Raw genomic sequence first — 288,358 nt, forward strand, 5'->3', positions numbered from 1 at the left:
ATTTATACGAATCTCAAAGTATTTTACTGTTAGGCACCTGTTGAAAGCATGTTAGGGCATCTTTCTTTTCATTTTATAATTAAAGGCATGTTACAGGTGGTTGTAAATTTTGTTTTTCACTTGTTTTGGTGTTGTCGCATCAAGTATTGAAGACTTCATTGTGATTAATTATACTAGGCTATTTTCATTTTGCATGTGTATAAATTTTAGTGTTTAACGTAATTATTTATTGTGTGCATAAATGTTATGATTTAATTAGGAAAAATTATGAACATGTGTCAGAGGTCCATTTCATCTAGAAATACGCCACTGACAACCTTTCTATTCATGAAAAAATCTCCAACAGTGAGTCTTCACGCACAGATCTATCGATCTGGCTTCTTTACGTCTAAACGCGTGTCCCTGCGTACCAACACATGTACTCCATGTAATATTTATTGGCCTTACAAAATGCTAGTGCAAGATCTTTTTTTATTTGCACTGATTATAGTTATTAGAATTCAAATGACACAATAGAAGGTTATACCTTTAAGATATGTAAATACGGATAGGAAAAAAACATCCAGACATTTTTTGATGTAATTTGTTAATTATTATACTAGGCGAAGAAAGCTCTCTCTCTCTCTCTCTCTCTCTCTCTCTCTCGTGTGTAATGGCTGTCTAAAAAAATCTTAAAACCAAAGGTACAGTTTCCAGTGCATGTTACTACCTTCAACTATGGGGGTCCTGAGTGGCCGAGTGGTCAAGAGCGCTCACCGTTACTGATCACTGCCGTCTCACCTCTGTCTGCGTGGGTTCGAGTCTCGGGCTCAGCGAGTGTGGGTAAGTAAGAAAGCTTGCCAGTAGCTTCTGGTAGGTCTGTGGTTCTTTCCGGAGTTTTCTCGGGTTCTTCCTCAACCATCTAAACTGACCGCCATGTGTTACTACCACTGAAAAATGGTGTTAAACCCAACAACAACAACAACTTTGAACTATGCAAGTATATAATGATTGATTCAGTCTTCATACCTGCCTTCTTTCCTACCTTCACAGGTGCCAAAAGAATTGCGTTACTCTCATAAAAAATTATAAAACGCAATAATGGTAGCCTAGCCATACGAAAATTCGTATTTGAAACCACACAAATATTACTTTCCTTTCTTTGGGGCATATAAGCAATACCTTCATAGTCATAAAAGGAAACTTATCCTTCACAAATATTGAATCAATTTATTTTAAGCAAAAGAAGACTAAACAAATTCATAAGTCAACGTCTTAGCGATTACGATTGTGTATGATTCTACAACATGTTTGTTAAAGCAAATTCAAGGAAATCCTATCACTTTAGACGTAGTTGGAGTACATGCTTGTCTGAGTGTATTACTGCTGCAACATATTTTGCATAATTATTTTTCATCATTCTCTCTCTCTCTCTCTCTCTCTCTCTCTCTCCAATTCAAACTAATAATACCTTTCTCTAACAGGTTACTCTTAGGAAAACGTCGTTCTAACTCCAGTCTAATCCATGCTGAGAAAAAGCCTAGAGTAAACAACAAATCAAGAAAATAACCAAATATATATATATGCTATCTAAAAGTGCATTGTTTAACAGGCATACCTGTTTAATTTTAAGCCATTGAAATTCGAGGTTTTCCTAGATTGGTTATAATGTCTATATGGTGACGAGTAATGCGATACAAACAATAAGGTGGCGAGATGCTTTTGGTTTCCTGATAAGACCCATTATGTTTCATCGTTGCAGTAGAAATCTTCATCAGGAGTAATGTATTCTGTAAAAATGTTTAAAAATGCCTCTTGCTGGGCTATTTTGTTTTATTGTTTATGAAGACCCCTTCCACACACGCACACACACACACACACACGTGCGCGCGCGCTTATTGTCTGGTCCTCCTAGGTTATAATTGGAGGCATAGGGGTGTCGGGAGGGGGTAACTTTGTTTTAACTCAGAAACGTTAAGTGTACGTACGGTAACTTTGTGAAAATAATTCTAGTTTGGCTTGCTTTACGACACAGCTATGTGATTCACTTAAGTGCATGTTTGTGGGTCGTTTATTTATTCCCGTGGTCTTCAATATTTTAAAGCAAAAACAACTAGAAACCGTGAGATAATTACCAATTATTTTGTCTCAAAAACTTTGTGAGGGCGAAATTTGCACACATACACAAATGCAAGAAATTTGGATCTATTTAGCTTATGTCCGAAAACTAATAATTGCAGATTTATAAGTAAATAGACGAGGTGTGACTTACTTGTCAAGGAAAACTATTTCAAGAACCATTAAGTGAATTGTGCATCATCGAAAAATTGATAAGGCGCACAAAGGTCCTTTAGGAATTAGACCGTATTCAGTATATGATCGATATTTATTGAACGATTTTCATTCCTGAGTTATACAATGTCGCCCATGCTCTGTGTCACTGAAAGCCATTCGCGGCACAAGAGATTAATCAGAAATTGAAAGGAGTAGCTAGCGGCATGATATCGACCAATATAAGCCTATATCCTGAAGTTGGCAAATACCATTTTATTCATGGATTACATATCCATTCACTGAGGGGACAAAAAAGACCTGGTCGATCGTTACTTCGGTTGCACAGGATGTGATAGCATTTTGGCATCTAAATTATGGCACTGAATATTCATTTCCTTTGGATCCTTATTATCGGTAAGAAGTTTATTTAAAACGTTTTTATTTTTCTTTCATACTACTGTACACCATTGATCATATATTTATTCATAGCTTCTTAAGGTTTTTTTCGTACGGTTTTCATGCTTTAAATGTGTCCATATTTGTCATTCTTGCAAGCTTTGCCGTACTTCAAAGCAGATCTAAATTCATCACAATGCTAAGCGACAGCCCCGTCTCCTTCCTCCGTGTAATGGGGTATATTCAGTAATGTACTTGTTATTGATCAAGTCTCTATCTACGGGAATTTAGGGATGTATGTTTACAGGGATTAGCAGGAGATGGATGATTTAGTATTTGTATGTTATTTTTTAAAACGAATATACGAATCAAGTGAACATACACGAATGAGCATGAAATTCGTTGCATGTTAACTTTCTACGAATTGATTAGACGTGTTAAAATTATTAAACAAATGTACCCATTATATGGTACATTATGCTAAAAGGTTCACTGCTCTATTCTTTTCTTTCTTTAAAACTGGATACGAAAGCTAAGATACTATGTAATCGAAGTATCAAGACTCGGGTTTCGCCAACTTCAAAGGAGAAGATTTGATTTCTTATTTTCATATTCAATGACGATACTGAGAATATTGTTTGTACGGTACTGCTATCAGCTCCATTTTTCTATATCTCGGTAATACGTATTAAAGTTGTCCATTTACAGATTGTCATTTCAAGATGCAAGTAGTGAAGGGGCTGTTTAGCGACAATGGGAAAATACATTACAGACCGCTCTTGGGCACGTTAAGCGACAATACTTTTTAGCGCACCCTGGCCACGTTGAGCGACAATGGTAATGTAACATGGGGAATATTGGGCCTGTATAGCGACAAGGTAAAGATGGGTTGTTGTATAGGGACAATAAGAATGGAACAAGTGAGGTGATGTCATGATACTGGACATTGGTAACAATGTGGCAAGGGTCTGACCTGAATACATAAAGACAAATACGGTAGAGATATAGATATATGCAACACACATACATAGATTGATGAACATCAATTTATCGCACCTAAAAGAATCTACTTAAAAATGTAGGCAAGAGAATATTTGTTTTGGAGTCAAAACTAAAGTATAAAATTGATTAAAAATTTTTAGGCAAAGAGAATAAATGTCTTTTCGAGACACAGTAGTATGGTCATGCAAAGGTCCTTTGTTGTTGTTGTTGTTTTTTTTTTTTTGTTTTTTTTTGTTAACACCATTCCGTTAACTTACAGGGCATAGCATATGTCTTCTGCTTTTCCTCAAACTGCTTCTGACTTCTGGACCGAAGATAAGGAGTCTCTTCAGGCAGCCTTGTCTCTCCACATAGATTCCTTTTCAAACGCTCGTATCGGTGATTGGATGAATTTCCATGATGACATGACATACATGGGTAACTCGGTATGGAACAGAATTGGCGATACGAGGGTAGATGATTCAACGTTAGTCCACATCATGTGACGAGAACAGGCGAAGGGAATGAAGTAAAGCACTGTTATTTAAAGTGGAAGAGCCGATCAAAAAGGATTGAGTTTTTTCACCAATCACAATACGCGTTACGAAATTCTGTCACAGTGCGGAGTCTGTCTTCCAATTCAAAACGAATTGCCTGTGACGTCACATTCCATATATATATATATATATATATATATATATATATATATATATATATATATATATATATATATATATATATATATACGCTAGATGGTCTCCGGATTATCATTACCTACCTTTAGTGGGACGACCTCAGTAATCTCTGGATGTATACTTTACAAGAGAACATTTGCTGTTTGCCTGTGGAGTTGGTAGAACGCATTTACCGAGAGTTGGCCAAGATACAAGTGAAATGCAAAACACAACTGCATCCGTTACGTCACAAGTGTTGGAACCGATGGTAACCTGAATGCTGTAAGAGAACTGATTCATTTGAAAGATGGTCAGAAATTGTTGAACTGGACGAGGACCAGAAGATTTTGGTGGCTGCTCATCCTACTACTTATATGGTGACCATACTACAACGAATTCCAGAGGAAGAATTCTGTGCGATGTGTAGTGTGTGAACTAGTGACGAAACATTTCGATTCGCTACTGGAGTGCAATCAGTTTTGTGCAATACGTACACTTATTATCTCAGCCAAAAGAAAGACATTGCTGTGAGTGTCTAGTTTAGAAGAGTACATTTAGAATCTACCTCTGGAACTGAGAGAATGCATTTACCGACAGTTGGTCGAAATACATGTGAAACGCAAACTCAAAAATCATTTCCCCATTTTTAAACTATGCTCTTTTCCAAAGTAAACAAAGACTGATTATGGGAGAACACTACTTCAGTCACAAATACAAACTAGGTCATTGGCCACGACCCAGCGATTACTGATTCTTAGAGGACACTGAATGGATACTTTGGAGTTGAGAGAATGCATTTCCCGGGAGCTGGTCACAACACAAGTTCAACGCAAAGAACAATTTCATCCGTTACTTCATTGATGTTTTAGCCAATGGTACCTGAATGCTGTAAGAGGACTGAGTCAGATGAAAATGTTCCAGTGGGCAGACATTGATCAACTTCACAGGGACAAAAAGGATTGGATTGTTCGAGATTTGTTTTCTACTACGAGGTAGACATACTGCAGCGAATTCAAGAAGAGTACCAAAATCATTTTCACATCGTAAGCTAAGTTCAAGAGGAAACTTCTGAACGGTGTGTGATGTGCATGTCAGTGACTGAACCATTTAGGTTCACCGCTGGAGTACAATCATCTCCATCTAGAAAGTACTCTTACTGCTTCCGAAAAAAGAGGGTATAAAAACGGGCTGCCATGCCACGACCTTTATCAGTTGTGATGCAAAAGATTTCTTGGAAGGAAATCAATGATAGTATTCAAACTGTGGAGGATAACAACACTTATTACGAGAACTGTTTCCCATGAATTGGGGTCGACGTGTGGTGTGTGTCTTATTGACTTCCTTTCTGGGATTTCATTTTCCAGCCGATTCCTTGTAGGCTCTTTACGAAGAGTACCTACCACTAAATAAAACATTAAAGTGGTCCCTTTAAATGTCCACGAGAGACTAATTCTGTTAAAAGCATTTTCATTTTCATCTGGATACTTCTAGACCTCTACCGGAAGAAAGATTCGTCAGCTTTTAGGTACTGAAGATGTGTACGACGATGTATGTGGTGTAGCTTATGAGTAGTGAATGGGGAAGATTCAGGGTCTATGGGACTTATCATTAAAAACACCCCTGGGACCATATAGGGTCTATGTAAATTTAACATGGAGAAAACCTCTGGGACGATATAGGGTCAATGGGAATTAGCATTACAGACCTTCTTGGGACTGTATAGGGTCTATGTAAATTTAACATTAACACCCCTGGGTCTGTATAGGGTCTATGTAAATTTAACATGGACAAAAACCCCTGGGACTGTATAGGGTCTATGTAAAATTGAAACAGGGAGGGTCTCTATGTTTTGTTTTAAAAAAAAAAATAAATAAATAAAAAAGCGTAGGCAATTGAAAGTCAATCTCTTTTCGAGACTTATGAGTGGCCCTGAAAAGGGCCTTTGGGTTTATGTTAATGTATCCATTAAAATAAAGAGCACCGCATTGGTCTTCTTCTTGTCCTTAGGCTGCGTCTCACTGTAGGACCGTAAATCAGGACTCTTTCGAGGCATCCTTGTCTTTCTACGTAGATCCTACGTATCCACAGACTGGTGTCTGTCCTGTGGACAACTGTCCACTTGGATCGGACATACAAAATTCAGTCAGCTCGCATCCAATCCGAAGAGAGCAGTCTGTGACGTCACGTGATCTATATAGATTCACTAGCGCCTGTGTGCAGTCAATCTATGCGACAGTGATTCAACATGACGGAAACTCAGAAAACGATCCATTGGGGTGCACCAGCAGGGGAGACCGCCCAAGGGAACCCGGACTTACTTTCAGAAGAGGTAAACTGGGATTTTGTGGATTTTCTTACGTCGCAAGAATTTGTTCCGGATCCTTTGTGTCCTTCTTCATTACCGCAAGTGGAGAATTTTAGACAGAGACAGAAAGAAGAATTGGAGAAATTTATACAACGACAAAAGGAAGCGGAACAAGCTTTTCTCCTACAGCAACAGCAGCAAGAAGAAGAGGTAAGAAAAAAAAAACAACAAGAAGAAGTAGCAGCAAAGAAACAAGAGGGTGAAAATCAAACGGTCACGGTACTGTTGGACATTTTAGCGGAGTTAAGAATTCTCAAACAAATGTATCAGACTTCTTTATTACGACCGAAGAGAATACGACCTTCCCGAGCTAAACACTCCAATCCTGTGACTAAGCCTGTCGTACCACCCTTAGTGATTTCAACCAAATCATCATCATCAACAGTACGCAGTCCAGAAGTAGGCCTTGGCCGTGGCAAAGGCTTAAGGCAGTTAAAGTTGATTGCTTAAACTCACCCCTACACCAATAACCAAAGGCCCTTTTCAGGGCCACCCACATTCCTCGAAAAGAGATAAACTTTCAATTGCCAATAATTCAAAAAAAACAAAAACATTTTACCCCTATACTACGTGTATATGAGTGCGTGAGTTTAGCTTCTTATTTAAAATCAAAACTCAAAGACACTTACCTTATATAAGTAATTTATTCTTTTATCAATAGTTACAATCCAATTCACAATTCACAACAGAGCACTTTTAAAATTACATTCACTTCTTCTGTTTCTTTGTTTACTCTCTCTGTTTTTTCAATTTCTTCACCGTCACAGTCTTTTCTTCTTCTTCCTCCTCACTTTCTTCCCTTCTTCTTTTCTTCTCCTGTTTCTTTTTCTTCACCTGTCTGCTTTCCTCCTCTTCGTCTTCTTTCTCTAACGAATCCCTCTCTTCTTCTGACTCCTCTTGTTTCTTTTTTGGGCAATCTGGAGACCAATGTCCTTTATCTTGACAATAATAACAGGTATCTTGACTTTTGTCTCTTTTAACCCCTGTTTTTCTTTTTTGACGGTCTGGACACTCTGAAGACCAGTGCCCTTTCTTCTGATAGATATAGCAAGTATCTTGACTTTTATCTCGAAAGGAAGGAGAGTAGTCCGTGGGCTGGTCTGAAGAAAATTTTCTAATGACCCCTCGCAAAGCTCTGATGAAACGTTCGATTTGGCTTGTCTCTTCCATCGTTGTGCTCGGTTAGAGAGTGAAATGAATAGTGAAAGGACAAGACACACGCCCTTTTATATACGCTTGTCTGCCATGACTATAAATTAGTCCATGGTGTTTAAACTTGAGTCATTTGACGTTTTGCACTCAAGCTGAAACGATCCAATTCATTTGAGAAGAAAGAAGAAGAAAGTAAGAGGCAGAAACGTGATCTATCGCCTCGTACCAGAGCTGAAGTCTTGGCACAAATTCATGCCAGTGATTTTGAAGAGGACATGAGTGAACCAGAATCCAAACCCTCTAAACAAAGTTCACCACCCTTAGTCAACCATGAAAAGTACTATTCCATTCGAGAGACGGAAAAGCGCTCCTCTAGAAAATTTAGAACCACGGCTTACAAATACACGGTGAAGTTTAAAGATTTCAAGTCCGAAGTACCGTTAGAGAAAGCAGAAGGGTTCATCACCGGGGTGTGTGATTCTTTGCTCACCACACTCAAGCGACAATATCAACCCAAAGAAGACGATCGCTTGAGACTCTCCATACAACACGACGGTTTGAAATCCCCTGTTTGGATCGAGTTTGGCAGACCCGCAGAACTAACCGCTTCCAAAGTCATGGAGAAGATTCAACACGTGCAACAATCTAATGACCAGTTTGACAGCACCGATGGAAAAGCCACACTGGACATGACCCACGTCTCTCCTCCTCAAGGGACCGGACAACGCAGTAAGGTGTTACTGGTGAACGACCTTCGCAGCACCAAAAAGAGTCTCGTCCAAATTCACAATTCCCAAGACCAGATGTGTTTAGCCCGAGCCATCGTGGTGGGACGAACCTATGCCAACAAGAACGACACGACAGAATGGAAAAGAGCCTGGGAGAACATTCGACAATCGGACCGAGCCAAACAACGAAGTGAAGCAGAACTCCTGTTGCAACAAGCTGGCCTATCCAAAGACACACCCTGCGGCATTCCTGAGATGCAAACCTTGAAAGTGCACCCTCAAGAAGTGCGCGGACCTCTGTTGTTTCGGGGCCAAGACTTTAAGGACGGAAAATACATTCATGTCTATTATCACGATGACCATTTCGATATCACCGAACACGCTAGCCGATTTTGCCCGATGGGTCTTAGACCCCGTCGACAAGACGTGGAGCCAAGAGGACATCTAACGTTACGGAGATTGTCATCGTCATGCCACAGTGATGGCTCACAATTTCTCCGGAGACGATGGACAGTTTCTTTTGAGATACTATACGGAACAAGGCACCGAACGTCCTAAAGTCACTTTGAACGGAGCCAAAATCATTTTCATGCAAGTGGGACAAGTACAGTTTAAAGATTCGATGAGCTATTTGGCCATGCCTTTGAGTCGAATGCCTAAAACGTTTGGAATGACAGAAATGGCTAAAGGGTACTTTCCACACTTTTTCAATACGGAAGCCAATCAACACGCCGTTCTACCCCATTTACCTGAGGCTCACTATTACGACCCCGACAACATGCGTACCGAACAACGAGACGCTTTCTACGTTTGGTACCAGGCTCACGCCTCCGACCCTTTCGACTTTCAGGAAGAAATGTTAAAGTATTGTCGTTCCGACGTGGACATTTTACGACGTTACTGTGGAAAATTTCGAGAACTGTTCATGGAACACGGAGGGGTCGATCCTTTGAAAGAAGCTTGCACCATTGCCAAAGCGTGTTCCTTAGTGTACCGCCAACGATTCATGCCTGAAAACACCGTAGCTGTCATCAGTCCCCAAACGAACAATTTTGTCAAAGGTCAATACTCGGTCAAAGCCCTACGCTGGTTACATTACTTGTGCGACAAGGAAGACAAGTGGATTCGGCATGCCCGCAACGGAGGGGGCGAAAAGACCGTCGGAACGCATTCGGTAGATGGCTGGCACTTAGAAAACCCCAAGATCGTGTACGAGTTTAACGGTTGCTTATTTCACGGATGTCTCGTCTGTTACCCTGACCGTGGCACCAAAAATCAGTTTTTACAACGAACCATGGAAGACTTGTACCAGGACACTTGTCAGCGACGCCTAAAGTTAGAACAGGAAGGATACCAAGTGGTGGAAATGTGGGAACACGAATACGATCACCGTTTGAAAACCGATCCCGAATTTAAACGCCTCGTGGAAAGTTACCAGTTCATGGACCCCCTGAACCCGAGGGATAGTTTGTACGGAGGAAGGACCAATGCCACCTGTTTTCTGTACCAAGCCGACGAAGAGAAAGGAGAAGAAATCAAATACTTGGACGTGTGTTCGCTGTATCCCTACGTGTGCAAATATTGTCGCTTTCCTGCAGGACACCCACAATTGTTCACCGAACACATCGACCTGGTCAACATTCGACAATACGAAGGCTTGATCAAGTGCAAAGTTTTGCTTCCCACGGACTTGTACCATCCCGTGTTACCTCACCATTGCCAAGGCAAACTGATGTTTCCATTGTGCCGTACTTGTGCCGAAACGTGCAACCAAGATCAACCTTGTCAGCACACCCAGGAAGAACGGGCCTTGACGGGGACGTGGGTTAGCGTGGAATTGTTCAAAGCTCTGGACATGGGATACCAGCTGTTAGAAGTGTACGAAATTTGCCACTTTCCCAAGACACAACAATACCACAAGAGTGACCCCATGCAGAAAGGCATTTTCGCCGACTACGTGGATGCCTTTTTGAAACTGAAGCAAGAAGCCAGCGGCTATCCTTCCTGGTGTCACACTCCAGAAGACCAAAAGACATTCAAAGAGAAATACTGGGCACAAGAAGGCATTACTTTAGATCACATCGAGAAAAACGAAGGCAGGCGATCGTTTGCAAAAGTGATGTTAAATTGCTTGTGGGGTAAAATGGCACAACGTCCGTGTTTACCCAAGAAGGAGTATTTGACAGAACCTTCCCGCTTCACGACAAAACCAAATTCATGAAACACGTGGACGTCGTTCGCGAGGATTTGATCTTGGTCAATTACGAAGAAGATCTGGACTTTGTACAAGACGACCCTTTTGGAAATGTCATCATTGCGGCTTACGTGACAGCTCATGCTCGCTTAAAATTGTATGAAGCTTTAGAACTGTTAGGGGAACGCGTCCTGTACTTTGACACGGACAGTTGCATTTACATGCATCACCCGAGTCAACAGCACCCTGACATCGAAGGAGACCGTTTAGGAGCCTGGACAGACGAGCATCCCGACGACAAGATTCTAAGTTTCGTCAGTGGCGGTCCAAAAAATTACGGCTACGAATACCGGGACAAACAAGGAGAAGTGCACACGAAGTGCAAAGTGAAAGGATTGACTCTGAATTATCGTACCAGTCGAGTGGTCAACTTTGGGGTATTGAAAGAAGCCTTGCAATCTGGAGAGGATGAACACTTTAAAGTGACCACCTATCAACCCAACAAGATCGTACGTTTACCCACTCACCACATCGTCAGTAGACCCTTGGAAAAAGTCTATCAAATCTTGTACCAGAAGCCGGTCGCACACGCAAAGCATTGCAATCCAAGAAAGTACCCCAAGAGAAAAAGAGTAGCATCTTCCAAGAGTGGGTGCCTTATTAACACACAAACAAACAAAAAAAATGGAAAAAGTGTTAGCCAGCATTTACTACGATCCCTCCCATCCTGCAGGTTACGCAGGAGTTCAAAAATTCTATCGTGCTGCCAAAACTCGATTGAAAAGTCTCCTTTGACCTCAAGTGCAACGATTGTTACAAGAACAAGCTACCTACACTTTACACAAACCCATTCGACGCAAGTTTTCCAGAAGTCGCACCTGAGTGGAAGGCATCGATCATCAATGGCAAGCCGATTTAGCCGATGTCTCTCATTTGGCCAGCTACAATCGTGGCTACAAATATTTGTTTTGTGTCATCGACGTCTTTTCCAAATTTGCCTGGGTCGTGCCCTTGACTTCCAAATCGAGCAGCGAGTTAGTGCGAGCCCTGCAACGGGTGTTGAAACAAAGCGGTCGTCACCCTCTTCGATGGCAAACGGACAAAGGTACCGAATTTCTGAACCAAGCTTTCCAAAAAGAATTAAAGAAACAGGACATTCATTTTTTTTACCACCGAGAATCCCGAAACCAAAGCCAGCATCGTGGAACGTTTTCAACGCACTTTGAAAGAACGCATGTGGAAATATTTTACGCATCACCACACTCTGAAGTACATCGACATCTTACCGCACCTGGTGCAAGCGTACAACCAATCTTACCATCGAAGCATCGGACGTGCCCCGCAAGAAGTGACTCCCGACAACGAAGTGTTGGTGTTGGAGCGCCTGTTTGGTACGTCCCCGACGAGGGCTGTCCCCAAGAAAGTGGAGAGTTGACCGTAGGAGATTGGGTGTGCATTGGCAAAACCAAACGCACTTTCGACAAAGGTTACTTACCTAACTGGACGACCGAATTGTTTCGTGTCACTGGACGAGTGCATGGCCGTCATCCTACCGTCTATAAATTGGAAGACATGAACGGAGAAGTACTCAAAGGAACGTTTTATTTGCCCGAGTTACAACGTGTCACCAAAAAAGAAGACGACGTGTACGACATCGAAAGCATTCTCGAACGCAGAACCCGTAAAGTGGGCAAACGACGTGTCAAAGAAGTCAAAGTACGTTGGAAAGGATATCCGCCCAGTTTTGATTCTTGGTCGACACTTCGCAAGTCATCGACTATAAAAACAAATGACCATCATGCCCTTTCACACAGACGCAGCTACTGCGACCACTCCTTCACCTAGTTCTTCTCTGCAAGATTTACAAAAACAACCCTTGTGGGTGTGGTGTGGAAAACGTGTGCCTAAAACGCAAATCGTCTTTTTCTGCCAAATCTTCGTGGTGTATTGTGTCATCGGGGCAGCCATCGCCAATTTGAGTTTGCAACAAGGAGACAAACAATTGTGGACCATTTTATTGAACAGTTGCATCGGTTACCTGCTTCCCAATCCCTCCCTGAAATTCTCCTTGAACGGGAACCACGGGAACCTTGTGTCCAGTGCCAGTGCCAGTCACCACTCCAACCACAATAACAACCCCATTTTGGGCGGAGACACGCCTCTGACGTCCAGTAACCCCTCGGACAGCCACAGAACTCTGGAATTATGAGTCACCAAAACCAATTTTACTTAACCTTACCCAGTGACAGTTCCATGGAGGTGTTTCCCCACAACACGTTGTGCTGTTACATAGCCAAATTACCTCAGGCCATCCAGTTAGATCACGAAGCCCATTGGGAAGTGGCTTTGGTAGAAATGATTCACCCAACACAAATCAAAAACATCACTGAAACTCAAAACACTTTTGACGTCGAAATTCTGGACCCAACGGTGCAGCAAACCATGACGACCACTCCTCAACATAGATCACTTTCGAAGACCCCAATACCCCGTAGCAGCAGTGACACTTCTCCTCCTTTTTACGTTTATCACTTTAAAATTAACTCAGGCCATTATTTTAGTGGTCAACATCTGGTGGAGGCCATCGCTGACAAATTCCATGCAGCATTTGACAAAGTTCTGACCGGACTAAAAAAACGTGTCACCATTGAGTACCACAAACTGTCTCACCGTCTACTCATTAAATTTGAAAGTGAGGAAAAAAGTATACGTATTAAATTTTGCCCTGAATTGTATGACATTTTGGGTGGAGACCTCAATATGGTCACGGATAAAAAGACCAAAAAGATTGAGAAAGCAGACATTGACAACAACGGGCATTTTGCGAGGTATTTTCGTTTCCCGGTAGAACTGAACCAAGGACTGAATTTGATCTTTGTGTACTCCGATGTAGTGGAGTACAACGTGGTGGGACACACCTCTGTGCCCTTACTGCGTGTCATTCCTTTCAAAGTGGATTCTGCCACGGTCACTGACGAGGAAGGTGGAAACACTTACCACGTTCACCGCGAATTTGTACATCCTCACTATTTGCCTGTCAGTAAGTCGTATTTGGACACGGTCAACATTGCTATAAAAGGAGATCTGGGACAAAATATTCCATTCACCAAAGGAAAAGTCACGGTGAAACTCCATTTTCGAAAATGGTTCTCTCACGACTCATAGGTCATGTATCCAGTGTACCGAGGGGTTGCTCGACAGCGAGGACACGGTTTAGGAGATATGTTAAAATCGGCCTTTCGTTCGGTGGCTCCGGTGTTGAAACCGATGGTGACACGCGGATTGCACGCCTTGAAAGATGCGGCACTGACGCAAGGCAAAGAATTTCTCCAAAATGTTATCATTGACAAACAAAACCCTAAAGAAGCCTTCATGAGGGCAGGCAAAAATGTCTTGCTGAAAACGGGCAAAGATCTTTTGGGCCGACAAGAAACACCTATAAATGCCCTGCATGCTGCCGAGTCAGGCATTCAGCAAGGACAAGGCAGAAAGAGACGACGAAGAAAACACCCTTTTACCAGACTTCACACGTCTAAAGCTAGAAAGACAAAGAAAAGAAGAACCGTTCGAGACTTAGACGTTTTCGATTATTGAGAAAGAGAAAAAAATGATGCACCGAGAGTCTTGCGCCTGTTCCAAGTCGGAACTGGATCTGTTTGCCATGCCCCCCACCATGATGACGATGCAAGAATCCCAATTTGTGGAATTTCACCCCGTCTCCTCATTGACGGATTCCGCTCCCATCGAGATTGAAATCAAGGGACAGCCCGAAGATTACATCGATTTGAATAGCAGTTACTTGTACTTGAAAGTCAAAGTTCTAGATAAGAATGGAGGTGCTATAGACGGTGACGAGAAAGTAGCTCCCGTCAACAATTTCATGCATTCCCTGTTCAGCTCAGTGGACTTGTACTTGAATAACAAACTGGTCAGCAGCAGCATGGATACTTACCCTTACCGTACCTACCTGGAAAATCTCTTGACGTACGGAATAGATGCCAAGAATACTCATCTCAATGCTTGTGTGCTATGGGAACCTGACGAAGCGACCAAGTTTGACACAATAGATAAAGACAATGACGGCTTTGAGGAAAGACGAAGCAAAATCAAAGATGGAAAGAGTTTAGAACTGATGGATCGTTTGCATTTGGACATGTGGTTGCAAGAGAAATATTTGCTGAACGGGGTAAATGTTCGCTTGAGACTGAATCGCAGCAGTGCCACTTTCCATTTGTTGGCTGATAGTGCTGGTTGCAATCCCAAAAGCCAAATCGAGGACGTCAAACTCTACGTACGACGCGTTGAAGTGTTACCTAAAGTGGGAAATGACATCAGTCAAACGTTGAGCAGAACGACCGCCAAGTATCCCATACGACGCGTGGAAGTGAAAACGTTCACTATTCTCGCTAGCCATCATTCCATGATCGAAGATCATCTATTTCAAGGACAGTTACCCAAGCGTTTAATCCTTGGTATGGTCCTGAATTCAGCCTTCAACGGAGACTTCAATGAAAATCCTTTCAACTTTCATCACTTCAACGTGAAGAAAATCGAAGTCAGTCGCGATGGCAAGACCTTGTGTACCCGACCTTTCGAACCTGACTTTAGTGAAGAGAAGATGAATTACTTGAGATCGTACTTGTCCTTGTACGAAGCCACCGGGCAGTTACGAACCAACACCAGTCACGGCATTACGTACGAAGATTACGCAGGAGGTTATGCTTTGTGGGCTTTCGGTTTCACTCCAGACCAAGGCAGCGACGAGGGACATTTTCACCCTATAAAATCCGGCCAGATTCGTGTGGAACTTCAGTTTGCAAAAGAGCTGCCAAAGACAGTGAACGTTATCCTGTATGCAGAATTCGATAATACCATAGAAATCAACAGTTTGAGAGAAGTCATTCTAGACTATTAGAAGCTATGGTAGACTGTTATCCCTCTTTACCTAGTGGAGAAACTTTGGAGATGGAATGTGAGGAGACCGTGGAAGAAGAAGTTATCATGATGAAGTCAAGATGGCCAGAACAAGAAGCGCATTTAGCCTCCTGTTTTGCGACATTCCTGACAGATGTAATGAAAGAATTGATCAAGGAAGAGTGCTATGGATGTCACAACGATCATCCCAGTCAAATTCAACACGACAAATGTCTGATGTTGAGCCAAGAAGAAAAATTGGACGAATATCTGGACAAAGCTTGGGGTGTCATCGAGATAGAATTCGTGTTGAACGAGTGGTATAAAGGCTTGGATAAACATTCTTCTCCTCCATTAGCGTCTCTGGAGTGCCGTCGCATCGAATCTCTCTTTGACCAGAATAAGAAGTCGGAGCCAAACGCCTTTTACTTGTCAGACATTTTCAAGCAAAAAGTCAGGATCGAATTGATCACTTATCATTACCTGTGAAGAAAAAAAAAACCACACAAATCAATGGATACCTGGGAACTTTATTACCTTTTGAACCACAGTTCGTACTCGGCTTCTTGGAATCCTGTCGTCTGTGCTAAAGATGAACTCCCTCATCGCAAATCTCAAGACAATCTAGCTTATGTGATCAACACGGACGACAGTCATCTCCCAGGAACCCACTGGGTAGCCGTCTACTTTCCTCAAGAAGGATGTGTGGAATATTTCGATTCGTATGGATTGCCTCCTTTGGAAGACGATATCATCGACTTTATGAGAAGAAATGCTCAGACCACCCGATTCAATAATGTGAAATTATAAGGCACAGATTCCTTGGTGTGTGGACAATATTGTGTGTATTTTCTGCATCATCGCAGTCTGGGTTATTCCTTAGAACATTTAGTGACTCATTTTGATCCTCGTTCTTCTTCTAGAAACGATGTGAAAGTAGATCGATGGTTTTGTGACCATTATGCTTATCTTTTGTCTCAAGCTAGGAAACGTAGTGTCCATCAATGGTCTAATGACTTCCAACAGTGGAAATCACAATTTCATTCACAACGTTGTCAGCCCTGTTTAAAGTAGAGTGTAAATGGAAAAAATGTTTGTCATTTGAAGAAAAAAAAAATGCTTGATGTTATATTGTTGGATCACTGTTAAAAATGTTAGAGTTGTTTGTTAGTGTTAAGTGATTTTGAATTAAAAAAATGTTGTGTTTTGAAAAAAATGCCTTTGTGGTTTGTTCGGCTATAAGAATGTTGATTCATGCTCTTGACTTCTCTCTATCTCTCTCATGACACTCATTGATCGTTTCGGCTCGAAAACCGTAGAGGGATGTTTTCCTTCACGTCCGCGCTTTGACTTTAAGAACCTGGGTAGTTTCCAGTCTAACCATCCATTGTCGACACATCCTTCTACGAAGATGTGCTCCAAACTAGCTAAGCTAAACGAAGCCTACGTGAATTTCCATAGGGTCAGACACAGTCTGATACCGAAGCCTGAAGAGATAGAGAATGTGAGAATGCTAAAGTCACTGAAGACCTGATAGAAGAGCTCTTCAGAGAAGAAGTGAACAGGGAGAAAGAAGAATGGACAGAGAAGTACAGACTTCAGAGACAGCAGCAACAGCAACAACAACAGCAGCAGCAGCAGCTGCAACCTGAACCTGACAGAGGCTTTGTCGATTGTCGTATCCACACCAAAGAGTTCTTCTTCTCTTTCCGAAGAAGCAGACCTATCGTCAGAAAGTCTATCCTCAGAGGACGTCGCATTCTTAGAAACTAAAAGATTGCGATAGCAAACAAAAAAAGAGCCCTTTTCAGGGCTACCCCATACTCTAGAAAAGAAATAACAATCGATTTGCCAATGTGTGTATGTAGAGTAGTGTGAATATAAACACTAACTCTTTTTAATAGTGTGAGGGTATGTGTTTGTGTATATGATTGTGTGTTTGTAAGCGCTCACGTACGTTTGTGTGGATAGTAGATTAAGATCATGTTTTTTTTTGCTGTTTGACGTGTGGGAAGAGTAGATTTGGGGTTTGATTGCTTTGCGTATGTGGATAGTATATTGAAGTGATTAATGAAAATTTTTTAGAATAGTGATGGAAGTATAAAAAAGTGAGTGAGTGTTTCTTTTAGGTCCGCGCGTTTATTTGGTTATGATCTAGGTAAGATCAATTTTGTTTTAGGGGGATGTTTTCCTTCACGTCCGCGCTTTAAGTATAATTGAAACTCGCTTGGCAGTCTAGCTACCCTGTTCATTCGTTAACAAGACAATGAATACCAGAATTGTAAAGCTTCTAGAACTCCAGATGCACCTGGAATATGCCAGGCGCATACTAAATGAACTGGCCGCGGAGGCCATTGTCGAAGAGGGAAGGATGAAAGAGGAGGAGGAAAGAAGAAGAAAAGAAGAGGAGGAAAAGGAGAGAAGAAATTTCAGAATCCCAGAGACAGAAAATTGGGATTCTGAAGCCACTTATCCCGCCTCTGCACTCCCAAGAAAAAAGGTAAAAGGAGACTGGGGAAGAAGATGTGTGTGTGGTGCCAGGCCTGGAAGGTGCCATCATTAACCAGGTGTCACTGGAGTTCAAAAACAAACAGCCCTTTTCAGGGCTACCCAAACCTTTAGAAAAGAAATAACAATCGATTTGCCAATGTGTGTATGTAGAGTAGTGTGAATATAAACACTGACTCTTTTTTTCTTGTGTGTGTGTGTGTGTGTGTGTGTGTGTGTGTTTGTTTGTAAGCGCTGACGTAGGTTTGTGTGGATAGTAGATTTGGGTTTAATTTTAATGCTTTGCGTGTGTAAATAGTAGATTAGGGGTTTGTTTATTGATGCTTCACGTATGTGGATAGTAGATCATATGAAATGAGAAAAGTAGGGGATATTTTCCTTCACGTCCGTGCGTTGTTAGGTTATGATCTAGGTAATATCAATTTTATGTCTTAGGGGGATGTTTTCCTTCACGTCCGCGCTTTAACTATAAGAACCCATAAAGTTTGATGTTGGAACCATTCTAAGGAATAACTGAAACAAAATGACTCAAGTATCAGTTCTATTTAATCTATTGAGAGACATCTATTTTTGGATAATGGATGTAGAATATGTTGTAGGAAGAATAGAAGAGGAATGGAGGCATGGAGATATGAAAGACTTGGTAACCAGTCAAGTTCAAGGCCTAAAGACAGCAAGAGATATCATAGCAGGGATGATAGAAGAAGAAGTCAGTAAGTCAAGAGGCTTCATTAACCCACCTTACTTCAGAGTGGGAAGTTTGAAGGAAGCACTGGATCATGTCATCCAAGTCCGGTGCTTCCTAGAAAAGATATTGTACTGGACAGAGTGGAGCAATGTAAAATGGGAGTTGGACAAGATGAAGAAAGGGGAAGATCTGATGAGAAAAGTAATGGAGGAAGAAGTAGAGAAGATTAAAGAGAGATGGAGGGAAGAAAGAAAAGATGAGGAAAACAAAAAGAAAAAGGAAGAGTTTGAGAGGCTTAACAACAATTGGATGAAGATACAAACGAAGTTTAGAGAGTTGGGCCATCCTGACTGGTTACCGGAGTCAGATATAAAGAAGAAGAAAGGATTATTAGAAAAGATAAGGGGATGGATGAAGAAGTGGAGGAAATAAAAGAAGAAGAAGAAGAAGAAACCCAAAGGCCCTTTTCAGGGCCACTCATAGGTCTCGAAAAGAGATTGACTTTCAATTGCCTACCCTTTTTTTATTTTATTTTTTATATTTTTTTTAAACAAAACATAGAGACCCTCCCTGTTTCAATTTTACATAGACCCTATACAGTCCCAGGGGTTTTTGTCCATGTTAAATTTACATAGACCCTATACAGACCCAGGGGTGTTAATGTTAAATTTACATAGACCCTATACAGTCCCAAGAAGGTCTGTAATGCTAATTCCCATAGACACTATATCGTCCCAGAGGTTTTCTCCATGTTAAATTTACATAGACCCTATATGGTCCCAGGGGTGTTTTTAATGATAAGTCCCATAGACCCTGAATCGTCCCCATTCACTACTCTTATGACTTACACCTTCACTATACAAATGTACATGACTGGAAAAGTTGGGGTTTCGAGGCTTGGACCAAAGAAGTGGCCAATTATGCCCAAGAGTTGTTATCCTAACTTCAAATGTCCAGTGAAGAATGTAACATTTAAACCTGTGTTAGTGACAGTGCCAGTAGACGAACGCGTCACCGTGGAAATCCACCCCCTTCAGAACAGGACTGTCATGGACATTCCCGAAAGACCTTTCCGGGAGGACACCTTTGTGACTGTGCCCAATGTAGAGACTTTCAGAACATTACACATTGTTCCAAGGACAGCTTTGTTACCAAAAACATGTTGTACAGTGACCTATTTATATTCAACTTTGATCGTTTTGACGAGTATTTTATCGCTGTACTTAAACATTTGGCTTTTATGTGATTTTCTCTTTCTTGTTATTCCATTTTAAAAAATCGATAAACGTGTTCTGCAAAAAGTATAAAAACTGTTGTATTGTCTGCCTTCGTGTCCAACGTGACATTCCCTCCACTATGGCTACCTCTATTGTATCTGCTCCCTATTCCTCCACTTTCAAGGTCATCGACGAACACTTAGATCGTGCTTGTTGGGAGGCTTTGTATCCTTTTAACATGTTAATTGCCGGATCCATTGGTTCAGGCCACACCAACTTTGTCAAACGTTTAATTGAACGTAAACATCACCTGATGGATCGTCCTCCTCAACGGATCGTGCGGTGTTACAAAAAGTGGCAATTGGCGTACAGTCTCTTTTACGAAAGTTAAGGCGATTCAATCGTGTTTGTGGAAGGCATTCCTGGCGAAGACGACGGAATATAGCCTGACCCCATTCAAACCCATCTGGTCATCTTCATGTCAGGAGAAGACGAAGAAGACATTTAACTGTAGTTTACACGCAAAGGGCATAATCGTAATGCAGTGTCATTTTCATCACTCAGAATTTGTTTCAACAAAGTAAAGCCCATCGCACCATCAGTCTCCATGCTCATTACTGGTCTTGTTTAAAAGCCCTAGAGATAAGTCGCAAGTGCGAGTGTTACCAAACAGTTATGAACGCCTTGGCTGACTCGTGCCTAAGACGATGCCACTCAAACCCCACACGCGTAAATTACTCTTGGAATTAGACGTACCACCCCAGATTATTTGCGATTTCGTACCCATCTGTTTCACCAATGGTGCCATGACGGAGGGCCTGTCGTTTACACGTTCCGGTCGTCAACGTAACAAAACAGCTATTTAAAAAAAACCTCGAACACTTTAATTCTGTCTCTTACAGTGTCAACATGACGTCTATTCAGTCTCATCTTTCCGTCAAATTGATGAATCATGACTTGAGCGGCATGAATCGCTAAAACAAATTCCACAAATACGTGCTCGTGTCTTAGAAGCCAGTCTCAAAGAAATCTTACGATGGTTTACGGTGACAGCACGTCAATTACTGCAAGGCATCATTCACATTCCACATAAAAAACACACGCTTTTTTATACACAAACAAAGTAGCCTTGAGAAACAAACAAATTTTCGCATCGATACTCAAACTAAAAAGCAAATCGTTATAAAACTTGGAGGTAGCGGTTTTCTTACAGGTATCATCATTCTCTCCCTCTTAAAATGGGATTTTAATGCCCCAAAGTCCTTCATCAAGAAAAAACTACTCCCAAAAAAGCCAAACGGACCCAGAAGAAGAAAAAGAACAACGGTGTGAAGACCAAGTCATAACCCACGAGAAAGAAAAGTCCCTAGAAAAAGAAAAGCCCACAGGAAACAGCTCCTATCCGCAGAAGAGGCACTTCGACCAGGACGCAACCTTACATTCGCACACCACGACCTGCAGCGACGTTGACCACGTTTCAAGTAGCCTCAGGTTCTTCCACTTCTCCGTTGCTGGTAATTCCTGCCAAACCTAGCTTGACATCCCTTCTTCCTCATTTGATGAAATAATGGAAACCGGCGTCTCTAAGAACTTCACCTGCAGTGGTTACACCCTCCGCCTCTTTAGCTGCAGTGGCAGTTGCTCACAAAGTACCTGCCCCTAAAATCAAAGTCCAAGAGAGATCGGGCATGTTACAGAGTATACTGGATTTATAAAAGCAAGAAGTGTTCCGATTTAGTTGATACGATGTAAAGACAATCAGCGGCGACGTATTCCAGTTAAAAAAGACCTGCAGTAAAGGATACGGATCAGTGTTTTTGTACTTTTTGGAAAACAGACAAAAGCAACGAATTTCTGAACCAAGCTTTCCAAAAAGAAATAAAGAAACATGACATTCATTTCTTCACCACCGAGAATCCTGAAACCAAAGTCAGCATCGTGGAAGGTTTTCAACGCACTTTGAAACAACGCATGCGAAAATATTTTACGCATCAATACACTCTCAAGTACATCGACGTCTTACCGCACCTAGTCCAAGCGTACAACCAATCTTACCATCGGAGCATCTGATTTACCCACCAAGAAGTGACTCCTGACAACGAAGTGACTGTTTTTGATCGCCTGTTTGGTACTTCCCCGACGGTGACATTCATGAAGAAAAGTGGAGTGTTGGCAGCAGGAGATTGGGTGCGCATTGGCAAAACAAAACTCACATTCGTAAAGGTGACTTACCCAAATGGATCGGTGAATTGTCATCCTGCTGTCTATAAATTGGAAGACATGAACGCGGAAGTGTTAAAAGGAACGTGAATTGCCCGAGTTACAAGGCGTGACCAAAAAAGAAGACAAAGTGCACAACATCGAAATCATTCTCGAATGAAGAAATCGAAAAGTGGGAAAACGGCGTGTCAAAGAAGTCAAAGTGCGTTGAAAAGGATATCCTCCTAGTTTTGATTCTTGGATCGAAGCTTCGCATGTCATCGGCTATAAAAGATGGCTATCGTGCCCTTCAACAAAGTCTCAATCGCCTCAGTGACCACTCCTTCACCGAGTTCTTCTCTGCAAGAGCTACAAAAGCAACCCTTGTGTGTGTGAGAAAGTGTGTATAAAACGCAAATCGTCTTTTTCTGCCAAATCTTTGTGGTATATTGTGTCATCGGTGCTGCTATTGCCAATTTGAGTTTGCAACAAGGAGACAAACAATTGTGGACCATTTTACTGAGCAGTTGCATCGGTTATCTTCTTATCAATCCTTCCCTGAAATACCCTTCTCACGGTAACAATGGGAGTTTTGCGCCTAACGTCAGTCAACTTTCCAACAGTCACCACTCCAACAGCAATCCTCTTTTAGACACTCGTCTCATATGCAGCATAACTGTAATTATGAATAACAAAAATCAGTTTTAGTTAACGTTACCCAGTGACACTCATGAAGGTGATTCCCGACAACACTTTGTGCTGTTTCACGGCAAAATTGCCTCAGGCCATCCTATTGGGTCACATAGAGCATTAAGAAGTGGCTTTGGTGTAAATGAATTACCCTACAAAAGTCCTAAATATCATTGAAAAGCATACCACTTTTGAGGTCGAAATCTTTAATCCTCAAATGCAAGGATTATTGGTAGAATACGAACCTATAGATGCCTTTAAGAGCCATGATCTTTCACGTTACGCCAATGACTTGTTCATTCGTCATGGCTATTATTTTAGTGGCCAACATTTGGTGGATGCAAATGCTGCCAGATTCAATGTAGCGTTTGGCACTGCCTTGGACAAAGTCAGAAAAAGTGTCATGATCGAGTAACATAAAGTGATTATTCGCCTACAGATGAAATTTCCGGATAAAACACAATAGGTATTAAATTTTGTCCTGATTTGTTTGACATTTTTGGCGGAGACTGGGAGACGAAGAAGAACGTAGAGGAAAAAAGGACAATTAGTGGTGGAGCACAACGTGGTGGGACACACCTCCGAACCGTTACTGTGTGTCATTCTTTCCAAAGTTGATTATGAGACGAACGATGACGAGGAAAGTGGAAACACCTATCACGTTCACCGCGAATTTGTACATTCTCACTATTTTGCCCTTCAGTACGTCGTATTTCGACACTGTCAACATTGCTATAGAAGGAGATATGGGACAAAATATATAATTCCCCAAAGGGAAAGTCACGGTGAAACTCCATTTGAGAAAATGATTCTCTAATAACTTGTAATTCTTGTATCCAGTGTATCGAGAAGTTGCTCAACATCGAGGACAAGGTTTACGCGATATGCTGAAATTGGTGTTTCTTCCAGTAACCCCGGTTGCAAAATCAATGGTGACCCGAAGATTGGACGCCTTGAAAGATGCCGCGTTGAGGAGAGCCAAAGAATTTCTCCAAAATGTCATCATCGACAAACAAAACCCTACAGAAGCTTTCTTGAGAGCAGGCATTTAGCTTGTCATTTAGTCTGTGTGCTTTTATTCGTAGTTAGTGATTGTAGGTAAAGAAGTGAATGAGTATTTCTTTTAGGACCGCGCATTCCATGTGATGGATAGTAATGTGGGTCTTGTGAGTTTTGGTATCAGGGGATGTTTTCTTTCAAGTCCGAGCTTCACACATAAAGCGAAAAGGTTCGTCAGTCTGGCTATCCAACGTTCACTCATTAATATGAGCAGAATTGCAAAGTTTAGATAACTTCCGATGCTCCTGGAGTATGCCAGGCGGCTCCTGGATGAGCTGGCCATGGAGACAAAACAGGAGGAAGACAGGCTTAAGGAAGAGGTAAAGATAGAGAAGTATATAGAGAAGGAAGAAATGATCTTGTCTCACCTGATGACTAGGTCAATGTGTGAGGTGAAACCTCTGGTAACACCACTACTACCACCAACACAGCCACTACCTCATCCAGAACCACTACCACCAGCACAGAGATCCGTGGTCCCCCAGACGGAAAACTGGGAGGAGGAGTTTAGTCAACATGATATTAATAGACCACATTATCCATGGATGTGGAATAGGAGAAGGAGGCAAGAAGATGTCTTCAGAATCCCACAAACGGGAGATTGGGGTGTGGAAGCCAACCAAGTAGCCTTTGCGTTCCCAAGAGCAAGGCTGAACTGGGAGCAGGACTGGAGTAGACGTTGCATGTGTGGGGCCAGACATTAAGAGGTGCATCTGAAGTCCAAAAATCAGCCCTTTTCAGGGTTAACCAAATCTCTAGAAAAGAGACTATTCAAGTTGCCAATTTGTGTGACTGTGGAGTAGTGTGACTATAAATACACACTCCTTTGCTGATATATATGGATGTGGATGTGTGCGTTTGTGTGTTTGTGTGCGTTCGCGTACGTTTATGTATATTGTGTTGGTATGAGTGCGCGTACGTTGTGTGGATAGTAGATAATGGTTTTTTTTCCTCTTCCCGTGTGTGAATAGTATATTTGGTTTTTTTTATGTCCTCTTCCCTAGCATGGATAGTAGATATTGGGTTTGTTTTTTCCGCTTCTCGTGTGTGGATAGTATATTTGGTGTTCCATTTTCCTCTTCCGTGTGTGGATGGTAGAGTGTGTGCTTGTAGGTGTTCACAAACGTTCATGTGGATGGTATATTTTGGGTTTGTCTTATCCCTTCCCTTCTGTGCGGATAGTAGATAATATGTGAAGTGATTGTAAGGGACGTTTTCTTTCACGTCCGTGCTTGAAGTATATAAATCAGAACGGTCGTCAGTCTGGCTACCAGCGTTGACTAAACACCTTTGGAAAATGGATTTGTTCAACGAATTAATAGACAATTAGTACTGGATGATGGATGCAGCATATGTAGTGGAAAGGCTTGAAAATGAATGGAGGTATCCAGTTAACAAACATTTTGTGACAAGTTAAGTGACCAGCCTGAAGGTAGCCAGGGATCTAGTGAAAGACATGATAGAGGAAGAAGTAGAAAAGTACATAGGCTTTATTCATCTTAAATATTGAGAGCGTGAACATTGAAGCAGGCCCTTGATAATGTGATCAGAGTGATGTGCTTTTTACAAGACATAATGAATTTCATGGAGTGGTCTTTTGTAAAGTGGAGGCTAGATATATTAAAGAAAGCAGAAGAAATGATGACAAAGGTACTGGAAGAAGAGGTGAAACAGATTAAAGATACCAGGGCTAAGGAAAGAAAGGACAAAGAAATCAGTAAGAAAAAAGAGAGGACTTTAACAAAACTAACGAAAATTGGATGAAGGTGCAGGAAACATTTAGAGGGATGGGACATCCTGACTGGATACCAAACAACGAAAAGAAGAAGAAGAAAACAGTCATTGAGAAAGTGAGGAGAATGTTGAAGAATGGAGAAAATAGAAGAAAAACACAAAGGCTTTTCTTCAGGGCCACTCATATACCTCGAAAAGATATGCATTCTCTTTGCCTAAAAACTTCTTAGTCTATTTTATATTTTAGTTTTGCCTCAAAAAATGTGTTCTCTTGCCTAAATTTTTTTTAGTTGATTTTATATTTTAGGTGTGATACATTAATGTTCATCAGTCTATGTATGTGTGTTGTATATGTCTATGTCTATATATCTACTGTATTTGTCTCTACCTAGAGTAGCGCGTATTCAGGTCAGACCCTTGCCACGTTGTTACCAATGTCAAGTACCGTGACGTCATCTCGCCTGTTCTATTCCTATTGTCCCTATACAACAACCCAACTTTCCCTTCTCGCAATATTCCCCATGTTAAATTCTCATTGTCGCTAAACGTGCCCAGGGTGTGCTAAAAAGTGTTGTTGCTAAACGTGCCTAAGGGGGGTCTGTCATGTTTTTTCCTATTGTCCCTAAACAGCTCCCCTTCACTATTGATGCATTTTCAAATTGTCCATATGGTTTCAGAGTGGCGATTTCCGTTAGATATATGTGCTTAATCTTGGTCTTTTGCGATACATTACTCCCACTTTTACCCCCACCTCCACTCCAACCGCCCCTCTCCCACGCGGTATTAATACGGATGTGGGGTTGGGACAAATATATCGTTGTGTTCTTCTGTCTATCAATAAACATTTTTCTTGTTTTAGATACATAACTTTCTAACTATTCAAAGCATTTCAAGCAATCTATGAAGCAAATTACGTAAAGATTGCATATTATACTTTTAATTTTTCCCTCAGTGTTACCATGGAAGCAAAGTGTAGCAAGAGTGGGATATACACTGACAATATCAGACCACGAGGTTAAAGTATAAACAGTATAAATATCGATAGCTTAGGACGATATGTTACTTTCAGCATTAGTCATTTACAATGGTAGAGAACCCGCATGTGGACGGAAGTGAGCTTGGGATAAGCAATTTTAGATTGTTCTTGTTAAGAACAAAGATTATGCTGAAAATCATACCAATTACAGGGGTACCATCGTTCTAAGCTGTTTTGCAAAGCAGTCGTTTACTTCAATTCTTAAAATTTGCTTAAATTATCATCTAGAACATGATTGTTTACGTGGTAAAGAATAAATAGGATTTGTCAAGCGCTCTAGTTCAACTGACTGTATTTTTAATTGGTAGTGTCTAATTTGTTTGTGTCGCTATAAGAAAAGAAAATTTATTGAGAATTAATTTATTATTTTCAGTTCATTAGATAATGCAGCGTTATGAAGCAAATTGCTCAGAAACTCTTTTAGTGGAAAATGATTTATTCTGACAAGAAGTACGCAAAACGAAGATAAATATTGTGAAAAGATAAACGGTAAGACCTCTGCTTACTTTCATAATAATATCAGCGTGCGTCAGGTGGAGTGTGTGTGTGATTTCGATTTTTAACGCAGCTTTAACAATTGTTCAGTCATATCGCTACATGTAGCATGATGTCCCACCCAGTCAAAATATCCTGACACCAGGCCGACCAATCCTAACACCAACCTTGTAATGCCTAGTGAGGCAGCTGTTAGTACTATTTTTTATAAGTCTTTGGTATGACACGGCCAGGGTTCGAACACACAACCTCCCGCATTCGAGGCGGACGCTCCAACCACTAGGCCACCGGAGTGGCAGAGTTCATTTCAAATGTAAATAATGGATTGAACAGATTGTGAAACATATTTCATTATGTACTGAGCACTGATGTTGAATAATTGGTCTAGCTATACTTGCTTTTTGTATGCAGATGATAAATTCATTATAGCCCAGTCTCCTAAAAAAAAACTGCTGCTAGCTTTGAATACCATGAATTTGTAGTGCAAGACATTGAATCTGATTATTGATCCACCAAACTATTTCAGTAAATCTAAAAATTCAAACATTAGCAGTGTGCCAGTTTTTACATCAACAGCAGCTCAAAGTGCAGACAGTGATTAGTTCTCTCTAGACCACATTGAACGCTCAAGGTAATTTGCCATAGCTAGATAAAACAAAAAATTCCCAACAGGCTAAAGAAGCAACATTTTCAATTCTACTGAATCTAGAATATTAAGCTTATTATTTGAGATCTAATACGAATTAGGTGCCTATAGTTGCTCCGATTGCATTGTACAGCTCAGATCTCTGAAGTCCAAAAAAAATTGTTTTATTCATCTGACACCCTGTTCGCTCAGTCTATCTTAAAATTCAAGCTTCTTAACAATATGTAATGGTTTATGGTGAATTAGAAAATTTTCCGTCTGATATTTTCTATCAGATCACGATTGTACATTTCTGGGGTAAACTTTATGTAGAAAAATTAAAACATTTCACCCTTGGTATAAAGTATTGTTGTACTTGAACTCATTAGAAACGTATCTCTCAAATACGATATGACTGAAGAAATATACATAATGTTCAGTGTGTAAACATACCGCTTAATTATCACTATTTTTAATATTTTACTTACTTTTTAATTATATTTTGAATTATAACTCTATAAAGCAGCGGACAGGTGAAATCTTGGGTTAAGCAAGTCAAACATCCTGACATGAGTATTTAGAATCCAATACATCCAAACACAGAGAAACAATAATGATTTCATTAGTATATGTCTAAACTAAGACAAATTAAATGACTATCGATCAGAATATATGCTTCGTTACAAGTCAACCACTTATCATATATATATATATATATATATATATATATATATATATATATATATATATATATATATATATATATATATATATATATATATATATGAGAGAGAGAGAGAGAGATTCAGGTGAATAAAATCACAGACTAAATAGAAAATACCATCGTTTCTTCGGCATAGAAAAAGCTAACAGAAAATATTTCTGACGTAATGTAGATGATTTAAGTGATCCGTTCTTTATTTTTAACGATCCTCCTTTTGCAAATGTTATGGAGTTCACTTTTCCCAACACATATATTGGTAATCATAATGATATGAGATGTAGTAGATTGCGACAAATTACACACATAATGGAAATGCGAATGATATGAAATGTAGATTGTGACGAATTACACATATAATGGAAATCCTAATGATATGAAATGTAGTAGATTGCGATGAATTACACATATAATGGAAATCCTAATGATATGAGATGTAGTAGATTGTGACGAATTACACATCTAATGGAAATCTTAATGATATGAGATGTAGTAGATTGTGACGAATTACACATATAATGGAAATCTTAATGATATGAGATGTAGTAGATTGTGAGGAATTACACATATAATGGAAATCATAATGATATGATCTGTAGTAGATTGTGACGAATTACACATATAATGGAAATCATAATGATATGATCTGTAGTAGAACAATTTTATTCGGCAACAACTCATGACCCACTTGTGTAGCCTATCAAATGGAACTTCTGAAGCAACGTGTAACGATAGGTCGAAGTTACATTTGCGATGCTCTTTATCTCAGACTTTATAAAAGTTCAGAATCAATTACACGGCAGGTTTGAGGCTGTAATATTTGTTTTCGTGTAGTACAGGTCGTGGCGTTTGACGTGCCACTGGCAATTGAGCTTCTTCACTAAGTTCAGGTTTTGCCAGTGGTGTTTGTGGCATTTGACGTGCCATATGCAATTGATATTCGCTAAGTTCAAGTTTTGCTAGTTGATTTTGATGAGGCTTCGACGTTGTTGTGCAGTTTCTTTTGGTTTTGGCAATGACTTCAATTTGTAAATGACCTAGTCAATACTATTGAGTAGTACAAAGATTGGTAGGGACAGTGTCCATAAACACTGTTTCTGCCACATTTGTAATGTCATGGAGCTGGTCATCTTTTACTTGCTTTGCTCTCAAATTATTTTCCGTATCATCCTCATTTTGTTAGAGATCCATATGTTCAAGCTTTGTTGTATATCCTACATTTTTTTAAAAACTATATATTTTATCTTTTTATGTTTAGTCGTTGGCCAGTATTTGTGTACTTTCTCAGTTGATAATAATTTATATACTCTAGTAACGCTCTTTGCGAAATGGATTTCAATTATAGCTGTTGTACGTTATATAGTCCATGACGTTTATCTTCTAACGATTTGCTTGCTGCTGGGAGTTTGTTGAATTCATTAATACGGTGGGATATTTGCCTTTGAAATGTTCTGCTATATTCCACCTGTTCCTTATAGATCAGAGATATTAGGGGCGCTATATTTGGGTAGCTATCTAGGTAGCAAAGAAAGAGATAATACATAGTTGTTATTAAATACACCGTCTGAACCCCAAAAAGTATATAAATTATATTAAAAATCCCTTAAATGTCACTTATTGGATTCAACGAAATTTCACATAAGAAATAATACCAATTGTTACCAAAAGAAAATAATATTACTAAAATGGTATAGACTGTCATTATTTTAAATTGCGACTTATAGGCAAACTAAATTTCAGAAAATAATCGCGCCTCAGGCAGAATTTAATAAGAAAACTTTTATCTTTAAAATCTCAGTGCCTATACACTGTTACAGATGTACTGACATTTATTTCATTCCTCTCATACATAAACAGATTTAGTCAATTTTGTAAGGATTAATTTACAGAATGTTTTATAGATGTTGTAAAATTGTAATCAATAACAAATTTGTTCAGGAAGACGCATACAGTAGTTGATTCCGTAATAAATATACCTTCTTTGAATGATATTTGAAGAAATTTGAGTGTCATGATGATTACATCAACATCCAATTGGTTTGTTTTTCTTGTTTTTTGGGGGGGGTTTTGTTTTTTTTTTTTGTTTTTTTCTTTTTTTGTCTTCGTACTATTTTGTTTTTTTATTATCTTTGGTTGATACATTGAATGAACTTTTTCTTTGCTGTATCAAGCATTTCAGCTAAAAGGCGTGAAAACCCATTTTCTTCTTACACTATTAGTCACCATCTCCAGTCTTAAATCGGACTTTGTTACCCATAAATTCTAAATAAAGTTTTGTTCAATCTTTGCATGCTGATGTTTATGATGTTTACGAGATTCTCAAATCGTAATGCACAGCCGAATAAAGTTTATGTATTTACTCAAATCAAATAAGTAATGTGTTCCTTCGTCATACTCTACTGTTTGAAGAACCTTCATATCATGACTGATGCTACATATTGGAATGTTATCATTAAATGTAATCTGTAAATCTTCATGTTTTATAAAGCATTGCAGTACAAATTTTATTATGTTTGAAATCAGCAAATCACAATTTTTTTCAATTCTTTTGAATATTATTTTGAACAAAAATATACCACACTTTCATTCTTTCATCTCCACGTAACTTGTAAATGAATCTGCATTTATCTCTTGATGCAGACATTGTTACTTGCACGTTAATTTGTGATATATTCCAAAAACTATCGATTCAACAGAATATAACTATAATGTACTTTTGCCATTATTTATGGTGTCTAATGAATTTAGTTACTTGTCTTATAGGCTGACTGGTCTATTAATTTTAGTGATTTTCAGAAAACCCCACGTAGCGTTGGCGTAATGAATTTTACTTTTATTTTAATGCTTTCCTGCACAAGTAGGATAGTTAAAATATCAAAATATGAATTTTCTACAATGGTGTATATACCCCACTCTTACAATCTTTCTTTCCTTTATATATATATATATATATATATATATATATATATATATATATATATATATATATATATATATATATATATATATATATATATATATATATATATATATATATATATGGATTAAGAACGCTTACTAAAGTGTCCATGCTTTACACAATTATTTTTCATTTAGAAAATGCGTTCAGATAGCAAATTTCAGCAACGTTAATTTTGCTTTCATCCTCCTTTATTTAAGTTGATGAGTTCCTGTGCGAGTTTTGCCCATCGTTTAATACGACTGAGGGCTTGTTTCAGACTGAGTTTCATTGTCCTTCCGCGCTATCACTGCAACGCTCCCAGGATTGGTACTGTTGTTGCTGCACCCCCCGTGGACTGAGGACGTGCTGTACCATGAGTGAGAGAAGCATCTACAGCAGCTACGCTAAACTAACCAGCTTCGAACTCTTGATTAACAAATGGTAAAAACACAACCTCTTCACGTTCAACAGTTTTTTTGCATTGTGAGACACAGAAACACTTAACTCTGCTTTGACCTCGCTAATGGAATGTAATTATAATTGTCCTTACTGGAAAAAGAAACTATACAGAAAGATATATATATATATATATATATATATATATATATATATATATATATATATATATATATATATATATATATATATATATATATATATATATATATATACATATATCACCCCCTACTAAATAATCTCTCAGACAGTTTAATATTTCTGTATCTCAATAATCTAAATAATAACTACACATTGCTCACAGGCACACCAAATTATGAGCAACGTTGGATCCCGATTTAATAAGTTTAGAACAATTTTGAATATGATTTAAAATTTTAATACATATATTTGGTGGTGTATGTGTTGGCTATTAATTCAGCACGTACATCGTAGCATTAGTCTGATTTTATTTAAATTTGCCATAATGTCTTATATATCTTTTTTTCATGACACATAAAATGAATGCAGAATAACAAGATTTTTAAGCAATAGTTTTGTTGTCGAGCATATAAGGCCTTAATGTGGGTTAGCAATTTTATTTTGTCTGGTTTGCTTTTCATTTTTTTATTTTTTATTTATTATTTTTTTTTTTTTTTTTTTTCTTTTTTTTTTTTTTTTTTTTTTTTTTTTTTTTTTTTTTTTTGCTTTTTATGCAACTTGTATTAATGTTTCTATCAATGACGTAATATCGGGTGTTTATGTGCTATGATCGATATATTTTGGGACCTGATATGCTGTTAATGTGTACCGATTTTATACGCAAGTCAATGGAAGAGTGTTAACTTGGTAGCTTACTAACATGCAAACATGGTAAAATAAGTGTCTCAGTGATGTACTGTCAGTGTCCTGTTCGTCACGTTCCCGCCTTTTATAATTTCACATACGTCATCAAAACAAAGATAATTACATCCTTGTCCTCTCCTTTTTCTGCACAGTAGACTATAGTCTTAATTCAAATGTTGAAACTTTAGGTTGATAACAAGATGAATATGCATTGTTTGTGTTATCTCCAATCGTTTCTACACCTGAAGACATTTTAATATATATTCCAACCATTCAACTTATTGACGCATGATATAAAATCTCTGAGCAAATCCCCAATAAATATAAGAAACACTACAGATTTTACAGCAAAACAGATACATGTGTTTTACACTTGTCTGTGAGTAAAATTGTAACAAATTTAAGAAACGTTGCAAATTTTACGGAAAATCGAAGACATATGCTGCGTATCTCTGATAATCACAGTGTAAGTTAAAACGAAGACACATTAATAAATCCATTATTTCGGCTTTAAGAGACCATTCATAATCGTATTGTTATTCTCGACGTTGTCTTCATATTGAACCCAATTATGCTGGTTACAGCATTCAAAACGATACAATAATCAGCATGTACACATGATGTACTCGTAAAATTTATCACAGTCGAGAAGATTATTTGTCAGACACTAGACAAACCAATCTTTCTTATCATTACATATCACAATGATACAAAAACGGTGAAAGAAGAAAACAAGAGTTGAATTTGAAAGAAGGAAAGAAGGATAAAGAAGCCTGAGTTAAAATAAATAATGAAAACTGGAACACTAGTTTGCAATTATAATACAATGGTAGGACTTCTATTAACTTAAGCATGAAAGCTTTGTCATACTTGCCAACGTGTCGTCTTATGTGTCTAGCTTACTGTTGAGATAAAATAATATATATATTACACTATTAATTCTGAATATTCTTCGAACTGCAATTTTAGTTTTCTTTGCAAAGCATCCCAAAATGTAGGATTTGGCTATGATTGGCAAATGGTATAGTAACGTTTCTCCGCGGTCGAAACAAAAACTATACATTTTGTAGGTACATCTACTTTGAATACATGTATTAAATTTGTCTTTCAATAATCTTTAGAACTGGGTCAAAGAGTTACTGAATACATGTCAATTACAAACTTATGCTCTACGAGTTAACGGTTTTGTTGCCCATATGTTTATATATGAAATTATTATTTGATAGTTGATATTGCATATTATTATTTCTTAAAGATTTTGCGTAAATATTTCTAACTTGAAAGTAGGGTATTTTTGACTCGATTGAACTCTGAAATAAACAGAAGTGTATTTTCTTCCAAACTTCAGATGGAAGTTTGTCCAGAAAGGCGATTTGAACCTGCTTCTGATTTTTCAGAATCGCATTAAATTGCGTTTTGCTTGATTGTTGGTTTGTTTTTTGCTTTATTTTATTTTTTGTTGAGGATACACTATGATTAGATCGTATGTCATCTTGTTTTGGTTGCTGATGTTTTTCTTTCTTAAGAATAATATTGCTGTAATATTATGGTATACTGGAAGATTAGTCTATAACATTGGATGCTCTCTTAAGCTCATAAATGGGAATAGCGTGCGATTTTTAGTACTATAACGGTAGGTACACAATGGGGAATGGGAGTGTGAAAACACTATATTTGAAATGGTACACTCTTTAATTCAAATTACAATATTTGTAACAAATGAATATCAACGTTGTAGAGATTGCTCATTTCATAAGCAGCTTGATTGCGGAAGATCAGAATCCTATTTATGTCTGCTGGAAGAGCTCAATGATTACATATTTAAGTGTTTATGTGTCATAACCCTTAAATGAAAATGTCTACTACAAAAATGCACAAAAACTTCGAACAGGAAAATGAAGGATACATATAACAATAGATTTGAGAAAAGAATAACAGAAAATCAATTGAAAAATACTACGCAGATGTCAATCAACCAAAACAAACAAATGAATTATATGCAGAGTGCGAATGTGCCATGGTCTACAATCTGACTGATTTAAGGGACTGGTCGTTGAACATCCTTAGATGAAAGTATAAAAATTAACATGTACCTTGACTAATGAACACAATAATTTTTTTAAAAAATACCCTCAATTTGCGAGAATTTTTTTTTCATACAAACAAATAAGATACCATCAAAATGCTGTGTTATTGAAACTTTTCTGCTGAAATAAATAAAATAAATGTTAATATTGCAATATTACAAATAAAGACTCAAAATAAATATGCATTCTTTATTAAATATATCTTGATTTACATACAGTTGATGAAAACATTCAATGCGTGTAACTTTAAGCATCAACCTTAGCATCAACGGATAATGTATGTTCGTTTCGATGGAATAAAGTATGGTCAACACTGATTATAATACAAAACAACATTGAAGAGAATAAACGTGCTGATATATCGATTTCAAAAACATAAGGAATTGCTCCCAAAGACATTAGAGTTATAAAGCATAATGGTACATTCTCGTGGGTCGGTGGTTCTTTCCAGGGTTTTCCCGGGTTCTTCCTCCACCATTAATACTGGCCGCCATGTATAGCCTATTGTGTGCTGAAAATGGCGTTAAACACAACAACAACAACATAATGGTACACGTTAGAAGCGTGATAAGTCGGATACTGCGTAGGCAATGCTCTAACACGGTAATAAATGACATTAAGAAGAAATTGAAAGATACAACGTTCTAGAATATGATGTAGATTCAAAATTTATGACAATACAAGCTGAAAATCAAATAAAATGTCATTGACTATATGGTGTCTACGAGACTGTGCACAGGATAAAAGGGAACAAAAATCTGATGGACGTTGATAAATCACTAAAGCATTTAAATGTTTTTCAAATTGCATTCAAAGAAATAATGATACAACCTCACACCACTATTCAGTCAACTATCAATTTTTCGTTGACAAAATTTGTACTATATTCATCAACAAAGCATTCATAAGACTTACAATCACAAATTATCTCTACTTTGAGCGTAATTAATTAATCTAGGAATATCAATCGGTACGCATTAACAGTGTGTGGACAAACAGATTTTAAAGACATAGTTTGATCTAACATTTAGTAAAACTGAACATCTGTTGTATATGGCACAATTTGTTGTACCCCCTGAGGATATATTTACCAGAGCCAGCGATGAAGGAACAGCGAATGGAAAAATATTGTAAAGTGTTTCAAATGACACAGAAAATAAAACTGTTTTGGAAGTGGGAAAGAAATTACGAGAGATATAAAGACTGCGTCAAACAGAGGGCATTAGTTTGGTATTACAATGAGAGAAATAAGACCCCGAAAAAAGAGGTCAGCGAATTACACGAGACAGAGTATTCATACATTTATTCCGGAAGAGACAGTTTTATATACCATTACAATCGTTCATCATATTTAGGTAGGTAAATGAACTTAAGATCTATTACATCATATTACCCTTATCCTGCAACAGCTTAATATATTAAATTAGTTAGCCAAACTAACATAGCAAATACAAGTAGCGAGATAAAAATTTACCTAAATTCAAACTTTCACATTACATTTGTATTAACACTTTGCAAAGTGATTGTATGTCTCTGTGATTATATACAGACGAAATTCTAGCAGAATCAACTAAACTGGTGAGTGGCGATTGCAACAGCTAGTTTAGGGCTTTCCTACATGCATTTGATAGACAAAATGTTCCATCTCAGGAATAAATAACTGAGACAGTACATGTGCTGTACTTTGTACTGATAAAAATACTGTTCCATAATTAGCTAAAATCGGGGCAAAATTGTAATGTTTTTCTCTAGGTGCGAAATCTGATATATTTTACCATGCTTATGCTACAGGATAATGCATTCAAATCAAACAATAACACAGACTTGAAACTATTTGACTCGAACTGCAGCAATTTTAAACTTCCACCACAAAATTACTGGAAAAACAGTAAAGGAACAAACAAGTATTTCATTGGTAATGGGACACAAAAACATAAAGCTGTTTACAAAGGTTTTGGAGAACCAACTTCTGTTATTGTGCTAGCTGTTAACAATCTTAAATAGAGTTTGAGCACGTAATCTTGGGTATATGATACCATTAGAAGCTAATACAATTAACTGTCTTTGTGCACCGTGAAAAGTCAACGGGTTGAACAATATTCATTCTAAGGGATGACAAGGAGCTTACAAATGAAGTTGTTATAGGTTAATTCGAAGCATTAAATTGTATGGAATATATTTCCTGGGTACACAGGTTCAACAAAGTACCTGCTACAGTATCACGCACTGTTAAAAGATAGTGGAGCAATTAATAATAGGACAACAGGGTCATGACAGAAATGAAAACGTTACAGTAAGATTCCGATAATATATAACAGGTTCCAATGGGCAATTAGACCATGGTGATGGAATTAACAGTATTGTGTTGTTACCTAATGACATTGTAATAAAAAATATAGCATTCTTGGATACAACAAGTAACTAGGATTAAACCCTAGCACGAATTCCAAGTAACAGCTGGTGGTATTCCAAGGGCTAAAAGACAATCCGTGACAGCAGGACTAAAAGCTGTAGAGGACAAAACGAAAACCAAGGTGGTCAAAATATACAAAGAATGACTATGATCACAAATGCCTGGTCTGATAATTCTGTCAGTATCTTTTTGTATTACAAATTTATAAAATTCCCTGTTCCTAATACTCTTTAATCAAGCATTTAGTCTGTGCCTATTCTTCAAATATCAATATGCTCAAGTGTTTTAGTCATCTGATTGTGACTGGCGATTCAATCGCAATTTAGGTTAAGTCTCAGTTGTTTTCTTTTTGTTTTGTTTTGTTTGCTTTTTGGGGTGTTTTTTTGTTGTTGTTTTTGTTTGCAATGTGGCAAAGTACATCACCTTCATATGCAGTGAAGACACGTATTTTTGAACCAAATATATGGAATAAATGGATAGCTACAAGTTTAGTAAATAATTTCCTTTTGTACGTTTGTCTACAGATCCATCTTGTAATAATTACATTTTTCATTTTTAATTATGATTTCCAGCAATATGATTGGCCAGGCCCTTTTGAATTATTCGGGTTCATTCCTATTTGTTATTCAGCCAGAACCTCTCATGAATTGATTTACTTTAATATTCTAATACTGTTCCCATCTATGTCATAAAATCATAGTATGATATCTTTAACTCTAAAATCATCTACTGTTAACTGATATTGCTGTTCGTCTATATTAAACGCATGATGTTCCCAGTGTTATACGTGTAACTTGTTCCTGGGGATATATTTAGGAGTTGCAAAATCACCTCTTCATAGATCAGGTTCGTCTGTGTCTCAGTATATTCAATTTGTTTAGTGAATTTAAAGTCACCTCTTGTGTAGTCTTCAGGATTTTCAGATTCTTCCAGTTCAAATTATTAATTATCTGCAGCCATTGAATGACTTCTTAAAAAGCCCAAATTGATAAATCACAACTGGAAAATAAACAAGGAATCTTGTCATGACAATAACGGATCCATTTATCTCCGAAAAGTGACCAGTTCAAGCAATGAATATATAAAGAGATAACCGGTAACAAAACGACTGAAAATGAGATGGAACAAATTGAAAAAGAATAAATTAGAGAGATGTATGAAGTATATGTGAATGTTTCTCCTGCAAATATCTCCATATCACTGTCTGATGTCATAATTTATACCGTTGGTATGACTGATAATTATCATCATTCTAATCGTTAATATTATTTTATGAAACAATGAACTTAAATAAGAGTACGTGACATTTTATAGAATTATATATTTTATATGGTTTTTATCACTTAAGCTGGGCTTTCGTCTATATGCGTTCAGTGCTGGTTTTATAACATTCAAGGATATTAATTTCAAGACAACGTTGAGAGAAATACATTAGACCATACAATTAAAATGTCCTCATTGGCAACGTTAGCAATTGAATGATTCAACTATTTTTCGTGCTCTTCCATCTGTTTACACAATAGAACTGTCACTTTTTCATCCGTTTTACTAATAAGCATGCATATTATGCTAGTCAGTTTGATTTCTTTTAAATCAAGAGGCACACGGCATGGTGTCTTTGATGTCAAACTTAACTTATACGTTGATTTTCGAAAGTGTACTTACCCTTCTGTTGAAGTAAATAAATGGTACACCTAATACCTTTAAAGCCATGTTAAATTTAATGGCCTCTTATAATGCTTACAAAATAAATCACTTTTCCAGTCAAATTGGGTTTCCTGAAGTTCACATCATTGTTGCATTTGTTTCATGTAACTGCAACAGTAATCTGCTCTTTATTTTCCTCTCTCCATTTTCTTTTGTACTTTCTTGTGCAAGGTTAACCTTTACTTAGTTTTTGCCAACACTCTTTCATGACTTTGTCTTCTCCACATTTGGACCATGTCATCGAATCCATATTTGTTTGTAAAAAAATTTTTATTTCAAATTATATTAAACTATGAATTACAACACTCTAATTCATCATGCAACTAACACTTTTAACATCTTGAAATTGTTTTGATCTGCCTTCAAAATATTTTGTCAAATAAATGGAAAGAGATAAAGAAGAAAATATGGATGAAAACTTGATTGGAAAAGACCCTCACAAGTTAACTTCCAACGAACAAAGGATCTTTAAACTTGGTATGCAACTTAGAACAGTACTTAAAATCACACTATCTAAAACCATGTTATATGACACATATGAAACAAGTTCAAACTAAACAACAAAGTTACATACTCATCAACAGTTTGATTTTCAAAACTCATAACAGTCCATATCAGGCCTTGATATGTGTTTTATCGCACACGCGTTGTGATGCATGCCGGATCAATTACCTTATTCTTCACTTTGGATTTGAGATACTTTTTTAATACAAAAAATTAATATGCTGCAATGTTTTTCTGACGGTGTTATTTTTGCAGAACTAATCAATCCATCTTTTCAACATTTTTTCTCATCCCACCCCAACCCTTTTGTTCAAAATACAATATACGATGTAACATGAATGTGCCATTCTTGTTTATTTTTGTACAATCAGTATTTAAGTGATAATTATATATGTTCATATGTTATGTGTAATCTGTACAAACTTATTTTAAAAAATGGTAAGAAAAGTTTCTTTTCATTTATTTCAGCTGGCCTGTCTTGCTTATGGCTGGAGTTTTTGCTGGCATTGCTGTCATCACCCCATGCATTTGGCCCCGTCGCAGGTCCCAACCAACGACTACCATATGATACAAAGACACCGTCAATGTTTATTATTTTGCTGTAATTGAACAGTTTAACAGTTCAGCTTTCACAAAAGCAATGCAGGTGGCCATTAATACAAAGCAAACTGGAACACCTGGTGAAAATCATATATCGTATCAACACCCATGTTCGAATGCTGGACAAATGGGTAATAATTAAGTAGCTTGAATATTGTACTATGAAGGTTTCAGTCAATGAAAATCCTCCCAAAAGTATCGACTTACCTTACCAAAATAAAAGTGGTGTCGACTGAGCTCGGAATACTAGAGGTACAAAGCAAGTGAAAATACCAATTATACTTGTATCTCAGACCACAAGCAGTCTACAACTAAACTGTCCTCATACTGTATTGACTTATATCTGTCATTATAAGGAGGTGGGGTGGGGGTGTGTGCATGATGCTTCAAAGCTAAATAAGTCGAGTTGCACAATACCCGCTCTTGGAAGAAAATATCCAGCAATTACCACAAGGATGAAGACATATCTCTTGGCCTTTTTCTGAAGATCTAATTATTCTAATAATATCTAGCATGATCACCCTTAATAATACGATACTGATGTAACTTTATTAAGCATGTAATTCTATTTTATGTGTACTTTCTGGGTTGCATAGTGAATTAGAGTGGATGCTTCTTAAAAGTATCAACAACATTCCAAAATTATCACCAGCATTCCAAAATTATCACCAGCATTCCAAAATTATCACCAGCATTCCAAAATTATCAACAACAAAATTCGGTAGCAACCTGAATTTTTCTTATACCAATAAAATTTTGCTTTCATTTCCAAAAACATGCGCTCAGATAATGGAAAACTGTACTTCAAAGGTTTCAAAAAATCGGTAAAGTGGCTCCTTAATCACGTACGCGCTAAAAGCATCCTTTCAAGTTTGACTTTCAAAATGTCTTGTCTATTATTTTGTACACAAGAATGAAATTGGCACTTTATATAAATGAGGTAATGCAATCTTTAAAAAAAACAAAAACATATGGCTTAAAAACACTCAATAGAGTTCTGTATGCTGTACAAAAGTTAGAATTTAAAACTTGAAACCCTACTGACAGTTTCAAAAGGAATAACACAATGTTTGAATAAATTTTGACACTAGTTTTGAAGTTTTCAGTATTCTCAAACTGATGCTGGCATACAATGTACTCAAGAGAAATTTTCAGAACGGTTTACATGACACTAAATAAATAGAACCTGACCGAGTTAATGGTCGAACCGTATAACTGAGTTAGCTGAAGAAACGTATGCATGTACCAACACATAAAAATGGTAGGGTGTTTTAAAAGTGGAAGCAAAAGCACGTGATTTTGATTGAATGAATATTGAACTAGTCTGAAATACACTTGTATATCGACAACTTAAATTTATGTAGTACAGTCCATATTGCGTTAATAGCTGTATATGTATATGAAAATTCCATGATTTCTAGTATATATCACATGTTATAAAATATATATATTTATACCACATACATTTAAAATAACAGGGATTTAAAAGAGTTGATATCAAGCAATTTGATATACTAATACAATAGGTATGTCAAATTGTGATCCATCCATGGCACATTAATATGCATATATAAATATTGTTTCAACATTATGTTATGTTTCAACAGTATGCGATCGCTTCTATATTTTCTACATCTGTGATGAATTTTCACTGATTAATCATTAGCGATGTAATAAAATAACTAGATAAACATTAATAAGCTCTGTATTGTAAATGAATTAAGCATGGGACATAATGGCATCAAAATTATCTATGTTTTTCCTTTGATTGCTCTCTCTCTCTCTCTCTCTCTCTCTCTCTCTCTCTCTCTCTCAAGGAGAGAATACGGGGAAGTCGTGGATTGAGAGAAAAGAAGAAAATGTCACTTGCATCTTGTAATCTACGAGAACCAGAAACGTCATAATGGGTAGGTGTAGACGTTCTATGGGATTTTAATAGTGTTGATAATACCAATGTTACAAAGTTGCAATAGCCTGTCAAGATCTTACGGTAAATTTTTGGTTAAGAGGAAGACACATACTGTAATCTATTTAAAAATTTGTCTTTTATTTCTTTCTTCCTATTTTATAAAATCTATTAATAAGATTCGAAAAACAGAGTATTTAATATTAAAATGTCAGAAGGCAGCTTTACCCCGATCCCACCTGTCTCTGTCACTTATTTAGTTGGTGAGACAGTAGACCAACACTTCCTAAAATTTTACAGACCACAAACATACATTTTGATGCACTTGATAGAAACACAAGAATCAACTGTTTATAATATATATTTATTGAAAACAAAATTGTTTCGACCCTTCCATTGGTCTCATGAGGTGGTAGCAGCAAACAATTTATTTTGTTCCTCGATTTTGCTTAACAAAACAGGTACGCTTCCGGTCCATGTGGATGGTGTTGGCCGGAACAGGAAGCCGACGCAATCCATAATCTATGTAAAAGCCCAGGGACTAATGTTGAGGCCAAAGAGAAAAATTATAAACTGATAAACTGTGTCGCGGTAAGAAAAAAAGAAACCTCAAAAACGGGGAAAATTTCCGTGAAATGGGATGGATGGGGATGTGAAACATATGCATTGGTCAGGTCGAGACTGATGGCATACTACATACTAGCCCCATCCTAGATTATTGAACTTTAAGTCTCTATCTTCAATTGTCTGAGCCGACCCCAGTGGATGGTGGGTCTCAACTTGCTGTTTGTTTTCCGACAAAGAAACAGCCTTGAGTAGAATCCTGGGGATTGTGGCCTTTGCACAAGTACCACCGCCGTTTTTTTATGAGCGACTGTATCTCCTGTTGTAGAAAGTCATTCTTTTCCCGATGTGACGGTGTGTTCGTGAAGAGGGGAGATGGGATAGTTGATCGAAAGATAAAAACAATCGAAGCCCTTCCGAATGAACTAAATCAGCCCTTTCCCCTTGGTGAGTGAATAGGGAGATTCAGTGAGCCACTGTACGACTGCATTATAGGGAGCGATGCTGGTGCACATGTAGACCAGCAAGTTGTTCTCCACCTTTTTTTTTTTTTGACTGGCGGCGGTCAAAAAAAAAAAGGTGGAGAACAACTTGCTGGTCTAGGTGCACATGTGACTTAGGAGATCTCCCGTTTCGAGGCCGCTTAGCATCCCTTCACACTGAACAGCTGCTACATTCTTTTAAAGTGCCGGGAGATCAATTCTGAAGGCGTGTGTCTCCTTAAGTCCATTTCTTCCTCCTCAACGAGATCTACCGATTCTTTAGAGCGTCGGCAAGGGTGTGGGCATTCTGAAGTAGCCAACACCCGAAACAATTGTCCTCCACGGAGGCTTGAAAACTATCTTCAGTCCGTTCCATGGTCGGAGCTGAATGAGATGTGAAAGGCGTTGGATTTGAAAGAGTTCTGTCGCACTCACTGTGCGTCGAGGCCCAACTGGGTCTACATGCAGCGCTAGAGAATGTAGTCTTATAAGGGGGTTCCTAAGCCAAACGCTTATTTTGTATCATACGAACGTACGATTTTTAGATCCCATCCCACACCCAATCCTCCTCCGGGTTAGTCTAAACAAATATGAAAACAATTTTGTTGGGGTAACAAAATAGATTTCATCGTCGACAACCTAACTCGAGGACCTATCGAGGAAAACATAACCTGTCGTCAAACAAAATCGGGTTTGCTCAGAAACAATCCCCTTATAAACTCTACTGCGGTTTTTACGTGAAATTGATAGCGATTTATTTTTAATATTCACACAAAATTTTACACAGTAGCTTGTCGAGATATTGTTAACGTCTCAGCTTTAGCTACTATGTAACTCTCATCGTCATGACAAAATAAATACAAACTAATCTTACCACAAATTAATCTTTCAACGCGAACCAGAGACTACTTTATCTTATTTCTGCTTTTGAAACACGTGCTGTACTTTTCATTTTCAAGCATAATTGTCATATACTGACCCAGGAAAATAATTATTTGTATCTTAATGTAGTATCCTCTACCGCAATAGCTTCCATATTTCATATTTCACACAAAATTTACTAAATATCGTTTTTCATATTTCACAACTTTGGTATGTATCATATCGACGAGCAAATCACCCTCGACACGTATCTCCTGTATCAGTTAAATCATAATCTACTTTTGACCTCTTAGATAAGCTCTAAGCTGATATGATATTTCATTATAAGTTGCTACTGCTATTTTACTGGATATAGCTGGAGGTGGTCTGTAGATATGCTCAATAATAATTAAAAAAATTGAATGCAAACCTTGGGAGGTCCAGGGAGTGGGTTTGTTTTATATAAATTTCAAATACCTATCAAATTATGACTAATATATCTGAAAATTTGTGTGTGTTTAACTGACGTATGTTGTAACACGTCAGATGTGGGTTGGAATAGGACTGCAAGGTGAATTTACAAACCTCCGAGGTCCTGTAAAAACAACATGTCGACTGCAGAAAGGCATACGAAATAATTTGGTTGCCCTATGTCTACACTTAACCACAGTCTACACTTATCCACTGGAAACTGAAACACAGTCTACACCTACACACTGGAAACTGAAACACATTCTACACCTACACACTGGAAGTTGAACCAGTCTACACATACCCACTGGAAGCTGAACAAGTCTTCACTTACCCACTGGAAACTAAAACACAGTCTACACTTACCCACTGGAAAATAAACTACAGTGGCACAGACTTTTATGGGTAGGTGATACAAATTTGACAGCATGGGAACATTTATTTTATAAACATACACAGATAAAATGTGTGAAAGAGAAGAGTAAATTGTTCATTTAAACATTGAACAAATATTTATTTTAAAATTCAACTGAATAATATTTAAGCACACTGCATACTGTATATGCATTATCTTGGTGATAGTGATGGTTGATTTTTAAATAAACAACAAAACATTTTGGATATGAACCATAATTTATCTTACAAAGTTCTATATCCATATGTTTAGCATCACTACAAATCATTTCACCCACTGCACCTGCCAATGCATGAGGAGCAATGACACTGAACAAATCTTCATCATTGCTCTATCAATTCTCCTGTTATTTTGTGTGCATATTTGTTTTTCTTTGCTTGAGAGCAATACAAATTGGCATGGAAAGACACGACAAAATGTACTACATCCAACATCTGCATTCTATCCTGTATTCTTCCAACTTTACATTATATTTAAGTTTGGAAATGACCATATCTCCCATCTGACAAAACCCATCTTCATAAAACCGTTTAAAAAGATTCAACAGAACACTGAATGAGATTGTTGGATCCAAAATAGCCACGGTCAAGTTCGCAGTAGATTACATTTTCAAGCAGACACAAGAGTAAATTTCAGAACAAAAACTTAATTATCTCAATGATTAGATTTTATTTAAAGGTCATACCTTGTTCATTTTTTTACATTTTAATTGATCTGCATGGAATACAAAAATAACTATTTCCATAGCTCTGTTTATTACTGGTATTTATTTCCAAATGAATGTCTGAAGTAAAAAGAATAGCTCATTTACACAATAGTAGAGTCCATAAATGCAAATGACCAAAGACATACATATATACACACTCATATTATAACACATAAATTCATGTATTGCCCTGCAGATCAATTATTGTGCTTCTGAAGAAAAAAAAATGATTATTTCATGGTTATTTTAATCCATACATGCTGGAAGGGGTCATTATGTTTTAACAGATGAATAATGATTTATGAGTTTATCTTAATTGCTGAATATTGATCGATAGCTATCCAAATTTGTACATGTTGGAAGGGGTTCTATTGTCTCATCTTTTAGTCTACTTTCAGGTACTGTGACTAAAATTTCTTCACATATGGTAATTATGGAAATCACACACTATCTCAAGCTGGTAGCTGATCCCATGTCCTTGAAAAATCCAAAAGTACACTAACTTCAGCTGTTGTTAAAGTAGGAAAAATGAATTTTCCCAGAGTATGCACTACAGCTTCTGAAAGTGCAAAAATTGAAATTATAAAATATATAGTATATTTAAAGAAAGTTATCAGCCCATATTTTTCCAATTTAACTTTAAAGTCCTAGAAGTGAAAGTGATGCCTTGGAGCTACTGTAGCTATCTTTTGATAGGTCCACTTATTCAGTAAGACCAAGTTGAATATTGTCCAACTCATATAACACCCATCAGTCATACACCAAATAAAAGAAATTAAATACCTTTTTCCTTTAAAATCAAATATTGTTATGCAAATTACAAAAAGATGGAGTAGAACCTCAACTGATGGCATTTGTTTGAAGGGTGAGAGAGTGACTTATATAATCATACAATAATAATACCTATATTCTCTTTATGGGGGCGCTCACCAGTTATTATGTACTTTTGAGAGAGTGATGTATGTAAGGTGAAGTTGTTTGCATTTAAAACATGCACAATGGAGAGAATGGTGGCATACCTCTATGCTACATTAATGTAATGTGGATGATATTTCTTTGGATATTGTACTTTTGGAAATTATACATGATTTAAACACATTGCTAACTAAAATGAATGCTCCCTTGTGCTAAAAATTGAGCCTGAATTAGTCTAAAGTACACTATCCATAGCAGCTATTAACATAGGGAAAATGATTTTTGCCAGACTTGACAATACCAGCTTCTGAAAGTGCAATGAATGAATTACCAAATATATAAAATGTAAAAAAAGTTATCAGCTCTTTTTTATACAATTTACCTCTGAAGTTCAGGAAGTGAAAATGACCAAGTGGAGCTAGCACTTTTTTGAAAGGTGCACATCTAGAGTAAGGCCAAGCTGTATACTCTATAACCCATATTACATGCATCAATCATATACTGAAATAAAGGGAATTAAAGGTTCTTTGAATTATACTTAAGATATACAAGGTCTTTTTTAAACAGTAAGTATAACCAGTGAGGAAAGCTGGTGAAATTCTTTTTCTTTAAAATCCTAACCCTATGCAAAATATGAAACTGCAGAGTGCCACCTTAAAGGATAGGTATTTAAATTTGTACATGCTGGAAGAGGTAGTATTGCATCATCTGATGACAAATTTTGTATGGGTATTTAATTTCATGCTTTGTAGCAACCAAAATATCCATGACTAATGATATCACACCAGTAATGTATAGCTTGACAAGCATATCATGATATTATGCTTTAATATTAATATTGGTTGGAACCGTCATTTCCTTTAGGTGTTGAAGGGTTTTGGAAGACAGTATTAAATATAAAGCTTAAAGTTTAATATGAAAGCATTGAGCTCTGAAAATTCTGCTCCTGTGATACAGTACACGCATTGTGTTTTACAGATTGCTTACTCAATCAGGCAGATCCGGACAGAGAGGCAGAGGATTACCAGCCCACTATGATAAGTGGAAATCCACTCAACCTGGTTGAGTTTCCCCCAGACAAGTGGAAATCAATTCAGTCTGGTGAAGTCCATCACAGATTTTATTGCAGCTGTTGAGTGTTCTATGGCACCCCTTGCTGATTCTACTGTATTGGCTCCACAAATCGACATGCTAAACAAACAAATAGGAGAAACCCCAACACCATAAACCTGACACTAATTTGTCATATTTTATCCTTTATTTCCATAATATTTCCAATACTGCTTTAAATAACTCTGTGACAGCAGTATTGTAAAACTCAGTGGGAGAATGCAAATGAATGCCACACTATTTATATCATATACAATCAAGAACACTCATAATTCTTTGTAAAGTTTATTCACAAGGAATAATGTGGCTTTGTAAATAAAAATAAAAAAAGATATATGAGCTATGCAACGAAACAGCTTTCTGGTACTTTTACCCATTTGTTTGGAAATTAATATAGTTTTTATGAAAGAGTACAACACTTGTTTAAATGCATGAAATTGTGTACACTGTATTAACTGTTGCGCTCTATCAGCAGCCATTAATGTCATGAAGAAAGTGATTTCGATTTTTAAAAAAAATTCTTTCTGTTACTTTTTTAAAAACAAAACTGCTTTTTTTAAAAAACAAAACTACTTTTTTTAAAACAAAACTACAGGCACTGACTGAGATGTGACATTCTTACTTTGAAGTTGATCATTATGCCTGCTACTGCAGCTTTCTGCCTTGAGTCAACAACAGTCAGGACAGTACCTACATGTACCAGCTATTGTTCAATGTTGCACTTCGATGTTTCAAAATGTACATTAATGGTTGAATATCACAATATGACACACCTTAGAATTAAAATGACATTAGTTAATGAAAAACAAATTCAGACCTAGAAACTCATTTGATGTTAAGTTCTCATAGTATCATGTACAATTGGTCTCTAGTATTTAACTTCAATGTAGAAAAAAAGAGTGTAATGGTCTGGATGCATGTGTAGATTTTGTTGTTTCATTTCTAAAACTAAAAACAAGTTTACTTGTTTCAACCTGTTTCCCATCCCCTCTATCTCTCTTTGTCTCCCAGCCTACACCCCATTTTCCACTCCTTAGCATTATAACCAAAAAGGGTAAAATCTTAAATGACTTGAATTATGGCAGTTCCTTAGCAGATAGTTGTCACTGTGGTGTTTCGATGTTTCAAAATAAACGCTGTTGAATGAAAATATTTATTCTGGTTACAAGGTCAAATGCTTCAAAGCAATGAAAATATTAGTAATAATTTTTAAATGAACATAATTCATGTACATGATATTCAAGGATACACTCTTTGTGGCTGTTCTTGTCATAAACCAAGTTGATTTGTATCAAAAATGTTACTTTCTTTGTCACTTTTTTCATGAATCTATCTTTAACCATCAGCCAGTGAGTGACATTTTTACTATGAAGTCAGCCAATATGCTTATTAACTATGGCCAGTTGGGATGGTGCTGAGCTTCAATGTTAAATTATAACACTGATATTTCAAAAGAAACAGTAACTTCTGAATGTTGTCTGTGCCGAAAATAATTTCTGACTTGTAATATTGAATGAGAAATATAATGTGGTCAAGTTATACACTAAGGGGGGGGGGGTGGTAAGAACGAGAAGAAATTCCACTTAGATTAAGCTAAACTGAAAAAAAGATGTACAAAACTGAGGCTATGTTTATTGTACACAGACACCCATTTCATGACAAAGTTTGTATAATAGTATGCATTTTGGCTGAATTTCAAGAAATGATATGATGGATGTTTTGGGCTAGAATACAAAGAGAAAATTTTAAAATAACTTACAGTACTGTGCATTAAATCTTAAACGTTCTATCACAAGTTCTAATGTATTGAATAGTCCAAATTTCCAAATGAGTTCCAGTGGTGTTCTGAATGAAGTCCAGTCTACTGTGCTGATGTGCTAATAGCCTTGAATGAATTTGATATGATAAGAGTCTTGATGTATCAAAATGATATATAAACATCTTTAAATGAATTTACAGTAATTCCAAAATAGTTACTTAGTCCAAATATTTATGAGCACCTTATATTTCCAATGAATAATTGAAATAAATCCTCTCAAATAATAATTTAATACAATGAAATGACTGTCACCAATATAGATGTTTAAGATAAAAATAATACTGCTGTTACTTGCTACTTTATATAAAAAGAACTAGGACACAATTTCAGAATTAGGATGAGGGTCAAAAGTTCATTTGCAGATCATTCTATCTCATAAAGAAAGGTCCAGCCCTTGACTGCAATTCTAGTAGCCAACAAATCAGAGTTCAGGTTGACCATAGAATTCCTAAGCAAACATGATTATGAAACTAAATGACCTCATCCCAAAGTAGAAACCCACAATTGACAAAATTAGCTATTTAATATGTTGTCTACTAAATGGCCCTTACAATCTATAATCATAAAAGTTAAAACTCAGTATGGGTATACAAAACATACCTCTGACCTTTTAACTCAGATTCTGCAGGTTTCTTCATTACCACAAGTACAAGATGTCCAAATTGTCAAGGAACTTAATCTAGAAAAAAGTTAATCTGCAAAGTTCGTTTCCTGTAACTTCACTGATTTTGATTTTTGACCTTTTGACCCCCAAATCAACAGGCCTATTCAATACCTTAAGTGCAATCCATAAAACTGGTCTAGGTTAGTGGTCTAGAACAAAAGTTGTTATGTAAAAAGAGGATTTATTGCATTTGACCTTCTGACCTCCAAATCAGCTGGCTTTTAACCTATCCAATGTTTAAGACACCCACAAACTCTGCTGAAGGTACATGGTCATGAACTGAAATGTTTGTGCAGAAACCATTTTTCTTTTTTAAATCACAGTCACTTTTTTTGACTCCCAAATCAATTTTTGTTCCTTTGAAAGCCATCTACAAAGTTTGGTCCAGGTATGCGATGTAGAACATTATTGTGCAGAAACCATTATTATTCTTTCAATAAGAGTAGCCTTGAACTTTGACCCTTACCACAAGTGCAAATGACATACAAAGGTTTGTAACTGTGGATGGTGAAGAATTCAAGTTATTACATGTTAAAAATATTGGTAACAGATGAATGAACAAACATTTTTCTGCCTTATAGTAAACATGTCAAAATTTTCCATGGAGGAGCACAATACAAATTCACACAATGTGATTCAAATAATAAAAATTTTACATCTTCTGAGCAGGATCTGAATGACCTTCATTAACAGTATGTTCATTCATTAGCTTAGAGAAAATATTTTCTCTTCATATCACCATCACCTGTCATATATCAAAATGAATAACATAAACTAAATACAAGTTTATTTGCAAAAGAAAGCTTCTTGCTTCAAACCTCAGGTTGAGACATAATTTTCAAATTTTGTAGCATTAAATACACACAGTACTTTTTTAAGTACTTAAGATCATTTTCACATACAAAAAGTTATAATATCTTTTAAATCTCCATAGGCCACCAATATATGGTTCGATCAATGACATATAATCATAACTGAAATTATTCATAAATATACTGCTGACATTGCATCCAACATTGGATTTTCTCATGTCATGATTAAGGTCAGCAATATATACATTAAACAGAAATTGGGGGCAGCATGAAGCCTTGTTGCACACATTTAGTTCTAAAAAGGCTTTAAAAGAATAATATTTCAGGTTTTCTCTGGCACTCTGGCATGTCATAATGGAGGAAACAGTGAAATGATCTTAGGCATTTTAAGGGAATGCGGATTAAATTAAAAAATGTCACTTTGTATTTTAAAAGATTTTGCCTTTTTTTGCCTTTATCTTTGTTTTGTATGTGTTTTTCTGAATACCAGAACTCACTTGGCACTATAAAGGCAGGATTATGCAGAAGTTCTGTTAAAACTATACATACATGCTTATACACAACTATTGTTATGTTTCAGTGGCTGAAAGGACCAGAGATCACTTCAAAACAAAATTGGTTGAATTTATGATCTACAGAAAACCTAAGAAAAATGTTCAAGGGTGTTTATGCTGCATTCAAATTCACAAAAATAAAACTCCTTGGCCCGAGTCATTGTCAGTAGTGGCAAATTTCCAGGTGTTCTATAATATGTGTGCATGAGTTTTGGATTTTTAAAATAGCTTAAAAATTTTTATTGATACAACATCTGCAGCGTTACAGTTTAAAGTGATGTCTAGCACTGTGGCAATTCATGCTGTAGACATGTAGCATCATGTCCCAATCAGTCACTATGCTGACACCAGGCCGACCAGTCCTAACACTTAAACCTCCTAGTGTTGAGCGCCTAGCGAGGCAACTGCAAGTACCATTTTTATAAGTCTTTGGTATGACTTGACCGGGGTTCAAACCCATGACCACCTGCATCCAAGACGGATGCTCTAACCACTAGGCCACTGGAGCAGTCATTCAATTGTATGTATATTCTATCAAATTCATGATGTAGCAGTCTTAGCCAGATAAATAATGTATGTCCCCATTACTATGACTGTGATAATGTATGTCCACATTACTATGACTGTGATAATGTCCCCATTAGTAGGACTGTGACAATATATGTCCCCCACTACTATGAGATAATGTGTCCCCATTACTATGACTGCAATAATGTCTCTATTACTATGACTGTGATAATGTATGTCCCCATTACTTTGTGATAATGTATGTCCCCATTACTTTGACTGTGATAATGTATGTCCCCATTACTATGACTGTGATAATGTATGTCCCCATTACCTTGTGATAATATATGTCCCCATTACTTTGACTGTGATAATGTATGTCCCCATTACTATGACTGTGATAATGTATGTCCCCATTACCTTGTGATAATGTATGTCCCCATTACTTTGACTGTGATAATGTATGTCCCCATTACTATGACTGTGATAATGTATGTCCCCATTACCTTGTGATAATGTATGTCCCCATTACTTTGACTGTGATAATGTATGTCCCCATTACTATGACTGTGATAATGTATGTCCCCATTACTTTGTGATAATGTATGTCCCCATTACTTTGTGATAATGTATGTCCCCATTACTTTGACTGTGATAATGTATGTCCCCATTACTATGACTGTGATAATGTATGTCCCCATTACCTTGTGATAATGTATGTCCCCTTTACTTTGACTGTGATAATGTATGTCCTCATTGTAAATATAAATGCTTACTGTTCAGATTCCAGTGATTAATTCTGTCAAAAGCTATCTTAGCTTCTATCAAGTAAACACATCCTGAACTTTTGATCTAGTATATAATTTAGAAAAACACTTTCTAGAGATGTTGTACACAATTACTAAATTTTACTACTCAAATGATATGATGAATTCTAAATGGAGTATTGAGTAATATACACACGTGATTGCTGGAGTTATCCACTCTTGTAACAGAATGGCTATAAGATGCCTATTCAATGATAAACATTTTCTTGTACACATAATAACATGATACCATATATAGTCACTTATAAGATTAGTTCAACTTCAAACTGTGCAGGGCCAGATCTACCATCACATAATGCACCAACAGATCTGGATCTGTGCAGTTTGTTAGGAATAATCAGTTAAACATACGACATAGATTCTGACCTGCTTGAGCATTATGCTTATGGCAGGTCTGGATCTATGTCATTTGCAGTTTGATAAGACTTATAAGTGCATATACGGTATATGGTATGAAACTGTACTGTTCACTAAACAGATATAAAAACTGAGGCAACAGGCATGCTAAATTCCACATGAAATTTTGAAACTACTATTCACATTAATGACACGATTGAAGTAATGAACTTGATGTTAACACAACATGAATGTATGAAGCTGATTTTATACTGTTGAAAATGAAAATATGAAACTATGATATTGTACTGTTTATATAACAGGCATGAAATTAGGATACTATCCTGTTCATATCACAGACATGAAATCAATCCTGATATGAAATTCCTCCCCATCTGCAGAAAACTGAACTGTTGAAAAGGAGACAGCTTCATGAAAAGTCAACATTTGACTACACCAAAAGGCTCTATAAATTATATTACAACATGTCAGGAACAATAGACAAAAAATATGAGGTGTGTTATTACTGCCAGCACTTTGCACTGGGAAAGCCAGTCAGTTGTTCCAGTCAATAAAATTACATGTCACAACTGTCCGATAGAAATAAAAACAAATACTACAGGTTATGCTGCATGCAGCAACAGGACCTGTGCTATATTTACAATAGAATACAACTGCATTTTTGAGCAAATGAATCCATAACAGCTTTTTAAATGCAAACATAAAACCTAAAGGAAAACTGAATGTGTGCAAACACAATTTTACATCTTTGTAACAATAATGTATTATCTCCAAAACCCTAAAAGAACAGGAAAATAAAACCATAATAGTTTTTATCAGATACATCTCCCACCCTTGACTCTATTACTTTCACAATAAATAAATATATCTGATTTAACTGCTGTGATTCAATCATCAAAAATCCAAATACATAACTGTATGGCTAAAGAAGCATACCAAATATTAAAGCAATTTTTAGTCAATTAATATTTGTGATTTGCCATGACTTGTGAAACACAAAAGTAAACTGTCTGTAAGAGAAAATGACATGGCAATGTACTTTTAAAATTGTTTATATTTACATAATAAAATTGAATTTAAGCTCATAAACCTTAAAGCATCTGAAGAATCTACAGATTGGTAATCCAGTAAAACTTAACACTGAAGCCTGGTAATAGAAAAAGACAAACCCCAGCTATTCGACCATTTTTATTTTATGGCAATGGAAATTAATAAAAATTATGAATGCCATGACAGAAACTCACTACACATCCATTACATCTGATAGTTGTAACCAGCCTAACTCAGAAACCACTCAAAGAATGTTCTGGTGCAATTAGGTGTGTACACTGTCTCACAGACCTAATTATTCCTTTTATGGGTTTTGTCATGTCAACTCTATTATTTATGGAATGGCCCTTGACAATTTCACATCTTAACAGGCATATCTCACAAACCACTCAACATATTCTTAAGAAAAAATTGATATGAACATTGTCTCAAAGATCAAGATGTAAATTTAGTGGTTTTGTTTCATCAACTCCATTTTTTATAGAATTATGGCCATTGACGTTTAAATTCATATCTTCACATAAGATGTTGCCTGTAATCAGATGCTCAAGAACCATCTCCATATTCGGATGCAATTTGGTATAAACATTTGTTGACATATTAATACATGTATGTAGCATTGGTGGAACTCTACAGTTTCATAATTTGTAGAGGGTTAAAACTTTTAAGCAAAAAGATTTTTCCCAGTTTCAAAAAGATGTTGTATATCTTAGGTATTGTTATAAGAACTTTTAATTCCCTTTATTTTGGTGTATGATTGATGGGTGTAACATGGATTATAGAGTATACAGCTTGGCCTTACTTCAGATGTGCACCCGAGTAAGCTCCACCTGGTCATTTTCACTTCCTGGAATTCAGAGGTAAATTGTATTAAAAAAAAGAGGTTATAACTTTTTTAACATTTTATATATTTGGCAATTCATTCATTGCACTTTCAGAAGTTGGTATTGTCTGGTCTGGCAAAATTAATTTCCATTATTTTAATAACTGCTGGAGATAGTGTAGTTTAGACCAGTAAAAGTTGACGTTACGATCATGTGGGTGCAGTCATTTTGGTTGGCACATACTTAGATCATGTACAATTTCCGCAAGTACAATATCCAAAGAAATTTCAGTCACAGTACATGAAAATAACATCTCTCCATTGTGCACGTTTCAAATGCAAACAACTTCATTTTATTAGTAACCGTCACTCTCTCACATGTTCATAATATCTGTAGAGTGCCCTCATAAATCTTTGGGTTTAGTCTTATTTACACCATTTTTAGACAGAATTATGCCCTTTGTCTTCTCATAAAATCTTGGAAAACTGCTTCCAATCCGAAAAAGTCAAGAACAATTCAACATATTTTGTTGCAATTTGATGTGATTATTGTTTTAGAGACCTATCTTTTATGGGTTTTATTTCATCAACTCTATTTTGGACAAAGTTATGGCCCTTGTTGATCACCGTATCATTAAATAGGATACTGCTTGTATTTATGTGTCACTGAAAAAGTCAGAGTTCAGTCATTCCACAATATCATTTGGTGGAGTTTTATAATGGCTCCTGAGTGTTCATCTTGTACTTACTATCTTTTCCAACACAAGTTCCTCTGTTTCAAGCCCTACAGAGCAAATTGTGGTGACTTGGAACCTTGTGATGAGCACATTGGTAATAGATCAATCTATTTTAATAATCTAATTTTTCTAGCCACTCTGTCTGACCATGTGTTAACTTGTCTGACTTTGATAATATCTGAACACCAGAATGCTAAGAAAATTCTGAGATGTTGAGCATTTTTAAGCCATTTTATAAGACTCAAAACCCTGCTGTTGTTGTTGTTGTTGTGGGGTTTAATGCCATTTTTCAGCACACGATAGGCTATTCATGGCGGCCAGTATTAATGGTGGAGGAAGAACCCGGGAAAACCCCAGAAGGAACCACCAACCCACGAGAAGCTACTGGCAAGCTTTCTCACATACCCACATTGGCCAAATCCTAGACTCAAACCCATGCAGACAGAGGTGGGATGACAGTGATCCGTAACGGAGGGCACTTTAGCCCACTCAGCCATTCAGGGCCTCCTTATCAAGTAGTAAAATTGGTCTCCAATTTGTAATGAATTTTCTGTTTTATCTTCCTTTTGAAATGCAAGTAATGATTCCCTGCGAATGAAATTCTGAAAATTGTTTTATATCAAATCCAGAATTTAGAGACTTATGGAGAAAGCCACCTAGATCTTTCCCCAAAAAAAACTGTAGGATACAATTTTAAATCCATCGGAACAAGGGCAAGTTTCATTTTTTTTATTTTTCAGTGCTTAACCACATTCCTCCAAAGTTAGCTTACCTTCATACAAGCATCTTCCAAATCTGTCTGCATGGGTTCGAGTCTCAGATTCAGCCAATGTGGGTATGTGAGAAAGTTTGCCAGTAGCTTCTCATGGGTCGATGGTTCCTTCTGGGGTTTTCCCAGGTTCTTCCTCCACCATTAATACTGGCCGCCATGTATAGCCTATCGTGTGCTGAAAAATGGCATCAAACCCTACAACAACAGCAACAACAACTACTTAATGAGATTACATGACTGTATCTACGAGGTGCCATAGCGAACAAAAGCTGGTCCAATGAGAAAGTTGCAGTTGAAATTAGAATAAAGCTATCAAGTATTGGGAGAGGATGAAATAAGGGGCCTATATATACAGGAGCCTCAGAAAATGATTCATCTAAGAAAGTAACAAATTAAGAGAAACCAACGCAACAAAAACGATCATATAAATACATTTTCTTTTCAAAATTCTTTTTAATTATTTATGGATGTGATGTGATGTGATTTGGATTTTTAACGTAGCTTTAAAACAAATTCAGTCATATTGCTACAAACGATTTCTGCAATGTGGCAGTTTATAGTGATGTCTAGCACTGCAGCATCATGCCGCAGACATGTAGCATGATGTCCCACCCAGTCACATTATCCTGACACCAGGCCGACCAGTCCTAACCTCTTAATGCTGAGCGCCAAACGAGGCATCTGTTAGTACCATTTTTGCAAGTTTTTGGTACGACTCGGCCAGGAATCAAACCCACTACCTCCCGCATCCAAGGTGGACCACTAGGCCACCGGAGCGGTCGGGGGGTGGGGGTGGGGCTAAAAGGACTTGTGTGACATAACAGTTATTAATGCATACATGCATACATACCTGAACATATTGGCAGTATAACAATACATTTTCCTTTTATTCAACAAGGCACACAAATAATGAAATTGTGAAATATATCTCGTATTTAATAATTTACCTATAGGGCATGGTATTCATGTTCTGAGATGGTGTGTAAGAGAGAGATTACACATTTCTGACCCTGTTAGACGAGCAGTGAGACAGAGGAGGGCAATACATCAGAGAAATTACAATATCACAGTACCTAACCAACTTTGGTATGTTCTTTAAAATGATACAAAACATGTAGCAATTCTTTTTAGAATTTTGTTGATCCTTAACATTTTAAAGGCACAAAAAGCATGTGTACATAAAGTTGGATATTTAACCTTGACAATATGACCAAAAGTGTGGTAACTGTGCACTCTAGTGACAACATACAAGTGAGCCAGGTGTCATCTCTCATTATCAAATGGCTCCAAAGTTAATGAATATATAAGAAAAAGGGATGGAAAGTACAAAACAAGGCTGTGACCCTGACATTAACTGTAGACCATGAATGTGGCTTGGAGCATGCCTTCTGATGATTCTAAAATTTTGAAAGATGAAAGTGCAATTTTCAGACTTGCATTTAACTTCTCTTACATTTTAAATGTTCGTGTAGAACCACTAAAAAAAGGTTCATTATCTTTCATGACAAAATATGCAACGATTATGTGTTCAATGCAAAACACTTTTAATTACTTGTTATTTTCAAGGAGTAATAAAAACTAGCTTATTTTGAGTGTACAGTAAGTAACTGAAAAGTGGCAAACACATACTGGCTCAGCTGAAGGTATGATATTCTTTGTGACTTGGATTAAGCAAGAGGCCTTATTTCACTCAGTTGCAGATATTTTCAGTCTGTTTTAATTCAGTGTCATTTTCATATTTTGTTATAATGGTTTTCTCACTTATATCCCATTAAGTTGAAAATAATCACCTGACATGCTGTTGATGCATGGGCTGTACTGAACATCAAATGGCTATATTAACGTAAGTTGTTTGTATATCTTTTTTTTCTGGGAAATTAGTTCCAACAAGTTGCACAATTAAAGACAAAAGAATAAAAACTATAATCACTTATAGTCTATTTCAGAAAATCAGTCAAATGTTTGGTACTTCAAATATTTTGACCAATCTTCAATTCTTTTATTGTCCGACTATTGTTATGAATTCTAATAAATAAAACTGCAGTCAAATTATAGTTAATGTTAAACTTAAACATACTTAAGCTTATTTATCCAAACTGCTACATATGCTGCTTTTCTCTGACCTTTAGCGTTGAAGCAAGTCTAATTTGACTACTTCTTCCTTCATTTATGTGGAAAATATCTGTAATACTTTTCTAATTTCATTCACTCCTTTGTTGTACGGAGCCGATACTAGCCAGTAAAACTGTCCAATTTATAATTTGACAGTTAAGTTTCATCATTTTTATTTCAGGCACATGGATTCCAACCACAAGTTTATTTCCTGGCATTTTGTAATTCATGGCTCCATTGACGGGGCGAAATGAAGCATTATTCACCTAAAGTGTTCAGCAAATAATTTGGCTCAAACTGTTCTTGGCTATTTTCAATTAGGCTCAAACTGTTCATGGCTATTTTCAAGAGGGTGTAAGTGCATTTGGCATGCCATCACGAGTTCAAGCAGACAAGGGAATTGTAGCTCATTTTGTTATTAACATGAAAGGTGTTGCCAAAAGAAGTTTCATAACAGGACTGAGTGTCCACAATCAGCACACTGAGTGACTTACTTTGGACAGAGACAAATAGAGTATTGTCTAGCTACTACAAAAGACTCTTCGTGCTTATGGAAAACTTGGAACTTCTTTCCAGCTTGGATGAAGTAGATCTCTTCGTCCTTCATTTTGTTTTCCTTCCCTAAATTCAATGCTCTTTAGAGGAGTTCTATAGTCAGTGGCACTATCATGGACTAAGTTCAATGGGCCATCAATCTCCTCTTGCCCTTTGGATGCAAGGTGTCCTCCTGCAATTGGCCAATTTAGGTCATGATGCTATCAATGTTAAGACTTTTGGTGTAGACCATAATGGTCCGAATGGATAAACTGAAACTGAAAATAATATCCAGATGCCATTGATTAATGTACTTCTACCCTCAAATGCATTAAACAACCTGCACACCCTGTGTGATCCTTTGTCTGATGATGGTAATTATGGCATAAACCATTTTTTTAATGTAAATAGTGCATTTACACAATTATTGGCTTTATCATGAAATCATTCTAATAAGATGCTATCATTTCCTCTGAAAATAAACTTCTCATAATAGCAGTCTAGTATTTTTTTATTTACATATTTAGATCATAATCAATGTTGAAACAGTGCTTGAAGAAATGCACAGTTATAGTATACTTGCATCCATATGAAATATCCCCAAAAAAATGATGCAATCAAAGGGCAACATTCAGCAACACAAGTCTAATCAGGAACGATATATCCTTCAAAATTAGATTCGAAGTGTTGACAATCGAGTTTTAAGTAGTTGTAATATAAAGATTGTACCAAATTTGGTTCCAATCCATGAAATCTTTCATAACTTTTAAAATGCAATCAGATTCATGACTGGTACTAATTATGAGTTTTGGGGACATGACTGATAGGTATTGACAGCTGTAACAGTACAAAAGCCACAAAAATGTTCTTAGACAAGTGATGAATACCTACATGCCTGCTCCCCTCCACTAATGTAGCAAGATTTCACAAATGAATTTTGTTTCACAGGGACTTACCTGTTTACAGCAGTTTACAATCAAGGTTAGGTTCAAACAACCCATTAAGTGACTGTTAGGTAGAACATAAAAACCTTAGCAAAAAAAATAAACTTGTAAGAAATATACACAATGTAATTTACCCCGTTTTATTATTATAAGTTCTTAAGTGCAAAGTTGGTTTCAATTCATGGTGTATTTCAGAAATTAATTGGCTGATATAAATTTGGGACTGAAGAACATAATGGGAGAGACACTGTCAGACATGTCAAATACTGTGTTCCATCTAAAAATGTATGGATGGGGATGGGGTGGTGTTAACACAGAAACACTTAAGATTTGGCATTTGTATTATTTAATATATAACAATAGCTTTCAACACAAATTATGAAACTACAAGTCAAAGGATGACATAATTGGCTGTTATGACTTGGTTGTATTGAGGCTGTTTCAAAAAAAATTTAAATAGGAATGAATGAAGCTGTCAGAAGATAGCAAAAGCAGGTGTACAAATAAAGTTGCTTGCATGTCATTGTGTCATTTTCATGGATACATTCATAAAGTTTTGTAGCGAGCCAAACTTCAGATGTTCACTGAACACAAATACCCAGCTACTAACTCAATGCATGACTCTGAAATAAAAAATGACTTAAAGCTAACATAAATGCAAAATGAAAATGAAGTCAGTGCAGCATAAATCTTGCTAGATCTGTTAATTATGTTACACTCAACAACATCCATCTAAACACCATGTAGGATGCATATGATAAATCATCCTTGACAAACTGAACTAAACATGAGAAAAATGGGGCATGCTTTTGAGCACACAACAATTCTGGTTGTACAACACCTTCTGGAGTGTTTCCAATATATTTTGTTCTCCAACAAGAAAATCAATTATCTCTGTCCATGTGTGAAAAAAATCAAGCCTGAGGAATAATATGTACATCTAATATGTGGAAGAGGCACTTCACAGGTGATGCCCTGAATAACACTGAATACAGCCCCTCTTCCACCAAAATGCATATGTGGGTTCCAATTTTCTGTTTACCATGCCTTCAGCAGATGTTATATAACTTCTTTATTCTTTAATAAGGGTTAAATGAGTTCATGGAGGACATGGAAATCCTATCCAGGTGAAACTGATTCGTTCAGATCAGGGGTCAAGCTAGACTTGAATTTTAGGGAGAAGTGACTTCTTCTTTTGGACAGAAGAAGAAGAAGTGAGAGCTCAACAGGGAGAGGTGGACGCCAAGCAAGAAATGCAATATATATATATATATATATATATATATATATATATATATATATATATATATATATATATATATATATATATATATATATATATATATATATATATATATATATAGTGTGTGTGTGTTTTCTCTTATTTGAATTATGCCCTCTATTTCCCAGTATTCATATTTAGTTTAAAATTTGATTTAAACAATACTTTATTTTCAGTTAGAACATTTTCTGAGTTATTTTGGCCATATGACTAAAAGGCAATAATAGAAACTACATCATAACAAATTTTAACTGAGTAACCAGATTTCATTATTGTAATTACAAGTTAGTAAAAATGCTTAATCAACTACCATTACTAAAAATAAAAAAATACTTGTATTTTTTTAAATTATAAATATTTTCTAAAAGTTCACAATAATGGCACTTTCAAAGGTTTCTAAAAGCTTTTGAAACAACCCTTGTATTACGTACATGAGGGAAAATGCACGTGTCTTCAGATCATACTGTTAGTCCTTATTTCTTTGTTGCTGATAAAACATTACTGTAACTATTCAAACATAACACACTAAATTGCATAAAATTACAGACATGGCTCCTTTATACTTGGTATATTTACTAAACCCTTCTTTCCAACAGAATCAACACAGACGTGAGTGCATCTAGTTTTAGAAGTTTCTTTTTTGCAATGTAATCACTCACTTTATATAGCTTCATTACAACAGTCCATTGATAAGATTGCAAATTTATGGTTTATTTATTTGTATACATACTTGTAGTAATTTTAGGCATTTGTTATATAGGTTAGCATTTTCATAAATATGAGTGAAGTAAGAAAGTAACTTTGACCTTACGACACTTCTCACAATTTCCACAACATAGCATTGTCCCATACATTTCTGGCCTACATAATTGCATTTTAAAGTTAAATCTTAAATAACACAATACCTAGGCTTTGCTACAGATGAATTGTATATTTAATAAATTTTCCCGATGATTTACGAAAACAGACAATCTAATAAACTAGTATTTCTCAGACATAGCAATGTCCATTATTTCCCCGTTACCCATTCACTTACAGTTCAAACTAATTTTATGACAAAATAGTGTACAAGAAGCAGTTAAAATATCCATATCACCGTTTCTGATCTTAAAACACAAATTGCTATTTACATACTATTGTTAAAGTTTCAAAAACACATGCTTGTATCTTTTTATCATCAAAGGATAACATGCAGAAATTGGGGAGTGCTAATTTTAACTCACTTGTGAAAGGGTAAATGGTCAATCAGCTATTACAACTCATGTCTATGAATGTGCAAGAGTTTGTCTGTGTAATTTATATCAACACTAGGCCTAGCTACTGCTGGCTTGATGAACACATTTTGCTACCACACAACACTAGAACTAACCTGGCTAAGGAGGGGGCATCTAAAAAAGTATGGTCAGTCAACATACCTCTAAAACAAATCACAGGGTGAAGTCGTTTTTGCTTTGCCTGGTAGCATGACCCCTGCACATGACATAGAACCTACTGGAGCCAGTCAAAGTCTCCTCTCCTGATTAAACAACTTCTTGAACAGTTCACAGTATTGATGTATGATGAAACCAGTAACTTGGCGACAGTGAATGTGGCACGAAGGGAGCTATTCTTCAACAAGAGCAAGAGCCCAATATTACTCCTTCTACACAGGTAAAGATGTGAAATAATTTATTCCACTGCAATATATAATTAAAGCAGGTATATTCTTATTATTTTGTTGTTGTTTATATAAAGTACACTTCTTTTGCCTCTTTAGGATGCCCTACTACAACATGTCAAGAGAGTGGTCTAGCAGGGAAGAGTTTGGGACCCAAGTACAGAACCTCAGTCGAAAGCTTCCCACGCCACAAAGGTTGAGGTGGACAATGGAAGACAACCATTGGAAGCATGTCTGGATGACACATCCTGAAGCTGCTAAAGAAGTGCAGTGAGCTGATAAAATATGACAGCAAAGTCTGACGAAGGTTGTCGAAGCTACATGTGATCCAAACCCGAACTGCCATGCACTGAACTGTGCAGTTACAACTGTCAGAAAAAGCTGGTTGCTATAGCTTGATCTATGAAAAAAAAACACATCTCGTTTGTGAAAATAATTTATTTACTAGAAACCTTGTTCTGAAATTTTGTTTTGTATCCCCATGTTTTGATTTTTATGACCCATAGTTACCATTTTTCAGAACTAATTCACAGACTAAATAATATGATATGAAAAACAACAGTTCTAACCCAGAAATACTTGTATATCCTTTTAAACAATATTAATCACTGTTTTGAGGTATTTTAAAAGCACTGACATTAATGTGATCCCACAATAGCACACTGCTTATCAAAATAGTTGGGAGATTTTTATTTTCTGAATATATGATTGCATGCGATGCTTGTGTGAATAATTGCAGACCTGCCAACCCTGATGAGTCCATCTCAGTAAGGCAGTTGATTTTTTAACATAAGATTGACCAGTTTTCAGTAAGATGTAACAAAATATCAATAACCGCCATTGTAAAGCTGGAAAACCTAATTAAAAGTTTGATGCAACGACAATAAACACTATGTTCAACTGAAAATGTTGTAAAGTACACGTAAACTTTATTTACCACTAGTACAGTTACACAAACTTTAGTTCCCAACCCTATGCAACTCAATGGCTTGTTGCTATCTCTCAGCTTGATATAATTCTTGTAATTTCTTTTTCCATTTCACATGATGACAACAATCATATCTCCCGCCATGAGACATATTCAAATTGGCATGTGATGTCCAAAAACATAATTGTGTCCTTTCTAGCATTTATTCACAAGAATCTGAATACTCCTTTTTATTCTTCTGTGTTGATTATTAACACTTTTCTAGAAGCTTATTTTCCCTTTCATCTTTAACATGCATCGCTTTCTAGACGCCATTTTTAAAAAAAATTATATAATCAATAGTTTGATCATGCAGACACTTAACATGAACAAATAGATACAGTTTAAAGCATCTGGGGTGCTGCTGTAAACTTAGTCTGGTTCCCTGACCAATTTCACTAATTCTAATATGAAACCCAGATCCAAATCAAACATGGATGAACCAATTATCTGGATTTTTTGGCAATGATTCATTTTTCCATAGTTTTTGCTTGATTCCATAAGTCTGTATTTTAGGGGTAATTTTTGTAAGACTTACTGCAAAATCGTAAGAGTTGGCAGGTTGTAATTGTGCTTTTGTCAGACACGTACTGATCATTTCACTAAGCCACCAGACTAAATCATGTCCGCCCAGGCCTGGTTCAGTAAAATCACACATGAGGCAAAGAATTACACCAATCTTGAAATTTCATCCTAGGCTTTTAATGCCAAGATTGGTGGCGGCCTCCTGCCCCTTCTCTCCCTAAATTTTCCCGCTCTGCTCTCCGAGGTATGGTTGGTACAGATGGAGTTCTTGCCCTCAAAGGTGTCGCCACTGCCACCACGAGCGGCAGTAGTCTAAAAGAAGGAGCGAGGCCTGTGTCTGCCAGGATAGCTGCATAGGTCTTCTCCAATTTTGGACTGATGCGTATGGCTTAGCCCTTCTACTTTTCTGGCGTCTACTTGTGCGATGAGTTGGCACACAAACCAGGACAAAGCAGGCAGAAAGCTGGCATCATTAACCTCGTCTAACTGTGGAATGCATTGGAGAGCATTCAAGGGGGATGCCATTCCACCTTCTCTTCAGCAACTTGTACAACCTTGCGCCGTCTCACGAACTATTTATTTTATCTTTGCAGAACAAGAGGATACAAATCCCCAATAACTGCTGATGACCTCCTTCATGCTCCCAATTAAGACAGAGACTCACAGGCCAAATTGTAGCCACCTATTCATCACCTGACCCAGTACACATTGCTTCTTACAACATTATCCTAAGAGTGGCTCCGTGCAACACAGACGTGAACTGGAGACAGACCCCTTCTTTTTGCACACTTGTCCAAGAGAATGACTACTAGCATGGTTCGCCCATGCCTTTGGATGGATCTGTAATCTTAATATAATTAAGTTATGATTGTGGATATATCCCCACTGAAACTCTCCCTCAGTGTGCATCCAAGGCCGACCTCACTGTAGTGGGCCTCTCTCACAACTGCTACTACAATACTAACATAATTATCAGTAGCAACAAGTATCACCAATAACCATTGAGTGTTACTGTGTCACACCATCTAATTTATATCACAGCAACACAAAAAGAACAAAGTTTTGTTTGTAATAAATACACTAGACCATATCACAGATACCTTTCAGGGAAATTCTAAATCGGTTGGCCTGCCATTAGATGTCATGATAACTCTGACTAACAATGAAAATAATATTTGTGGATTTGGTTATGTCACATGTATTTGCGATTTATTTAAAATCATACTGTCATCTTTACAAAGACAACCAATACCTTAAGTGTATGTTGGCAAAGCAAGTGCTCCTCCCCCCCGACGAATTAAATTTTCAATTCATACTGCTGAAGGAAGATTGTAACCCATGTCTGTGCAGATATATGGACGCTCTGCTATTTCAAGTGCTGGAGCATGGTGATCTCTCCCAGTACACAACCAAAACCGACCTCTCAGCATTTAGCAAGCAGACCCTTACGGCCACCCAAAATATCATAACACATCTTCACCAAATCAGGCATTGCTGCAACTGGCCACATTGAGCTCTTTGCATTTGATGGCAGAAGTGATGGTGTGTTCTTGGACTTTATCACAAATTATATTGACGTTTGGGTTTATAAGACAGGCAATACAATGATCAGCATGCTGGTGATCAGCATCAATTCAATCAAAAAGGTACATGACCTTATCAACGCAAAGGATACTGCTATTAGAAAAATTGTCCAAACTGGCTTTGCATCTTTTTTTAGCACTGATGACACCAGTTTCAGTGCATCAACTTAAAAGCACAATCATTGTGATCTCCAGCTCCTCTGACCATCTTCAACTTCCACAATTATAACATGAATTAAACTTAAAAAAAACAAACAACAAAGCCATGGGTGAACAACAAGGAGTATTAATCATTTGTGTCGCCTGACAAAAATATACGGAATATTGGTGCAGCTCAAATAAAATGGATAACATCGGCAAAGAATATACACCACAAAAGTGTCAGGCCCATGAACATTATTATATTGTTGGTCCCCGATATAATTGTGGTCTACCATGTTTATACTGTGGAATGTTCAACAATACCAAAGTTCAAACCATTTTTGTGGTTCCCAGCTGTAATATACATAGTTACTTAATAGATGTGGAAAGACAAATTCAAACATGCAACTGACTTTGTCACCTTGGTCTGTTCATACCCACTGGAAACTGAACCACAGTGGCAGTTATATATAGGGGCAGGTGGTAATACAGTTGAGAACCACAGGAATATGTTTTATAAACACATGCAGATGGCATGTTATGAAAGACAAGTGAAGTATAAGTGTAACATTTCTAGGACATATCGTGGGACATGGACAAGTTAAACCTTTAGATGCTAAGGTCAAGGCTATCTCTGTTCCCTGTGCCAATCAGTAAAAAGCAACTGATGCGATTTTTGGGCATGGCTGGATACTGTAGAAAATTTTGTTCCAATTTTTCCATAACTGCTGAACCCTCGACAAATGTATTGAGCAAGAAAATCAAGTTTCAATGGTCTGAAAAATGTCAGGAGGCTTTTGATAAGTTAAATACCATACTTAAGAGTGCATCAGTTCTTACAGCTCCAAATTTCAGCCAATCATTTAATCTGTTTGCTGATGCAAGTGAAATTGGGACTTAAGCAGTATTGATTCAAGAAGATAAAAATGGTGCTGATCATCCAGTGTGCTTTTTTTCAAAGAAATTAAATAAGCACCAGAGAAATTATTCCACAACTGAGAAAGAATGTTTGGCTTTGATACTGGCATTACAACACTTTGAACTTTACATTAGTTCAGCTCCTTCTCTGATTATTGTGTTTAGTGATCAAAACCCCCATACTTTAATCAGCAAGAAGAAAAACAAAAATCAGAGATTATTAAGGTTGAGTTTGTTGTTGCAAGAATATAATACTTACATGCACATCAAGGGAAAAGACAATTAAATAGCAGATGGACTTTCGCATGTATAGAAATATATTGTTTCATGTACACTTTGTGTCATTCATAAGATTTCATCTTATGTTTTTTTTACCACATGCATATTTGACTTATAGTAAAAAAGACAGCTTTATTGTGTAAATCATTCTTTTTCTTTATGATGGGAAGTGTTATGTATATTTTATTTAATTGTTTGTCTGCTATTTTTAGATTATTGTATTTCATTACATGTTATTGTAATGTAACATTGTTTCCTGGACTTGACCTTATCCAAACCTGAGTTCAATCCTGCCTGACCTGATTGAATTTGTTGTAAAAAAAATTATTATTTCATTTATGTAAACAACTAATAATAGCTTCATTATTCTCTATGTGTATGGGATTATTAACAGAATTATTATTCTGGTAAACAAAGATGGAGTAAATATGTTGATCAGGGTCAGGGTTTTGGAGATTCCTAAGTGAAGTTTTATAGGCTACTGTGTTGTAAATAAACATGGCTCATTAGATCAATCTAGAAGGTTATTTTCCATTAGGTAATGGTTGTTTTCAGAAAATGCTAATTTTGAATTCAGGTCAAGCAGAGAACTATATTATCTTGTAAATGTGAGGATTTTACCAGTCATGCTTTAACATCAAACACTTTAAGCTGTATTATGTTGTGAAATGTTGTGACCAGTTTGGGCTGAATTGTCTTCTAATTATTGAATTCAAGCGATTATATGGAAATACAAAAGGGGTCTAATAAAATTCTTGGATAAAGACATTCATTGGAATTTATACTGAATTCAAACCTGGAAAAATATTTATGTGATTCAACAAGAGACTGTTGACACATCAGTACTTCATAGGCTATAACAGACATGTCATCACCTTTAATTTTGGATCTCTTCGGGACTTGAACTGAGTTTCGTTCAGGACTTTTTATTACTACAATCTGTGTCTTTAATTCTTGGATTATTTTTGAACTCATTCACAATACTATAAGTTCTTTTTTCCCTCACTTTTCACTTTGTATTCTAGGGAAATAAATTATTTGCTAAATTTTACAAAGCTTGTTGTCTTCACTCTTTTCTCTTACTTATTCTAAGAGCACAGACTTGTAACACATGCTTTGCACCAGGTCCACAGAGTTTAACTTTTTCCCCTGTATAATATCATTACACACTTAAGGCACTTCCAAGTCACAGCCATCCGTGTCCATATCATAATCACTACACACTTAAGACACCTCCAAGTCACAGCCATCTGTGTCCATATCATAATCATTACATGCTCAAGGAACCTCCAGTCACAGTCGTCTATAAAAACATGTACGAAGTGTGTTATTTCTTAAGAACAGTGATGAAAACATCTTTTGGAACATCAATATTTCCAATGGCTCTCATTTTCTTCTTCCCTTCTGCTTGCTGCTTCAACAACTTTGTCTTCCTGGTGATATCCCCTCCATACTGAAATAGATACAGGCCTTACTTTAATGTTACATCATTTATCTTTTCCCACTGAAAAATGTGAGCAAACTTTGTGTATTCTGAAAATAAAATCTTTTAAAATATATGTAACAAAACTAAAACAAGAAAACAATTTACCTACTACACAATCCAGAACCTGTCTAAATAAATAAACAATAACAATAATAATGATAACGATAATAAAAACAATTTCTTTGTGATTGATTTAATGTGTACTGTCTCTAGTACTTAAAGTTACTGTCCCTTTTTATCATTCACTGGATCACAAATAACACAGATATTCACTGTTAAAACCTTCCTCTGATAAGATCACTGAAACAAAAACCAGCATGAACAATTATTGATTTTCTTTTGTTATAATAACCACAAGATGTGAAACTGAGATTAGGTATCATTTCTCATTTTGTCTAGTGATGAATTTTGTGTTTCTGTATCTATCATTGACTAGACAAAAAAACAGATATACACACAACAGAAGAACCTCACAAAGATCAACATTCAATGAACTTTTGTTTCTAACATACTATATACAGTGATAAACTCTGACTGTGACATTTGTAACAAAACTATAGAGTTATCAGGTTTACATTGAAAATAACAAGTTTCATGTCTCTATCTCAAAAAGCATTAAAATAAACCTGAAGAAACGGTGAAGTAAGTTACTGGTGACCTTGATTTTCAAGATAAAACATTGCCTGTAATGTATGGGATGCCATCATATAAAGAAATATAAAGTGTACCATGGTTCATCCCTTAATATCTTAACAGCTTTTACAAAAAAATAAAGCAGAAACCAAAAAAAACACAAAATATATCCAAGTGACTTTGACCTTGAAATTATGAGACCAAATGTGGAATGAGGCACATCTTGTAGTGACAATATACTGATACACTAAAGCTCATTTACTGACCTTAAACAGGTCATGAATTATAGAGAAAACAGGAAAAATGTTATTGAAACCTAAAATATGGGTCTGTAACCTTGACCTTATCATAGGACCCCCAACGTGGTTAAAGATAAATATTATAATATACCATCACTTAATATTGAAAATGCACTTAAGTTATACAATAAATAGGAAAATATGAAGGAATACTTCACCAATAAAACATATGACCTTGATCTTGAAGACATTATCAAAAATGTGGTATGTATGTGACACACCTGATAAAGACAATGTATAACAATAAGAAGTTTAATATCTTAATTTCAAATGGCTCATAAGTTGTAGAGAGGAAATTAAAGTGAGGCTGAAAACATAATATACAGACCTATGATCTTGACATTAAAGAAAGGATCTCAAATGTGATCTGTGTGAGTGACATGATTTTTAACGTAGCTTTAAGAAGTTTTCAGTCATACTGCTACTGTGTCTGCAGTGTGGCAGTTTACAGTGATGTCTACCACTGAAGCATCATGACAAACATGTAGCTTTATGACTCACCCAGTCACCCTGACACCAGGCCGACCAGCCTAACCTCTTAATGCTAAGTGCTTTGCATGGCAGTTGTTTGTACAATTTTTATAAGTCTTTGGTACTACTTGGCCGGGTATTAAACCCACGACCTCCTGCATCCGAGGTGGATGCTCTAACAACTGGGCTACTGGAGCGGTCACATCCAAATGTGAAAAACAAGATACTTTGTAAACAATAATGTACAAGAATATTAAATTTCATTCTAAAAGCTGAAGAGGGCTAATGTCATAGAGCAAAGAGGAAAATGTTTTAAAACTTTAAATACTGACATGTTCCATTGATCTTCAAGAAAGAACAACGATATATACATGTAACAAGTTTCATCCTTGAATTTCTGATAGGCTCTGAAGCCATACATCTGAATGGAAAGTGTCACAGAAGACAGACTATTACATGATAACCTTTACCCTGAAGATATGATCCTTAGTACTGTACATGACACACATTCCAATGATAATGTATAAGCACAATCCCTTAATCTCAAACATCTCTAAAGGTATAAAGTGGAATGGACAGTTAGGGGGAATATCTAATACACTGACCTTTGACCTTAAAGACAGAACCCCCAATGAGGTCTGTGGCACACCTTCAATGACTGAATAAGTATGTTAAGCTTCATCATTAAGTCTCAAAATGGCTTGAGAGTTGTATAGCAGAAAGGAATATGTTGTTGTTGTTGTAGGGTTTAACGCCATGTTTCAGTACACGATAGGCTATACATGGCGGCCAGTATTAATGGTGGAGGAAGAACCCAGGAAAACCCTGGAAAGAACCACCAAGCCACGAGAAGCTACTGACAAGCTTTCTCACATACCCACATTAGCCAAATCCGAGACTCAAACCCACGCAGACGGAGGTGAGATGGCAGTGATCTGTAACGGAAAACGCTTTAGACCACCCGGCCACTCAGGGCCCCCAGAAAGGAATATGTGGGGATAGATGCTTCAATTTGGTGCATATGACACCTTATAATGATGCTGTATAAAAATACCAAGCATCATCCCTTATCACTGACAGGCTCTCAAGTTACAGACCAGAATGAAAAGTGTGATTACTAGTCAGAAGTAAACAAAACATCCCCAATGCTGAAATAACAGGATAACTACATCAATAAAACTTCAAATTTGGCTTTATCATATCCTGATTGTGACAGGATTATTTAGGTAAGGGAACAAATAAAAACAATGTTATGACTTAGCAGAATTAGGCAGAAAACTTAGAGTACCTTTGCATGGTTTATTAAAGAATAGTACAATTCAAAACTTGTACATACACATTTAGCAAGGACATCCTTCCTGAAAGCTGGAATGTCTTCCCTGGCAATAATTTTCCCACCAACAGCTCCTTGGATAGAAATTTTAAAAAGTTGTCTAGGAATATTTTCTTTAAGCTTGAGACAAACTCGGCGTGCTAAGGTCCTGGCTGTGGAAACATGGTTTATCATTGTCAGTTCCTCCACCTCTTTCCCATTCAGTAAGTAAGTAATCTAAGGAAGAACAAAAAAAGACTAAGGTCACAGCTGATTTTACAATCGACTAAACATTATGAAAGCACCTTATACTACAGCTAATACCAATAATAATAATAATAATAATAATAATAATAATAATAGTAGCAACTTTATTTCAGACCATAGCCAGGACATTAAAAGGACCAAAAATTGATACAGGAATTTGTGCCTTTGAGTAATGAGAGATGAGTCATGATTGAATATGTAAAAACATATGGATTTTAAAATACTAATTTAATTAACTTCAACTATATTCTGAAAGGATACATTCTTTACTCAGCTTGCCAGGATCAAAAGAGTTGACTTATATGGGAAGCTTGTGATGAATAAGAATGTAATGAGCTAAGGTGCTATTAATAGCAACCAAATTTCAACTGCTATTAAGGTGGCTATTGCTAGCAACCCAATTTCAACTGTTATTAAGGTGGATTTTGCTTGCAACCAAATTTCAACTGCTATTAAGGTGGCTATTGATAGCAACCCGATTTCAACTACTATTAAGATGGATTTTGCTTGCAACCAAATTTCAACTGCTATTAAGGTGGCTATTGATAGCAACCTGATTTCAACTACTATTAAGGTGGATTTTGCTTGCAACCAAATTTCAACTGCTATTAAGGTGGCTATTGATAGCAACCCGATTTCAACTACTATTAAGATGGATTTTGCTTGCAACCAAATTTCAACTGCTATTAAGGTGGCTATTGATAGCAACCTGATTTCAACTACTATTAAGGTGGATTTTGCTTGAAACCAAATTTCAACTGCTATTAAGGTGGATATTGATAGCAACCCGATTTCAACTACTATTAAGGTGGATTTTGCTTGCAACCAAAATTTCAGCTGCTATTAAGATGGCTATTGCTATCAACCAAATTTCATCTGCTATTATAGACAATTTTTGTATATAATGAATAATCTCTGAGCCAAATAAAATGGATCAAATTCATACAACTCATATATTATTTTTTTCATCAATTATAGCTTTAATTAAATAACAGGCAAATTAAAAATAACTAATATGACAGCAAACAAAACTTGCTACTGCTACAAAAGGTAACTTCTGCAGTGAATAGATGGTCATTTTTCTAACCATGAATCAATCAAACTGCTTCAACCCTCTTCCCCTAATGAATAAAAGGCACTCTGAAATTTTACATATTGACACCTCTGAGTTAAATTGACAGTGTGAATAGAAAATACAAGTGAGAAATGTAGTTTGCACATCAATTCATTATAAGGTTTGACTGTGCACAAATGTCACAATGAAAGTTGGGTGTGAGAACATACCAACAGCAAGTCAAGTTTTGTGGTTTCAGGAAGGCTTTGACAAATCTGGTTAAACAGGTCAGCATCATGACATATCTGGATAACTGGGTCATAGTCATGCTATTTCAGCACCATTTAGTTGTGGTATGATCTGGGGGAAGAGAGCTGTCATTCATCTAGTAATGGTTAGCCAATCATATTCTGTATGTGGGGTGATTACGATATTTGTGTGTGTGTGTGTGTGTGTGTATATATATATATATATATATATATATATATATATATATATATATATATATATATATGATCCCATCTTAACTAAATGTATGCTAGGCTGATCCTCCCAGGTTAGTGGGAAAGAGTTAGACTGATCCCAGCATGACAAAATTATTCTCATTTTTTTCTATTTAAAACTGAAAGAAATGTATTGTTTTTAGTATAACATGCGATTGGGAAAAATGCACCCTAGCCCATGAGAAAGTACTGAAACTAAAGTTCAATCTTAGGGTACAACCCACCATGTAGGCAATAATGGGTGGTGACTGGGGTGGTGGTGGGCCAGCACAAATCCATAAGAATAGTTAGATGCCAAGTCCCCAAATCCATTTTCCATACTTATGAAAACCCAGAGAAATCCACTGATCACACAGTACTCTACTTGATCATGCGATGTTACATGCAGATTATCTACTTGGGTTGACTCTGAATTCAGCTGTCAATACCAACCATTAGGAAGAGTTCTGGTCATTCACACCACATGATCCTCCAACAAGCGCCATGTAGGCAGCAAGTAAAGAAGCTAATAATAGCTTTTTGCATGATTCCATGTCTGCCTCTCAATTTCAAGGTACATGTTTAACACCCTATACAAGTGTTAGCCAATGACTAAGCTTTATAATTCAACAGTACATCAGCTTACCACACCACCAATTTCTCCCTCAATGCCATTATCATGACAAAGCCCATTACAAAACTTGCAATATGTACCTAAAATAAGTAAAGATCGTCAAATTGTGCAAAAAATAATTTTTTAAATAAATTATCATAAAGTGCTTGCTTTTACCAGTCTAAAATAACAATTACAAAAGTAAGAATTACCTCCACTTCAAACCTTGAAATTATATTTCAATGCACATAATTTAGCACTTTCTGATTACTATTTGACAAAATAGAGAAAATGTTCCAACGAGATTTGGATTGACTCCAAAGCTGTAAAAAAATATAGGGAAGCATGTATTTGCTTTCATGAAACTCTATGTCAACATGCCTTTTTCTGCACAAAGCACAAGACAATTCAGGTTTTCTCTCAGCTTCTGTTTAATATTTATGATTTATTCTGTAAGTTGTTTCAATCACTGATGTGGAGTTTGATAGCTCAAAATACCAGAAAACTGTTATGTGGCTACACAATTACCAATCTGTGTACATGTTTGTCTCTCTCTTCACAAATATGCATGTTCAATTAACTTTGTAGAGAAAAAATCAAGTGGGGATAGCCTTGGTTGTGTAGATAAGACTATTTTTAGACGTGAGGCAACATAGTACCAAAACATTTATGGTGGACAAACAGCATAACCAAAATTCAAACAGGCACTAGAAAAATCCAACTCATAAAATCAAGGCTATTGGCATGTACTTGTGCTTTATTAATATTTAGGCAGTGCTATATTTATGATATCATAGCACACTAGAAAGGGTCAGTAGTAAAGATAATATCATATTCATTGCCTAAACTGAAAACAGTAACAAAATTGAGGGTCATCTTACCTTCACTAGATTTGATGGTACATAACCATGATCTTCGTAGTCAAAACTGAAAACAGTATGAAAACTGAATGAGTTTATGTGAAACACATCTTGTCTTAACATCTTGAAAGGTAAAGGTTGATATCAACTAGTTTACAACATTTGACATGAAACATGCAAAAAATACCCACCTTATCTGTTGAAACACATGCAGACTGAGATTCCATCTCTAATTATCAGAAATTAAAGAAGAAAATGTGATTTCTTATTTAAATCTACTGTGAATCTAAATCTGATCTTTCTGCTAATGGCATTAGTAATTATTTCAATTTGCTGTGAACCCCTACAATTTATCTCTTCTCCTAGTTTCTAATTATTGTGAAATCAAAAAAAGCAAATTTTAAGTAAATTATGTTTCTCTTAGAATACTTATCTAATCACATTATGTTATGAGTATTAGCCACCCCCCTCACAAATCTAGCCCTACTAAAAGACAACAAATCGTCTTTTCCTGTACAGTTTGCAACAGACAAAGGGCAATAACTCTTTGCATATTACCTCTCCTTGGCACTATCAGATGTCACTAGTTTCAGCTGAGCATGATACTAATAAGACTGCTCACATGGCAGGGGACTGTTGGGAGGGATTTTAAGTAATGTAATTGGGTAAGTATTCTTGGAGAAATATAATTTACAAAAAATTTGCTTTCTCCTTTGAATATGCTTACCAAAAACATTATGTTAGGACCAATAATTAAGAGGAGGAGGGGATGCTGAGCATCCGACCTCTACCTTGGGTATCTTTCTAGCGAAGAATGACGGGATTACCCATGTGAACAATAACCTGTTCTCCTAATCACATAAGCAACACAGCTTGTGGTCACTTGATCTGTGACCCTTATCTATGGTTAAGCAGATAAAGACTGAAATCTTACCTACAAAATTTCACTGTCGAATCTGCAAAGCTAACAGACTGTGCTGATTGATTTAGATGGGTCTGGTGGCTGTCTGTGCTGCCACCACAGGATCTACTGAATCAAAGTTTGCCTCTGCAATGCTAAATCCTTGAGATGAAGGCTCAAGAAGGTTGACTCTGCATACCAGCAAACAGCTTCTATTACATATTGGATTGAAACATTGTGTTGTTCTGATGTGATGCTCGCAGAGATGGCTTGAAGCATCTGAGCAGTGATCTTTCTGAGGCGATTCTGATCTGGTGAGATGTTCAAGTACACCTAGGTACAACACACTTCAGCCACAAAGCAAAGGCTTAAGGTTTGTTCTGGCTAACACCCAAAGGAATAGGCATTTGCATGTGCCATGACTTGTCTCTGTGCATTTAAAGTAGTGCTTGAGAGTATAAACAGGATCTTGCATGGCTGCTTTTTATGACCTGTCTATGGAAGAGAGGGAGTGAATTTCAACTCTCTGGTTACCAACAGATGGTAATCTATTGTGAACTACAAAGTTTGGTTGTATCAAGAGAACCACCAAACCCTCCGATCTAAACTGAAGAGAGTTCAGCTTGAGATAAAGGGCATGTGGTTCACTTACCTTGCATGCGAGTGGAACAGGGTGATGATGTAATCCATAATCTCAGAATGTTAAGGCCCAAGGGAGAACTCTGAACTGATAAACTGTGTTGCAGTAAACAAAACAGAGAATAGTGTTTGTGAAAAGGGTGGATAAGGATGTGAAAATATGCATTGGTCAGATTGAGAATGATGGCATACTCATCCCATCAAATAGAGAGGCGGATTGAACTCACCATCTCCATCATGAACTTTGAAGGCGCAATGAATTGGTTGAGACAACTCAAGTCAATGATGGGTCTCAACCTGTTGTTTGCTTTCCATAAAACAGCCTTGAATAAAACCCAGTGGACTGTGGTCTTTGCACAAGCTCCAATGCCTGTTATTTTGTTGACCGTTTCTTCTGTTATAGGGATTGTTGATCAACAAAACATGAAACCCCTCTGAATTACATGGATCACCTCCCCCCTCATTCTGAGGGAAATGGGGAGATCCAGTGAGCTCAAAAATGTGGTTTCTTACCATCTCTGTATGATTGTTTCCTAGGTAGTGATACTGGTGTGCATGTGACTAAGAAAATCCCGTCCTGAGGCCACTTAACATCCCTTCACACTGACTGGGGCTGAGTGGTTCCAAACACCTGTGTGGGTTTAGCAGCGAGGTAGAGGGGCAGTTCCTGAGCTGCCTTCCAACAAACTTCCTCTATTCTTCCTCTAAAGCAACGGTAACCCGAACAGAGTTGTCCAGAAAGGGAGGGTATGACAAGGCTTGAGTGACATGAATCACAGACATGCAACACATTATATAAGGAGTAAATTAGCTAAACCTGTCATAGTATTGGACATGTATAGTGAGCAGCCCTGGCCAATGACCCTAGCTATCCTAACCGTCGCCTCCTAAGTATGGCTATTGTCGGTGTCTCTGTCAAGTCTGAAAAGTGCCAATAAGGCCAAAATCCAACAATGAAGAAAGTGCAACAACATCCCGACAGGCATGGAGCACATTTATCCACTTTATAAAACAGATGAGTGGACATATGGACATTTGCTATATTCTTTTCTAGTGCCAGGAGATCAGTACTGAAGACATCTGTCACTTTAAGTCTCTCCGACTGGGGAAGGAACCAAAAGGATTGTGTCTCTTCCACCTACTCAAGATCTACTGATTCTTTAGAGTAGCAGTAGAGGTGAAGGGCATTCTGAAGTAGCCAGCACCCTATAAGTGTCCTCAACAGCGGCTTGAATGATAAACTTCAGCCCGCTCCATGGTCAGATATGAGTATGATGTGAAGGATGGTGCATTTGAAGGAGTTTCATCACACTAACTGTGCATTGAGGCCCAATCTGGATCTACATGCAACTCTGGAGAAGACATACCAGGTGGTATGAAGACTCAATTCCATCCCCATGAAAATGTCACTAGCTCTCCTTTGTGTACAAGCAGTGAACATCCAAAGTCCCACACTGCCAGCTGGTTTGCCAGGCGAATGGTTGGCCTAGAAGATGGCAGTATGGTCGCTGCAAGGGCCTGGCTGGACAGACAGATTTCTTACTGAAATCTCTGTTATAGAAAGGGCAAGTTGCTGATGGTACAGTTAGACAGACAGATCTGTCACTAAGATTCCAATAAATTATATCCAGTGATGGCTGGACGGCAGGCCACTGTGCATTGGTTCAAGGAGGTCGTTCCAACTGATCCAGTATGAACCCCATGTGCCCTGACTTACAGACTCAAAGGTCATGCTCAAACATACGGAGGGCACTTATGACAATGGCTGCCTAAAACTGGTGAATACTCCCCAGTGAGTTGGTATCAGTAACAAAACAAGCCATGGGCTGTCTTCCTTGACTTATTCCACCCACTTCAATTCAATACCAAATGGACTATTACTTGTACCATGCATTCAATGCATTTAGTAAACATTTGTCCTGAAACAACACAAGAGCAGTGAGCAAAGCATATATTGGCATATTAGTATGTGACTAACTAGCTAAAATGGTAGCCCAGACTTCCTCTGACCATGCATTACAGATGCTGCATATCACAGATTGTGTATACTGAGTATAAACAAAACTAGAGTCATTATTTATTATTTATCGTGTACAGTGCATGCCCAGCCATTTAATAGCATCATCATCAGCAAGGTGCATGGCCTGCAGACCACCAGGGAACATTGTCAGTGGACAGTTGTACACAATGTGTGACATGGTCTGTAGAGCACCACAGCTACAGGAAGAGTCAGTGGCCTGATCCCATCGGAGAAGGAGTGGTTTACAACAGCTGCTGAAGACCATTCATCACTCCATGCTGTAATAGTTGTCATAACCTCCTGCAATGGACCTAACCAGATTGGATGTCCTGAAGCCAAGTGGACTGCTGGATGTGAGGTGACTAGAGTCATGGTAGACTTTCATGCTCTGAAGTTGCATATATAGCATTTAGTGTGCATGTGTGTGTGATTAGGATTTTTAACGGAGCTTTAACAACTTTTCAGTCATATCGCTATGATGTCTGCAGTGTGGCAGTTTATAGTAATATCTAGCACTGGGGCATCATGCTGCAGACACGCAGCATGATGTCCCACCCAGTCACATTATCCCGACACCAGGCCGACCATTCCTAACACTAACCCCTTAATGCTGAGCGCCAAGCGAGGTAGCTGTTAGTACCATTTTTGTAAGTCTTTGGTATGACTTGGCTGGGGATCGAACCCACGACCTCCCTCGTCTGAGGTGGATGCTCCAACCACTAGGCCACCAGAGCAGTCTATATATAGCATTTAAATGACATTCTGCTAAAAAAGCAAAGCATAAATTAGCGATTCATCAAGTTACTAGGTCACAAATATAAATATATTCCCTATTACTACTGAAGGAATAAAAAAATGTCGCTTTCAAAACTAATAGATTATGCTTTGAACTTATGCATTTCAAGTATTTAGTTGGCCGTTGACTGAAACTATGCAAGAAGGGAAAAACAAGCAATAATTAGCAATCGCAGCATGTTAATAACTTGCTAAAATCAACTTTGCTACAAAAAAAGTGAAAAAAGTCAGAGTTGTGCCAACTCATAATGACCTTGCAGAGGTCAAAACTAGCATGGTATGACTTGGTCTTATAAGGGCAAAGTCTCTAAAAGTGATAAAATCACTCAAATTCAACAGAAATTGAAAAAAGAAAGTATACAACTGCAGCAGAATGGTTAATCCACACAAAAAATCCAAACAGAACATTGGATGGTTCAATCAGAACACATAAATGGCTAGGATTATAGGAAGATAAACTGTACAATGTGATCAGTACAGTAGCAAAGCTAACAACTAGCGAAAGCTAGCAGTGACAACAGGTAGAAATTATTGTCCGTTGTCTACTGGAAATATACAGGATAAGATGACTTATGTCTTTTAGTAGGGCTGGATTCATGAGGTAGCAGGCTAATATTCCTAACTGAATGTGATTGGGGAATGTATTTGAAGGAGAAATTAAGTTATTTCGCTAACAATATTAATAATGTATCACTTAAATTGTTTATTAACCCCTAAAATAGATCTGTTCTAATAAAATATTTTCTGTATAGCTCATGATATTACATAATTACTTCACTGTCTTAAAATATTTTCAAAAGAAACACATTTTATTAATTGTCTGCTAACAACAGGTACAATAGTTCACATTCTTTTATATGAAAATTAGTTAGCTGGTTTTAACAGCACATTTAACACATTACTGTTATGCTGAGGAAATGGGGAGGTAAATGTCTTTCCCAAGGTCAAACCATGGCAGTCAACCCAGGCTGGCCAGGATAGGGATCAAACCCAAGATCTTTGAATTTTGAGTCCAATGCTGTACCAACTAAGCCACCATTGCTCTCTAACAGGACTGACAGCAATTACCATATGTGTGTGTGTGTGTATGTATATATATATATATATATATATATATATATATATATATATATATATATATACACACACACACCAGTGAATAAACTTAATCACAAAGGTCCTAATTTATTTGTGCATAATGTACCAACAGATCAAGTTCTATGTTAATTATTTAACTGCATGCTCTTAACAGAGTGATGACAACATAGATACACTAGTGCATTATGTGACACCAGATCTGGGTCTGTGCAGTCTGCAGCTGGACACAATTTATAAGTGAGCATATATGGCACACAAGGAACACAAATAGTCTTTCTACCACAAACATAAACAAAATTCAATTTCCAAGTTCTTCACCTTGCATATCCAGATGTTACAGCCTTTAGATCATCATAAAAATCGACAAGAATTTCATTCAGCGGTAAAATAACAGTGAACATTATTCTCTTGCTATCGATATAGATCTGTTCTTTCATGACTCCTCTTCTACCCTGAAACAGCATAAAAAATACACTATAATTTCCAAGTCTTTTGGGTACTTTTTTGTCCAGATATATATATATATATATATATATATATATATATATATATATATATATATATATAATGCTCTACCTTATTTGTTTTTATTTCAGTCTAAACAAAACCTCATTTTATCTTCAGAACAATCTAAATTAATACTGACCATGGAAAAGCCTTACATACCTATTCTGTGTTGAGTATACAAACAACTATTCATTCTGTGTGTGCTAGTGCACTGCATCTTATTTCTCAATCTAAGCTTTATCATTTCATCAATTTTCCATTTCATTAAGAGTTGTTCATAACCTCAAAAATTCGAATTCATTGTCTTGAGTTTCCACTTTAAATTAATTTAACTATGTTTAAATGTATTCAATATTTGAAAAACATATTTAAGCATTCAAGACAAATTAATCATGACAAAAGACATTTCCTTTTCCTTGGTCAGCAAGGAACAAGAGTCCCTCAATGGGACTGGGACTCTACTGGCTGAAAACTTTTTGAGGAATCCAAGATAAGCAATTACTTCATTTTAATTATGGAAACCATCTATGATATTCTGCAACAAGAAAAGAATTTTAAGATGATCCTCACAGTGGACATATTGCATTTGATATCAGCAGCATTTTCATTTAGAACCAAGCATACATCATAAGAAATCTTTCTGTGAAAACCCCATATCAATATGACCATTCATTGAAATGGACTAGAAATAACAAGGTTTTCAAGATGGCCACCATGAAGGCCATATAAGATTTAATATTGGCATTCACTTCATTTAGTACCAAGTAAAAGCTATAAGGACACTTATGGTGAAAACTCCATGTCAACGTGACTTTCCCTTTGGGAACAGTAGTAATAACATGATTTTCAAGATGGCAACTGTGAAGGCCATAATGGATGCAAAATTGGCACCATGTTCATTTAGGACCAAACAAATCATAAAAAGTCTAGTCTTGATTTTCAATCTGAACACAGAAAAATTATTCGTATAAATATGTTAACATGAAACTTTCTAAGATGTACAATTTACCATTCTAATTGTAGCAATTCCACTGTCAAACTCATCAGTTTCGTGGTAAGTAGTTCTTGCAGAGGTAAAACAATTCATGTCTGTAGTCAAGAATTCCTATGCATAAATGGAGGCAGGGTCGCATCTAGGATTTGATAAATGTGGGTACTTGCCCCCAATTAATCTGAGGAAAAAAGGGGGGGGCCAACGTAGCTATAAGGGGGGTGCCTTCCAGTATGGTGTAAAATAGCCTCAATGTATTCGAAAAGAGCAATAGCAAGTATAATAAGTACACTAAATGCATATCATGTCTTCTGTATATTATAGTATAACACTTAAAACTGAAATCAAAGTCTTGTGTTTTCTAATAACAATATTATATCTACACACTAACCATTAAAGAATCAAACCATAGACTGCAAATAGTGTCACTCTTCTGGCCAATCTTAAAAAATGGTGTCATGTACTCCCTGCGAGTCACCTGCTCAATTCTAATTGGTTACAAATCCATACTAAGAAAGATCAGAAGAGCACATAATTTTACTATAATGGATAACAAATTTAATTTGCAAGGAAAAGTCCAAAGCTCAAAATGAATTAGGGAAAGTATATGCACATTTTCTATAACAGTTAACTCTTAAATGGAACATATATACATCTGCATCCAGACAGATTGTAATTGTGACTGCATTATTCTGCAAATATGATCACTATTTCCTAAATAGCCTCCTGTCCTTCCTCATCGTCCACTCCACCAATGCCATGTAGTCTCTCAGAGGAGGTCCTTCAATTAAAATCATCATGAGTCTGTTGAAAACCCTTTCTTCTAGATGGCTTCAACCTGCAGTTTTGGTTCGATTTTGATTGCTGAATCCTCTCTCACAGTCAGTCGTTTGTTATGGTATAACCATGGCCACTGATTCTAACTGAAGAAGATGCGGAAATGTGTCTGCATGATGTTGATGTACAATCTACCAGAGTATGGAGAAGGTTAGATACATCATCTGAAACCTTTTTCAATGTGCTCCTGTGTAACTTGAGTTCAACACCATTGTAAGCAATTTTAGTCTTGTCTCCATCTTTAGATGATTTCAATTTTTCAGACATACAGGTCTGGTGATAGGATTTTCCCATGTCTGCTTTCTGTAAGATAGAATTCAAAATATCAAGTGCTGGTGACACAGCTGCTATATCCAAGTCTGATTTCTGTTGTTGTTGTTCTAGGGTTTAATGCCATTTTTCAGCACAAGATAGGCTATACATGGCGGCCAGTATAACTGGTGGAGGAAGAACCCTGGAAAACCCAGGGAAGAACCACCGACCCACGAGAAGCTACTGGCAGGCTTTTCCATGTACCCACGCTAGCCGAGCCTTGGACACGAACCCACACAGACAGAGGTGAGATGGCAGTGATCCAGAATGGTGAGCGTTTTAGACCACTCGGCCACTCGGGGCCCCCTTCTGATTTCTGTAAAAGCATATTTAGCTGTGCTAAGCGAGGTATGATATCCATCATAATATTCATGCATGCCACAAATCTGTAGTCTATGAGTTTATTCAACAAGTCTTGACACTCTTTTGTCTACTTATTCTTTTTGAAATAATTCAGTTGTGAAAAATTGCATATGGTACATCATAAAATGCCAGCCATCTTACTTCATGCATCTCTCTGTCTTTCAGTTGAGGACTGTCTAGAACGTTCTGGATTTCCTTCAATTCAGCTGTTCTGTTGGCAGATTTATTTTAAAAAATACTACAGGTCTTTAACTGTGCCTTCAAAGGTTTCCTTGAGGTACGGAATGTTTTTTGATGCATTTCTCATGCACAAATTCAATCTATGAGCCATAAAATGAATGCTGATCAAGTGAGGGCTTTTCCTTCTATGAACCATATTGCTACACCACTTTTGCGACCTGTCATCATTGAAATCCCATCACTGCCAAAACTAACAACTTTTTCAAGAGGAATATCCTTCTATTCCAAGAATTGGACTTCTTTGAAAAGAACTTTAGCAGTGTGTGATTGGCCTTCCACTGACACATTACCAAGAAAATGAGTTGTAGAAACAAACATGGTTGGTTCAATGATTCTGGCATAAATAACCAGCTTCTTGGTATTTGAAATGTCTGTACTCTCATCAATTAAGATGCTAATGAATGGACTAAATTGTACTTTCTGCATTAAAACTCAATGATAAATCAAAGTAAAAAAGTATTTTATTATTGTTATTTTTATTATTTTATTATTATTAAAGTATGTGAGAAATAAAATGAGCAAAATCAGATGCAAATTGTGCAAGAAACTTAACCTAAGACGGTGGAGTTTCTAAGGATGATGCCTTGTGATAATATGTGGCCATTTTAAGAAATCCCATCAAGGTGTTTAAATGCTAAATATGGCAATACAGTCTCTCTCTCCGTTAATTAAAGTCATTCAATTACAGTAATGAAGGAAGTGATTATGCCTGTCTGTATATGACGATTTTAAAAACAAAAACGTTGGTATTATACACATCAGTGATGGGTCCCTACATATGCACAGCTGTGATATAGCAGGTCACGGTCAATGGCATTTGCTGCAATGATCATCAGAGCAAATAATAATAATAACTTATTTACTAAAGCATTATATAAGTTTCAAGTGATGGAATTTGTCTGACTACTGTATGGTATCATGATGTCAACAGCAACTCCTTACATCCTCAGGAAATTATTCAAACAACAGCGACTGTATCGTCATTTCAAACGCACTAAAACTCATTACGTTGACACTGAAATATGACCTGTCTAGACAGGCAAGAATTTCATGAAAAAAGAAACAGGTATCAATAATCCAGACTGATCAAAAAAGAAAAATGTTATCCACCATTAAACATTGACAGGAAGTTATGACGACAAGCTACCAAATGCAATTTCATTGTCCGATCACAATGCTTGGTGCTATTTCTAGTAACACAAGGATTCCTCAAGATATGCACTGATCGGAACCTAACTGATCATGTTTTGGTTGCTTGTTAGTATACACCATTTTTCCATCTAAATTTCAATAGAAAAAATATAAATTAAAAAAAGAACTTACCTGAAATTCCTCTACAAATATGTTGTGTTTCCTCCTACTCTCATGTTACCAACACCAACACCCAAAAAGTCAACAAAATCCAACAGTGAGCCATATTTTAGAGAAGCAATGTTCTCCTTTGCCAAGTAATAGGCAACTGACATAGCATGAATAATTGATTCAGATTTCTTGCTGATAGCTGTCATGCATGTAGTTTTAAGATTTTGACTTAGTTTCAAATCCTGAACTGCCTGTTTGTGAGCTGGTAATTCAACATGTCTGTCAATGGTTGATGTTCTGAAATTAGCATTTCCAAGTGTGAAAGAATTTATTTTTTTGTGGCAGTTTTTACACACCAACTGCAAAGCATCTCATTTTTGTCATTCATTTCCAGCCATGGTTGATTTTGTTTCATCTGAATTGAAAGAGTACTTTTTTCTTGGTGTTAGATGGGCCCTTAGTTTCACTGCTGAAATCTTTAACTCTTTACCTTCTGATGACGCATATATGTGACCATAAAAATAGCCATGTAACCCCAGAGGCACATATACAAGCTGCTAATAATACTCTCTCTGTTCCGGCTGGTTCATACATGCATTTCTGGCCAAGGGTTGGGAAACCCCAGATACGCATATACAGGTTTCATATTAAAGCTTTATATCTGATGAAATTACAAACATCTGTTCTTTTTTTTTAAATTTAGCCAATAAAAATAGTCCTTACATAAAATGATGAAAGTATTCTATTAGTAGTTTTACAGCATGTAAGTGGGAAATTCTATTGAAAACAAGGTCAACTGTGAAAGTAAAACAAAATGGCAACATTCATGTATTCTGATGATGATTCTGATGAAAGTTTTGTAGGATTTGAAAGTGATAACATTGCAAAAGACATTGATTTTTATCAGATTCAAGATGATGGATCGGACATTAGTATAAGTCCTGTTTCGACCCCTGACATTTCAGATTTATCTTAATCTGAGGATGAAACGTGCAACAATCAATTCTGGTCAGAACTTGTGAGACCAGTAAACGTGGACAACTTTACAGCAATTTCATTGCCAACATTTATTTTAGAAGAAAATGCAAGGGAGATAGATTTCTTTTTATGTTTTTTTCCTGAAGAAATATTCCAGTTTCTGGTAGATGAAACAGATACACCAAAATACAAATTGGCGAGAAGCAGATATCTTGAGGTATATTTTTTTATATTACAGTAAAACCTGTTATGAGAGACCGCCCCTTCTGCCAACCAAAAGCGGTCTCTCAAGACAGGTGGTCTCTCATAAGAGGTGTGTGAAAATGGACTGGTTTTCAGGGTCAATAGTTAGCATTGTTGAAAAATAAATAATACCCATACTCACTGTACATGTATCATATCCTTTATTCATGAATCTTTTTAAATAATGCATGCATTCCTCTCAAAATATCTTTATATAATAAAGATATACATCTATCAAACAACGAGAATAAAATTTATATTTCAACATCACATTAATATGTACAAAAAATGAACAGTTAGATATGATGTATATATATTATTTTATACACTTATTCACTTGTTTTTTTAAAAGAAATCCATTATACTTCTTTGTTGACATGTTTTACTCAGCTATTTGGTCTGAACATGTATCTCAATTATTGCCTTTTCCTGAATCAACTTTCCACTTACTGGTATGTTTTTACTCCTTGCAACATAAAACCACTCCCATATTCGCTCGTTCAGATCTCCGTAAACTGTCCATCGTGCCGTGGCATATTTCCTGTGCTTGTGCACCTTTCTGCCATTCGTTTCTAATGGACTTCTTGTCTTTGATTACATTTTGAACTTGCGTTTTACTGACGCTTAAGCTGACTGCTATTTTGCGAGTGGTCTCGCCTTTTTCATTTCTTTCAATGACATTAATCCTTTCTTCCAGTGTTAAAATTTTTCTTTTTTTCAGCGGAGATTCTGCCGTTGTTATTAGTGTTGACGTTATAAAGACTATCGGTTTTGATCAGGTTTTGGGGAATTGTGGAATAAATATATATTATGTACCAATGAATGAAACCAAAAGACATAATTAACTCATCAGGAAACAATACTGTACATTTATTCTGAGACGAAGTTTAAATCAACAGCGTTATAGCTCGATAAACAAATGTTCCGACCATCTTCACCCACGTAAACAGATTGTGGCTTGGTGAAACACTAACAAAAGAAATAAAAAATAATTTTAAAAAAATCCGGAAATGATTCTCACTTACTAGTATTAAAGACAATGAGCTCCTTCACCCTCCAGGCATTATGGATTAACTGGAAAGCAAATGACGTACTCAAACCAACACTGAAGCCCTTTCAAACGATTTCTCACTTGGACATAAGGACTACCGGTGTTTTGTGAGTTTTCATCCAGATAAAGAAAAAATACAAACCTCTAAATTGACTGCGTATATCCATCATTACTCCCTTTGATGTTACTCTTATTAGCTATTCACATGACTTCGGCACTACAATGGCGGTTAGTGACATGTACTTTAGTCTGGTTTACTGCCGTTTACAAATGACACCGTACGCTGGAGTTGTAAATTTCACAAAAGTGGTACTGTAGCAAGACAAATTATTTTTAAATACTTTATTAGAGCAATCTTTGCTATTTATGCAGTCTTTGTTACAAAGGATTAAATGATGGTTAGAGGTGTTTATCACGATATATGGTTGTTCAACTATAGTGTTATTTAATATGCACTTTGCTTGCATACTACATTTATCCTGAGCTCTAGTGTTTACAAAGGATTAAGCTAAGGTCAGTGGTGTCAATCTGTTTTGATTTTTTGGCGGTCGTTCATAGCAGTGTCAAAATGCATATTTTGCCAAGAAATCGCGGTCGCTGGTCGCGTTCAGCAGGTGGTCGTTCATAACAGAGCGTTTATATAGTAAAATCGATCCGTGCATTACGATTGTGGTCGGAAATGACAGGTGGTCGCTCATAGCAGAGGTCGCTCATGACAGGTTTTACTGTATGAATATGTGAATATAAACACTGATTCCTGTGGATTATATGTATTTGTTGGTGGAAATGAGTGCCACAAAACATCGGTAAGTGTTTAAAATTTTATTTTTCATTAAATTACATAGTTTACATGGGACAAGATTGATACAGAAAATGTAAACAGCATGTGCACTAACTCAAAAGTTCTCACTCAGGCAGCCATTATGATTCTCTTGGGGTTCAGACTACAAACAGCAGCTAGAAGGCAGTCTGCTTATCAGGCTTAGTAGGCAGGGCAGCAAGTACTTGCAGAATGTAAAGACCAAAGCACATCACTAAATCAATCAATCAATCAATCAATCCTCTCTGCGCTGTCTGATGCTTGCGGCAACAGCAAGGGAGCACCATTTTGGTCTGTCGGCTGCTGTTATGGGGGCGGTCTGCAGGGTGAGGCCTCTGGTCTTTAGTTCTCGCTCCACGGTAGGGCGCCAGGTCTCTTTGGGTCTGCCACGGTTCCTTTTCCCCTGTGGTGTCCATCTCAGTACCACCCTTGGTAGTGAGTCAAGGGGCATTCTGCAGATGTGGCCGAGCCATCTCCATCGACGAGTTGCAATGGTCTCAGTGATGGTGTTTGCGCCTGCTCTGTACCAGAGTTCCTCATTCGAGATCATGTTTGGCCAGAAGATCCTCATGATCCATCACAGGCATTTGGTCTGGAAGACTTCGAGCTTGCGTTCTATAAGCACATCACTAGCATCATCTGATATGGGATTAGCCTGAGGAAGTGTTTGTTCGTTGTCATTGTGCCTATTGACAAAAACTTCTGCACCCTAACTGTTATTAAAAGTGTTACTGCTAAAATAATGAAAAAGTGTCCAAGTTTTAACTGATTTTCCCATTTAACACGCTGTCCAGCCAAGCCAGCTTCTGTCTCAAACGTGCTTTCTGACCTTTCTTATTAACAAATAGAATTGAGAGTGACAACCAGGAATTTTTACAGCAAGAACAAATAATAAAATAATGCATTCTTCACACAAAAATGCACACAATTCTTATTTTTTGCATGATTTTGCTTGCATAGGATTCAAAATCTTGCAAGAAATCTTAAATTTGGGGAGATTTGCATAATCGCGCATCCTAGATGCAACCCTGTGAATGTGACTGGATTTGAAAAAACAACAGAATTTTAGAAGTTTGCAGGCTATCCAAAAGCTGATCAGCTGAAACTGTCTTATTTCAGCCAAAGAAAATGAATTCCTAAACAAGAAAACATGCAGGTATTATCTATATAAAATTTATTCAGACCACAAGAAAAAATGCTTAAAACAAAGAGAATCTGTAAAATCAAAGAGCTGTAACAAATAAAAATGTAAGAACATCACAAAACATTTCAAGACTAGTAAGAAAACTGCACAGAGGAAGTGGCCAATACTGGTAAGAAACTGACCTGTCAAATAAAAGACTTACCAAGCACAGATTGGTCATCTCCCCTACATAATCATCTGGGGCTATTATTGTCCCTCGAACTAAGGGTTCATAGTACTCCTTAATAATCTCTTGCTCTGGCATCTGGGGTATAAAGAATTAGATCTGTGTTTGTCAAACAAATATGCTCCCACTGCATACTAAAAACAGATGAAGTCCCAAAAGTTACAGTATAAAGGGAAATTTATAATTTAGAAACGCTGACAAACTGCTATATTGGCATGGAAATCTAACCAGGTCATCTGCATATACATACAATCATGCATGTCAAATTTAATTTGTCTACTTTAAGTGTTTTGTTTTTTGATGAATCATGCTAACGAGGTTAGTGTAAAAAAAAAAAGCCTCAGTCCAAAAAGTTACTAATGTGTAAAAAAAGAATTTAACAATTGTATTTTAACATTTGCAATGGCCTGAAAATCGAGTCATGCACAAATAAGTCTACTGAATTGAACTGGTCTATCCAATGGTTATGTTTAATCATGCTAAAAAGTGAGAGAAAAAAAACAGTTCAAATATTTGTAAGACAAATGTTATAATTGCTGTAATGGCCTGAAAATTTATCTGGTCATCTAATAATGACTATGATAAACTGAGTAAAATATCATTGCTCCAGGTTTAATAGTTTGTGTGTTACTGTGTAAAAACTGAATTAGGATGGATGTACATGTGTACGGATGGACTACAGCAAAACAATATGCTCCCTTCTGCTATCACATTAAAGCCATACCCAAAACACTCTAAGACTGCGGAAAATTAGAAGAAAAAAATATTATTGTATATCATATGAACTCTATAAATATCCATCTTAACTGCTAACTAAACACAGCATTGGAATCAAGAAAGAGCATTAGCTCCATCAACATTTTCCCCAAGGAATATGGAAATTTAATTCTGATATCTCTGAAAATGATAGAAATGTTTGTGTTTAATGTGTACACTTCTAAAATATTTCAAGTAGTAATACAAAAACAATTTCCACACATTCAAATAAACTTTATAGTGTATTTTACGCATCAAGGGCATAACAGCACCCAAATATAAAATGTGGACCTAGTACAAATATTTCTACCAAAATATAAAATGTTTAGCATACAATTAATATCTGTAAAAAGGAGTCAAATTTGAGTTTAGTCAAATTTTAGGACATATATGATTGTCAAAGTAAAAAGAAAGTATTTGTCTAATGCAAGTTTGATCTACACTTACCAAACAAGGGTTTAACACAGTAACTTCTTCCCCTCCATACATTTTTATATTTTTGGCACCAACAATCTTCACTGGAAAAAGATGCAAATGGTTTTAGATGCAAGCTGAAAATTTGTTTATATTCCAGCTTAATTATATTAAACACTTTGTACAATAGCTCTGCATAATTTATGACTTAACAAGAGTTTTCGTATCTAACATAACCTACCCAAAACAAACTAGCCCTGAGGATAATGTATAAATGCCAACCCTGAGAAAGGTAAAAACAAAATATTGCTATCAATAAAAGTGGCTAAAAAGTGTAATCTGAGTATAACAAAAGTGTCATCTATATCTTACATGCCACAATTACAGAACACTGTATGAAAAATGTACATTTATGTTTTCTAACCTGGATCTGCACTAGTCAAAATATTTGGCAAAAACGGGAAAAATCCATATGGATTAGAACCAGAATTTAAACATGAAGCATACAGATGAATTATTTATATTATACACTCACTTTAACTAGTCAGCATGTCAAACTTTCGCTGAATGATCACTAAGTCCACAAAATTTGCAACAAGCCTGACGCTGTGCTTAACGAAGGTAAACTATTACATCACTCTTGTACTCTTCTTTCCAAATTTGTAAAGTGGTGATGATTTATACTTTTCTGATCGGACATGTTTTGAAGTTAAAAAGATTCATCTGCTCCAATAACTTTTAGTCACATAATATTCACATGTCACACCATAAATGCCAGTTTCACTAAACATCTTGCACCATTTTCTTTAAAAGTATAGACTGGTCTGTTAACCAATTATATTATTAATATAATGAATCTGTGAGGCAATGTTTCACAATAAAGAAACCCCACCTGTTTTCCTGGAAATGTGTGATATATATTTGCTATAAAAGAAAAAAAGGAAAGTACATCTAGGTCTGTGATTGACAAATTTACTCTTATGCTATTCTTATGCCAAGACTCCTTTTATAGAATATTCTCAAATTTATATGATGAGTGGGATTAAAGAGATGATAATAAAAATTACAAGACTTTTTAATTGCTTTATTATTTTTTTTTATGTACAAACTAAGCAGAATTCATATACAGGCAGGTGTAAGATGTAATTACAGGTGAAAAAAGTGTAATGATTACAGCAAAAGCAGAATGGTTTGCATGTATGATAATGGGCCATACATTTTATAACAAAATCTTTCTACCCTCGCTAACAATGGATTCTGAGTATTTCACTTCTCTGATACTTTTCCATGTGTGATACAGTCAGCATCATGCTGTTAATACTTCTTGACCATAAATCCTCACAAGAAACTTTTTAGAATTAACATAAAACCTTATCACAAGGTATTTCTTGGATGTTATACCCTTACAAATACTATTGGATCCTAAACAGACCTTTACAAATCCAATAATTTAAAAGTCCCATGGCCAAGTATTCTTCCAGAATTTTACTGCAAGACTTTTGAAAATAGAAAAGGTTCTCATTTCTGCTGCAAGAGAGAAGTGAATAAAATAGAAAGAAATAGAAGTTCATGTAAAAAAAAAGTGACTGAAATGTACACATAAGTGTAACTGATTTTGTACAAAGCAGCTGAAGTGTAAATGGAACAGATAATGCCTACCTTTATAAGGTACATTTGGTGCTGTGACTATCACATTAGCAGCAAATTCCTGCTCTAATCTCTGCTGGAACACATCCATGTGAAGTAAGCCAAGAAATCCCAACCTCCATCCTTGCCCAAGGGCAGGACTATATTGAAAATCAAAATTGGACAAGAAAAATTGTAACACAAACTACAACACAATGTTAAATATCAATCATAAATATATGTATATTAATAACAATATGTGTGTGTGTCTCATAATAGTTTTCAACTAAAAATGGATATGTATTGCAGATAATACCCTTGTCACTATGATTAACCTGAAGAGAAAGTCCAGAGTTTAACAAGGGTAATAACTCTGTATAGTTTTGTTGTAAAATGATGAAAATCAAACTTGACCTAAGTTTTCTTAATGTAAAGCCTCATACCAAATTAAGATTTCAATCCTTGAAGTTCTTTAGAAGTTTCTGTGCTGAAACAAATTTATGACAAGCAAGACATGATAGTATGAGAAGGTCTGATGTGGTCAACACAGACCATCTCCACAGATATGACAGAAGCAAAACACAACAGTATGGGAAGGACTCACAGTGGTAACATATGCCATCTACACATATATCACAAAAGCAAGATATGACAGTATGGGAAAGACTGACATGAGTAACACATAAATCTCCATGGATATGGCAGAAGCAAGATATGACAATAAGATAAGGATGAATATGAGTTACAAATACAATCTCCATAGATATGGCAAAAGCAAAATCGAAGAGTGCATAATACCAAACAACATATTAAAAAAATTGGCAATTACCAAGTGGAAATGGGAGTTTGGAATATTACTAATATACTGCACATGCTATTAGCAAAAAGAACAAGGATTACTAGGGTGACTGTAAAAGAAAATGGAAAATTTTGGGGAAAAATGAAATTGATGTAATTACTCCTGTTACAGCTGTGTTTAGAGATGAAATAATACACCTGTGCCATGTTATAAATATGATTCATGATACACAGCCCGCGATACAATACATATTGATACACCTATGGTCTTTCCATCTTGGAAAGGTAGGTGGTGCCCTTTTATGTATGTTGACATTCTTGGTTGTATTTCCAGTATGCAGATTTCAGACAGACAAATAGTTATCATATATTTATATGCTATTCTCATTGATGACAAGTTAACAAAGATACTTTCAAAGAGACTACCTGTTGGTTGTCAACGAGTTTTATTCAACGTTTTAGGCCATTTAATGGTGGCTCCATTTAATTCACATTAGCCATCAGGCCCTTTGTTTTGCACAGCAAGAATGCTTTGAAAACATCGTATTACCAATTTCATGTCTCACTTAAACTTGGAATGCATTATGATGTTATCTTCAAAACAGAAGAAACAATGCAATTTCCTCATACAAAGAAAATCTCATCGAGAACAAAACCAGGGATGGGAATGAGAATACCAACAAAATCAATCACACTGTACTTCCAGCAGATGCAAAAGACTGCTGTGGCCACAGGTACTGGTATTTGTTAGTGAAGAAGGAAAACTACTGATAACACCCTGTTCTATAAGATGATAAACTTGGATGGTTTGAAATCTGCCCCATTGCTGATTCTGTGCTAATCTTATTTATTCCATCAGTACCTTCATTCACTGGTTAAATATCTGTGCATAAAAAGTAAAATTCCAAATATGTTCCCCATTTATAATTTAAGGAAAGATACTGCCAGGATTTTATTTAAAGGAAGACCTACCTCTTTGTCAAAGAATTAAGGGGAAGTGAAAGAAAAAGAGGGAGAGATAGAAACGGCCATAGATCAATATTTACCTAACAATTCAATATGTCTCATTCTTCCTGCTCCACTTTCTTTGAGCTCTAGTGAAATCAACATCTTCAAAAGAAGCCATCTCTAGTTGTACAAGCATTAATCTATTAATTATTTCTGAGCATACTCTGTTCCTTATCTGTGTATGAATATTATACTGCACTTCCTTCTGAAGGGGCATAAACATAGCTAGCTTTGAATATGTTGTAAACTGATCTTTGTGACTGTTATTAGTAATTTTCTACAGCTCACAGATATTATCTTTTGGATATATCTGTCTGAAATAGGATTCTTCACTAACATAAACCTTGTTGAATTGGTGGTTTCCTGACTACTAAGACAGGTTTCTTATCTGTTACACAATGCTGTATTAGAGTTTTTAGTCCATCAATGCCATAGTCTGCTTGACGTGCAGACAGAGGTATTCAAATAAATATCTTTACTTCTTAATTTTATTCCTTTAACCTTATTTATTCAGTTTATCTTAACCCTGATATGAATATATGGTTTTGTAGCATATAATCTGCTTGGTTAAACTGATTGGTAAATAAATGAAAATTGCATTATACTTTTAAATTGTCTGTATTTTAATTAGGCTCAGTATTCTGCCTTTTCTACATTTAATCTCAAACTAGCGCTGGAAGATCCATTGACCGTCATGCCATCTACTTTTGTCCAGCCAACATGTACATCTAACTCGTATTTAACACTATTTGTGGGCTCAAAGTCACTCACGGGTATCTCCATTAACACTTTCCTAGCTCCAATAATCCGATATACTTCATAACATTAAAAATTATTGTCAACATCAATACCATCAGCCAGTATTTGCTGAATGAAATCATAATGAACCATGCAAGAAATCAGACATTTTGGGTTTTCTAGGCAGCCTGTATTTTAAACACACATTTTAACACCCCCTTCATAGAAGGTGTAAACCATGCCAATAATAATGCTTATTCCTGGGCACCATGTGCCACTCAAATTTAGTTTAACAACCATCCATGTCATGCCTGAAGAGCCCAGATGTATAAACAGATGTCATGACAAGAACAGTTAAATAAAAACTGCATACTTTGCCAAGCACATTTTCATATGCATGGCTTTCAACTAATTTGCAGGAGTTCTTGCGCATAGCTGTTCTCCAAGTCTGTGCTTTCATACAAATTTTGCAGAATTCATGCAATTGCACACCATAATAGCATCACTGTTTAAATACTTTATACAATTCATGCAATCACACACCCTGACAGCATCGCTGTTTAAGTACTTTACATATCAATTAATGACTTCTCTGTTGCTTTGCCAATACTTCCTGTTTGTCATTCAGGGAAAGTGCTACATTAATTTCTGATTTGTGGTTATTATTTAACCTGGACCTGAACAACAACAAGCAATAACAATCAATGAGAATTCAATGTAACATATTTCACCGTGCGACACATCAGTATTGTAGCTTTCAAATCGACCAAAGTAGACATGATACAATTAAACATCAAAACTTCATGTAACAGTGTTAATTAAATGATAAGCAAAGTACTTCATTATACATGTGGAATATGTTTCGAATGTATAGTATATCCCCACTAGGTTAAGACAGTTAGCATGGAATGGGTGTGTGTGTGGCAAATTATGAACCATGTCACTTAGTGTTAATTTATAGATGGTGAGTAATTTTAATAGTGTTTTTTGTTTTTACTAATAAAAATGAGTGACTGTGACTGCAGATGCTGTTTTAGATGAATTCTAATTGTAAAGAATAATAAGGCAAATTAATAATAATTATTAATAATAATCATTCATGACTACTGAGGCTAAACTAACTTGCATATTTTCAGTATCATTCTGAATCAATTTTCCATCTCTTGTATCAATATGTGTATCATTACAGCAAAAGTATCGATGCATTGATATATATCAATGAATTGTTTGACCCCATCTGTGCTACAGAACACTAAGAAAAATCTTTACCAATCTTTTCAGAAAAATCTTCACACATCAAATGTATGTCTATGTTTGTTACTATCTGATTCATAATAATGAATTCTGCAATTCACGATAAACGAAGTTATTTTGTAGATTGATTAAAAGGCAATTAATGGTATCCAGATATTGCCGCAGTACTACAGTTGCTTTTTCAATCTACAGGTAATTATAAGATGCTGTACTGACTGTACATACCTATGATCTACATGTATATATAAATTGCTATACTGACTGTACATACTTATGATCTACATGTATATATAAATTGCTATACTGACTGTACATACTTATGATCTACATGCCTAGATAAAATGTTGCATCGACTGTACATACCTATGATCTACATGTATATATAAATTGCTATACTGACTGTACATACTTATGATCTACATGTATATATAAATTGCTATACTGACTGTACATACTTATGATCTACATGTCTAGATAAAATGTTGCATCGACTGTACATACCTATGATCTACATGTATATATAAATTGCTATACTTACTGTACATACTTATGATCTACATCTAGATAAAATGTTGCATCGACTGTACATACCTATGATCTACATGTATATATAAATTGCTATACTGACTGTACATACTTATGATCTACATGTATATATAAATTGCTATACTGACTGTACATACCTATGATCTACATGTATATATAAATTGCTATACTGACTGTACATACCTATGATCTACATGTATATATAAATTGCTGTACTGACTGTACATACTTATGATCTACATGTATATATAAATTGCTATACTGACTGTACATACTTATGATCTACATGTATATATAAACTGCTATACTGACTGTACATACATATGATCTACATGTCTAGATAAAATGTTGCATCGACTGTACATACCTATGATTATATGCACATATAAATTGCTATACTGACTGTACATACCTACGATATACATGTATATATAAATTGCTATAATGACCATTCTTACTTATGACCTACATGTCTAGATACAATGTTGCACTGACTGTACATACCTATGATTTATATGTATATATAAATTGCTATGCTTACTGTACATACTTATATATACATGTCAAGATAAAATGTTGCATTGACTGTACATACCTATGATTTACATGTACAGATAATATGCAGGTACTGACTGCATGCTTTCAATTTATATGCACAGATAAGATGCTGTACTGAATGTACATACCTATGATCTACATGTATAGATAAGTTGCTGCAAGGACTGTACATACCTATGATCGACATGTATAGATACACTTGAATCATTCAGGGTTAATTTTTCTATGGCGCTTCTTAATTCATCATACTTTGACTGATCTGTTGGATATACACCAGCAAACACCTGTTAAAAACATACAGTTAACCATGTTGAGATTTGTAAATTTCAACTCTGTACTTTCACAAAAAGAAAGTGTTGCTAACTGCTAAAATGCTAAATACTGTGTAAAGGACCAGAAATTACAAAGAACTTAACCATCTGTGAAAATCTAAGGCAGTTGAAACTCCATACATTTAAATTTTAAAAAATTCACAAAATGTAGATATAAATGTTGCAAACAAATGAAAAATCAAAAAACAAATTAATACTGAAATATCCAAATAATTCAGTAACCTACCTGTATACATCAAGTTGAAATCTTTATCCAATATCAAAGCGTTGATGAGATGTAATTAAAGTTGTGATTTAGTGTCATAACAGCTGCATTCAAACAAATAAAAAGACCAAAAAAATGAAAATTGAGGCATAAATACGACATGATTTTGTGGCTCACTCAATGAATTTCTCTTCTTTTTTTTTGCAAAACTGATTACAAAATTCAAGATAAAAAGTGGCCCATGCTAACAAATGGATAACATGTAAATGAGCAAGGGCAATTTCCTTTACATTGTTTATCAGATATATGCAATCTACCACTGAAAAGGTCAGTAAGGCACATGCAACTGAGGAAAGCCCTCCTACTATTAAATATAAGCTTATCAACAGTAAATCTTAAAACATGTTCTCTCTGTTCTAGAGTGTCAATATAAAGCAATCTGTATCCATCATAAAAACCTGTTTTACCACAGAAAGTATAATAGTAACATCAGAATTCAGAACAATCACCTGAACATTGAGGAAAGCAAGATTAAATTTTAAAAATCTTTGCCAAGGAGGGTAACAAAAGCTATTTTAGCCAACAACACTGGTTAACAAAAAAATGATTAAGCTAAATTGGACAATGTAGGTGGATTTTATCAGTAAGATAATTGTTTTAAATAGTTTCAAGCATAAAATGAAGATTATATCCGCAAAACAGTGCAAAGTACTTCCTTAAAACTGAATTACGTACATGAACAGAAAATAGATGAGTAGTTGTTAAATCACATTTTTCATGGGGAAAATTTCTTCTCTTTTTAACACAAAAACAATAGCATCATAGCACAATTTAAATGGAGAATCTTACAAAGTTATTCTCACATTTTCAAACAAGCATGGGTTATTTCCCAGCAGACATGAAAGAGAGCATTAAACACTGCCTACCATTGGCTTTGCCCGTTTGAAACCAGGGTGAGGCTGTACATCAGATCCCTCATGAGACAAGGTGTCACCGATTTGTCCCTCCTTCACATTCTTCATGTTCATGACTACATAACCCACCTGACCTGCATATCTGCAAATACAAACACAATAAAACAGCCATCATGAGACAGAAATATTGTTACTTTAATTAACCTGTAAAGGCTATTCCATTTAAACATACACGAAAACCAGGGAAGGCACTTTCAAAAAAATATATGCTAGGATATTCAGATTACCCAAAGAGTTCATATGAAAACAATACAAAATTTGAAATGCATCTATGGGTGATGAATCTATATTAAAAGTGCCTTTACTGAGTCCCATGTATATTTTACTAGAACAGCCCTAAGGACAACTGATAAATTTATACAAAATAAGTTGTGTATCTGGGATATACTTTGTATGTCCATATGATACAAACTTTTTCTGAGATTTGGCATCTGTATAATTCATGTTTTACTGTACTGTAGGACTTCATTTATCCAGACTTTGTTCATCCAGATTATCAGTATATCTGGACTATATACAAGTCCCATAAGCTTGAACGATGGATGTAACCGCATGCTTGCTAATCCATACTCTTATTTATCTTCGTGTTTTGCATATTCCCCCAAGGAGCTTAGGATCAATTATGTTTCTGATGCTTTTATATTTCAGACAAAAAGGTAGACTTATTCCACTCATCCGTACATACATGGAACAGTCTGTCTTCCTTTTATCTGATGCCTGGCCTTACATTTAACTTGAACAGATTAACCATAATATCAGACACAAAATATTGCACAAGGACTCTGTCCTGTGCATTCATTTGTGCATGACTTTGTCTACAAATTAATTAGAGAGACAAATGGCCAGGCTTGATTAGTGATTGAACTTTAAACCCAATGCAGATGGTGATGAGGACATGTCATACATTCATTTTGGGGGATTAATACACATAGAAACACAGCTAAAACCAGCCCCACATTGTTTTAACAACAAGCACTAGAAAAAAAGTCAGATCAAGAATAGTAAAATGAATAAATTTCAGGTATTTTGCAGCCAAATTAAGATGACAGAACAACAGACCAGTTAAGCTGGTACTTTTAAGTCAAGAGAGGGCTCTTTCTTAATATTTACATTGAATAAAAAATAGGTAATCAGAGACTGGGCAAAGCACATTAGACAATATGAGCATCTATCACCATCCACAATTAGATGACTATGTTAGAAACTATGTTATGTAACAGATTTGTTTATCAAAATAGTCTTAAAACAAAGTTCAGAAGTTCAATACAGGTTACCTCACACAGGAATCACATTACACTTTATACTGGCCAAGCTATTTATGCTATGAATATTAATTACAGCTGATTATTTAAACAACTCAACCTGGAATTTTAAATCAGTATGAAAACTGGTAGAGAGTAAAAGGACATGATTAAAAGTCATGCTTTTGGGGGGGGGAAGGGGGTGCAGTCATCTCCAAATAAGTAGAAGAGATTAAAATAGTCACTTCTTAACCCCAAAAGTGATTCTAGTTGCCTATTCTGTCTGCTTGTTTAAGAACTGGTTACAAAAAAAAGTGGTTTTCAAAACGGTGTGAAAAAATAGGATACGAAGGTCAGTGTTCATTTTTTTATATTTACCCTTTTTATCCATTTTGTGTTTGTTCATGTGGCAGTTTCCAAACTAAAGTCTGTAGGTAGATTAGAGGTGAAAAACTGTTTTCCAAGTTTGCTTTTGTTTTCACCTATGTGATTAAAATGTTTTAGGATCAAAACCAATAAAATAGGCTATGTTGGGTTACCAGAAATATACATAATTTTATGAATGAACATAAGGAACTAAAATATTTGCTACACACAGCTTCAACATGTCTGTGAGGTGGAAACTCCCACAATCCACCAAGCATTAAATAGACTGGGAAAAGCCAAGCATGAGAAACAAAATCAATGCAACAGTGATAAATAAAAAAACTAATGTCAAAAAAGGCAATAACTTATATTTCCATTCTCAAATTTTAATAAAATGAAAATATAACCCTTCCACAACAATAAAACAAAATAACTGAGAGCAATCTTTCTAAATAATTTATTCCTCTTTTATAACAAGAGTAACCATGGAAGTTAATTTTGCTGGAACAAATCAATAATGAATTCGTTATAAAACAACTATAGAGAAGGGGCCATACCAGTATCATTCCAACTGCAATATTGAGAAACAGTCAGTCTAGTACATATCAGATGAACATAATCCACAATATGATGGTATTAACACAACATGGAAAAGTATGTCTTGTCTGCTATGACAGCGTATGATTCAACAAGAGGTCCAAGTGGGCTTGAGATTGCTGATATCCCAGCCATCTGCATAACAGCCAAATGGAAAATCAGTTGGCCAAGAAGTCCAAATCAGTTGGCCAAGAAGTCCAAGCCAGTATGATCAGTATGATCTCTTTGTAGAAATTTCTTCCTATGCTGTTGTCAGAGCATAAGTAATGAAAACAATGTTGCAGGGTTTTATTTCATGTATCTTCATCCATATTTTATCATCATTTCTTTAATAATGAAAGACCTTTATGTCATGACACTTTCTGTCAAAGTTGTCAGGATTCTGTTAAGCAGCTTTAGAAAAGTCATTTCTTTTTTAAAAAAGTCTTTTGTTTAGCAATGTTGTCTTATTTAATGGAGAATCAGCACCATTTGTATCAAACTGGAAGGTCTTTTAATCTGAATGTTTTCTGTCAGACTTGGTAAACAGTTTTTCAGAACATATCTTCATAGGTTTTACTATTTTTAATTGAGACCATAACTGATACATATTAGCACACACACACATACAAAAATCAATGAAAGGTTTTCTATTTATAATTACAGCAGCCATATTTAATGGCTGACTGGCATAATTTGTACATGTGTAAAAACCCATAATACCAAGATCTTTTCTTTCAAATTTGATACAATTCTACCAAGCAGTTTTAAGAAAAGATCATCTGAAGGTTTTCCTTGTTTTAGTAGCAGCATCATTTCTTAAAAACCTGAATGCCCTTCATGCCAGAATGCTTTCAGTTAAACTTGGTCAAATTGTTTTTTTCAGTCACTTCAGCATTTGTCTATTTTTAGTAATTATGGCCATATTTGATGGCAGATCAGTATCATCTGAATGAATCTGAAAACCCTTAAGTAAGAATGTTTTGTGTCAAATACCAATTTTTCAAAACAGTTGTGCAAGGTTTTTCTAATTTTAATCACTGTGACCATATCATTTGCAAGGATTTGAAAGGACTTCATACCGATGTTTTGGGGAAATCTGGTCAAATTCTTTTCATGGATTTTTTAAAAGACGTTAATTAAATATATTCCATATTTAGTAATGGCAGCCATATTTGATGATGGATTGGCATCATTTACTCTCAAATTTTGGTCACAACTGGTCCATTACTTTTGAGAAGAGATTTAAATTAGCAAATTATTTATGGACACAATAGATGATGCATGACACATGCAGGCCCACAAGGTAAATAGATCATGACCTAGATGTATTATTCATAGCAAATGACAAAATTTGTGTTCATTATATTTTACCAGTGATGTTTTTCATTTTTAAAATCGATTGGGGGTACCATGAAATGAGGGGATAAGCAAATACTATACTATCATGAAGAAAGAGAAGAAAAGGAGGTAGAATGGATAAAACAGTGAGAACACTTATCCTATTACTCACAAGCAGTTGGTCAAAATCTCATCTACCTGATGAATTCCCAAATCTTGAACTAGATAGGATTTCTTTGTGTTTGATGACTGTAGCTTGTCACCTAATGGCAGAAAAAGAAATACAAAAATGACTAGCTTGTCACCTAATGGCAGAAAAAGAGATACAAAAATGACTGGAGCTGGTCACCTAATGGCAGAAAAAGAGATACAAAAATGACTGTAGCTTGTCACCTGATGGCAGAAAAAGAGATACAAAAATGACTGTTGTTGTTGTTGTTGTAGGGTTTAACGCCATTTTTCAGCACACGATAGGCTATACATGGTGGCCAGTATTAATGGTGGAGGAAGAACACGGGGAAAACCCCGGAAAGAACCACCGACCCACGAGAAGCTACTGGCAAGCTTTCTCACATACCCACATTAGCCGAATCCGAGACTCGAACCCATGCAGACAGAGGTGAGATGGCAGTGATCCGTAACGGAGAGCGCTTTAGACCACTCAGAAAAATGACTGTAACTTGTCACCTAATGGCAGAAAAAGAGATGCAAAAATTACTGTAGCTTGTCACCTAATGGCAGAAAAAGAGATACAAAAATGACTGTAGCTTGTCACCTGATGGCAGAAAAAGAGATGCAAAAATTACTGTAGCTTGTCACCTGATGGCAGAAAAAGAGATACAAAAATGACTGTAGCTTGTCACCTAATGGCAGAAAAAGAGATACAAAAATGACTGTAGCTTGTCACCTGATGGCAGAAAAAGAGATACAAAAATGAGTGTAGCTTGTCACCTAATGGCAGAAAAAGAGATACAAAAATGACTGTTGCTTGTCACCTAATGGCAGAAAAAGAGATACAAAAATGAGTGTAGCTTGTCACCTAATGGCAGAGAAAGAGATACAAAAATGAGTGTAGCTTGTCACCTGATGGCAGAAAAAGAGATACAAAGATGACTGCAGCCTTCACCTAATGGCAGAAAAAGATATACAAAAAATGCTGCATATTATTTTACTGGACAGACTGAAAAGCAACATTCAGCTCTGGGTTTGAGTTCAGGTCATGTTAACAGACACCGTTGCTCATACAGTCTCATAAATCTGTCAGGTTGGGTACAATACCATTCAATAAAATTCGGGTTACTGCAACTCTTATTTCATGGTCACAAGACCTTGGTTAATCTTTGTATTTAGCTCATTTTCTCAGGGAATCAAACAGTTTGGTATATAGCGTAACTGCATCATGAGGAGTACTACATCACTGAAAATAAGGCCACTGTGACCTATATATCATGGTCTTGTGATTCTGCATAACTTCTGTATTTAACTCAGTTTCTCTATGCTTAGGTTTGTATTTAGGACATCCTTTCATGCATACCTAATTGATGAGACATGTAAGATGTTATATAGATAAATCAAATAAAGTATTGCACCTTTTATTCAAAATTCAGATATGTGAACATTTCAGTCTACCAAATTTAATTATCATTTACATTCAGCTCATTTTCTCAGGCACAACTGCCTATGGAGTCACCTATTTTGATAATACAACAACTGTCAGTGAAAACTAGGTGCTGTGACATATTTCATTGTTTACTGATCCCTGTCATGCATGCATTTAACCCAGTTTCTCCCTCTAGGTTTAGGTTTGTGTTTAGGTAATTTTCTAAGACTATTAATTTTAGAGACAAATAAGCTGATATTTGGGTATATCTAGGAATTGAAAAATCTAGTACAATGACTGGTACCCCATGAACAATATCTATTTTTCTGGGGTGCTTTGTTCAATATCAGTGTTCCAATCTTAGCTGACTGTACACATGCAGATAACTAGGCTGTCTGTGAAAATTTAAATCTATTTTTAAAAACCTGTGTAAAAATAAACAAATTATCATAATGAACATTCTCATTGCATGGATTTATTCATCATTCATTTAGCATATTAATTTGTACATCTATGAGAAAATGTATGCTTATCATTAATTAAGAATATTAACCTAATGTATTAATTAATTAGATCACATGCACACACAGTTGAATAAAACCACAATGAAGGACACCATAGCAAGTAAAATTCAGTATATCTGAAACAAGTGTGACAGCTATAAAAATGTTACTCACATACACTCTGAATTGATGATGTGATGTCATAGAATCAGTCAATCTGATAAAAGAATCTCTCCACAAAAAATACATGTTCCCACCATACTTAACAGTACTCCCTCACTATAACACTGTTCATGGAAGTCTTGTAATAAGGACTGCTTAACCCGTAAGACCATCTGATATTGAGGTATTTTAAACATATTATTATTAAATAATAAAATGGAATCTATGAACATGACTGCCTTATAAATGGAACTTCTCTATACTAATATGCCTTGCAGTGTGGGGGTACAGTAAATAATCCTCTAGTGCCTTTCTGGGGGTTAAAAAATAGATTGTTTTCTATCATCAATATGTACATATTTATAACAAAAAAAAGTAAAATGTCAAAGAAACAAATAATATTGCCAAAGGACCTTTACCGTAACATTCACCTTCATATGTGTACAAGAGAGGAGAAACTACTGTGTACATGAGAGAGAAACTATTATTTGGCGTAATTGATGTGGTAACTATAAAACCATCTGGCCAGTGCAACTGATACATTTCTAGCTAATTATGTGTTTACAATGCACAGAAACACAACCAGTCTTATTAAATAAGACAGTATATAAAAGCTTTTCATTCATGAATGGGTAACATAATTCATTTTAGCCGTAGTCACATGACTCTTTCTGCAGTGAGTATTGCCAGAGGCAGATTAAATTAACAGAGAATATTTAAACCTGCCAAACTGTGCATTAAAAACAAATGTTAACATTTACATCAGTCAGAGTGTTTTAGATCAGTTTCTTGTAAGTTAGTGTCATGACATTTTATATGTCATGCACATTATGATGTCATAATCTTGATATTGTAAGTTAGTGTCAAGACATGTCATGCACATTATGATGTCATAATCTTAATAACGATATCAACAACTGCTTAAGAAATGGGATCAAAATCCATCTACTTTACAAAAACAATCTGCAAAGAAGGTTAAGTTATTACTGAATTTTGCCCCAACTATGCAGATGCAATCTGGGCATGGCAATATGTTTTGTATATTTTCTGCAGTTTTTAGCCATATGATGGGGTTCAAGTTCACATCGCACTAACATTTAAACTTGTAATTTAATGTTAGGAAAGATATGTTTTATAATATTTTATCAACCAATATGAAATATCCAGTCATCAAATAGTATGCAAGTGAATATTAATTGCTTTTTAGATATATAACATTAAGCTGGTATAAATACAATGCAACCTGACCATAAATTACAGTAATAAGACCAACAAAAATTAACAGGTGGGACTGTGCATGTCGGTCCAGATTGCTCTAATTGTAGAGTGCCCATCAAGAGTTATAGAAGTCCTAGGTTCAAACCCCAGTCTGGCCATGCAGTTTCCATCATATTTTGCAACACTGACAGGATTCTATGTCCTTACCTTCAACCAGATAGGGAGGATGCAGTTAAATGTAAGTTGGACCTGGAGACACAGGGAGGTATCTCAAAATTGAAGGAAGTATAATGGGTAGGAATGAGCGTGTTGTTCTGATGGCTCAAATGGTAGAGCACCATCTAGAGTCAAAGAGGTCAATGGTCAAGCACCAATTCAACACATTTTTCCCCAATTACAATTTATGTCCTGGTGTCCTTCACACAAAAATCAATAGTAAAATAAATATGATTCTACAACGCTTTCCTTTATAAGCATGTTGGCTTTAATTGTACAATTTTAATATATTATATATATATATATATATATATATATATATATATATATATATATATATATATATATATGGTTTGTCAATATTAGTCAACACACATGTTAACAAAATTAATTTTGGAAGATGACACCTATTAGAATGTCAATCACACTTATTGTACCTTAATTACCTTTTTTAATGCATCCATCAATTACTGCCACATCTGTAATAACACCTCTAAACTGATCATAATAGGTGTCAAACACTAATGCTCTCAAAGGTTTTAGCAGATCAGCTTTGGGACTGAAAAACAAAAGTAAATCAGTCAACTAGATTTTTTTTCCATATTTTTATAAACTGTCAAAGAAATCCTATGAAAACAAAAATAAATATTTTGGGCTATCTGCTAATTAAATGTTTAATTAACCATTAAGCCAGGTCAATAATTAACCATTAACCAGAAACCATGTAAACAAAATTAATAAACTCATAGCGACAGGTACTGAATTTATTGTGATAAATAAAAATTATTTAACTGAGTGTTATTTATTCAAACTTGTAGGTAATCAAGGCAGATAACTGTGTATCCCTTTCCCTTTTATTTTTTCCCATTTAGCCATTTCATTTTTATCTGTGCAAGTACAGTAGTAGCCTTGCTGAATATCACCAAATCTGGTCTGTGAAATTAAATATCAACTTATCAACAGAAAAAAATTATATAACGTCATTCACATCCAAAATTATACGAAAGATTATGGATTGGATGATATCATCCATGATTAAGTCACACAAATAATACCCTCAAAACATATGTCATTAACAATATAAATACACCTCTCCCTTGACATCTTGTGAAACCAATTACAATAAGGGGTCATGCATGGATCCCATTTTTTCTCATAGGAAAATAGCCAAAGAACTGGCCCCATCTGCATGAAGAAAATCATGATCAAAATTTAAATGAAACATTGATATACTGCTTATTTTATGATTGAAAATGGCAGTTAGTGCCGGAAATCTGATTCAACATCATGAAATTCACAAATATTAATAAGAAGTTATATGTTTTCTTAAGTTCTCCACACAAAAACAAATTCTTAGTACACTGTGAAAATAAAAATATTTGACAATATTTTGATTCATGACAATGTCAGTATTGCCTAATGCTGACAGCACTTAAATGAATACCAATTAAAGACTTTTAGTCAAGTGAAATTTGTATTTTAGATATATCTTTCAATTTGGTTTCAATGTAATCATCATACATGCTATTTGCCCTCTTGAATTCAAACATGAAATGTGTAGATCTACCATCCCAGCAATGTCCATGATTATTTTTGCAAACCTAATCAGATGCTGTGTTTTGATCTCCATTTGCAGAAGTGTTTATTGTATTGTTATAATCAATTAAAAGTAGACCTGCTTTCTATATTCATGTTAATTACATCTTTTGTATCAAATAAAAAAAATGGGGTGAAATAATAAAATAAAAAAGTAAAAAAATATGCAAACCCTATCCACTAAAGAACTAGCAGTCATGATAGTGTCAGATCAACTCATTTCAATTTACCAAATGCACACAGTTATCTATAAACTGTCATGTAGGTAGCATAATTAAATGCTCTAACATTAATCAGTGGTTTATCCTATCAATCTGAAAATATGATCAATGATGGCAAGAGATGCAAGTGAAAGGAGTACTCATTGCATGAAAAGCTTTATGGAGAAGTGAGTTTCAAAATCAGCAGTGAACATGAAATTCCCTTATTGGTACTCGGAGATCTGCTCAAAGATAAGCAGATACTTCACTAGTACCTGCAATGGAATCAAGGCATCAATATTTTACTAAGAGAGCAATGTATAAAATATTGAGATTCAATCTTGACTGTTGTTGTTTCAGAAATTAAATTTCCCTAGTTTTTGAAAAAAGTAAATCTTGTTTCATTGTAAATCAACCATAACACTCAAAACTATCCATATACACATGCAAAAAGCAGTGACATAAAAACATGTTTTCATCAGTACACATGATGTGGGTTGAAAATCTTTTCAAATAATATTTTTAACAATCTTTGAGAGGTTGGTTATCTTGAAAATAAAGGCATTTTATAAGAAAAGCAAACAACTTTATAAGTAAAAGCATTTTATAGACAATTATTCCCCAATGCAATTAAAACATGAGCATTAAACCATTTAACAGCCCCTTTGCCATCCATTACCACTCCAATCCCTCTCCCATCCATTACCCCCTCCAGTCCCTCTCCCATCCATTTCCCCTTGTTTTCTCATTATCAATGTTCAGTTAGGTTTGCATCCACTTCTTAAATTTTTATATGTCATTCAAAAGCTTGCTCCCTCAATTATACTGCAGTCCATGTTTTTGGACCCCATTACATACAAGTTATCAAGGAACAGGTATAACTAATTTCAAGACAAATATGCTGTTGATAAACACATTGTAAGTTCTTGCAATTTAGTTCAATTATTCAGGAATGTTGCATACATTTAAGGAAGCGGAAACTTATTACAATCTGAAAAATTATGAAACCAGTTTAAATAGCGTAAATGTCACCTACATATCCATCTCAACAAGTCTGATTGAAATTAAACTGGCATTATTTCCATTATTTTAAATATGTAGCAAATTTAATCAATAAAGCATTTTCTCAACCATAAAAGGTGTCAAACAATTTGACAAAAAACAAAAGAACTGTGCTCAATTAAAGAATTATATAGTTTCCTACTGACACTTACGGGGGTATCCGTTCCACAATTGCTTCAAGTAACTCATTTACTCCAGTGCCCAGTTTTGCTGAAACCTTAAAATGAGGATGAATATAAAGAATATTTGCCATAAAATACAAGATACACTCTGTACAAACATTCATGCAAAATCTAAAATAGCTTACATGTAAGTGTTGGTACATGTAAGTGTTTATTAATGTGTTCATGCTATATCTTTATAAATGTACATGATAGGGATATCCTGACAATAAGAACACAAAGGACCTAGATTATGCATATGCTATGAAACTGAAGTTTAATGTTGCAATAACAGTTGTTTAATTATACTACAGGAAAGTAGGTCATCATCACCTACTTCCCAAGGCAGAGCAGAACTCACAACATGTGACAGCTAATCTCTCTGTCAAGAAACTAATGTTCCCAATCCCACAGCTTTTTAATTTCCATGTAAATTTGTGTATATATGGTTCTCAACATAAGCAAATATGTTGACTCACCATTGAAATTCACAAGAATCACCAAACTTACAATGGACATAATGTCTAACATTAAGCAGTGTGAAGACAAAATTTAAGGACAACAAATGCAAGTGCATAATCTGACCTCTGGAACACATGCAGTCATCGAGTTATACTCCAAACAGTGAAATATGGCCCTGCATAGTTTATGGTGCATAATAATTAAGGATCTTGTTACTAAATAGAAACCCTATTTATGAAGCTGAAGAATATGACTAAGTTTTGAACATATTAAACTGTGAACAACACATTTTTGAGTTAACAAATGGCTTGGTTCATTTTCAAATGCTAAAACACAACAAAACTCCAATAAAATTTTTAGCACTAGATATTGTTGCAAATGCAATAACTGGTATGACTGAACTTCCATTTTCTAAGAATTGATTATGTTTTCAATTATGAACAGTTGCTACATATTCCTTTAGCCCCCAGTCTGGGACTGAGAAATTCAAAATGGATTCCACAAACTTCCCATGGGTAAATATCCTACTACAGATTAATTTAAAAATATGTGTCTCAATGTGCTCTGACTTGTTACATTGTGAATTGTCTTGTTTTCAGTATTCTTAATATGTATAATCATTTAATATGGAAAATGTACATTCATTTAACATGGAGACAATTACAGTAGCATTCCTCTTGAACAGCCACCCTGACCAGCAGCCCCCTGGTTTATATGACCAGAATCTCTTGGCACAGTGACCTTGTGTTCTAAAGTACCCCTCTAGAATGGCCATCCAGCTAATGTGGCCAGCATATTAGTGCAACTACTGTAAAAACTACCGCTCATGAGTAGACACATGATGGGTTTACAGTTGATTTCTAAGTTCCAACTTGTCAATAAAATACTTAACTTTAATCCATACTAAGAGGTAACTAATCAGATTATCCTTACTTAAGTGTGTTCCTTAGAAGTGTGTTCCTTAAATGTCAGGTTTTGTCACTTTGACAAGAACTGATTATCCTTACTTAAGAGTGTTCCTTATATGTCAGGTTTCATAACTTTCTACTGGCAATTATTACCACCCTCAAGGAACAAGATGACAAAAGCTAACAGCTGCGAGGCAGTGCTGGTCAGTAGTTGTTGTTGTTGTAGGGTTTAATGCCATTTTTAAGCACAAGATAGGCTATACATGGTGGGCAGTATAACTGGTGGAGGTAGAACCCTGGAAAACCCCGGGAAGAACCACCAACCCATGAGAAGCTACTGGCAAGCTTTCTCACATACCCATGTTAGACAAGCCTGAGGCTTGAAATTATGCAGACCGAGGTGAGATGGCATTGATCCAGAACAGTGAGTGCTTTAGACCACTTGGCCACCCTAGGTCCCCAGTGTTGATCATCTTAAGTTTGATCAAGTCAGCATGGCATATAGTCACCATACAAACAGTATCTTACATGTCATGGCTTCTCTTGCCTTATCACAAAATTGTAAATGAAAAGCTAACAGACTAAAGACAGTTGATCACATGACACTTTCTTTGTAAATATGAAGCAGGTCATACAGCTGCCCATGAAGGCATAATTTTTTGGCAGAAAGTGCACAATGTCATCATAAATTCACAGTTTAAAACAAAAAGTAAAAGCAATTCAATGAAACAAAATGACGAAGAGTCCTTCCAATCAATGCTGAGAAAATGAAAGTTAGAAAGAGTTAATAAATATCATCAGTTATCCATTCTGCAGCAGTGGGAAGATGGAATGGACAAAATGATAGTCACAACCATATGTTTGTGCACTGATTTACTGATAATATTTTCAAATGGTTTTACACCACAATTAATGATGAATCAAAATGATTTTAAATAATATTAATATAAGTTTTGTCAAAGTTATTGCATAACATGAATATGAATTTTAATATGAAAATATTAAATATTTACAAATTAGTGATGAAACTGGAATTACCATGATATGCTCCTCTTTAATCTTAAGATGTCAATGGACTTAAAACATGAGATTTCATTCTTGAATATATAATCTTAGTTTGTGCTCCAAAAAGCATTGTGGGTCTGCTCAAATATTCATAAAATTATTTGCTGTGAAACTCAAAACCTCACAAACTCATAAGATACTTCTAGCACATCTCATCTACCTCATTCAGTGTAATACATGCACCTGTTGTAATACTGCACACCCATTTTGGAAACAAAACGTGCACAAAATATTTCTTACTGAGTGCAACTTTCTCTATCACAGCATGCATCTGGATGGCAGGCAGTCACTCAACCATGACAAGAACATCCAGAGTCCTTGAAACTTACCACAATGCATGTCTGATGTCCAAATATTACTCAACATAATGAGTTCAATCATTCTTAACACATTAACCCCTAGTGATGACTTTACGGAGCAGGAGGTATTAGCCTGCTGCTGAGATCTGTAGCATCATGGTCATGCATGATACACTAAAGTAGGTGGTATTATAGAAAGGTAGATAGATGTAGCTCTACAATGATACCAAATAATCTGGAATATCAAGTTGCACTACAAAATACAGATAGAAAAACCTCATTTCTTGGACCCGACCTTATTCTAACGCAAAATTTCACCCGTGGTCAGAATCCCATTTTGTGTCTGGATTTTAGACTTTTTGGTCTCAGATCTAAGGCAAACCGGTATGATCTGCAAACAGACAGATGAGCCTTTGCAAAAAGTAGGATAAGACAGGCATTTGGAATAAAGAGTGGTCTCCATACAAAAATAATGGCTCTGTTTAGTAAAAAAAAAAAAAAAACTTTTACAATTCTGCTCATGCGCAAGTCAAACAGCCAACGATAAATGATGTTTCTAACACAACTAGGCAGTATGTTATTGAAAGATTACCGGGGATTTGGTGTTTTCGAGTCTATTCAGAAATAGCTTTTAAAATGCGTTTCCTACTCGATTTTCAGGCAAAAATGGCAAAAAGCTCCAGGGGTTAATGTGTTATCATGAATCTAACATATGCTTTATTAAGCTTAACAATACTAAGTGAGAAAACATACTTCAAAACTGGAGAGATACCAGACAATGGGAGTTAACTCTTCTAGTACTGGTATGTACATACACCTGGGGATATTACTCATGATATCATCAGTGCACAAATGCTATGATGAACTTGAAACTCATCAAATTTCCCAATTAATACTTTTTAATTGTTCAGTGCAGGTATTATGCAGATTACAGTATGTTTTCAAAATATAGCAAACATACAGAAGAATTTACAAAAGGTAAATCCTTTCAAGTTCTCAATTATGGTTTAGGGCTGTTCCAGTAAAACATATACCCCCAGGGGGAAGACACTTTAAAATTCAACTAACCCACAACAGAAGCAATTTTAAAAAATTATGATCCACTATCAGATATGTTTTAATTGAAAAACACTGCCCCCTACAGAAGGATATTTTTTAAACATAATTTCTGGCTATGGGTTAGTGGACAGTAGAAGCGATTTAAATACTGGGTTGGGGACAGAAGCGATTTAAATGTCAGGTGGCTGGAGGTAATCTACTGAATATTTAAAGATCATATAATCTACTGCATATTTTTATTTGTATTCATTCACTATAATCAATCTTTTGTCCTTTTCTTTGTTTGTCTGTCATCCATGTATGTCTCTGATACTGTGAAATCACAAATTTTCATGGTGGCTTATTATTTGTAGATGTCAAACATTTTGATATCATTAATTAGATTTTTTTTAAATGGATGAAAGTCAAGGAATCATTTTCCCCAGAGTACTCGTAAAATCAATGTCATTGCAATTAACTGTATTGTCAACAACATCATCATCATCACTGATGGCCAAGCAGTAACATTCTGCACTTTCAATCCAGTTGTCACAGGTTCTATCTCCCACTTCTAGTCTTTCATATGAGACTTATACCTATGGCCTGACGGGCTTTAATGGCAGAGTGGTGTAAGATGCTTGTCTTGTGATACAGATCTAAGGGGCTTCCATGGCAGTGGTACAAGATGATTGTCATGTGATTACTTGCCTCCAATGTGTAAATGAGAATGTTGTCAGTTACTTGTGGAAGGTCAGTGGTTCTATGTAAGTGGTGTTTGTTGTCTCAAAAGTACTTGGATTTTCTTCAGCAGTAAAACTGGCTGCCATATATAGTCTTCATCTGAAAATGGTGTAAAGGCCATAATGACCTACGGAAACCCCAAGATCTCATGTCTAAATGACTTCAGCTGTTGGAGATAAACATCAAAAGTCAACGGAGACTCCATGTGCCTAAGCGTACTAAGGTGCTTGCTATTACATCACTTGCACATCTAACAGTGTGAGTTTTTGTCACAGATCAACCAATTTGGGTTGGTGGTCTTTCGGGGTTCTTCCTTTACCCAATATATTGTTTAAAAAAAAAAAAAAAAAAAAAACAGACCAAACTAAATCAACCAACTAATCCACTGTGGCAACAGCAGCAGAGATACTAGTCCATCATTTTTGCCACAGCTGTATGAGTTTATAAATTTTGACTCTAGTAATTTTTGTAGACCTTTGAATATTGTCAATTATGCCTTTCTGACAGTTACCAAAAAGTCATCATCAGTTGGTACAAATGGATTTTTCATGGTGAGCATATGAGATGTATTAGTCTTAAGCAATCCTGCATCACATGCTGCCAAAAAGTTTACATTTTAGCTCACTTAAAGTTTCCCTAACAATGTCCATTGTTCCAACTAGAACTGTTATAACTTATTCAAGCTATATTCACCGATATCTGGAGATATGCATCTGCAATAAATATTTGTAACAAAGTATGAGAATGCATCAATGTTTTTCAATGATGCATTTGTATTGAGCAACAACCAGAATCGAACCAAGAAATAAAATTATTCACATATCTCAGGCAGAAATACAGTGTATACCGGTAATCATAATCTGCCAAAAAATTTCCAACCATACTGATTCAGTGGACATAATCACGAGAATGGACAGAAACTGACCAAAACAGATATAACCAGAAGGTTAAAATGAATTTGATACATCTTTTAAGTAGCTAAATTCACATTGGTTTAGTTAACTGTACACCCTTTATTGTCTTCCTTTTGATGTAATTTCTTACTGAAGCTGAGAAAATAATGTTGCACACATAAAAAAGAGGCACACTTCTACTCATTGTTTTTATTATACTTCTCCATTCCAGTCTGTTATTATGATCTTGTCCCCCCACATACTGTTTGTCTTGTTTATGATATATATCTAAATTTGTCACTTACTTTTCCTACTACTAATTGTGAATATGCATATCAATGTAAAATGCAACGGGGAGACTATATCCAAGATTGAAAACCTCTACATTTCTGGATGTATTCTGCTTGGATTCCATGTTTCTGCACAAAACTCAAGAATTCAGGACTCATTGTACTAATTCAGTTCCAACTGTAAACCTGTGCAAAATTCAGTAACTTAAAATTTTTAGTGCTCATGATCAAATTTGTATCAATATAGACACATCTATGATGACAGCTTTTGTGAAAAGAAAACCATAACAGCTGCACCATTTTCTGGACCTACACAAATTTTAAATGTGTGCTTTCAATACTGCACCAAAGAGTCAGCTGCTGATTTCAATAACAAGTCTTCCAAACTCGGGTCTGTAAAGGGATGGAAATTACGTCAATAAAACAATGTCCCTCACTTTTTTCAGTTACAAGTAGGACAAGCTCTCAAAAGATCCTTTTTACATAAATCTTACTTTTATTATCAACCAATCAGGGGCAGTCAAACCCACATATACTCCATTTTATCTTCACTGATTTATAGTATGGTTCTCATTCCTTCATATATGCAGCGAGTCCTTCAATAACTCTCAATGGCTGGAAGCCTTTTAAGACCATGCTGACTGGACACACTGTAAGATAATGTTCAAGTAACAGAAATACCATAGGATAACCAGGGACCAATAAAATCAAATAAAATAGTCAAGTTATCTCCCCTGCATGAATGCTGCCAGGATATCAGGATTTACTCTGTGTGTTTGTGATCTCCAATGAGGAAGTGGTGGCGGGATGAATAGCCATTGTTAACTATCTCCCTAACACTTAAATATCTGTCATTCTTTCTTACTGGTCCACTCTGTTAAGGCTCTACTGAAATCAAAACACTCAAAGAGATGTCATCTCTAGATGTATAGCGATTATTACTGTGATGTCATTGGGCATGGTCACATGGTTGTGATGGGGTCTTGGTTGGGATGGCAGAATGACCATATGCTTACTTTACATCTGACAGCTAATTACGATGTTGTCAAAAGATTTAAAAATTTTTCGAACAATTCAGTTGGACTCGGATTATATACTTGATTCATAGTCAATGAACAGGTTCTAAAATTGATGTGTTGATTTTGGAGCCATGTTTCTCCATCAATTCAAGATATGAATATACCAAAGGTGAAATTAGTAGAGTTGCATCCGATATTACTAGCATGGCTACTTCAAATGTTATTTAATGTGAGACTTTAATGCCAGAATTCATAGCTTCAGTGATTTTTTGGTTAAAATAATGAATCTCTTCTCAAACAACTCAATCTGGTGCAGATTACGTTTTTTTAATGATATTGTGAGAATTCTTGATGTGTAAAAATTGCACAAGAAACGAACAACATCAGATCAGAAAATTAATACCACTGGGAAAATACTGATAGGAATATGCAGAAATAATGATATCAACATTTAAATGAAATATGTGGTGAAAATACGAGTGCTGGTTCTACAACTTTGCAAAATACATCTTGTACAACTATTCTGTTGTTTCTAACAACACTGTAATATGGCAATAATTTCTGCACGCATGAAGTTGACCCACTTTTTACCCTTGCTAATTAACAGTTTTAACTTTTACAACAAAACTAAGCACATTTTACCTTTTGACAATAATACATGATTACCAATATTTAGACTGCAAGAAAATAGAAGTTACAATTTTATTAAAAGTACTAATACCAGTAAAACTAAAGGAGATGGTAAAAAAGAATCACGATGAACAGATTAGTAGTGTAGTAAAGAATCCATATATCAGAATGACATCAAATGTTTTGTCATCACTTTCATCATTAGTTAATGACACTGCTTCAAAATGTTTTGTACTAGATAATAGTAATCCAATTTGTAATACAAATACCAAATGATGGCTTGGAACTAAGTGCCAAAAGGTCTGCAGAAAATATCACCATGATCAAAATATAAATGGGAAGAACCAAACACAAACAGAACAAATTTTATCCACCTTGCTTTGAGTTTATACATATCAGTGAGTCTCTTATGTTTAATGTCATTTAATTTTTGCACATAGAGAGCATGCACTTCATTTGGTAATACATCTGCACGATATGAAAGTTTGTCTCATTATTCTTTTGTTGCCATAGTGGTTCTGCCAACTAGAGATCTACACACATGTAATTATGTTGTACAGGGATTCTCTGATGTTCCCCATGAGCATTAATCTGTTAATTGTTTCTGAATTTAATATGATCCTCCTCCTCTTTGTATGAATATTATTCTGTGCTGAGAACTCCCTTTTGTTGCCTGCTGTCTGAAATGCATAACCAGCTTGAACAAGTTATTGTTCTTTATGGTTGTGCAATTTTCAACATCTCACAGGTATGGTCCCATGGGTATTCTCTCTTGGATGTCTCTGTTCCAAAAACAAAAGTTTTCCACAGGTCTCACTAGGATTTTAAAACTAGGAGTCCAGGACTCCCATTTTGGTAAAATTATGAGTTCCACCAGCAAAAGTTGCAGTCCCATCCTAGAAAACTATGCAAATTATAAGAACTATTGTTTGCCATTGAGTTTAATTTCTACATTCTTGATAACACTGACATAGCTCTTGTTTGTCCATCAGAGTGAGTCTGAATTTTGTCAATCCAAGGAAGGCCTTATTCAAAGCACTAAGCTAGGCATCACACACTTTCTTACACTTGGCTACTGTCCCATCCAAACTATCAGTTCTAGCAACTTTAGCACTCTCCTGAATCTCGACACAATCTTCATCAGTTTGCTGTTAAACCCCAAAATACTCATTCAAGTCTAAGTCTCAACATGTCATGATTCAGAGGTCATGTGCACTGCTTATTCGGCTACACTCAGAAATGAGCACAATAATGAAAGCTCAAGTTGTTTATTTGATATACTGTTTTAAATGGCCACATGTACATCTCTGGGTCTTTCTGCCTCTGAATTCAAGCACTGTAAATATCAGTAGATTTTCCCACCCAGCTGCCAGTCAAAGCCTTTGATATTGCTGCCCAGCTATTGCAGCATGTTCTTCTGACGTACTTTTATAATGGTGACATGTACATGGGGGTGGGGCTTTCAGCCACTAAATTCTGTCAATGTAAATATCAGCACAGCTAACTGATCAACACATTTTCCCACTAAGCAGGTGGCTGTAACAGGACTGGCAAGTTTTTGAATTTTTCCACCCACCTAATACATGTGTACGGATGACTCTCGCCTAAGTGATTTTATGCATCACCAATAAAAAAAACTGACATCCAAATACGCGTGATTAAACATTTCCGAGACCTCAGAGTTTTCACTAACATGAACTCTGCCAAAGATTCACTTCCTTGAATCAGTGCTTTGCTCCCTCTTATGCCAGATTTTTTCTCTTCTATAATGCTGTATTAGGGTTTATGTCCAACATTCCCATAGCCTGCTTGTTCAGACATGGGTATGTTGAATAAATATAACCGGCATATTGTCCATCCGTCACTTACATCGGACTTGCACTCAACATCAATTTTGGGCCCAAAATCACACACTGGTATTTCAAGTGACATTTTCCCAATGTCAACAGACCAATATACATGAAATTCATTGTCATCATAGCTAACACCAGCCAGTATTTGCCAAATGAAAATGTCGTCTGAAGAAAAATCCTGTTGTGATTAGGCCATTTTGGTTTTCTGTGTGGCCCTTATTAGAGACACCCATTTGTAAAACTTCCATAATGAAAATAAGTTTAAAACTACCATAAAATGCTTATTCCAGGGCCAATAAACCAATCAAATTTAGCTCAACAGCCATTCATGTCGAACCGAAGCATCCTGCTATCTGGATGTCGCATCAAGCGCTGCGAGACCACTACTGTCACCGCAAATTATGTTGTGAAATGCACTTTTAAAGTTAAAAGTTTAATAAATATTGCATACTGCACAAAGCATGTTTTATACCTGCGACGTTGATGTAATTTGCGGAATGCGTATAACTGCTTTAAAAGTATGTAAGTTCATACAAATTATGTGCACTCACGTGTACTGGCAAAATTTTTTAACCCAATGTTTTATTCACATTCGACCACTAGGAGGGGGTTAGATGCAATATTTAATATATACTCGTTTTTTTTTTTTGGGAGGGGGGGTTCTCACAACCCCACCAGCGAGTTCAAATTTTGTTAACACAACCCATAAGTGATTTTCCTAACCAACCTTCCACTGTCAGACCAAAACAGTTTGAAACACAACCTCCTACTGAAGTTTTTTTGAAGTGCCATCCCCAGGGGGTTATATGTTTTACTGGAACAGCCCTCATTTTGAGTATTCAAAATGAATGTATATACTATTAAACTTTCAGACTGAGTTCAGTTTTTGTGCTCAAAAAGTCTCTTAAAGACAAGTTGCAAGTTTGGGACTGACCAACCTTCAAGACATCCTTTGGTTCAATTTCAAAGATATTCTTCATCTGTTCCATCACCACTTCAGGCTTTGCATTTTTCAGATCAATCTTGTTCAGCACTGGGATAATGGTAAGCTCTGCCTCAAATGCCAGGTAGAAATTTGCAACAGTCTGTGCCTGGACTCCCTGACAAAGTTAATAAAAGAGATTTTAGTCTGTGCATGGAATCACTAAAAACAATTAATGTAACATAGAATACTTACAGTTTAGGCTTGGACTCCCCGATAAAGTTAATGTAACAGAGTATGTACAGTCTTTACCTGAATACCCTGAGAGAGTTATAATGGACTTTTCTGAGCATGTACCAGGACTCCTGGATACAGTCTGTGCATCGACTTGTTGACAAAGTTAATGTAACTTAAGAGCTTTTAGTCTCAGCCTAGAAACCCTGACAAAGGCAACATAGAGTTTTTTACAGTCAGTCCATAGACTCCATGACAAAAGTTAATGCAATACAGAGTTACAGTCTGTGCCTCGACTTACAGACAAAGTTATTGTAACAGAAGAGTTTTTAGTATGTGCCTAGACTCCCTGACAAAGTTAAGATAGTTTTTTCACAGTCTGAGCATAGACTCCCTACTAAAAATTAATACAACATAGAATTTTTAAAATCTGTCTGGACTCCCACCCAAAGTTAATGTAAGATAGAGTTTTTAAGTCAGTTACCAAATTATAAATTCAAATTATCTTCAAAAAAAATATTTTAAGTTGTATAACCCCACATATTTAAAGCTGAAATATGTAATCAAAGAAGTAAGATACTGTTATGTAATTACCAAATTACTCTACTACTCTGTAATCATATAAGCAATGTATTGTTCTTTAATCACTAATGATGATATATTAGTATAATAAGTGTCACAAAACCTTCAAATACTGAGTCATGACCTTGACCTTGAGAACAGTACCCCTAATGTGTTATGCAACACACAAAGTAATGGTTTATGAACAAGAATACCAAGTTTCATCCCTTCATCTCAGACAGACAAGTGGCTGAGCAAGTAGATCCCATACTTTTGCTTTTCATGCAATGGCAGTGATTACAAACTATGTTTAGAACAAACAAATATGTGTGTGAATTCTTACCTGATTAGCATCCACCAAAAGAATAACACCTTGGCATGCTGTCAAAGATCTGGATACCTCATAGTTAAAATCCACATGGCCCTGAAGATGAAAATGTATTCAAGTGAAGAAGAAATTCAGGTGTAAGTTACTTTTACAAGTTTGACTGTAAAAATAATGCATAATATTCTTGGAGGCATTAATCTTAACAAAAGAAACAGGTTCCATAAATCTGCATTTGAAGACTAAAAGAAATCTTGATGGCTTATCATTGCAAAAGATCCATGCTTTTTATTACATCTACTTCCCTGCATTGTATTCCTGTGCCCCCTCACTCACCCCCCACCCACCTGGCAGTGACCAAGGAGTAAGAAGAGAAAATCCATGAGATACATAATGTGCCTGCTGCATAACTGCATCTACCATGTTTGGTCAAAACCTATGAATTTCTTTTACATTTGACCCCTGAAACCATTCCAAAAGATCTATAAGAGCCAAAACATGCACCCCTCTTGCACATGGTTACCATATTGTCCAAAATAACTAATACATTTGGTCCCCCCACACCATCTATTGATTTAGAAAGAGACAGTTACAGACTAATGGATGGATGAAAAGAGAGGTGGATGTTGAAATAATCGGGAGGTTAATTAAAGCAGTCACAGTGAGTTACTTCCCTCTGAAAAAAGTAGGTAAAATTTGAAACATATAAACAAAGATGGGCAATATTTTCCAAATCTTACTGTACATGCAACATACATCAATACTCATCTAATCATATCGTGCATGCAATATACATTAATACTCATCTAATCATACTGTACCTCAATACTCATCTGATCATATTGTACATGCAATATACATCAATACTCATCTAATCATATCGTACATGCAACATACATCAATACTCATCTAATCATATCATACATGCAATATACATCAATACTCATCTAATCATATTGTACATGCAACATACCTCAATACTCATCTAATCATATCGTACATGCAACATACATCAATACTCATCTAATCATATTGTACATGCAACATACATCAATACTCATCTAATCATATTGTACATGCAACATACATCAATACTCATCTAATCATATCATACATGCAATATACATCAATACTCATCTAATCATATTGTACATGCAATATACATCAATACTCATCTAATCATATTGTACATGCAACATACCTCAATACTCATCTAATCATATCGTACATGCAACATACATCAATACTCATCTAATCATATCGTACATGCAACATACATCAATACTCATCTAATCATATTGTACATGCAACATACATCAATACTCATCTAATCATATCATACATGCAAGATACATCAATACTCATCTAATCATATTGTACATGCAACATACATCAATACTCATCTAATCATATTGTACATGCAATATACATCAATACTCATCTAATCATATTGTACTTGCAACATACCTCAATACTCATCTAATCATACTGTACATGCAATATAACTCATCTAATCATATTGTACATGCAACATACATCAATACTCATCTAATCATATTGAACTTGCAACATACATCAATACTCATCTAATCATACTGTACATGCAATATAACTCATCTAATCACATTGTACATGCAATATAACTCATCTAATCATATTGTACATGCAATATACATCAATACTCATCTAATCATATTGAACTTGCAATATACATCAATATTCATCTAATCACATTGTACATGCAATATAACTCATCTAATCATATTGTACATGCAATATACATCAATACTCATCTAATCATACCACAATAAAAAATGGTCTATACAAGACAATTTTAAGGAAGAAAAAAACATGAATTACTACAATATTCACTTGCATTCAGATTTAAAATTTAAAAACATGATTCCAGCCCATTTAATGTTGAAAAAGATTCTGTGTTGGAACTTGTGAGAAAAAGAGACCAAAAATCTGTGCCTTGTTTTAGTCAAGTGTCTCTAAAATTTACTTTTAGTATGCAGGTTTTTGCTATTTTATGGGTTTAACAAGGTAACATTCTAATGTCTCTATGAGATTCAATAAGTAGATGTGACCCTTGAAGGGGTTAAACAAAAAGAGTAGCAGTTGGAGTCTAATTACTTACTGGTGTCTGCAAGTCTCCCAGCAACATTTTCCAAAACAATTTGGATTTTATATGCTACTCAGTCTCAAAAATATATGGAGAAACATATAGGGAATTTAATCAAAGAAAACAGAGGTAATGAAGTGCTAATATTATAACTGAAAACCACATTATTAAAAACTTCAATATAAAAAGTCAAATTATAAATAACATAATGCATTAAAAAAAATGAAAGATATATATCATCGGAAACTCACAAATGCATATGCACTGAGCACAGTCATTATAATAGATAATGCGGTGTCTTTCTTAACCCTTCCTCTGTAAATATGACTTTTAGGAAATATTGGCATATGGTTTTTCCATAAAAACATGGGGATATTATGAGGATTTCTGAAATGTTATAGGGAAAAAATACATGCATAAAAAAATTGATGGATTTTTTTTAACAGTTTAAATAATAAGAAGGGTTGGTTGGGAGGCCTATGTATACAGATAAACAAAAGTTCAAATAATAAGTAGGGTTGGCTAGGAGGCCTATGTCTACAGGTTAACAAAAAGTTAAAATAATAAGTATGGTTGGCTGGGAGGCCTATGTCTACAGGTAAAAAAGTTCAAATAATAAGTAAGGCTGGCTGGAAGGCCTATATCTACAGGTAAAAAAATGTTCAAATAATAAGTAGGGTTGGCTGGGAGGCCTATGTCTACAGGTAAAAAAATGTTCAAATAATAAGTAGGGCTGGCTGGAAGGCCTATATCTACAGGTTAAAAAAATGTTCAAATAATAAGTAGGGTTGGCTGGGAGGCCTATGTCTACAGGTAAAAAAGTTCAAATAATAAGTAGGGCTGGCTGGAAGGCCTATATCTACAGGTAAAAAAAATGTTCAAATAATAAGTAGGGTTGGCTGGGAGGCCTATGTCTACAGGTAAAAAAGTTCAAATAATAAGTAGGGCTGGCTGGATGGCCTATATCTACAGGTAAAAAAATGTTCAAATAATAAGTAGGGTTGGCTGGGAGGCCTATGTCTACAGGTAAAAAAGTTCAAATAATAAGTAGGGCTGGCTGGAAGGCCTATATCTACAGGTAAAAAAATGTTCAAATAATAAGTAGGGTTGGCTGGGAGGCCTATGTCTACAGGTAAAAAAGTTCAAATAATAAGTAGGGCTGGCTGGAAGGCCTATATCTACAGGTAAAAAAATGTTCAAATAATAAGTAGGGTTGGCTGGGAGGCCTATGTCTACAGGTAAAAAAATGTTCAAATAATAAGTAGGGCTGGCTGGAAGGCCTATATCTACAGGTAAAAAAATGTTCAAATAATAAGTATGGTTGGCTGGGAGGCCTATGTCTACAGGTAAAAAAGTTCAAATAATAAGTAGGGCTGGCTGGAAGGCCTATATCTACAGGTAAAAAAATGTTCAAATAATAAGTAGGGTTGGCTGGGAGGCCTATGTCTACAGGTAAAAATGTTCAAATAATAAGTAGGGCTGGCTGGAAGGCCTATGTCTACAGGTAAAAATAAGTTCAAATAATAAGTAGGGCTGGCTGGAAGGCCTGTCTACAGGTAAAAAAGTTCAAATAATAAGTAGGGTTGGCTGGGAGGCCTATGTCTACAGGTAAAAATAAGTTCAAATAATAAGTAGGGCTGGCTGGAAGGCCTGTCTACAGGTAAAAATAAGTTCAAATAATAAGTAGGGCTGGCTGGAAGGCCTGTCTACAGGTAAAAATAAGTTCAAATAATAAGTAGGGCTGGCTGGAAGGCCTGTCTACAGGTAAAAATAAGTTCAAATAATAAGTAGGGCTGGCTGGAAGGCCTGTCTACAGGTAAAAATAAGTTCAAATAATAAGTAGGGCTGGCTGGAAGGCCTGTCTACAGGTTAACAAAAAGTTCAAATATTAGGTAGGGTTGGCTAGGAGGCCTGTGTCTATAGATAGCAGTCTCAGCCTCTAAGTTACTGGTGTATGTACAAGGTTTAACATGTAGTCCTGACCCTTGTAGAGGCAAAACTGGTAGCTGTCTAGGCCTGTTACCAAATGGTGTTTCTGTGAGGCCTAACTGTAGATATGCAGGAGTATAAAATGTTGGCAATCTAGGGCTATTACTTACTGGTGTGTCTATGAGGTTTAACATGTAGGTCTGACCATTATAGGAATAAAAAAGGGTTGCAGTCTGAGCCTTTACTGTGATGCCTCTCTCCCGTTCCACTTGCAGTCTATCCAGTACCTGTTCATTCTTGCCACTTTTGGATATTGTGCCTGTAAAAACAATAATGAAATGATGAAAAGTTTGTTCAACATTTACATCAGTGTGTGTGTGTGTGTGTGTGTCTGTGTGTGTTTGTGCATACGTACATTTGTTTGTAGAAGCAAAGTGTTCTTGTCGTTGTTGTAGGGTTTAACGCCATTTTTCAGCACAAGATAGGCTATACATGGCGGCCAGTATAATTGGTGGAGGAAGAACCCTGGAAAACCCAGGGAAGAACCACCGACCCACGAGAAGCTACTGGCAGGCTTTCTCACGTACCAACGTTAGCCGAGGCTGAGACTCAAACTCACGCAGACAGAGGTGAGATGGCAGTGATCCGTAACGGCGAGCGCTTTAGACCACTCGGCCACTCGGGGCCCTGAAGCAAAGTGTAAATTTCAGTCAAGTCTAAATCAATCTAGAAGAGGGGCATGCACTTTATTATCCACAGAGTTGTGATCGGAGCCTCTCTTTTTCCTGTTTTATTAGTAATAGCTTAAGTCTATTCTATTGGTGGTACCCCTAACAACAGGACCAAGTGGACCTGAGACCACTCACTTGGTCATCATCTGAATAACTTTCAAACTAGGTCACATCTAGTTCAATATGGTCAAATTCTGTCAAGTGTATTGTTAGAACAAGCTATACAAGTTTTATATTTTTAGTAGTAGCACCTATATCTGTGGCTGACCCGTGCCATTTGTAGAAACCTGAAAGCCTTCATGCCAGGATGCTTTCTCAAAAATATGGCCAAATTGTTTTGAGTGCTTTTAGCGAGGAAATCATTTATTGAATCATCTATGAATTTTGTAACTGTGGCCATTACTACTGGCAGATCATTTCTACAAACATGAAGCCATGTAAGCCAGGATACTTTCTGTCAAATTTCATCAAATTTTTTTAAGTGAATCTTAAGAAGTCATTCAAAGATTGTACTATTTTTTGCAATGGTGGTCAAATCAGTTAATGCATGATGGATAAAGGGCCATACCATAAAATTAACTCACTTGGTGATATGGCCAAGTGAGATAGAAGTTAATTGGAAATACCTCCTTCCTGGGAGATTTAAATGGAATATCCCGTTAAAGAAGAACTGGTACATATACTGCCTGTTTTCTAGATAAGTGCAGTACAAAATCTTCATCACAGCCTTTTTTCCAGAACCTGATACTACAGACAGAAGATCAATGAACTTCTCTCAGATACTGTCAAGATATAACCACATGTGAAGCTTGTTTAATCCTTAATTGACCTTCTTTTTTAAAATGTATGTTATTGAAAATGCAGCATTCAATGTATTCCTTAAATGTATCCAAAACTTGGTTGATAAAAATCCATTATTACTGGTCTCTGTTATCACAAGCCATCACAAATCAAAACTTCAAGTCCAGTCCTTTGACCAAGAAATCAATGTCAAGAGTGCTGACTATCAACTTGTTTATTGAAAACACATTGAAATACAAAGTCCTGTCTAATTTCATTTGCATTTGTACAAGTTACCGTATCTGTAAGCTAACTGAAGCACAAAAATACAAGCAATGACCTCTGACTTGATGCTAAAGTCAAGTAAGTCTGGTTTTCAAACTTGTTCACACCAGTGTGGACATAATATTAGTCATATGTGCACCATTTTCTTTCATGGCTAATTACATATTACAAAAGTAGTAATGATCAAAAGATGTTCAAGAGTTGTAATGATAACAGGATATTTTTAAATGGCCTTTGTGGTTGCCATATTGGTGGCCAGATCAGCACCATTTTTATTCAGGATCAGCTAAATATTTTATTACAATACTTAACTGAAACACCATGTCAATACAGCCAATCATTCAAGAGAAGTATCCATTAGAATAATGTCAATACAGCCATTCATTCAAGAGAGGTATCCATTAGATTAATGTCAATACAGCCATTCATTCAAGAGAGGTATCCATTAGATTAATGTCAATACAGCCATTCATTCAAGAGAGGTATCCATTAGATTAATGTCAATACAGCCATTCATTCAAGAGAGGTATCCATTAGATTAATGTCAATACAGCCATTCATTCAAGAGAAGTATCCATAAGATTATCAAGATGGTCATGAAGGAAGTCATTCTGAAGGCTGGATCAGCATCATTCTAATATAAGACTAATTACATACTGCAAGAAGTGTTTTGGTGAAAAACCTAATGTCAATATAACCATCTTCCAAAGGAGTAGTCATAACAAGATTGGCATGATGGCCAATTTGGTGCCCATATTTGGAGGTCAAATGTCAACATTAACATTTATTCATGAATAACAATAAGATGTTGTTCAAGATGGCCATCCGTTCAAGAGAAGAAGCCATGTTGGATGTCAGATGAGCATCATTTTCATCTAGAACCAGCTGGACCTAGTGCTGTAACTGTGTGTCAGGTGTCATGGTTTTCAAGTAATTTTAAATGAAGTAGTAGCAATAACAATCCTTAACCTAAAAAATGTCTGTTAAAAATACTGTATGGGACCTAAAACAGTAACTAAAGTTGGCAGCAAATCATCCTTGTGTCTTTTCCAGTTACGAAAAATTGTCTCTGGCCTCTAACACCAAATCCCTACACATATTGTATGTGGCTGACAAAATTTGTGTTTGACCCCTCATCCCCAGCCTCAATCAAGAATCCACAAAGTTTTTCAATTTATTCTCTATGCTAAATATTACATTAGCCAGATAATTTACAATATTACATTAACCAGATAATTTACAATATTACAGTACCTACATAATATACAATATTACAGTACCCAGATAATTTACAATATTACAGTACCCAGATAATTTACAATATTACATTAGCCAGATAATTTACAATATTACAGTACCTATATAATTTACGTTATTACATTAGCCAGATAATTTACAATATTACTGTACCTGAATAATTTACAATATAACATTAGCTAGATAATTTACAATATTACAGTACCTAGATAATTCACAATATTACATTAGCCAGATAATTTATAATATTACAGTACCTAGATAATTTACATTATTACATTAGCCAGATAATTGACAATATTACAGTACCCAGATAATTGACAATATTACAGTACCCAGATAATTGACAATATTACATTAGCCAGGTAATTTACAATATTACATTAGCCAGATAATTTACAATATTACATTAGCCAGATAATTTACAATATTACAGTACCCAGATCACTTACAACATTACATTAGCCAGATAATTTACAATATTACAGTACCTAGATCATTTACAATATTACATTACATAGATAATTTATAATATTACAGTACCTAGATAATTTACAGTAACATATAATTAGATAATAAATTGGCTGGATATTATGACAAAAATCTTAGTTTTTATAAAGTGCCCTTTTTGAATATCACTGGTGTTAAACTATTTCATTTTAAGCACAATAACTCAATATTTACGATTTAATGTCACTAATTTTCATCCGACAAAATAAAAAACTGATCGAATATTTATACATTTCCAATTTGGAGAAGTTGCTGAAATTCAATTTTATTCTGAAAAAAATACAATTATGATACTCAATAATTGTCCGCGATCAAAGTTTTAAAAAGTTCAAATTTGTACAGGCTTTACTGTTGTTTTTTGGGGTGCAAGAAATGTGCCAGGTCCATCCTGAATCCATGGCTTAGGTTAAAGCAGCGCTCACAACATTTTTAATTTACCTCAGTAAAATGCCCTTGGAGGCTTAGTGGTCTAAAGTGCTTGCCTTTACATACCACTGCCATCTGGTCTCTGTCCACATGGGTTTGAGTCTCAAACTTAACTAATGTGGGTATGTAAGAAAGCTTGCCTGTACCTTTCCATGGCTCACTGGTTCTTCCTGGGTTCCTCCTCCACCAGTTATACTGGCTGCCATGTATAGCCTGTCATATGCTGAAAAATGGCATTTAAGCCCCAAACAACCTCTCAGTAATAGGTGTGTGAGTGATAAAGGTTCTGAAAAGAGGGTAAGTTTTCTGGGGATCCCACTCAAGGTGGGAGTGAGGGGCAGTGCACTCCATAAGGAATTCAGGCAAAATCCATTAACTAAAACTTATTTTTATGCATTTTGTGACCCATTCATACATTTTGTAACCCTAGTAACCATATCCTGTCAGTATTTTTGTTTTAAAAACCCGATACATTTTATGAAAAATGTATCATGACAAAGAAGTCTTATCAGATACTTATTATTTTTTCCTTTACTTGTTTCAACAGCTATGCTGCCAAACTTGTACACAAATACATAAATTGATTAGACTGATCATATGCATACTTTGTCCCCATTACAAACTCTGCTTTACATGGACAGTATCTAGAAAACAGTTTACAAGTGTAATTTCTCTAAATCACTATTACTTTGTCTATTTGCATCCATGTTTGACTTAACTCCAAGATCTTGTTTTGTGACTGTACTTTGTCTATTTCCATCTATGTTTAACTTAACTGACTGTCTCTTGGTGGTCTAGTCTGGGCCTTCTTGCCAGCAATAATTTTACAGCACTGCAGTAAACTAACAGATCATATATATATATATATATATATATATATATATATATATATATATATATATATATATATATATATATATATATATATATATATATATATATATATATATATATATATATATATATATATAATGAAATTATTTTACAAACCAGCAACTCTGTCAATCAGTCATTTCAGTTTTAAAACCTACTGGTCCATTCTGATATGCAATCTACTGGCCCATACAGATGTGACAGTTCTGCAATCTATCGGCTTATTCAGACAAGCCAGTTATACAATCTACTGGCCTATTCAGGATGAATTTTGAAATCTACTGTCTATTCAGACATGTCATTTTACAGTCTACTGGTCTATTCAGAAAATTCAGTTTCACAAGCTACTGACCCATTCAGGTGGGTGAAAATGTTGCTATATAAGCAGACCATAAAACTAACCTAACAAAACTAAAATAATGTTCTGGTATAAATTGTTTTGGGCAATGCACAGGACCTCCTGTAATTAGGCCACCTCTTTTCCACTTAAAAAAGCTGGCCTTATAAGAGTGGCGACATCTCTTGAAAAGGTCAAAATATAACATTTTCTTGTCAGACACGCCAGCCACTGATCAGAGAACTCTCTATATAGAGCCTCTTAACAAAAGGGGCCTGAAATTTATTTCATTTTGGCCAAATGTAATTAACTTTCCATTTGATTTAATGAAAACGAAGTTTTACACAGAATATTAAATACTGCAAAAAAATTGTGGACAAAGATGCGGTCAGGACTTCTGATGTGAATTTGAACAGAATTATTGGTGGGAATAAATAACTATATGTAACCCACAAACAATGCCCACCTACTAGAAAAGCACAAACTTATCACACAAATCAATGGTATATCAAGCTCTCTGATATTTGCCTGATAAAAAGGATAGGCTCTGGATTACTGGCACAACATGTGACAGTCAATTTAGGTCTATACTGTTCACAGTTTGAGACATGCTACATACAAACACATGCGATACAATGCACACATTTGATCTGACCATCTTTCAGTGTGCTGGTGTAGTTTTCATCTTATAACATCCCACTTCACAGAGCAACACACAGATGTAGGTGAAGTCAGTACTGTGTTCCACTGCAGTGTGGGTACTGAACCTGTGATAGATTTACAAAAGCTGGGTTATCACTTGCTGTGGGGCACTGAAGGTAATCCACTAATTGATCAACACCCTCGTTGCAATCTGTAATGTCAACTGAAATTAGCAAGCAGCTGATCACTCTGAAGACCTTTGATACTTGGAGAACATGACCCTCATTTTCCAGAAAAGTCCATCGGGGGGAGGGGGGCATAAAATCATCACATTCAAGAAAAATCATTAAACATTTATTACAATAAATCTTACTGACTCTTGTTATAACTATCCTTTTATTTCAGTTAAATTTTCACTTTACATTCTCAACATTCTGGATGTAAGAATTTATTATGTCTGTTCATATATTTATCTTTCATGCCATTAAGGCTTATTTTTTTGGCATGTATGATTTGAAAATCTACATGTCAGAAAGTTGTAGGTCCATGGATTAATATTTTGGGTCCAGAAATGCAGTCTTAGATGAGTTAGGGTCCAAAACCTGCATTTTAAGATCTAGGGTACTTTATAAGCATTTACACAGAATTCACCCAGTCAGTGAAGTAAAAGAACTATCCGAATTAAACCAATAAATGCCACTAGACTAAACCCTACATCACTGACTCATGGCATGTGTAGCATGGTCAATTCACTCTGTGTGTACCATACATATCTCTTAAACAGCAACTTACTGACCTGTAACTTCTAAGAGTCTGTCAGCCAGTGTACTCTTGCCATGGTCAATGTGAGCAATAATACTAAAATTACGAATGTTCTCCACAGGAAACTGGGACAAGTCTGGTATTACCTGAAAATATAGCAAATAAAACAGTAAATTACCTTTTTATATTATTATTATTATTATTATTACTGTTGTTATTATTATTATTATTATTGTTTTCTTCCCTCAACAGAGTAACAGGAGCTAGATAATGGGCAATGTCAAATAGTGCCCATTTTTGCTTCAGAAAGAAGAAACCCTCTTATTCATTGCAGAGCCTGGGTTTCTAACACAAGCCCTGTACAAACAAGAATCCTTCAAAGAGACTAATTCTCTACTGAGTGAAAAGGATTTTCTGGAATTCATCAAAATATTATAAGAAGTCTTTCAGTGAAAACCCAATTTCCATTTTGGTGAGGTATATGTACCAATATTTACATGACAGCCATCATGGTGGCCATATTGAGGGTTAGTCGTTTTCATTGAGGACCAACCTGACACCATAAAAACATTTCTGATGAAAAAACAAAATGATTTTCCATCCAAGAGGAACAGCAAAAGCAAGATTTTCATGATGGCCATATACACCGCTCCCTCGATAACTTGCAATCCCGCTTATAACGCGGTGTCAGCTTGGCTCCCAATTTTTTCCAGAGAAAATGTATTTAAAATATCTTTAAAATATGCTGAACATGAAAAAATTACGATAAGAATTGATAAATTAAACCTTGATACATTGCTCGTTTTATCATCGAAAATGGTGATTAATGCCCGTAAAAATATAATCCATATTTTGAAATTTGCAGGTTCTAAAGAAGAATTAATTTCAGAGATCTCGAAAACGCTTAATTACGCATATTTGGACGCCAATTTTTGATCTGGGATGCAGAAAATCACTGAGGTGGGAGTCCTCCGTACGCATGTAATAGGTGCGCGGGAAAATGTGTTGATCAGTTAACTGTGCTGATATTTACAATGACAGAATTCAGTGACTGAAAGACTCTTTGATGTACTGTTGCCATTTTATAAGAGTACATTAAAAAAAAACAAAAGAACAGGATGCAACAGCTAGGCAGCTAGTTCAAAGGCTTTGACTGGCGGCCGAGTGAGAAAATGTACTGATATTTAGTGATTGAATTCAGAGGCAGAAAGACCCAGTTTTAAAATCCTAGCGAGACCTCTGTTTAAAGATATCATATATTATGTAAGTTTTATGATAAATAGTTGTCATTATACTGTAAATAAACAGTCTGGTGAAATAGTGATCGATGAAAACTTCTGGTAAATGCTAACAGGTGGCAACAGAGAATGAAATAAACACTAATTAAATGTCTTCCTGTGTGAAAGTCACGTTCTAATCCTTTAATTCCATTTCAGTGTAAACATTATAATCACAACATATTCTGTTCATTGAAAACATGAAAAGAGTCAATCGACCGTCACATCGAAACCCGTGAGTACTTCTTTGAGAACCTAATTATATGTACATGCCGGCTTTGTTTGATCAACAACTTGGGGAAGTGTTTGTTGCATTAAAAAAAAAAAATCGATTACAAGAGACCTTGGGTGCTGGATTAAGGGTCTTGGAGCTGCCTTTGACGTAAAGCAAAACAGTAACGGAGACAACAACGATGATAGTGACTTCGAATGTTTCAGTGAAACTGATGTCATTAATGCCGAGGCTGTTTGGGAGAAATTCATACAGACTCATGGTCCTGAGATGAGCATTTCTCTTGATGATATGGAGGAGTGGATTTGTGCTAACAATGATTGCCCCACAGCTGTATACATGTCAGATGAAACTATAATTATTTCTATAGCGAACAAATTTGCAGCAGAAGACGATTCTAACTGGAGTAACACAAGTGCTGAAAGTGATGCAGAAGCAGATGTTGCACCCCCACCCCTCTGCACAGGAAGCAATCAAATATTTTGATATTGCCATAAGGTGTCTGGAGACCCAAGATGTTGACTACGTAAAGCTCATGCAGTTGAGAAATCTGAGGGATTTTGCTCGGCGGCAGAGAAACCAAGGAGTAACACACACAAAAAAAAATTAACTGATTTTTTCAAAAAGTGAATTGATATTTGTCAGGCGTGGCACAAATGGCAAGTATTAACTTGTTCTAATTTATGTTGTTTTAAATTTGTAGACCAATTAAATATGTTAGTACTGATTAACCCTTGTTTTTTGTTGTTTTCCATTTTACTTCTATCGCATTCAAATCTATCTATCTATCTATCGTTCGATCGACACTGTTTCTCGAAAAGAGTCGATCTTTTGTATATAAAAAAACGTCTAATTTGGATCAAACAATAAAACTAGAATGTATCCAATTCAACATAAAAATTAGTGACGTAGTACACAATGTGTGAAGTGGTACACATGTTAAGCGAACGGAAACCACGTGGAATAATGTTTTCGATAATCGCCTCAATATACTGTAATTTATCCTGAAATTAATGTTGTCCTATGAGAAAATAATAAAGTACACCGTTATGAAGAGATATTTATTAACAGTTAATCTCAGAACGATTATAAAGTGAGTATTCAACAGTATAATCTGCCTTACCCCCCCATCATTTTTCCGTTATGTCGTCAATCACTTTATTGGATTTGGGCTTATTTTATAGGTCCCTCGATAACTCGCGCCTCACTTATAGTGCGGTCGATGTTTCTAGACCCCAATGTGCATGAGTTATCGAGGGAGTGGTGTACTGGACATCAATTTAGAATCAACAAAGCATTAGAAGTCTTTTAGTGCAAAAAACCCAATGCTGTTATAGGTATTCGTACAGTAGAAGTATTGATAAAAGCATTTTCAAGCTAGTCACTGCAACACCCATATTAGACAGCCGGTCAGTGCCATTTTCAGTTACGACTTACTAGACATCATAAGATGTCTTCTGGTGAAAACAACATGTAAATATAACTTTCCATTCAGGAGGAATAAATGTAGTGATAACACGATTTTCAAGATGGACACTGTGACAGCCATATTGGACCTCATAGCATCATGGTTTTCATAGAGAATCAACTAGACATCATAATCAGTCTTGTAGTATATAAAAAAACATGTCAATCAGAAAATCCATCAACGAGAAGCTCAAATAAGTTCTTGAAGATGTCTGAGTTGCACCATTTTCATTTATGACCAACTAGATCATGGGATGACATTCAGGAATAGCACCATTTTCATGTATGACCAACTAGATCATGAGATGACATTCAGGAGTAGCACCATTTTCATGTATGACCAACTAGATCATGGGATGACATTCAAGAGTAGCACCATTTTCATGTATGACCAACTAGATCATGAGATGACATTCAAGAGTAGCACCATTTTCATGTATGACCAACTAGATCGTGGGATGACATTCAGGAGTAGCACCATTTTCATGTATGATCAACTAGATCATGAGATGACATTCAGGAGTAGCACCATTTTCATGTATGACCAACTAGATCATGGGATGACATTCAGGAGTAGCACTAACAAGATCTTAAAGATGCCCAAGTAGCACCATTCTTATTTATAACCCACTAGACCATGGGATGAAAATGTGTATGTAAAAATTCATGTTAATCCTCCAAGTAGTTTAGAAGGAGCAGCAGCAACAAAAGTGTGTTGACGGATGGATAGATGACAGACAAAAGGTCATTCCATAAACACTTCTGGTCTATAACATATTATCTATATACTGTCAATTCATTTATGTTAGTGGGGGTCAATTTTCATGGTCTTCTAAAAGTAGTATTTTTTTGAGTATTTCAGTTGTTTATTACTGAATGGTTTCTATGGTTTTGACATAAACATTATTTTACAGTAGGTCTTTAAATTCATGATTTACACCAAACACAAAATCCATGAAAATCAGTAGATCAAGAAAATGGTAAATTCAAATTTTCTGTTATTTGATAAGTAAATAATAGGTCTTACATGTGGACACAGTTAATACAAAATTTTTTTTGCTAATTTTTATATCTTTCAGCCCAAGGTAAGCAAAGGTTTGAAATTATTCCAAAGTTTCATAAATTTCATGTATGATGACAATCAGATTATCCTCGTTTCTTTCAAATGCAAGTCAAATAACTTCAGAACACAAGTCTGTGAACAGCAGCATTTCTTTAAGTTGAACTTTACTCCATATATAAAATGGAAAGCATAATTATTTTAGTTGTTGGAATAGTGTTCAAGTGTGATTCATTTTTTAAGGCGACTTAGGAAACAATTAGTTATCATTATCAGCAAACCAAGCAAAACCCAGCAAAACTACATCTCAGAACTCCTGGTTGACTGAGTTTTACTTCATGAAGAACACAAGGAAAAAATTAAAAAAAAGAGGGGGAGGGCATTTAATTCTTTGCACATATGGCAAACAATGTGTCAACATAAATCATTCCTGTGTGTACCATGACTGTCAAAGGAGGAAAAAAAACTGTATGTAATATATTAACCACACTGAAATTAACATTCAAATTAGTTCTCTTAATTATTATTTGTTATCCTCATCTTGTTAAAATACTAACTATTAACTGACCTATGCTTTTCGGGATGATTTTAGCCTTGAAATAGATTGACTGAAAGATGACAATAAGCATAGGCATGTGTTAGCACAGTTGATTTATGTTGATAAAGTGTTACCATCCCTATTGGACAGTGTCATTTATTACTGCTGTATTACCTGTACAATCCCCATTAAATTTTAAAATATGATGCCCCCCTCTTTCCACCCAATAAAATGGTCAGTTCCAAATTTGATGTACATTCATTTTTCTACAAAGACAACCACATCTCATGATCTGACTGCATCAGACATAGTTCTTACAATGTTAATGTTATGGTTGTCCAGAACAACTCAGTTCTGACTAGGTGAACCACTCAGTTCTGACCAGGTTTCCCTCAGAAAAGTCAGCAGAGAAGTTTGAACACCTGTAACATCCAGTCTCTAGTTAGTGTAGTGATGAACACTAATGACACTTGCATTACCATCAAGCCCCTTACTGAATTCATATTTGCTACAAGTGCAATGCTATGTAACAAATAATATTAAAAAAGGAAAAAAATTGGGCATATGGAGATTGGAGTCAGTAGTTATGGAATCTGAGTTAAGGCTTGTGATTTTTTTAAAGTCACCACCCCTGGGCTTGTGTCTAAAAAATTTTTTTAGCACTGTGGTCAGGACTATATCCCAAAACACACAGGACCTCAATTCACATTACTCATGGCCTTGATTGATCATGTGATGTTTACCTGAACTACAAGCATATCTAAACCTTGGAATTTTCTGAATGAAATCACATAGGCATTATACATGAGTAATCTTACATTGAAAACTTCAATCATAGGATATTAGTATTAAAATGTCATTAACTAAATGACTCTTACAAAACTATTATTATGAAAATAATATACATAACATAGATATACACAACACCAGATGACATTTCTTTTTTAAATAAAATTATTGTTTTTATGAAGCAATAACATTTTAATAGTGCAAAACATTATAATAAGCATGCAAAACAGTAATGCCATGATTTGTTATGTAATATTGTGGTATTGTATTGTTTGTTGTCAATAAAGTCATAAATACCCCATCTTTTTTAAATTTTGTTGCCTACTACATTAATAGAATTTGAAAAATATTGACAACTTGCTTGGTGATATTTGGTTTTAACTGGCAACAAAATACTGAGGTTGGTGATTTCTGGGTGACAAGTTTTTAAAGCCAATGCCATTCCTGCTATTAGTGCTAACTTTCAGCAGTCACTGTGACATCAACAAAGCTATTTTGGGGTAAGATATAATTACAACCACAGGCTTAAGGGTCATTACTCTCATCTTAAGTCTTTTTTTAAGCATATGAAAAAGAGGCTAAAGACATTCTTACTGACGCCATGAGTGAATGTCTAAGAATCTATTTATCACATAACAATGCAGCTGTTTCCTACAATATATACAACTGAAATATATTCAATGGTACAGTTTGATTTTCCTTTGTACATCTCAACTTTTACACTATTTAAATATCTCACATTTGTAATATTAAACTTAAAATAAAAATTCAAGGCATGTCACATCAAGCCATGAAATATCATATTGGGTTATGGCATGTCATATCAAGTAAGGTGACAGCAAATGCTCAGGGTGCCAAGACTGAGAGGAGGGGGGTGCACCATTTAATGGAAGTTGTGGTGCCAAAGGCGAGGTTCACCTGGGGTGCCATTTTGTTTGGAGCAAACTTGTGATAGCCTTTTAGAACACACGGTACTAATGGTATGGAAAAATGGGAACCAGCCTGGAAATGGGTGAACATAAAATAGAGTATATATGGATTTGGCTGACCAGGATTGATTAATAATGTAAGTTATGTTGTAGGAAAAAGAATCTTCTGAGAGCTTATCCTAGTTGTAAGTGAAAAAAAACAGAGACATTGTTTTATTGATGGAATTTCAGTCCTTTAACAGTCTTGAGTTTGGAACACTCATTACTAAAATTAGCACCTGAGTCTTTGTTGCGGAATTGAAAGCACATGTTTCAAACACATGCAGGTCCAGAAAATGTCAAGGCTCATATCCTTTCCTCAACAAAGAAGCTGACATCCAGGTTTCATTTATACTGATAAATATAGGTTTGATCATGAGCACTCAAAATTTTTTAAGTTACTGAATTTTTAATATCATGGTGTCTGCACATGTTTACTATGGGAACTGAATTAGTACTGCGTGTCCTATATCAACTCATGTCAAGTACATCATGAGATGACATGAACTTGTCAACTAACCTTCTTCTTTTCATTCAAGGCAGGGGCACAACTGAAACATCTTGCATATTTCAATAGGTTTCTTCTTGAGAGGCTTTTTTGAATGTATCTGAAAAAGAAATGGTGAATTACACATCCAAACAGATACATGCAATCAAAATAAGTCACTCAGAACAATGAATTGGAAATGAAAGTGAGCACAGCCAAAGGGCAGCCACATCCCTACAACTGAAAAGCCAGTAAATTCAAGAGACGAAAAAGCAGTCATGGAACAAAACATATTTAGGTGCATTCCATTATAATAGAAGTAATGTATTTAAGATGAATATTTTCATTTAAGGTTAATTTGAAATCTTGTGGTATGCCTAGTATCTAAACAAATGTAATGTTCAGTTGCACCCCAGAAAAACTTAAGCTTAAAACCAGCCATTCAAACAACTTACTTGGTAGTTTCAACCAGATGTTCACAAATTTTATTTTTTTGTCTAAACCACAAGGCTATTTTTTCCTGTGTTTAAGCTGAAAATATATTTTACACTGTGTAAGTCAAAATCCAAATTTGGAGACTTGAGGCCCATATTTCTAGAGTGTCATTCAGTGAATAAACTATATTCATTTCTGATGGGTGGAATTGTTTGTTCCAGTCCCAGATAAATGGATATAGCTTGTATGACTTCCAGAAATATAGGCCTCCAAAGTCAACCCAAGTAGACAAGATATGAAGCAATAAATGATTAGTAAAGTACTTAAATCATAGATGAGTAACTAGTCATGAACCAGGCCATGCAGAATCTTAGGGTGATAAAACCCATCTCCAAAATCCATGATTATCCAGGGTCTGTGACACCAATAATGTGCAACAAGGTCTGAATGCTGGAGTTAGTCATCTTGTGTCAATTTGTAGAGGGGAGTGGGTGTTGTCAATTGTTAACAATGTTTACTGACAAATGCGCACCTGTGTGGACAGACCTCCAAATGGAACATGGATAACAAACAGTTTTTAGTCAGTGGAACCTATCTTTGATTTAATACAAAAAAATATATTTTGTTACAGAGGAAACAAATCAGGTCTTGTATACTGTGACTATGATGAGCTGATGCATGATGTAAGTCCACAGTACAAGGGCTTGTTACCCTAATGAGTTAATGTATGACGCAAGTACACAGCAGAAGGGCTTTAAAGAAAATTAAGATTATCTATCAAGGGATGAAGTGCTGTGGGTCCAAACTGAAACAATATGTTATATTGTTACAGGTTGTGCCCTCTATCTATTTACAGCTACTCTTAATTTTCATTGTAACAAGCCGCTCTGGTCCACAGTATAATAATCAGATAGACACACAAATCTGTGTTGATAGGGATGGATAATTTGTTGGTCTGATGTCATTTGTTTTTAAAAATGTACAATTCTGCTGTATACAAATCTTTCCAGAACACATCTGCATACAGTTTATACACATACCAGTATATGGTAATAACCGTAACTTGCATAAAATTCATAATGGACACAGGGTTGCAATATTCCACATGGACTTACAAGTTGTCAAACACAAGCTTGATGTTGAGAAGAAAAAAAATCTGAAGGAAAAAATGATAAAGAGTGACAAAAATACCTTAGATTACCCCCATGACCCATTCTGACATAGGACCCTCTCTATCATAATATATGAGAGAAGGTACGTAACTTCCAAATACTTCGTTCCACCCATGACCCAGATTTCCTTCTGCTATTTCCGTCATTAAAGGCACACATCCATGCTATATGGCTTGTTTTACTTCCGAGATATTTTTCTATCCATCAAGCCATATTGACTTTTCTGCATTGCACCAAACTGAAGTTATGGGCTCTGAAACATGCGATTTTCGAGAATTTTTACTACTGAGACAAGTCCAAGCTCATGTGATAATATGTATAACCTTTTGAGCCAATGATATTTCGGTGTTGACATACATGCTGCATTGTTTACCTATTCTGAAAATAGAATCACATGTATACGATGTATGTGCAATGAAGAAGACAATGTCTAATTCTTGCATGGAACAGGATTCCTAAAGTTGAATCGAGTTAATGGTAAGTAAAATATTACTTTTGCATCTACCACTGTTCTGTAATTCAGGAAGGGATGCATTGTAGAGTCGCAAACATGGTACATGCAGCTCTTTTCATGGGTTTGCACATAGGCACGCACTTGTCCCAAAAGACAAAATTTGCAAAAATCACGTTTCAGAGCCCGTAATTCAGTTTGGTGCAACGCAGAAAATTCCATGATGGTTTGTTGAATAGAAAAATATCTCAGGAGTAAAACAAGCCATACAGTATGGACGTGTGCCTTTAAAGATGGAAATAGCAGTAGGAAATCGAGGGTCATGGGTGGAACAAAGTAATTGGAAATTATGTACCTTCTCTCTTATATATTATGATAGAGAGGGTCCTATGTCAAAACTGGTCATGGAGGTAATCTAAGGTATTTTTGTCACTCTGTACCATTTTTTTCCTTCAGATTATTGTTGTTGTTTTTTCCTCAACATCAAGCTCGCTTCGAGCACCTGTGATTTATACATGTACATGACATACATTTGTTCTCGATTTTAGCACTGGATCCTTTCGTTTATTGTGGAAATATTACGCCAGTGCAAGCGTCGGCATTTCTTCTCATAGGTAAGTTGTATTCTATGTTTATTATAATACCTGAGTGCTACCACCATACGTAAGGTAGTCAAATACCACGATAATATAGAGTTGTTCCCCCATTGTACGTTAATCTGCCACCATATGCTGTTTTATTTACATTTACAAGCTTCGTTTGACAAAGATTTTTCATAGGAATAGAAAGAGGAAAAGCCATTGCAACTTCACAAATTATAAGTAAGCTGCAATAGCAAAACAGTTTTAATATGTACCGATAAGAACGTTAAGTACCGCGATAATACAACGTTCCGGGATGCAGAATGCCTCGAATTTTCGCGCACGGTACGGGGGATGACATTAACGCAAATGATGCTAACTACCTTTTTAATAAACCCTGATGCCAAACGAATTTAAACTTTGTAAGCATGTTCCAAGTTTTCATTATCTGTATGCCAAGTTCTCATTATCTGTATGCCAAAATCATCTGAATTATAGTGCCTAGGCCATGTCGCTATCCAAGCCTTTAAACATCTTTGCTCCCTGTTAAATAGAAGCTTTATTCGAAGTATGCGCGACATATTAATCACATTAAAAGTATACGCATTCATTCAAATTCTGAGGCAGATATGATCTTTTATAAGTAATGGGGTTATATTCACAAAGTTGAAAATTATGAAATTATAAAGACGATCTGAGATATTGGTGCTAATTACACATACCAAAAAGGGTGTGTTTTTTGTTTTTACTGGTTTTTTTATTTAATCGCAATTCATATATAGTTTGAAATTGATATTGATGTAAGTAGGTAATCCGATTGCACCTCACATCACATCTAAGAAAAGAGAAAAAAATGAAAGGATATAGTTGTTTATATGTACCACATACATAAAGAATAATATGGCGTTTAAAGTGTTGGTATAAAGCAATTTGATATACCAATACGTACTATTGGTATATCAAATTGTGATCCGCCCATGGCGTAATAATGCGCATGTATAATCATTCACGCGAGCGTGTGTAATTGATTGTAGATGAACGATGTCTCTGGACTTGAATGATGGTAAAAGTTAAGTCAAACCGACGAGGGGGGTGGGGTTATGGTCGGTGGTACTGCTACTAGAGTAAAATACTCACTTAGATCAACTGTAAATAAATATTCAAATATTTTAATTACCTCTTGCTGGTTCGTCATTTCGCTTAGTTTCTATTCCATATTAATTTATATGCGAAGGTACGTGAATGGCTCTGCTTTCATGTGAATGGCGTAGCTAACCATGTGTTTGTAGTGCTCTACTTTTATCATTAAAACCATCTTTCATGTTTAAATCATGAGTGTATTGTGTGTTGGTTTAATCAATGTGAAGAAAAATAGGAACTAAAACAAAAACAAATAAACAACAACAAAAAAAAAACAACAATAAACTGATCAATATGCAAAGGTGATTGTGAATAGCCACAAAAAGGCGTAGAACAACATTTTGTTGCGACAACACTCGGAGATGCGAGGAGTTCATTCACTCGGTCAATACACAGCTGTCTGTAGTAAATCTTAACTCCGTTCAAAAGGCAAATATATGTATTTGTATGTGATATCACTAAAATATATGTAGAGCATGTACGCTGTATCAATGATATATAAATTTTCATTAATAGGAAACTCGTTTCCTTTTAATTAAAAATTTATACATCTCGTGGTATATTTTTGATTCGTACTCTATGGAGACTCGATGCCAGGTCCGCAGGTAGACGGAACCCATTAAAAATTATCCAACCTGTATGATAGTATTATTTGTACTAAATATTAATTCTGCCTACTATTATCAAGCATTCTCCTATAAAACCCATGGTTAGCACTTTCAGTTCTGTCTGATGTAGATTTATTATTCATTTACTTATTCCTATATATCTTGATTTCTTTCATAGGAATCCGGAATGACTGTATATATAGAAGAGAATTAATTACTAGATCGTCATGAGAGTGTGTCTGCTACACACGAGTGCGTATGACACCGTTTAAATAGCATCATTTTTGGTGATGTTTGCTTGGCCGTGATGGAATATGGACTGGCGTATGCAGGCAAGGCGATGGGTGCCGTTTACCCGTGGACCTGACTTCGAATCTCCGTGGAGTACGAGTTAAAAATTATATAACCTATATGATGTTATTTGTATTATACTATTATTATTATTTAACTATCAAGGCCGAGAGAGTGAGGCTGTCTCTGTGCAAAGGCTGTTTCACTTTAATCTCCTTCACGTACAGGTTATGTTGTGCACCTATCATTCATCCTCATCATCACACTCATTGTTCCTTACCTGCACCTACCAACGTCCTACGGCGATGGGCGACTGGCGACGCAACAGGTGGAGATGACCACTGGGAGTTGTAGTCAGAGACCTGCACGTAGGCGGCCCTTGGACAAGTGGTCGTTTTGCTCTGCACCCAGGGCAGCAGAACTGTTCGGCAGCATCCAGGGGCAACTGAGCAGACCTTTTCAGGACGGCGCTGCTCACCCTGAATAGGGAGAGGCCTAGAAAAGGTGGCCTAGAAAAAGCTTGCCCTAAAATATCTTGCCAGCATGCCGCGGCTGGCAAGATCATCCATATCGGCGGTCGAGATAATCAAAGAAAAAAACTTATTATTGGAGCATGGAACATCCGTACTTTTATGGACAAAGAGAACGTAGCAAGACCACACAGGAGAACAGCTCTAGTTGCTAAGGAGCTTTCACGCTACAATATTGACATTGCAGCCTTGAGTGAAACCAGGTTCACAGATGAGGGTTCTCTTACTGAGCTAGCAAGCGGTTACACATTCTTCTGGAAAAGAAAAGCCCAAAATGAGGACAGGATCCATGGAGTCGGCCTGGCTATCAAATCATGTCTTCTGAAGCAGCTTCCGGAAATGCCTGTTGGTATCAATGAGAGGCTAATGAAATTGCAAATACCTGTCAGCCACAAACGCCATGCAACAATCATCAGTGCCTACGCCCCTACCCTATCGAGTCCAGCAGAAGCCATCGAGCAGTTCTATACCGACCTCATCTCTGTATTTAGCTCAGTTCCAGCTGACGACAAGATCATACTACTGGGGTACTTCAACGCCCGTGTTGGCTGTGATTATGGTCGATGGAAAGGTGTGCTTGGCAAACACGGTGTCGGCAGAATGAACAACAATGGCCTGCTCCTACTCAGCAAATGCGCAGAATTTAATCTCCTAATCACAAACTCAATGTTCAGAATGGCGAACAAACACAAGAACACCTGGATGCACCCCAGATCTCGCCAATGGCACTTAATCGACTATGTAATAGTCCGCCAGGGTGATGCCAAGGATGTCCTCATCACCAAGGCCATGCGAGGAGCAGAATGCTGGACAGACCACAGACTTGTCCGAACTACCCTACAGCTGCACATTGCCCCTCATCACCTAAGACGTCCTAAACTTGTGCGCACAGCCTTCAATATTGTCAAACTCTAGCAGCCTTCCACCAAGCTCAATTTCCAGAACAGACTAGATGACAAGCTGTCAAAAAACGGACCGATATGTGGAAATGCCTCCGAAAAATGGAACAAGCTCAGGGACACGATAAGAGAAACAACTATGGCGACCCTGGGCCCAAAGAAGCGAATCCATCAAGACTGGTTCGACGAGAACAACGATGCCACTGAAGATCTGCTTGCCAGAAAGAACAAAGCATTCATGGACTGGCAGAATGACACAAACTCCATCAACAAAAAAGACCGCTTCAAAAAGTCTATCAAGCTGAGGCTCAGAGGGAAATCCGCAAGATGCATGACCATTGGTGGGAAAAGAAAGCTGATAAGTGCAAAGCTATGCTGACACTAACAACTCCAAAGAGTTCTATAACGCCACCAGGTCAATCTTCAGCCACGCAAAGTCCAGCTCTGCGCCCTTGCTCGCTGCAGATGGCATTACACTAATAAAGGACAAGAATGGCATCAAGGAAAGATGGAAAGAACACTTTAGTCAGCTCCTAAACATGCCCTCATTGGTCAGCCAATCTGTTCTTGACCAAATACCCTAGCAGCCAACGCACGACCAACTGGATATTCCACCAACGATGGAGGAGTTGAGGAGGGCCATTAAACAAATAAACTGTGGCAGGGCACCTGGAAAGGATGGTATCCCAGTGGAGGTGTACAAGGCTCTCAGTGAACAGACTCTGGAGGCATTCCACGATGTGCTAATCAGCATCTGGACGGAAGAAGAGATGCCAAACGACCTCAGGGACGCATCAATCATGACCGTCTATAAAAATAAAGGCACACGTGTGGACTGCAGTAACTACAGGGGCATCTCCATGCTGTCCATAGCTGGCAAAATACTTGCTCTCATCATCCTCAACAGGCTTATTGCGGCAGTGTTAGAAGATAACCTCCCCGAGTTTCAATGTGGTTTTCGCCCAGACCGCAGCACCGTTGACATGATCTTCGCAGTGAGACAAGTCCAAGAGAAGTGCCTTGAGCAGAACATGAATCTGTATGCTGTCTTCGCGGACCTGACAAAGGCTTTTGATACAGTCAACAGAGACGCACTGCGGGTAGTACTCAAGAAACTTGGTTGTCCTCAGAAGTGTACCAACCTCATTCGGCTCCTCCACGTTGACATGACTGGAGAGATTCTCTCAGACGGTGAACCCTCTGAGAAATTCCCAATATCTAATAGTGTCAAACAGGGCTGTGTACTTGCTCCGATACTCTTCAACCTCTTCTTCGCACAGGTATTGTTCCATGCCATCCGTGACCTTGACATTGGCATCTACATTAGGTATCGCCTGGATGGATCAGTGTTTGATCTCCGTCGCCTAGCTGCAAAAACAAAGACGCTAGAAAGACTCATCACTGAAGCACTCTTTCCAGATGACTGTGCCCTCATGGCCCATGAAGAGACTCACCTACAGGCAATCATGGACAGATTCTCTGAAGCCTCCAACTTATTTGGACTCACAATCAGCCTAGGAAAGACAGAAGTCCTCTTCCAGCCCGCCCCAACCATTGTCCCCTCACAACCCTGTATCACCTTTGGCGACACGCAGCTGAAGAATGTGGACAGTTTCAAATACCTTGGCAGCACAATACCTAGTGACGGCTCCCTGGACAAAGAAATCACTGCGAGGACTCAAAAAGCCAGTCAAGCACTCGGACGACTTCGAACCAAGGTTTTGCAGCACAAGGGCATACGCCTGTCAACAAAGATGAAAGTGTACAATGCAGTTGTCCTCACGTCTCTCTTGTATGGCTGTGAAACGTGGACACTCGACCAAAGATATATCAGTCAGATGGAACAATTCCACCAGCGCTCCCTGAGATCCATTATGCGGATCAAGTGGCAGGACCGAATCGCCAGCAAGGAAGTCCTTGACAGAGCCAACACAACAAGCATCGAAGCCAAACTAATCCAGGCCAAGCTTCGTTGGACTGGCCATGTCATCCGCATGGATCAAAGCAGAATCCCAAAGCAGTTGTTCTATGGCGAGCTAGCCCAGAGAAACCGAAACCAAGGCCGCCCTCATAAGAGGTACAAAGACAACCTCAAGATGAACATCAAATGGACAGACCTCCAACCCCGCCAGCTCGAGCTCGCTGCCTTAGACAGAAGCCTTGGCGAGCGCTGACCAGAAAAAGCCTGTTACACCTTTGAGAATGACCGCCGCCAGCGTCTTGCTGAAACTCGGGAGAGACGTCACAGAACTGTATCACAAATACCACCAACCACCGGTGTCCCATGCCCCACCTGCAACCGCCTGTGTGCATCGGAATTTGGACTCAGGGGCCACATGCGCGTCCACCGTTGAATGAGATCGTACAACTTGTCTTCCTCGACTCGAGAGACTACCATTATTTTTTTTTACTATTATTTGTAGATAAATATTTACCCTTTTTGTCCTACATAACTCTTGTACGCTCTTTCCGCTATTTCGCGGATCTAGATTTTTCGTCGGGTTGGGGGGGGGGGTTGTTGTCCAAAGGTCATAGAAAGTAAAAGTGATAACAAATGTATGAAATAATAGATTCAATATTTGTTCAATTTACTAAGGATATATAGACATAATATCAAATATATTAATATGGTTTATAAGGATTGAATTAATGCGCGTTTGTGTGCGTGTGTGTGTATGTGTGTGTGTGTTTTTAACTGTCTATTGCATTACTATGTGCCTGAAACTGAATATTTAAAAGTGTTTCAGAGATCAAAATTAAAATTAAGTTGACTTACTGCTTCTATAGAGAGAGAGAGAGAGAGAGAGACGTACGCATCAACAACAACAAAAGATCCTCTATTTTTTTTCTTTATTAAACAAAGAACGAACCATAAAGATTTTACACCAATAAACAAGAAAAAGAAAAAAGAATGGAGTTTTATTACACGATCGACAATTGTAACATCATATGCACTTCATAAAAGGGAGAAAAAATATGAACAAAATCAATCTCAAACCAAATCCAGGGGAGATGTCACTGACGATTAGAAAATCGAAAAGCGAATGGGAAAAAGCACATAAACTGGTTAAATTTGTCTAAACGCCTGAAACAAAGAAGTACAGGTATTGAACCTAACATTTAATATTTTTTTGCAGGAAACAAATTTTAAAAAACAAAACAGACAACAATTCCAAATTACTTTTCAAATTTTTTTTTCTTTTTTTCTTCGGGAAAATACATAAACACTGAGAAACCGGAGAACATGGATAATAACACACAAAACCCATTATATTTAAATCATCGAAGTGGCAGCTCTAAAGCGCCAACGAATTATATATCCTGGGACGGGGATGCGTGGTGTCCACAAACAACGAATTATATATCCTGGGACGGGGATGCGTGGTGTCCACAAACAAAGAGATTTGTCTCAAAAAAATACAAATTTAACGATACCAGTAAAGTACGTTTCATTCTCGTGTTACGTATCAATAAATTTACCATTTTAAAACCTTTTTTTTTTACTGACAAATACCGCGAAAGAAATCACGACTTGCATGAGGAATTAATGAAAATTAGGGTTAAATTGATATGAATTGCTATCTAATGTTGTTGGTATGTTGGTAGTGGCCATACTGGCTCGATTGATGAAAAGTTTCAAAATGCTTTTAATTCAAACTATATATATATATATATATATATATATATATATATATATATATATATATATATATATATATATATATATATATATATATATATATTGCTGTTTACACAGTCCAAATAATATACATCATATCTCTTTTGTTCTGATTTCAGCCAGAAATTTACTAACAACTATATGTTGTAAATTTAAAACTTAACATTAACGTTATACATTTTCTGACTATGTTTGCGGAAACACTAAATACTAAAAAAATCAAGGATGTGTTTTCCATGGCTTTTATAATATTTCACATAGTTCGATTCAGCCTAATCTGGGCCTAATCAGCCATAGTCCGAATCAGCCAGCATTCTGTATTCCGAGTCAGAAGTGAGCGATCGTCCGACCGACTGCGCTGTGGTGGTCTTTTGTGTTTTGTTTTTGCTCATATTTTATTATTATATTTATTTATTTTGTTGGTTTATTTGGGGTGGAGGGGGGGGTAGATGGAATACCAAACTCCACGTTCTTTTTAACGAGGGGACCAGTCGAAAAATGTGTAACCTGATAATGGCATTCGATAGTGTGAAATGCATTATTTAGTCGTGAAGAAAGTTGGGCTTTCTTTTTGGTGATTACTGGAACGTTCAGGCACGATTCGCGTCACCTTGTGCTGTTGGGTGGAGTGAGTATGGAAGATATTCAGGACAAAAGAATACAATTTAATTTCTCAGAGGGCAAGAACACACTCTCTCTCTCTCTCTCTCTCTCTCTCTCATTTTAAATATATCCACCGTTAATGCAAGGACTTTCCCCTATAAAACTCTCTTGGCAACAATTCAAAGGGCCAGACTGCATTTTCTAAGACCACTCGAGGACCGCAAACACTAACTTCTTTAATATAATTACTATTCACGGGCCAGATTTCTGTGTTGTTTTAATTTGCTCTTAGGGCCTGACAGAACACGTTCGTGGGCCGGATCCGGCCCGCGTGCCACGGATTGTGCACCCCTAATATATTGCACTAGAAATTTTTGAATGGACGATGAGATATTCCAAATTCAACGCTTTAGTGACTGCATTTTCCCTTTCCGTTGCTACTAAACAGAGTGACTTGCTTCCGTGAATCTTCTTAATGTGTGAGCATAATCAACTAAAAATTGTTTCACATTTTAACATGTGTGTGCATATTTAAATAAACAAATGACTGGAGTTATTACAAACTCTTACTTGGACCCTGCGAATAATGAGAAGCAAACTTTCTGTTACGTTATCACTAAATGTTGGAAATATTTTTGACTGAAGGACTTTTAAAGCTAAAAGAAAGATGAACATTCTCTGCGAACGAAGATCCTAACCATTTGGCTGACACATCTCTGAACATCAGTAGCTCCAGAATTCGTCAAGCTCATAGAATGCTGAGTGTGGTACATTTAAACAAGATATTTTAGCAATAATGACTGAAATAGTCGTCTGTTCCACTGGAACTCTTAATAAGCACATTTTCCGAACTTACTGATATAATATATCTCCAGCTTTATATATCAGATAGCCCTTTGCCACGTTGTTAAGATTTCACTTTTACAAGAATTACGTACTTGTTCAGTTTGTTTGAATTTATTCAAGCAAAGCAATATACAATCGAAGTCATGGTGCCTTCTTTTGTTTTATTGTAACTTAGCCAGATAGACAAATATTTTACTTAGTTACTGTGAATCACGGGTTAATTTACACCTAGAAATGCATGACGTAGTTGGTGGGTCACGGCTGAAAACAAAGGCGCAATGAATGATTTAATTGTTATAGAGGCTTTCATTCTAGACGTATTTGAAGAGAGGACACGTGTAGAATTACCAAGGCATCTTGTCGACAAGTCGCAAAGCATCCAATGGAACTTTACTGACAGAATTTTTATTCTGGGAAACCTCGAGGAGTGCATGTACTACGACATTATTGATAGAAAGTACAAGAGGAAAGCTATACAATGGCGGAATCGATACGACAACATGGAAAGGTGTTAAAGATGTCGCTTGTGTGCGCCATCTGTTTGCAAAAGCTTAAAAGTCCCAAATGTCTACCATGTCTACACACTTTCTGTCAGGCCTGCCTGAACAACCACATTAAAACAACCATCGAGGAAAATAAAAAGACACAGGTAAGTGAGAAAAATAAAATGAATAGTTTTATTCTTCGCTTATAGATGACTAAATTACCAACCACAACATAAAATGAGATGCTATTGTAATTTTCGAAACCATTACATTATAGCCCAGGTATTTTAGATGCAACTAAAGCCCCAACTGATTATTGCTTTACAGTATACTTACAATCAATATATTCCATAATAAGTAGATGAACTCGATAATACGGATATATATATATATATATATATATATATATATATATATATATATATATATATATATATATATATATATATATATATTGAGTGCTCGGTTGCTTGTACCCTAGGATGATCTCAGCAGCAGTGTTTTGAACTTTTTGAGGTTTTGAATTAAGTATTGAGACGAACCAGATATAGAGAATTTCAATACTCGTGTCTCGACGCTACTAGAAAGCAAGTTGCGGGTGGAGCTGATGCGTCTCATTTCCAGATACGCAGTCTTGCATGTATTCATAATGAGAGTCAAGAGTACAGTGAGAGAGAACTGTCAAGAGTGACACCTTGTTTTCATACATATTGTATGAATGTTGTTGTTGCTATATTGATTGCTCGAGGTAAAGTATATGAATGAGAGAGTATTTATGAGGTGATCAGAATGGCTTTGGTTTTGTTATCATTCATGTGCAACTTGTTACATGTCGTCCACGACATCATATCGGAAATATTTTTCTATACACCTCTGATGGTCGAATCAACTTCAGTTGGGTGACCAGCTTTGTATATTTGAGTAACAGCATGCAACTGGCGAGACAATGGAAGATGATTGTATGACATTCACTTGAAAGGGGTTGAGTGTGTAAATGAATAGAAAGGAACCTATAACATAACCTTATGGAACGCCAAAGCACAGATGTTCTGGTCTGGAATGTTTTCCATTTAAGGATATATTTGTGACCTTTCCACTAAGTACGACTTGAACAGTTGTATGGCTGTGTCACGAATACTAAATTCACGCTTGTGACGGTGAAGTAATACATCATAGTCGTTTGTGTCATATGCTGCAGATAAGCCGAAGATATATGTGTGTGTGTGTGTGTTCTGAAAAACTCACACCGTTAATGACATGTATAGAGACAGATACAAAGAAAAAGAGAAAACAAGATAATATCTATTTTAAGCGTTCATCTTAAAATTGTCCATGTGTGAAAAATTGTATAATATTCATTGCATGTCTCATATTATCTTTTGTAGAACTTGGTGGGAATTCATTGTCCAGTATGCAGGGGAGTGGCTTATGCTCCCAAGCCAGGCCTTAAGGTGGAGGACTGGGCAGCCAATTATCCGGTAAATCATTTAGTGAACACCCTGATGGAGTTGATACCAGCCAACAACGAGATTGAGTTCTGCGACCCGTGTAAGGAAAGCGACAGGTCAAAAGTGGCGCTCCATTTCTGCCAAAACTGCACAGAAGCCCTGTGTGATGACTGCTCCAGATGCCACAAATCGATGAAGGCCACGAAAGATCACGTTGTGGAACCCCTCGAAGAAGTCAGAGGCAACCCTAAAAATGTTATGAAGGATACGGATATGTGCACTGAACATTCTGACGGTAAGCTTGAAATGTACTGTAAAGATCACGAGAAGCCCTGCTGCGTTCACTGCGTGGCATCAAAGCACAGGAAGTGCTCTAAGGTGTACCCCATAGGGCAGGTGATGGAAGAGACCAAAGAGAAACCCGAACAGGAAATAGACCCAGTAAAGTTGGTCAAAGATCTAGAAGCCCTTATTAATGAATCTGACAAGGTGAAAAAGGAAAGGCAGGCATCTCAACAGAGCACACAGGCACAGGGAAATCAAATTCTGCAGAAGGTTGCCAGCACGAAGGAGCAAATCATTAAACACGTGGAGAAGATGGAGACAGCAATCTTGACAAGGTTTAATGCCGTTCACAAGGTGGAGATTCAACAGATGGAAGACCAAATAACCTTTTGCAACAACCTCAGAAGCACCGTTGAGCATCTTAAAACAATGATAACCGCGCTTGAAAAGCAAGGAAAGAAAGACCAGAAGTTTATCATCCTTCATCAGGGCAAGAGCAAACTTGGGGAGTATACTGCTGGTTTGAAAAAGGTCCAGGAAAATGCTGCCATTGTGTCATATGTCTATAAAGAGGACGACGGTGTCTCAAAAGCTCTCCAGACTCTAAATGACATCGGGAATTTCAAAATGAAAAAGAGTCTTCCTGGTCGTCCAGCGACCCCATCCCCTCCACCTACACCGTTACTACCGCCCCCGCCTTCCAAGGAGCACACAGTCTTCATCCCAGACAAGATTGAAAAGACTGAAAAGGTGAAAATACCCAACAGAAAGGTAATAAAAGACCGCAATTTCAACGCCAAGATTAAAAATGACGGCAACAACTGCTTAATCACAGCTTTGAAAATTTGGAATGACGACAGAGTGTTCCTAGCCGATAATGCCAACAAGAAGTTGAAACTGTTTGCTAGTAAGGGCCAGTTAGCCTGCAGCGTCACTTGCCAGTATGCTCCCTGGGACTTCGACTTCATGGATAAAAGCAAGTGTGCTGTAACGTTCCCAAATGAAAGGAAGATAAAGTTCTTCATCGTCAGTGACACAGTCACGCCTGCCGGATTTATCATCACGGAAAAGGGATGCATTGGGATCTGCAATGCCGTGAATCACCTTATCGTTTCTTTCACCAGCGGAGCAGTGAAAGTTATCACACATGGGGGCGAAGTAAAGATGTCCATCAAAGCCAACCGTTTCTCGAAGCCAGAGTTCCTCGCATTCAACACGAACAGCAGCACGATTTATGTATCTGATTATAACAACCACAATGTCACAGCACTTAAATATGAACATGGAAGCATACTTCCTGGGTCACTATTTGTTTACCCAATTAGTGGCCCAAAGGGAGTCACTGTAGATTCTGAGGGAAACATGTATGTTGTTGGTTACTGGGCAAGCACGATCCATAAGGTTGGCAAAGAAGGGAACCTTGTAAAAATCCTTCTGGACTCACTTAAAAGACCACTTCTGATTAGCTTCAGTTCAAGTGAAGACAGATTTGCTGTTGTTGAAGAGACCAACCCGAACGAGGTTAAGTTTTATAACATGACCATGGACAAAGTAGAACCAGATTAAATCGTCGCAGATTAAAATATCAGTGATTGATACAAAATAATTGCAGAGCAAATGAGGGAAATTTGTGAGGGAACATCAGTGTAAGCATAATTCCGTGCCGATTCGATTCAGATGTGCTTCACTGTAACCATCTTTGAAACAAGTTAGTCGAAACAAAACAAAATAAATGTTAAACTTTATGGTCGTGTTGGAAAACATGAAAGTGAATTTATTTTGTTGCAATTTTATGTGGATATGTATATAAAAGTACATTCTTTTGCTATACATGGGTAACTAAAAGCAATACGTTTTCTGACCTATTAGACATGTAGGCATGCATACGAAAGTAGCATATTTCAAGACTTATATTTACTGTGGCATATACTTTATGGATGAATTAATTATCTATTCACTTTAACATTATGTTTTGAAATCAAACAAAATGCATGCTCATCAGTTCAAAATCGGAGACAAGTGTCATGCATTAATGCGAAGATATATATACATTTGCAAACAAGCAGAGAGGAATACAAGACAGCAAAGACCCCCACCCCACCCCACCCAAAAGAAAAGAAGAAGAAGAAGAAAAAAAAAAACACAAATAAGAACGAGAAGATTGATATGATGGATTGCAGGAATTGTTCAATGGATAGGCAAAACGTTTAACTCATGTAATTTAATTTCATGTATTTGTATTACCAAATTTTTGTTTAATTCTATACATTATCTACTTATAGAAGAAATTCAATATTATGTTTTTGCAAACGATCTCTGTAACCATTTAACTAAAATGGTAGTACTATTTACGCAGGAATTAACTTAACCAACTCTAGTGAGTCAATTTTTTTTCTCTCGATCGGATAGAAATGATAGATCGAACATCAGAATTCTAGAATGACAACATTTGTCTTTGTACAAGCCGTATCTCTGCTAACTATCCACGTTAAGTTCAATGGTTTTGTGGCACATTATCCTGGCCAATTTAGGTCCATTTTTACAAACTTCCTTAATTCACAAGCTTACGTGCCAATAGAAATGACCAACAGTAATAATCGTAAATATGCAGATATTCATGGAAAGGATTTTTTTTTTTAAATTGACAGTCAGCCAGCTTTTTGTTCTTTGACAGATACGATTTTCTTAAATGTATCATAAATTGAAAAAAGTCAGAATAAATGGTTTTACTAAACCTGCAGATGTGATCTCACGTGCTGATATTTGATAAACTTGTTTAACTTGTAAACTTGAAACTATTCCCTCCCACCCCCGTATATAGTTGGTATATCAAATTATGTTCTGTCCATCGCGCATTAATACGCTTATATAATCAAGTTTGAACAGTTGGTTAAAAATATTTATTTCTGTGCTTTCTAGATCAATGATGAATTTCTGCCGATTAATCATTAAATAATGAGAAAAATATGTTAGTAGTCTCGCCCTTTTCTAAATGAATTAAACAAAGTACACAATTTCGTGGAAATGTCATCTGCTTTCATTTTATTTCTTTCTCTCTCTTACGCATTAGGAACAAAATAATCTGTGGAGCGAGAAAAAGAAAATGAGCTTTTTGAAAAGCTTGAAGTTGGAGTTACACCAAGTAACCTAAGGGTTTGTGTACATTTTTCATTGGACGTATCACAAGTGTTCATATTACAAAGAGGGTATTTATCCAGGTTGAGAATTTTTATATTTGAAAGAATTTAAATTTTCCGATAGTAGACTACATGTTGTTTTGATGATTTTATTTAATTGTATGTTTAGACGTAAATTTGTTCCAAATGATTTCACGAACATTACAATTATCCCGCTACTGAAAAATAAAATTGGTAACCTGACACAAATATTACTCTTACTATATTTAAAAAATATTCGAATTATTATAATACAACGATGTGAAGTCACAATCTACGATGATCAGTTTGGTTTTAAAAAGCAACAATCAACATAATTATGCCTTTAATGAAACTCTCAACTATTACCTACAACATGGCATACGTGTATGCATGTTATTTTTAGACGCTAGTAAGGCACTCGATGGGTCAGTCATTGGACACTCTTTAAAAAGTTTCTTGATATTGATAATTCAAATACCCGTCACCATAGTTCGTATTTCATTTAACTGGTATGGCAAACAGTTGTATTATATGCGTTGGGCAAGTGTAGTATCCAGCTCCTTCCATGCAAACGAAGGGGTGAGGCAGGGATGTTCTTTCACCTTCCTTATTTAATGAATGCATTTGAGAATGGTATCGTCTTTAATACACAAAATCCGATATGAATTGTCTTTCAGTCAACTTTTTCAAATTGCAATCTCCTCCCCTAGTACAACTTAATGGTAATGGTCTCACACAATGTCAATAGTTATATGTATTTGGGTCATATTTTAAAATCCAATCAGTCAGATGATGAGGATATGAAGAGATATTACAGAGTTTTATGTACTCAAACAAACATGCTTCAACGTAAATTAAGAAATTGTTTTGAAAATCCAACTTAGACTGTTCAAATCTTATCGTTGCACAATGTATTGCACTCCTCGGTGGACAAAATTTAGTGAATGTATGTATCTGGCTATGATCCCAGCAGTGTGTAATCCCTGTGTGAGTGAGTGTGACTTGGATTTTTAATGTAGCTTTAACAATTTTTCAGTCATATCGCTATGATGTCTGCAGTGTGGCAGTTTATAGTGATGTCTAGCACTAGGGCATCATGCCACAGACATAAATGATGATGTCTCACCCAGTCACATTATCCTGACACCAGGCTGACCAGTCCTAACACTAACCTCTTAATGCTGAGCGCCAAGCAAGGCAGCTGTCAGTACCATTTTTGTAAGTCTTCGGTATGACTTGGCTGGAGATCGAACCCACAACCTCCTGCATCCGCTCTAACCACAAAGGCAACCAGAGCGGTTCTGACCAGGAGAAACATAGGATATATACAGTGTGTTTGTGTGTGTGTATTAACAACAGATGGCCACTAGTGTGCTGTAGAGTGATACTACATGTTTGGTACCTCCCAAGTATGCTTTGTGGGATATATATTACTTCAAGAGGTGTTGTTGTAGGGTTTAACGTCATTTTTCAGCACAAGATAGGCTATACGTGTTGGCCAGTATAAATGGTGGAGGAAGAACACGGGAAAACCCCGGAAAGAACCATCGATCTACAAGAAGCTATTGGCAAGTTTTCTCACGTACCCACATTGGCCGAACCTGAGACTCAAACCCACATAGACAGGTGAGATGGCAATGATCTGTAACAGTGAGCACTTTAGAACACTCGGCCACTTGGGGCCCCTACTTCATGAGTAATATTGGAACAAGATCTTTACATTTGGTAATTTGTTTTTCTTTTGAGACGACAAATATAAAAATAGTAGAATAACATTAATAGATTTTTTAAACTTAATTCCTATAGAAGAATAAAATGTTTAATTTGCATTATAAATGCTTTTCATGGTTTTATCGTGCACGAGAAAGTATGGTGACTATACTAAAGATACACAAATGTTACAAATCTTTGTGCAAGGCTCAGCACAAATAAATGGTTGCACAGCTATAAAGCATGCGTGCAAGTAGTGTCAAAAATTCACAAAGGTATGGACAGTCACAGGTTTTTGATACCCCCCCCCCGACACAACATGGTGGTAATTGATTCAATGTATCAAACGGTGTCAAGAAAGTGATTAAAGAGGGGAATTTGATATAATGATCAACCAGTTTTCTGTATTTTGTGAGCCATTATGATGGCTGTGTTCATATACATTTGGATATGAAAGAGTTTAAGAAAAATAAATTATTCAAGTTTCATTCCTTTGATGCACCACAGTCTTCAATACTGAAAGAGATGAGGTCTTCGAGTTTATTTTTTTAAAAAGGTCACATTAAAACGTAGCTGTCATTATCATTCAAAGTAGGCTTAGTGGCTTGTATTGGGTATATTAAATATTTTGCGGTGAAGAAGTACATGTATATGTTAACAGAAAATGAGTGAAGAACCTTGTGTGCAGCTCTTGGTGGCTGAGTTGTCTAAAGTACTCGCATTACCCTATCATTGCCATCTCACCTGTCACAGGCTCAGCCAACATGGCCATGTAAGAAAGCTTGCCAGTAATTTCCTGTGTGTACGTGTTTCTTCTCAAGGTTTTCTTGGGTTCTTCCTCTACTGGTAATACTGGCTGCCATGTATTGCCTGTCATGTACTGATAAATGGTGTTAAACCCAAAACAACAACAAACAAGAACATTGTATCTAGTTAAAAAGGATTGAAAACTGCGTCACAGTAAACCTCAAATGTTGATGGCTTTGGGACTTAATGAAATATACAACAAGCAGGATGAAAGGGATCAACATAAATTGTAAATTATTGATAATCATGTCCCTTTTTGTGAATATTAATGCCAATGTACCCTTCAAACATATAATCTGAAATATATTTTATTTTTTATTAATTAAAAATAAAAATAATAATTCAACAAAAGTCCCTCACTGGGACCATTATACTCTTAGGCAAAAAGATTTCCAGGAATTAAGATAAGACCATTTCTTTCTTTTAACTCCTGACTGTTGAAACCATTTATGATATTATTCATCTATAACTAAATTTTAAATTAGCTGCTGTGGAAAACATACTGGATGTCAGATTGGCACCATTTTCATTTAGAACCAAGCAGATATTTAAATTTGTTTGTGAAAACACCATGTTAATATGACCATCCATTGGGGAGGGGTGGGGGTAGCAACAAAAATAAATCTGAGACAGCCATTGTGGCAGCCATAATGGTTTTGTGACTGATTTGCACCATTTTCATTTAGGACTATCTAGGTACCATAAGAAGTCTTGTCGAAAACCCCATGTTGATATTAATACTATCTGTTTGGAAGGAGTAGATATAACAATATTTTCAAGATGGCCACCAAGGTTGCCACATTGAGGGTCAATTTGCACCCTTTCCATTTAGGATCAAATTGACACCATAAGACCTCTTCTTACCAAAATGACTTTCCATTTAAGAGAAGTAGCAATGATATGACTTTCAATATGACCACCATACTGGACATCAGACCAGCACCCTTTTAATTAAGGATCAACAAGGCATGTATTTCTCATCTGATGGTGAAACCCAATGTTGATATGATTTTCCATTTTGGATAACAATAACATTATCAAGATGGCTGTCACAGTGACCATATTGGGTATCACATGCACACCATTTCTATACAGGATCATACTGACAGTACATGAAGTCTTTTGTTGCAAGTACAATGCCAATATAACCAGCAATCCAGAAGTAGTGAAAACAAGATTTTCCATCAGGGCATATTGATTGTTAGATTGGTACTCATCACCTGTATGTCTTTCAGTCCAAAACTCATGCTGACATGAACATTCATTCATTTAAAAAAATTATAAAATAATTTTCATTTAGGACCAACCAGACATCACCAGAAGTCTTCTAGCAAAAAAAGACCCATATTGACATGACCATCCATTCAAGACTTATCTAGATTCTCAAAACACAGCTATGGTGTCAGCAAGCTGCACCATTTTCATTTAGGACTAACTAGATACTCCAAGAAGTCTTTTCATGAAAACACCATGTCGATATGACAAATCATTCAGAAGGAAAATGGATAACAATACTTCCAAGATGGCTGCCACGGTGGTGATACTGGACATAAAATCAGTATCAACTAGAGGTTGTAAAAGTCTTTCAATGAAAACCTCATGTTGACCATCAAGTCAGAAGGAGTAGCATCAACAAGATTTTCAAGATTATTAGACATCAGACTGGCACCATTTTCATTTAGAACCAACAGACATCATAACAAATCATCTGGTGAAAATTTGGTGTCAAAATGACTTTCCTTTCAGGAGCAGAGAAAAGATTTTTAAGATCACTTCTGTGTCAGATTGGCACCATTTTCATTTATGACCAACATCATAAATAATCCTTCAACGAAAACCCCATGTTGATATGATGTCCATTCAGGACATGTCATGATAACAAGCTGTCTGCTGTGGTGGCCATACTGGATGTCTGAGTAGCACTATTTTCATATAGGATCAAATAAACCACAGGATAAATACGGTGTGACCCCGCTATAGCATATCTGTTATAACACAATTCGGATATAACACGGTCATTGTGTGGCTCTTGCACTTTCATGTACATGTATTTTTCTTGGACATGAAAAAAAATTCTTTCTTAAAAGTACGAAGAAAAAACCCTGCAACAAGTGTATTATCATTTTGGGGAAGAGATCGCATAAGAATAATGCAAAATGACTGGCATGGCTCCTGAAAATTTATATGTATTTTTCTTGTACACGAAAAAATAGTTTTCTCTTCATAAAAGTACGAAAAATAACATGTAAAAAGTTTATTCAGGGATCGCGCAGGGCTTCACCAATGTCACAAATTGAGAATTTTTGTTTCCTTATTGGCGGCAAAACGTACCATTTGGCGATATTTTAATTTTTATTGGTGACATTGTGGCTGTTTAAACTTGTATATACAATCATTGATTTGGAGTGGAGAAATTCAGAGGCCCCATGAAAGGAAGTTGCAAGCTGGATATAAAATGCACTGAAATGTATCGATTGTTACATAAACAAATTCTTTGTCCATATTGGCAAACCAACTTAACTGTGCATTTTTATATCATAATTCGCTTTTGTTGACATCTAGCATGAGTACTGTATGTTGTGAGATATCCGCTTTTTTATTGTTGACATTTTTTGTAGCGGAGATCAACCGGACGAGGCATTATCTCATAATCTATCTTTCATCAGATTTTCAGCCACTCTCTGGTAATTAATATATTTACGTAAACTGTCATTTGTATGTGGATGCTAAGTAAAATTCCTGTTGTCTTTACTCAGAATTAAATCCTTCACATTTTCTGTAGTAATCCTTGTTATCCAACCAGAATACTTGTGTCTCTTTTGTCCGTTGACCACTTTAAAAAATTACTGATGCATGCGTTGAAGGTAGCATCACTCCGCTACCCCAAATGTAAAGACCCCACTCCACCTCAAGATCTTACTTGTTGGTCTATTCAATAGGCAGGGAGGAACAGTTACTACAATCGATCAAACGATGGCCACTTCCTTTTTAAAATGTACCCAGATAAAATTGTTTGCTGAAATTTTGAAGAAAACAGATTACCTTTGAAGCACCAATGGTTATGAAAATGTGCTAAGCAAATGGAAATAAAATCAGTCTCAATCATGCAATACAATTATTTTTAATGTTGCTGCAACAATAAGAAATGGGCATTTGTTTGGTTATCAAAAGATGTCCTTTAGCGGTGACTTCAATAATGCATGGACCCTTCATGAAAGAAAGCAGACTACAATCTTCAATAAAAACAAAGAAACTTTCTTCAAATGAAGTCAGTACCAAACTTAGATAAAAGCAATGGATGGAATCTGATGGCATGTTTCATTTTCCAACATGACTGGAACACATTTGCTGTGCCGTGAAAGTTTCCTTTTTGTAGGAAAAATGTTTATGTACCTGTGACAAAATTATTGAATATTTTAAATCTCTGTGTGTGCATATTTTCAATGGAATTACTTGTATTGTGGATTCAATGTATGTGATGAGATTCGCAGGTGAGTACAGTGTTGATACTCTTCACGCTATACATTAGACATGTATATATAAACAGTATACATGTATACGTACCAATTTCTGGTTCACTAAGTAAAGTAAAATATTTTATATGCCTTCTGTTTTCAGTACAGGTGTATTTCTCATATAATATACATGGATATAAGATGGTAACTGTGCCAATGAAGCACGTATGTCTGTTCCCACATTTATTACCTGCACCCCCTCTCCATTTTTGTGGGTAAATGCATCATTTTCTTCAGCTAACTGACCTGGTTGCTTATAACACGGTTCGATCTATAAAATGGTCAGGTTCATTGGCTCCAAACTACTGTGTTATAGCAGGGTCACACTGTATGTGTGAACAGTTTCACGGTAATCCTTCATGTAGTTTAGGAGAAGGAACGATAACAAACTAACTGATGGATAGACTGACAAAAGTAATTCCCATAAGCTCTTCTGGTCCAGGCATTAAAATTTTTGAACAAAACAAATTTCTGCAATTACTTTTAGTGAGCATTCTGTACTGAAATAATTCTACATAGGTATCAAATAATATCAAGGGAAATAATCGCACTGAGTATAATAATTTCCTCTTATGATTATAGTAACGTTAATTGGTTTTAACAGCACTTTGAAGACATTATTGGCCATTTTCACAGGAATGGAATGGAAGCTAAGTGAATATCACATCTACATACTGAAACAAAACCAGGGCAGGTGTAGAACTTGTGACCCTTGAATTACGAGTCCAATGCTTTACCAATCAAGCTACCACAGCCCTTTCTCTTAGGATTAATATCTGAACTGTATTCCATTACAAATTTAGACTCCTTTTTGTCAAGGCCAATAGAACTGAATATAGACAAGTACATATAATCAGAAACAAGCTATTATTAGTTTCTTAGTAACTGAGTGCAGACAACATGCCATAAACTTGGATAAATTCCTACAAGCCCCACCCCCATCGGTAATGGGATAATTACAGAGCTTTTGTAGCAATTTACCATACCTAGTCAATTATACAAAAAATAACAACAAATAATTCATTGCATATTTTATTTAAATACCTTTTAAAACAAAGGCAAGCAAAAGAATACAATTTAGACAGTAGCAATGCATCCTGTGTTTTCTAAGAAAATTTGATAATTGCTCAAGATTTTGATAATTAAAATCCATAGACCAACTTAGTTGCAGGGAAGAAAGAAAAATAAATCACACATTTTCTGACTGGTCATTGAAAATCAATCTTCCAACTTAAAAGTGTGGGGCTAACATTAATGGTGGTTTTACCGCTGCAAAGTGAGTTCAGAATGTCATGAAAACGTAAATTTGTGAATCTGAAAAATCCCCACTAATGTAGTGTAGCATAAAACTGATTTCCATTTTAATACACTTCTGACATGCATCCCTCAATATGTCTAAGACTCTATTAGTTGAAAACAATTGCCAGGAATCTAAGATAACACCGATTCTTCTTTTATCTGCTGTGTTGAAATGACCTCTGAAATTTTTGGGCATCCAAGGCAGACACTCTAACCACTAGGCCACCAGAGCGGTCAATGAGTTTAGGAGTAGCATCAACAAGATTTTCAAGATGGCCACCATGGCAGACATACTTGATGCCTGAGGGGTGCCATATTTATTTAAGACAAACAAGATCTTGGGGTGAATATGTCTGTAAAATTTGGAGGCAATTCTCCCAATAGCTCAAAAGTACCAGTGATAACAAATACCATACACCACATGAAAGACCATCACATAAACGTTTCTGTTTCTCTACTTCATAGGGAGAGTTATTTCATGATGAGGTGAATGTACCTGCTGAAAGAAAACTATAACACAATCAAAACATACTGCAAAATGTGACCTTGACACTGAGGTCAAATGGTTGAGCAAGTATGCTGCAGAAACTTATAAATAAAACAAATAAGTATGATGAAAATTTGTGTGTCATTTGATTCAGAAACTTATCCCATTTTATTTAATAATTCTGTACTTTTAGGACAATATGTAAAACAAAATGTTTAATTTAAATAATGATATATTGAATTCAGTTCCACGTTTTGTATTCCTTCTGATAAATTCACTGAGTACCCTGGAAATGGTTGAGCAAGTATGCTGCAGAAACTTGTAAATAAAACAAACAAGTATGATGAAAATTTGTGTGTCATTTGATTCAGAAACTTATCCCATTTTATTTAATAAATCTGTACTTTTAGGACAATATGTAAAACAAAATGTTTAATTTAAATAATGATATATTGAATTCAGTTCCACGTTTTGTATTCCTTCTGATAAATTCACTGAGTACCCTGGAAATGGTTGAGCAAGTATGCTGCAGAAACTTGTAAATAAAACAAACAAGCATGATGAAAATTTGTGTGTCATTTGATTCAAAAACCTATCCCATTTTATTTAATAATTCTGTACTTTTAGGACAATATGTAAAACAAAATGTTTAATTTAAATAATGATATACTGAATTCAGTTCCATGTTTTGTATTCCTTCTGATAAATTCATTGAGTACCCTGGGAAAATTCAATGAGGTTTTCAAGGCAACTTTTCAAATATTAGGATTTTTAAGGTTGGATTAATAACAAGTATGAAGAAAATCCATCAAGCGGTTTAGGATATTTAAGGAAATGTGACAATATGATTAGGACCTTGATCCCACAATCAAAATGGCAAGTCTACATTTCACAGAAAGAATTATTTCCATTTCATATTCTTATCAAGTATGAAGAAAATCTATCAATGAATTAAGGAAATATATGCCAATGAAGAACCTAAAACAAAATCTTAATAAAGGTTTTTGACAACTTTGATTTGACTCCATAAAAGGGACAATCAAGCATGTCAAAGATCAAGTCATCTTAGATTATTGTGACTTGTGCCAAGTATAATAAAATCTATAAAAAAATGATTTAAGAAATGTATGTAAATGAAAAAAAAACTTGAAAAATTTTAATGCAAATTTCTGCAATTGTGACTTGACTCAAAGGTCATAGATGCAGCATGTCACAGAAAAAATTGTCTTAACTTTGTAATGACTTTATGTCAAGTATAATGGCAATGTACAGGGGATTTTTAAAACATTTTTTTTTTTTAAATGAAAGAACTTTTGACCAAAAACTTTATGCAAATCTTCTAAGCTGGTGACCCCAACCCCAATGTAAAAGGGTCAAATGAGCATGTTTTAAAATTAATTGCATCAGCTTCATAAAGATTTATCCCACGTATGATAAACAGCCAATCAAAGAGATTTAGGAACTATATATTTTACATGATAATCTATCCTAAATGTTACGAAACTGTTGATGCCTCTACGTCCACTAGAAACGTAAGAGTTATGTGCAGCTTCCCACCAAGGTTGGCTCAACAAAAATGAGCTATACAGTGTAATATCATTTTACATCAATCAAGATGGCAAAGTCTGGCAAAATGAATGACATTTTTTCATGTATAAAAAATCTTTTAAATGAAAATACATTAAAGATTGTACGATCTAATCTCAATAACCACACAAAACTATATATGCATAATTGCACAAAGTGCCTGATGGAGAAATATCTCGCATGTGAGACAGACAAATACAAAAATGAAGAAGTCACATGAAACTGTTAGATAAATAATGGTAATTATATGAATAATTGTTTTATCCCCGTAACATCACATGAGCGGCATAAACAATCTTTATTTATCGCTAAAGAGACCATCCATTTAATACATACACAAAAATCTGGCAAAGCTTGACCCCTCCCTGTACACACGTATACTTCTTTACACACACCTCAACTTGTGTATGTACGGTTGATGTCACTCCACCCACCAATTCTATAGAACGACCTATATTTAATCCATGCAGAAATGATCAAGGATTAAAAATATTAACATGTTTAATATAACCGATAGTCCAATGATGCTGAAAGTCTGGCTGCATGAAAGAAATAAGCTGCATAATTATAAAATGTTTGTCTAGTGTCCACTAAAATTCAAACGGCAACTAAACCCAGTCAAACAGGTTATGTATTAGACAAATTATTATAGAGGTTTCACCCCCCCAATTTCATATGCATACATACATTATCAGTAGACCCCCCCCCCCACAAATGCAAGCATATGCATTTGGGTTAACCCCCCTCTTCAGCCCTCCATGCATACATACTAAATGGACGGTCCCAAACAAGACAAATTTCATGGACTTTACATACCAGCACATACTCATATAACTATACAGAAGGCAGGAAAAAGTTTCAGATAATGATGAATAAGACAGGTATGTAAGAACTTAATTTAATCTTAATCAACAAAACCACTACGAATGTGCATGCCTTTGTTTTAAGAGCCAGCTGTGAGGCATTAGAGATTACTGATCTAGGGGTCTCAATAACACATACTTTTGGTCAGAAGATGCAATCTTCAATTTAACTTAATGTGCAGCAACCATTATTTTCTAAAAGATCTACTGTGACTGTGAATTTGGACTTTTATACCCCAAAGGGGTTTATGTATTACCTTAAGATCCCAGGAGACATAGGTTTCTTTATTACCTGAAGTCCATGTCATCCTCAAAGTCTGGTCAATGAACTTACTCTAAAACAAAAGTTACTCTTTAAAATCCATCTTCCTTCGTGACAAATGACCTTGACCACTGACATTATGACCCAAAATATTTTCCATACCTTAAGTACAAGTTCCCATAATAGATCAAATCACTAAGGCTATTATGCAAAAAATAATCTTCTTTTTCTTCAAAAAAGTGATCAAGACTTTGGAACTTTTGAATTCCAAATCTAGAGGTTTCTTTCTTACACAACATGCAAGTCTCAAAAAAATCTGGTGACATTTCATGATCAAATAGCTTCAATTTTTTTTTACAGAAACCATTTGCTTTCCCTTTCAAATAGTGACCCTGACCACTTTTGTCCTGGTAGTATTGTGCCAAAATCATTTTACTTTGACCCTGACCTTGTACCTTATGACCCAAATCAATATTCCATGTGGAAGCTATCTGCAATATTCGGTCCACGTTTGATATGTAGAAATAATGGTTTTGTGTGAAAACCATGTCTCCTTTTCAGTAACAGTGACAATGGCCTTTCTTCCGTACCAAATGTGCAATGTATCCATAAGTTTGGTGCACATGACATTTTTCTTGTTTCAGTGGCCAGGACATTTTGACTCAACAATCAAAAGGGTTCCTCCTCACACTAAGTGCAAGCCATTGACAAAGTCTGGTAACTAGATAGTGAAGAACTCAAGATATTTTGTGGAAATGAAATCGGCAACAGGATGGCTAAATAGACAATGCGATATGTGTTCTGCCTTATGGCAGCTGTATAATAAAGGCTGAGAAGCAAACTCAAATTATTTGCTATAACTGCTTTCTTTCAGATGACAAAGATGTGGTTTAGAAAATCAGATGATTACTACAGGGCTCCTATATGTCACTGCATGACTGATAAAAAGGCATAATGTACACCGACGATAATCAGCAATTCATTTTCACACATTATCTGTCTTAGGTGTTTAGGCATATTTATGACAAAAATAATATCTCAAGTGAGGAGTACATTTCTGAAACTAAGAGGACATGTGGGTAGAAAATGAATGCACAAAAACTGTAATTTCTTGTAATACTGTATATAGTTGCTAGTAAGTTGCGTTTTAACTATAAGTAACATTAACCCCGATCCACCACTGTAAAATATGCCATCAGATCAGAGTATATATTGTTCATTTTATTAACAAATTGCATAGATCCAGATCTGCCAATGCATTATGCAATAAATGATCTGGGTCAATGCTGTCTACAGTTGGATTTAAATTGTGAGTATATACAGTAATTTAGAAACTTATCTATGTATACATGTCTACTTTTTTCTCTACATCTACAGTTCATACTGAAAAAGGGACTCCGGTTGAACAAAAGATCTTCTAGATGTTTAGTTCAACTTGGCAGTCATTTTCTCCAAAATAACTTTCAAATATTTACAAATTACTACCAGAAAAATACAAAGACAATAATTTTACTCCTAGCATTTGCTCAGTTTATACATATAACATACATCACCTTCTAGTAATGTAAATATATGCTGGTTACAAAATGTTTACCAGTCTGGTGAAACCCTGCTTGTGACTAATAATATTTGTACAATATTTGCACTTAACAAATATAAGCAATTGATGTATAATAAAGAAAAATGTGTTAGTTATGTGGATGCATGATATGCTATACAGAGATCACAACAAGCTATGTCAACTTAAGAGAACTAGATATAAAAAAATGCATCAACTTGTCCAAGATTCAGGATGTATATGGGACCAAAAAGTTATGTGACATAATCTAAACAAATGGAAAAGTAAACTTCAATATATATTGGACTATGTGATATTATGCATGCTTGCAACAAAATTCAGTTCATATTAGGCTTTGAAATACAGATCTGCTGACATAAAAAGTCATACAATATAAAATTTCAATGTGAAAATCCCAACAGAAAAAATTGAACACATAAAATAACTGCTGAGGATCATGTTGATGAGAAAAATGAATTATTGAGAGTTGTGATATTTCTACAAATGGATCAGTATATCGTTCACCAAACATTTCTCCATATTCTCCAAACCCCATGCATCATTTAACCCAAATGGAAGTGCCACAATTCTGCCTCATGTACAATGCATGAAATTTGGAAAGTGTTTTGTGAAGAAAAAAAATTGGGAGGGGAGGGGTCATAGATGCCCCATGTAACATTAGAATTTTCAGTGCTAAAAAACAAAAGATAAAAGCCACAGAGAACTCTCACTGGCCTTTAACAGTTTGCTATAATACCCCATATCACTTAAGCTGGTGTTTTAAGACCCTCAAAACCCCCTGTAATGAATTAAAACTACAGATCTCTGGAAGTATCACTTTGGTGTTCACCTACTGAGATTCTAATTCATATATCAATGCAAAAGTTATAGCATTTGCCTATGATCCCAGCATTTTGTAATCCATGTGTGATTTTTTAGAATGAAAAGTATCAAGGGTATAAAATAATGCCTAAAACTGTAGCCATTTGATCCAATGATTTATAATTTCTAATCTTCACCACCATGTATGTAACACTCATCTTGTTTGTGTTTCAAACCAAATGGTAGTTTTCAGGGTGAACAATGAGCCTGACTGCTGTCCTTTGTGACTCATGGAAAATTCTATTTTCAGTAACAGAGGGAGAAAACATTTGAAATGACTGCCTTTAATACTTCTCAAGAAACCTGAATAAAAAATGGCCAGCAGCACAGCTCCAAGGATGTAATGCACTAAGTAATGGAAATTTGCAGAATTATTTGGAGCTTACTGAAGATGATAGACTACAACACCCTTGATGTCACCCCTTGGTACAAATCTGGTTACAAATTATAAAATGATGATTGAAATGACTAAGTTTTGTGCATTTTTTTTAAAATCCTTGATTATTTTAATATTTAAATCATATGGGCTTTCAAACCGCTGCGGTCGTAGGCTAATAATACAGCAGTAAAAGTGATTCAGAATAGCTGCTATGAAATCATCTGTAGAACATTAACAGAAACAAGCAAATAAAAATGCAACTAGTCTAAGTTATTGTGTCTGCACTTGTGATTGCCAAAATCTGCAATGGTGACCAAAATTTTCTGATTGCAATTAAATTCAATTAATGCAGCAAATTTGGCGATTGAAATATTCAAGGTTTGCTCAGGCATCTGATAAATGTCATTTCATTTTCAAGGTTAAATTAATGATAAAGAAACCAAATTTCTGAAGAAAGACTGCAGAAATATATAATGCATCAATAAATCAGGACATTATTAGTTTCAAAGAAATATAACCAGAAAGAGTAAACTGTTAAACAAAACTGGTTTATAATAGGTGCACAATGAAGATGGATGAGAAAAACAAAAATCCTGAAAGGAAAAATCCATAGTGCAGCCTCTTTAATCTAAATTAATGTAATCAAACATGTTATTCTATGTAAGGAGTCAAAGATGGTGAGAACTTGAGAAATTCAAGTGCCAATGAACTTTTTTGTGCAAAAATCTGATTCTGCTTTTAGCCAACATGCTTCATTTAATTTTTGCAAACTTTGATGTAGCTCAAAGTTAGACAATATACTGACTTGCTAAAATTGTTTATTTCCTAATTTCTTTAAGCATGGTAGAGACTGAAATCACTTTTCATTATCGCTGCACTTTTCAAGGAGGAAGTGTTGTGCTTGTGTTATTCTACTCATTCAAATGCTCTTCAAGAAACCTTAAACTGCATGATATGACTGGGGTGAAGTCAACTGATGTCTACGACAGTTTCACAACTGGGTTCCATTCCCCAAGGTTGTAGCTTCATCCGGTAGAAGCAAATGAGAAGCATGGACTTAAAATAGTTTTGAGGCTAACTTTTATATAATAATGTTTAACAACTTGTATTAAAAATTTCAATTTATTTTATGTTGTCTTGGTTACAAGCTGGTGTCTGGTGAAATTCCTGACCCATTATCATTAACATGTCTGCTTTTCTTTTCTTCAAAACAATTTCATATTTTATATCCAAAAACTGTTATTTTCAATGCCCATTCTAAACATTAATACCTGTACAAAATTTCTAAGTGACAACAATGTTTTATGTTCTATGAACTTGTGTAGCACATCACCATTATAATCGAGAGGATTTTAGCAAACACAAGTCTTATTCTGTTATTGAAAAAGACACTAAGAAAGCAGTACAATCATTGGAAAAACAATGCAAAAGAAAATATGATCTGAAGGTATAACAAAAACCTTAACATAGTACCCTAAAATTGTTCTGTAACATTTTATAAAGTGTAAAATTACTAATATTTAACTGAATTGTGCGACTAACTTGTGTATGACATATCTGCAGAAATAGGTCATTGTTCAGGATTTATTATCAGTCCATTATTTTATACTTTATTAAGAAAGTCTATTGCTGTTGTTGTTATAGGGTTTAACGCCATTTTTCAGCACAAGATAGGCTATACATGGTGGCCAGTATTAATGGTGGAGGAAGAACCCGGGAAAACCACAGAAAGAACCACCGACCCACGAGAAGCTACCGGCAAGCTTTCTCACATATCCACATTGGCCGAGCCTGAGACTCGAACCTAAAATCTACTGCAAGTATTCAATATAACAACATGCTTTAATTTTTTTAAAACCCTAAACAGCTCAAAAATATTGTAAACAAATATTTCAAAATCATTCTGTAAACTAGATTAAAAGAAATACAACAACAATAATATAAACAATAACTTAAAACACTTTGAAAGCCAAAAAATATGTACCATTTTGCAAGCATATATCAATTTTCTAAAAAGTATGAGACAATATCAATAATACAAGACAATATGGAATATCAGTTATTCACGAAAACTTGATGTCATTATTAGAGTAAAACCTATTTTGAGACCACTCCACCTGTGAGCATAAAACAGTCTCTCAATGCTGGTCATCACATTAAAAAAATACATACAAATTGACCCATGCATTAAGAATCTGGTGTTAATGGATGGTGGTCTCCCCAAACCATGAAAGGCATATGGCAAGAAAAGACTACATCAATATGACAGTATCTTGTAAGATCTTTCTTGATGACTTTAATTGTTACAATCTTAAAATCTGAAATAATATGCATGTAAATAAAACTGAATATTACAATGCGAGTTAAACTGCACATTGCAATTTGTTTTATAAATAAGATAAAATGCTAAATATACATGTCTACGTTTATATACATTTTTTTAAACACTTTATTATCAAAAGATTTGCTTGAATTTTGTTGCATTAAGAAAAATTATTTCCTTATTGGAGTGCTTACAGTATATGAACACAAATGAACAATCAATTGCAATTAAAATTCTGAGGTTATAAAAAGTTCTAGCTGCTCATCTGAAACCAATTTTAAGAGTAAAATATCTTTCTTTGATAACATTATACATTAGGAGTACATCGCCAGTTTGCAAATCCAGTCTTCCCAAGCTAAAAAAAAGGGACTTCCTCCTTGTCATTTGGCTTGTTTTAGCAACAAAAGTACTAGAGTAGTCTCTCTTGGATAGAGAAGCTGGTGCCAAATCACGTAAACCGACAGTTACTACTGCAATGGCTTTGCACTCTTCCTGGAATTTAGCTGATGGTAGGGCATGTAAGGGTGTGCTGGCAGTATCAATGGACATGTAAGACCGAAGAAACAATTTATTCTAAAAAACTTTTTTCTTTTCAAATACGTTATCCAACCATAATATAAGTATAATTGTTCTGAGGAGAGGGTTCATTCTCTAATCATGGACTCAGCCCTGTCTTCATTTATCTAACATACTTGAAACAGCTTTGAGTTTTGCACGAGATATAAGCTAGGGTTAGCATAGAATTTTATGCCTGCACATATATTTTCACCTCTACAAGTCCAGTAGAAGTAGAGGACCCTGTGCTGAAAAATGCTGAACAAACTGGGAAGGTAACCTCCTGTAATACAGGTAAAGGTTCAACTAGGTCAAAATGAGTTATGCGGAAAAAAAAGGCTTTTGAGGTAAGGGCTTGAGAATACTAGCTCTGGCATCCATTACATAGCTTGGACAAAGTTGTTGCTCTCAAATGCTTAGTGGTGACTGCTCTAACTAACCTCATGAACCCACAAATAACGAAACTAGACTTGGATTAGCTTTTTATGGGCTTAGCAGATAAACTCACTGTATATTCAGGATAACAGAAATAATAATGGAAATATATCATGCCTTCTTTCTTTGAGTGGCAAGAAGCGAGATCTCCATATTCTGATAGGCTCAGCTCTCTTCAGACTCCATATGGTGGCCTGCAGATGCCCTGGGCGAAAGGCTCCAGAAGAAGACAGCTTACTCGACAGAATGCTCTATGGCACTATCGACTGTCCAGGAATATGTTAGGTGGGCTCTCATGTCATACTGTCCAGTACTTGCCTTAAAGCTAGGACTGGGTATAATGAGAAAATAGGTATCTGCACCAGGTCATCGAAGTCAAGACTGACCTTATCGAACTGGATTCTGCATGACCTTCCAATATATTTAAAATTGAAGGGTGAGTGGCCAAGGTTTTATTTTTTTAAATAGCTGGGTGTAAAGAAAAAGTAGCCCGGTAAATCATCTGGCTCCTGGCTGATAAGGAAGGACTGATCCAGTAGCCATTATACTGTCTGTATCCCCTGAATCAACAAAATGTCCTGAAAATAACAAACTTAGAAATGACTGAACCTAGAAAGGCAAAACAGACTTTTGACGAGAAGGCCTGTCTGTCCTCCCATCCAATATAAGGATTCTGTAGAAGTTGCAAAAGCTTTCGGTTACATGAATACCAGAAGAAGAAAAAATTATTACTACACAATGTCAATCAATATAGACTGAATTTGAGGCTATACAATATTGAAATGAATTAGAATATCTTACTTTTTGTTTAGACTGAAATTTAAACAAGTATGAATGTAATAAAATGTCATTATGAATTTGAATTAGACATATCTATTCAGTCAATTAAATGTTCTATATGCCACATCCAAATCAGGAAAATTGTAGGAATAATTAACCAAAAAAACCCACCAAAACATGGATATTCTTTTCCTTTTACTTTAAATTTCTTTAATACTCAACAGAATTAATATTCATAATATTGCCCCTATGGTCACCCATTATTAACATCCTTTGAGGAAAACTGCATTCACTGGTGCAATCAGTCTGGCATCACATTCAACTCACAGTGAAGAGGATACAAAGGATTAAAATACAAGAATGATCTTACATATAATAGCAAGTCAGTTATGTTAGAGATCTCATAAACAAGGTTCAGTACCAACTTGAACTTTAAGTAATATAGATCAACAGGACTGGCAAGATGGTGCTGACAAGAATTATATCAATCACATGACTAAACTATGATGAAGATTGAGCAAGAAATAGGAACTACCCATAGTACACTGCCTACATAAAAAAACACAATTCCAAAGAATCTCTCAATTAATAAAAAAACACAAGTGGATCTGGTATTTACAACTGCGTGCTTATAAACACAAGCAGACACAGTAATTGATGAAAGATGGGATTTGATGCAGATACATCTCAGGGTAGGCCACTCTAGTATAATTTTCACCCAGGTAAAAAAATGACTTTGCTTAAGCATGTCAAAAAGACATTGCAAACAGTTTTCTTATCAAGGGAGGCTTGGATCTGAGAGTTAGAGGATGTACTCCTAATGTATTATGACCAGGTAACATATTTAAAGAAGAAAATAAAATATTAGCTGTACACGCAATTGCAAACGAGAGAAAGAGTTGTCTACAGAAGAAAGCTGCTGACATATTACTTTTTGCTGGTGTGTTTTTTTCTTCCCTTTCTTTGAGCAAGCACCAACTGACAGTACTGTGACCAGGTTCAATTTAGTATGAGGAAGCAGTCCACCAACAAATGCTGTATCAGTGATGGTACTTCTTCACCTTCCTTGTGCAAGCAGACTCTGCAAGCACACACTGTGACTTGGTTCAGTTTGGGACAAGGGAGCTGGCAAGTAAGCTGTCATAACCTTGCTGAGCTGTGACAGAGCAATAGTGTTCTATCAGACTTGTTGAGATTGTTGGCATTACCTGGTTATCAAAGGACTGTTGGTGAATCTCATGATTTTGTGATCGTCCATTTACATATGGGTAACTGTTTCTGTGGTCAGTTGCATGGTTGGTGGTGGCCGTTTTGGTCCAGCAACTCTGCATAGTGAAAACCTGTTTATGACCTGGGCCTGATAAAAGAAGAAAACAATTTTCAAGCTTTTAGAAGTGAAAACAATTTTTAAATGTGAATAAGAAATGACTGTAAATTAAAGTTAAATATATGAATCTAGTGTTCTGATTACCTACAACTCAGATTTGATTCATCACTAGGACAGCCAGAGGAAACCATTCTCAGCAATTATTTTGTCAGGTCAAACATAATTTATTGCATAAAATTTAATGGCAGCCATGTGTGCAGGTATAACATCTAGTCATACACTCAAAATTGATAAACCATTTTATCTCAGTGCGGATAACTTTTTAGTATTGCTTGGTATAGTCAAGTGCTTTACAGCAGATCATGACATGGTACTGTTTACTCGCATAATGCAATAATATCACGGCTGAAGCACACTCAACATCACATGCAGAATTACATTTAAGGCCCATGGCTAAACATTTATACCTTCAAATAAATTTTCTAAACATGTGGTACACAGCGATAGTTCATCTGGAATTGTCTTGCTTATTCTAATTTTTAAAACAATTACATCAACCTGAGCCGAAATTCGCAAAAACAAATCTGACTTGAGATTTTGTGCTCGTTAGATGCCAATACTGTACTGCATGAGAAATAAAACTAAATGCAGTTCTTATAAACAACCTGGAATGGAAATACAGAACATACTCACATGATAAATCCTTGTACAGTTTATGGCAGAGCATAAAATGAACAACAGAAGGAAATAAGTACCATATGCAGATGCAGAAACATAAATAAGTCATTTAATATTAAAGTACTACCAATCTTAAAAGACCACCCCTTCTGCCAAAACACCACAGCCTGTCAAGACAATTGGTCTCTCATGACAGGTCTAACACTATATAAACAATAAATCCATGCATTCCCAATCCAGTCTGTCAAGTCAGGTGGTCTCTCATATGAGTGATCTTTCAGTGCAAATTTCACCCTTAAATATTGAGAGACCCCAGTGTCAGATATTTTCAGGAGGAAGGTCTTCACTGTCCAAGGTTCCAATGTGATAACCCTATCTACACCTTGCCATATCAAGCAGATATTTCTGGGCATTGGGTCTGTGAATTTCATTAGATGTGGCAGCAAACCACCGCATCCAATCAAATTAAGTTGTTCAAATTTGAGACAAGGGGAGCACATAACTTACAATTTTCCACTGCCTGTCCATATTTGCACAAATACGTTTCAGCAGATGCACTAAGGTGAACATATGACGATTTCTGACTGGCAGATTCGACTATGAGTGCAGGATATAAAAAGAGTAAGATCAATAAAGCAACAAAGAATACAGACCTTCAAAAAAATCTATAGAATAAATTCTTCCGGAAACAAGCAAATAACTTAATATAAGAAAAAAGATAAAGACTTAATTTATGACTGCTATCAGACAATGAAATTCCACAAGCAAATTTAAGGCAGTATCATTCTTGCAACAGTGAAAGCAGAGTAAGCTCTTCCATTATGATGTTGGCACTGTGTAGGCTTTCACAATATATAAATACAAACCTCTGAACTATGTGCCAAATACCCTGTAGATGGAATGGTGAATTGCAAACAGGATTTTGACTGACTAACAAAACTGATAACCAGACTCAACTTTTTCCATCATTTGTTAAGCTTCTCAGTAAAGAACAATCTTGCTTTCCACCAGCAGACTCTATTCAGCAACTGTGATTATAAAGGATTAAATAAAGGTCTGGTTTGACTATATATAGTTTTATGACATATTAGAAAAAAACTTTAAAGTGTTCGATTTTCAAATGTTCTCTCACTCAAAGGTTCATATGGGATTTATGCAAAAGTGCATAAAACAAATGATAGTTACCATTGCAGCATCATGTAGTGATACACATCTCTGCAACTCTAAATACGAATAAGATCTGCTCACTGAGGATCTGTTCCAATGACTGAACCCATGGAGGATTTAAGTGTGTTTGAATGGCCTGCACTATAACCTTTTATGACGGAAGCCAAACATGACTTTTTCCCAAAGAAGAAAATGTGCTATTGTAGAAAGATAGGAGCAGCTATGATTAACGTGTTTTCTTGTGCACAAGCTACAAAAGTTTCTCTACTTGGCATCAAAGACCTTGGAATCAGACTCCATAACTGGGCTAAGTTCTACCCCCTTCTGAGGGTATGACTTTGCTTGTGCCTTGGATAATACTTCCCCTCCTCCAATTGTCGGAGTGATTGGGTTGGTAATAAGGAACTGTATGGTAATGTTTTGCAAATAAACAAATATGAATATTAGACCTTGATGCAGCAAAACATCACCGGAATTTTTTCTTTAAGTGAACATTTTTTTCTACGTCTTGACAGAGATGTCATCCAGAGAAGAATGACAATGTGCTATTGCACATGGGTCTATGATGTACAGTCCAACTGCATCAATATACGTTTTTATACGTTCTAGAACCAGAGGATAGTGCATCTAGCACAGATTAGAATTTTGCCAACAGAAAGGATAAGTTAGACAATAGCAACAGATATCATATTACTGACAATGAATATGGCAATACTTTGTGCATCCTTCAATTCAAACCAGAATTTATTTCACACCTGAATATTTTTTGTGCATTTAACCCTCAACAGTTATTATTATTTTAACTCCTCTAAAAGTGCACAATAAAAGTGGCTTTAAATCATTTCAGTGCAATTGCACACATGAAAGAAAGTTCAAGAAAAAGCCTAGATTCTTTTTGATAAAACTATTCCACAATAAAATTCTACCGTGATGCAAATCCAATCGGAAAACCATCTATCCAATTTGGTCAGATGCAAAATAACCTCATGCCTTGTAAGTGTGCCATAAAAGATACCTCTGTAATACCTCTTGCCATGTAAGTCTGCCAGAAAAGATAACTCTGTAATACCTACTGCTGAGGTAAAACTTCCACTATGGAAGGTAACCTTGCTTCTTCAAACATTTTACATCAATTTTATGTAAGTAAATGTGCCAATAAGTATAAAGGGATCTTTCGGGTTTTAGATGCAAGTGATGTCTGTATGTGAAGTACCAAGAATGATGGCATCACAGGAAGGATTATTCGTGTCAGTAGTACATATAAAGACTACTACTGTATTATGTATTGTGACACAACACTACCCTGCTCTAGATCCCGGATCACACTGTATGTGAAGATGTAATGTACAGTAAAACCTACCTTAAGAGATCTTTGGGTGAACACCTGACATTTAGAACCACAATCAATTTTATTATATAAATGCACTGATGCTAGTCAGGACCTGCTGAATGTGACCAGCAACCGTGATTTTCAAGCAAATTATATTTCAACAATGCTATGAATAGCTGAACTGCAGAAATAAGATGATTCATTCCATGATTGGGAACTATAGGATGTATGCTTACTTCTAAAAAATTGTGCAGATGAATCATAATCCTGCTTTCATTTCTTCATTAAATTTCTCATTTCTTCAGAAAATTCTCCCTTTTGCACCCATAATTTCAGCTCTAGAATTAACCCCAAATTAGATCTTTATTTAATCTCTGTAACCACAATTGAGCCTGCCTGTGGAGTGCAATCTGTTCCAAATCAAGATGCATGCAAAAATGATTAAAAAGTTGAGTCTTGTCACCAGGTCATCAGATTTGCTGTATCAATAATGCTGTTATTAAAACCTGCACGTTAAGCTAAACATGTCATGTTGCCATCTCTTTCACCTCAGTGCACCTTTTAAACTTTTTTATTTATTCAGCTGATACATTGGTGACTTAAGATTTTTGCTTTCAGCTGTAAATCTATTTAAGGTGTAAATGTTATTATCATAACTAACTTTACCTTAGGAAGTGTTACCCAACAGTTACCTTTGCAATTCTATATAATGTACCATTATGCAAACAGACTACATGTGAACTTCAGAGAAAAATTAAAATACTTGTGACTGATGTAATTCTGGTATTATATAAATTGTTTTATATGAATGCAGGATCAGTGTTTTAGGTTTTACAAAAAAGTAGCTAACTGGCACCCTTCATTTAAAAAAAAAAGTGAGTCAATGGTATAATTATAACAGTCTACCTCATAATAAAAAGTTCTATTCTGCATGTTACATGTATTTGCATGAAAAACCAAGCAAACAACAACTGTAACCTTAAAATTATCCTCTCTGATGCCTTGACCATATTCCAGACTAAAATAATGATTTTCTTTTTTGTTCTGCAAATGTGGAATACACTTCTTTTTGGAAGTTTCACTTTCTGTGTGAATTGAATCTTGGTTTTACGAGCATGTTCACTGGAATCATCATTTCTGCTTTCCATTTAGTGGATGACCATGGAATTTATTGACCAGTGGTCTGTGATCTGACCAAGATATGCAGTCTTGAATAAATTTAATTTGTAGAAACCATTATTCTTTTATCAGACTTCGGTCAGTGTAATGTAGTCTGGAACAAAAGTTATCATGTGAAAACCAATTTTCTTCAGCCAGTCCAAACAAACTTGACATCTGACCTTATGACCCCAAAATAAATAGTTTTCTTCCTTACCCAACAGGTCTTCCAAAACCTTGGGTGAAGGTACATAGTTAATAATTGAAATTTTGTGCAGAAACCATTATGTCAAAACCAGGTCTGTGGAAAGCAAACAAATTTTGCAACAACCACTCCGGTGGCCTAGTGGTTAGAGCATCTGCCTTGGATGCAGAAGGTCATGGGTTCAATCCCTGGCAGAGTGATACCAAAGACTTACAAAAAGGGTACTAAAAGTTGCCTCGCTTGGCGCTCAGCATTAAGATGTTAGTGTTAGGACTGGTAGGCCTAGTGTCAGGATAATGTGACTGGGTGGGACATCATGCTACATGCCTGCGGCATGATGCCCCAGTGCTAGACATCACTATAAACTGCCACATTGCAGACAAGTAGCGATATGACTAAAAAATTGATAAAGCTACGTTACAAATCCAAATCACATCACATCAAATTTTGCAACAGCAGCAGTGGTAATTCCTTCAACATCAAAGATCTGTTATTGTCTTGGTTCAAATTTTCATTTGCACATAATCCTAAACCCTATGATAGATTCTCTCTATATGTGGCATTATACATTATTAAGTTTGGACAATTCTTTCTATGACATGCTTCCTTGCCCTTTTGACCACAGGATCAAGGCCAAGTTGTGAAAATTTGCATCAAGGTTTCGGTTCTTGATTTTAATTCTTCAAATTTCCTAAACCCTTCAGTGGATTCCCACCATGTTTGGCATTAATCATTATGATACTAAGACAATTAATTTGATGACAGACCCGTCTGCCACTATGGACTTGGGATAAAAGATTTGATTCAGGTTCTGATTCAAGTTTTTATATTTACTTACATTTCCTTTGCCCATTTATGCACTTCATTATATACTGGATGAACCACTAAGAAATTAATCCAATTCATTTGGTGACATGCATGCCTGCCAATTTCACCTTGGAATCAAGGTCATAGATTTTTTTTAAATGGTTTTGGTTACAGTTGTCATTTGCTTGTGTTTCATAAACCCCTTGATGGATTTTCTTCATACTTGGGATGAATCACTACAAACCTATGACAATTCAATCTGCAACATGTTTGCTCACCTCTTTGAGATTGGGGTCAAGGTCTAAGAAAATTTGTGCAAAGGTCTGTCTTAAACAAAATAATTTCTACCTTGACAGACTTTGTTAATACAATGCATGAATGATCATGAAGCTAAAACAATACAACTGCAACATATTCACATTCTCCCCTCTTGACCCAATTCCTACACAAATGTTTTTCCCATGACCTCATGAAGAAAAATTTCTGACTTTCCATGATTAGTTTGTTTTTATTCTGCAAAACACACTTTTCTTCTTTCAGTGAATATAACCTTGAACTCTGATTTCAAAAATAGACTTTTCTTGCCCAAATGTCACTGTCACTTATCTACAAACATTTGTTAAGCAGCATGGTTAATTGAATTTTGTGTGTACAAACCATTTTTTTCAATCATCATGACCGACCTGTAATTTCAGAACCTAAAATCAATAGGCATCTTTGCTGCCATAAACGTATGCCATCCAAAAATGTTTGGTTCAGGTATTATATAACAAGATCTATCGGTGTTGTGTGGAAACAATTTGTCTTCTTTCATAACCTTGGTCTTTGAAACCTAAAATCAACAGGGTTGTTCCTTATGCCAAGTGCAAGCAGTCCACAAAGTTTGGTAACTGCACATGATAGAGGACTGGAGTTCTGTGCTGAAACTGTTTTAATCAGTGACCCTGACCTTTGGTCTTTTAACCCAGAAACTGATAGGGTTCTTCCTTACCGAAATGTAAGTGATCCACAAAGTTTGGTAACTGTACATTGTTGACAATTTGACTTACTATGGAAAAACAAAATTGAGAATAGAGTGATGGCCAATATCAAACATTAAGGTGAGTATATATAAAAAAAATGTAGACTTGAATTAGCAAGCTGAGAGTATAGTCCAAGTTGTTGAAGGTCTTGTACGAAAGGACTGGTACCATAAACTGTACAAGGGCAGTACACTGTAGCTTAAAAGAGTGTATAAGCCACCTGATGATAAATCTACCTGACTGGAAGCAAATACAAATATTAATGATGTTGTTGTTGTTGTATGGTTTAATGCCATTTTTCAGCACGCGATAGGCTATACATGGCAGCCAGCATTAATGGTGGAGGAAGAAACTGGGAAAACCCCGGAAAGAACCACTGACCCATGAGAAGCCACTGGCAAGCTTTCTCACATACCCACATTGGCCGAATCTGAGACTCGAACCCACGCAGACAGAGGTGAGATGGCAGTGATCCATAACGGAAAGCGCTTTAGACCACTCGGCCACTCGGGGCCCCCAAATATTAATGAATGAACTGACCGGAAGAAGCAAACTATATACACCTCTCCCTCGATAACATGTGCACAACAGGGTCCACAAATGTAGACCGCACTATAAACGAGGCACGAGTTACCAAGGGACCTTTGAAAATTGAAAATAAATTGCTTTAACGTCAAGAAAACCCAGGGGAGGGGGGGGGGGTGCAGGGTGGCATTAGGGAACTGGGCTGCTTATTGACTGAATCCTCATTTTACAATCATGTAGATAATAACTTTTAATAACATGTTTTTTTCTAATGAAGTTATTCGTTGTTCTGTTCAAAAAACATTTATTTTCAAAATGTCCAACATATGAAATATTGTTCCAACTGGTTTCAACAACCATCATGTGTAAATGAAAAATCTGTGTATTACATCACTGCTTTTTGTTTTCTTGATGAGTCTGGTTCCAATAGTGGTGTTTAATATTATCCTGCCAAATCTGGAGTCTAAAGAGCAGTGAACTAGACTAACTGTTGACACACCGCCAAACAAGATTCCTTTTTTTCAAAAACATGCGACATTTATTTTGTGAGACAATCGTCTAAGTCAAAACTTAATTTTTGTATTGTTCAATTAGTACAATATTGGTTGTGATTTTATTGGAAGTAATAATGAAACTTTTTATCATCCTTGAGGATATCTCTAAGTAACAGTTCAAGAATTCTTTAAAACTCGCTTGCCAAAAATGGTCTCTATCTGTGAAATCAAGATCTTTATTTTATGTTGTTGTTGTTGTTGTAGAGTTTAACGCCATTTTCAGCACGCGATAGGCTATACATGGCGGCCAGTATTAATGGTGGAGGAAGAAACCGGGAAATCCCCGGAAAGAACCACCGACCCTCAAGAAGCTACTGGCAAGCTTTCTCACATATCCACATTGGCCGAATCCGAGACTCGAACCCACACAGACAGAGGTGAGATGGCAGTGATCCGTAACGGAGAGCGCTTTAGACCACTCGGCCACTCGGGGCCCCCTTTATTTTATGAAGTAATCATTTTGCTTGGCTACCTTGTTATCTTTGATCACAGTTACGAAAGAGTCGGTTAATTTAAGGTAGTTTATGTTACATACACAATAACATTTATAAATGTTTGATTGATCAAATGAAGTGAGTTCACCCGACATACGACCAGGGCCACTAGATTTTAAGTTTGTAGGATTTTTGTGCCTTTTAACTTTTTTTAAATTCCACCTCTTTTACTTGATTCAAAAGACATAATTAGCATGATAATACAAAGGAGACCAGCTTTTAATTCAGTGCAACAATACAACAAATACTTCTGGAAGTCAGTTATCAAAACACAGTCAGCACTTAATTAGGTTCTCAGAGAAACACTCACGGACATAGCTCTTACGGTAGATCGACACATTTTACATTCAATTATAAGAGGACACATTGCATTTATGATGATTACACTTAAAAAGAACTGCATTTATGATGATTACATTTAAAAAGAACTAAAAGATAGAACTAGTTAGGGCTGTCAAAAATCACGAAAAACCAACCCGGGTACCCGTTGCAAAATTTAACGGGTACCCGTTAGCACATGAATGACATGTACAACCGTAGACCAACTAATTGTTATCCCCATTTCTTTAATATTTTGTATGGCTATAGAGGCTAACCGTGTAATGCACTACTTGGTCTGATGCGTCCGCACCGATGTAGCTGCGAATGATCTGACCACACGCTATTAATTAATAAATTTATTTAGAATGACCTTTGTACACAGATGGTAGGTATAATCCAACTTTTAATGATCACTGTGATCAGCCGCGTTAAATCCTTTAGAACACTCACCTTTTTTTAAAGTATAAGTCCTTGTTAGAACAGACCACGTTTATTCATCGGCTTTTGACCGTAGATTTGAATTACCCACGCATGCGTGTAAAGCAGCTTTACCACATGTCAAGAGTAATGCATTAAAACCGTCTTTGTGTGTGTGTGTGTGTGTGTGTGTGAGTGAGAGAGAGAAGACCACAAACTGTATTCACTACACAATAATAATAATTCAAACTAGATAATATAATGTTTGTAAATGTTTTTATTTTTATGAGAAAAACTCAGAAAGAATTTAGCAAATCTCAATAATGCCAGTCTGTCATAGTCAACAAGTACATGATCATTGTTCGCAACACATTTTCCAGTTTCTGTTAAAAAAAACTAACATATCGACCGTATCTGGTGACAGCGATGCACGTTTCTTGTTTATAACGTGTCCAGCCGTTGAAAATGCACTTTCTGATGGAACCGACGTCGCAGGAATACAGAGATACTTTCGTGCAAGGGCAGCCAGCCTGGGATAACGTGGTGTATTGTCTCTCCAATACTGAAGAATGTCACCATTAACATTAAGTGGCGTCTCCGACAGATATGTTGACAATTCATCTACTGATGAAGCGTTGTCATCTGCGGCACACAGAGAAGCGAGATCATCAAATATATTATTTTCTGCGACATTTTCCAGTTTCTGTCTCTTCGATTCTGGTTCATCCGTTTTGTCAGTGATGGCATTATTAGTTTGCGACACAGTTAGTGGATCCAGGATTACTACTGCCATCAACTCCAGTCTGACAGCAGCGTACGTCTCCTGTCGTGGTGCTTCTTTAAAAAACTTTAAATGTTTATAACGTGGATCGACAACTGCAGCCTTAGCTGCATTGAGCACGCTGTATCCAGTAGGATAATAGCGGGTTTGAAGTTCATTTGTGATTGCTTTCCTACATTCTTTAATTGCAGCTGCGTCATCTGGTTTTAAATCGGAAATGTTTTTCATTATTATGTACAAGTGCACATACACAGACGAGATAGATGGGTACTTTTGTCCAGATGACATGACAGTAACTTGCTTAAAAGGCTTTAGTATTGGTATGAGAGCTTCAGCCAATGACCAGTTTTCGTCCGTCATTTCATATGTAGAAGCGATGCTGCGGACTGTTACCTGTGGGTCAGACAGAACTGCACCAATCGCCCACCGTAATTTGACGAGGCGTTCCAACATATCCAGAGTAGAATTCCACCTTGTAGAACAATCTATTATAACTTCTGAAACCATTGTGGTGTCATTATTTTGAAGAGCTTTCTGTTTTTCACGCAAAGCCTGAGCTGCAACTGTACTGTGTTTGAAATGTGCGGATAATCTCCTGGATGCACCAAGCATTCTGGCTATGGATTTCACTTTTAAACCAGCGCTAATTGCCAATTGCAACGTATGCGCAAAGCAAAGTTGATCTGGCCAGTCATCCAGCAAGTTCATGGCTGCATTCATATTAGATCCGTTGTCATGGACTGTAGCAGCTATTTTATTTATTGGAATGTTCCACTCATTGGCACAATCACTCAGACGAACACTGATATTTTGCCCAGTGTGTCTTTCCGGAGTCTCTCTTGTCTGCAAAATTGCCGATTCTAGTTCCCACACAGGATTTATCCAATGAGCAGTCACACACATATATGCAATGTTCTGCAAAGATGTCCACAAATCAGTCGTAAACGCTACATATAAAGTCTTTTCCAATTTCACCAACAGTTTTTGAACGCCTTCATCATATAGTTCCTTTATTAAAGCAGTTGTCGTTGTTCTAGATTTAATGTCGTAATCTGGCTCGAGAAAATTAATTAGGCTTTTAAAACCTTCTCCATCCACAATACTTATTGGCCGCCCATCTTGTGCAATAAAGGCCGCAATTCTGCGATCAATTTGTAAGGTCCTGGCTTTTGATAAGTTTGGTTTTCTGACCAAGAATGAAGCAATGCTCAGAGTACTATTTGCGCTCTCATTCTTATCAACGTCGATGCGATGTGTTCCAACGAGATGTTTCCGCAAAGTACTTGTGTTTCCACCTTTTGCAGAAAGCACCAGTTCACACAACTTGCAACGAGCATTATTATCATTTAGTCGTTCAGCATGCACCCACACTTTAGAACCTTTGCCCATTACTCTTTCTTAAAAATTTATTTAAATACAAAAATAATATTACTAAGAGTCGCTATAATAACTGTTTTGTTCGACACATGAAGCTCTTCTAAAATGGCAATAACAAATAGGGCTATTATGCCCCAGTTATACCACGTGACCACGCAGTCGCAGAAGTGATATTATTTTGGAATTATAATTCTTAAGATAGTTATGATAAAAACGTAGTAGTATCGAAAGTAGAAATATCGGTATATGTATGATGGCTAACTTTCAAAATTAGCAGAGCTAGTCAACTAGAAAAACAACGAGCTGCTCAAAGATTACTTTGAGGCATTACGAAGATTTCAAGGTGTCTAGGTGATAATTGTTCATAATATAAATTGTGGGATTTCTTCGACATGTGTGTTTGGAAATCAAAGGTATCCATCTGGATTTCATTAAAAGAGCATGCAATGTACCGATCATTTAGCACCCACAATCAATAGTTATCGTCTACAAAGAGGTTTATTACCTGTAGAACAATGCTATGTTTTAACCTTGGTATATAATGCCTCAGGGATAACGGTTTGTCCTGTTGCACAATGCCAATGAATTTTATTAATCCAAACAGACTCTCTGATGTATTGTTTATTTATATTAAGCAGGGATCTGGTTTCTAATTAAAGCCATAGCTGTCACACCTGTTTGAAGTGGTTGGCGAGTGTGGCGATTTTTTTTTACGGGTACCCGCGGTTACGTTTCAATACCCGGGTTTTTCAATACGGTCGGGTACCCGGGTACCCGTTGACAGCCCTAGAACTAGTACACAAATTTCAACTGATAAATAAATGATTAAATGTGCATTTATTTATTAAAGTACTGCCTCCACTTGGCGTAAGTGACATTTTCATTGATCAAAATTTCCTTACATATCATTAATTGCAGTGTACCAGGAATGTTGTTTGGAAAGAAAATGTAAAAAATTGTATGACCTATTTTTAAATTTGATATATCATAGTGCTGATTAAAATTTCCAGGTCCTATTTACTGTTTTCAATGATAAAACAAGCGATACATGAAAGTTTCATTTGCCAATTTTCTTCAAGTTCAACAAATAGGGATCAATTTTTGGGGTATTTTCTGGTTAAAAAATTGGGATCCACGCCTAACCCTGCATTATAAGTGGGTTCGCAAGTTATCGAGTGAGTGGTGTATGTTGAGTGTGATACACACTCACCTGGATTACATATTACCAGCTCATGTTACCTTGCTAGCAACACTCCAGTCTACATCAACAAGAGTTAAGCCCTCTTTGCTGGCCAAGGGCTGATGATCCAATTGGCATTGGAAGCTAGCTGATACTGTATGATTCCACTTTCTGGCTTGTTTTAACTAAAAGTAAGTCAATCTGATTGACTGCCTGTTATCTTTACCTAGTAAGTTAGCTTGCAATAATCAGTGATGCCACAGTACACACGACATTCTGCATATCAATTTATGCAATGCAGATTGTTCACATGCAAGGTTTTCTTCCTTGTCACAACATGCGGCCAACACAGAACTCAGCATATGAAACACCTAACAAAGTGTAACAAGTTCTCATATTGGCAAATTTAATTTGTTTCCTAAGGGCACAAATTCTTTCATCATAAGAATGCACCTGTTTAAACCACTGTTGCAATTAGCTAATATGCCAAGGGTCAATCTGGAACAATGTAGACTGATTTTACCCTTTACTAGTGAGGGCAGATTTTAGCATGGTCTGTACACAATTTTGCTGGAAACATTCAAAACATGGCACGAAAAATTTTTTTGGTCAAAAACAAAAAAGAGGGTAATTTGTTGTTTATCTTTTTTTTTCTTCACAAGACAATATGTATGCTCCATGTATTTCAGAGGAAGGAATCTGGCAATAGCAACAGGTAAGTGTCATTTCATTCGAATTAATCTACCGTTCCAATTCTTCATTTTATTATCAGCAATAAGTAATCACTTGCTATTGTGTAGCTGAATTTGCCATTATGGTGAGAGAGAGTGATGATCCAACAACTGGTGAAGGAAAATAAAGGAAAAGTCACCCTTACTTTTAAATGCTGACAACTACCAGATGGTATCCACATGAACACTTTTGTGCTACAACTATCAGCACAAAAGAAATTATCCTTTTGTTTTGGTGAGCGAATGGGTAAAGGAAGTAGAAGTTCACAAAAGATTGCCAAAATGGAGCTTTCATCACATCCTTCAGAAATGAATGAGTTAGACTCATTAATTAGCAATGGCATGAACTTCATAGACTTAATCTTCATGAATGAAAGGCCCCTCTCAGTAAGGAATTGACAAGCCCTCTTCATAGTTAATGCAACCTACCTTGATATGGCAAAAGCCACAATATCAGCTCAGCCCATGAGGGGGAGGAAAAAGTCACTTCTTTTCTTCTCCCTTCAACAGCTGCCAAAAAAGGCCATACACCCTTGGCATAAAAGTTTATCCTGATCATCCTCTGCAAAGAAAAGTCTGAGACAGAGGGTCTCAAAAAGAAATGGGGCTGGAGTTCTTTTTTGTGCTAAAAAATGTGCTTTGGAAAAGAGAAACTGACTACTTTTCAATGAACCAAAGGCAGCATGATTCTATAAATAGGACATGGAGTTCACTCCTTTATCTTGCAAATCCTAAGGAGCAAGAAAACAGTCTTCAGGGTAAGGTTCTTAAAAGAATTTTCACCCACAGGTTCTTAAGGATTTTAGCTAGAGACCACAAGGCAAGAGAGATTCCATATTGGTATTAGTGAACAAGACTGGTTTTTTGCAGCTTGAAATACCTGATAAAGTCAGCTTTCTGAGAGCTCACACCACTGGTCATGCATTTAAAAAAAAAAAATCTTAGTGTTGGATAGTACTTCTCTATAGCCCCTGATAGTGGAAACTGAATATTGTCTACCTGCAAAAATTACGAGAAGACAATCAACCACTGCAATCAGAGAGGGACAGCTAGGATTAACACCACCTGCAAAAGATTCTCCACTTGGTTTTGTACACCGCGTAAAGTGAACGATGCACTTGGAAATTTTGCTAGAAAGTCTGTCCTGATGGAGAGAAAATTTGAAACGAGCCAAGCATGCAGGTGGAGAATCTGTGGGCTGTTGTGTAGGAGTGCAGTCCTGTGCTATGATAAAAAGTCCGTACTCAGAGATAATGTCATGGCTGGCTTATCAGCAGGTCAAGAAAGTCATTAACCATATCACTTAGACCAAAGAGAAGTGATTACAATAAGCTGAGCATTGGAGGTCCTAACTTCCTGAAGTACTAGTGGAATCATCCTGATGGATGGGAAGGTACAAGTGAAGAGATAAACCTACTTCAAACTGAATGCATCCACTGTACATACTCTCTAGTTTGTGACTGTAGAAATGTAAAAGGGGAGAGAGTTCTTCAGTTTTGTTTCAAGGGAATCTGCTATGGACTGGTGTAGAGACCATTTCGTGTGAACTATTCTGCACAACCTGGACAGAATGTCGGCAAAAATATTCTTTTTATCGGTTTGAATTTATAGAGTAAATCACTCTGAATTTCCCAGCAAAGGAGGTTCCAAACCACCATGCAGAGTGAAAGGCAGGTGTACCTACATCCTTGCTGCTTGAGGTACATTACCAAAGACGTGTCATCACTGACCATCACACAGTGACTTATTCTGCTGACACACACACCTGAAGGGCTCAGAACACTACCCTCATTTCCAAATTGCAAATTCTTGCCAGGACCAAAAACCCTTAAGAATCTGACATAATGTTAGGATGGAATAAGCTCATATTTCTTTTGGCTGGGTCAATGACTTAGCCTAGTTACAACGGACCAAGAGCAAGACAGATAAGTTTAAGGGACTCTAGTCAGCTATTTTGAATCAACCAAGCATGAAAATACTTTAAACTAGGAATCTCCAGTGACCTATAGTAGATGCCAACTACTACCATGACCCAAGTAAAAGCCCCAGATGTGGAGGCTAGGTCAAATGGCAGAAGGTGAAATTGGAAGGCCTTCCCATCCAAGCAAAACCATAGGTACTTCCTCTGAGGAAATATAGGGATGTGAAAGTACGAATCTTAAAGACCAATGAAGATCACCCTGAGGCTGTATAGTCTCTGTTTTGAAGGTTCATCATACAGAAACTTGATCGAGGAAAGTTTGATGATTAGTGAGAAGTTTTCCCCTATTTTTGCTACCATGAAAACCCTGGAGTAAAAGGCCTGAGACTGGCCATTTAGCATCCTTCTGGAAAAGGGAGTGTACCTCTCCCTTTAACTGCAACAGACTCAACAGGAAGCACTGTAGGCCAAATTGGCAAGGATAGGAATAACTAAATACCAACCCAAGCTAAAAAAATAATAAAATAAATGTTATGGGAGGGGGACAGGAATGACAAATACAAGGTTATGAGAAAACATACGAGAAAAACTCGACAGGGAGGGAGAGAGAGAGAGAGTTAATTCTAAACAGGAATAATACTTGACATGAGTGTAATTTCACATGGTAAAAACAATATACATAATGAAAATGCTAATTTGTAATGTACAACTCAAAGCGAAGGCAATTTTCTTTGTTGAGGAATTTACAACAATGGAAAAAAAAAACTAAATAAATGAAGTCATGTGCACATGGGCCAGGGTTGTTGGAACTTTCCAGAAAGACAGTCACATGGGTATTTTCCATTTGGAAAAGAGTAAGCTATGTAAAAGCAACAGGTTATGTATTACTGATAATAAACTGTCAGTGACACCAAAGCTTTATATCATGCAGCAAAAACAGTCTTCCTATCACACTAACTGCCTAATTATTGCATCAATAATCGATTTTAACATGTATATCACACTAACGGCCTAACTATTGCATCAATAATCGATTTTAACATGTATATCACACTAACGGCCTAATTATTGCATCAATAATCAATTTTAACATGTATATCACACAATTATTTGGTCATTAGTGTCAGGCCTATAATAAGGTGCAGGTGAAATCTATCTGGTGCACCAAACTTTTATGCCACAAATCACAAATACACCAATGCAAAAAGTTTTATTCTGAATTCTATGATGAGACATAAACCCAGCTGAGACACCTACATTGATAATTCTATAATTAAAAGACTACTTAATTCATATCATCTAAATCCAGGTAATTACAAATAGCAATTCACAAGCTGGAACTGTTTTAACTTGGTACATTAAGTGTTGTTATTTAGGCCTGTTAATGGTAAATTTTTTGCCAGAACTGCACTAGCAGTGAAAACTGATGCACAGTTGTGTCTACCTCTGGAGTGGACAGATGAAAATTCTAATTTATGGATTGTGGTTTTGTGGGGTTTAATGCCTTTTTTCAACACAAGATAGGATGTATATGGTGGCCAGTATATCTGGTGACTTAAGAACCTGGCAAGAATCATGGATATATATATATATATATATATATATATATATATATATATATATATATATATATATATATATATATATATATGACAGTTACTGGCAAGCTTTCCCTTGTACCCACATTGGTCAGGCAGTGACTCCAATATGTGCAGACCGAAATGATTATGTGCAAGTCATCTATAAGATCAGGACCTTAAATCAATTAGGGCCCTGTGGAATTTGTAATTCTCAGATACATCATAATAGTTGTTAAAGACCCAAGATGTGTTTTGTTATATAAAAAGAAATCCGTACAATACAAGTTTTTAAATGGTTTGACCGCACATTAATCTGTTGCTAGCCAAGAGAACTAGTTTATTTTAAAATCTAGCACCTGTAGTTATTACCAAAAACAAAAGAATGATGACATGATCTACCGATTATGTTTATAGCATCTGAATCATATCTCCCAGTTATTAAATGTACAATTAGTTGCCCTTTTAGAAAAAAAAGAGCATTCATATGCATTATGCAAATTTATGATATGCCTTTCAATTCAGTAGTGTGAAAAGCTCAACATAAAAAATATGGTTTGCTGCAAAAATTTCTAGAACTACCAGACTCTAGGAATTGCAGACCCAAGTAGAGTTGCTACCTGAAAAGCTCTCAAAATACCGAACACATGTGAACCCTTAAAAATTAATATTTTACAACACCACATTTTACAATTACAACATTACCATTTACAATACAGAACAGTCTCTTAAAATACATAACAGGTGGCAATCATATTCTTAAGTAAATATACTAGCCTTAAGCAAGTGGGTAACTATTAATTTCATGCCCTGATTTTGTATGGCCAGTAACATGCACCCACTTTCAATAATAATAATAATAATAATAATAATAATAATAATAAATATAATAATGATGATAATAATAATAACAATAATCACCAAACAAAATCAATATCTTATGTCCAGACCATACATGTACCTTGATAGTGAAATGGAAGCCACAAAGTCTCTCGAGTTTTTAAAACATGCATAAAATCAACAAACAACAAGGCCATAACTGCAGCCAAATTCAAATCATTATAGCTTCCATTGCCACTAACCTCATTAAAAATAAAGCTGAAGACGTAGATTACTATGGCCTCCATCTCCATGTTGACTTCTCCCCGTGAGAGTTCGCATAGGTTGCACTGATATGGCCAGAACGGCATTGTATGAATTGACTATATTGTTATTGTATGCTGATTCCTCCATACAACACTCCGTCATAGACTCTGCAGCAAATGGAATTATATAGTTTCATACTGATAAGTAGCAAGATTTTCAACTGAAACTTTTTGAAACAGTAAGACAATTTTCAATGCATAAGTCTTCTTTGTTTAATTCCAATAAATAGGCTGACTGTTTCTTTGAACGACACATAAAAAAATGCGACAAAGTTACAAGGACATAAAAATGGAAATATAGCAAATAAATTAAAGAACTATTTTATGTAAAATGGTCATTGAGGTATAACATTCTGGCTTACCACAATCATATGAGACATATGATATTGTTTAATACAGCTTTTTGATATGTGACAAAATAATAGAAATGGTATGTGATGTACATCATCAAAGATGAATATCTACCTTTGTTTTTCTCTTATCTGATGAATTGTTTTAAAACTTAGCATTCCAAATGCAATGTAAATGTAGCATACCTGATGTTTTAATACTCTGCAAAGTCCATCAAATTCTCCAATGTACAACTATGGCGATTTGTAACGTTGTAAGAGTTTAACGTTTTTTCTGAGTTTATCGTGGTATAAACTGTCAGATGCCGACTCACACAGCTTACATAACGCTCTTTGGGCGTTATTTGGTGTACGAGTCGGCAACTGACAGTTTATACCAAGATGAACCCAGAAAAAACGTTGAACTCTTAAGTGTGAAGCTTTTATCTGATTTGGTTCCTTATAACACAGCAACAAAAGTATGTTATTTAGCACAGTGGCAATTGGAGTAAAGTGCCTTGCTCTAGAACCTATCATGAGAGCCAACCAAGGCTGATCCAATAATAGTATTCAATGCCAGACCCATTCAGTCACTAGACCAGCATGCTATCCATGCTATTCTACATACCTGAGCCCTTATGAAGTGCCTACAGAGAAAACTTCACTAAACTTTATTTGCAGAAACCATTATTTCCTTTTCAGAATTACCATAATGGTGACCTATGACATTTGGACCTTAGAATGTTATCTATTACCCAAGTGCAAGCCAATAAAATAATTTGGTCTGAATGTTTGCTTTAAAACAATACTTACTCTGCCAAACTTCATTTTTCTTTAGTTAAGATTCTGAGCTTTGATCCTAAAATCAAATCTCTGAGATAAAAACTTGAGGAGGACAGCATGCAAGAAAACAGCTATTTCTTCAGATTGAAACACTGAAGTTGAATGCCTGTAGAGATTGCTCTTCATCGTGTGTGTGTGTGATTTGGATCTTTAATGTAGCTTTAAAAAAATTTCAGTCACATTGCTAAGATGTCTGCAGTCTGGCAGTTTATAGTGATGTCTAGCACTAGGGCATCATGCCGAAGACATGTAGCATGATGTCCCACCCAGTCACACTATCCCGACACCAGGCCAACCAGTCCTAAAACTAACCTCTAACTGCTGAGCACCTAGCACTCTATGTCTTAAGTGCAAGCTATCGGCAAACTGTTGTGAAGGTATATGGTCTAGAACTGAAGTTATCATGCAGAAACCATTATTCTTCTTCCAGAAAGTGACCTTGGCCCCTGAAAATGGGCTTCTTTCTTACCCAACATGCAAGCCATTCACAAGCTTTAGCGACAGTACATGGCTGAGGAGTTACACTTAAATCCAGAAACCATATAGTCACAATGACCTTTTAACTTTCTACAATCAATTTTATAATCGATAGTTATTCATTATCCCAAGTGCAAGTAAATAACACATTTTTGTCCAGGCCTGTGATGTAAATCAAATGTTACTGTGCAAAAACCATGATCATGACTGGTGACTTTTTTAAGCCACAAAATCAGTAAGCTTCTTCCTTCATCCAAGTGAAAGCCATACAAAAATTTGGCCCAAGTCTATGATGTTGACTTTGATGCAAGACCTTAAGATTCTTCCTTGTCCCAATATGCAGGTTATCAACAAAGTTGATGTGTGTCTTGAGATTGTCTTTGTACCTCTTGTAAGGGTGGCCTTGGTTTTGGTTGCCCTGGGCTAGCTTGCCAAAGAACAGCTGCTTTGGGATTCTGTTTTGATCCATGCGGATGACATGGCCAGTCCAATGAAGCTGGGCCCGAATTAGTTTGGTTTTGATTTTTGTGTTGGCTCTATCAAGGACTTCCTGGTTGGTGATTTCGGTCCTGCCACTTGATCCGCATGATGGATCTCAGGAAGCAGTGGTGGAATTGTTCCAACTGACATATGTCTTTGGTAGACAGTCCACGTTTGACAGCCATATAAGAGAGACATGAGGACAACTGCATTGTACATTTTCATCTTTGTTGACAGGCATATGTCTCTGTGCTGCAAGACCTTGGTTCGGAGTCGTCCGTTTGCTTGACTGGCTTTTTGGATCCTCGCAGTGATCTCTTTGTCCATGGAGCCATCACTGGACATTGTGCTGCCAAGGTATTTGAAACTGTCCACATTCTTCAGCAGCGTGTCACCAATGGTGGTGCAGGGTTGTGATGGGATGGTGTTTGGGGCAGGCTGGAAGAGGACTTCTGTCTTTCCTAGGCTAATTGTGAGTCCAAACAGGTTGGAGGCTTCTCTTCATGGGCCATGAGGGCACAATCATCTGCAAAGAGTCCTTCAGTGATGAGTCTTTCTAGCATCTTGGATTTTGCAGCTAGGCAATGGAGATCAAACACTGATCTATCCAGGCGATATCTAATGTAGATACCAAGGTCAAGGATGGCATGGAGCAGTACCTGTGTTGAAAAGTACTGGAACAATTACACATCCCTGTTGTACACTGTTAGATATGGTGAATTTCTCAAAGGGTTCACTGTCTGAGAATCTCTCCAGTCATGTCATTGTGGAAGAGCCGGATGACGTTGGTAAACTTCTGAGGACACCCAGGTTTCTTGAGTACTACCCACAGTGCGTATCTGTTGACTGTATCGAAAGCCCTTGTCAGGTCTACAAAGACGGCATACAGATTCATGTTTTGTTCAAGGCACTTCTCTTGGACCACACTGAGACTCAGGGAGGTTATCTTCTGACCCTGCTGCAATAAGCCTGTTAAGAATGATGCGAGCAAGTATTTTGCCAGCTAGATACTGTATGTAAAAAAATACAAAGAATTGTAGTTGCCTAGTCATGCAAGTGCTTAGCATTATTACTTGCTCAAAATATTTTCTTACTTAGCCATCTATAAAAACAAACGAAAAAGCTGATGATGTTAATGACCCAATTTGATTAGGAGGTTGTTTTCCAGAATTTATTCTGCGACCCTTCTAACACCAGTTGTAAGTAATTACAAACTGAAACCAGTCTGTATGTTACATCTTGAGCACATAAGCAAGTCTGCCACATTTTCTGGGCACATCCTCCAAATCTTGACCCTAGTGCACCTCTTGAGCATGCTTCTTTTGACCATTACTTTCAATGCAAATAATTATTTTGACCCTCTGACAGCATGTCCTCCTGAATTGAGGGATGGGGGCACTGTCTCCCTTGCCCATGGGATCATAAGTGTAACAATGAGTCTGCTCGTCTCTGGTAAGCATTTATTAGTCCCGAAGAGTGGGAGTGTAGCACTTCTGTAAGTTCAGTCAAAACAAATGGAAAAGATTTTTTTTTAATAAAAATTATGTTTCTCAGAGAATACTTACCTGATTACATTAACACTGGGAAAAATAGGCCTTCTACCGCCTGAATCCAGCCCTACTAAGGAAGCTTAATCTTCTAGGTCAGTATCATACAGATAAAGGTCAATAACTCTTGCTCATTACCACATAATGGTGTGGCCAGTTTTAATCTGAGCTAACTACGAATGAAGATGCTCGCATAGCATGGTGGATGGGAGGTTCTTTAAGAAATGCGATTGGGTATGTATTTTCAGAGAAACAAATTTACTAGAATGCTTTCTCCTGAATACATTTCCAATGACAGTAACATTAGAGAGAAATTAGTAGGAGGCAGTAAGGCTGAGAATCCTACCTATACCTTGGGTCTCCTTCAAGGGAAGAAAGATTAGATAACCTCCTCTCATACATAAAGCAACACAACCAGTGGTCGCGTGAATCATGACCACTGTATCAGCAACACAACCAGTGGTCACGTGAATCATGACCACTCTATCAGCAACACAACCAGTGGTCGCGTGAATCATGACCACGCTATCAGCAACATAACCCATGGTCACGTGAATCATGACCACTCTATCAGCAACATAACCCATGGTCATGTGAATCATGACCACTCTATCAGCAACACAATTAGTGGTCGCATGAATCATGACCACTCTATCAGGTTAAGATGACGATTACTTAAATCTTTTTACTGTTAAAATTTACTGGCGAATTCAGTGAAGCTAATGGGCTGTGTTGGTTTAATTGGGCCTGGTGGTTGTATGGGCTGTGTTGGTTTAATTGGGCCTGATGGTTGTATGGGCTGTGTTGGTTTAATTGGGCCTGATGGTTGTATGGGCTGTGTTGGTTTAATTAGGCCTGGTGGTTGTATGGGCTGTGTTGGTTTAATTGGGCCTGATGGTTGTATGGGCTGCAGCAAAAGAAACCACCAGATTCAGGTTTTGTCTGCAGAGCTATAAATCCCCGAGATAAAAACTTGAGAAGGATGACTGCATGCAAGCCAACAGCTTTTATGTCTTTGAATCAAAACATTGAATTTGAATGCAAGACTTGCAGAGATTGCTCTAAATACATGAGGCAACTCTGATTTTGTTTTAGACATCACAATATGATGAGCATAACCCACTTAAGTCACAAAGACAGGGCTTGAGAGGTGATATCTTGCTGTTCACAGGGAAAAAATAGTGGTTTGTGGTAGCCAAGACTTGTCTCTGTGGTCAGGATCTTGCTCTCCACTCATTTATAGTCAAGAGGACGCATATGATGACTCTCAAACTGACCCACTGATGGAAACCGGTTCTTGGCTGCATGTCACGAGGATCACCAACTGTCCAAACTGAAATTAAGATTGTTCAGGTCAACTTAAAGGCATGTACCTTACTCATTTTTTTTATACAACAACAGCTTCAGCAAGGTCTGGGCTAATGATTCATGATATGACCCAGTACAGATCAAATTTTGGTATGAGAAATTATGGCCTATTAAAATCAAAACTGACTAGTATTTCTGACTGATCTTTAACATGACTGATATCATCATCTAACAAGGTGCCTGAGTGTGTCAGATATCCCGTAGCAATTCATATCAACTGGTGCCATCTTTTTCTCAATGTTGAGCCAGAGAAGGAAAAAACCCAGTTGAGGGATCAAGGCACTCAAAGGCACAATGTTACTGACTTGACACCCATCCCTAAAAATATACCACTTTCCCTCATAAACCTTCAGAGTGGAGAACCTGTTGAGATTCTCTCCACAACTAAGTCTAAATTCTTTCCCTGCAAGGCTGTCCTGTTAAGAGCCGGGTGAGAAAGAGATGTCGACAACAGTGGTTGTTTGTGAAGATTTGCTAACTTGAGTAGATTGTTGAACCAGGACTTATCCAGTCTGAAACAGCTATCAGAATTATCTTTCAATTCTTTGACCACACAACTAACTGAGGAAAGCGCATATGTCATTTCCGATATTTACCTTGTGGTTGAGTTGACTGAAAAATGGTGCAACTGAACCAGCAAAGTCATTTGTAATGCGCACATCTAAAGGAAGCCTGGCAGATCCACTGCCACGGTGAATAATATGAAGAGCTGCTTCATTGGAAGTGGACACTACAAGTTCGACAAACCAAATGGTGTGGACATGAGGGAGGCGCACAAAACTGAGATCGGTTATAAACTCCATACCCTGGTGGACAAATCACTTGGATGGGTGAAGGATATCTCCTAATTTGTGAGAATACTGAGATGATTCAAATGGCATATGTGAGTGTTCCTGCCCTTGAGGAGAATAGAAATCACATTTTGTAGAATATCATCTTGATCTGCTGCCTTTGCCATAGAGGAAGTCGATTGGAACAGGGTGACGATGCAATCCATAATTTCGATAAGGACATAAGGGCTGAAATTAAGACTAAATGAAAAGCCTTGAAATAAGTAAACTGTGATATGGTAAGCAAACAGGAGAATTTTTCGCAAAACAGAGTGAACAGGGACTTGAAAGTAAGCATCTTTGAGATCGAGACTAATAGCATACTGGTCTCTTTGGATGGAGAGTCATAAAGAACTCACATTTTGAACTTCATTAGAAAAATGAATTCATTGAAGCTACTCAAGTCCATCACTGACCTCAACTTATTTGCCCTTTTGATAAGGAACAGCCATGAACAGAAGCCAGGAGATTGTGAATTTTTTACAATCTCCACTGCCCATTTGTTAACGAGCAACTGAATTGCAGAAAAAGTATTATTCTTCTCTTGATCTGACAGCACATCTGTTAAAAAGGAAGAGGAGAGGGTTGGACAAATGAAATCCAATGCTCTTCCTAAATGATTTGGATCATACATTTGTTTAGTATAAACTGGTTTATCCAATGCGAATAGGATTACACCAGTCCAGTGCCTGACAGACTGTCTGTGCTTGGTGGGGTGTTAAGTCAATGGTGGGACATAGGAAGCTTGGGGTGGGAAAACTTGTTTTCATATTTACCCTGTACGGGTGTAACCTACACTGGTTCAGCTGTTGTCTGCTGCCTTAAGGTTGATATCTGAACAGAAAGTAGGATATAAAGATTGCTTTTACTTGGCTAGCCTAATGTTCCTCCATTCTGGCAGGGATGGCTGGATATTGATGGATTGGCAAATTGGTGTGGTAGTTTTGAGCTGTGTCTGAACTTCTTCAATTCTGACCCACTTCCCACAATTGCGTGATGTGTGTGTGATTTAGAATTTTAATGTAGCTTTAACAATTTTTCAGTCATATCTCTACGATGTCTGCAGTGTGACAGTTTATAGTGATGTCTATCACTGGGGCATCATGCCGCAGACATGTAGCATGATGTCCCACCCAGTCACATTATCTTGACACCAGGCCGACCAGTCCTTACACTAACCTCTTAATGCTGAATGCCAAGCGAGGCAGTTGTTAGTACTATTTTTATAAGTCTTTGGTATGACTTGGCCGGGATTCGAACCTGTGACCTCTCCTGCAGCTGAGGCGGACGCTCTAACCACTAGGCTAACAGAGCTGTGCCCCCACCACCACCACAATTGCAAGCCAAATGGAGTCATTCTTAAAATCAGAGCATGATGCAGCTTTAGCAATGTGGTGTACAAAAATGACGTGATGTATCAAGTCAAGAAGCATTTAATACATTCACCATTCAATGACTGATCTGTTAATGACTCTAGCAATTTGTGCCACTGACTCCCAGTCATTATGGTTGACTGCTTTATCAGCCACTTGGAAAATTGCCAAAGAGGTTAATTCAATATGAAAGGCATGGTGACAATATTCTGAACCAACTTTGATGTGGTGAGAAACATGTTTTTATCCATTTTATAAAAATGTTGGGCTGACATGCTAACTGACACTAAATTTTCATGATCTGGGTTCAGTATGGTAGGTACTGGAATGTGTCTTGTACTAGTATGATGAAAATGTACTTGGTTCTCAGAAACGGAAGCAGATATATCCTAACAGCCTATCGATCATTTCTTTTATTTTTGTTAACTTAAGGATGGCGACTCTGCTTCATTATTGAATTATGCTTGGTGATAAGGGGAGTACAGCACTGCAAAACCAGCTACACCGGGTATATCTCCTCAATGGCAGCCTTAAAAAAAAAGGTCAGACCAGAGTAGAGCTGTTGTTCATGAGTTAGGGTTCATTCTCACGCTTCCTTCTATTTTTGGGGCAAACCATTCACTGTGGCAATAATGATGCAATGCCATTGTTTCTATATAATTCATGGCCAATAAACTGCAGGAAAGAAATGAGCATAGGACAAGCTAGCTTTGCCAAATGATTTTGTAGTACTGGTATAGATGGTTGCTTCACTTGTATAGTATAGTTGGCCACACCGAAGGGTGTCTTGGGGGTGGTGTGTGTGTGTTGCTGTTGTGGGGTTTAACGCCGTATTTCAGCACACAATAGGCTATGCATGGCAGCAAGTATTAATGGTGGAGGAAGAATCCAAGAAAACCCCGGGAAGAACCACCAACCCATGAGAAGCTACTGGCAAGCTTTCTCACATACCCATGTTAGCCAAATCCTAGACTAAAACCCATGCAGACAGAGGTGAGATGGCAGTGATCCGCAATGGAGAGCGCTTTAGACCACTCAGGGTCCACGGTGTGTGTGTGTGCCAGTACAGATCCATCAAAAATCCCCATCTTAATATGTAATTGTACAAAGCCATATGCATGTTAGGACAGACAGAATAATCAATAAGATTGCAACTGTAGAATGATGAAGTCATAGGCTTGGTTTAGGGATGGATCTTTCTGCAATGTTCCTTGATTAAAAATGCAACAGATATTTACCACCTGGTTTGAGAATGAATATTAGTTAATCCAGCAAAGCAGACAATCCTACATGGATGGTTAGAAACTAACACAAATTTGATGGAAGATATCTCATACTGCATTTTTTTGTAGAAGCAAAGCTTAAACATGGGTGACACCTATTGTCTGAAGGGAGGTAATGGGCAAGAGTTATTTCCCTTCCATTATATATATATATATATATATATATATATATATATATATAGGGATCGTCCTGGGCTTCGCCAATGTCGCAAATTGCGATTTTTTTTCCTTACTGGCGACAAAAATATCCCATCTGGCGATTTTTTTGGCGACATACATTTTGGTTATTTAATTTGTACATACAATCATGGATTTGGACTGGATAAATTAAAAGGGAGAACGAAAGGAAGCCACAAGCTTGACTAAGCAATGCATTGGAATCAATCTGTTACACAAACGATCCTTTGTTCGTATTGACAACCCCATCTTTACAGTGCATTGTTACATCATAATCTGCTTATGCTGACATCTGGGCTGAGTACTGTATGCTGTGATACAGTCAATCATGCTACCGAACTATACCTACAACTGACCGACTTCTGAAGACGCGAATAGAACAGATACAATTAACTGAATGGCTAATCCTTCTGTTTTTTTGTTTTATTTTTACATATACCAATACATTAGTTTTGCTGAACCTTCGTAGAAAACTGATAACCTTTGAAGTACCGACTACTGTGTATAAATACAAAGCAAATGGAAAAATCTCAATCACAATTATATCTGTCGCCAGTACAGCATTTTACTCATTGATCTTTTCCTTTTGCCATCAATCCGTGTTACAACTGCAGAGACTTAAACTCCGCAACAAGAAACAGCAAAAAAAAAAAAAAAAAAAAAAAAAAAAAAAAAAAAAAAAAAACGGTTTTGCACAATTAATAATAATTATTTATTTCTCAAAATACAGGAGTGAAAGAATCCCTAAATTGGGTGTGAATTTATGCTTATATATACGGTCCAATATTGCCAGGTGTTGACTCATGTAAGTTTATTCGTGGGAATGGAGATCCTATTTTGCTTGTCGAGAAAATGTATACAGCATTCAGTGATCATTCTTGGGATTTAGGAAGCAATTCACTACAAGTTTTGTGAAGCTAACCGGGGGAGGGGGGGGGGCTGCTGAGAGACTACTGGTGTCACCTGTCGGCACTGTAGACTGTGAATGTGGATTCAGTAAGATGAACCTCATAAAAACTGACATCAGAAATAAACTCTGCATCTCATCTCTTGAGAATTTAATGAGAATCAGCATGTACAGATGTGAAAATTTAGACTTTGAAACTACATTCAACAAGAGGGCAGCCTTAAAATCGCGACGGATCTTCATGTAACACTTTGTAACATTTTGTTAATGCTTGTTGTAATTAGAGTATTAACTAACCCATCTTTTGTAATTTTCATTGCCTGTTACATTAATAGACCAAATTAACACTTGAAAAAATGTACACTACTTGTTCTGGCGACACTTTTTGAAAATTGGCGACAAAATATTGAGGTTGGCGATTTTTTTGGCGACAACTTTTTAAAAGCTAGGACCATCCCTGTATATATATATATATATATATATATATATATATATATATATATATATATATATATATATATATATATATGTACATATATTCAGAAAAGATGCTTTTTCTCTTTAAGTAGGGCAAGATTCACGAGATAGTAGACTTATATTCCTAATGCCAATGTGATCTGGTAATATAGTCAAATGAGAAACAAACTTTCATTAGTGGTTGATCAGGTTAATCTTCAAACTTTGAGGGTATTCCAGTAAAGAAAATACAGATGGGGGTATTTTTCTGTGGCCAGGTAAGTAGTTTGAATGACATTCTTAATAGGATTGCATCCATTAATTGGTTTCTTCTTTAGTGCATAAAGCCTAAATGTTCCAAATTAAACACAAAAATCTGCAAATGATAGAATATAAGTGGCCCTCATTATAAACCCATTCATTATACTGCAGCCCCTTTCTAATATGCATATAGTGATGGATTACATTCAATCTTGCTTTATAATTGCTACTTTATTTCCATAACTTTTAATTCTTTGCTAAAAAAAAAGAATATGTGGTGTCACATGTTCGAATACCTTTGTTTTTATACACAACTGTAACTTAACCTTGTTGCAACATACATCAATAAAATAAATTCCCTCAATTATAATGCTGGTAACTTAAAATGAGAGGGCACTTGTTTATCTTTACCTTCAAAGAGATAATACAGGGTTTGCTCTGTGAAAATGTCTACCACCGCACCAGGAAGGTGCTTGAGCCCAAGGGTTCCACATTTTTTCCAAGTGCTCCGTTAAACATTTTCATAGCCTAGTGAGTATTATTGTTCTTCTAACATGATTAAACACTAGGTACATAAATTATAAACCTTATACCAACTAAAACGTGATTTTGAACATGGGAAGAAAAAGATGTGTTTAAGCAGTATATGAAATTTTGATGCTTTAAGATAGCTGATAGCACCAATGTGCATGTCATCAAACAAACCAGTAAGAATTGTGATTAAAGTCATTATTTCTTTCTTTGTACCATTAAAACTGTATTGACAGTAATCTCAAGTAGTCTTCTAATCAGTGTCTTTATGGCATTTGAATGCAGTAAACTGTCATGTACATTTGGAATTCTGGATCATACAAAAAATGTCTACAGCCTTCATAAGTTTCACATATAAAATGTTAAGAAACAAATACAAAACTAACCTTCACTCCTGGCTCTTTTAATACAACCATCATCCATATCTTCTCTGCATCGTTTCATTCTTCCAGAGGCTATCCCATTTTGGTAACTTCCATTGTGCAGGCCATTTGACATTCCATTACATATATGACCAACAGGTGCCCCTTCTGCTTCCATCTCCATGTCACAATCATGAGATGTGAGTACATTATTATTCTCTGTTCCATTTAACATTGGAGTCATTCCATTTGGCATGGATGCCACTCCACTTTGCACAAATATTGTTGTTCCCTGATAATCAGTGCTGACATACTGTTTGGGTGGATCTGTATGAGAATCACTACCTAGGGTTTGACCATTTTCATGTATATTATTGTTTTTAATGGGTTGTTGAATAAAATTCCCATAAAGGCCCTGCTGAGTTGAATATTCATCGACTTCGCTCATGTCTGTTGAACTTGCAATGCTAGAAGGACTAGATACTGGTTGGGCAACATGGTTTCTCATCTCTTCATGCACCAGATTTGCCTGTTGATGAATCTGCAAGGCTTTTTCCAGGTAATTACCACACTCCTGGTGCCCAGCGAGTACAGCTACCTGACTTGGTGTGTTGCCACTAAGATTACGTATGCTGAAAGTAAAACAACACTAAAGGCATCAAATTTAAACTGGATACCCAAGGACACACTGAGGCGGGCAACTTGGCCTGGCCTGGATGGTTAATGAACCTGAAACATATGGATTAAGTGTCTGGCACTACCATTAAAAATATAAATAATGCATAAATAGTGAAGATTCATTAAATTATATTTACAGGTCCTTGGACTCTAATAATATTTGGGTCAAATGACTTCATTCTCCAGCAAGAATAGGGAAAAGTTGGCAAAAAAGGGAGACAATTCAAGTGTAGGAAGCTTAAAATGAATGGTGTTGAAAATAGGCACTTTAAACATCTGTTTTGCATATCTTTATGCTAGATAATTAAAGTGCTGATGAAATACTATTGAAACTTCAAAATTTTATGAAAACATTCTTTTCAAGCTAAACAACAATTCTTGTGTAACATAACATAGGAACCTCAAAACATAAAATTAAGGCTGAAAAGTTGGCAAATGTTTCCACAGCAGAAATCCTCTTTTCATGTATTTAGAAAATATAACTGTAGATAGAATGATTACTTTTATCAGTAATGGACCTGCATATGTCCAAACTATCACTCATTTTTGTAAGGATTATGGCAATTTTCAGCAAGATATTCATGAAAAGTAACTTACTTTCTTGCATTCATGACTATCAAATTAGCACCAAAAATAATCTCAGAATATCAAACATCTTCAAACTCTCCATCTAATTTGAAGGTGAAATTGACACAAAAGTTGACTTTCATGCTGATTATTAATGCACTGCTTTGAAACAAAAGCAAGTTAGGGAAATGGCATATAATCAACATATTCCAAAGTGAACTTTTGAGTTTTCTTTATTGTTTAGATGTAATGACTCTGGGATAACTATTTCACCCATGTATGCACTTTTTGGCATCACAAGGTGTATTTGTTGAATGGCGTTTAACGCCATTTTTCAGCACACAATAGGCTATACATGGCGGCCAGTATTAATGGTGGAGGAAGAACCCGGGAAAACACCGAAAAGAACCACTGACCCACGAGAAGCTACTGGCAAGCTTTCTCACATACCCACACTGGCTGAATCCAAGACTCGAACTGGCACAGACAAAGGTGAGATGGCAGTGATCCATAATGGAGAGCGCTTTAGACCACTCAGGGGCCCATCACAAGGTGATATGCGTACTCACAAAAACAAAAAATATTTGTCTGGACATATAGTAACATGAACATCAAAGGTGTGGAACTTTGCTAATGTCATTTGCCACCAACACCAATGACTATGACAAGGGGTGTGGCACAAGCTATGCTAAAAATTAAGATTGGAATATGCAGACTATAGAAAAGCACACAAATAGCAAAAATAATAGCATCTATCTGTATAATGAACCAATCCTGAACCTATGGTCACGTGGTATATGGTCTGTTCAAGCATAATGCATGTGCAATTTATATATATATATATATATATATATATATATATATATATATATATATATATATATATATATATATATATATACATATATACACATACATACACACACAAGAACATAAAGTACTTCTTCCTTTCCCTACAATGGTACATATTTGCTGGTTATATCATAAACACATCTGTAATTCAGCAATCCGTATCAAGTTAAATCTTTATCACGAACTGCATAAAGAATGAAACAAACCAGGTATATCATGCATTCATCTAATATTTGATGAGTGTTCACTGGCAACCACATATCATACATAGCACAGTAGAAGGATTTGTTTTGAGATGGATTTTGTTGCATATATTTCAAGTACATGTTCGAATGTTACTACCTCAATTTAGCTCCCTGTGAGACGAGCAGACTGACACATTCCATGCTTCCTGTCCTGGCTGCCTTGTGGACTGGAGTCTCTCCCATGTAGTCCTGAAAAGGACAGACACTGATTAAAACACACAAAAACATGTAAGTATCACTGAAAATGCAATTAGCTGCATTTATAACAATATTAGAAACATTTTTTAAATCATTAAATGTTATCTGTGAACTGCATCATCACCAGCTTCCTCCCATCCTGACACTAGCACTACTGTCAGAAAGTAACACCCACATATGTATGTTGCTATCTGCAAATGCAGCTTAGCTAATATGAGACAGAAAGTCTGGTAATTCCACTTAATTTGCAAATGGGAAGTGGGGTGGGGTGATTGTTATTATGAATTAATTATTAAGAAGACAATTAGGCAGCTACAGTGCATTCTTTATCCTTTATTTTCATAAAAGGAGTCTCTTTCCAAAAATGATATATGATGCAAGTATCTTGAACACATTCTTTTTCAGACCTTAGTCTGTCAGACGAGTTCAAGAATTTACCGCTTTGAGAAGTCAAAAATGAATGCTTGGACCTATTTCCCACCAATCCCATTAAAGAATGTGTGCTTTGTACCTGTACATTGATATTACAGTTGCCTGACTGTACCAACCACTGAAGACAATGTGGTTCTCCAGATTGAGCTGACAGATGGAAAGGTGTTTGCTGGAACTTGGATGTCGGAATGCCACACACTCTTGAACCCAGAATGGTTATTATCTTCCTCAAACAGCACAGCTACAAATAAAACAGTGTCTTCCTTAAATCACATTATTAGCACAAGTGAAAAGGGAACAATACCTGTCTGTTGATACGAGCGCCACAATGCAGCAGCCACTTCACACAATATCCATAACCACCGTAAGCAGCAACGTGGATTGGTGTTTGATTTAATCTCTCAGTGGGGACATCACAATTTGCATTATGCTCTAGAAGCTTCATTAAACAAGGCAACTAAAAGGAAAATAAAACAACATAAAACTTGCACAAATATTCCATCAACATTCCTTTTCAACTGAAATGTCAAGCAAGCCTCAAACTAATTCTATTTAAAAAAAACAACAACAACCAAGTTACATTTCCCTTATGGGTGGAAAAAATTTACAGAATATATCATGCTTGACTTCAATGCATCATTTGCTATATGTGTTTCATATTTAGATCAATTTATTAATGAGCATGCACACTGATACACAAATTAGCAAATGCAAATTTTTTTTAAAAATGAAACCCCTTCTGCTTCCTGAAGATTAGAATAAATTCTAAAGACTTGCATGTTTTGCCTGTTCTACTGCTTGAAAATGAGATTGCCTGACCTCCAAATGAAGTCAACCATGCATGAGCATCTGAGGGAAGGTAAGGGTGCATGAATATTACAGGTTTGGTTTGATGTTTTAAAATACACCAACACAAAATGCATAATTGCAAGTATCAAGTTTGTTACCTGTACTGTGGTCGAGATATCTGTAAAACGATGACAGTATTAATGTATTTTTGGAAAACATCTATAAATTATGGAGTAGCGGAAAGCATGCACAATGAAGTGAATTTATACCTGAAGGCAATATCAGATTACTTGCTCCACATGAATGAGCAATGACAATACAAAGAAATGAGCCTGAGTAAAGCAAAACCTGCTACTTGTGAATCCAGTTTGCTACTGCCTTAAGAAGTATGTAGCACAAATTTCTGACCTTTCTAAATTCTAATTAAATTTTTAGGTTTTTTCTTGCATAAACAACATGTATCAATATATATTACTGCCAAGCGTGCTATTTTGAAAACTTGTTAAATACCAGCTTTCAACATGATTTGCTATGGCTGCATTTTATTATAATAAAGAATACATTTTAAATAATATTTTATTATAATAAAGAAAATGTTTTCCAGCCGAGTTTCTTCCTATTTCTTTTAAAAACAATGAGAAGGACTGACGGCAAAGTAAGAGAACAGAGAATGAAGCAACCAGATGTGTTATAACCAACTTTTACAGATGGGTGATGTTGATGTATTTGCACGACTGGTAAGAATACTACTTCCTCCAGAATGCTGAATGCTTTCAAATCATCTATGAACACTGCTAAGGATTGATCAAAATTCACCATTTTCCTTGCATTTAAAGCCAAACTGAATCGAAACCACATTCTTCTCCACTTATTTGGCACAAGACCTGTTTCAGGCTGATCTGACAGCGATCATCAGCCATTACTAAACCATGCATTTGACTGGTTACAGCTTTACTTCTAACTACAGCTTTCCATTCTTTTAATGTTGCAGTATGTTGTCATAGCTACAACTGCATTTAATGAACCATGGTACAGTAACAGCAGCATTATAAATTGAATCATGGTGTACCAAGAACCACATTATAGCATGAAAAATTTAATTTTGTCAAATAGATATGTTTTTGAAAGGAAAATAAGACATCATACTAAGCTTCATGTTGTTTTCTTGAAACCCATACTGTCAAACATTTAAATAAATTCAAATGCAGTGATATAAATTTGGATATGGCGTCCATAACAGTATGGCATTACATCTTGAATTACCTTGTAATGAAGCAGGTTCAGGGATCAGGACACTTGTCATTGCCGTTAATTTACTCAATACAGTACACTTATCGAAGACATTACTTATGCTCTCACTCAAAACTCACCTGCATCCAGTGCAAGCTTGACAATAAAACAGTACCAAACCATTAAAATACTGGGTCATTCCATACCAAATCATTCAAAATCCCCCAAAATCTTCCAAGGTGACCATCTCAAATTTCCATGAAATTTGTCCAGGAGTATGACAAAATAATGGCTGCATACAAAATTGCAAGGGGTATCATAGTTTTTCATGAACACAAAAATTGTCAGTTTACAAGTGGGTCTTTTGATGCTAGTAACTTTTATTATAAAGATAGGCTAAAATTTATGGCCATATCACTAGAGCCAACAGCCTATCAACAACAGTCCTGCAGGGCAGCGTCCAGGGTGGCAGAAGGAGAGGTAGACAGAGAAAACAGTGGACTGACAACATCACATAATGAACCAGGAAAAGTTTTGCAGAGACACAGGCATTGGCACATGATCGAGACAAGTGGAGGGAACTAGTCAGATGTTCAGCAGCACAGCGCCTCGATGACCACACTAGGTTAAGAGACTGATAATGATGATGATGAGAGTAATATCAACAGCACAAAGAAAACACAAGTTTATTTTTTAAAACTTTGTAATGAAAATTAATCTATCATTCCTACATTTCTTATTTTTATAACAATTTTGGTTTTGTGATAGATTTCTTCTCAAAAGTTTATAAATATCAAATTGGGAACAATCATGATGACATAAGAAATATTCTTCAGTTGTAAGCAAAAAAGGTTTAATTCACTCTTTTCTAACACTTAATTGACAGTGTGGATATGCAGAGAATCAATCTCTTGAATATATTGTTTTAGTGCTTTAAAACTGTCTTGCATTCTCCATAACTATATGGCAAAAGTATATTTATCTTGTAAATATGCAAAAATCAAAACAAAGAGTCACCTCTATGCACCAGTAATTACAGCTCCATATGAAATCTTATAATGCATTTTACAATTCTAAACAGTTTCTACATGTGCAGTTATCTACTGGAGTCATGTTGCAATTAAACGTTGAGTAGTCGACTGTATGTATACCATGGCATGAAGTTGATTTGCCCTGTCAGAGTAGTTACAGTATTTGGCTACCCATCCCATTTGTAAGCCATTACAGATTTTAAAAGCTAAAAGCATGAAGAATATTTTTCAAACACCACAAGACAAAGAGTTTCATTAATTTATAATTTCTAGCCTGACTGTAACCACGGGTCCCAAATATTAAAATCTTATTCATATTTTAAACCAAATGAAAGTTTACTGTGTAAACAACGAGCCAGCATGGTGTCCGTTCTGGTTTCTATTTTTAGTGATACATTATAGAAGGTAAAAACTCTGTCATCTACATGTAATATATGCAATGTCCAGCTTTAACACTTCTCAGAAATATTAAACAAAATTAATTTTAGGACAAGTGGTCTGTGCATGGGTTCAAAAGGACAAATGACCCATGCAAATATGGCAGCAATGTTAGTAAAAAAACGTGTCTGGTGTGAAACATGAACAAGATGACAGTGTTAGAGACCCCTTGGCAAATACTTTATACTATTTCAATACCCTCCCGTTTGTAACCCCTTAATCTTAATAATGAAAAGCCTTAAGTATACGAAAATGCACAAAAGAGCTTATTTGATTCATCAATTTACAATTTCTAACTTGACAGTCACCAGTGGATCCCTAACATTGTCAACATATTGGAATTACAAACCAAATGGGAGCTCTCTATGTCAACAAGCAGACTGATCACTGTCCTTTTCTGGTTGCTAGAACAGTCCATTTCAGTAAAACTGTTAAATATGTGTCCAATATTTGCAATGTTCAGTCTTAATATTTCTAACAAAAACTGTGTACTAAACAAACTCCCATGTTTTACACAACAGATACAAGCATTGTCATTCAAGGACTGACCTTGTTTATTTATCATTTATGGTCAAAAATATGGTGGATAATAAGTGTGTGTATGTGTGTGATTTGAATTTTTAACATAGCTTAACATTTTTTCAGTCACATTGCTACGATATCTGCATTGTGGCAGTTTATAGTGATGTCTAGCACTAGGGCATCATGCCACAGACATATAGTATGATGTCCCACCCAGTCACATTATCCTGACACCAGGGCGAACAGTAACCTCTTAATGCTGAGGGCCTAGCAAGGCAGCTGTTAGTACCATTTATATAAGTCTTTGGTATGACTTGGCCAGGGTTAAAACCTGCAACCTCCCACAGCTGTGACCATCGCCCTAACCTCTAGGCCACTGGAGCAGTCATAAGTGTCATTGTACTGAAACCTATTTGTTGTCAATGAATGCTGCAACAGTGAATGATTCTATCTATTGATATAACTGATAATATGTCAAAATATATACATGAAATTACAGCAGTTTAGAATTTGAGTTCTGAAAAGAGACCATGTTTTCATAAGTCCACAGTACTTAATACATAATTGTAATGACTCATACTAATTGTAAATATCTAATATTTTAAAACCAGTTACTACAAAATTATGCTCAAAAACTGAAATACAATTATTTACATCTTTTTATTTGTATATATTGGTGTAATGATAATGAAAAGCAAAACAAGCTTTGACGTAAGTATTTTTTATTTGATTTACTTTTTTACTAATTTTGGGTGCAATCCATGTAATGAAGTCACTCCGCCATACTTCATTTTACTCTACTGGCTACTGGACAGGTATGATAAATTGTGAATTGTCAGAACTTAAAATATAAGAGTAAGATCATGACTGCGAGAATCTCTAATGTATTATTTACATGTTTTTGGTGGAAATATATACTTATGTGTTTTAAAGTAATAAAGATGACACACAAACACAAAATGATTTAAAACTGTCCAATCAAGTGACTTTATGACACAAATGGACCAATAAATAAAAAAATGTTCACGATTCCTATAAAAATCACTAAAATCAAAGTTTATTTTGCTTTTTTATCGTTACTCAAAGACACAAATCATAATACATTTATCTTCATGAGTATTAGGATGCAAAATATGTGTATTTTGTCAGGGTTTTTTGGAACCCTTTTAAAACATGCCAGGTTTACTGCATGACAATGTGGTGTTCACTTCATACTCTTTTGGGCCCCCATAAAACGAATACATTATCTGCCACATGAACACAAGAATCTCTTACATACCGGTAGACACATTCTGTTGTATTGGACTTTACTGGAAAAATGGTATAATTTACAATATTTCCTGAATACTAGATAAATGTTAAATAAACAAGTAAATTTCATTCGCAGGTAAATAAGTAATTTTTATGATTAAGTTCTTGTGTAATACCGCAATAATACGGTGCGCAAATATACTGAAATGTAGTTTTATCATGGTATGTATATTTGTTTCAATTCACACCTGATAATGATAGGATTTTTACACATTTTTTCAATCCCTATGAATCAGTGTTGACCAGTGTAAACAAAGGTCATTGACATGCATCCTCTCGGGAACTGGGGGAGGATATGATCGCGTGTTCAAACTGGACAGTTCAATATGTGGAGTTTTACGAGATTTATCTTCCAAAACTATTTATTGCTTTAAATGAAGTTACGAACTTTTTTCAGATGGCGGTTTTAAATAGTTAGCTGAGCCTGACTGACTACTTTATAACGATGATGTGCATGTAAGTCAATGTTCTTTAGTTAATACAAAATACACAACATAAGCAGAAGCACATGCTACAACGTATTGCTCGATTCTGATTGGTCAACCGCTCTTGTTCATGAATATTAATAAGGTCCTTTCGAACCTGTGATCTTCTATCGAAACAAGACTTGAAAATACATATCATAATTACATTCAATAAATAGCAATATAACACCACCTTTCCAAAGTAGGCAGCCCAGTGAATAGGTGTCCAGCCGTAAAAACTGTCTTCCAGGTAGAAATCTCGATCGCCGGTGGCCGACAACAAAGATCCCAAGGCTTCATAATCTCCATCTCGACACGCACGGTGCAAAGGAAAGTGATTCAAAAAGATTTCCTCACTGGCAGGCGTCCAGGTTCCAAGTTCACTGCTATGATTCATTTTTTGTAACTTACGATCTAAGTTTAGTTCATCTGTTTATTTCGAAAGTATGAAATGGTTTTAAATGTGATGCACCCGCCAAACTAACGAGTGTTTTTCACGCTTCCATACGGGTCTTTGACGAATGTATATCCACTCGTAACTTCGAGATCAATGATATGGATATTCCAGCGTGTGTAGTCGGAAATCTTCGGCTATTTACGAAACAATGATTGACAGAGAAGTTACAAATGTGTGGAACTATTTTTTTTTAAAAATTATTCATAATTTCACTGTCACTCCTCCTACAATTAATCCAATCATATAAAACAGAAGAGGAAGTTCGATTATATTTTGGATTTCCTTATGTTGCGGGGAATTTCTCGTCGAACAAAGTGTATGCCCCCTCCCCGTAAATTACTGCGCCGACAGCCAGCCGAGGCATACTTGTTTGTCTTGCAGAATAGCCAAGGACGCTCTAATTGAAGTATAGCAACACTCGATTGGTAAACGCAAGTTTTAGATGAGAGATTTTACTGAAACGAACAATCAAAGAGATAAACAGTTCAATTTTACTCGCAAATAGATACTGTTTGCATTATTGCGTTAAATAAAGTTGACCTTTAACAGAAATTACTTTTAAAATAGATATTCCTATTTATCAACCCCCCAATAGCCTCAAAGTAGGTCAGGGTCAGCTACTTTGTTTAAAATAGAAGCTTTGGTTAATATGAACCAATCATGTATGTGACATAGTTTGCAGTGTGATATAAAACAAGCGCCTACTGTTGCAGTTTTCAAGAAACCATAAATCTAGCCATTTTAATGAAACCACATTACATTTGTCAATGTTAGCTGTGAAACACATATGTGATAACCGTATGTAAACCTTGTATAATTTGTATTCTGTTTTATGTGTTTTCATGTTTAAAGTAGACGTTAACCTTACCGACGTTGACTAATTACACTTATATTTGTTGGTATATATTTGTTTTGATTGCATGGCCATAATGTAAGCTAGCTATTAGCTAATTATGTCGTCCTAGATAAATGAAGGACATTACATATCTCTACAAATGTATCTCTACAAATGTACTGGGAGGTGGGGTTGTGGAGGTTGTTTTTTCTGTTGTTGTAAAGACTTCAGTCATGGATTCATAAAAATTTAAAACATACTAATGGTAATACATGCGCTTCAACTACTAGTCTACTACTAATGCTTTTGATGTTACTATAACTACTACCCATTCTGAAATTAATAGGTTGTTTCATAATAATAGAACAAGCCATTGTAGTATTTATATTTTCTTCACATACTATTTTCGATACACAAACACTGTTGTACATATGTAAATATTCTGCGTACGTGAAATTCTTTGGAATATATGTAATTCTTTTTCACATGCATTAAGTTCTTTTTGTACATACGCGAAATCATTTGTTTCATACGTGAAAAATATTAATATATCTAAAATTATCTTTGACACAAACTTGAAAATAAATATTTCATTCGAGTAAAAACCTTCTCGTTTTTGGCATTTGTGAATAAAATTTAAATTCTTTTAATGTTGTAAAACTGTTTCTTTGCAAATGTTATTCTTTAATAAATATGTGCAGTCAATAATTTAGTTCGCATTCCTTTAAAAGACTAAATATATTAAACGTAACTGATTTCACATTTGTTAAAATGATTAGTTATGTGAAATATATTTCAGCAAGAGCCACAGATGTGTGGAATAGTCCTCTTTTACGAAAGTGAAATTCTTTTAAAAATATGTACAATTCTTATTGCATATAAGTGAAATATATTGTAGTCATGTACACATTCTTTTTTATACAAGTGTTAAATAAAATCTAACTATTTTACACATGTAACATTCTTTTTCGCATATAATTCACACGTATGATACACATATGATACAGACGTATGGAGAAACACAAAATGTTAGCACATAATAAAAGTTACACGGGTTACAATTTGCAAATTTACAGAGATATCAAAAAGCCTTTCCTGACTCAAATCAACAAAAAGTACTGAAATTTCCCCAATTCGCCGAAAAACACGCAGGCAATGTCAGCCTGTCAAGTGTGTTTTTAAAAAATATAAATATAGAGATATAGCGAGTGACCTGTAGTATAAGTTATTTGACGAATCATTAGTGTTTATAAAAAAGAAGAAGATAAAAGAAATATTGATATATAATGTAGATTTAAAACTTTGTTGGGTTTTTATGCACAAATAAAAATAGGAACCTGATCTCTCTCTCTCACACACACACACACACACACACACACACACACACACACACACAAATATTACAGAATCCGCTAAAAGATAACATTTTACTAAATTATGAATTTATATCATACTGGTCTCGTTTTACTGTCCTGAATATTTTGTTGTGCAGGCATCCTTGTAGAACACACTTTTGTCTACAAAGACATTTGTCAGTAAACTTTCTCCTTTACTCTCTCAAAATGGTATGTGCTACCTAAAATAATTCTTGTATATTTAGATATGTGGTATATGACATGGTATATATTTAGGTATGTAGTACAATATATAATTTGTGGCTTATTATACAGAGAAGACTTTGTCTGAATTGTGTAACTCAAGAATTATATTTATATTTTTTTTTCATAGGACAAGAAAGCATCTTAGTGATCCGATGTATACATGTTCATAGACAGCTGGAGATAGATAGAGTTCCTTTAATTTCAGACCCATTATCCTACATCACCGCCAGGAAACTGAACCAAATGACTCTTCAACCGCTTACACAGACGGTACTTAGTCCAGTCAGCTAAAGGGAGGTTATCAGTAACATGCGTATGCGATTTCCGAAGGGGTATTTTCCCATATACGACAGTAGTGAATGGGGATACCCTAGCGTCAATGGGAATTAGCATTAAAAAACACCCTGGGACAATCTAGCGTCAAGGGAAAATTAACATGGAGAAAAATCATAAAATATCAACCAGAGTCGGCGACACCTACTCTGAACCACACACACTTGAAAACGGTACACCACAAGGGAGCGTACTCAGCCCAACCCTTTTCAACATTATGATTAATGACTTGGACACCAACTTAACATCAAAACTAATTGAACTCTCACAATTTGCTGATGATAGTGGATTATGGAGAGCAGGAAACCCCTCCAACCACAAAGTAATCAGCGATATTCAAACAAGTTTAAACAAAATAGGGAAATGGGCTGATAAATGGGGTTTCAAAATATCCCATGAAAAAACCATAGCAGTATTATTCACCACCAAACGTAAATTACAAAATCAGTTTCCCAAACTCACCATCCAAAATCAAGAAATTAAATTCGTAAATGTAGCACGATTTTTAGGAATGCATTATGACTCCAAGCTAAACTGGGGACACCACATAAACGAACTAGTCAAAAGGTGCAATAAAGACCTTAACCTCCTTACAACCCTTAAAGGAACCACCTGGGGATCCAATCAAGAAACCTTACTAGCTTTATATAAATCGTTAATTAGATCTAAACTAGATTACGGATGCCAAATTTACAACTCGGCACCGCAAAATAACCTCAAAAAACTAGATAGCATACAAAGAAAGGCCCTAATTATTTGCACTGGTGCACTACCATCCACATCACTAGTGGAACTTCAAATCTTAACTGGAGAACTGCCGCTCCACCTTAGAAGACAAGAACTCACCCTCAGATATGCATCCAGGCTAACAACACACCCCGACACACACCCCACCCGGCTAGCTATAAATAAATGCAACATACCTTTTAGAACTAAATTATCACAAAACATACCAGCAGGGAAATTAGTCCATCAATTAGTTGAACAACTTCCTATAGACAAACTCCAAGCAGAAATTGCAAATCACTATGACAAAGAACCATGGATAAATATCAACCCCACAGTTAACACCCTCATTACGAAATATGGCAATAAAAACGAACAGGAACTCAAACTAAACACAATCTGTACAGAAGAAATCAACTCAAAATATTGCAACTACATTAAGATTTACACTGATGGATCCAAAATTACAGAACCACCCAGAACAGCAGCAGCTTACGTAATCCCCGAACTTAACATTAAAGTAGGACGAAGACTACCTAACCTCTGCTCTATATACACAGCTGAATTCTGGGCCATACTTGAAGCACTCAAATGGATCAAAGAGAACAAAATACCCCAAGCGGTAATAATAAGTGACTCGCTAAGCGTCATGAACTCAATACTTAATAACAACACCAAATCAAGAGAAAACTATCTTAGGCAAACCAATTTATTGTTAAAAATACTGAACAATAATAACTTACAAGTAGAATTTATGTGGATACCATCCCATATTAACATACCAGGTAACGATATGGCAGATATAACAGCTAAACAAAAACTAAACAAAACCACTCACATCAACCTAGATTATAGCATATGCGAACTCAATAGCATATCTAAAACCCTCATTGATAATAAATGGCAGGAATTATGGAACACAAGCACTCAAGGCAGGAAACTAAAAACCATCATTAAAGAAGTATGTAGAAATAGGAAACCACCCAAAACAAAAGGCAGTGAACAAAAATTCATAAATAGAATACTCACGGGCAAAACCAAGCTGGCTAACAGCTTCGGACAGTACATAGGACCACAACCACATAACCCTAACTGCTACCACTGCAGGGTCCCAGAAGACATGGAGCATATTTTTAACAACTGCCATACACTTGAAAAAGAAAGGGCTAAGTTTAAAGTTAAACAGCATAAAATTGGATCCCCTACAACATACCCAGAATTCTTGATGAACACAAACCCCAATATTAATCTAACATTCAAAAATATCATAAGTTTTATACACGAATCCAATCTACTCAAAAAAATCTAAGAAAGTAAATCAAAGACCAGTTAAAAATATAACAAATCACTGTTTGGGAATTATGACGGCCGGCTCGGTCTCGTGGGTTCACAGACTGACACAGCCGTTCATAGCCCGAATAATAAAAACCAGTTAAGGACGAATATTACAAAATCACTGTTTGGGAATTATGACGGCCTGCTAGGTCTCGTAGGTTCACAAACTGACACAGCCGTTCATACCCCGAATAATAAAAACCAATTAAGGCCACAAAAAATTAAAATAGGAAAATAGGAATTAATTAAAACAGGACTCCATAATAACATACAAACAACCATAAAACAAGTTTTCATTCCAAACCAATAAGATAGGGAATCAAAATAAATAAGGAATTCATGAATAAAAAAAAAAAGAAAACGAAAAAACAAAAAACAAAAAATTAAAAAAAAAAATACTCCTAACCGTCTCCTTGTCTCTTAAACAACATCTGGCTGAACTTTTAAATCAAGCTTCCACAGCTATTTCTACTAACATACTCAGCCAAATCCAGGCAATGTTGGCAGACGACACTGAAGAATTTGAAAATTCCACGCTGGCAGCGGCCCTGGAAGTATCATCATCCAGCGGCGATGAAGCTGATGAACCTGCACCACCTAAACAGAGTGGAAAAAAGGAAGGCTCTGTCTACCGGAATATCGGACTGGGAAAGGCAATTGATGATATCAAAAAAGCGGGCCACTTCGTCAATGCCACAAGACCGGGTGTCCGAATGTGACGTCATCGCTGCCGACCAATCGTGGCGGGAGTCACATACTGCTTGGTTTGACACCTGGGGCATTTCAATCCAACTAAGAAACACGAGTGTGTGGTGTGACTATTCCCACTCATGTCTATTAGCCTTTCAGTCAGGTTGTTAAGGACTAGTTAGTCCTACACCTGAGTGGCTAAATTAAAAAGTACTCTTTGAGTACATAAAAGCCTGGGGGATGAGGCTCCTTTTCCTTCCCCCAGGAGTAATTAAAAATCACGCAGTGCGTGAATAAAAAAGTGGTACATGTTCAAAAGAACGAAAACCACTATAATCCAACTAACTAACTAACATTGGCAAATTGATGGTTATTTCTTTTCTTGAGTATTGGGTAGCCCTGAAAAGGACTGTTTTTGGAACTTCAGAGGCACCTGGCTAATGGTGGTACCTTCCGGGTCTGGCACCACAGACACAACGCCTACTCCAATCATTGGTCCAGTTGACTGAAGTTGTTGGAAGAGCTGACGAGGGTTGAGTGGCTTCACTATCCCAATCCTCCGTTTGCGGAATAGTGAACATTTCTTGTTCCCTTTGTCTTCTTTGTCTTCTATTCCTCATTCGAGGATGAACAATTGGTCTCCTTACCTCTTGTGGGTCCTGTACTTGTTCTTGTTGTGGTTGTAACTGTGGAGGTTCCATCACCCAGGGCTTCACCTCACATTTCTGTATCATGAACACGTGAGACCTTATCCCTCTCTTTTTTCTTCCTCTTCTTCCTCTTGTTCTATCCTGGCTTCTTCCACAAGGGCCTCTGCAGCCAGCTCATTCAGGAGGCATCTGGCATACTCCAGATGCATCTGGAGTTCCATCAATTTAGTCAGTCTGCTGCTCATTTTTTTACTGTTGATCAATCAACAAGGGTAGCTGGACTGCCGAACGAGTTTCAATTTATAGTGAAAGCGCGGACGTGAAGGAAAACATCCCCCTAAAAATATAAAATTGATCTTACCTAGATCATGACCAAAAAACATCAACGCGCGGACCTAAAAGAAACACTCACTCACTTTTTTATGCTACCCATTCCAATTCTAAAATTTTTTATAAATCACTTCAATAGACTATTTACATACGCAAAGCAATCCAATCTAACCCCAAATATACACCTCAAACACCAAAAAAGACATCATTTTAATCTACTATCCACACCAACTTACGTTAGCACTTACAAACACACAAACACATACCCTCACATTTTTTTAAAAAAGAGTTAGTGTTTATATTCATACTACTCTACCTACACACATTGGCAAATTGATAGTTATTTCTTTTCTAGAGTATTGGGTTGCCTTGAAAAGGGCTGTTTTTTTGTTTGCTATGGCAATCCTTTTTAGTTTCTAAGAATGCGATGTCCTCTGAGGATAGACTTTCTGGCGATAGGTCTGCTTCTTCGGAAAGAGAAGAAGAACTCTTTGGTGTCGATACGACAATCGACAAAGCGTCTGTCAGCTTCAGGTTGCTGCTGCTGCTGCTGTTGTTGTTGTTGCTGCTGTTGCTGCTGTCTCTGAAGTCTGTACTTCTCTGTCCATTCTTCTTTCTCCCTGTTCATTTCTTCTCTGAAGAGCTCTTCTATCAGGTCTTCAGTGATTTTTAACATTCTCACATTTTCTATTTCTTCAGGCTTCGGTATCAGACTGTGTCTGACCCTATGCAAATTCACGTAGGCTTCGTTGAGCTTAGCTAGTTTGGAGCACATCTTCGTAGGAGGATGAGTCGACAATGGATGGTTAGAATGGAAACAACCCCCGTTCTTAAAGCAAAAGCGCGGACGTGAAGGAAAACATCCCCCCACACGGTTTTCGAGTCGCAACGTTCAGTGAGTGTCATGAGAGGGATAGTAAGAAATGAAAGAGCATCAATCCAACATTCTTATAGCTAAACAAAAGACAAAGGCATTTTTTTCAAAACACAACATTTTTTTATTCAATAATCACTTAACACTAAACAACAACTCTAACATTTTTTAACAATAATCCAACAATATAACATCAAACATTTTTTTCAAATCACAAACATTTTTTTCTCAATTGACATTCTACTTTAAACAGGGCTGACAACGTTGTGATTTCCACTGTTGGAAATCATTAGGCCATTGATGGACACTACGTTTCCTAGCTTGAGACAAAAGATAAGCATAATGGTCACAAAACCATCGATCTACTTTCACATCGTTTCTTGAAGAAGAACGAGGATCAAAATGAGTCACTAAATGTTCTAAGGAATAGCCCAGGCTGCGATGATGCAGAAAATACACACAGTACTGTCCACACACCAAGGAATCTGTGCCTTGTAATTTCACATGATTGAATCGGGTGGTTTGAGCATTTCTTCTCATAAAGTCGATGATATCGTCTTCCAAAGGGGGCAATCCGTACGAATCGAAATATTCCACACATCCTTCTTGAGGAAAGTAAACGGCTACCCAGTGGGTTCCTGGGAGATGACTGTCGTCCGTGTTGATCACGTAAGCTTGATGGTCTTTAGGTTTGCGATGAGGGAGTTCATCTTTAGCACAGACGACAGGATTCCAAGAAGCCGTATACGAACTGTGGTTTAAAAGGTAATAAAGTTCCCAGGTATCCATTGATTTGTGTGTGTTTTTTTTCTTCTTCTTCACAGGTAATAATAAGTCGTCAATTCGATCCTGACTTTTTGCTTGAAAATGTCTGACGAATAAACGGTTATTCGTTCTGTTTCCTCACTCTGATTCAGGAGAGCTTCGATACGATGGATCTCTTGAGTGGTTAATGGTGGACAAGAATGTTCACGCAAGTCTTTATACCACTGGTGCAACACGTCTTTGTTCGAGATGAGACTCGTCCAATTTTTCTTCTTGACTCAACATCAGGCATTTATCGTGTTGAATTTGACTGGGATGATCGTTTTGACATCCATAACAATTTTTCTTGATCAATTCCGTCATTTTTTCCACCAAGTGTTTGGCGAAACAGGAGACTAAATGGGCTTCTTGTTCTGGCCATCTCGATTTCATCATGATCACTTCTTCTTTTTCCACGGTCTCCTCACATTCTATCTTTAAAGTTTATCCACTAGGTAAAGAGGGATAACAGTCTTCCATGGCTTCTAATAATCTAGAATGACTTCTCTCAAACTGTTGATTTCTATGGTATTATCGAATTCTGCATACAGGATGACGTTCACTGTCTCGTCCAGTGGCTTTGCAAACTGAAGTTCCACACGAATCTGGCCGGATTTTATAGGGTGGAAATGTTCCTCGTCGCTGCCTTGGTCTGGAGTGAAATCGAAAGCCCACAAAGCATAGCCTCCTGCGTAATCGTCGTACGTAATGCCGTGACTGGTGTTGGTTCCTAACTGGCCGGTGGCTTCGTACAGGGACAAGTACGATCTCAAGTAATTCATCTTCTTGTCACTAAAGTCAGGTTCGAAAGGTCGGGTACACAAGGTCTTGCCATCGCGACTGACTTCGATTTTCTTCACGTTGAAGTGTTGAAAGTTGAAAGGATTTTTTTTGAAGGCTCCGTTGAAGGCTTCATTCTCGACCATACCAAGGATTAAACGTTTGGGTAACTGTCCTTGAAACAGATGATCTTCGATCATGGAATGATGGTTAGCGGGAATGGTGAACGTTTTCACTTCCACACGTCGTATGGGATACTTGGCGGTCGTTCTGCTCAACGTTTGACTGATTTCGTTACCTACTTTGGGTAACACTTCCACGCGTCGTACGTAGAGTTTGGCCTCCTCGATTTTGCTTTTGGGATTGCCACCAGTAGTAGCATCACTATCAGCCAACAAATGGAAAGCGGTACTGCTACGATTCAGTCTCAAGCGAACATTGACCCCGTTCAGCAAATATTTCTCTTGCAACCACATGTCCAAATGCAAACGATCCATCAGTTCTAAACTCTTTCCACCTACGATTTTCTTTTGTCTTTCCCCAAAGCCGTCATTGTCTTTATCTAGGTCGTCAAATGCCTTCGCTTCGTCAGGTTCCCATAGCACACAAGCATTGAGATGAGTATCCTTGGCATCTATTCCGTACGTCAAGAGATTTTCCAGGTAGGCACGATAAGGGTAAGTATCCATGCTGCTGCTGACCAGTTTGTTATTCAAGTACAAGTCCACTGAGCTGAACAAGGAATGCACGAAATTGTTGACGGGAGCTACATTCTCAGTGTCTTCTACTGTTTTATTATCCTTATCTTGAACTTGGACTTTCAAGTACAAGTAACTGCTATTCAGATCGATGTAATCTTCGGGTTGTCCTTTGATTTCAAACTCGATGGGAGCGGAATCGGTCAATGAGGAGACGGGGTGAAATTCCACCCACTGGGATTCTTGCATCGTCATCATGGTGGGGGGCATGGCAAACAGATCCAGTTCCGTCTTGGAACAAGCGCAAGACTCTCGGTGCATCATTTTTTTTGTTGCTGTGTCTCAATAATCGAAAACGTCTAAGTCTCGAACGGTTCTTCTTTTCTTGGCCTTTCTCGCTTGAAGTCTGGTGAAAGGGTGTTTTCTTCGTCGTTGTCTCTTTCTGCCTTGTCCTTGCTGAATGCCTGACTCGGTAGCGTGCAGGGCATTTATAGGTGTGTCTTGTCGGCCTAAAATGTCTTTGCTCGTTTGCAGCAAGACATTTTTGCCAGCCCTCATGAAGGCTTCTTTAGGGTTTTGTTTGTCGATGATGACATTTTGGAGAAATTCTTTGCCTTGCGTCAGTGCCGCATCTTTCAAGGCGTGCAATCCGCGTGTCACCATCGGTTTCAACACCGGGGCCACCGAACGAAAGGCCGATTGTAACATGTCTCCTAAACCGTGTCCTCGCTATCGAGCCACCCCTCGGTACACTGGATACATGACTTACTTACGAATCGTGAGAGAACCGTTTTCGAAAATGGAGTTTCACCGTGACTGTTCCTTTGGTGAATGGAATATTTTGTCCCAAATCTCCTTTTATAGTAATGTTGATCGTGTCCAAATACGACTTGCTGACTGGTAAATAGTGAGGATGGACAAATTCGCGGTGGACGTGGTAAGTGTTTCCACCTTCCTCGTCAGCGTTCGTGGAAGAATCCACTTTGAAAGGAATGACACGCAGTAACGGTACGGAGGTGTGTCCCACCACGTTGTACTCCACCACATCGGAGTACACGAACATCAAATTCAGTCCTTGGTTCAGTTCTACCGGGGAACGAAAATACTTGGCAAAAGAATCGTTGTCAGAAATGACTGGTAATTCGGGTTGTGTTTTTTGTTCTACTTTCTTCCTCAGCTCCATGTCACCGCCCAACATGTCAAACAATTCAGGACAAAATAAAATGGACACGATTTTACTCGGCTCAATTTTCATCAAGAAGCGACGAGCTGCTTTGTGGTACTCCATGGTGACCTTTTTTTGTTGGGCAAGCTCCAACGCTTTCCCAAACACGGCATTAAACTTGGAGCTTATGGTGCTGACCAAATGTTGACCACTAAAATAATAGCCTTGGGGAATCAAAATCTTGTAGGTCCACGTTCGAGTTGTTTCATCATATTTTTTGAGATCATATCTGACATTACTCAAGTTTTTTTGCAATTGATCGTCATGAACTTCCACCGTAAAAAAATTTTGATTGGGAAGGACATTGAGGACTTGGGTCGGGTGAATCATTTCTACTAAAGCCACTTCCCAATGGGCTTCGTGATCTAAGGGGATGGCCTGAGGTAATTTGGCCGTGTAACAGCACAACGTGTTGTTGGGAAACACCTCCATGGAACTGTCACTGGGTAAGGTTAAGTAAAATTGGTTTTGGTGACTCATAATTCCAGAGTTCTGTGGCTGTCCGAGGGGTTATTAATGGACGTCAGAGGCGTGTCTCCGCCCAAAATGGGGTTCTGATTGTGGTTGTTGGAGTGGTGACTGACACTGGCACTGGACACAAGGTTCCCGTTCGAGGAGAATTTCAGGGAGGGATTGGGAAGCAGGTAACCGATGCAACTGCTCAATAAAATGGTCCACAATTGTTTGTCTCCTTGTTGCAAACTCAAATTGGCGATGGCTGTCCCGATGACACAATACACCACGAAGATTTGGTAGAAAAAGACGATTTGCGTTTTAGGCACACGTTCTCCGCACCACACCCACAAGGGCTGTTTTTGTAAATCTTGCGCAGAAGAACTAGGTGAAGGAGGAGTGGTCGACGTAGCTGCGTCTGCTGTGTGAAAGGGCATGAAGGTCACTTCTTTTTATAGTCGATGACTTGCGAAGCGTCGATCCAAGAATCAAAACTGGGCGGATATCCTTTCCAACGTACTTTGACTTCTTTGACACGTCGTTTGCCCACTTTACGGGTTCTGCGTTCGAGAATGCTTTCGATGTCGTACACGTCGTCTTCTTTTTTGGTGACACGTTGTAACTCGGGCAAATAAAACGTTCCTTTGAGCACTTCTCCGTTCATGTCTTCCAATTTATAGACGGCAGGATGACGGCCATGCACTCGTCCAGTGACGCGAAACAGTTCGGTCGTCCAGTTAGGTAAGTAACCTTTGTCGAAAGTGCGTTTGGTTTTGCCAATGCGCACCCAATCTCCTACGGTCAACTCTCCACTTTTCTTGGGGACAGCCCTCGTCGGGGACGTACCAAACAGGCGCTCAAACACCAACACTTCGTTGTCGGGAGTCACTTCTTGCGGGGCACGTCAGATGCTTCGATGGTAAGATTGGTTGTACGCTTGCACCAGGTGCGTTAAGATGTCGATGTACTTCAGAGTGTGGTGATGCGTAAAATATTTCCACATGCGTTCTTTCAAAGTGCGTTGAAAACGTTCCACGATGCTGGCTTTGGTTTCGGGATTCTCGGTGGTAAAAAAATGAATGTCCTGTTTCTTTAATTCTTTTTGGAAAGCTTGGTTCAGAAATTCGGTGCCTTTGTCCGTTTGTCATCGAAGAGGGTGACGACCGCTTTGTTTCAACACCCGTTGCAGGGCTCGCACTAACTCGCTGCTGGATTTGGAAGTCAAGGGCACGACCCAGGCAAATTTGGAAAAGACGTCGATGACACAAAACAAATATTTGTAGCCACGATTGTAGCTGGCCAAATGAGAGACATCGGCTAAATCGGCTTGCCATTGATGATAGATGCCTTCCACTCGGGTGCGACTTCTGGAAAACTTGCGTCGAATGGGTTTGTGTAAAGTGTAGGTAGCTTGTTCTTGTAACCATCGTCGCACTTGAGGTAAACGGAGACTTTTCAGTTGAGTTTTGGCAGCACGATACAATTTTTGAACTCCTGCGTAACCTGCAGGATGCGAGGGATCGTAGTAAATGCTGGCTAAGACTTTTTCCATTTTTGGTGTGTTGGTTGGTGTGTTAATAAGACACCCACTCTTGGAGGATGCTACTCTTTTTCTCTTGGGGTATTTTCTTGGATTGCAATGCTTTGCGTGTGCGACCGGCAATAGGTGTTGAAGATGAGGAGGAGGATGTCTGAGCGGGGGATATCGGTTCTTGTTTCACTTCTGTCTTCACTTTCTCTTTCTCTTGTGATGAAGAAGGGGTGGCCATCATCTTTTTTATCCATCCAATTCTGGAGGTAGGTGGTGTTGTTAACTTGCGTACTTTTTCTGGTGGAGTTTGAAACCCTTCTTCTTCTTCTCCTTTTTCTGTCTTGGTCACTGGTAGTGGTGGTACTGGTACTGGTACTGGTACTGGTACTGGTGATGGTGCTGGACTTTTCATCAAAGTCTTAAAATCTTTCAGAGTAGGTAGAGCTGTTTCGTCTAAAGCTTTCTGGTGAAAGAGTTGCAGTCGTTGCAAGAGTTGACCGTACTTTTGCGATTTTTCTGTTTCGGACAAATCTTGGCGATCCATCAAGGACTGCAATTCGTGTTGCAACTGGGACATCTCGCTCAAATTGGGATTGGGAGGTAAATGCGGGGTGCGTTGTTCTTGCCACCGATGGTATTCCATCCATCGTTTGTAAGGCACTAAAGCTAGTTTTCGTCCTTCCATGGGGTTGTCAGGGGTCGATTCTGAGATCTTGGGACTTCCGAAGGCCTTTTTATCTTGCTCCCACCAGTCCTCCCAACATGGTTCCCAAGACTCCTTTCAGGATGGGGCCTAACAAGAGAGGCAAAATGCCTCCACGTTGGAGCAACATCTTCTTTTTTTGACGAATGGGAATATTCTTTCGAACCATTTGGCGAAGAACGTGACGATGCTTGCTTAAGCATTGTTTCTGGTGTTTGGACAAAGGGATCGTGCCTTTCAAGACGTTCAAACAACATTCGCACACGGTATCGATGACCTCTTTGGAGACCGTTTGAATGAGTTTTTTTCGTAGGGGTGGAGAAGCTTTGGACAGGACAGATAACATGTCCCCATGTTTGACTAAACGTGGTGGCAGTCCTTTCCTTTTCTTTCCTTGGGGTTTTCTGGAGGGTGACATCTTTGAGTCTTCAGGAGCACCAAAAAAAACACTGATACCCCGACCTGGTTACAGGTCTTTTTTATACTGGAACAACGCGTCGCCACTGATTGGCTTTACGTCGTATCAACTTCATGACAGGCATGACACGTCGTGCAGGGGTACGTAACGGACTAAATCGAGCCAGTTCTTGCTTGGACAAATCCAGTAAACTTTGTAACATGCCCGATCTTTCTTGGGCTTTGATTTTGGGAGAAGGTACTTTGTGAGCAGCAGCCACTGCCGCTAAATTAGAGGGTCCTGCCACTGGGGAAGTTCTTTTGGGGGTCATCAACGGAGAAGTTCTTGGTGTGATCAACGTCTCCAAGTACTCTTCAGTTCCTGGTGTCATCAACGGAGAAGTGGACAAACGTGAGGATGCCGGAGACGCAGTCACTGCCGTGGCAGATCGTGGTTTGCGAGTGTAAGGTTGCGTCCTGGCCGAAGTGCCTCTCTTGCGACTAGTTTTCTTCTGTGGACTTTTCTTTTTCTGGGGACTTTTTTTCTGTTTCTTTTTTTTGGGGGCTTCTTTTCTTTTTCTGGGGTGGTGGTGTCTGGTAAGAGGAGGGTCCCGCCACTGGAGAAGTTATTCTTCTTGGGGACCTGGTCTTTTTCTTTTTCTTCTTGGGGCTTCGTTGGACTTTTGTCTTGGGGATAACTTTGGGGGCATTAGGATCCCATCTTAAGAGTGAGCGAATGATGACCCCTCCTAGAGTACCGCTCCTTCCAGGTTTCAAAATGATTTGTTTTTTGGTTTGAGTGTCGATGCGGGGATCGGCCAGTTGGACCAAAGCGACTTTGTTTCGATCGAAAAAGCGTTTGGTTTGATGAGGAATCTGAATGATTCCTTGGAGTAATTGACGTGCCGTCACCGTGAACCATCGTAAGACTTCTTTGAGACTAGCTTCTAAGACACGAGCTCGTGTTTGTGGATTCTTTTCTCGACTGATGCCATACAAGGCACGAATCAATTTGACGGGAAGATGCGACTGAAGGGACGTCATGTTCACACTGTGTGAGACAGACGAAAAAGGGTCTGAGGTTTTTATAGATTTTTTTAGGTGGAGTGAAATGAAGTCGAGGACGGAGACGTGTACAGGACAGGCCCTCCGTCTTGGCACCAGTGGTGAAACAATTGGGTACGAAATCGCAAATCCTCGGGGGTCGTAGGTTTCAAATCGACGAGTAAATAGGCATGTGGCGTTTGAGTGGCATCGTCGAACGCCTGAGTCAGCCAAGGCGTTCCTAACTGTTTGGCTAAGACTTGCACTTGCGATTTATCTCGAGGGCTTTTAAACAAGACCACGTAATGCGCATTGAGACTGATGGTGCGATGGGCTTTACTTTGTTGAAACAAATTTTGGGTGATGTAAACGACACTGGCATTACGGTGATGCCCTTTGCGCGTGAACCACAATTTAATTTCTTCTTCGTCTTCTCCTAACATGTCGTCGAAAATGACCAAATGGGTTTGACGGGAGTCAGAGACGATGCCGTCGTCTTCTTTAGGAATGCCTTCCACAAACACGATGGAATCGCCTTGACTTTCTCGCAAGAGGCTGTCCGCCGATTGCCACTCTTTGTAACACCACACGATCCGTTGAGGTGGCCGATCGATCAAATGATGTTTATGTTCGATCAAACGTTTGACGAATTCGGTTTTGCCTGAACCGCTAGGTCCAGCAATGAGCATGTTAAAGGGATGGCGAAGATACAAAGCCTCCCAACTGGCACGATCTAAGTGTTCGTCGATGACTTTGACAGTAGAGGAAGAGGGAGCAGAGACAGCAGAGGTAGCCATTGTGTGAGAAATGTCACTTGTGACACAAAAACAAACAAGACAAGAGTTTATATACTTTTTTCAGAACACGTTTATTGAATGTTTTTTTTCAAACATGAATACGAAAGACAAAAATACATAAAAGCCAAAGGCTTAAGTACAAGGATAAAAGGCACATGATAACCATGAACGTGGAATAAACACAGGTGTCTGTACAACAACATGTTTTGGGTAATGTTCTAACCAGTTCTATAGTAGGGGGTAAGTTCACACAAGTGTCCTCCCGAAAGGGTCTTTCAGGCCTGTCCACGACAGTCCTGTCCTGGGTGACGGGTTCTTCTGGCACCGTCACTAACACGGGTTGAAAAGTAACTTTTTTCCTTGAACAACTCTCGTGCATACTGGGCCACTTCTTGGGTCCAAGCCTCAAAACCCCATTCTTTCCAGGCACGGACATCTGTCCAATGGGGATGTAAGTCACAAGCTACACACACATCGTCATACACGTCTTGGGTAGCTAAAAGTTGACGAATCTTTTTTTCCTGTTGAGGTCGAGAAGTATCCAGATGAAATCGCAAGGCTTTGAGCAAAAGGAGTTTTTCGTGACCATTTAAGGCCATTGAGGTGGTAAGTACTGATCGTAAAGAGTCCACAAAGAATCGGCTGGTAAACGAAATCCCAGAAAACAAGTCACTAAGACACACACCACTTGTCGTCCCAAATTGAATGGATAAAATTCTTGTAATAATTGATGGTAATGATCCACGGTTTGAATATGGTCATTGAGTTCCTTCCACGGAATCTGTTGGATTACATACGACATAAGTCGTGGCATGACAGCCTGTTTTTATAGTCTCTTTGTTTCGGAAGCAATACAAGTACTTTCTAGCCAATGATTTTCGTTCTCGAGTTGGGAATGTAAATCTTGCATACACTAACCTGAACTTCTGATTTCGATTAGAAGTTTCCTCTTCCGCTAAGTAGATTCCACGTAAAATATGTTGGTAATCCTTTACCTCGTCTTTCTCAATGGGTTGCTCTAGGTGAATCTCGAAGTAACCAAAATGATCAACATGTGGATCATCGGGGGCCTGGAAGTATTGAACAAGGTCTGACCACTGAAACAATTTCTGACGAATCAGTTCTCTTATACCATTCAGGAACCAGTGCTTAAAGATCTGGTGACGTAACGGATGCAATTGTTCTTTACGTTTGACTTGTATTTTGACCAGCTCTCGGTAAATGTGTTCTCTCAACTCCACAGGCAAAGCACGAATGTTCTCTTGTAAAGTATCCATGAATAAGTCAGTCCGTACAAATCACAATCTTCTCCTAGAGCAAAAGTAATCCACATAGTGAGTAATTTCTGACCACTGCCATTCAGGGTAACGTCCAAGAATGTCACTGAACTCTTTTGATGTAAACGGTCTAGAGTGATATAATAGGACGAATGCACACTTGACCCAAAGAAATCTAACACACTGGTTGACTTTTTTCACTTTCCTCTTGTGAATTTCTCGGCACAAAAGTTCTACAGTCACCCATTGAGATTTCACTCTGGCAAGTCCCTGCCAAACTTCCTTGTAAATCTTCTCTTGTAGTTCTTTAGGTAATGATTGAATATCGTTTTTGAAATGAAGTTTAAATACTGGTCTCGGTGATGTCCAACATTTGACTCCTAACCAATCTGGTTTCCTCTTCGTCAACGACATGGTAAGTTACTTCAATGTCTCGGTCCCACTAAGGGTAAGTAATGACAATTCGGTGACCATCGAGCATGTTCTACGTAGGCCGAATCTTGCGGTTCCCAGTGGTGAAGTGACACACCGCAACTGAAGCACTTGACTTTATCTCCTTCGCCCAAGTAGAACAATCCGGCTCTGGCTAATTCTTCGGGGGTCGGTCCTCCCAGATACTTAGGCCATTTTCCTTTGAACGATTGAAGACGATTTTCAAAATCGCAGTATTCCGACAAACGCACAGGGAACGAATATTCGTCTTTCACAGGTTCGTTTCGATGAAGGTTGAGTGACATGGGCAGGAGTTTGCTCAGGGCTGGATGACATCCGTAGGGGGGTAGACGTGAAGGTGAACATTCCCCTTTAAAACGAAACTCAGTAAAATGTCCAAGAGGACGAGCGGCATCACTTTCGCATCCCACAGGTTTGACACGCACAGCATCCCTTTCCATGATAGGGGTAGGGACACTAAAGTTCCCATGATGCTTTACGGCATCGCTCAGGTCACAAGGTACAGCATCGTACCCATCGCAAGGCTCACAATCGCATTCCACTTCAGAAGCCTCACACTTGAATTGTGCCTTTCTAAACAACTTGTTCTGTGTTTCTCTGAAAGTATTCATCTTGTTCGCTCGGTCTTGGTAGTCCCAATGAACTATCGATCTTGCCTAGGGTTCCTTTTTATGTACAGACCAATACCGACGTGACCGTACGGCAACGTAAAGTGATTGGGAAGTCTCACTCGCTTCTGGTACACGATTTGATAGATTTTTTCCAGGGGTCGACTGACGATGTGGTGAGTGGGTAACCGTACAATCTTGTTCGGTTGATGAGTGGTCACTTTAAAGTTTCCATCCTCTCCCGATTGCAAGGCTTCTTTCAATACCCCAAAGTTGACCACTCGACTGGTACGATGATTCAGAGTCAGTCCTTTCACTTTGCACGTCGTGTGCACTTCTCCTTGTTTGTCCCGGTATTCGTAGCCGTAATTTTTGGGGCCACCACTGACGAAACTTAGAATCTTGTCGTCGGGATGCTCGTCTGTCCAGGCTCCTAAACGGTCTCCTTCGATGTTAGGGTGATGTTGAATCGGGTGATGGATGTAAATGCAACTGTCCGTGTCAAAGTACAGGACGCGTTCTTCTAACAGTTCTAAAGCTTCGTACAATTTTAAGCGAGCATGGGCTGTCACGTAAACCGCAATGATGACATTTCCAAAAGGGTCGTCTTGTACAAAGTCCAGATCTTCTTCGTAATTGACCAAGATCAAATCCTCTCGAACGACGTCCACGTGTTTCATGTATTTGGTTTTGTCGTGAATCATCTGGAAGTAGCGGGAAGGCTCTGTCAAATATTCCGTCTTGGGTAAACATGGTCGTTGTGCCATTTTACCCCACAAGCACTTTAACATCACTTTGGCAAACGATCGCCTGCCTTCGTTTTTCTCGATGTGGTCTAAAGTGATGCCTTCTTGTTCCCGGTATTTCCCTTTGAATTTTATTTGGTCTTCGGGAGTGTGACACCAATAAAGGATAGCCGCTGGCTTCTTGCTTCAGTTTCAAAAAGGCATCCACGTAGTCGGCGAAAATGCCTTTCTGCGTGGGGTCACCCTTGTGGTATTGTTGTGTCTTGGGAAAGTGACAAATTTCGTACACTTCTAACAGTTGGTATTCCATGTCCAGAGCTCTGAACAATTCTACGCTGACCCAGGTTCCCGTCAAGGCACGTTCTTCCTGGGCGTGATGGCAAGGCTGGTCTTGGTTGCACGTTTCGGCACAAGTACGGCACAAGGGAAACATCAGTTTGCCTTGACAATGGTGAGGTAAGACGGGATGGTATAGGTTCGTGGGAGGCAAAACTTTGCACTTGATCAAGCCTTCGTATTGTCGAATGTTTTTCAGGTCGATGTGTTCCGTCAGCAATTGTGGGTGCCCTACAGGAAAGCGACAATATTTGCACACGTAGGGATACAGCGAACACACGTCCAAGTATTTGATTTCTTCTCCTTTCTCTTCGTCGGCTTGGTACAGCAAACAGGTGGCATTGGTCCTTCCTCCGTACAAACTATTCCTCGGGTTCAGCGGGTCCATGAACTGGTAACTTTCCACGAGGCGTTTAAACTCGGGATCGGTTTTCATACGGTGATCGTACTCGTGTTCCAAATTTCCACCACTTGGTATCCTTGCTGTTCTAACTTTAGGCGTCGCTGACAAGTGTCCTGGTACAAGTCTTCCATGGTCCGTTGTAAAAACTGATTTTTAGTGTCACGGTCAGGGTAACAGACGGGACATCCGTGAAATAAGCAACCGTTAAACTCGTACACGATCTTGGGGTTTTCTAAGTCCCAGCCATCGACCGAATACGTTCCGATGGTCTTTTCACCCCCTCCGTTGCGAGCATGCTGAATCCACTTGTCTTCCTTGTCGCACAAGTAATGTAACCAGCGTAGGGCTTTGACCGAGTATTGACGTTTGACATAGTGGGTCGTTTGAGGGCTGATGACAGCCACGGCGTTTTCAGGCATGAATCGTTGTCGGTACACTAAGGAACACGCTTTGGCAATGGTGCAAGCTTCTTTCAAAGGATCGACCCCTCCGTGTTCCATGAACAGTTCTCGAAATTTTCCACAGCAACGTCGTAAAATGTCCACGTCGGAACGACAATACTTTAGCATTTCTTCCTGAAAGTCGAAAGGGTCCGAGGCGTGAGCCTGGTACCAAGCGTAGAAAGCTTCTCGTTGTTCGGTACGCATGTTGTCGGGGTCGTAATAGTGAGCCTCAGGCAAATGGGGTAGAACGGCGTGTTGATTGGCTTCCGTATTGAAAAAGTGTGGAAAGTACCCTTTAGCCATTTCTGTCATTCCAAACGTTTTAGGCATTCGACTCAAAGGCATGGCCAAATAGCTCATCGAATCTTTAAACTGTACTTGTCCCACTTGCATGAAAATGATTTTGGCTCCGTTCAAAGTCACTTTAGGACGCTCGGTGCCTTGTTCCGTATAGTACCTGAGAAGAAACTGTCCATCGTATCCGGAGAAATTGTGAGCCATCACCGTGGCATGACGATGACAATCTCCGTAATGTTCGATGTCCTCTTGGCTCCACGTCTTGTCGACGGGGTCTAAAACCCATTGGGCAAAATCGGCTAACGTGTTCGGTCCCCGAAAGATTTTGTCACGCCCTCCAGGAATGTTGCTGCAGTGAGGGCAATGACTGAAGATAGGTTCTTGAATGCACTTCTCGCACGTTCGATGAGCCACGCAAAAATTAGGAATGTGAATGCCGGTCTCTTGCATGCATTCGAAATCGAAAAAGATGAAATTGCCTTTCTTCTTGTGACCGTCCTCTTCCTCTGGTGGGGGTTGGTATTTTTGCACGTAACATTCGTGTTCCAAGTCCACGATGTGGTGACAAATGTGACATTTTTTCTTTCCTCGACATACGTGTGCCTTGGTACTATTGGTACGTATGCCTTGTCCACACGTAGGGCACAATCTCAGGAGTTGACAAGCACATTTCTTCTGTGAACCTTGTGTTTTCAAATGTTGTTGGTAACAGGTAGGGCTGACAAACGTGCGCAGACAAGTCGAACAAGGCACTGGTTCTTCGCTCAGACAGGGTGGAGAGGCCAAACATCCTGGGCATTTCCATCCACAATGCTTGTGTTGCCCTCGATTGTTATAACCATAATCACATTTCTCACAATAATAACCGCATCCCAGGAATCCAGTGATACTGGTAATGGTATCGAAATGTTCATCGTGATGATAAAGGTGAATGTATTTTCCGTCCTTAAAATCTTGGCCTCGAAACAACAGAGACCCACGCATTTCTTGAGGGTGCACTTTCAAGGTGTATCGTGGAGCTAGGGCATCTTGCAATTTCTGCATCTCAGGAATGCCACAGGGTGCGTCTTTGGACAGTCCGGCTTGTTGCAACAGGAGTTCTGCTTCGTTTCGTTGTTTGGCTCGGTCCGATTGTTGAATAGTTTTCCAGGTTCTTTTCCATTCTGCCGTGTCGTTCTTGTTGGCATAGGTTCGTCCCACCACGATGGCTCGGGCTAAGCACATCTGGTCTTGATGGTTGTTAATTCGGACGAGACTTGTTTTGGTGTTGCGAAGGTCGTCCACCAATAACATCTTTTTGCGTCCAGTCCCTTGAGGAGGAGAGACGTGAGCCATTTTCAGTTTGGCTTTACCATCGGTGATGTCAAACTGATCATTAGATTGTTGTACGTGTTGAATCTTGTCCATGACTTTGGAGGGGGTTAGTTCTGCGGGTCTGCTAAACTCGATCCAAACAGGGGATTTCAAACCGTCGTGATCTATGGATAGTGTCAAGCGATCGTCTTCTTTGGGTTGACATTGTCGCTTGAGTGTGGTGAGCAAAGAATCCCACATCTCGGTGATGAACCCTTCTGCTTTCTCCAATGGTACGTCGGCCTTGAAATCTTTAAACTTCACCGTGTAGGTGTAAGCCGTAGTTCTAAATTTTCTAGAGGAGCGCTTTTCCGTCTCTCGAATGGAATAGTACTTTTCAGGGTTAACTAAGGGTGGTGAACTTGGTTTAGAGGTTTCAAATTCTTGTTCACTCATGTCCTCTTCAAAATCACTGGCATGAATTTGTGCCAAGATTTCAGCCCTGGTACGAGGCGATAGATCACGTTTCTGCCTCTTACTTTCTTCTTCTTTCTTCTCGAATAAATGGGATCGTTTCATCTTGAGTGCAAAACGTAAAATGACTCAAGTTTAAACACCATAGACTAATTTATAGTCATGGCAGAGCAACGTATATAAAAGGGTGTGTGTCTTGTCCTTTCACTATTCATTTCACTCTCAAACTGAGCACAACGATGGAAGAGACTACCCAGATGGAACGTTTCGTCAGAGCTTTGCGAGGGGTCATTAGAAAATTCTCTTCAGACGAGCCTACGGACTATTCTCCTTCCTTTAGACATAAAAGTCAAGATACTTGCTATATCTGTCAGAAGAAAGGCATTGGTCTTCAGAATGTCCAGACCGTCAAAAAAAAAAAAAAAAACAGGGACTAAAAAAGACAAAAGTCAAGATACCTGTTATTATTGTAAAGAAAAAGGACATTGGTCTCCAGATTGCCCAAAAAAGAAACAAGAGGAGTCAGAAGAAAAGAGGAATTCTTCAGAAGAAGAGAGGGATTCTTCAGAGGAAGAGAGGGATTCTTCTGAGGAAGAAAGAAGACAGGTGAAGAAAAAGAAACAGGAGAAGAAAAGAAGAAGGGAAGAAAGCGAGGAGGAAGAAGAGGAAAAGAGTGTGACGGTGAAGAAATTCAAAAAACAGAGAGACTAAACAAGGAGATAAGAAGAAGTCAATGAACTTTTAATTAAAGTGTTCTGTTGTGAATTGTGAATTGGATTGTAACAATGGATAAAAGAATAAATTAATGATAAAAGGTAAGTGTCTTTGAGTTTTGATTTTAAAATAAGAACGTACACTCACGCACTCATACAAAAAGACACGTACTATAACGGTAAAATGGGTGGGGTTTTTTTGCGTTATTGGCAAATTGAAATTGTATTTCTTTTCGAGAAATGTGGGTGGCCCTGAAAAGGGCCTTTTTATTTTTGGTGTAGGGGTGAGTTTAACCAATCAACTTTAACTGCCTTAAGCCTTTGCCACGGCCAAGGCCTACTTCTGAACTGCGTAACGTTGATGATGATTGGGTTGAAATCACTAAGGGTGGTACGGTAGGCTTAGTCACAGGGTTGGCGTGTTTAGCTCGGGAAGGTCGTATTCTCTTCGGTCGTGATAAAGAAGTCTGATACATTTGTTTCAGACTTCTTAACTCCGCTAAAATGTCCAACAGTACCGTGACCGTTTGATTTTCACCCTCTTGTTTCTTTGCTGCTACTTCTTCTTGCTGTTGTTTTTTTTTCTTACCTCTTCTTCTTGCTGCTGCTGTAGGAGAAAATCTTGTCCCGCTTCCTTTTGTCGTTGTATAAATTTCTCCAATTCTTCTTTCTGTCTCTGTCTAAAATTCTCCACTTGCGGTAATGAAGAAGGTAACGATTGTTCCGGAACAAATTCTTGCGAGGTAAGAAAATCCACAAAATCCCAGTTTACCTCTTCTGAAAGTAAGTCCGGGTTCCCTTGGGTGGTCTCCCCTGCTGGTGCACCCCAATGGATCGTTTTCTGAGTTTCCGTCATGTTGAATCACTGTCGCATAGATTGACTGCACACAAGCGCTAACGAATCTATATAGACCACGTGACGTCACAGACTGCTCTCTTCGGATTGGATGTGGGCTGACTGAATTTTGTAACGCGTGTTTGGATTGGTGAATGAACTCAATCCGTTTCAATCCTTTCTCTACCTATAAATAAGCGCAGTTCACTGCATTGATTCACCTGTTCTCGTCGCTTCAAGATGTGGACCGATGTGCAATCTTCTACGCTTGTCTTCCATGATGTTCCGGACGGACATGCTCATGTATGTCCGGTCCAAGTGGACCGTTGTCCACAGGACAAACACCAGTCTGTGGATACGTAGGATCTACGTGGAGAGGCAAGGATGCCTGAAAAGAGTCCTGATTTACGGGGCAACAGTAAGACGCAGCCTAAGGACAAGAAGAAGACCAATGCGATGCCCTTTATGTTAATGAATACATTAACATAAACCCAAAGGCCCTTTTCAGGGCCAGCCATATTTCTCGAAAAGAGATAGCCTTTCAATTGCTTACCCCTTTTTAAAAAAAAATTTTTTATTTTTTTTTAGTTAAAAAAAAAAAAATCCCATATTCAATTCCCCTTGACGCTAGACAGTCCCACGATTTTTTCTCCATATTCAATTCCCCTTGACGCTAGACAGTCCCACGATTTATTCCCATGTTAAATTCCCCTTGACGCTAGATTGTCCCACGATTTTTCTCCATGTTAATTTTCCCTTGACGCTAGATTGTCCCAGGGTGTTTTTTAATGCTAATTCCCATTGACGCTAGGGTATCCCCATTCAGTACTTACGACTGTCTACGGTAGCGGAACAAGTTACTACTCAAAGATCAGTTTTCTTCCCTTTTAAAATAAATAAATATATAAATAAATAAATAAATAAATAAATAAATAAATAAATAAACAAACAAAAATAAAGGAAAGCTAATTCTCCTTTTTCTCAGACTGAGTTGTCTACTGAAGTTTTAATGTAACCAAATGGTCTATTAAAATTACTTGACTATATGATGGGCCTAACATTACAAATTGTTTTTCCCCGTAATTTTCATCTGTCACATCACGTGATCGTCTTTTGATGCATTGTACCTTAATATCATAAAATGATATATTGAAACAATTATTAAATTTAGTAATTTTTGTGTTGCACTGAAACACAATGTAGTCCCGCCTTTGCTATGCAAAGTTTTAGTTGCGCTTATCTAGCAGGAACAGAGCGCCACCCGAGATTTGAATGATTTATGAATGCCAATTAGTCAAATAGCAAATGCATAGATTCCCATAAAAAATCACTTATCTGTAGGCGATATTCTGAGTGGTACCAATCCACCATCCAAAAATATTGTTGATGACTTAAATGAAAACATGCGGAAGGGAGACTTTCAGAAATGAAATGACATAACACAGTTCAAATAATTTAAACATTTAAATTCAAGAGCAAATCAGTTATCCATACTTTCTCAGCGCTTATCGATTCTATTGTAGTGGTTGTCAAAACTGATGTGTTTGAATTTCGGGTAATGGGCATTGAAGTAGAGACCAGTGGACATAACATTACTTTTGTATTTATTCGACTTGGATACCATATCAAATCATCATAAACAAGAACAATCTGGTTAAATCTCTGGGCTGTTTTCTGCACACGATAGGCTAAACATGGCTAGAAATGCTGGAAGTTACTGTGTGTTTACTCACATACTCATACTGGCCGAGCCCGAGAATCGAACACACGCGTACAGAGGTGGGATGGTAGTGATCGGTACAAGCGAGCACATTACACAACTGTGCCATTCAGGGCCCATTGTTGATTTGAAATAGCTGTTTTATTCACTAGTACCATACGATAATATGGTAATATATTTTTCTCAGGAATACATTCTACATTGTCAAATATTAGTATACGTTTTTATCAGCCATGGTAGGACAATGTCATACGGAACATAACGACGAAACGAGACCGACATGAGAGAAGAAGCCAGTTAGTTCTTTTAAATATAACCCATATAAATAATCTGAAAAAGTAGGTTAAAAAATTTTTGTTTTCAATCATAACTCAAGAGAATTTGAAATTCAGAATAAAATTATGTAAACCAGTTTTGGAAAACCTATGAGTTACTTAATTAAAGACAATTCTACATCACCCGTGATCCGACCACTGTTGGAAAGGGAACAACAAAGTAACAATAACGCTGTAAAGTAACGATTTAGTCCCGAAAATCAACTGAAATACAACTAAAACTGACTCCTTTAAAGACTGATGTTAAAATAGGAATGAGTAATTTTGAAGTAAGCAACACTCATATTAATAGCTAAGACATAATAACAGAACTGAGATGAGAGTTATCTTCCTTTCTATTCCAGTCTAAGTTGTCAAGAGGAACAGGAATTTCCGAGTGCAAAACTAAAGTCCTATACTCAGATACAAGGAAACATGTTTACCTCCATTAACCCTGATCTGAATATTTAATATATTATCACAGAAAAATATTAGCTATTTGATATGCTGTTTACAAAAAAACAATATTTTTGTCACATGTCTGTCTGTCTCTATCTAAAATATTCATAAAAATCACATCATTCATTTGACTCATTGCTGAAACAAATCGGAACTTTAAAAAGATTACAAAACTTTCCTTTCTGTGAATCATGCAATATTGTTCTTTCGATATATTACAAAGTGATTTACGCGTTCATGAGAACATTTTGTATTATTTTATTTATTTCTTATTTAATTCCTTATATTTACATGTGTGTTTGAAATAATTATAATCATACAGTTCACTTCCTTATAGTTTCAGGTTTCTCTGCATAGAACATTGCTTCATTTGCCTGTGTCGGTATCTTTAAACAATGAACATAAAAATGGGTTTTGCACAACGAAGCAGGAAACCATCGTTTAGGACATAAGAAAATAAAACCAATGTGATTTGACATCCATATTTTCTGTTTTTGAAAATATCTATTTTCGCAGCAAGAGGAAAAATGAATAAAATAAATCACACCTTATATTCATCGTATGCTGTAGATTCTCAATACTATTCGAAAGTGCGTGAATTACTTTGGTATGTTTGCCAGCACTAGTATTTGTAGCATATCGAAACGAGCCCCCGTTGGTAAACATAAATTCCAAATACTTAAAATTATCCACAATATCTAGAAATACATTTATCCACAATATCTAGAAATACATTTATGTCCTTAAATGAAATGTTTATTCTTCCTACTATTTTGAATGGACCATCTGCTGTCTTTGAAAATGTCACCGTATCACCGTCAGCGAACAATGAAACATGATACAATTTCTTCCAAAATGATACCAACCTCTGTATTTGATTGTAATGAATTTCCACATCATTAATTTCACATAAAGAGGAAACAGAATTGGAACGAGCCCTTTTTCTTGAAGAAGATAAGTAAACAATGGAAATATCATGAGTGTGAATTAACGTGCTTTACACCTGACTGCACTGAACTGTACATAGATCGTATTATCGATAACATTTCCCCAGGTACTCCGCATGTTACTGCTTTTGCCACAGGCTTGTTGTTTTTACATGCTCAAATGCTTTCTTAAAATCATCGAAGGCACAAACAGCGCTTTTTTATCGAGGAGCTTTTAAACGAAACACTTTCAATATTAAATGAAAGAATTATTTCTCTAAAGAGAACAGTCCTTCAGTGTTTGCATCTTTTTGTAGTTTTAATCAATGAATATACAAAATGGGGTTTTGTATAACTAAGCAGGAAACCATAGTAATGGGCGTACATAAACAAATCCATTGAATTTGACAGAAAAGATGTCCTATTCTAGGTAATATCTCCTTTTTGTTTGTAACATAGGTCCAAGCAGGATAGAATGTTAGGGAAAGAAAGTATGATTCTTTAGCCAGACTTTTCATCATTGTCCGATAATTTATTTTATCCAAACCAAACTAAACGAAATCACATGTCTTACGCATGTTTCTGACGAAAACGATATAATGTAACGAACTTTACTGTATCTGTTCTATGTATCATATAACCGTATATGCTTCTTGAAACTAACGGCACGCTTGAAGTATTCGCACTTTTAATAAAATGCAATCCGTTTTGATGATGTTTGCCAGTCATATAAGCAACGGTTTAAATCTTATGTTCTGAAGTTTTTTGAGGGAATTTTGTCCAGTACTTTTCAAAGGAAAGTAGAGAAGGACAAAAGAAAGCACAGGTTGTTTCATATTTTACTGAGTAGAATATCCCGACCCCGAGCTTGTCAGACCAATCCTTCCATTTCTTTCTTTATTAACCCTTACTTTGTCACATAAACATAAAATAGCTAGCAATAATATAGTAAGATATTTTTTCTCTCACTAAACTTCGGTTAAATTTGTTGACGACGTTCAAGAAATGAATGTCGAGTTATAGCTTAAGTGCGGTGCACATGTAATGCAAAACGATATGCAAAATGTATATATTTTTTGTGTATATATGCCGACCCTATTATATGGCATAGATTGTTACAAAGCGCAAATTGAGTTGATTCAAAATCTCTATGATCAGTACTCACAGCTGGGGGACGTGTATTTTACTGGTGATTTCAATGCAGTAGCTGAACCAGACACTTTCAGAGATTACAAAGATAGAGTATTTCATGAGTTCTTGCGATATAATAATCTAGTGAGTGCTGGACATTTAATAATATGCACTGGTTCACGTTATACGTTCACCCCAGCAAGAACGATGATTGATCATTTTGTACTGTCGGATCAATGCATAGGTAGATTACGAAGTGTGCACATTGTTTCAGATCACGAAGAGCACGTGATATCTGACCACCTCCCTATCCTTACTTCCCTTCGTACAGTGACCTGTGGGAGAGACTTCAGACAGTCTATGAAGAGAAACAACATAGCCTGGAATAAATTAAACGCTGATATCTTGAAAAACTATCAATCTGAGCTGGACCTTCGCCTGAAAACTTTAGATATAGATACTATTTCGGACAATGTTGATAGCTTTTACCGGCACATTGTTAATGCAATACAGCAGTCAAGCGACATCGCGCTTCCAAAGTCTAAATTCAGTTATCATGCCAAACCATACTGGTCAAATGAACTCAAAGAAGCACATAAACTTCAAAGACAAGCTAGGCATACTTGGATAAATGAGGGAAGACCGAGGGGTAGTCAATTTAATTCTTACAGAGAATATAAAGATAAGAAGAGAGACTTTAGAAACGTTCAAAAACTGGCTGTGGAAAAATATATGGGGGAGGTGTATGAAGAAATTGAAAAAGCACATGAATGCGATGTAAGACACTTTTGGAAAATGATTAACATTAAGAGAGGGAACAATATAAATTTTTGTCAGGAACTATCAACTGATGGAGTTTGTGTCCGTGATGATGATTCCATCGCAAATGGCTTTGCCAGATATTATGAGGACATTCACACGCCGAATTTAAACCATAGTTTTGACGGAAACTTTTATGAATTTATAGAGAGAGAATTAAATCGGGGTCTACAGGACGAAGTAAGCCATATCGAGGCCCTACAGACCAGTATCAGTTTAAACGAAGTAAGAGAAATCATTAAAGGTCTAAAGAAATCAAAAGCATCGGGCCATGATCAAATTTGCAATGAACATTTGATCTATGGCAGCGACTACCTCATCGAATGTATGACAATTTTATTTACTCGGATGATTGATCAATCTTACATACCTGTAGATTGCAAAAAAGGGTTAGCAGTACCACTGTACAAAGGTAACAGAAAATCAAAGAACTCCCTCGAAAGTTACAGGCCTGTTACTTTACTGCCTGTTATCTACAAAACCTTTGAGAAAATTATTCATGAACGTTTGGTAACTTGGCTCAAAGATACTAATTCTAGTATACCCAGTTCACAACAACATGGTTACCAAAAAGGTTTAGGCTGCACAACAGCGAGTTTTGTGCTGTTGCAATCAGTACAACATAATGTAAACATGGGTTCACGGGTTTTTGCTGCTTTTCTTGATACAAAAAAGGCATTTGATACCGTGTGGCACGAAGGACTGCTTTTTAAATTATTCACGTTGGGAATTACGGGTAAATCCCTTTTGATATTTTTTAACATGTATACAAATTTACAGAGTACAGTTCTTGTAAATGGGCAATTTTCAGATTGGTTCTCAATTGGCCAAGGAGTGAGACAAGGGGGTGTTTTGTCAACCTTGATGTACACAATATTTATAAATGACTTGCTGCTACAGTTAGAAAATAGTGGATTTGGAGCAAAGACTGGATCCTTAGCTGTGGGAAATCCAACCCTAGCTGATGATATTTCACTTTTGGCTATATATCCTAGCAATCTACAAAAGCTGTTCGATATAGCATACGAATACAGTAATAAGTGGCGATTCGAGCTTAGTGTCACAAAGTCATACATTATCATTTTCGGACCCCAATACAAGAATTATATCAATATGAAATGGTATCTTGGCCCGTCATGTTTGCCGGTTACCGATTCGGCAACACACCTGGGTCACCGGATTAACTCAAAGCTGACGTCGCATGACGCAATACTCGATGCATGCAAGAAAGGGAAAAAATCTTTTCACGGTCTGTTTGGTATTGGCATTAAACCGAATGGTTTAAATCCTTTGGTTGCTGCAAATGTAATTAAAAAGGTAATTTTCCCTTCAATGTTTTAATGAAGTGAATTATGGTGTAACATTTCAAAAAGTGACCTCGCTTTATTGGATAAAACTCTGAGGTATCTTGCCAAACATTTACAAGGTTTTCCAATACATACAAGATCAGACATTGCCCTGGGAATGCTAGGATGGACATCAGCGCAGTCCGAAATTGATAGAAGAAAATTGATGTTTTTACACAGATTGTGTTTGATGCCTAACAATGTACATACTAAACGTGTGTTTAACGTTGCGTTATTTCACTTCATTTTGAGCGGATGCATGTCAAGCTGCGGGTTAATTTCAAATTTATATTATACCTCAAAGAAGTTTGACTTGCTCGGGTATCTAACTGATTATTTACATCATTCTGAAATTCCAGATAAACATAATTGGAAAGAAATTGTAAGGTCAAAAATTGTTGGTCTTGAAAATAGCCTCTGGAGAGTTCGTATGTCTAATCAAGCAGATTTTGATAGATTCTCAACTTGGTGTAAAGTTGCCGGTAATCTAGACATGAGGTGACAAAGAAAGATATGTTTAACACCATATTTCTTATGTGAAAGCGTAGCCAATGCGACCATCTTATGTGCAGTTATCTCTGGCGATGTACCAGCGTTTACATCGTTGTCCCCAATAAGTAGAATTACAATATGGGGGCTTCTTAAACGCATTTCATTCATGTTATGGCGCAAAAACTTGTCGATTGTGCTCCCTCCGACACCCTTCATTTTAACATTACAAACTTCAGTTATGTTGAAATATAGAACTAGTCCAAGTTCCATCCCGAACTTCAAATATCGATCTAACCATTTAGAAAAAAAATGACCCATAATAAGTGGTTTTGTCATTGTCTTTCCAAAAATAGACGATGGCTATGTATAAAAAGAAACAGAAAGAAGTAAAGGGATCACCAAGAATTAAAGAATAAAAAATGAAAAACTTATGATCGCTAAATATACAACCCGTATCTCCAAGAATTCTTTTGCAAGTGACGCTAAGAAATGCTGACCCATATATTCGTACACTTTAAAACTATATTCCATTTACTGAATGAGTCACGTGACCCCATTCCTGGCTTTGGTTGGCCCAGAGGGTCTATATTGCTTAGTTTAAAGTTACCAACAGGACCCATTCGCCCATCAACACAAATGTACTTGCGCTGGTACAATAATTAGTAAAGCTGGTCTTAACAAACTACACTCATTCATTCACATGTACTTCGTCAACTTAAGCCAGCTTTTGTTAGTCGGGTTGTCAGGAGCTTTCTTTCTAGATACCTATGCATCAGACATATATGTCGGTGCTGAACTGTTTCACGTCCAGAATGTACAAGAACGAGTTATTAGCTATACGCATCAGCTAGCTCAATGGCGTTTTTTACGAAGAAGAAGAACTAAATGATGTATTGTTCAAAGTGCAATAAAGAAACTATGTGCTGTGAACATTCGTCATCGTTGTAACAGACCACAATAGCACAATGTCTAATGACCTTTAAAACCACAGAAGTACATTCTGCTTCTTTGTGACCCAACGTCGTTCAGGTAGGAAACACACTGGGCTGTAACGGAGACATGGTGTGCTAAAATACAACAATTGCTACCAAACTGGATTGTATGTAACATCCACGCCATGATAGGGGTGCCCATTTTGCACCATAACACACTCGTAACAGGCAAACCTTGACAAAATGTTTGATCAAAGTGTAAATGAAGAAGATGACAATATAATGCAAAAAGCGTCTCTGGGATAGTGCAGGTGTACCAAGAACTTATCAGCTTAGAAATATCAGATATCTGTTGACACAGAGATTGAGATGACGGCCACAAAACGCATCAACAATACCCAGGTAGGATCAATAAGAAAGAACGAATTTGATCAACCGCCCAAGACTTCGTTGATGACCTTGAGGGAAAGAGTGACAAATAATTTTTCTCTGAAAAACAGAAACAATAGGTAAACATTTTATTTTCAGTCTCATGTAGATAGTCACCGAAAGTAAAAACTTTGAAAACAATATATATATATATATATATATATATATATATATATATATATATATATATATATATATATATATATATATATATATATATATATATATATATATATATATATATGTTTGGTGGACAATTTGCAATTACGTTTGCCTAATCCGCCATCGTTCTAGAAATGAAACATCTTGGTTAGGTGATGCCGAGGGGATCGTCTTTGGTTAGGGGCGGTATATTCAGCAATACAATGTCGGAACATACAGGTAAAGATAAAAGATATTCGCATCATCATAGAAAAGACAGGTCAGTGAGAATCCAGAAGTGATTCTCACGAACTTCCTTCTTTCAAAAATTTGGCAAGAGATCGTGTTGATTGATTTTTCTGTCATTAATTTAGGTTGTCAGGTATCAGATATCAACCTCACCCACTCGTTTACGGAAGACAACTCTTTCTGGCTTTGCATATTATCACAAAAGCAGGGATAAATCAGATATGTGACTAGGTATTTTTCGCATTTGGTTTACACACCATAATACCATGTTGATCGATTTAATAACTTGCTGGGGAACATGTGTATGATACCAGTGGATAAATGTGGGATGTGCGATTACACAGATTCGCAAGAACAGCCCATGGAAAACCATGCGCAAATCTTCAAGCAACAATTACAGCTGGTTGTAAGGTGCACATATCCCCTAGATATTTACTGTCGAGGATTAGATACCTTTTACCTCCAGCATTAGAGAATCACATTCATAAACGATACGAAGCCCTTTTATGATACCTGATATACCCAGAAGTTGTCCCACATCATACACTTACGTATCCATTGTCTGTCAAGTGACTAGGAATGATATTGAATCCTACAGATTAAACCAGAAAACAAACAAAAAAAAGTTTTATAGTACATGGTTAGATCTAGAACAGCACAACCACAAGCATCAATGAAAGTGTAGCGTATTGTGGGGTTCGATACGAACCTGCTAGAATAATTTTTAAAATCGGACGCGCGTAGGAACTGCTGGTACCAAGAGGTAATCGGTAATCGGTAATCCATCACAGTTGTGTGTAGCTTCCACGTTGTGAAGACTGCACATTTGACAGTTAACGGCGGTGTTCTTCCACCTGCCTGTAAAGTATAGATAATACAAGTTTATTTTTCTAAACCTCATATGGTTATCATTTAAAGACAGAGTAAACTACAATGAAGCATTCCTCATATATAAAGATCCAAGCAACCTTATACCAACTTATCTGAGTACTTTTCATTTAATTTCATAGTAGCCGGAGTACGCTCTGTTATAACGGAAAAAAATTAAGTAAGTTTCATGAAACACAAAGCATGATGAAGTGTTCAAAAGGAGCATACAATAGCGTTTAAATATCGAAAATCGTACATAAGGACCTTAAATCTTTTACAACTGCTTTTAAACACAAAGGTAAAATATTATATCAGTCCCAAATATAATTGTATAGTTAATAATAAATAATATGTCACATAAGTATTGTAACTTTCAATACAACTTGTCCCTGTGTCAGATATAAGCAGGCAAGACGATTGGTACCGTTTACACGCGGACATGGGTTCAAATCTCCGTAGAGTACGAATACAAAATTATCTAACCTGTATGATAATATTGTTTGTATATATATATATATATATATATATATATATATATATATATATATATATATATATATATATATATATATAAAGAGAGAGAGAGATCATTTGTTTGTTAGCTAGTTCTTTAATTTGTTAAAAAAATTTTCATTCCATTCTATTTTAATGTAATATTGTGTATTAATATTAAATTAATGTCATAAATCGAGTTTATTTTCTACTTGATTTGAATTATTTATTATTTTTATTATGTGAACAACTAATACAATGCTAAAAGTTTCTCTGTGTATGGTTTTAATATCAGGATAATTATTAATAGAGGTAAATATGTTTATTTGGGTTGGGTCTACGTTAATGGAATCACCAAAATTTTACCTGGTTTACCTGACATAGTCCAAGTTATATATTTTAATTTTCTAAACAGATTTTCTAATAATAACTAACATTTTGTTTGTAAATTATAAGGACCTTTCTCGAAGGTTAGTTTCTCTTAGTTAATGTTCTTTTATTAGAAGATGTTAATTGTGACTATATTATCTTGTTACTGGAAAGATTATGCATTTGTTCTTTAAGATTTTGCAGAATCATTTTTGTATTATTGTTGCATTTGGAGGTAAATGTGGACTGGAAGTTATTTTTTCAAAGTATTTCATCCAGTGATTGGTTTTTTTCTTCTTCTAGAAATACAAAGTGCTCATAAAATATATTCTTGGACAGAGATATTTGCTATGATTTATAGTGAATTGTAACCTGAAATTATGTTATTCTGTTGCAACAAAAGACTGCTGATACAACAACATGCTGTATGCCTCCACAGACATATCAACTCCTTCAGCGTTGGGCTGATTTTGGATTTCCACTAAAGTTTATTCAGAGCTTTTACTATTTAGGACTTGTGTCTGTAATTAGACACTTTTCTGTGGTTATTTTAAGAGCATAGACTCGTAAAAGTCACAAATTATAATTTTTGTCAAAATTCAAAACATGCTTGCTTGTAAGCAAGATAATGAAATTATAATGTATGAAAAATACTGTTTCTGCACCATAGTCAGTTTTGTAAACAGTGCAGAATAAAAACGGGTTATTAGATGAACTTTGCGTTTTTCGATTCAGTTTTGAGTGTTTAACAGAACATCTTCAAGAGACAATGCAGACGAGCTGTGAGATGACTGAAACAAGAGTATTCCAGGAAGACAAGAGTTCAAGTAACTATTAAGACAGAAATAGTTGAAAGGATGATGAAAACTTCTGCAGATGAGAGTAGCAGCCACAACACCTAAAGAACAAATAAACAAGAACATAAGAATAAAGTTTTAAAGGTTCGATTGGACTGAAAGGCCTGCAGTATTCATCCTGTATCATATATAAAGATGATATCATGTAGAATGGGGCTAATTTTAATAAAAATATACAACGATGCTGACACTTGTCAGGTCTAAACTTCAAATTCGATATTTGTGCAAAAGATAAATTCTCGATGAGATTTTCCAGTTTTCCAGACGTTAGCTCCGATTGGAAATACGTCACAGCAATTATCTAAGATATTAGATGAAGGATCATCCAGCAAGACCAAGTTTAAATTACATCTGAGCAGATAAGACTTGAATTCAATCTCCGCTGGTTACGGCTGAGTTCAAATGCTTGTAAGGTGGGAGGAAGGATAAGGTCCGGTCAGTTTATAGCAGGGTTAAAAGCCGGTAAAGTCACGAATAATGTGGCTACACAGTACGCCAGTTGTGAACCAAACAACCCAACCACAACGATATCAATTTCGTAAAAATATTCCTATCTTTGAGGGCAGGAGTTTTGGTGTTATAGTTACCATTTGAGAGGAAATTGTTTGTCAAGAATCATACATACATTTAGTGTGAATTTGTGTTCTGTTAGAGGTAATTGCTGTTTAAACAATAGTGTTTAGGTTGATATAAAAAGTTCCATTATTTTTCATTAAATTCTTTCCAAAATAGTTCTATTATATTTAATTGAATGTAAAGATTTTCTTTACTGAATTACGCATTGAGTACACTATTATGCTGCGGCAGTTCTCTGTATTGTTCTGCAAGTCTTCTGGAATTTCGAAGGGTATATAAACACGGAATAGGGCGGCAAAATGGTAAAATACTTTTCTGTTTAAACAATTGCATTTTGCCCCCTAAAATGTATGTTATCGATACATTAAAAGATTTCATAATGATAAACACCTACTTTGGCGATATTATGTTCCTGGAAAGGGAGAGGAATGACTAACTCTCGTTCAAATGCACATTTATTATGTAGTATCTGAATATAATTGCACACATCATAGATGGACGGGGGAACCTTGCCGAGGGGTTTACCTCTGCAGCTCCAACACTAACCATTATTTTCACTTTCCTTATATCCCACGAATAATATTGAATTTGCCTCACATTCTCCTCTATATCATACTATTTCAGCTCATTCTCTGCAGATAGGTAATCGTTTAGTTTGGTACTGTGTATAAAATTTTTTAAGATGTTGGCGTATATTGATCTATGTTGTGCAAACACAGACACAGACATATATATATATATATATATATATATATATATATATATATATATATATATATATATATATATATATATATATATATATTTATACACACACACAGACGCACTGACACAGAAGATGTTACCGCAGTAACGTAATAATGACCGAATAGAACAGTTTTCAAAACTCAAACGGGGACGTTGAGAGGCCCCATTCCCACTCCTACACCGTCGATATAGCTTGGCCCAACTCCCCGATAATGGATAACGGCGTCATTCACAACCCACATTCATGGTGATAGTCGCATTCTCACAAGCTACATTACCGAGGCAATAAAACATTATTAAATAATGACAATTGTCAATTGAAATAGGGAATATCGGATCAAAGATATTGTTTCACTTTCTTTATTATCTAGGACATCCTTGTATGAACATGAATAGATCAGGACGAAAATACTATATTAAAGCTAAGTTTTATTTCCAAAGTAATTATTAACAATATTTATATACATTTTCTCTTTTTCTGTAAACACAGCAGTGAATCTGCAATATGAATTTACTATAAACATTGCTTGAAAGAGCATGCATTCGTTTCTAAGACATTTGTTCGTCCTCTGCCTTTGATTGCGAGCTCAACGAACAAAAATGCTACTGGATTGGTTGTCTGTTTCATTAATGAGGACATTTTAACATATTAAATACAATCTGGAGATTAATCCTTTGCTGTTGCCAGTGTTACCCTCCGAGTAAATCTCTTAACATTTATTACCTGTCTAGTTGATATCACTTGTATTTGAACACACACACACACACACACGCACACACACACACACACACACACACATATATATATATATATATATATATATATATATATATATATATATATATATATATATATATATATATATATAGATAGATAGATAGATAGATAGATAGATAGATAGATAGATACATGATGTTACCACAGTAACGTAATAATGACCGAAAAGAACAGTTTTCGAAACTCAAACGGGGACGTTGTGAGGCCCCATTCCCACTCCTACACCGTCGATATACTTTGGGCCAACTCCCCGATAATGGATATCGGCGTCATCCACAACCCACATTCATGGTGATAGTCGCATTCTCACAAGCTACATTACCGAGGCAATAAAACATAAGGAAATAATGACAATTGTTAATTGAAATAGGGAATATCGGATCAAAGATATTGTTTCACTTTCTTTATTATCTAGGACATCCTTGTATGAACATAAATACATCAGGACGAAAATACTATATTAAAGCTAAATTTTATTTCCAAAGTAAATTATTAACAATATTTATATACTTTTTCTCTTTTTATGTAAACACAGCAGTGCATCTACAATATGAATTTCCTATAAACATTGCTCGAAAGAGCATGCATTCGTTTCTAAGACATTTGTTCGTCCTCCGTTTTTGATTGCGAGCTGAACGAACAAAACTGCTACTGGATTGGTTGTCTTTTCCATTAATGAAGACATTTTAACATATTAAATACAATCTGGAGATTAATCCTTTGCTGTTGCCAGTGTTACCCTCCGAGTAAATCTCTTAACATTTATTACCTGTCTAGTTGATATCACTTGTATTTGAATCCAAATTTACCTGCCTTGCAGATGGAGGCCAGGGATGAGTGGAATAATACGTTCGACGAATCTCTATTGTTATCAAGCCGTTCTCCTTACCCAGAGGATACGGTAAAACAATATATACTTGTCTTGATGTTACCTTACATCTCGGGACTAAAACCAAATTATTGACCTTTATAGCTTGCCATCGACATGCTAACTCAGTTATCCTGTATACATTTATTTTACCAGCATAGTTAATATTAAAATAAATAATTTTGTTCTTGTAAAGTTTCAATATTTAGTGTACATCATTCTTTACCGCAGCCGGAAATATGCATCTTAAACGATTAGATAAGATGCAAAATTTTAATCGAAACTTTCATTACATTAAAGCGTAAATCACATTTTATTCAGGCCTTTATTTCGAGTTTGTAGCTGTCTGCTGAAGAATTTGTTTTTCCTTTTGTCTAAATAATCATCATTTGTTTGATATATTTACTGTGCATACATTAATGTTTTCATACAAATCTTTATATTTGTCTCCTGTTGTAATTGAGTTGTATATTTCTTTTAATCAGGACATTTCCGACTCTATTCCAGTCATTTCCCAGCTGTTTGGTAGTGAGCAATAGTAAGAATGAGTGAACAGGCATCGGCGTAAATTCGGACGAATTTCTTTTAATATTCGGTTGAAATTATTTTGATCTGACTTTGGTACTATGCCTTGTGCACCCTATGCCCAAATTTGACCTGATGTACACAGGGATAGTTCATAATTTGCTATTAAAAAATAATGTGCTCAGGTTTATACCAATGTTCTGTAATGACGATAATTGTAGCTTTAAAGAATCGTTGTGCAAATAAGCGAGTTTAATGGAAATTTATAATTTTTATATAGTTTATTAATCTCTTAATTGGATAAAAAAAACCCAGCTGTATTGGTATATTAGTCTTTATATAGAACCATTGTGCCTTTCTATCGAATCATTGTGTCTTTATATAGAATCATTGTGTTGAAAAGAAATTTTGTACAATATCCATTTGGAAGGAAATAATGTATAGATGTTGTAGATAATGCCAAGATTTCTTAAACATTCCATCGTAAATTTGTTTCAAAGAACATACTTTCCTTTTAAATTACATTCTTGTTTACCTGACATATATTTTTTATATAAGGACCACATGGTTATCATCTTATTATTAACCATTATTTAATCATTTATTAGTCCAGTTTCTTGAGAATACTGCTGTATGGTTCTTGTGATATTGATAATTATAATGATGATCGGATGAAGTAAGTTTATACCAATGACATATGTAATCATGCCTGAGTTAAAATTGAACATGGGCAGAGAGAGAGAGAGAGAGAGAGAGAGAGAGAGAGAGAGAGCAGAGTTGTTGTGGTCCATAGGTACTATACTTCGCTAAAGGCAAATCATTCAAACAAGAAAAATGTTACTAGGTTAATGCAAGGGTATTTTGCCAGTCGACTGGCTGTAGCAGAACACATTCGAACATTTCTGGCACCACATGGAAACTCAAAAGATAAAAGAGCAGAATATTTGTCAAACCAAAAACGTCGTAGTGACAAAAATAAACGACATGTTAAAAACAGACAAACCACAAATAATATATGATATTGTTACGACGAAATAAAATTAGGTTTCTCGGCTGATTTGGCTTATAACAAATATATGAATAAAGATGAATTTGTCCTCCACTATACCAGTGCAATGTTATCGACCAGTTTCAGTCAATTTATATTTGCTTTGTATATAACACTGGACAACAAATTTTTACAAAAGTCATGTTACTGAAATAAAATTAGTCAATTCTTATCAATTTTTATGTGCTGAACACGAATATGACAGTCAAATTGCAAAATTGGCTCTAGTTTTTTTGTAATCTGCAAGAAATTAATGTTTACATAACGAAATGCATTCCAATAGTAAAAGGTCAACTGTAATAGCCTACCTATAAAAAATCAAGTCATTGACTACATCTTAGATTTCTTCGCCTGTCTCTTGTACAGCTGTTCGGGAGCATCTCTGAGGAGTGTCCAGCAGTAGTCAGCCAGCATTGTAGTGGACCATTTTCCCTGGTATCTTTGTTCCATTGTTGCGATATCTTGATGAAAACGTTCGCCGTGTTCATCACTAACAATACCACAGTTGCTAGGAAAGAAATCCAAATGGGAATGAAGGAAGTGAATCTTTAGAGACATATTGCAGCCAAGTTTCTTATACTTCATCAACATGTCTTCTACTAGTTCCTTATAGTTTTCTGCCCTAACATTTCCGAGGAAGTTTGTAGAAACTAGGTGAAAAGCATTCCATGCTTGTTTCGCGTCACCTTCCAGCAAGTTGTTTAACCGGTCATCTTTGAAAAGCTCTCGAATCTGAGGACCCACAAAAACTCCCTCTTTAATCTTTGCTTCGCTGAGTCAAGGGAATTTTTCATGCAGGTATCGGAATGCTGGCAAAGTCCGGTCAATGGCTTTCACGAAGTTCTTCATCAAACCTAGTTTGATGTGAAGGGGTGGTAGCAAGATTTTCTGAGCCTCAACCAGAGCTGGGTGTTGGATATTCTTCTCTCCAATGGCTACATTCTGCCTGTCAGTCCATTCCTTCCTCATGTAGTGCATTTCCCTTGCTCGGCTATCCCACTCGCATAAGAAACACATGTATTTTGTATATCCTTGCTGCAGTCCCATTAAAAGGGCAACTACCTTCAAATCACCACAGAGGTGCCAGCTGTACTTGTTATACTCAATGGAATTCAGTAGCTGCCTTAAGTTATCGTATGTCTCTTTCATGTGGACAGCATACGCTACTGGAATAGATGGAAGAATGTTTCCATTGTGCAAAAGCACAGCCTTGAGACTCAGTTTCGAAGAGTCCACAAATAGTCTCCATTCTTGTGGGTCATGAGTGATTTTTAAAGCATTCATGAGGCCCTCAATATCGGAACAGAATATCAGATTACTTTCCTTTCTGAAGAAAGGCTCCAATTGCTGGTGGCGCTTTCGATATGCAGTAATTGTGACATCTTCTTCTAGAAGATTCCATTGTTGGAGTCTTGATCCTAGCAATTCTGCCTTGTTCTTTGATAAGTCCAAATCACGAATCAGGTCATTTAGTTCTTCCTGTGTTATTCTGTGTGGGGTTGATGATGCACCACAGTGAAAATCTGGATCACTGCATGCTGATGGACCAGGAGAAGAACAGGTCGACTCACCTTTGTCTTCGTCAGATGAATCAAGAGAATATTCTGCTGGAGGTTCTGGAATAGGAAGTCCCTCACCATGTGGAACTGGTCTCGATGCAGACGGAATGTTTGGGTAGACTATTCTCGACTTCTTTCGCTTCGTTATTCCGCCGGAAAGAGGAGGAACCAAGCAGAAGTAACAGTCATTTAGGTGGTTGCTTGGCTCTCTCCACACCATTGGGACTGCAAACGGCATTGATGACCTTTTGCAATTCAACCACTGTGAAAGCTGTGTTGTACATGTAGCACAGCATATATGCGGAGCCCAAGGCTTGTCTTGGTCACCAACCTGGCATCCGAAGTAAAGATGATATGCCTTCTTCACTTGAGAATTGATACTTTTCTTCTGGTTGGCAAATGTCACTTCCCCACAAATATAGCAAAAATTGTCCGCGGTATTAACACACTTTTGAGGCATTACTGTTCTTTATTGTACGTAAATGGATAAAATAATAAGTTTTATGTAACAGTAGCTTGAACTGTCTCGCACAACGTCTAAAATATTTTAAATGCTGAACCTATCTGATTGGGCTTTATATAGTACACTGCTTACGTCAGCTTCAGCAGCCGCCTGGCATTAGTATAATAGGCCTACACATGTATAGTACACTGCTGACGTCAACTTACTTCAGCAGCCGCATGGCATTAGTATTGCATTGCATCAGAAAATGATGCAATCAACTGTGGATGATGTGAGCATGATGGTATTATGCAATGTTACATCATTATTGCGGATGTTGCTGCAGTCCTACTGGAGAAATTTACACAGTGAAACATAGAAAATGAGGTATATGAATATCTTCAAAACGAGAGCCAATACAAATTTTTCACGGTTATATTCGTGTTCGGCACACCAAAATACTACAGATTAGGGCCTTTTCAAGTCAGTAATGATTTCACTGTTGACCAGTGTAATCTAAGTTGCACTTGGTTTAATTTCGGTTATATCATTCGCATTGTCGAGAGTTTAAGATAGCAATTTATCTTGTGTAGAAACAAAAATATAATTTACCCAGTTGTGACAAAGATTTGTTTTTTCTTTGCTGGTTTTTATTCATAGAAGTTCTAGAGAAAATGTTGTAATTGAAATTGAAAATCATACATAGCTTATTGTCACTATATATGCCTCTTTGTTTATTTGTTTGTTTGTTTGTTTGTTTCTTTTTTCTTTCTTTCTTTCCACCTCTCCCTTTCGGGTTAGAACTCTTACTTCATCATTAAATCATTATAGAATATGATACGATCGAACATCGGAAAAGAAGAACAGCTGTATAAAACCTTAAGAAATCTAACAAATTGGGCACAACCTTACTGGAGATATAAAATATTGTTACGATTCATAAACTAAGCAAAAGAAGGAAGCAAGACCAACAGCTTTTGTAAAACTTAACAAATAATTTATTATTACAATTGAAAATGTAAAAAAAACCACTTACAGTATTATAAAGTGAATCCAACAAAAACCATGAAACATTCTATTGAAATCCAAAAAATGAAATATTCCGTATAGGTTTCAATGTTACAACAAGAACACAAGAAATAAAAATGAATTCAAAATAGAAACAAAACTGACTGCTCAGTTCTCTCCTTATGTACATATTGAAGAGTCTACTACGACTTTATATCGCAATATACCCCCTTGAAAAATCTTCCTACCTAATCTAATATTTCAAAATACGCAGTCATGTGACCTAACTCGTCCATTGGGAAATTAGTTAATTCTTATAAGAACCCACCTGACCTAAAACGTCCAAGTGGAAACAACCCGAAACTTGTCATCATGTTTACTACTAATATTATCAGTAACTCTCAACACGTACGCAAGTACCTAATTTATAGATCATATGCAATTTACATGCGTAGAATTTTTAAAATGGAACGTATGCAGTTTGCAATAAAATGTGCCAAGATTTGATAAGCAAATATTATTCTTATGAATTCACCTCGGCTGGAAAATTAGTTATGATATAAATCAATTTTAAAAAATGAGAGCTGCAATATTCGAATGATCGTCTCAGAACCTTTACTTTTCTTAGCACACATATATAATATAAAACCTACATGTTTAACAATACCTTTGCAGATGAAAGCTGAATGAAGCTCTTATAAAGGTATTCTCATTAAAAGGCAAGTGGATGCACATAGCGTTTATAGTATTAAGAAATTAAAAACCTCAGTATATGTGAGATGTTTAAATAATATGCATACATCGTTTGTACGATCAGTACAATAACATGCTGACGTGGTCTAGTACCGTGGTGATATTGAAATACCATGCCACTATTACGCGACAATATCAATGTTGAGACATGGAAACTTCGTTTCACGTTGATTGCAGAATGTGACTGTGAAGGCATTAAAACCTCATGCCAATGTTAATTCAGTACGTAACGGAAGAAAGCTGGCAGCTTCTTGCCACTATTACCCCAGAATGTAGGAGCACTGATAACACACGTCACTGTTACCCCAAAATGCCACTGTGAGGGTTAGGAAATTTCAAACATAAATTATTCTAACTGTTGAATTAATTAGTGACATTGCTTTGTCTTCAGTCTATGCTCAGTATTTACATTACCCAAATATGGTCTTAAATTAATAACAGAAAGAAGCAGAAAAAAGTTTGATAAAGTCAACTAATAATTTATTTCTCTAGCTTATAAAGTCAAAATTTACAAGAAACTTACATTAGTGTGGACTAAATACCAACTAATCCTAAACGTTTATCAGAGTCCAAACGTATAGCGTTCCTAAAGAATTCAAGTCTTGAATGTGCTGATGTACCATTTCTATCAATGAGCTAATCCGTTCAAACAGTCTTGATGTATCACAATTGTATAATTCAGAGTGTCCTTGAATGAATGTACAATAAATCCAAAGTAAAGTTTTAGTCCAAAGTGCAAATGAGCACTTTGTAAATCCAATGAATTATTTAAATAAACAATTCCACTTAAATTATATTTGAACAGGACTAATATTAATTCCACAAAGACTGATATTAAAATCGGAATGATTAGTTGTTTAAACGTTGGCTTTACATACAGATTGTCATCTGATTTATGACGCAGCACATTTATTCAGACTTAGTCATTTACAATGGAATTTCCATAAAATTTTGTAGACAAAACATGTCTATTCACTTAACATTTAGCAAACAATCTGACGAGAATCAGGTAGACCTTAAATTTTGATGGTAAAACCAATGTTCTGAATTCATATCAAAGTTAACAAGCTGGTTACGAAAACGATCACTATCTTAAAATATAATCTATAATCACGGACAAACGTTAGCTTTGTAAGATGTTGTTTACAGATGACATTGCAATCTACAATCACGGACAAAAGTTAAAGAGATAATATAGCTATACATAACAAGTAGTTAACCTCCTGTTTAAATTACTTATATTTGTATCGCTTTAACTCATTTGAATAATTTTACAAACAGTTGTGTTGAACTTTTCTCCATACATTCAACATGTTTTTCCTTCAGGCAGGGATTCATTTTTGGATGTGGGTTTCATCTTCTCACTTGGATCCAACCAAGGTTAAATGACCTTCCATTATTTTTTTATTTTGCGTGGTTGGTCACTATTATAATTTTGTTTGCATTCCTTGGATTTATATTGTGCAGGACATCTGTTCCTGTTAGAGCGTTGATCACTGGGCATTCATCGTTTGGCGTCTGCACCATGTTCTTCGCTGATGAGTTAGGTCTATTCCCTTGGAAAAACGTGCACGATAAATATTTGGTTTTTGCCACTACATCCGCCACCCGTAATACTTTGGTCTGTTTGAAGTTCTGGCTGGAGCAGCTGGAGTGGGAGTCAGAGATTGATAAGGGTTTATGCTATGACTGGTCTGGATTTTGTAAGCCCTTATCTGTCCCTACAAATACGAGTGTGCTAAGTGTGTTGGACAGTTCCGTGTATTAAATGCCCACGCCGTGTGTTAAATGACACGAACGCAAGTCGCAACAAGGGCGACAAGTAAATGGGTGCACATTCATGTTACTTGTATAAGTTCGTTTTTTCAAGCCAAGAGGACATATTTATTCCTAGATGAGTATTTTGTATACTATAACTCATTTATTCCTCTCCGGTTTTCTATCCGGCTTCTGATTTGGTCATGTTGGATCTAGGCGCTTCCCACCTTTACCACATTTGATATCTATCACTCACAATGCGGATTCGGTCCAGAAGTAACTAGACAAGGTATTTGCTTCATTAGTCCCTTTCAGAAACATTCCTATGTCACCAATAGGTGTTCCTAAAAATACATGGACAATACCGACTCATTCAATTGAAGCTATGCTGAGACTTCTCGTTCTGCGTCTATCTTCAATTAATTTCGATGGCAAGTGTTAGAACAATACTACATGCACATCCAATCATTCAAATGGAATTCTGTGTATACACTACTGTGCCAAGGGCGGTCATAGTATCTGACAAAAGCTTTATGATTCTGAATAATATTGTTTACTCTCCGGTTTACGATAGTAGTACCATGTTATTTTTGAAATGTGCATATATGTGAAACAATTTTAAGTGAGAGTTTGTCTTTGTAAGTTCAAAGTTTAATCAGATATATGATGCGTAGATTAAGCAGGTTGTCATACTAATATGCTTTGCTTTCTCGAGATATTTGTTATGTACAAAAATGACATTGCTTTAGCCTTTCTCATAATGACTCATCTTACCACTGCAGCATTGGAAGACAAGAAATACTTGATATCTTACACACAGCAATGGTGGGTTCTTCCGAATGGTCACGGCTAGGGGCTGCAGTCGTTGTTCAATTTTAGGCAGCAGTAGTTTTCAAACACATTCTTAGTGGATGTAGTATGCATTAAGTTGTTTACTGAAACATCCATATACTCACACATTAAACGGTTCTGGGGCTAATAAATGGGGACGAAAAGGTCGATATAATTCTGTACATTGGGTGCAGGGGTTGGAGTGGTCTTTTTTATTTGTAAAATGATTATTGATAAGCCATCCATTTTCTCAGAATAGATCATGTGACTATTTCCTCTTCCCGTTGATTGGTCACTCTAGAGTTCAATTTATTTATTTAATTTCTAGAGTCTTACTTTTTCGAGTAGTTTTAGCAAACACCCCCATTCTCTCCCATTATACTCTGTCTTCTCAGTATCATTTGTTATGGACTGCATTGGTATATTCACATTTTATTAATCGAGGACCGCATATGTTTACAATATATTTTATATATTTGTATGTATTTGTTATCTTAGATTGTAATAACTAAATTGTTGAACTGATTTGTTTTCTAAAATATTGTTGAAGGTATGTTCATTTCAAATAATACGTTGTGTAGAGTTTGAAGATGTTATATTGATGTCACCCACATAATGAGTTAGAATTCTTAAGTCTAACTGGAATGACATGTCGTGTGACCTCATGTTAACATAATACGCCTAACATTTTGGTGCCAACTTGTCTAATGGATCTACAAGGATGGAGCATCTACTATACTGACTCCAATAACCACTACACTCGCTACAACCATTGCTAGACGTGATTTTCCTATCATCAGCGAAACGGTTAGGGTGTTTTCATTTCCTCTGGCCATCACTAGCACATCGGGGAAAAGAAACCTTCGCTCTCCTAAGGTTGCCAAGAATAGTAATGGTTAAAATTGTCTCTTTCATTTTCCTTCAGAATGCTAAATAGTATTTGATTTGCCACTGTTAGAGATCTAATAACCATTTTTGTCAGAAACAGAGGTTTATAAAAGGGCACTCTCTTTGGAGATAAATAACGTGCAGCAATGAAAGTTATGTCTAACAAGGAAGAGATTTAAGAGATTTTAATCTAATTGATAATTCGCAAAAACCGATGAATTTCGAACTCATTAAAATGGCGTTGCAATAAACACTTCGGGTCATGCTTCAATAATGATGAGTACTTATTTTAGTACAAAAATGTGACATACCTGATAATAATAACATGTACTCGTGATTACTGCAATTATCCTGTAGAAGACGTCAGGGAATGCACTGAAAGATTTCGCTTTTGAACGTATAAAGTAACCTTCTCTAAATGGGTCTAAGAATCAAATTGTAATGTATCTTTGAACTCACGTTTTATAGCATTATTTGTTTGTTTTTAAACAATTTCACACATAAAGCTGTAACGCTAGGACTCCTACGCCTGCTTGTACCTCTCTCAGACTATTATATCGAAAGTGTGGCGCATTATCATAACTTATTAAATTGGAAATATGTATTAAAGACTATTTATAATCTTTCTTGTGCTTTTTCATTGCACTGCTAGACACAACATGCTATGAAAGTCGTAAATAAATGTAGATTTATCGATAACTTTTTCAGATTTAGAACAAAAACACTGCCTTGAAATATGGCACAAATTTTCTTTATTTCTTTTTTACGAAAGTTTGGACTTTTTCAATTAAGGATGAAAAAAACTCGCCCACGCTTTTGCAAATCAATCGTGCATAAATGTCTAAAATGTGTCATAATACATGCACTTAACAAAAGGATAAAACATAATACAAACCATATTTCACATTTACAGATACAGACAGCTAACACAAATTTAAATATAATATAAACATATGAAACATGCGGAACAGATCAGAATGTAATTGATTTCACATATAAAAATGCACATAGGACATTACATAACGCATATACAATATTGTTGCAAAAATTATTATATAACTGAATGAATAATGGCGATAACAACCTGTGCACACAAATTATCGGAGAGAGAGAGAGAGAGAGAGAGAGAGAGTTGTTGTGGGGTTTAACGCCATTTTTCAGCACACGATAGGCTATGTATGGCGGCCAGTATGAATGCAGGAACATCTAGTAACCACTTGCAATATCTTCTATGTAATCGTTCCATATTTTCTGTTTTTGAAAATATCTATTTTCGCAGCAAGAGGAAAAATGAACAAAATAAATCACACCTTATATTCATCGTATGCTGTAGATTCTCAATACTATTCGAAAGTGCGTGAATTACTTTGGTATGTTTGCCAGCACTAGTATTTGTAGCATATCGAAACGAGCCCCCGTTGGTAAACATAAATTCCAAATACTTAAAATTATCCACAATATCTAGAAATACATTTATGTCCTTAAATAAAACGTTTATTCTTCCTACTATTTTGAATGGACCATCTGCTGTCTTTGAAAATGTCACCGTATCACCGTCAGCGAACAATGAAACATGATACAATTTCTTCCAAAATGATACCAACCTCTGTATTTGATTGAAATGAATTTCCACATCATTAATTTCACATAAAGAGGAAACAGAATTGGAACGAGCCCTTTCCATTGAAGAAGATAAGTAAATATCATGAGTGTGAATTAATGTGCTTTACACCTGACTGCACTGAACTGTACATAGATCGTGTTATCGATAACATTTCCCCGGGTACTCCGCATGTTACTGCTTTTGCCACAGGCTTGTTGTTTTTACATGCTCAAATGCTTTCTTAAAATCATCGGAGGCACAAACAGCGCTTTTTTATCGAGGAGCTTTTAAACGAAACACTTTCAAAATTAAATGAAAGAATTATTTCTCTAAAGAGAACAGTCCTTCAGTGTTTTCATTTTTCTGTAGTTTTAATCAATGAATATACAAAATGGGGTTTTGTACAACTAAGCAGGAAACCATAGTAATGGGCGTACATAAACAAATCCATTGAATTTGACAGAAAAGATGTCTTATTCTAGGTAATATCTCCTTATTGTTTGTAACATAGGTCCAAGCAGGCTAGAATATTACGGAAAGAAAGTAGGATTCTTTAGCCAGACTTTTCATCATTGTCCGATAATTTATTTTATCTAAACAAAACTAAACGAAATCACAAGTCTTACGAATGTTCCTGACGAAAACGATATAATGTAACGAACTTTAATGTATCTGTTCTATGGATCATATATGCTTCTTGAAACTAACTGCACGCTTGAAGTATTCGCACTTTTAATAAAATGCAATCCGTTCTGATGATGTTTGCCAGCCATATAAGCAACGGTTTAAATCTTATGTTCTGAAGTTTTTTGAGTGAAGTTTGTCCAGTACTTTTCAAAGGCAAGTAGAGAAGGACAAAAGAAACTACAGGTTGTTTCATATTTTACTGAGTAGAATATCTCGACCCCGAGCTTGTTATAATTCTATAAAACAATTTTTTACATTTCGCACGAAACGCCCTGTCCATGAATCCGTAGACGATCGGATTTGCAAAATAATTGATCAGGAAAGATTTCAAGCATACCGCAATAGCTGCTTTCTCCGCTGGGCTCAAGCTTCGCACGAAATTTGTTTTGGTAATAATAACCAAAGTGACACCAAAGTAGGGGATGTAACTGCAAATGAAAACTGCAGCAACAATGAACAACATCTTTGCGAGACGATATGCTTTAAAGGCAGAATTAGATTTCCTGTTAGAAATAAATGTACTTGTCAGTGTGAGTTCATTAGATCTGCTGGATACATCTTCTGACGAGACCAAAGAATTATTGATCATCGTACATTGAACAAATATATTCTGCGTGGAATTCCGAGTTCTGATTCTACAAACAATTTGGGTGTAACAGGCACAGACTGTAATCACTGCCCCTATAAACCACAATACGAGAAACGCTTGATACATCAAAGGGAAGACTGTATCCTTATATGTGTCTTGGTAATAGCATGTAAAGGCCGTCAAGTTCTGTATCCCAGTCTGAACAGAATTTCGTTCATACAAGAATGCGGAAGGGAGTGAAAAGAAAATACCAAAAATAATTGAAAGGTAACACAAACTCCTTGCCATGTTGTTGGTTATCTGTTTTCCGTTCGGCTTGCATATTTTCAGATATCTTTCTATTGCGATTATCATTATGATAAACCCCGAGCAGAATCCAAAAGAATGGTTTAAAAATCGGCTTATTTTACAGACTGCAGTACCGTAAATATCCTTCAGTGTCATGTCTGCAATAACGAAAGGTATTCCAATTAAGCTACTAATTAAGTCACAGGCAGCGAGGCATATGATGAAGTAACGATGATTGGATATTTTGTACTTAAATTTAAATATGTACAATACCAAACAGTTGCCCAATGTTCCAACTGTTAATGCAAACACGGAAAATACCACAACTGGAATGACGACCTCGAAATGTTCGTCCATGATTTTCTCCAGTGTCCAGTTTCTGTCACGTGGTAGATAATTGAAGGATGAATTCATGGTGACTGACATGGATTTACGGGTCATATAGCAAAGCTTTAAGCTCACATCAGAATCTGAAAAGGAGTTAGTATTTGAGAAGTCAAATGTATGCTACATTAAAAGATGCTGACAATACATTGTTCAATAGCAAGCAAACGACATGGGGTGTTACCAATCTATGTTGTCTAAACTTGCAATTCATAATTTAAATGACGAGATGTGGTATATCCATTGGACAGCAGCTGAATAACTGTATCAATCTATTCAGTGTCTTAATGGCATGCATTTACGTTTATATTTATTCTGTATCACCATGGGTTAATTGACTTGCAAATATCTTTGGCAGAAGTGGAATGAAGATGATTTCATTGCATCTTTCTGTCTGTCCTTTTTCCTCTCTGTCTTGCTGTCCGACTGTATGCATGCTTGTGCGTACGTATGTATGTATGTATGTATGTATGTATGTATCCATGCATTCACACACACACGCACGTATTATATTTATATTATATTAAAATATGTAAATATTTCTTTCAGAGTATAATTTAATTAATATGCATATTATGTATAGTGAAATATATCAATAATAGGTTTTGAAATATGATTATTATGTGCCTATCCTGTGTATAATGTTCTCAATATGAAATATATGTATGATATGTATTTGACACATTACATCGACGAGTAGAGAGATGATGAGGAGGTGGAGGACTAGGAAGAGGAGGAGGATAAAGGTTACACTGACGAATATATTTGTATTTCTCTATCATTCAATTGTTTCAGATCAATGTTCAATTATTTACCGAATATACATAACACAATTTGCACTATTGTGCGCGTGCCAGATGTGATTGATAGTAACATTATAGATTGGTTTTATGTTGTAAGATACCTTATGTGTTAAAAGTACTCATTCAAGGGTTGAAAGATACACAAACTAACATGGGAAAAACTCCTGCAAATATTTATCTTTCTTTTGCCACTATAATCCATTGAACTGGTTTGTATAATACCCATATCTGTTTCTCATTCCTGTATGTTCTATGCAAAATATGCCATAATTTCGTATTTTCTACTACTATGAGATTTTAGTTTTCTAATGGAGTTAACTTGTAACATCTTGTGAACATGTTGTGGCATCATTATGCAAATATATTACTTTTATGACAATACAATGTGTTTAAATTATATTGAGAAGAAGATTTATTCTACATTTGGCCTTATTTCCAACAAATGTCCATGAGAGATTTCAGAAGTGTATATTTTACTTCAATTTTGGAGTATTCGACTGCACGCATATATCGATCGATAATTTGAAACTATCAGTTACATGTGTGACAGAAGTGCTTATCTTTAAACTTTCTCTTTCTGTCAAATGCATACTTTAACCGTAAATCTTGAACCAGCAGGAAGCAGTTGGTCCCGATTCAATAACTCCCACAGAAACGAATGGCACTTATTCTTCAGATTATTTATAAAAACAATCCTCAGACTCGAATCTAATTCCTACTGATTGGTAGGAATCAAATGTCTTCCTTAGTTCAATAAAGAGAAAAAATCGAATGCAGTGAGCTATAGACCAATTACCAATACATGCATTGTTTTGAAAGATAGAGTAACTTCAAACAAAACGAAGGACATAACATGAAACACAATATACCGAAGACATAAACAGGGAATCCGTGATAAATAGTCAGAAATTCGGTTGATATAAATGCTTCATACGGCCATCAAACTAACATTATACTGCTGGAGTTATCGAAGTTTGATACAATAAATTATCTAAAACTATTTTATAAATTACAACAACATCGCATGAGGAATAGAACACCAAACCATACAAAAACGTTCATGATAGAACGTAGACAATGAGTAAAGACTTACGCTGAGTTCTTATTTGAGGTACCAATTATATCGGGAATATCCCTAGTCTCCGTTTGGGGTCCTATCCTTTTCAAGTAGAAATGAGTGACTAACCTAAAAAAAAGTTCGATAGAAAGATAATATTCAATCGGCATATACTATAAATCATACGATAAAACTCTTTAGCAAGACATTACTACTCTTGAAAATATTTGGGGAAATCGATGTAAATGGATTTCGACCTTACTAAATGGCAAGACCAACTTATTTCTAAATAAAGAAATCCACTTTTGCACATACATGCTTTATTTGGTGAGAAAGTAGGAGCGGTCCATCATGTTCGATATTGTGGTGTTTATACCTCCACCACTGAACTGGAACTAATTTACCAGAACATAAATGGTAAAATTAGAACTACCGGTAATCTCTAAGGAAACTTTAGAACCAACATGAAGGCATAGATACATAAAACGGCTTATCAAGAGTCTGCTAAGACCCTATATAAAATTAAAATTAAAACAAAATCCACACATCAGCTCAGTGGGAAAAATTATAAGATGCATACAAAATAAATTAGTTTTGTTATCCCTTCAAGACAGAGATTCAGATGTTAGATTGTTCATGTTGTATATAAATGTATATAAATTCATGCAGAGGTGTAGATAGATAAGGAGAAATATGTCGACAATATTGGTTATTAGTATTTGAACATAGGTCCCTGGCGCGAAACTATGTTGGCAAGACTGTCTTTAAATAAAATCGTTTAAAAATACGCAAAGCGCATACAAATGAGGAAAAGGCGTCTAATTTGACACTAAATGTTGTTCATTTGCAATGGATATAATCTGTACATATGCGTCTAAAATTAACGATTCGAAGATTTTCAAATTCAAACTACCTACCGAAGCCAAATGAACTGACCTACCTTCAAGAGTGCCATGATCACTAAAACCATATCCAGCTTCTCTAGAATCTTCATGGCACAACGTATAAATACAGACTGTTCAAGAAGGAAATAAATGATGGTTTCGGCATACGAACAATCGATTTAAAATCCATGTAACCCTCAAGTGCCAACAAGGAACTTTGCTCCATGATTGCATGATCAGATTAAATTCAACCAAATCATACATTATTTAGATCAGCAATTGACAATCATCAACCGAAACGTGAAACTGGAACGTTATACGATCGATGTCCTGAGTTTACAACGAAAATGCATTTCTTATCCTTACCAATAGTTATTCTGTCTAAACACAAATATAATTTACAATTTACCTACAAATATACTTATAGGTATATTATTTAAAACAAGTGAACCTCATTTCGTCCATCTGTATTGTTTTCATAATATGTCTTCTGCACACGACTTTTAGTACCTCGTAGTCATATTCCCCACAGTAAGTATGTCTCTTGTTCCTGATGCATTATCGAAAATAAACAAACTTAGATAAAATATAACAGAAAATTAGGAATTACTTATTGTTTTTCATTAAGGACCGTAATTTCAAGAGAATTCAGAATATAAAAACGTTGAAAATAAAATATATATTTATATGTTTGGTGGATAATTCGCAAGTACATTTGCATAAATCCGATATCGTGGTCTATTGTTGAAATATAGAAGAGAAATATTTATTCAAACTGAAGGACAAGAAGAGCCGATTGAAAACTTTAGATATTCCCGAAGCGGTAACGAAATGTAAAGTGACTCAGTGCCTTCTTGGCTATTACTATATGAAGAGGAATAGTCTGCCGAAACATGTATCCATGTATATTTACGCAGAAACAGCTGGGTAGGCATGCAAACAAAAAGCAAAAAGCAAAAAAGAAAATTATAACTAAAACGATCTTAGAGAATTTTACTGCGTAAAATTATTGGACATGAAATGGATATTTGCAGATGATTTGTGCGTTTCTGGGATAGTCTTGTATTGTGGTACATCTTCACTTTGTCAGAGATTCCAATGTTTTGAAATACCAGAGCCAACCACGATTATTTGTCAGGTGGTTGAGATAATCAATATCGTTAAAGTTAGGAACATGTATTCAGTAACAGAAAAGATGAGTTTATATCACATGCTTATTGCATTTTAGAAATGAAACATCATGGTTAGGCTATGGCGAGGGGATCGTCATGGGTTAGGGGCGGTAGATTCAGCAACACAATGTGGGAACATACACGTAAAGATAAAGGATATTCGCATCATCACAGAAGTCATTCTCACCAACTTCCTTCTTGCGAAAATTTGACAAGAGATCGTTTTGATTGATTTATCTGTCATTAATTTAGGTTGTGAGGTATCAGATATCAACCTCAGCCACACGTTTACTGAAGACAACTCTTCTGGCTTTGCATATGATCACAAAAGCAGGAATAGATCAGATATGCGACTAGGTATTTTTCGCATTTGGTTTACACACCATAATACCATGTTGATCGATTTAATAGCTTGCTGGAGAACATGTGCATGATAGCAGTGGATAAACGTGGGGTGTGCGATTACAGAGATTCACAAGAACAGCCCATGGAAAACCATGCGCAAAATCATCAAGCAACAATTACAACTGGTTGTAACGTGGACATATTCCCTAGATATGTACTGTCGAGGATCAGATACCTTTTACCTCCAGCATTAGAGAATCACATTCATAAACGATACGAAGCCCTTTTATGATAGCTGATATACCCGGAAGTTGTCCCACATCGTACACTTACGTATCCATTGTCTATCAAGTGACTAGAAATGATATTGAATCCTACAGATTAAACCTGAAAACTAAATGTTTTATAGTACATGGTTAGATCTAGAACAGCACAACCACAAGCATCAATGAAAGTGTAGCGTATTGTGGGGTTCGATACGAACCTGCTAGAATAATTTTTAAAATCGGACGCGCGTAGGAACTGTTGGTACCAAGAGGTAATCGGTAATCGGTAATCCATCACAGTTGTGTGTAGCTTCCACGTTGTGAAGACTGCACATTTGACAGTTAACGGCGGTGTTCTTCCAAATTGTTAGCATTTAAAGACAGAGTAAACTACAATGAAGCAGTCCTTATGTACAAAGTTCCAAGCAACCTTTTACCAACTTATCTGAGTACTTTTCATTTAATTTCATAGTAGCCGGATTACGCCCTGTTATAGCGAAAAAAAATCAAGTAAGTTTCATGAAACACAAAACATGATGAAGTGTTCAAAAGGAGCATACAATAGCGTTTAAATATCGAAAATCGTACATAAGGACCTTAAATCCTTTACAAATGCTTTTAAACACAAAGGTAAAATATTATATCAGTCCCAAATATAATTGTATAGTTAATAATAAATAATATGTCACATAACTATTGTAAATTTTTAATACAACTTGTCCCTGTGTCAGATGCGTGCAGGCAAGGCGATTGGTGCCGTTTACACGCGCACATGGGTTCAAATCTCCGTAGAGTACGAATACAACATTATCTAACCTTTCTGAGAATATATATATATATAGAGAGAGAGAGAGAGAGAGAGAATATTTGTTTGTTAGCTAGTTCTCTAATTTTTAAAATAAAATTTTCATTCCATTCTATTGTAATGTAATATTGTATATTAATATTAAATTAATGTCATAAATCGAGTTTATTTTCTACTTGATCTGAATTATTTATTATTTTTATTCTGTGAAGAACTAATACGATGCTAAAAGTTTCTCTGTGTATGGTTTTAATATCAGGATAATTATTAATAGAGGTAAATATGTTTATTTAGGTTTGGTCTACGTTAATGGAATCACCAAAAATTTAACTGGTGTACCTGACATAGTCCAGGTTATATATTTTAATTTTCTAAACAGATTTTCTAATAATAACTAACATTTTGTTTGTAAATTATAAAGACATTTCTCGAAGGTTAGTTTCTCTTAGTTAATTTTCTTTTATTAGAAAATATTAATTGTGACTATATTATCTTGTTACTGGAAAGATTATTTATTTGCCTTTAAGATTTTGCAGAATCATTTTTTGTGTATTATTGTTGCATCTAGAGGTAAATGTGGGCTGGAATTTATTTTTTCAAAGTATTTCATCCAGTGATTGTTTTTTTTCTTCTTGTAGAAATACAAAGTGCTCATAAAATATATTCTTGGACAGAGATATTTGCTATGATTTATAGTGAATTGAAACCTGAAATTATGTTATTGTGTTGCAACAAAAGACTGCTGATACAACAACATACTGTATGCCTCCACAGACATATCAATTCCTTCAGCGTTGGACTGGTTTTGGATTTCCACTAAAGTTTATTCAGAGCTTTTACTTTTTAGGACTTGTGTCTGTAATTAGACACTTTTCTGTGGCTTATTTTAAGAGCATAGACTCGTAAAAGTCACAAATTATAATTTTTGTCAAAATTCAAAACAAGCTTGCTTGTAAGCAAGATAATGAAATTATAATGTATGAAAAATACTGTTTCTGCACCATAGTCAGTTTTGTAAACAGTGTAGAATAAAAACGGGTTATTACATGAACTTTGCGTTTTTCGATTCAGTTTTGAGTGTTTAACAGAACATTCGAATATTTACGATGCTGTTTTGTAAATTGTACATCTTCAAGAGACAATGCAGACGAGGTGTGAGATGACTGAAACTAGAGCAGTCCAGGAAGACAGGAGTTCAAGTAAATATTAAGACAGAAATAGTTGAAAGGATGATGAAAACGTCTGTAGATGTGAGTAGCAGCAACAACACCTAAAGAACAAATGAACAAGAACATAAGAATAAAGTTTTAAAGGTTCGATTGGACTGAAAGGCCTGCAGTATTCATCCTGTATCATTTATAAAGATGATATCATCTAGAATGGGGCTAATTTTAATAAAAATATACAACGATGCTGACACTTGTCAGGTCTAAACTTCAAATTCGATATTTGTGCAAAAGATAAATTCTCGATGAGATTTTCCAGTTTTCCAGATCTTAACTCCGATTGGAAATACGTTACAGTAATCATCTAAGGTTTTAGATGAAGGATCATCCAGCAAGTCCAAGTTTAAATTAAATCTGAGCAGACAAGACTTGAATTCAATCTCCGCTGGTTACGGCTGAGTTCAAATGCTTGTAAGGTGGGAGCAAGGATAAGGTCCCGTGAGTTAATACCAGGGTTAAAAGCCGGTAAAGTCACGAATAATGTGGCTACACAGTACGGCATTTGTGAATCAAATATCCCCACCACAACGATATCAATTTCATAAAAATATTCCTATCTTTGAGGGCAGGAGTTTTGGTGTTATAGTTACCATTTGAGAGGAAATTGTTTGTCAAGAATCATACATACTTTTAGTGTGAATTTGTGTTCTGTTAGAGGTAATTGCTGTTTAAACAATAGTGTTTAGGTTGATATAAAAAGTTCCATTATTTTTCATTAAATTCTTTCAAAAATGTTCTATTATATTTAATTGAATGTAAAGATTTTCTTTACTGAATTACGCATTGGATACACTATTTTTCTGCGGCAGTTTTCTGTATTGTTCTGCAAGTCTTGTGGTATTTCGAAGGGTATATAAACACGGAATATGGCGGCAAAATGGTCAAATGCTTTTCTGTTTAAACAATTGCATTTTGCCCCCTAAAATGTATGTTATCGATACATTTAAAGATTTCATAATGATAACCACCTACTTTGGCGGTATTATGTTCCTGGAAAGGGAGAGGAATGACTAACTCTCGTTCAAATGCACATTTATTATGTAGTATCTGAATATAATTGCACACATCATAGATGGACGGGGGAACCTTGCCGAGGGGTTTACCTCTGCAGCTTCAACACTAACCATTATTTTCACTTTCCTTATATCCCACAAATAATATTGAATTTGCCTCACATTCTCCTCTACTATATCATACTTTTTCAGCTAATTCTCTGCATAATCGCCTAGTTTGGTACTGTTGTATACAGATTTTTAAGATGTTGGCGTATATTGATCTATGTTGTGCAAACACCCACCCACCGACCCACCCACCTACACACACACACACACACACACACACACACACACATATATATATATATATATATATATATATATATATATATATATATATATATATATATATATATATATATAGAGAGAGAGAGAGAGAGAGAGAGAGAGAGAGAGAGATACATGATGTTACTACAGTAACGTAATAATGACCGAAAAGAACAGTTTTCGAAACTCAAACGGGGACGTTGTGAGGCCCCATTCCCACTACTACACCGTCGATATACTTTGGGCCAACTCCCCGATAATGGATATCGGCGTCATCCACACCCCACATTCATTGTGATAGTCGCATTCTCACAAGCTACATTACCGAGGCAATAAAACATTATTAAATAATGACAATTGTCAATTGAAATAGGGAATATCGGATCAAAGATATTGTTTCACTTTCTTTATTATCTAGGACATCCTTGTATGAACATGAATAGATCAGGACGAAAATACTATATTAAAGCTAAGTTTTATTTCCAAAGTAATTATTAACAATATTTATATACATTTTCTCTTTTTCTGTAAACACAGCAGTGAATCTGCAATATGAATTTACTATAAACATTGCTTGAAAGAGCATGCATTCGTTTCTAAGACATTTGTTCGTCCTCTGCCTTTGATTGCGAGCTCAACGAACAAAAATGCTACTGGATTGGTTGTCTGTTTCATTAATGAAGACATTTTAACATATTAAATACAATCTGGAGATTAATCCTTTGCTGTTGCCAGTGTTACCCTCCGAGAAAATCTCTTAACATTTATTACCTGTCTAGTTGATATCACTTGTATTTGAATCCAAATTTACCTACCATGCAGATGGAGGCTAGGGACTAGTGGAATAATACGTTCGACGAATCTCTATTGTTATCAAGCCGTTCTCCTTACCCAGAGGATACGGTAAAACAATATATACTTGTCTTGATGTTACCTTACATCTCGGGACTAAAACCAAATTATTGATCTTTATAGCTTGCCATCGACATGCTAACTCAGTTATCCTACATACATCTATTTTACCAGCATAGTTAATATTAAAATAAATAATTTTGTTCTTGTAAAGTTTCAATATTTAGTGTACATCATTCTTTACCGCAGCCGGAAATATGCATCTTAAACGATTAGATAAGATACAAAATTTAAATCGAAACTTTCATTACATTAAAGCGTAAATCTCATTTTATTCAGGCCTTTATTTCGAGTTTGTAGCTGTCTGCTGAAGAATTTGTTTTTCCTTTTGTCTAAATAATCATCATTTGTTTGATATATTTACTGTGCATACAATAATGTTTTCATACAAATCTTTATATTTGTCTCCTGTTGTAATTGAGTTGTATATTTCTTTTAATCAGGACATTTCCGACGCTATTTCAATCATTTCCCAGCTGTTTGATAGCGAGTAATAGTAAGAATGAGTGAACAGGCATCGGCGTAAATTTGGACGAGGTTATTTTAATAGTCGGTTGAAATTATTTTGATCTGACTTTGGTACTATGCCCTGTGCACCCTATGCCCAAATTTGACCTGATGTACACAGGGATAGTTCATAATTTGCTATAAAAATAATGTGCTCAGGTTTATACCAATGTTATGTAATGGTGATAATTGTAGCTTTGAAGAACCGTTGTGCAAATAAGCAAGTTTAATGGAAATTTATCATTTTTATATAGTTTATTAATCTCTTAATTGAATAACAAAAACAGCTGTATTGGTATATTAGTCTTTATATAGAATCATTGTGCCTTGCTATCGAATCATTGTGTCTTTATATAGAATCATTGTGTTGAAAGGAAATTATGTACTGTAGTCCCCCTCTTGAACGGACCCCCTGACCAGCGGCCACCCGCTCCTTACGGCCATAATCCGTTGGCACCGACGAGTTTGTGTTCAAAAGTACCCCTCGCGAAAGGCCACCCGGCTAACGCGACCAGCGGCCAGCATATTAGTGCAAAGTTATAAAATTTACCCCTCACAAGCGGCCGCATTTTATTTGAATATGTATCCAGAACCAGTATTGTATTAATCTCTTAATTGAATATAAAAAAACAGCTGTACTGGTATATTAGTCTTTATATAGAATCATTGTGCCTTTTTATCGAATCATTGTGTCTTTATATAGAATCATTATGTTGAAAAGAAATTTTGTACAATCTCTATTTGGAAGGAAATAATGTATAGATGTTGTAGATAATGCCAAGATTTCTTAAACATTCCTTCGTAAATTTGTTTCAAAGAACATACTTTCCTTTTAAATTACATTCTTGTTTACCTGACATATATTTTTTATATAAGGACCACATGGTTATCATCTTATTATTAACCATTATTTAATCATTTATTAATCCAGTTTCTTAAGGGTACTGATGTATGGTTCTTGTGATATTGATTATTATAATGATGCTCGTATTCAGTAAGGTTTGTTTTAATTTTTCTCGTTTAATGCATGTATTCAAGACAGTTGCTGTTACAATAAGGAGCGGAAATAATGATATCGACTCTTTACTAACATAAATATAATCTATCAATTTGGACGGACTGTCTCTTTGAATCTCAACACCCCTGACTCTGACATACATTGTGTAAAAGGGTAGCTTTTCTGCCGTGATTTGTGACGGAATTTCATTAAAAGTGGTGACTTCATATCTCACTACTTAATAATATTTGGTCTAATCAACAGAGTAAAGTGTATCTATGGACATTGATTTTTTCATGTTATTCTATTACAGGATGATCTTAAGAAAATGTTTCTACCAATGACATATGTAATCGTGCCTGAGTTAAAATTGAACATGGGCAGAGAGAGAGAGAGAGAGAGAGAGAGAGAGAGAGAGAGAGAGAGAGAGAGTGTTGTTGTGGTCCATAGGTACTATACTTAGCTAAAGGCAAATCATTCAAACAAGAAAGGAGTTACTAGGTTAATGCAATGATATTTTGCCAGTCGACTGGCTGTAGCAGAACACGTTCGCACATTTCTGGCACCACATGGAAACTCAAAAGATAAATGAACAGAATATTTGTGAAACCGAAAACTTCGTAGTGACAAAAATAAACGACATGTTAAAAACAGACAAACCACAAATAATATATATTCTTACGACGAAATATAATTAGGTTTCTCGGCCGATTTGGCTTATAACAAATATATGAGTAAAGATGTAAGCGAAATCAAAGGGATATAATACCGGACGTACAAACAATGTCGCAGATTATCCTTTTGTAAGAGCTCTAAAACGTACAAAAACAATATGCCATTCATTGTACCATGCCACGACGAACAATTAACTGACACAGAATACGTGCTACATGGGACAGCCTTTTTTGGGAGAGGACAAGATATTTGCCTTCTGAGAGCCGCATGCGATTGCGACTTGTTATGAAGAACTTTCTGTCAATAGACAGAGGAGAGGAAAATGACCAATTTTTAGAGGACAGATTTTCATACTTGATAATAGTGACCTTAAGAGTTACTTCCACTTTTCCGTCATTTGAATATGAAATTAGTAGACAAATATTTGACTAAGCGTGAGATTGGGCACTACGAGATGTTACGACTCTATGAAGCTCCTAAAAACATTATTAGTCCCATATAATTTCAATACCTGAAATGTACTGGTCCTCCGAAAACCGCAATGTTGTCAACATGGCGTTGTCCAGAATTCTTTCGAATAATTTATAACGGTTCCGGAATAATATTATTGTCCAAATAATAAGCACTTTCTATTACCGATGAACAGTCCAAATAAATGTCTTTCCTCTCTAAAATATCTAAGTACAACATAAAATACGCTTGCAGACTTACATCAGGAACACAAAAAGTGTGAATGCCTCCAGAAATGGGAAATGAAACTGAATGCTTAACTTTCTTCTTAAATACACCGTAAATTGCGACTGTATTTCGTAATGGACCCCATATGACATCATAAACTACTGATTCACGACGTACTAAGTCACAACATCCTATATTTACATGACCTGACGCAACCAATGGGGAAGCCACAGAATTCTTGCTGAAACTTCCATATCCCACCATTTTAAGTCTTATTATTAAGATTATTATTACTAACTGTCAACACGTACGTATGCAACTATTTATAGATCCTACGTGATGGGTGTTTTCAACAGAGCCAAATTACGCACACAATTTATAACAATAAATATTCTATACAGTTCACAACCATGAATACAATTTACGAAATGTTTTTTAAAAAAACATATCAGAAGTTTCAGAAAATATAGACATACACAGTAGATAAAAGGGCAACGATCAAATCCATAAATACCACATCTCCAGAATCAATGCATGTTGTATGTATAAGACACCTTCTCGAAATCACTGATCGAAAACTTATGACAGCAAATGCATAACATCAACAGACGGACAGACAGATATCGTGGGACCTGGGTGGATCATGGATATGAAACCAGGACTCTCTTGACTTTCAGTGTGATTGGCAGATGATTTAAACTGTTTGATGCCGAATACATGCATAATTTGTTGGAAAATTCCAGACATAAAATTTAACCCTTTTTCAGACGAAACAAATTGGGAAGGTCAACACGAATAATAAAGTTGACGAAAGCGTTTACAATGGTTTTAGTTACAATATTTATCAAACGAATTACCTCTGGAATACTTGTGAATACATATATCATAGTCACAAAGTGTTGGTCGCCTGATTTGTTGTTAGGTAAGGGACATGCACAGTCTGATATTATTCTGCTTAATGGTTCATCAAATGTAGAAATAGGTTGCAGGTGATCCTTAGATAACTTCTAAATGGATTTTCCTAGCATTTGTCTAGTGTAACACTATCTCTTGTATCTAGAAAGATAACTTTTAAGTTTTAGCCAATGAAAATAATTCAAGATCTTGTGGTGAGTCTTACTGAATCCTAAATAACCAGCCAAATTGGTTTCATGGGTTATACAAGGAATTTTCTGTCGATATGATCTGGAAAGGCATATTGACACCTCACTGACTACTAGTCACTAGCCGGTACCTCAGGTAATCCCCAGTTTCTCATAAGGAGAAAATAACAAACTGGAGTTAGTGTAGCGTTAGTTTCACTATTAGCTCTCTTAAACTACTTTAACTAACGAGATCTGAAGTTCTTGTTCCTGTTCAATAACGAATGATTGTCGTTTGTCACTCTGGTTACAATGGGGAAAACGAGTAGTAAAACAGAGGATAACTGTGAGCAACACCTATTGATTAATCAATAATATGAACATAGGTGACCTCATTAAATAACTACTAAATTTGTCAGGTAAAGGATTCATTTCCTGATAAACATCATACTTAAGAGATCCTTTTGTGACTGCTCTGGATAGGATAAAAATAAGGGTTTTCGCTCTCAACAGAGTAAGTTGTTTGATCGAGCGTAAGGCTGGTCAGTTGCAAGTGAATTAACAATGACCATATCTCCAGATAGGTCACTGTTTAGTAATAAATAAATACCTTCTATATGCCAAGTAGCAACTGCTCAACATTCTGGATCCTGAAACTATGTCTGAGGATACTTTAGCACAATGGAGAGGAGCATTAATAAGACCTTTTTGCTCCTTGAATAAGAAAACATTCACTAGAATAAGACGTTCCACCCAAGAGCAAAGTTATTCACACCAAAAGACTGAGAAGCGTATGTGTCACTTAATATTTGAATAGGGATGGACTTAGGAGAACCATCAAGTAACTAAACAGCCAGTGCTAAAACTTATTGCTTGATTCTGATTGGTCAGCCGTTCATGGTCAAGAAACCTTGCAGACAGCAAACGTTTCCCGAAATCATTTAAAATAAATATCATATTTATATTTTATAAAGGGCTACAATACAACACCTTTACGAAGAGAGTAGTTCAGTGTATATGTTTTCGGTCCTAAAAACTGCCTTAACTGTAAAATTCTTGGCCACCTCTGACTGACAGGAAAGATCACAAGGCTTTATAATCCCCTTCGCGACACATGCGGCGGTAAGAAAAGTAATTGAACGCGCACGATTTTCTCACTGGCAGGCATCTAGCTCCCGAATTTTCTTTTCCGATCCATTTCATTGAACTTTAGTATAAGTTTAGTTTATCTGTTTATTTCGAAAGAGGAAAATATTTAGCAAACTGACACACGCACTCAGTTATTGTTTGTTTTTCATGCACACATATTGATGTTCTATAGGTAGAGCATCAACGTCTCTTTCCAATTCGATGAGAAATAAATTTGACTCTCTGAAAGAGACCTGGATGTAATCGTTGTAATTCTTCCCAAATTTGTATGTTTTGGCGGAAGAATATCCGGCTTGATGTGGGAAGAACAGATTCTTATCATATGATATGTTTTGAAAATAACACTGGACACTTTGAGTCTACTAAACGACTTAAATCGGAACGTCATCAGTCTTTTCTATCCCATGTAAGGAAGAACCTCTGATGTGCATAAAGTTATGTATCGCTAACAGCAACGCAAGCATTATTGAAGTCAAATGAAACCGAATGATATTTTCAAATATTATCGCTATAATGCTGCGGGAATAACTTTAAAAATGTATGTGCATATATTTCATTGGTTGATAAATCATCATCAGGTGTTATTTTAAAGATGTATAAGAATCTGTTCTTCAAACTTCCAACCGAATGTTCGCCCGCCCAAAACTTTCGGAAGAATCACTACGATTAACTCCAAGTCTATTTCAGTTAGTTGAAGATGTTAAAGTTTTCATCCAAGTATATAATTTGTTCATCATTATTCTAAATAAATATTGAACTTTAACCTTTTCTTTCAAGAAGGGTACTTTTATTTTTTGCCTAAAATAGCTTCAGAGTATGTCCGGGTCAGCTAGTTTGGCTAAATGTAAATGTTCTGTTTAAAGGAACTTCCTTTGGGACCAATGTCATATTTCGATGTGTTGTGTATGTCTATATCTTCCAAATAATAAAGCCAACGTGTTAAATGTTCTTAAAATAAACTGAGAGTTGGGGACATTTGAGGGGTGAGAATATTTTAAGACTTTTTCATCTCACTTGGATCAGACAAAAATAATGCTAATCCTAACGCTCATGAATCTATCTGTATATCGGTATGTCTGTCTGTCTGTCTGTCTATCTACCGATCTATCTATCTACCGATCTATCTATCTATCTATCTATCTATCTATCTATCTATCTTTGATGTCTGCTCACTGGAAACAGTGATTGAAACTCTTAGTTTATTTCATTCGAACTGAGACATTTATCAATCAAAGTCATAATAAGATTACAGGCTTATAGTTTATGCTGCGCGCTTTTGACGGTGCGCATTTGACGGGCATATTTCGCTGCGCGCATTTGTCGGCGCGCTTTTAACCTGTGCGCTAACGACGGGGTGCCCTGGTGAGCACTTTCAGAAATATGTTTCTGTTTTAAAAATGCTTTGATATGGTTAGAAATATTTTAAAAATCTCCATGCACAAACAGAGTTACTCAGGAAATTGAAAATGAAACTGTTTGTTTCGAGGCCGAAATGATGTTATTCCTGAACCTCAACCGCCCGAATCATAACAAGAAGAAAGAGCTAGTGTGCCTGTCCAAAATGCGGCTAAGCACAGAGCACTGTATTTCTCGTTTAGGTTACAATCTTATAGATGTACATAAACAGTACAGGAAATGCTTAAAATATTTAGTAACCAATCACAATGCAGAATGATTAAAAGACAAAAGATCTTGAATATATTATGAATTATAGTTTCCATGACTGACGTAGATAAACATGAAGGGAACTATTGCATATAATGCAATCATATATGGGCAGTAATGTATTAAACCCAATATTAATAACGTCCTTGGAACTTTTTGTATGTACAAATTTGAAATAAATATCATATTTATAATTTATAATTCGCTACAATGCAACCACTTTACAAAGCAGGCAGATCATTGAACAAGGAAAAGAATTAAATGATCCTTAACCTAAGTGATCGTTCGCATGCGCCCATGAATTTGGCTTGAATTAAACTGGCTTAGCAATCGACACTTCATGGCATTTTCAGTAACAATGACCACCTGGTTTAGTACGAAGGGGTTGCAATCTGATAATGCAATTTAGTCAAAGCTGCATGCGATGTTCCTCAAGAACAAGTCACAGAATGGAGCGAAGTATTTGTTGCAGGATCAAGTACCCGATTCAAAATGGGTTTAATAATAAAATTGTACTATATTCTTCCTTTTCACCTTTGACAGCATTTGTTCTCAAAAAACTGTACACAGAAGAGCTGTAAAGTCAAGACCGTTAATCATAGCATTGATCTGACATTTTGTATCGAAACTAAGACTCGCTATAAAAGCAGATTAAGTTGAAAATAATTTAAATATTTCTTGGATCATCTTTCTTGTGCTATTTTCTTTGCTTGACTTAGCCAGACGAAAAATGTTTCAAACTTGTTAAACTTGTGCATTTACCTTTAATGTCGTGTCATAACTTGAATGAAAAGTATTTCTTTTCCTTCTTTAGACAAATGACGAATAAACTGCCTTCAAATGCAACGCAAATTTTCTTTATTATTTTTCTCATAAATTTAGAGCAAAAACTATTAGATACTTTACAAAGGCCTTAAAATAGTATTATTCTCCAAAGTACATCGGAAAAAATTCAATTCATCAAGTCTAGGGCAGTCGTTTTTTTTGGACCTCAATCAGTTTTCTTGACAGAGGTAATAAAACCGTGCCAAGAACATTTACAATGGATATGCAAGATTCAAGCAAAACACAAGATATAGTACACACGATATCTTCCATTCACAAATACAAATATCTGACAAGAACAAAAAGTATAATACATCTTACATCTTCAATTTACAAATGCAAGTATCTGACAAAAGATAACATATAACAGACATCATATCTCCAATTCACTAATACAAGTTTCTAACAAAATATCAAGTATACTACTTATAGAATATCACCCACTCAAAAATACGGTAATACTGTCACTTGATTATGAGATACAGAGCACTTCGTTTCTTTTTTTTTGTATAAAAGGCATGGAAAACTATCATTGAGATTTGACAGAAAGCTATTCCGGTTCAAAGTATTATCATCGTTTCGTTACACACGTAGGTTAACTCAACATACACTATAGATTATTAGGAAAGAAACTAAAATTATCAAATCAAACCGTTAGTAATTGTCCAATGATTCATTTGATTTAATGAAAGTAGACGAAACGGCATGTCTTACGTACGAATAAAACAAAATTCAACGAAAGTTAATGTATCCATACTTAAATACATACAAACATCCATCCATCCATCCATCTATACATACATACATCTATACATACATACATACATATATATATAGGATTCCAGTCTTGATTGGCTAACGAGAGTATTTGATCTTCATAAGTTCTCTCTATTCCAGATATCATGGCCGTTATGTGTAGCCTATCATGTGCTGAAAAGTGGCGTTTAAGCCTCCAAACCAATTAGAGTCAGAAGGCAATAGGGAGAGTATGTAACACTGCGAATAATGACCAAAGGTTACGTTACATAAATTAATTCAAAAAATGCTGCAGCATGATGTTTCAAATTAACGTAGACTGACACAGTTAACAACTGCTTTTTGTGTCATTATTGTCTGCTTCGCGTCAAATTTAATACTATCAATGACATGGGTACTTTTTAAGAGTCAGCACCAATTTTCTAACGTCACCCTGTAAGGTGGAGATAGGATATTGGTGTTAGAATAGTTAGTTTGATGTCAAAATCAAGGACTTTCAACCGATTCCAGATAAATTGCGAATTCCTTGGCGAAACATAATAAAGGCAATGGTATCTCCATCAACACATGGAACATGTTAGGATATAACCACACAACAACAAGAAAATAAACGTACTACAATCTTATTTATTTCTAACTGCAACTGGGACCTCATTAAACCCATTCTTTTAATAAGTAGTAAATGTAATCTTCGCATTCATCAGCTAGCATTTGAACAATTTAAATCGGCTTTGGTTAGTAAAGCTATTATGAGCATCTCAGATACTGACGCATCAGATAGGACTATCGGTGCTGAGCTTTTTCATTTACAAGGATGGACAAGAAAGCGGTATGAATTATAGAAGCAGATGGTTTAAGGAAGGAACTAGTTGGTAAATTGTTCATAACATATTATTGAAAATATCTGCCATTCCAACAGACCACAATATCATAGTATGTATCGTGAACTTAAAAATTACATAGATACATTTTCACGATGGCTAGAGACCTTGTCTCTCTCTCTTCACACACACACACACGCACAGTTGCCAGGATCATATCTTAATTTCATTCAAGTTATTTTTCTAACTGACACACTGGTCTTTTGGATGTTGTCATGGAGTGAACGTTCTCCATTTTTGTTCTACAGCCATAGGGGTAATTGTTACATTTCTTTTTAATTTCATATGTGAAGCATATTCAGTTTTTAATGTCGTATCGTGACATTATGCCTTACTACGATGCGGATTTGAAACGTGAACGTTTGGATTATTACAAGTTGCTATTAGGGGTTTAGTTTAGTAGCATGTATCTATAGATTTTAATTCCGTACCTGTTATTTTAACCGGTTTGGTTTTATTGTAGCTGTCTGTACGTATGTTTATATGTATGTCTGTGCGCATGGTGGACCCATGAGGGTGGGTGTAGCCAATACAAGTGTGGGCCAACCAAATTCAGGAGATGTGTGCTGTCTGTACGTATGTGTGCGGACATATCAGAATGGCTGTCTGGCCAACTGTTATTCTATATGTTTATGGAAGATGATGTAACCATCAAGGCCATACAATGACGAAACCGCTAATTTGTAAACTTGTTCGCATGGTGGATCCATGAAGGGTGTGTGCGGCCAATACGAGTGTGTGCCAGCCCAATAATTTGGGAGAACTGTGTGGTTTGTCAGTGAACTCATTTGCAAGTTTTTACAAATATTTTTGAATCATATAGCTATATGAATGCCCGAGTCATATTTTTGCTGTAATTGCTTGTTATTTCAATTGAGTCATTTTGATTACATGAGATTATTTGAATCTTACTTTCATTACATCACGTGAGACTATGTGAATCTCACTTTCATCATATGAGATTATGTGAATCTTATTTTCATTACATGAGATTGCATGAGATTATTTGAATCTTACATTCATGACGTGAGATTACATGAATCTTACCGTCATACATTTAATTATATGAATCATTTCTTCTTTTTTTTCCCCTATTTGGATACAGTAATTGAATAAGACATATGTTTATAGCGTGAAAGAATCACTGTATTCGGAGAATATATATATTTTTATTAATTCATTTCATAAATTTCCCTCTTTTATCTATTATATATATATATATATATATATATATATATATATATATATATATATATATATATATATATACTTAATTTAGAGCTGGATGAATCTCTTTTGTGTTTTCTCCTCTATATCTTCTTTCTGCGAGATGTTCATAGCACAAAAAGCTTGTATGTAATTAACACATGTATTTTGCAGAATAAATGTGTTACAAAAATGTATTCTCCTTTTTATTAAGAATTTGTTTGGCGGTCGTATATTTATAAACGGAATGCAAACTGCGGAGTGAAAGACAGGCCTGGTAGACTGCACATTTAGCCATATGTATGATTGATACTTATAATGGGAAGTAATTGTATTTAGTAGTATGGGTTAAAGTGATAGAGATCAACATTATAAAGAGTCAATGTGTATCATTCACTCTTTCGGGGGCCCCGAGTGACCGAGTGGTCTAAAGCGCTCTCCGTTACGGATCATTGCCATTTCACCTCTGTCTGCGTGGGTTCGAGTCTCGGATTCAGCCAATGTGGGTATGTGAGAAAGCTTGCCAGTAGCTTCTCGTGGGTCGGTGGTTCTTTCAGGGGTTTTCCTGGGTTCTTCCTCCACCATTAATACTGGCCGCCATGTATAGCCTATCATGTGCTGAAAAATGGCGTTAAACCTACAACAACCATTCACTCTTTCAAACATAACCTATTCGCAATGTTACAGCTTCGTGAAGTCTACAACAACATGGATTAACTGGGTCAAAACCGTTGATACATGACGTCCAAAGGCATCTCTTTGTGTTTAATACCTTGTAAATTGTCGTGATTTCTTTGCCGAGAATGCCGACATTCTACACAATATTGGCTATATATAAAACAGAACATTTCTTAAAAAATATTTGTGCATGTCAAATCCGAAAGTAAAGATATATATTTTATTTAAAAAAAATTAAAATAACAAGCAGCAGAAGACCATCATGTTGTTCCCTGAGTTACAACCATATGAAACTACAAGAGATTTTGTAGCAAGAAAGCAAGACACAGCAAACATCTTTCAAGGCTTTTCAGAGGCCAATAAATTGCAGATGAATTTTAAGCCTGGCTTCGTTATTTGCAATCTGTGCAATCTGGAAAAAATCTCTGGAAAATAATGGACTTGATGGAACAATTACAAAAGTTTGCGAGTTGATAAGATGCAAATTAAATACAGTTGAGTACGACAAAGTGTGAACTTGGTATTTACACCAAGGGAAATACATTTGCCTATTGGACAACTTGTTTCGGTAAGATCCAATGAAGAAAGCCAGAAATTATGAATAACTCTGAGCTGCTGGAAAGCAAATATTTCAAATTCTTCTCACTACAAAATAAGCCACCAAGTTTTATGTACTGATAACATAAGTACGATGTTTTTCGATGAAAATAAAATACTACGTATAAACCTTACAATTAAGGGTATATGATAGCACATACATATACATACATTTTTATCTTCTGTCATATTTGAAAATATACTTGCTAATGAGCAATAGAACTGAGTCAAATCGTATGCGAAATGCTGTTTCATTGGTTTAAACAGTAATTTAAGTGACGTAGAATACACTGGACATAAAAGCCAATGACGTTTTTTGTGCAACATGTTCATATACAGATGCATCCATAATTTGGACAATATATTAGACGGTTATCAGAAGCGGGACCGGAATTTCAAGCGATGCGCAATAACACCGGTAAGGCAAATAGGTAAATTGTTTGAATGCTAAATTCGAATGAGTATTTGGGTTTTACATGTGTTTGAGTACGCACATGTGTGTGTGTGTGTGTGTGTGACCATATATATTGCATTGAAGTCTATATTTCAGCAATGTATCTAAGAACTTCGCAGATCCATATTGTTAAAAGTCTTGGAAAATATAAAAAAGTTTACAAAATGTTCGAAAGATCAGATTGAAATAAGCTTTACAAATAGGATAGGGAAAACGAACAGTTGCGTGGCAATATTATCTCGGTCCTGTCCACTGTTCGACGCAGTTTTGTAAAACGTAGGTACACTGTAGTGACTAACATCATTTTCACATTAATTCATTCCATTAAATTAGTTTCTTCACTTGTTAATCTTTAACTCATAATTTGCATGTGTTGGCAATGAGGCCTAACATTATTAAGAGCTGACAATCATTGTCACAGAATTGTATAAATTCTGTTGTTTATTAAATACATGTACTCGGGTTTCCTTGTTTTGGTGTACAACAATACCCGAGGGCGATTTCTATATATTGCGTTGTATTTCGAAATAGGAGTTCTGTTTATCCTATGCCGCACGTGCGAAGTGTTTTCGATGGGAAGAACGGAATGCGTTCAGTGCACAGACTATATCTGTGTATAAATACCTCACCGTAGGTAAAACTCTTTACATTACGGATAGTCTTGTCAGTCAGCGGTCTACTTTAAGGACTTGCACATCTTCAGCTGTAGTAATATGTAATTTTATTAATTTCTTGTATTAAGTTATAACTATTGTACTACCACGTTCATTTTTGTATGTTTGCTATGTAGCTTTGATTTACGCAGCATAATGAACATATTTATATTCTTGTTTGCGACTTAGCAGGGGATTTATATTAGTAATATAAAGCTACATTTTTAAGAAATGTTTAGCATAGTAGGAGACTTGTCGAGCAGGGTTAGATTTATTTCTGAACCTGTTTTGTAACTACTGTGCCGATAATGTAATCTTTATAACTTACCGTGTATAACGACATTACTTTTACCTTATATGCCCGTGTCATGTATATTATACGGTATTGGATATTTTCAGCTGTCTGGAGTGTCTAGAGTGACCAGAGTGATCCGAGCGTTCAAAGTTATCGGAGTGATCGGGGTCGACATGGTACAAGCTGTAAAGCCAACCATGGGAATTAACCGTAGCAGCTATGAAGCTGAACTGTAGCAGCCGTGAAGCTGAACTGTAGCAGCCGTGGAGCTGAAATAAAGTGTGCTGATGACGGAGCGGAGTGTATCTACTTACATATAATCTTGTAGCCGTGGGCTAATTTTGGGGTTCGTAAAACCCATTGTATCTTTCGGGACTGTAAAGATGACTTATATATGTCCCTTTTTGTTTGCATAACTTCACTGAATGAATTCATTTTACTACATGAGTAAAATTTTACATTGTTTACTAGTTTAATAAACCATATCAATGTCTTCATTGTAAAATCACTGTGAATCATTCACCCCTTGACTTTGTATTTTGTAAAGTAATTTATTTGTATTTTTCATTAAGTCTGTGCGTTCTTATGTCAATTAATCCAATATTTGGATTATAATATACGCACACATTATTCATAACTAATTGCGCATTCAAGTCATTCATTATTAAACATTGTATTTAACTCGTCGTCAAAAGTGTACTGTTGTGAATCCGGAAATCCCACCTGGTTATCTTGTTACAGTCATATTTGAGTTCTGAATGGTTTAATGGAAACGTTTTTCTAAACTTATTATCTCTAAATTAACTTTGGTCGAGTGTCATCAATTTAAGTGAATGCACGAATTTGGTTGCTTTGATAATAAAAGTCCACATCTGAAATCTTACAATTTATACAACCACATCTACTGTGCATTACTCAAATATCGTTACATGACCTACATAGGTCTATACACGACTTTCATGCTCGTACTAATCCTTTGCATCGACTCCAATTCTTGCAAGACAATGCATGTCATTTTAAGCGAATACGTTTCAGTGAAAATGAGAACTTAATAAACAACTAGCTAAATAAATTGTTTACTGAATGAAACAAAACGTAATGAGTAAACAAGCTTGCAATCAAGTATGAAATAGGCACACCGGCTTACGCAGTTGAAGCTCAATTCCATGCTGAGCGTTTTCTCAGAACCATGAATATTCATCAGAATGATTTCTAACTCTTACATCTTCAAGAAACAACGCAGATCAGACTCAAGAATGAAACAGTCCAAGAATACAAAGATTCTAGAACATTAAGATAAAAGTTGTGAAATGGAAAATAAAACCTGTCGGTAGGTAAGACTAACAACCACAATATCTGTACAACAAACGAGTAAAAACCAATAAAGTTTACAAGAAACATGGGTAAGATAACATCAAAGATGATAGAGAAAACGGTACAGTGGAGAGAAAGAAGTAAAATAAAATGTTATCAAACTAGCTTCAAAACTCTGGCTTACAACAACGTAACTTCTGGTCAAAAAGGAGATAAAAAGTGATGGAAAAGTACCACATGCTAACAACCAAAGACATATCGATCTCAAAATAAAGTTTATTGAAACCCTTTTCACTTCAAAGCCGAATTCCCATTCAATCGAGGTAAACATGGTAAACAACCAGTAGCACAGAAGAGTTTCGAGACCTAATCTAATCCAAAATTCCTCGTCAAGAAAAAAATTACACTGGGATACACTCCGTTGTTAGAAGTGAACATAATCAGATTGATGATAAGACTCAAGCTACACGTAAACAAAGTATCATTATAGGGTTGTGGATACGGGGCATAACAGAGTACATAAGATGTTAACTTTTATTCAAGTTTTGTGACAGATCATCGCACGTTTGCATTTAGTGAGATGTTCTACTTTCCAAGGTAATAGGTCAGTTTGTTTTGTATTTATCTATTATGTCTGTAGCTTTTGTCCATGATTGTAGATTATACTTTGCGATAATGATAATTTTTAAACGACATGTTCATACAGCAATTTTATTTTACAGTGTCCTAAAGCAAAAGTAGTTAGAATTAGTGAATATTTCCATTAGAAATTATCAGTTTCCTTAACCCTCCGCTGTGCCATAGGTCAGGCAACTGTTCGTATGTGATTATGGGATTTGAGTAAACAATTATTCATTCCTATATAACACCAGTCTTTGGCAGTTTGTAATCAGAGTTTATAGTTGTTCATATATAATTCTAGAGGAATTATTTAAATCGTTCATTGGATGTACTAATATGCTCATTGTCTGGATTAATACATTATTTTGGAATGTTTGTGAATTCGTTCAAAGACATTCCGCGTTATATCATAGTGATTCGTGAATAATTTTCCTGCATCAACACATTCGAAAATATTGTATATTTTATTTATAAGCAAGATATATGTATTATTGAACTTCCCGCGTATAGTGATACTAATATTAGTTAAAACTGAAACATGTATCTGGTAACGTACAGCTGACTAGCCACGACGCATAGCCCGCTCTTCCCAGACTACCACAGGATTCCTCGGAAGACTCTTTATTCCATGCACACCCGTTCGCCATAAGCTTTGGACCTTCACTGCAAGAAAACCAATACCGTACTCCGAATTAAATGTCAGCATCGACCCCAGTATCCTAGTTACACGAAACACCATCAAGTTTACCGATTCAACATTGTTATGCATATTTAGTTTATATTGTCTGCTTGATATTTGCATATGGCTGAGTATAGTGTTTTAGTGCGTGCCTGATTTTTTTCTTAAAAATAACATGAGAGGAATTATTTTAGTTTTTAAAACATATTCATTGAATCTACATTAACGTTTGAACTAAAACACTATTTTGAGATTATTGGAACTCATTCAAAGTCATTCCTTACTATATCATTGTGATACATCAGCACTTTTGTATCGTAGGTAGATTCAAGACTATTGGCACATCAGTACATTCAAGACTAGAATTAATTCGGAACACCACGAGAATTCATTCAGAACATTCCATCATTTCGGAATTGTGGTAGAACATTAAGGATTATTTAGAATTATAAGTTACTTTTCGATATGTACTTTGTAACTTGATGGTCTCGCTTCTTTCTGTTAGACCGTAGAGACATAACAAGATGACAGGTTTTCAAGAAAACTTACTCCAGCGAGACCAAAGTTCAAGATCAAATATGTGCTACTTAGAATAGAGATTGTTCAGGCGCGTCCATTGTCACCAAGATGTTGCCTTGATGAGATTTGGTCAGGTAAGACAAGAGTTAAGGTCAGCTAGTTACGGCTGGATTCAAACACTGGACAAGGAGATCAATGATAAGGTCTGCGTTTATACCAGGGTTAAAAGTATCAGGTCAGTTGATACCAGGGATAATGTGGTTGCACATTGGGAAAACTGTGATTCAAATATTTTTACCCCAACTCAATCAGTTCCATAGGCTGTTTTGATCTTTACACGTACGTGCTCGTATTGGTAGGTTTGCAACAAACATTCCAAGACCATTACGTAGAGTATCGTAGGTTATTGTGAATGAAGTTATAAGTTAGTGTGTCTTCCAAATGGTCTGCATAGTGTCCAAATTATGATATAGAAAAACACTTTGCAAAATTTTGTGAACTTCCACAAGTGAAGGTGACCCATACAGCATCATGGATCCATACGACATTAGTGAAGTGGTGCACTTTAGCAATATGATTATCCTGGCGACAACGAAATCTGTGTCCAAGGAGCAAAGTGAAGATGTATTGGACGCCTTGCTGGTGCATACAGTTTAGCCAAACAAAAGCACTAGAATTACTCCAAACCCACTGATGATGTTCGATCATGAAGTAAGGTTTCCCTCAGTAGTTGTGTATGGAAACGGCATCAACCATTAAAAAATGCCAGAACAATTTCATCGTATGCACTGAATGTAAGATGCTTTAGGGGAAAATGCAGAGAGCTCACGTTCTAGCTGGTATATATCTACATATAGCTGATACGTACATCATGTGAAACGAACACTTCGTGTTTATCAATCTTGTGATTTGGCGTGGTACCACAGTATGACGAGAAGTGAAGCGGCTGTCCAAAGTACAGTAAACAGAGGCCGGACCATATTTGGTAAAGAAAACTGTGAGTAAGTAATATCACAGGACCCAATCGGATGTTCAGGGCAATCAAACGTCACGTATCGAGACAATTTTAAACCGTACAACGGAAATAGCCTTCTGCTTTGAATTGGTAAAATAATAGATCATGTGGTTTAAAACGTAATTGAATATCTTCTTCAGGTGCTAGTGTTAAAAGAACAAATTCACATTTCGTAAAAATTAAGATGTTTTAAATTATCATTCCTCTGGTCTAAATGTTATGTTCAACGTAACTGAATCAATTATGTACTCCTATAAAATAAATCTCATAACATAATATTTTTCTTCTGAAAGTGGTTGTATGTAAACGGTATAAGAAAGAAAGTCTGTTTAAATATATTGCGTTTCATATATATGAATTACTATGTATAAATTACATTCCATTACATTTATTTCAATTCCGTGTGTATGCCTTTGTGAAAGATTATAGTACATGTCCATTTCAAATCTGCTTGATTTCCTTTCTGAAACAGTTCATATGGTGACACTTTCAATGAACAAATGTTGATTATATAAAGTGATATAGTTTCGTATTCATTATATGCGTTGTATATATTGTGTGCATGATGTATTCGTGACATGCATTCATTGTATATGTAGTATGTGCAGTTCGTACCAAGGTTTCACTGTATGCCTAGCATATGAAAATCAGAATTTATTATATTCATATAAATATAAATTACATATGCTACTGTGGTATGAATATATTCAGATTTATTGTATTCGTATTATATGTTGTTCATACTACTGATTCGTTGTATTCGTAGTATATGCAGTTGTATGCGAAGTAGTTATAGGTTACTGCATTTGTATGGGTAAATATGAACGAGTTTTTTCGGATGTAAATACTGCATGACCTTGGGAGTACAATATATTCATCCGACAAAACGAGTTCATATTTTCCCATACAAATGCAGTAACCTTTTTATTATATACTAAGTTTTAAAATTCTACCCAATGCTTAATTATATTAACAAAATAGACAG

At 36.4% G+C, this 288,358-nt stretch overlaps 5 protein-coding genes across 7 annotated transcripts; 3 read left to right on the forward strand and 2 right to left on the reverse strand.

The window, feature by feature from the left end:
• Positions 1-2,564: 2,564 nt before the first annotated feature.
• On the forward strand, positions 2,565-41,794 carry LOC149797008 (uncharacterized). Its single transcript, XM_089960325.1, has 3 exons — positions 2,565-2,667; positions 31,789-32,011; positions 40,031-41,794. Exons 1-3 carry the CDS (start codon positions 2,628-2,630, stop codon positions 40,128-40,130), a joined length of 363 nt encoding a protein of 120 aa, XP_089816451.1. The 5' UTR covers positions 2,565-2,627; the 3' UTR covers positions 40,131-41,794.
• An 18,639-nt stretch (positions 41,795-60,433) lies between these two features.
• On the reverse strand, positions 60,434-140,734 carry LOC149797009 (translation factor Guf1, mitochondrial-like). The gene is made up of 18 exons (XM_089961667.1): positions 140,589-140,734; positions 137,600-137,687; positions 130,783-130,894; positions 124,316-124,464; positions 120,110-120,190; positions 118,988-119,149; positions 108,843-108,907; positions 106,279-106,391; positions 102,306-102,396; positions 98,562-98,691; positions 97,273-97,382; positions 92,230-92,357; positions 90,604-90,674; positions 89,377-89,478; positions 80,705-80,838; positions 74,955-75,000; positions 71,682-71,894; positions 60,434-68,909 (listed from the first exon to the last, which is right to left on the reverse strand). The coding sequence occupies exons 1-18, from the start codon at positions 140,648-140,650 to the stop codon at positions 68,784-68,786; spliced, it is 1,983 nt and encodes a 660-aa protein (XP_089817793.1). The 5' UTR covers positions 140,651-140,734; the 3' UTR covers positions 60,434-68,783.
• A 2,142-nt stretch (positions 140,735-142,876) lies between these two features.
• On the forward strand, positions 142,877-143,689 carry LOC149797010 (protein CFDP2-like). The gene has a single exon (XM_089960696.1). It carries the CDS (start codon positions 142,877-142,879, stop codon positions 143,687-143,689), a length of 813 nt encoding a protein of 270 aa, XP_089816822.1.
• A 5,380-nt stretch (positions 143,690-149,069) lies between these two features.
• Positions 149,070-154,049, forward strand: LOC149797011 (uncharacterized). Its single transcript, XM_089961668.1, has 2 exons — positions 149,070-149,450; positions 150,672-154,049. Exons 1-2 carry the CDS (start codon positions 149,280-149,282, stop codon positions 152,583-152,585), a joined length of 2,085 nt encoding a protein of 694 aa, XP_089817794.1. The 5' UTR covers positions 149,070-149,279; the 3' UTR covers positions 152,586-154,049.
• Positions 154,050-161,228: 7,179 nt separating this feature from the next.
• Positions 161,229-210,834, reverse strand: LOC149797012 (uncharacterized). Of its 3 annotated transcripts, XM_089961672.1 has the most exons (6): positions 210,511-210,834; positions 204,837-204,989; positions 204,612-204,773; positions 204,000-204,091; positions 201,585-202,192; positions 161,229-172,976 (listed from the first exon to the last, which is right to left on the reverse strand). In XM_089961672.1, exons 1-6 carry the CDS (start codon positions 210,712-210,714, stop codon positions 172,726-172,728), a joined length of 1,470 nt encoding a protein of 489 aa, XP_089817798.1. In that variant the 5' UTR covers positions 210,715-210,834; the 3' UTR covers positions 161,229-172,725. The 3 variants fall into 3 exon arrangements, with proteins under 3 accessions (XP_089817798.1, XP_089817795.1, XP_089817797.1); XM_089961669.1 differs by lacking the exon at positions 204,837-204,989; XM_089961671.1 differs by lacking the exon at positions 204,612-204,773.
• Positions 210,835-288,358: the final 77,524 nt, after the last annotated feature.

Source organism: Sinohyriopsis cumingii, chromosome 6, assembly GCF_028554795.1.
Source record: "Sinohyriopsis cumingii isolate HCF-2022 chromosome 6, ASM2855479v2, whole genome shotgun sequence".
Lineage (NCBI taxonomy): Eukaryota > Metazoa > Mollusca > Bivalvia > Unionida > Unionidae > Sinohyriopsis > Sinohyriopsis cumingii.

Bases quoted from the DNA above. Each gene is read 5' to 3' on its own strand.
- LOC149797010 (XM_089960696.1), top strand. From the start codon at position 142,877: ATGGACAAAGAGAACGTAGCAAGACCACACAGGAGAACAGCTCTAGTT.
- LOC149797009 (XM_089961667.1), bottom strand. From the start codon at position 140,650: ATGAAAACTTGGAACATGCTTACAAAGTTTAAATTCGTTTGGCATCAG. The intron at 106,392-108,842 runs GTAAGTGTCAGT...TTTGTTTTTCAG, and splicing joins ATTGTGGAACGGATACCCCC to TCCCAAAGCTGATCTGCTAA. The intron at 102,397-106,278 runs GTAATTAAGGTA...TTCTGCCATTAG, and splicing joins TGATGGATGCATTAAAAAAG to GTGACAAGCTACAGTCATCA.
- LOC149797008 (XM_089960325.1), top strand. From the start codon at position 2,628: ATGGCACTGAATATTCATTTCCTTTGGATCCTTATTATCG. The intron at 2,668-31,788 runs GTAAGAAGTTTA...CCTTTATTTAAG, and splicing joins CCTTTGGATCCTTATTATCG to TTGATGAGTTCCTGTGCGAG. The intron at 32,012-40,030 runs GTAAAAACACAA...CATTTATTTCAG, and splicing joins GAACTCTTGATTAACAAATG to CTGGCCTGTCTTGCTTATGG.
- LOC149797012 (XM_089961672.1), bottom strand. From the start codon at position 210,714: ATGAATCATAGCAGTGAACTTGGAACCTGGACGCCTGCCAGTGAGGAA. The intron at 204,774-204,836 runs GTATTGTTCCCT...TTTTATTTGTAG, and splicing joins GCGCTCGTATCAACAGACAG to CTGTGCTGTTTGAGGAAGAT. The intron at 202,193-203,999 runs GTAGTAACATTC...TTTTACTTTCAG, and splicing joins TCACAGGGAGCTAAATTGAG to CATACGTAATCTTAGTGGCA.
- LOC149797011 (XM_089961668.1), top strand. From the start codon at position 149,280: ATGGCGGAATCGATACGACAACATGGAAAGGTGTTAAAGATGTCGCTT. The intron at 149,451-150,671 runs GTAAGTGAGAAA...TATCTTTTGTAG, and splicing joins AGGAAAATAAAAAGACACAG to AACTTGGTGGGAATTCATTG.